Genomic DNA, 251,840 nt, shown 5'->3' with positions numbered 1-251,840 from the left:
CTAAGGACAACAGTATTCAAACCCAGACAATTCTTTCATGTCTGCAAGATATATTTTTACACAGTTCCTTTTTCTACAGGAGGGTCCCATGTCTCAATCTCTCTGTAAATGCCAGACCTTGATAAAGCACTCTTTTCCCATCTCACTGTATCATACTTCTTCCACCAATATAAGCTCCTATGTATGTTACAGATGGATCTATCCATCCCACATTTTGCATTGTATTTTTTTCTCTTGGAGCATACCAGATCCTACAAATGATTCTATGCTCGGTGTCCAGGGAACTTACTCTCAACAGTTGGCACCATCTGTATTCCTGAGGCTTTCTTCCTAGTCTTTGAATACATGCCCTGCTCTCCTGTCCTGAACTGTGAAACATGGTTAATGTTCCACGTGTTATTTTTTCATATGTACCTAACTATCTCCATTGAGTCAGAAAAAGTCCCGGGGTTGGGAATTGTAGTTAGTAATTCAGGATAAGAGATTTAAGAAGCATTAATCCCTGCTGATTCCTAGGGGAAAATATTTGAGAAGGAACAGAATTTCCAGAGAAAATTACAGCTGTTGCATGTGTGACTGACAAAGTATAATGAGAGAGAAAAGAACCTGTAAGCTGCACAAATTCTGAAAATTCCTTCACTGTCCCATGGACTATCGGCCCTTGCCAAGTGAGAGTCATTTCTGCAGGTGCCTGAGTAAACCCGTTGGACAGGTAGTCATATACTGATCTGAGACTAGGCTGTACAGCTGCTGACAGCCACTCTCCTGGTTTTCTCCCTCCCAATAAATCTCTTGTGTGAGGTTTGCTGTACAGTGTGACTTTGTGGTATTCCTTGGCTCCCAACTGCCAGGATACCTTTCCATCTGAGCTTACTTACACCTCCTATAATGCAAATGGCAAATGGGTTAAGAAAGAAATCAGGGAAACAACACCCTTCACAATAGCCATAAATAACATAAAATATCTTGGGGTGACTCTAACCAAACAAGTGAAAGACCTGTAAGATAAAAAATTATCTTCGAAAAAAGAAATCAGTGAAGATATCAGAAGGTGTATTGACCTCCTATGCTCGTCGACAGGTAGGATTGACATGTTAAAAATGGCCATCCTACCAAAGGGAATGTACAGAGTCAATGCAATCCCCATCAACATTCCAGCCCAATTCTTTACAGACTAAAGAGTAATACTCAACTTCATAGGGAAAAAAAAAACCCAGAATAGGTAAAACAATCCTACACAAGAAAAGAACTTTTGGGGGTATCACCATACCTGATTTTAAGATGGACTACAGAGGAATAATAATAAAAAGATGGATGATATTGGCATAAAAACAGACATATTGATCAATGTAACTGAATCGAAGACCTAGAGGTTAATCCACACACCTACGGACATCTAATTTTTTGATAAAGAAGTCAGAAATATACAATGTAAAAAAGCATCTTCAACAAATGGTGCTGGTCTAACCAGATGTCTGTATGTAGGAGAATGCAAATAGATCCATATCTATCACCATGCACAAAACTCAAGTCCAAGTGGATAAAAGACCTCAACATAAAACCAGATACACTAAACTTGATAGAAGAGAAAGTTGGGGATTAGCCTTGAATGCATTGGCACAGGAGACAACTTCCTGAACAGAACATCAATAGCACAGAGATCTCATGAAACTGAAAAACTTCTGTAAGGCAAAGGACACAGTCAATAAGACAAAAATGTCAGCTTACAGAATGGGAAAAGATTTTCACCAACTGCAAATCTGACAGAGGTCTAAAATCCAAAATATACAAAGAACTCAAGAAACTAGACACCAACAAACTAAATAATTAAAAATGGGTTACAAATCTGAACAGAGATTCTCAACAGAGGAAATCAATATGGCTGAGAAATACTTAAATGTTTAACATCCTTGGCCCATCGAGGAAATGCTAATCAAAATAATTTTGAGATTCCATCTTACATCTGTCAGAATGGTTAAGGTCAAAAACACAAGTGACAGTTCATGCAGGAGAGGATGTGGAGCAAGGGAAACACTCTTCCATTGCTGGTGGAATACAAACTTGTCCAGCCACTTTGGAAATCAACATGGGTTTTCTCAGAAAATTGGAAATCAATCTACCTCAAGACCCAGCTATACCACTCCAGGGCATATACCCAAAGGATGTTTTATTCTCTCAGAAGGACATTTGCTCAACTATGTTCATAGCAGCTTTATGCATAATAGCCAGAAACTAGAAACAACCTAGATGCCCCTCAACCAAAGAATAGATAAAGAAAATGTGGAACATTTAACAATGAAGTCTTATTCAGCTGTAAAAAAATGAAAAGAATGAGATCATGAAGTTTGCAGGCAAATGGATGGAACTTGAAAAACATCATCTTGACCTATAAAGACAAATATGATATGTACCCACTTATGAGTGTATATTAGCTGTAAAGTAAAAGATAATCATGCTGCAGTCCATAGACCCAGAGAGGCAAAGTAATAAGGAGAGATTAAGAGCAGATGCAAGGATCTCCCTGAGAAGTGAAATAGAATAGATTTTTGTGGGTGGACTCAAGGTGTGTATGAATGGGAAAAGAAGGGATCAAGTGGGCAGGGAGGAAGGGAGAAATGACTGGAATTGGGGCCATTTCAGGACTGAGGTGGAAACCTAGTACAATGGAATCTAAGAGAGTAACCCTAACACAGACTCCTAGTGGGGGACATGGAGACTGAACATCTTCTATGGCCAGGCAAGGCCCCAGGTGGGAGGATTGGGACACCAACCCAGGAACAAAACCTTTGACCTACAGTTTGTCCTGCCTGAAGAATGCTCTGGGACCAGAGCCTAGCAGAATCTTCATCAAAGAGACCAGAAAGACTTCATCCAGCAATTGATGGGAGCAGATGCAAGAGTCCCGCAGCCAAATATTAGGCAGACCTCGAGGAGTCCTGAGGAGGGGGTGGGGGAAGGATCTGAGGAGCCAGAGGCACTGTGGACACCATGAGAACATGGCCCACAGATTCAACTGATCTCATGGGGGTTCGCAGAGATCAGGGAGCCTATAGGGGTCTGATCTAGGTCCTCTGCATATGTGTTATGGCTGAGTAGCTTGGTGTTCATGTGGGTAACAGTGGGAGCAGGGACAGTCTCTGACTCTTTTACCTGCTTATGGGACCCTTTTCCTCCTACTGGGTTTCCTCGTGCAGCCTTGATATGATGGTCTTATTGTAGCATGCAATGCCATGTTTGATTGAAAAGAGGCCTGCTCTTTTCTAAGAGGAGATGGAGTGGGTATGAATATGGAGGAAAAAGGAGATGGGGTGGGGAGAGACTGGATGAGAAGAGGGATGGGGAATTGTGGTTGAGAATAATAAATAAGTAAACAAACAAATAAATAAAATATTTTATCGTATGTGGTGGGTCAAAACAAATCCTAGTATTTGGAAAGGGAAGTGAACAGGAAGTCCCATCCATTCCCAATGAGCTATTTGCAATTGATAGTTACTGGAAGGAGGTAAGTCAGTTTTCTTTAAGAATGTTGCCCACTAGTAGGTCAACCATACTCCAGTGAAAGGCCACACACCAAGAATATATGGAGAGGGAATCTGTTTTCTTTTTACTTTTGTTTTTAAGAAGACACAAAGTTGGGTAGGTAGGAAAGAGGGGTTGGATCTGGGAGAAGTTGGGTAAGGGTTGTTATGGTCAAAATTAATTGCACAAAAATTTCAAAGGTCTAATACAAGAAAAAAAAAGAATTTTCAGTCCACACCTGGGTGGTAGTGGTGAATCAAACAAAATTAAGGAGGTGAAAAACTTCTAGATTCAGTGGAACTGATGCACATCTGAACTTACAGGCTATGGCATGCATAAGACCTCCATAGGTTCAAGTCAGAGGGGTCCCCGCACTGAGAGGAGAAGGGAACATGGGGTCCCACCCATAAAGAGCATAATTTATACCCACTGGCAAAGGAAAATCAGCGTTCTCCACTGGAGTCTAACTGCTCATATCAAACACACACCAAGGAAGACCTCATGCCCATTAGTAGTTGGCCAACACAAAATGAACTAAGTGTGTGTGTGTTTCTATGGGTGAATATGTGTATGAGTGTGTATGTGTGTGTCTGTGTCTGTGTGTACGTGTGAGAGAGAGAAACAGAATTGTTTGGAAAGGAGACTTGAGTATATGGCCTTGAAACTGGACTTGAGTCTCAGGAGAAGTCAGGCCTCTCCCTTCTGATTTCAACTAATCTTCACCTTCTCACAGTCCTAAACACTGACTACCAGATTGAGATTTTTCCATTCCCTCTTGGATTCCTGGGAATCTGTATTCTATACCAGGGGGCCTTCTGTAACGCTGTATTCTAATGGCATCCTCAGTGAGGATAGGTGAACTGAGACACCCAGGACTCCTGATGTGCCCCATGCCTCCTGTACTTAAGAACAGTCAGCTCCTAGGGATAGGACTATGTAAATATTTTGCAGGATCTGTATAAATACAAAAGGAGCTGAGATCTGAGAGGGCTTAGGGTATAAACCACTTGCTGCACAATGTAGGTATCTGAGTTATGATCCCTAGCACTTACATAACATCTGGGCATAGAGGTGGATCTCTGTAACCTCAATGCTGAGAGGACAGTAGAGACAGGAGGGTCCCCAGATTTTCTGGCCTGCCAGTCACTGATGGATGAGCTCCAGGTTCAGTTAGAAATCCTGTTACCCCAAATATGGTGAAGAATAACAGAAAAAGGTATCCAGTGAGAACTTCTGGTCTCCATACACACCTGGCCACACACGTGTACAAGCACTACCATACATGAACATGTTCATACATAAACATGTACACACACACAAAATAAAAACAAAAGGAAGGAAAAAAAAAGAAAATACAAGGGCTCCTTGATATTGAGAATCTTAAGACAGGAACATCAAGACATTGAAACAAACATAGGGCCTTTCTAAGTCAAAATGGGTTGTGAGCCCATGAAGGCAGCCATATTTCACAATGTAGGGGATTTCTCTCTCCCTACTCCATGTTCTCTAACACCCTAACACTCTCCCTGGGTGGTGGTGCACGCCTTTAATCCCAGCACTCAGGAGGCAAGCCAGGCAGATCTCTGTGAGTTCTAGGCCAGCCTAATCTACAGAGCAAGATCCAGGACAGGCACCAAAACTACACAGAGAAACCCTGTCTTGAAAAACAAAACAAAACAAAACAACAATAACAACAAAAACTCACCCCAACACTCTCTCCCCAGTGGCATATTTTCAAATGGTTGCTTAAGAAAGGGAGAGTTACTGGCTGTTGTTTGAACACTATTATTATTATTGTTGTTGTTGTTGTTGTTGTGAAAGGAGTTTAGAAATCCAGTCTAATCATTTTAAAGATACCTGAAGTACATTCCAAAGAGATGAATTGGCTTTCTCAAGTTCGCACTAGTAAACCTAAGACTGGGCGGGAACTAAGAGATCTCATCAGCCAGAGCAAGGCTCACTCACTCACACACAGGCTCAAGGAGAGAGAACTGAAGAGATTTTCCATCCACTCAAAGGAAAGTTTCAATCTACATTTTGGTCCATTTTCTGTAGAAGAAAAGGACACACTAGTCTATTATATACATTTTTAAATTGTTTTATTTCTTTTACATACCAACCACAGTTTCCCCTCCCTCCTCTCCTCCTGTACTCTCCCCCCACCTCCTTCCTATCCCCTCTCCCCATCCACTCCTCAGAAAGGGTAAAGCCTCCCATGTGAGTCAACAAAGCATGGCATAGCAAGTTGAGGCAGGACCCAAGCTCCCCACAACCCATCAAGGCTGAGCAAGGCATCCCGCAATAGGGAATAGGTTCCAAAAAGCGAGCTCATGTGCCAGGGACAGATCTTGGTCCCACTTCTAGGGGCCCCACAACAGACCAAACTACACAACTGCTACCTACATGCTGAAGTACCTAGGTCTGTCCCATGCAGGCTTCCTAATCTAGAGTCTGAGCTCCCATGAGTTACGGTCAGCTGTCCCTGTGCGTTTCCCTTTGAGGACCAGCTATATAGAGGGACCACTCAAGATGTTTTATGTGTGATGCATCAATTCAAATATGTTCAGAAAAATCATAACTCAGCACACACACAAATATAATATTGAATAAACAGTCATCAATGCTATGCCGATAGCTTTTTTTTTTAAAGGAAACACTACTTACAAAGCAATGTGAGAATATTATTTATTTTCTTTTAAACTCCAGTTAATGTATATCTGAAGGAACATAAAACAAATGAAGTCCTAATTAGCTTCTCTGGCTTTGAGAAGACTGGAAATCTATCAATGCTCATGAAAGGATGACTCTTCCTGGCGTTGACATCATGGAGAGAGAAGTCTAACAAGAGTTTAGCTCTTCAGTGTTGCTCCAGCTCCAAGGAGCTTGCCTATTCCTTCTTAAAGATCCGCTTGGCTTCGACTCCTTCATATGTGTAGGTCTGAAAGATGTTTAAAAACATAAAAGAACGTGTCAATTAAGTTAATATCCCAAATTAAGAAAAATAATAACGTTAGAGCCTGTACTAGCGTTTTCTTGAATTTGATAGAAACATTTTAGGAAGATATAGAATAGAACCATTAAAATTACATTTTGGGTTGAGGCATTTGTTTTTCTGTTATTAAAATAAGAATTGATGTATATATATGCAAACTCTCCTCAATAAATAGATGTCTCATATATATATGTGTGTTGTATATATATATAAATAAATATTTATAAGAGAGAAGTTAACACTTTACTTATTAAAAGTGTAACTCAGAAGTGACAAAATTCTTGTTCATAATCATTTTTGTGTTTGACATGTAGTTATAAATCTTTCTTACAACTTACCTGGATGAGTTCACCACCAGAAATTTCTCGGACAGCAATCAGCTCCTTTCCATTGTCTACGCGTTTGAATTTTCCAATGAGTTTATTTCCCTCAAGGCTCCAGGTCCCCTGCATCACAATAACAAGGCAGCATTTTTATGGTCTTGCATGTCTCTAACACAATTTCCAGTTTTACAGACCCACATCTTCTTCACTCAGTGACCCTATGCACTCTATGAAGTAACAAATTTCCTCCATTTTACATCTACAGAGACTGTGAAATGACAGAGCGATTCCTCGAAAGTCAGAAAGAGATTGGACATGAGCTGTGGGAGTCCAGGCTGTACTGGGAACTACTAGGCACCACTCCACTGACAATTGCTATAGGCTGAATTCTACTGCAGAGGAGTAGTAATGACATTAGTGATAAAATACTCAGCAGTTAGACTGTCATGGCAGGGTGAGGAGGGAACTGACAACACAAGCCTGAGGACCTGAATTCAAGTCCCCAGAATCCATGTGAAAAGCCAGGTGTGCTCACAAATGCCCGTGACACTGATGCTGTAGAGACCGGAGGCTCATGGGGCTTTGTGACCGCCAGCCTCCCTCCAGGTTCAGTGAGATACCCTGTTTCCAGGGAGTAAGATGCGCAGCAGTGGAGTGGGGCACTTGATGTCCTCCTCTGGCCTCTCCATGTGCACTTGGGTGTGGGCACGGGCACACACACACACACACACACACACACACACACACACACGTCACTGCAAACATACTCTGAAGCTAAAAATACTTTTGAAAAATTAATTGGATAGAGTGAGTCCTTAAAAAAAATTTTTTTATCTTGTCCATTAAAAGGGACATTCTTAATTACCTATAATGCATTAAACTTTCACATTTGGCTATTCACCCATTCATTAACTTTTTAAATCAATGTTTATTTGAGATGAGATCTCATGTAGCCCACACCAGCCTCAAACTTACTCTGTGTGTGAGGAAAAGCTTGACTTTATGATCCTCCTGACTCCAGTTCCCAAGTCCTGAGATTACAGGAAGGTGTGACCATGTCCAGTTTTTATGCAGCATTGGAAACACAACCCAGGGTTTTATGCCTGCTACAGTCTCCTGACTCAACTACATTTCCGGCTTCTCAGTTTATTGTCCAAGTACATTTATAAACAGTTACTGTGTTTGAATATCTTAAACACTATAACTTGTGTTCTCCCAGCAGGAAGAGTTGAAAATGCAGAACTTTACATTTCCTCGTGTGGTGGTTTGAAAGAAAGTGGCCCCCATAGGGAATGGCACCATTAGGGGGTGTGACTTTGTTGTAGTAGGTGTGGCTTTGTTGGAGGAAGTGTGTCACTGTTGGGGTGGACTTAGGTCTCCTATGCTCAAGCTATGCCCAGTGACACAGTTCGTGTCCTGTTGCCTGTAGATCAAGATGCATTAACTCTCAGCTCCTTCTCCAGCACCACATTTGCCTGCATGCCACTATGTCTCACCACGAAGATAATGGACTAAATCTCTGAAACTGTAAGCCACCCAATTAAATATTTTACATTATAAAAATTGCTGTGGTCATGGTGTCTGTTCAGAGCAATTGAAACCCTAAGTAAGACATCTTGTGACTATCCCGATACTCAGTCCCTCTTAGAGGAGTATTCTAAACCTTATTGCTCAGTATAGCTTTTTTCACAGATGTGTATCACAATAAAATACTATATTTAAACATTTACCTATGTGTATGATTATAAAATATCAACAGACTTTGTTGCCGCTTCAATAAATGAATGAATTTGCATTAGCTGAACCATTCCATGAGATAAAGCACTTTATATTGGTAAAAAGAAAAAAAAAAATTTAAGAATGCGTTGTTTATAAAAATGTCTTACATTGAGTTCCGTTCCATCTGCTAGACTGTAGGTAAAGTTGACATCAAGTTCAAACACAATGTCAATGTTGCGAAAGGTGCTTGACTCTTTGACTGTGAATTTGTTTCCTTCTTGTGTGATGGTCAATTTCAAATTGTCATGAGCTGCAAGCTTCCTTTTCACCACATTCACGCCTGCAAGAGGAGAGATTGGGAGGAGCATGAAATGAAAATGCCACGGAAAGCGTTTCCCTTTCTTAGCTCTGCTTTGGTCTGCTCATCTTTATTTTGTGGGTGGAGAAGAAAGAGCAAATAGTGTTGTGTGTGCACAAGCACACTGAATTGCTTTTCGAGAAAGGGGAAGCTCTGGCAGATCCAGAGAAATGGTTCAAGCAGCTTTTCTACACTAAGAAAATGTAAATGAAGCAGCAAACTGTAGCACCTCAGCCCTGGGTCATTTTAACAAGCTTAACAAACGTTTGCTTCAGCGTTCAGTCAAATTGCAGCAATGTCTAATGAAGCATTAAGAGGTGTATTCATTTATTAAAGGAACACAAGTTCAGTTCGGGATATTTATTCATTTCCAACACTACTTTGCTTTCCGAGTGAATTTATTTATTTTGTTGTCATTTGAAACTGGTTCTTGGCATAAAACCCAGGCAGGCTCCAAACTTGCTGCCTAGCTCAGGCTAGCCATTTCCCTCTCAAAGTGTTAAGATCACAGGCATATAGCACCATGCTTTGCTTGCTTTATAGTTGCATTTATTTTTCTGGCATTTCTGATTGGTCCCAAGCCAGAAAAATTAGAGATTTCATGGTTAAGTTCATTATAGTATGAATGTACAAATTTCATAAACTTAAATTCACAATCCCTAAAGTATAAGCTATAATTTATGCAGGTTTTGTTTTTCGGAAATAACACATAATTTTTGCCCAATTTTGTAGTGTAGGTTGCCAGAACATTAGTAGACATTTATAATATAGTCAAAGTACACCTCCACAAAGGAAACACGGCTTTCTGTAGCTGTTCCTGAAGTTAGGCAAGTCAGAGAAGAGAACTACATAGAATTTATTCAAGCTGAGGTTTGATAAAATTATTTTCTTATGTTACTAAAAGTTCCCTGTTCTTTTACCCCCTATAGTCCAGCATTATTTTAAACCCTGGAAATTATCATAACTCACTACAAATGTCTTTCTTCTAATGAACACAAACATGTCAGTTTTCATTTACATAGGTGTAATTAGCAAGAAAGGGTAGAAAACCCAGGGGCTCTAACACTTGCCCTAGGGGACAAGATGTCTTCCTAAAGCAGGAAGTGTGGACATGGATTTCCAGACTCTGTACAATCACACCTGGAGCCTTACACATCACCAGTCATTCCCTAACACACACAGAGAGGAAAGCAAACATGAACTGCCCAGGTAGAAACCAGTCCTTACCCATTTTCTCCATGAACTTATCATAGTTCTCACTCCGGTCTACTTTCCAACTGCCGTCAAATGCCATGATCTCAGCTGTGTGTGCCTCTGGAAAAGCAGAGATTCAGCCCTGTCCACAAGAGAGAATTTATTCTACTTCTTATCTTCGAACCAATTCATACTGTGATGTGGAAGTTTAAAGTTCAAGAGATTGCCTGACTACTTAACATGCCATGCCCCTTTTAACTTCTCTTTATGTGCTTTCTTTGAATCTACTTCTGTGATTCTTTTTGAAAAGTTGATTGTCCAGTTCTCCTTCATAAACTTTACAAATGACATCATGTAGTTTTGTTGCAATGTCAAATTATTGACCTAGGTGCTAAAGCCTACACATCAGCATCTCAGGCAATATACTTACAGAGATCCAGGAATTTAGAAGCCTCTGGATGGTGGTGGCTGTTGAGGGAGGGAGAGTCATTGTCCTTTGGGGACTTGATAGTAGGTTCCCCATGCTCCAATAGGTGGACAACATTCATGGGGACATGGGCAACAGTTACTATAACAACAACCAAGGAGGACATGAAGTTGGGAGGGTGATGGGATAGGGGCCATTAAGGGAGTTGGAAGGAGACAATGGTGGAATGTTACGATCAAATTGTATAAAAGTATGAAATTTTCAAAGGACAAATTAAAATGTTTTTAAGAAGCCACAGGTTGGAGACTGCTCAGTGGTTAGAAGCACATGCTGTAAGTGGGTGTGGTGGCACCCCTGTAATCTCAACACTCGGGAGGCAGAGACAGATCGATCTCTGAAGTTTGAGGGCAGCCTGATCTACAATGAATTCCTGCCCTGCTGGGACTTTTTAAATGAGACTATGCCCCAAACAAACAAAGAAACAATCAACAGCAACAAACAAACAAGTAAAAAAAAAAAAAAAAAAAAAAAAAAAAAAAACAAAAAAAAACCCACATACCGCTCTTACAGAGGATTCAGTTCGATTCCTTGCACCCATGTAGGTTGACACTCAATTGCCTGTAACACCAGTTCTGGGGCATCTGATCCCCTCCTCTGTATTCTGTGAGCACCTTACTCATGTCTTCTACAGCTCTCTATAAGGGTTTTTGTTTGTTTGTTTTTGTTTTTTGTCTTGTTATTTGATAGGTCTTTCACTGAACCTGAAGACTATTGATTAGCTATACTGCACAGCCAGCAAGTCCCAAGGATTCTCCTGAACCCCTCTTCCTGGTACTGAGGTTACAGGTGCCTGCTGCAGGTCCAGCTCTTTGAGTGCATGCTCAGTGATCAGTGAACTATGGTTCATTGACATTTTACCAGTCGAGTTTTTAGTCTTAGTTTTCCTTTTTCTCCTGCTCTACTGAGGACTAACTAAGGACCACTATGTGCTAGACAAGCATTCTATTCCTCAGCAAACGTTCCTCGCCCTCCAACTGACTTCTTTATTACTTAAAATTTTCACACAGTGTATTTTGATGATAGTCCTTTCCATCACAAACCTTCACACAGACACATATATGCACACAATTTAAAAATATAATAAATCTTTTTTCTAAAGCTTACAGGTAATAGATCCAATATTTATTACAAAAATAAGGCCAGTCTCTGGCCAAGGGAATAGAAATATGGTGTATTTAAAAAGAAACACGTGTTTTCGAAATGAACCAACAAGTTTAGTATTTCATAACACCCACTACCATGCATGATCTCAGATTGTTCAACCTACCTGAGCCTCAGTTCTCTCACATATAAAGAAAGACAGCAGTGTCTTATAAGTAGGGCATTTTTTAAAGCATGTGTAAAAGCACCAACCTGAACAACCGGCAGACATCAGGTACTTAAACCTTAGTTTCTGTCCTAATTGTCTGAGAAGGGAAGTTTCACACCAACACCATTACAGCAGGAGCACCCCAGGCCTTGATCCACTTTACTATTTTGTGAAGAAAATTCATATTTTTGGTGTTTATTAGAAAGTGATTTTTGGCATTTAGTGTCCGGTACAGGTCACTCACTCTTTGAGCCTGGTGTGCCTTGCATTTGCCAGGTAAGGACAATGTATGGTCTGGCCATGTATGTTTCCACTCTGATCTCAAGGCCATTGAAATAGCACATAGCTCAAGGAAGAGGTCTGGAAGGAAGACACTAGAGTGGTTTCTAGCCATTGGTCACCTAATAGTGTTTCCACACTAGGACTCCCTGCTCTGTCTGGGGCCACTTTCAACTGCTAAGAAGGAGTAAATGGCTTGGTTGTAAGAGAATCCTATTTGCATTCACACACGCTGCTAACAGATGGGCATTTGAAACTTAATCTTCCATTTATCTGCTTGGAAAACACATTTTCTCTGGACTGTAGCATCACTAAATGTTTAATGCCCACTCAATTTCACAACATTATAGATCTTTTCTAGTTTTCTCCCATACAGTTGCTCAGCTCTTACCACTTACTAGATTCAATCTAGAAGATGAAAATTGTGCAAGACCTGTGGGAGGTCTTGGCTTTGGCTTACAGACTTTTCCTCTTGGTAATACTGAGTCGACTAACTTAGCATGGACCTAGCCCATTCACTTCCTGTTCTTATGGAACCCTAAGACTTAGCCTCTCAGGGTTTGGGGAAGTATGGGAATGTGGATGCTGATGCTGTGGATACTATGGAATTCAGCCTCCCTCCCTTGGCTCTGCAGTCCTCATCCCCCTGAGTGAGTGGTCTGGAAGAAGTGGCAACTAGCAAAAGCTCCTGCTGATTCGCACCATGTCTCCAGAGGAAAGCAGAAAGCACATTCTTTAGCACAGTTTTCATCAGCTGCTTGTACAGTCATTCTCCATTCCTCAGCGTGCAATGCAAGGTGTTTCAAAGTGTACTGTGTACTCCAAGTTCTGACTGCTCTACCGAGCCTGCTCTGAACTGCCAAGGGTGAGTCTGATATCCCTCCTTCATCTGGGAATAAAGGTCACAGTATAGTCCAAAAGACAAACAGTAGATGCATGATAAGGAGTGAATATTATTATCATGATATTCAGAGATGTCAGCAACAAGGGGAAGAGGATGTCAGAGGATCGACCTTTAGAAGCTCACAGAAATCCCCTTTTCCCCATCAAATGATGGGAAAGAACATTTCTAGGTTATTTTGTGTATATCATAAAAAGAAAAAGAGCATTGTAAAGCATGGTATTTGACTTCCGAATTTATGGATTCTGCTTTTTATCCCAAGTTGTTCAGCTTTTACATATCAAAGACCAACAAATATGTTGAAAAGGATTGGATTGACAGAAAAGTTTTAAGATTACTGTGCGTCCCTGGCACAAAATGAAGAAGAATGGGGAGTTTTCTAAAGTTTGCCAACAAGCTTTACCAAACTGTGTTCATGAACTATTAAGGCTTGCTTGAATATGCTTCAGAGTTTGAAATGATCGGTTGGCTTTCTTTCAAAAGCTATAGGTTTGACAGCATGCAGAGGATGTCTAAATATAATGGAAAGTATGCTTTCCTGATTTTCAATAACTAAAGAGTGATTTTGAAGGATTCGTCATACTTGTCATTCAAAAATTATCAACCTTTTTTTTTCTTTTTTCCTCTTTTGTTTTTCTAAAACAGGGCTTTGCTTTGTAGAGCAAATAGGCCTTGGACTTGAATCCTTTTGCCTCCCTCTGCCAAGGCATAGAATTCCAGGTATGTCCACCAAGTTGAATGACTATAGCTGAGGAAGTGTGACTCCTCCATGATGCGAGTCTACACACACACACACACACACACACACACACATACACACACACACACACACCTCTTCCTTTGTGTCCACTTCAATTTGGCTCTATGTCTTCCAGCCTACCTCAGCATTGCTATCTACCGTCTTGTCTCGTTTATCTTGGATATATATCTACCATACAGCAGTACCCAGAGTTATCAGCGATCCACTCCTATCTACTTTTATCTGCCTCCTATTACTAAAAAACCTGGTGTGCCACCATCTCGAGTGACCTCAAGTCCATATGGATAAGCCACAGCTCTCTGGCCTTATACTTCCTTAACTCCTTGGAATCACAATCCATCTTTACTTCATTGCTTTACCTACTTAAACCAATGTTATGTTCTATGATGTGCCATCATTCTGGCATACCTTCCAGAGCACAACACTACAGTCACGGCATTTATTCTCAGTTCCTTTGTTTTTCCCACAGAATTAAGCTCTTGGTCTTTCAAGAGAAATTTTGTTTTGTTTTCTATTAAAGGTGTTTCCATTTTCTCTATCAAAGGTAATTATATATATTTTGTCTATCAACTGTAATCAGTACAGCCCGACTCATATTTCCTGAGCCTTCCTCTTTGTTTTAAATGCAGAACTTTTACTCTGTGAGGAAAGGTCACGAGGCACTACAAAACTTAGTATCAGAGCTTTATTAGGAGGGGTGGGGGGTGGCATAAGAGAGTGACCAGGCCCATGAGAGACACACAGAGGGAGCGAGCAAGTAGGGGAGGGGGAGAGAGCAGAAGAAAAGGGAGGAGTCGTGACCGGATTTTTAAGGATTTCCCTGTGCATGCGCATGTGGGCTTGCTTACAGAGCTACGACACACATGTGCAGATGGCGTGACCACACTGCACACGGATGACGTAAGAAAGACATAAGGCCCCTTACTTGGCTACTGAACTGCGCATGTGCAGTAATGCAGCAGGAGGAGTGGCAGAATCCTAACACCCCTCCCCTCCAACTGAGACAGATTGTAAAGTCAAGCTCTCACTAATGGGATGATGGAGTCACCCCCTAGATTAGGGATAAAAGATGGCAGTCATCTGGGCCCCGTGTGCTTACTAGCCAGGTTTGGGCTCTGGCACACCCTTTTTACAAATAGAACTGCCCTGAGAGTCACTTTCACATTGTTTAATTTGTTCGTGTGTTCCTTCCCATGACTCAAGATTATTCGTTGTTTTTTAACAGTCTGAAGAGAAAGTCGGTCAGCTGTTGTCCCTCAAGCTGAAGCCTCTGCTTGGTTTAGCTGCATTCTCTATCCTAATCAGTATCCTCTTGCCAATAAAAACAAAACAGAACCAAAACTCCCCCATGCATTTTTCTGATGATGGGGTGCTATTACACATTCATATTTCCTAGTCCCACCCTCATCACCAGTCTGCTTCACAAGACTTCTGTGTGGTTTCCTGCGTTTGTAACAAGGTTTGCACCTTTAGTCATTTTATACACTTTTACCCTTGTCCTCAGCAGATGGCTGGCAGGAAGAATCAACCGTCTTGCAGTTCTCCCCTAGCTTGATGCCTTTTCCCTTTTAAAACTACTTGTTATTTCTTTTGTAATTCTTTCACCCATTTATGTGTTCAAAACTGTATCCATTTCCATTCAGAGGAGAGATTGCCAGTGTCTGATCATCCAATGTGTGTGTCATCATGAACTATGTACTGCTATCTTCTATATGACAAGGTTCTGTTTCCCCAACACAATATTCTGACTCCTTACCTGCTTTGCAGCTTAATTGCAGAGTTCCTATCTGCAGGATCACCCAAAGAAATTTAGTTGATGATAGATGGCTCAGAAAGTATCTAGATGACAAGACACTACAAGGGACTTTGGCTCCTTATGAAGTGAGTCAGGGCCACATACTGAGTTCCAGGCCAACAAGGACATAGTGAGACCTTATCTAAAAACCAAATAGAACAAGCAAAAATCACTATATCAACATCTTCTTATCTTTAGAAAGTTCTTTATTTTTTTGTGTGTGTGTATGTATGTGTGTGTGTGTGTGTGTGTGTGTGTGTGAGAGAGAGAGAGAGAGAGAGAGAGAGAGAGAGAGAGAGAGATTTGCTGTATATAAGTAATATGTGTAAATGTTAGTGCTTATGTGTTTACAGATGTTGATGATGAATGACTTTGGTCAATCATTTTTTTCACTTTTTAATTTTTGTGACAGTGACTCTCCTTGAACTTGAAGCTCACTGATTTGGCTGGATTGGCTGGCCAATGATCTTTAGCAGTTGTAGGCATGCATGCTCATACTTGGTTTTTTATATATGGTCTGGTGATCTGAACTAGGTTCCCATACCTGTATAGCTAACAATTTACAGACTGGGCATCTCATGAACCCCCACTTTCTTTATATGTTTAAGTAATTAAAGTACAGGCTAATGAGCAACCAATTCAGGTAATTTAGAAAATTAAAATATTTGAGGAGCTCTCTGGGGTGTAATCTAGTCGAACATTATTATAAATTTACTGGGAAATAAGGAGTAAACTTTGATGATGGCAATGAGCCTGGATAAAGGTAAGCACTGGGGGCAGGGCCCTAGACTGCTGTCCTGGGTCACAGTGGGTGCTTCTTATGTCTGCAAACTATGCATCTGCTCCCACATCTGAACACAGTATACCCTTTGGTTTACCTCATCTACCTCAGGGATCAACCTTTCAAACAGCAGGTCAATCAGAGCTTGAAATTTGCTCCCACTGTCTCTGCCCTTTCAGTCAGAATTTGCCTCTTAAGTCATTTTTCTGCTAAGGGAACATTTCAGAAATTATTGAGGTCCAGCCTCTTTAATCTCCCTCCCAGGGGTCCAGAAGAGACACTACTAACGGCGGGGGTAATCTGCGGGGCAATAATCTAATTTCACTGGTTCTGTCGTCTGTTTGCTTTATTCCTCTGAGATTAAATTCTATCGACACAGCTTCAATTCTATTCTCATACTTAGCTCCTCTCGGTCCCTTCTCCTCCTGTCCTCTCCTAGTTCCAGCTAAGCTCTTTTTGCCTCGTCCTCATCTTCATCTTCATTTCTCTCCATCTTGGTCCTTCCCGTTCCTCTCCTGGGACCAGTCTCTATCCTCCCAGCAGCCTGACTCCTACAACACCAAACAAAAGCTTCCAAGCTCCCTACCAGAGCCACCAGAGCCAGCTTCATTTGCAACCCAAAAGGGGAGTGAATAGAGGAGGTGGGGTCAGATGAGGCCTGGAATAAGTCAGAAAGGGAATTTATGTGCTCAAAGTATATTCTAATAAGTGGTTAGGTGAAACGTTACAAGTTTATCATAAATGTGTTCAAACTACAATCTTACAGATGGTTAGATAAAGGAGTCTGTAAGTCACTAAAACAAAACTGCCTCTGTTTTCCTATGCCACCATAAACTGGCAGGGTGGGGTAACTCTGTCCGGAGCTGGGAAGTCTGCCTCACAGCTAGGTTGCATCTGGTATGCAAAAAGCCGTTTTGTTCTGAGTCAATAACTCTGGAATGCCACTAGGGCTGTGAGAGAAAGGAGGGTCTGAGCTTTATTTGAACAAGAAACAAAGCTATGCCTAGGATGCTAGAGACATTTCAGGTAAATGTGCTGTTAGAAGTTCTTGGAAGTACACATAGCACACAAGAAAATTATTGCAGGAACCTGCTAATACATATACAAAAGCTAAAATATCACCAAGACTTCTTAAGACATGGATTGACCTTCGGAAAAGTCCTTGACCTTTTCAAGTAGTAGCTTTTTTCATAGTAGCTGAATTCCATTACATTTTCCTGAAGCTTGCAGCAAGAACAAATTTAAATGAATAATCTAAATGGAAAACCATTCCTTATTAATTTAAACTATCCTTTCACTATTTATTCATCTGTCAATTAACTAATCCATTCCCTAATTATAAGTCAAAAAACATAATTTATGAAGTTTAATTGAAATGCAAATCAATATTTTCTTTACTCTTTCTTGTATTGTGTGTATACATGTGTGTATTTCACATGTACACAGGTTTGTGTAGAATTGTGTGTGTGTGAATGGTTGCACAAGTGTGCCATGACACCTGTTTTGAAGTCAAAGGACAACCTTGAGTGATGATCCTCATCTTTCACTGTGAAGGCCTAGCCATGACTTTTCAGGCTCTACCTTAGGGAAAGGGCCCCCATCTCAGACCACCTGCTATACTCAGTTCCGGGAAGGACCTCAGGAATGTGCCATGACAACTTGAACCGATCCAGAGCAGTATCCTCCTGCAGACATCCTGTCTATGGTTTATGGCCCTTGAAGATATCTAGATAATTGTGCTGAGCAGTCCAGATAATCCTGTTCAGCAGGTTGTGGTTCTCTGCCAAAAGTCTAACCCAATGTTTTCAAATGTGGTTTCACACCCGAAGTTTAGACCAATAGTTTCAAAAAAATCACCTTGCGTCATATCCCTTCTACCCAATCCCAAGTTGCCAATTCCTGGCTTGTGGTTTTTCCCTATAAAAACTCTCTACACCTGGGCTCATGGTCGTCTCCACATTTCCTTCTATCTGCCCTGCGGTGGCCCAGGTTGAATCTGAATAAAAGGGCCCTTATGTGCTTGCCTCTCCTTGGTGGTCTCTGGGGGTTTTGCGAAAGGGGTACAACACCACCTTGTTTAAGAGAGTCTCTTGTTCTGCAGCTGTGTAAGTCAGGCTAGGTGACCCATGAGTGTCCCCACGTCCGCCTGTTACCACCTTCCATTTTACTATAGGAGTGAAGGGATTACACGTACCTGCTGCTGTGCTTGACTCTGTGTGGGTTCTGGGGACTTGAACTCAGTTTCTCACATTTGCATGGCAAGCACTTTACACCCTGAGCTATCTCCCCAGTCTCTAATTTTCTTCTTCATCTCATTAAGAGGTTGTTGTTTTCAGTAAAAATGTTCAATCTAAATCAAGCTTTGTCCATCCATCTTGTGTATAAAGGAGAATAAAGACAGTCAATCTTTAAATCCTAGTGGTTGATCTATTTTAATGGTTAAACTAAGGTCTGTTTACTAGAACTGAAACAAGCAAGTCCTGAACACAAACTGGAATGTAAAACTAAGTGATGGGTTGTCAGAACATGGACCAAGAATGGAGCTATGTGAGGAGAATTGTGAGAGCTTGAGAGAAAACTCCAAGTAAACAAGACAAAAGTCTTGTGACCTCTGTTTCTCCATAACATGGGTTGTTCTTGAAATGTGCTCCATGCCCCTCCCAGGTGTAGTAAACAGGAATGGGTTATTACTCAGATGATGTTTCCAAGCATGAGATGTCCTCATGACTGTATACAGCCTAAACTCATGTGGCCTTGGCTCATTTGACCTTGCTTAGCCCTCAGAATACCCTCAGAATATAAATTATCTGATGTTCTGATAAAGTTGACTATTGCATGAGACTTTATTTGGCCTCATTTTTAGGTCCCACTCTCTCAGATTCACACTGCCAACTAGAGCAGTAACAATGGGTTATTTTATTCATTGTCACCAATACCTCTGCCCTAATATCTCTGCTAACCTTTGAGAATTGTTCTGAGTCAGTTTATCCTACAGATTCCAGGGAAGTGGTTGTCAATGTAAGTCAATATCCACCTTTGGATGCAGACTGATGGCCCTGGCTTTGTTTAGGGAAAAGTAAGGACCTCAGAGCAATGAACTCTCAGTTTTCTTTGTTAATAGTGGTTCTACTACTCTTCAGCTATTTGGAGGTGAAGTTGTTAATAGAGGATTAAGTTAAATATTGTATCAAATAGTGTGTGTGTGTGTGTGTGTGTGTGTGTGTGTGTGTGTGTGTGTATGTGTATGTGCGAGCAAGGCTTGATGGACTTCGAGCTTTTTTTTTTTTATTAATTTAGAAATAGTTTGAAAGTAAACTTTTTCTAGTGCTAAGGATTAAACTTAGACTTTTGCCTTGCTGTTGAACTAGTCTTGAAAAGTGTTATGGATGCATTTTAAAAGATGAAAAAGTTAAGATATAGGTTCCACTGATTTTTGAATGATCAAGAATAATTCTGTAAAAAACATTTAAGGCACTTCTGGCCTATGTGTCAAATCAGGTACAAACTGGAGAATTTATTTTATTAAATCTAGCTGTGCTATATTGTTCTGTAGGTATGGTCTGCAATTGGTAAGTTGAATGACCCTGCTCTGTCAATGTAGTCAATGGCTTAGTTTAGGGTCTATAAACTGTAACATGCCATCTGTTAGGTCTCAAAGAAACCTAGGTCAAATGGCAAAGGTGCCTATTAATATAGCAAAGTCTCACTACAGCATCACTTGGTGGCTCCTCCCAGCACTTCTCATCCTGCTCCCCACCCTAAAACTCTCCCTCCCTAGAGCTGGGCTTCCACTTCCCTTGCCCCAGCTTCTCTTCCCTATATAACTCAGCCATTTCGGTCTTGCAGTCTCTTGGTAGTCTTGGCCTCTTGGTTCATGGATCTTCTCCCCTCTTCCTCTTTCTTATCCTCTCCTCCTCCCTCCCGCTATGGCCTGATTCAGTCTAGAAGCTTCCAGATGCCTCTGGCTTTTCTCTCCCACACATCTACACTAGATTTCTTCTCCTCAACCATACCTTGGAGTGGTTGTGTCCTCATTTTTTATTCAGCGTCTACAGAAAGGGGAATTTTATAGAGCTGTTTCTGCTAGGATATCATCACCATGGTACATTGCACAATGGAATATTATTCCACTGTTAAGAAAGATGAAATTACAAATTTTTCAGGCAAATGGATGGAGTTGGAAACAATCTTCCTAAATGAGGCAACCCAGACCCCAAGAGACGAATATTACATGTTTTCTCTTGTATGTTGATGTTAGCCTTTAAGCTTTAGATATGTGTGTTTCAATCTGAATAACCACAGGGGTGAGGCAGCTAGTAAGGGTTCATGGCATAAGGGTCTTCCATGGCAGGGGAAATAGGGTAGAGTGTCACGAAGGGATAAAGGAGAAACTAGAATAGGAGGATTAAGTGGGGAGAAGGTGAAAGGTAAACAGCGCTGGTGGTGGCGCTGGTTACCACATGGAAAGGTCACGGTCACAACAGAACCCAGTGGTACATTTAGAGCTTTATTAGGGAGGAAAGGCGGGGGGGGGGGGGGCGCAGAAAGAGGGGAAAGCCAGGCCTGGTGGGGAAGGGAATGGGGAGAGGAGCAGGGGTCCGCTTCCAGCTTTTTAAGGTGGGTACATAGTCGCCCATGCCTGTTGATGATGTAAGATGCAAGAACCCTTGCTGAGCATGTGCCGGAGTGAGGGAAGGATTCTAACAGAAGGAAGAGAGGACAGGGTAAAGGAGGGAATATGGGTAGGGAAAATGCCACACTACAGGCCTTTTGAAAAGCCAGATAGAAACCTACTATTGTAAAAGCTTCCTAAAATAGATGCATAGATAAAAGAAATTTAAATGGAATCACCATGTAGTGTGGAAGACAATACCTCAAATAGATATTTTATGCCACCAAATAAAACCTCTAGTGCCACAAATGAGTTAAATCTTGTTGAATCTTTAGTCAAAGAGGTCCCTCACATGTCCCCCCAAAACATCACAGACCATTGCCAGGGCTAGAGATTACTCTACATAGCCTATGGTAAGTTTACTAATTATAGTCTAGAAAGTTGTCTTAACCTCTGGCATAGAAACTCTGGAGCCCCAATTACCAAAATCTTACTATGTAAACATGACTCATACACTGTAAAAAGAGACACACAAACAGCATAGAATTAAATTTCATAACATGCTGTTTTCTTAAGTATCCTGTTTAAAGAGTGTTTCTTTTTTTCAGATAATTCCCTGCTGTTTTGTAAAAGACCAGATTTGTTCAAAATTTGTTCAGAAGGCCAACCTGTTCAAAGAATAGCACTGATTCCAAAAAGACCATGGCCCTATTGCTGCCAGTGAGTAGAACAGGGAGAATGAACTCATTCTAGGATCAATTTCCAACAAATGTATTGTAAAGAAGGAAACTGGTAATTCAAAGAACATTTGTATATTTACTGAATAAATTTTAACATTATATAAAAAATTACATATAATAGTATTGAGAATACAGCAAGCATTATATATATGTGTGTATATATGTTTTATATTATATATGTATTTTCATATTATATATATACATGTACATACCTACATACACACACACACACACACACACACACACACACACACACACACACACATATATATAATTTTTGAGACAGGATCTCTTTATGTAACCCTGGCTGTCCTGGAACTAACTGTGTAGACCAGCCCTCAAACTCACAGAGATCCACCTGCCTCTGCCTCCCAAGTGCTAAGATTAAAGTCATGTATCATGATGCCCAGCTTAACATTGTATAATTTTTAACTACCTTCAATTTAGAAAGAATAGCACACATATCCCCTCCCCTCAGCTTTCACTGTGTTCAAAGGCTCTAATATGAGTCTATACTCAGGGCCTGCCATGTTTGACTTATGAGCAATGCTTTGGCCTTAAAACATTGTTCAGCCCCTGGGGACGGGGCATGTTGGAAATGCTAGGGAATCCAGGCCACCAGGAGGGCCCCTCAATAAGTAATGGGCATGAGCTGGTCAATGTAAATCCAAGCTTCTCTACCTTTAGGTAAGATGATTTTGAGGTGTATTTTATATAGCCTTCAAGAGGTCCACAGTGAATTCTAGCGCAGTTATAACTTGAATAGTAACTCTGCCAGTATAGACTTGTTTCCTTCCCTTCTGAACTCTCTCCTCCTCCTCCTCCTCCTCCTCCTCCTCCTCCTCCTCCTCATCCTCCTCCACATATACCCCAAAATAGGCTGTCATGAAGAACTTAACAGTGAGTGCTATGGTTTGGGCCCCTTCCAAAATTCCCATTGAATCTCAATCACCAGTATTATAATACTAAGAAGTATAGCTTTGTGGGGGTGATTAAATTATGTGGGCTGCCTCTGCTCACAGAAATAAAATTGACATCATTTTTAAAGACATGGATTTGTTTGGAGTGACCTCTTTCCCCTCATGTGAGTAATCAACACTTTAGCAGCATCCCTGACCTCTATACACTAGATGATAAGTACATTCCTTCTTACTTGTGACAACTCAAACTGTTCCAGACATTACCAAACATTCCTAGTGGGAGTGTAGAGTAGGGACTGCCCTTGGTTCAAAGCCACTAGCTTAATAGAGCACAGCTCATGATGAGTGGCTTTGGGTGGCCTCATGATCCCTTCGTGTTCTATGGTCAGGACATCTATCTTTGCCAGCCCCCGAAACATGTCAGGAGCTGTGTTTTTTTTTTAAATGGGTTATTAAATATAGACCCACTGTAAATGTTGTGGCTTCATTTTAGAAATGTAAATATCTACATCATGATCCCTACATTGGAGCATTTCTTTTAATTTTATAGTTCTAAGACCAGAGTAATGAGTTTACCTTAACTGTTCTAGTATTAATAAAAACTCAAGAGTCAGAAATTGAGATAAAAACCTGATAAACCCAAGGAACAGTAGAGGGGGAGTTGACTGAACCTATTCTCCACATTTTCCAGATCTAAAAGCCCTGAAAAATCTCCCCAAGCCACTCATGATTGTTTGAAAATGGAAAACTTAAATGAAGTGATAATAAACTTAGCTGGGACTGACATAATATCAGTTATAATTATTATTAGTTTGGCAATTCATGTTTATCCTTTAAAAAGTGGTTTGATATTGGTGACAAATATGAAAAATTGGTGGATAAGATAAAATCTTTAGAAAGACCTACTAAAAAAACTAAGAAAAATATTCACACACAGAGGAATTTAGAGCAGAACCTACCTCACCATTGCATTATGAAACTACAGAGGAGCAGCCCAAGGTTATTAGAAAAACAACCTTAATTTATTCAGTTACCATAAAAGAAAGACCACCAGATGATAGATACCCCCAAGGCTATGCAGCAGATAACTGGGATCCTGTAGAAGTTTTAGATTTGAAGAGATTTAAGGAAGCAATTGTTTCATATGGCATGCATTCACCCTTTGTGAAGCAGATGTTAAATTCATGGGCAACAAAATTATTCCACAAGACTGAAAAGATTAACTACAGCAATATTGGAAGCTGGTCCTCAGTTACAATGGAAAACATGGTGGGGAGAGGAAGCTAGGGTCATAGAACAATGAAATAGGGCTAAAGGTATGGAAATTTCCCAAGATCAGCTACTTAGTGAAGGTCAGGATAGAGAAAAATTTGCCTTCACAATGCCTACTTATAATAATTCCCAGACTGTTAAATGGTATCAGTGGAAAATTCTTCCATAAGGGATGTTAAACAGCCACACTTTGTGTCAATATTTTGTACAACAGCCACTGGAAAAAATTCATGAACAGTTACCTCAATCTATAATTTACTATTATATGGATGATATCTTACTAGCTGATTCAGACTTAGATACCTTAGGAAAAAAATGTTTAAAGAGATAAAGAAAAATTTGCCTTGTTGGGGATTATAAATTGCTCCTAAAAAAAAGAGAAATTATCTTAATTACCTGGGATGTAAGATAGGTCTACAAAATATACAACCACAGAAAGTACAAATAAGGAGAGATCAACTATAACTTTTAATGATTTTCAAAAATTGCTGGAAGAGACTAACTGGCTATGACCCACAATTGGACTGACAACTCAAGAACTAAGTAATTTATTTCAAACCTTACAAGGTGATAAGGACTTAAATAATCAAAGAAAGTTATCAGCTGAGGCTGATAGAAAATTGGTTTTAGTAGGAAAGAAATTACAGAATACACATATGGATCCAGAGCTTGATTGTATTCTACTTATTATAGAAGGTAACTTCTATACAGTTTCCCACAGAAATATTTATGCCGAAAGAAGATAATATTTTAGAATTGATATTTTTCCCACACAGAGTAAAAAATTAAAAATCTATCTAGAAAAGGTTTCTAAATTGATTCTGAAAGGAAAATTAAGACTTTGTCAATTAGAAGGAATAAACCCAGCAGAAATTGTGGTACTCTTTACTACTGCTGAAATTGACTCATTATGGATAGAAAATGAACACTGACAAAGAGCTTGCAGTAATTTTTTGGGAATTATTAGCAATAAATATCCCCCAAACAAGAGACTTTAGTTTATAAAAATAACTAATTTGACTTTTCCTCACATTGTACAGGGACTACCAATTTCTGGAGGCCCTACATTCTATACTAATGCAAATAAATCAGGAAAGGCAGGTTATAAGTTAAAAATTTTAAGTAAAGTGGCTCAAAGCCACTAATCTCATAATCCTTTGGTTTTATTTTGACTCTTTAAAACTGTCTTAAGATATAGATAGATAGTATCTCAAAATTTATAAGATTATTATATATACTTAAACTTTCAGTTGTAATATTAATGGTCATACAGACTACTAACTAATTCTAGAGTAGGCTTCATCTAGCTTCCTGTTTGTGATTTCAGGCTTGAGTCTGAAGCAGGTAACTAGGAATTAAGTTTGTGCCCCTGATGTATTTAATAGATGGTGGTCCTTTAAGTTCTCTAAGATCTGCTGTATATGATATTTAAAATGTTTAAGTTTTCTGAAGTAAATGGTGACCCTTCCTAATAATGACCTTTGAAGTCACTGACACTAAGCTGACAAACACCACCCAAAGATCAGCTTTGGAGTACAAACTGCTTAGGACAATTTCACAGGTGAAGCCTCATACTATATATATATATATCCCCTTTACAGATTCTCAGGTGTCTTATCAGATCACAGTGATGCCAGCAAAGAGGAAGCTGTGGGAGAATAACCAGCAGTTGTGGTAGCAGTTGACTGTGGGGGTGGCCAGGCAGCTGGACTAGCTCCAATCCACCTGGTGCTTGTGGTACACTACATGGGACCAGCCTCAGAGGAGAGTGGTGGGTGTTCCAGGAAGCCAGGCCAGGCGCCTGTGCTGGGCTGTGCAGGATGTGGGGAGGGAGAGGCCTGAGAAGCAGATGCAAAAGAGAAACATGGTGTCTGATGGAAGCAACTACTTAGCTGAGGTCCCCTTAATATCCCAGATAACTTTTTGTCAAGTTGACAAAAAACTAGCCACCACATAACCTAAAGTACTCTTAAAGGCCACACCCTCCAACACAATACTGCTCATTAGATTTTAACAGAAGTTTGGAAGAAAAATATTCAAGCCACAATGACTCCCTGGTAAACACTGTCACACAGTTCTGAGTCACAGAGAATCCAATTGCATATAATTTGAGAAGCAGTCTAAGAACACAGACTAGCTTGTCTGCATGTCTCTAGGGCAGAAGTTCTAAACCTATGGGTCATGACTCCTTTTGGAGTCACACACCAGGTATTTACCTTACAATTCATAACAGTAGCAAAACTATAGTTATGAAGTAGCAACGAAATAACTTTATGGTTGGGAGTCACCACAACATGAGGAACTGTATTAAAGGTCACAGCACTAGGAAGGGTGAAAGTTGAAAACTGCTGTAGAGATAATCAACCTTCAGGAGACCATGGACAAGCGAATCAGCAGCATCAGTGACCAAAGTGTACAAGGAGAAAGGGCATCGTGTGCTGGAATCAAGGGCTCATTCACAGCCTCTCTTTGGAGCTCACAGAGGACAGCCGCCATGAAGACAGGCAGACACACGGACGGGTGCAATGCAGAGGGATTACCATGGCGGTTTACAAGCATGCTACTCCCTGCCTCTCAGCCAGATGGACTGTGTGGATGTGGACCTCCCCCTGCAAATGTCTCATGGAATCATTTCCAGAATACTCTTGTGTTTTTCACCTCTCTTGATCACAAAACCAATACAGGCCTTCCTCAGAAAAGCCAGACCATACAGAAAAGCAAAAGCAGCTAACTCATTAAGAACTGTTTTCTCTAGTCTAAGAGCCATGTTAGCAGCAGCATGTAATTCAATCTCATCCTTTCTAAAAAGAAGAAGGCTTTAAAATCTGCATTACTGCGCTGCAATCTATTTTTCCATTTATCAGTACAATGACTTGGGGCCAGGTGGGGAGCTCTGTGGGTAAAAGTACTTGCAGGACTACGTGATCACGTGAGCTCAGCTCCCAAAGAGTCATATAGACTGGGCACAGTTTGTCCTCTGACTTCTACACATGTGCCACAGTACACTCACACACTCACACACAAATATGTATATACACATAGACACAAAATAAATAATCTCTAAAATATGTTACTTCTGTGGAACAGTCTGTAAATAACTTTAATGTCTGTATGGTATTGTTTTATAGAAATATCTCATAATGTACTTAGTTCAGGGGTATATATTTGTACTGTTTGAAACTTCCCTTCTTATAATGTATGTCTTTGGCTTTGTGAACTCCTGAAGCAGACTTGGTGGAGAGGCAGTCCAGTCAAGCCAGCTGTCATACAGATGCATGAGTTCCTATTGCGGGATCGGGTCAGAGCATGTCCGGTGGCCTGAAAGTCCTTCCTCCCTGTTCCACTTGTTAACTCTGCCTTGGAAAGCCGTGCACCGGGGAACTCTGCTGTGTAAGGCTGGATTCTATCATGGAATTGCCCTAAAAAGCAGCTCTTCAAAACAAAAGTGCAATCATAACTGGCAAGCACCAAGTGAGACAGTCTTTGATAGTTGAGGGTATTGCTAGTGAGAAATGATATACATATATTATCTGTGTATATGTCTAGACATGTGGATCTATTTTGTAAATGTGTTTGCTTTCTACAAAGGGTTAGCTTGGCCACTCGAGAATAACAAAAACCAACTCCAAAGAAACCTTTTGACAAATGAATGATTAACTGGCTCAAATATGATTGATGATTATGAGCAGACTATATCTCAAGCTTGCTCAGGGAAGTTAAGAACACAGAGGCTTATGCTGAGACGAGCAGACTCCAGCAAGCACCTGATTATCTGAACAATAAAATGCTCACCTTAGCCCTTTCCCTTCATGTAAGCGATAACAGAACTCCTAATGGTGGATTTCTGTTTAGCTGGGATGTGTGAGAACAACTTGGAAGAAGGAGGTAAGGATGCAGAAAGAGGAATGGATGCATAAATAAAGATCACCCATGAGAAAAACTTCCAATTGGATGTCTGTGATCTCCAACTGTTTTTAAAATTTATTTTATTTATTATTACATTGTGTGTATGTGTGCGTGTGCATGCGTACGTGCGTGCGTGTGTGTGTGTGTGTGTGTGTGTGTGTGTGTGTGTGTGTGTGTGTGTGCGTGTAGAGGTCAGAGGACAACTTTTGGGAGTTGGCTCTCTCCTTCCACCACTGGAACTACAGATTGAACTCGGGTTGTCAGGCCTGGGTGGCAGGCAAACTCTTTTACCCACTGAGCCGTGGCACTGGCCCTCCAAGTCTTTTCGTAGGTGCCAGGAGATACATAACAATTCTCTTAAATCCATAAAATTAAGGCATTCGTCTAAAGTCAAGAAAGGTGGCATGGGCGTCGTCTGTACTGAACTTGCTATTTGCGGCTGACAGTTCACAGAGGACTGCTGGATGTGCTCTTCGTCCCAGAGGCAGGTGGTCAGCCCGTTCTGCAGTGCTACTACAGTGATGAGGAGAGCGTGGACTTTGGAGCCCATTGACTTCCTCCTTCCGCCTCTTTGAAGCCATGTTGCTTGCAATTGGTCACATGGTCTTGTCTACATTGCTTCTCCATCTAAGAATGGGATTTAAAAAAATCTACCTAATGCGATGGTAGGGGACAGAAGGGTGGCACACAGTTATTTGCTCACTAATGTCTTCATCCTCTTTCACTCTGTTCTGGTAGGACCATGGGAAAGCCCTCTTGAGGCATGATGTTGGCTGATGGTTGTTTTGAGTGCCTGGGCTGAACGCAGCTCTTGGTGGAGGTTCAGGGACAAAAGATACTTAGGTGCAGGGCTGACGGCATTGGTCGCCAGGACTCTTGCCTGTCTGGGAGCAGCGTTGTCTCCCTCAGACACCTGACAGCCTCGTTTTCATCTGGATTGGCCACAGATTTTTGAAGAGTCTGTAAACCAAGGCAGCAAGGAAGACCTAGGGCTAAGTCAGGCACCAGCCCTGCCTTGCATTTTTGCTTCTAATGAAAGCACCATTGACTTTTCCTTCCCTTTTAGACCCTTTGGAAATCACTACTCTCTGGCAAGATGCTGACTGCTTCCCCATGGGACGTTCTCTGTCCCCACCCCTCATCTTCCTTGGGGCTTTTTTCCAACAACTATTCCTTTAAGTCTGACAATAAACATTGAGCTTTAGACCCGCCAGAGTGGTGGCTGCTGAACATCCCAGGCCACCCTAATTGCTGTTATATATGAATCCAGTGTATTTGTACAATCAAAGTTTTAGGGGGAAATGCCCTGGTTCCAGGAACCACAGCAGGCTGTGTTCAGCCATTCATCTCAGGACACGGACTAACAGGGCAAGGAGTGATGAAAAGCAGAGAGGTGATTTCATGAACACACATCAGGAAAGAACAACTTCATCTACAAGGTACTGAGAGGAGCTAGCTTTAGGTTTAAATTGAGGAAGAATTGGGGCAAGAAGTAAGAATCCTGCATAAGGCATCAGATCTGGTCTCAACTCCGACTCTGCAGGGGGGTCCTCTGTCAGCTTCAGGGGAAGGATCTGATTTGTGTAAGATGGTGACTTCTGTTCCAGAGTAGCCTCTCCCTCATAGAGTGCTTCCCTCATGTTGGCTGTGATCTACCTTGCCTACAAGCTATTGGTACTCCTGGCAGCTTTAGCAGGATGACTCTTTGTGCCTTCAGCCTAAGGGCTCAGTTAGGTGTCGCTGGGTTTTAGACAGATTATCAAGGTTCTGGTGATTATCACACCTAATACAGAGCCAAGGACGAGAGTGACCCAAAGTAAAGGAGGCAAGCAGAGAGGTTAGGTTTTCACATGATTGACGTTAGCTGTGCAGGCTCAAATGATTTTAGCAAAGCAGCGTCCGTGTGCCTGTTACATCAGGATGCATTTAGACGATAAGTCAGAAAGAGCACTTTGCCCTCTACTCTCCGACACTAGGAACAGTTGACCGGATCACTAGTAAGCAATCTCACATCAGATAACATGCCAGCTTTACCCTTTGCCCTTCTTGGTCCATGACTCGCCACTTGCAGTTTGTCCTTCTTCTTCCTCCGTGAGAGGCTTACTCTCATCCTTCTGGTCTTTACAGTTAAGTGTTCTCCAAGGACTCGAGGCAGGAGGAAGAGAACTGATAGCAGAGCTAATCTCTCAAGGTCCCCCTGAAGCAATCGCAGATAATGCGGGAGGAGAACCTCCGGCAGCAACGGTTCTAATGCAATCTCTTCCCCGTGTAAGTGGACCACCCGGACTGAGAACAAAAATCCAGACAGAGACCGAACAAAGTTCTCAATGAGCTTCCTATTTCGATTTCTAGAAGCCTCTTTAATAAAAGAAACTTTAAATCATTGGATCATATACAACTACTGAATCACTCTGTTTCTCTCTCTCTCTCTCTCTCTCTCTCTCTCTCTCTCTCTCTCTCTCTCTCTCTCTCTCTCTCTCTCTCTCTCTCTCTCCTCTCTCCTCTCTCTCCCCTACTCTCACTCTTATCTGGGGATCATAACTAATTAGATAAAAAGGTCATATCTTAGATCAGTGATTTTAACTGATCTAAGATATTAAGGTTTAACATTTAACTGATTTAACGTTGCCTCAGAATAACCTGAGGGCTTGCTGGTGCGGACTGGTCAGTCTCCTCCTTGGCAGATGGTCACAAAAAGCCAAGAATTTTCCACTGATGGGACTGGAGAGAAGGCTCGGTGTTTAAGAGCACTGGATTCCGAGACCCACCCACATGGCAGCTCACCATCATCTGTAACTCCTGGTCCAGGGGATCTGACAACCTTCTTCTGCAGGCACTGCACACATCTGGTGCCCAGACATGCATGCAGGCAAAACATCCATGCACCCTGGCAGAAGTGAATGCAATCCTTTCATGCAGAATTACTATGAAGATCCAACAGACTCCCTGAAGTAGAAGGCAGAGTACAGACTTAGCTTAACTTACTATGCCTTCAGCCTCCAAATTTTATCTACTTAAGTCTAAAAGGATGATGAAGATGACGATAATGATGATGACAATAATCTACTTAGTCATCATTAATTATATTTCCTATTTTAAATGTATAATGCATTGTGTTTCTATCCTTCAAATGCCTTGGAGTGGTTAGATATCTCAGTGAGCGAAGCACTTCCGGCCAAGCCTGTTGATTTCAAGGATCTACGTGGGAGAAGGAGCTAGCTGACTCCCACAGGTTGTCTTCTGACCTCATGATGACCCAGCAAGGTCATCTGTGATCTTTCCTGTTTTATATGTGAGGCACCCTATCCCATTCCCCTTCACATTGGGGTTTAGGCTGTGATACCCGTGGCAGTCAGTCTTCTTGGATTCACATCCACACAATAAATAAATGTAATAAAAACAACAACAACAAAGCATTCATAAAGTCTGCTTATGAGGACTGAACAGTATTGAAATTTTTCTCGAGGTCTTAGGCTAGCAGAGCCACAGGGCATGAAAGGATTTTGCTTATTCACATGCCAGCTGTAATAATGGGGATGGGAAAATAATTTAGTGATAGAATATTTTCCCAGCCTGCATGACACTCTAAATTCAGTATTGAAAAAAAGTTATTATATTAAATATCCTATTGATGAAAACCACAGAACTTTCCTCTCAAAAGGAATAAGAGATAATTTATTCTGGAGCCAAATTTGAGTGGCCATGGCCCAGGAAACCCCATGTTACCCTGTGTTCCGGTATGGAAACAGTTTCATGGAGCTTTCCTAGTAACAGAACAAAGAAGGCTATAAATCAAGGCATTTAAGAAATGTTCTCGTCCCTTCACTGCTGCAGCTCCACCTGGGAATACACTCAGGCTTCAAAAGAGGCTTCGACCCTTGTGTCCAGGCAAAACGACAGCCTGGTTGTGGTTGCATACCAGTGTGAGCAAAGAACTCGCCAACACCAACTCCTGTCACCAGATCTGGAAGCTGATCAAAGATGGGCTGGTCATCTGGAAGCCTGTGACCATTCTTGGGCTAGATGCTGGAAAAACGCCTTGGCTCGGCAGAAGGGCAAGCATATAGGTATATGGAAGCAGAAGGGTACTGTCAGGGTTCAAATGCCCGAGAAGGTGACTTAGTCGAGAAGGGTGCACGAGAAGGGTGCACAGTCGGAGCTGGCTTCTCTCTAAGGAGTCTAACTGCCATGTGTATCACAGCCCGAACCTGAAGGTGAAGGGGAACGTGATAGAGTTCCTCACCTGTGAAACAGGGTTCCTCAAGATCACAGATGACCCTGCTGGGTCATCATAGAAAGGAATGTCTGTTGGGACAGCCTATCTCACCTTGGGCAAACAACTTCAGAGAGAAGAGACTCCAGAAAAGAAACATGGGCTATGTGCTGCAACAATTTCCTCATTCCTCATCCCACCTCTAAAGGGTCATAGCCATCTTCTTCCCTGGTAGACCCCTCAATGTCCTGCAGGAGAAAGACTGCCCTTTACTGCGTACACTCATAAACACAGTCCCATCTATTCAAAGTCAGACTCCTGTCTCTTTCTGCTGCCTTAGAAATCTAACAGAATGTGTTTAAAAAAAAAAAAAAAAAAAGCTGATTCTCAAGGAACACAGGTTGAGATCCAAGGAAGCATGCAAGCTCTGTGAGGAGTACCTTCCATCCAAGAAGGAGGAGGTCATCAAGACTGTGTCCAAGGAGGAAGAGACAAAGAAATAAAGTCATCCTCATGTCTGTACATAGTGGCCTTATTGTTACATCAGTCATTAAAATAACAATCCTTAAAAATGAATAAAGTAAAAAATACAGTGGTGGAAACATTAAGTGGGCATCTATAACAGGCAGAGGAACCTCAACTATAGGTCTCATAGGTTATGTGATAGCATTCTTTGCCCTTCCATTGGTGGAGAATGGAGTTGTGTAAAGTTAATATATTCCAAAGGCTTTTATCTGTTTAATCAGGACATTAGGTCTGATACAGAGGTGGGCAAGGGATGGATCTTTAGGGGGATAAAAACAGCCCAGAAAAGGCCAAGTGGGGGTGGCATACACCTTTAATCCCAGCACTCAGGAGGCAAAGGCAGGTGGATCTCTGAGTTTGAGAGCAGCCTGGACTATAGAGCGAGTCCAGGACAGCCAGTCACAGCTACACAGAGAAACCTTGTCTCCAAAAACCAAAACCAAAATCAAAAACAAAAACAAAAAAGCCCCAAAGAAATTAGGCTAGGATCAGCTTTCCAAATTCTCCTTAGTCATTTAGGTTTCCATTAGTCCATCAGCCTATGCAGGGCGCTTCTTTCCAGGAATTCTCATTTATCAAAATAAATTCTTATTTATTCTTATTCCTTACTAAGGAATATTATTCAAAACTCAAAAAGAAACAAGTTACTAAACCACAAAAAGACATGAAGGAAATTTGAATGTAAATTCCTGACAAGAATGAGGCTATTGTAAAGAGACCCTTGTGTGCCTCCCTTTGCCTGTGAGGCTCTTGAAACAATGAAATCTCCCCATGAATCTGGGAGGAGGAAAGATGATGGTCCTCGAGACAGCCAGAGGAGGAGCTTGTCCTGGAAAATAAGATTCACAGCCTCTCAGAATACCTTGCAAGAGAGCCTGGCTGTGCAGCAGAGACCTAACCTAAGCCAACAGTCATGGGTGGGAAACCACATTATGGGAGCACACTCAGTTCTCTGTACCTTTTGCCTTCTATTTAAGCTTCATTTAAAGTTCCTGGACAGTTACACCCACAAAAGCTGACTGAATGATTAGAACATCAGTGAGTATAGAGCTGGAAACGTTGCAAAGACAAACGTCCTGGGCTATCTTGGCCCATGGAATGGCATCCCCCCCTCCCACCATTGTGTGTAATTTAACAGCTTTCTGGATTGTACAAGCAGACCCCCTGGCTTCTACCAACCAAAAAGCTGAGAATTCCACTAGATAACACATGCCAAGAACAGAGGTCTCCCACTTTGTTGTAACCTGCCTACCCAATTTACTTGTGAGAAATATTTTTTTCTTATCAAAGGTAGGTTGTCAGCAAAGAGCCAATATTCCATAAATCTCCCCCATGGTGTAAAACTTGTACCTTAATCTTTTCATCTTCCCCACCTTATATAATTTTCATGCAAAATTTAAATCTCACCTATCTGGTGAAATTTTTGTTTAAGCAAAGCCTCCCTCTTATTCCTTCATCCATGGTGACATGGAAGGGTTAACTACCTTCTTCCCTTCATTTCTTTTGCACAGATTCTTTTAAAACTAGCCAGTCATGAGAGACTGTAAGGTTGGACCTCACACAATGGAGAAAAGACATAGTCACCACCTGCCTTAGAATGAAAACTCGGTGAACTGAATTCATGCTTCCGGGTGCTTCTTGGCCTGGCCTGGGTTGACATCCTTTTTGTAAAAAATAAATTTCCTTGCTGGGTGACAATTTGCCCTCTTCCTTTGTTTGGCACTGGTAATATCTGTTCCCAACATACCCACCAATGCATCTGAAAAGTGCACTGATTTATAAGCTTCTTGTTCTATTTTGGTAAAAACTTCCTAAGACAGGACCATTTTGGAGCATGATATTTGGAGTCTGTGGATCATGGTCACCCATATTTGACTCCAGAACAAACATCTGTTACCCCTTGGAGGTGAAAGCTGTGATTTTTCCATTGTCAGTTATGGTGTCTGACATGCCCCCTACCCCAGGACAATCTACTTTTCACCAGAAGAGGCACCCAGATTGGATCTGGTAACAACATGGACCCCTTGTACCCAACCATCTGGCATCACCTGCTTAGGTGGATGTTGATGATTTTGTTCTGGGGCTCAGACCTCTTTTGACTTGGCTGATGTCCTGTTAATTTATTCTGATCTGGTTGTTTAAGATTGCTATTGGAGTTACGAAGAGTCAGAGCCTGGGCCATGACATTCCAAAGTGATCCAGTTTGGCCCCCAGCCTTCCTAAGCCAATGAAACAAATAAGTGATAATACTAAAAAACAAAACAAAACAACAACAAAAACAAAAACAATTGAGAGGTTTATTCAACGTGACCACATTTGAAAGAGGTACAATGTAACTTAGCAACACTTTACTAAACCCCCAGTCCATCTTGGGGGGTCCCAACACAAGTAAGGATTAAATAGAAGGTGAGAGACACACATAATTAAGATGTCCTGGCCATGGTGTGGTCCTACCCATTATCAACCATTACTGTTCAAGCTTCATTCTCTTCACGTGATATGATCTGACAAGCTGTCAGAAGTGTGTGAAATCTCTTTCTAGGAGAACAGTTTAGCCTTTGGCTAGCACCAGGCTTCCAGTGTTCTCCTTCTCCCACCATGATATTGCTGGGGAAATTCTGATTCTTGTGTTCCATTGTTTCAACAGTCTAAGAATTATATGGAAGGATCCCAAAGGCCTCTTTAGAATACTCTCCTTCCTGCCAGGCCAGTTATACTTCCCCACTCTTCGCTGAAACATCTCAATGTTGAACTGGAATGTGCCTGCCTTAGTTAGTTTTTTACTGCCATGGTAAGACACCATGACCAATGCAACTTACGGCAGAAAGAGTTCATGGAGGGAGGGTGCTACAGTTTCAGAGGGTGAGTCCATGACCATCCTGGTGGGGAGCATGGCAGCAGGCATGGTGCTGGAGCAGTAACGGAAGCTTATTTCTTGATTCACAAGCATGATGCAGAGAGAGAGTTAACTGGAAATGGCCTGGGTTTTTGAATCTCAAATCCTGGCCCCATACCTCCTCCAAGAAGGCCACACCTTCTAATCCTTCCTAAACAATTCCACAACTGGAGACCAAGAATTCAAATACAAGTCTACAGGGGCCATTATCGCTCAAACCACCCACAACGACTGTGTCTGAAGCAAATATTATAAACTGAATACAAGTGTGAATCAAAGTTAGACGATATTTGGCTGCTACTGTCAGGGAACCTTGCAATAAGAACCATTTCTGCATAATTACTTGGTTTTCAGTTACTCTTGCTGATTTGAGACAAGGTCCTAACATAAAGCCCACGTTAGACTCTAACTTACAGTTCTCCTGTTTCAGCTTCCCAAGTGCTGGGGTTACAAGCAAGTGCTACCATGCCCAGGGTGACTTCACTTCAAATAACACTTCTCCTTTGTTTCTGAACAATGTTCCCTAAAGACATTGGTCATTAACCATTTGGCAGTCTGTTATCTATTGTCCCTTGTCCCCAGGATAAGATTTGTCTATGGTATTATTTGATCTCACATGGCCGTGTGTGTGTGTGTGTGGGGGGGGTGTCATTGGCAGGTATTATGAAGCTAATGCTAATAAAGTCTTTATGGCCAGTTTAATGCAACTAAGATATAGAAGGAGTGGCGTGTATGCTGTGAAATGTTAGTGCCGATTAATTATAAGGCTTCATAAAAACACAACTATGAAAAGCAAATACTTTTGCAGAATGTTAACTGACCATAGTTACAAAGTTTTGTAAAATAAATCACCAAGACTGAAACTAATTTGAAAATGAAATATTTCTTTATAGGCTTATCAATCTAAAACTACTTACTTATTATTAGGAGGTACTGATTTGGGCATACAGTTTTAGAGCCTGTATAATTATTTTTGCTAAAGAGAAGAATCATAGTACAATTTGGAATACACAAACTTAAAACTTGGAGAATGTTAGCATCATCATCAACTCTATTTTAGAGGACAATGTCTTGGTAAAGTGTTTTCCTAAGGTTTGCATCTTAAAGGCTTAAACGTCGAAAAGAACTAGCAATAGTTAGCACTAGTACATAGAAAAACTATACGGAAGTCTTACAAAAGTTTTCAAAATCAGGTAATTAATTGCCTTGTAGCTTCAATTGTTGTTGCCTTGTAATTTCTCTAATTTCAAAATTATACTCACATTGAGATGAGCACTCAAGAGACATAAGCACAACACTTTTAAACAACTCAGCAGGTCAACATGGTCAAAACGCTATGCCAAAAGTTGATAGCACAAAGTTGGTTTTCACAAGAAAACTTTTGTTTTTCTTTTAGCAAGATGTCTCATACATGCATAAACCATCATTTCTAGTTACCAGAAGATATTTCTTCACAAGAGACTGGGACAAATAGGGAAGAAGGGTGCACTGTGCCCTTTTCAAAGGACGACTGATAGACTTAAAATAAACTTCAGATTCTTTCAATCAAAATAAAAAGTGGGGATAGTGGAGATAAAACTTATTTTTGATAACGTTTTGTTCTTTAAAGTCTTGGCGTGTTGTTGTTGCTGTTGGCTGGCCCCCAGAGGCTGAAGGTACATCACTCCTGCTGAAGATACTGTGCCCTTTGGACACAGATATGGAGTACCTAAGCTGGATCTGACTAGAAATCTTCCTGCCTGAGGGCTAGCTTTCACGGTACCTGAAGTTTCTACTCATGTATCCAAGGGAGGGAAACGACTAAGTCTCACTTAGCTATAACACCTGTGAACCACGTGGCAACCCATACAGCACAACCACCCTAAGGGGGCAAGAGCATCACTCCTGAGTTAGCAGTAACCACCAGCTGTCTAATTAAACTGAAGGCCTACCCAACGGAAGCGAAATCCTGCTTGATACTGGAAGCCTAGCCAACTAGCTAGAGTTAGCAGCAGGTCGTGGATCTTAGAGGAGAACCTATCACTGTCACTTTACTAAACCAACATAACTTCCAACTGCATTCTAAGTACTCATCCTTATAGCAACAGGTAAGTATAACTCTCTCCCTTCATCAAAGAAAGTCCTCTTTGCAACAGCTGGAGATCGTTACAGAAAACTGCACCTGGGAATAAGTCATCAATGGGTTCCCAGCTGATACAACTGCAATACAACTCTCCTGCCCCTAAAGCTCAGGGAACACCATGGCAGAGGTGACAGGAAAATTGTAGGAGAATCAGGAAATACGCTGTGAGATTGTGTCTCCTGGAAATGACAGGGATGTTTTACCCATGATATCTCAACAACATGGCTGCCTAAATAAGATCCAAAGAGCAACATCAGTCATACACTACCAGGGAAGGGGGAAATCTCATGGGGTCTCACCCACAGACAAAGAACCACAGGTAACCAAGGACTGCTGGATGGGAGAGTCTTCCCCAGCGATGAGCCCCCAATTGCTTCTCTAATACCAAGCTGTCACCCCTGAAAACATACACACATAAGTAATACTAACAGACTGAGCAGTGTGTGTGTGTGTGTGTGTGCGCGCATACACATATAATTGGCAAATATGCATATCTGTCAATGAAATAAGAAGAGCAAAGATTTTGAGAGGAAACAAAGAGAAATAGTCCATGGGAGAGATTGGAGGGAGGAAAGGGAACGGGGAAGTGACCTAATTATATTTCAGTTAAAATAAAAATATTATAGCTTATCCTAGTTCATTTTCCTGTTACTTTGATTCCACACCCCAAGAGAAACAACTTAAATAATGAGTTTATCTTGGCTCATAGGTCAAAGCTGTAGTCTATCATGATGGGGAAATCAAAGAGCTTGAGGCAGCTGTCTACACTGTTATCAGTCAGAAAGTCAGAAAGAAAAGAGAAACAAATGCTAGTGTTACTTAGATTTTGCCTTTGTTTAAAGTAAGTTAACCACATCAAGCTTCTTCTTCTTCTTCTTCTTCTTCTTCTTCTTCTTCTTCTTCTTCTTCTTCTTCTTCTTCTTCTTCTTTTTTCTTCTTCTTCCTCCTCCTCCTCCTCTTCCTCCTCCTCCTCCTCCTCCTCCTCCTCCATCATCTGTCCCCCTACCCCCAATCAAGGTTAATTTGTGCTGTCCACATATTCTTGGATATGTGGCCTTCTACCAGAGGAGGGTATTCAACTTGACAAGGGCTACATCCTTAATAAATTGTTCTGATTTCTTTTCCTGGCACGAACTGTTCCTAGTAACAAACTCCTTGACTAGGGAGTGGAACTTCGTTCCCAACTCCCCTGTTCAGGTGGGAGTTGGTCTGCCGTGGGCCCACACAGGTCTCGTGCACGCTGTCACAACTGCTGTGAGTTCTTATGTGCACCTGCCCTGCTGTGTCCAGAACAGAGTTTCCTTGTTGTCATCCACCACCTTTGCCTCTCACATTCTTTCACCCTCTCTTCCACAATGATCCCTAAACCTTTGGAGGACGGACTTCAGTATACACGTTCCCCTCAGGGCGGAACATTCTTCTGTCCCTTGTTCTCTGCACTATGGCCAGTTGTGGGTCTCTTTGTTGCTCATTATCCACTGCGAGCAGAAGCTTCTCTGCTGAGGGTTGAGAGGTGCTTTAATCTATGGGTATGATGATAAGCCATTAGGAGTTGATTTACTACTATATCAACTTAGCAAAATAATAGAATGTATTTCCTTCCAGAGCCTATGACCTGTCTGGTCATAGGTTCTTGGTCCAATAAAGGTGCCAGGTATGCATTTCTTCTTGTGGAGTGGGCCTTAAATTTAATAAAAATTTGGTTGGCTGTTTTGTTTCTTTTTTCTATATTTGGGGAACTATTGAACTATTGCACCAGTAGGTACGTCTTGCCAAGGCAGTCATTATTGTAGCTTAGAGGGTTCACAGCTGGGTATAATTAATACTTCTTTTTCTCTTTTTGTTGTATGCTTAGAATTTTCTAGCACTGTGCAATCTAGCTAGTAGGGATAAAACTTCCAGTTGAGTACCATGGTCTAGGACTCAAGTATGTGTGTCTTCAGCAATACTTAGGGGGTCTTCTTGTCAAGTTCTGGAGTGTTGGCAATAGCTTGTAATGTTTTGAAGTCTTTGAGACCTCACTGGCCAACAACTCCAAAATAAGTAATCCAGTCCTGGAAGGATGCATTTTATTTGTTAGTGTGTGTTGTCTAGGAGGGGCATTGTTACTCCATTATAGGATAACTACATTTTAACCCCCTTTTAAACAATTTTTATTTATTCTTCTCTCATACAAACCATCCTGACCACAGCTTCTCCTCCCTCCACTTATCCCAGTTCCTCCCCCTACCAGCTCCTCTCTCCCCGACTTCCCTACTCCCTCTCTGTTGGTTGTGGAGGTGCATGCTGGTAGAAGTGGGACTTGCTGAAGGAGGTGGAGGCAGGAGGATCACCAGTTCAAGGCCAGTCTGGACTATACATTTTATGTATGTATTTTTGGAAGGCTCCTCAGTAGTAGGTTCCCATGAGACTTTTTTTAAAAAAAAATTCTTGAGTAATTATAGGCCAAATATATTTGATTCTCAATAAAATGCTTGCAAAACAACTTTAAGAACACAAAAAATATCCATCATTATCAAGCCAGCTTCATGCTAGGACAAAGGGATGATGGTTCAACCTCCATAAACAAACATTTGTTATTCTGCGAATAGTGAACTTTCTCAAGGTTGATTTCACCCCTGTCTCCTGTACATGGCTACCAGGTAGGAAGAGAGATAAGTAAAATATTCTCATTGACCCCAATGGCATCTTTGTATACCTTGAAAGGTATGGCTTTCTATAATCAAGAAGGCACTTACTGGAAAGTCCTGTTGGTATGTTGAGAAAGCCTTAGTTAGAGCAATGGTTCTCTACCTGTGGGTCGCGACCCCTTTGGCCTTTCATAGGAGTCGTGTATCACATAGTTACATTATAATTTATAACAATAGCAAAATTATAGTTATGAAGTAGCAACAAAGATAATTTAATGGCTAGAGGTCACCACAACATAAGTATGAGAAATGTATTAAAGGGTCACAGCATTAGGAAGGTTGAGAACCACTGCCTTAGAGGATAGGTACAGCCTCACACAGAGAACTTGGTCAGTGTGATGGCTGGGTGAGGGGCTGGGGAAACACGGGCTTTGTAAAAACATGTTCGACAGTCAAATATGCATGAACTCACTCCCTGCTTCACTTCAGATCTCCAGACTGCTCACTTGGCTAGACACATGTAAGATTTCCAACTTGCACTGAATTAGATATGGCAAAGCAAAAAATGCATAGTGTTTGTTATTTTGTTATTTAAATTGGAGAGCTATGTCTTCAAGGGACGTAGACAAAAGGCCGTGACTCTTCCAACAGGTGTCTAAATGGGTTGCATCACAGGTGAACAGGAGGCCCAGAGTGTCCCTTTAGGGCTGGAGAACCCATGATCCTCCAACATCTGAGTCAAAGGGTTCCATTTGTGGCTTTCCTGAGACTCTCTTTGGTCTTTGTCTTATGACTTCTGGCATCATGTTCTGGGAACTATTTTTTCATGTTTACAGTCATGAATGATGAACTTGTCTCTGAGTGGTGTGATTTCTGTGGAAACTGGAAGGACCTGCTAGGAAAGCGGGAGCAGAGAGAGACCTTAAGAAAATGCTGAAGGAAGTCATACAATTTCTCCAAGCTACTCACAAAAGACAAACATTGACATGAAGAGAAAATGTGATCTGTGGCTCAGGCTAATAATTCAGGACACAGTAAGGTTGAAAACTATCATGATTATTCATGTATACCACTTAATTAGATTTTTTTGTTCCAAATAATTATATTTTGAATCCCTGCATATTTCCTGAGATTTTTATTTAAACAAAATGGCTTGCTAGTTCTTCTCCTAACTCCCCAGCCCTTAGCTGAACATAGCTTAGAACCGGAGAATAGTCGGCAAGTTTGGTGCTTCTGGTGCCTTAATGCTATGTTACTTGAAAACAGAAAATCATAGGGTGACATTTCTATGTGTTAACTATAGGAACTGTAGGAACTAGAATCTTTCTTTGCTGGGAGACAAACGGCTATCACAGGACTGTGTGTTAAGGATGTTTTTAATGCTTCTTATTTGTACAGAAAGGGTTGATGTCCCAGGACTGGAACAGAGTAAAAATGAACTCAAAAGATCTTACTATTTACTAGGAGGAAATCTTGACAGCATGATCACTGGATTAAGGTCAACAAACAGTTTTAAATTTTCATAAAAATTAATAGGAAAATGAATTTTTCATTACTTTCAGAAATTTTCTTTTGGATTTTTTTTCATATTTAGTCACCAAAAATATTTGAAGAAGCAGTTTTTAATTCTCTTTTATGGCCAATTGTTACTTCTTTAAGTACAAGTGAAGTTCTGGCGCCCTCTCATGGTCAGAAATTTTAAGCGGTCTTTTATGTGTACTGGCAATATACTGAAGGGCACTTGCCCAGAGGCACCAAACAAAGTGTCTATATCAGTCTTTTATTCCAGACACATCAGTAGGGGTCAGAAGTCCCCTGAGGCACCACATTAACCTTTATCACAAGAACCAAATTAAAGAACGATATCCATAAAATTAAAACGAAGCAAAACCTGCTGAGAGACATGTTGTTTATAGTGCTTCTAGATACTACATTTGGTCCAGTAAGCCCAGATGTGGGACTTTGGAAAAAGAGTAGGATGCAGTATTAGCAGTGGCTGTGAAGCTACAGATCTGGGCCTGACTCAAGCCTTTTGCCAAGAAGGAAACATCTACGTTTTACCTCCCTGAGTACACCAGGGAGTTGGTAAGGATGTCACCACCTTCCACAGTTATGGTGGGAAACGTTGCCCTCGAATTGGTAGGACAGGACATTACCAATAAAATTACTATTATTGAAGAGTCTATTTAAGGACTAAATATTTATCAAACTTCAGTGTAAAATTCAAAGTAATTGGACCCGCTTTCCAAGGGTGAAACCCCATTTCCCTACTCTTAAAACTCAAAGTCCTGGGGGGTGGGAGAGTGGGGGGAAGGTGGGGGAAGTGGGAGGGGGGGAACAGGGGTTAGTATGTAAAATGAAAAACAACAACAACACATCCTCAACGCCCCCTAATGATCACACCACATCCAGTCCTTGTTCGTTCATTTTATTGTTACAGCACTGCAAAACGAGAAAACCCCAGACATGTGGTGACTTTTCACAACGGCAGACCACCATGGCCATGTCTGACTTCACAGGACCCGGGGTGGGCGGGCAAGTGCTTCTGTGGAGTGACCCACCCTCCCACAAAAGGATCGTTGGAAATGGTTTTCGGTGTGGTGAGAGGAAAGAAAAGAAACCAACATTTCGATCATTTTAAAGGACTTCGCAACAAAACGTAATTTACATAGTAACTCTTTTATGCTAGTATAAAAATAGTGCCAGAAACTATATATTTGTTCAGATATAGTGAAAAGGCATAAGAAATAGATATCAACAGTGGCGAGTGATGGTTCGTTGGAGTTCTTAAAATGTTATAGAAATTTCTATTTTCAGCTATGTACATCACTTTCAACAACATTCAAGACATGTCTACACAGGCTTTTGATAAGAATGAGGAGCCGTGAGGTAAGCTTTAGTACTTCCCTCTTGGCTCTCTGGAAGAGGGCGGAAGGGGTTCGAATCTGCAGTTGAATAGTCCACACGAACTCTGACCCCTCTCTCCCTGGCTGGAATATGGAAACATCATCTGCGTCACAGAAGATGGGACTCCTTACCTAAGGTGTTCGTCAAGCTATCAGCAAGGTAAAAGATCCATGCTGATAGCAAGACAGGCCGTTCACTAACATATTTAGAAATTTTGGATAAAAGTGCATAGTATGTATCTTACAGATGAACAGGAAAGTGATGGTTGCCCTCAATGTTTGCATGTCAAGTTGGGAGAAAGAGAAACGATGCTCTTAGTTATTTCCTGCCCAGCCGTGAGCTCTGTGGAGTTACTGCCCTGTCTCAGCCGCTGAACACTGTACCCAACACACAGAGAGGACTTAATGAAAGATGGGCGGACGCATGGTTGACACCGAGGAACTAAGTCCTACCACCTTATTTGACACAGCTGTTTACCGGAGAGCAGGGGAACATTTTGTCTTGCAGGGGAACATTTTGTCTTTCCATCTTAAATCAGGTTTAAAAAAAAAAAAAAAAAAAGGCTTCGCTGTTTACCTGCTACAGTTTAGGAGTGTAATCTAGTGAAAACCACAGAACAATTGGAAATGTAGTAGGTGCCAAGCCTCACATTTCTGCAACATTCTGAGAGTAAAGGCACTTCACTGGTAGGCAAAATTGCCTGGGATTCAAGTTCCTCGTTCCTCCAAGAAACCAATATTTCCTGTACATTTCCATATACATCCGTTTCTCCGTGCTGCTACTAACAGAAACTCTTCTTCATAACTAACCAGTGACAAAGCAGCATCGGGTTTACGCTCCGAGCCAGGTCTGTGTGGAGTGGGTCAAATGCTCCCGTCTAAGGAACTCAACATCAGAAATAACCTGTGGGATTAGGTCACTTCTTTACCTCAATACCCTGTTTCCAGCAGTGGTCTCAAAGGCCCATAAGGAAGGCTTAGGGGCTAACTAGCTGCCTCCTGTGACGTTCCCCTCAAACGTGGGCTTTGTCCAAATCTAACTACATTAGGAACACAGCTTCCTTAGAGGCAGAGGTTAACTGACTTATACACATTCACATAGTATCATGACCAGCAAAGGCGAATCCTCTGAACATATAAGATCAGAAAACTTTATAGACAAGTTAACAAAACACAGGGATTTTTCTGGCTAAAAATTAAAATGAAATGTTATCATATTATTTTACTACAGCCAGCCAAGCAATTAACCAAACAAACAGGCTAGGACAAGAACAATGTCTTGTTCATTACAGGCAATATCAACACACGGTAGCATAAGGGAGAGATTATAACAATATAATATAATAAATATATTCCAACTTGAGAGGATACCTGAAAGGAAATATTCACATTCAGAACAGAAACTATGATGTGTGTTCTTGTACCACAGACAGAAATCCATGTATGGAATGGTTTTCCTATAAAATAAAAATTATTTGAATAAAATAGAACTCTCTTCTGTATGCACTAAAGTATCCAGCAATCACATGACACGGGCATGGCGCCACTTCCTATTTTAATGTCTATACTAGCAGGTAAGATAAACCATTACCTAAAGCAAACCAAATCATTTCCAACCTGACTTCTTGCTTGTTCACACGACAGACAAATCCTCCACACACAATGTCATCTTTAAAAATATTCTCAGTGACGTAAGCTACAAACGTATATGACTGTATTTCAGTGTGCCTGCTCAGTCACAATGCTGGGCTAGGAGAATGTTCTCTAAGCACGTGTCTACACTCAGGAATTATGATATGTGCATTGGTAGATCTGGTATGCTGATATGACTATTATTAGTGACAGTCTGTGTAATTTACACACCAGTGCATTAGAGGCAATCTTACAGATTGCATCTATATGACATGAGAAACACATAAAAGAATATTCTGAAAATACCAGTATTACAACAATAATACAATTAGCATCGGATGGCAGCTCCCTGGATTAGCTTTCATCAGTACAAGGCAATGCTAATCTAACTTGCTTTGCCTTTTTGTAGCTGAGTAAGAACAAAGCCACAATAAAATAGTCATACACAGGATCAAAAGTGAACATGTTGAATTGTAAGCAAAGAGGAAAAGTAAAAGAAACCATTTCAATCCAAATTAATGTTTTAAACCCAGATCAAATACATCACCCACCTTGGGAGAAGTGGGAAAAGGGTGGAAATTAATAAATCAGATCCCTCTAATTCTCCCCAAAGCCAAACAGTTCTGTACACTCGGAGCTAATCCAGCTGCTCGACTGGATTCACTATCTGCCTCCAATACTGAAGGTCGTTTTTATTCGGACAGGAGAATTTCACACACTGTTCCTTTGAATTCACTGTCTGAGCTCCCTTTTAGAGACAAACCTCTGCTGTTCATGGAATTATTTTCTCCTCCTGCAAACCTGGCAGAGGAGTAAAGGCTAACTCTGCTCCTCCACATGTTTAGTCCCGTCTGACTTCAGGCCGTGCTCCTGCGACCTCTCCTCTGCTGAAACTGAAATTGTTGGATTGAGGCGACGAAAAGCTTTAAAAAATCGTTTTTCAAGTTTTCAGTATTTAAAATGCAGATTGTCAGGAAGATCTTCTAGGGAAGTATTTCTCTTGGCTGAGGGCTCTTCCGGGCCCTCCTACATCTGGCGCACACTCTCTCTTGGGAAGGCCGGTGGGGGAATCGTCTGGCCCTGGGCTTTAGGTGGGGTTCTGAGACCGTGTGCTGAGGGGCTGCTACGTGGACTGGCTGTAGCGTTGTTGGCTCTGCCACACGGGTGGGATGTCCTGCAAGTTGTCCCCATCACAGGAAGAACAGAGCAATTAGGTACCACATTTTCCTGCTTCTCCACATCTTACTTCGTTAAGACACTTTATATTCATCTCTCCCTACAAGCCACTCAGTCAACGTTCACCTCGTGACGGCTTTAAATGCCCCAGAACATATTCAATTGGCCTCTAACCTACTTTTGAGAAAGATTCCTAACATGTTTGAAAGACTGGTGACTCAGAAACACAAAGGCGGTTATTTATAATCCCCAAGCGAAACCGAGCTGACTGTAGGGACGCCATTTACACCAGTCTTATCAATGTGTTAAAAGTGAATATGACTAATCATTTCACTTCAGTGGCAAAAGAACCAATTACAGACAGTAGGCAGCAATCTCTAAAACACTTCATGCTATGCTCTCAAAAGTTGTGCAAAAACAAAACACAGCAATGGCAAAGTGCACACAAATATGCGTAGTGTGCGGAGAAGCCAGGCCTGGGCCCGTCCGCTCACAGGGGACGCTGTCAGTCTCGCTTGGCCTGGCTGCTCTCTCCGTTAATGAGCGTCTTCTCCTGCTGCTCTGCCAGGGCCTGCCATTTCTGTCTGTTCTTCCTGCAGCCATCCAGCAAGGGCAAACAGTCCTCCGAAACGTGCGTCAGGGCCTAGAGAAAGAAAGGAAACGACTAGAAGGAAGCCTCCACCAGGGGCCACATTTGTCGCAGGAGCAGCCCCGCGGTGGCGTTCTCCTAAGTCCTAGGTACACACGCGCACAGTATTTGCCAAGGAGTCCCCTTAAGCTCTACATCTAAGGACCACAGCCGGGGACAAAGAGAGCACAAGCATGTCAAAGTAACAACTGAGCGGGGTTGGCGGAGGGGTTGAGGGGAGGGGTGGGGTAGCATGGATTGCTCTCGTACAGGACCTGAGTTTGGTTCCCAGCCCTCACGTCGGGTGGCTCACAACTGCCTAGCGCTCCAGAGGGATCCATTGCCTCTGGCCTCTAGGAATACCTGTATTCGTGTGAGCATACCCACACAAATATACACATACACACATCATTAAAAATAAAGAAATGAATCTTAAAAAATGTAAGTGCTGAGCTGTGGGGGCTCATTTGTGCGCATGCGCTCTGTCTGTCTGAAAGCTGGCTCTCTCTCTGAGGGGGCTGCGGGGAGCTATGCCTGTGCTTTCTCACGGAATGGTTTTATGCAATGTACTTTTTCAATGCAAGAGTCTCCTAAGGTTATTATTATTACCAAGTGTCGTGCCATTTAGCTACAAGCACATTTGCCGTAGCTTTCTTTGTAATAGGGAAATGACAAATAGCCAACAAGGCTTAGTAATATTTTTTAAGTATTTTATGGTCATTACAAATGTTTTGAGCACACATCTAACATGGAACTATATATGCTATATCATGGATTTCAGAAATCAACTTTTATTAAAGGACATGAACATCTTACATCATACACACTGACCTCCGTAGTTGCCTCTAAATAGTCAGACTAAGAGAAATTTTATCTTCCTGTTTGCTTCTCAGGACTTTCTGTTTGCTCTGCGCTGAGGACACGCTACTTCCATGATAAAAGCAAGAGGACCTTTTAAGACCGTGTAGAATTCCCAACAGCACACAAGTGTTTACAGAGACTGTCAACAAAGGGAAATCCAGAAGGGCTCTTCTGGTTACACTGTTCTTCCTGATTACAGGGATGGGAAAAATCAAGAGCCATGGGGTATCCTCAACTGAGAAGCTCTCTGTTCAACCCACAGGGAAAGTGTCTGTCCTACAAAGGAGGTCTGAGGCACTGGAACACTGCCCTCAGCAGCTTCTGGAGAAGAACTTCTTCACAAAGGAGAACTAGCCAAATGGACCCTGTGGATTGGGGAGGCAGTGCTGCAGAGGTGGACATGGCTGGCCTTCTAAACCTCTGTCTCCTTTGGAGTCTGCTGTCCCTACTTCCCTTCCTCCCCATTAGCAGGATTGTTTACTAAACCTTCTGATGCTTGTGGTGGTTTGAATAAGAATTGTCCCCATGGGCTCATAAATTTGAATGTGTAGTCACCAGGGCTGACTAGGGGTGACACTATTTGAGAAGGATTAGGAGGTGTGGTCTTGCTGGAGGAGGTGTGTCACTGGGGGTGGGCTTTGAGGTTTCAAAAGTGCCAGGACACACACCCACACACACACCTCTCAGTCCCTGTGCATGTGGATCAGAATGTAGCTCTCAACTACTTCTCTAGTTCCAAGCTTGTCTGCATCTGGCCATGATGATAAGGAACTAAACCCCTGAAACTGTAAGCAAGCCTCCAGTTAAAGGCGTTCCTTAATAAGAACTGCCTTGGTCATGGTGTCCCCTCACAGTAAGGGAACTAAGATGCTGCTAGAACCCTGGATGAAGAACGAGAACTGGAGGCCTGATGTGGTGGTGCACGCATTCAATTCCAGAACTCAGAGGCAGGTGGATCTCTGTGAGTTCAAAGCCAGCCTGGTCTACAAAGCGAGTTCCAGGACAGCCAGGGATATACAAAGAAACCCAGTCTGGAAAAACCAGAAAAAAAAAAAGCTAAGGCTATGGCTTGGTGGTATAATGCTTGCCTAGCATACCTAGAACCTGAGCTTGAGCCCCAGCCCTGAAAAAAAGAAATAAACATAAAATGAGAACTGGATTCTCAATTGTGCTTTCCACCAACTACATATTTGGGGCAAATATTTTTTTTTTTTTCTGTGGAAGATGAATGCCATGTCTGGATTGGAAATTTCGTAGTTCTTGTCCATTCTTAACCTTTTATGACTACTCCAGGGGGAATTTGCCAAATAAATAAGACTTACATCCATTGGAACCTATAGAAACAAAGACAGCATCTCTTTTCTTTACTGGGGCAGTAAATATCTAAACCAGTCCACCGAATATTAGATACATCTTTTTACCAGAACAACAAAAGCTACAAAAAGCCAAGAAGTGAGACAAGCAGAAGGGAAATTGGAGCCCATGTTCCTGCAACCTCCTCCTTTTAGCATTAAGAAAAATTTTCTTAACAATGTCTAAGCCACAGCATGACAGTGAAAAAAAGTTGGATGACTATTTTTTGTACTTAGGCTAAAATTAAACTTTAAAAAGATAATGCTAACACACAGAGTATGCAGGAAATATCTCGAGGGCAGCACCAGCACATGCCTCTTAGTGTCCCCTAAATTAATGTGTTGGTGTCCAGCACACCCTAGGCACTCAGTAGATATTTATACACTGAGTGAGTCAATGCCTTTGTGAAATGGGAAATGTATCACTTGTTCTGTACAGACATCACATTCATCAGCAGAAAGAAACAATACCAACGATAATTATGTTTTTTGACTTTAGAAGCAAAAATATGTGTCTAGTGTTAATCTCTCCAATGTACTTCATATTTAATTCATAATACAATCTAAGTTTAGCAATCTAGTATTTTCCCTGTAAATACCTCATACAGCTGCAAGCAGATGGCATCTATGAACCCAACTTGCATACTTGGGATTTTATTTTTCTTCTCCCTGTTCATTAGATCCTGAAAATACACACAGAGAGATCTACATTTATTCAAAGCACACAGGAGAGGTTGGCTGTAAAAAGATGAATGGGTGGTCATCTTAAGGAGGTAAGATAGCAACTACATATACATATATATTCCTAGCCCTACAAAGAAAAGGCAGAAACTAAAACGAACAGATCTCACATTCGAGATCTATACCTTTATATTAAAAGGCTACATCAAACACTTTTAAAGTCACTGTTCCTTTTTGGGAATTTACCCTGGCAAAATAATCAAGAGGAACAGGCAGCAACATCGCTGTTCGTCACTGTGCTGTTTGGAACCACGAACCTGGCAAATATTAGCAGCCAAGGGAGTGAATGAAGCTGTGGCTGCAGTCATTTCCTGTATAATTACGATCCACACATACCAAAGACTGTAATAGAATAAAAGCGGCTTATCACATGGCAGTGGAGAAAAGAAAGGACAAGACACTTGGGGGCATGACTTGGAAGCCATCTTTGTCTCCCTAGATTGCTTTTGCTCTTGTAATCAGCATGCATAATTCTTCTAAAAAGAAAGACAGTGTTAAAAAGTAAAATGAGCAACCACATCCCCAGGAGAGGTGTCACGGAAGTATACAGAAGCAGTATATACTTTAGCCAAGTGTGGTCGCATGCTTTAACTCCAGCACCAAGAGGCCGAGGCAAAAGGACTGTATGATTGAGACTAGGCTGATGTACACAGTACGAACCTATCTCTACAAGTATATAATTTAAAAGTGGGTTGAATGGTTCCTACCAACAAAGCCTCGTACTTACAGCAGGCTCGATGTTGAGTTCTTTTCTCTCTCTGTCCCCTTGATCGAAGAACTCAGCTGCCACAAGTTCTGCTATCTGAAACAGACAGCAGACTGAGTGTCCGGGGTGGGAAAAGCATGTCACTCTTCAAAACAGAGACTTTGAATGAAGATAACGAAATCTAGCAAATCGCTTGTTTCCACCATCAGAACCATCAGGATAAAGCAGTAGCAAGAAATAGAAATAAGGCTGCGTTTGCTTTAACCATATAACCACAATCACGTGATCCTCTGTGACTAAGCAGGAAGTGACATGTTTCAGTTTTGCCAATCAATACCAAGACTGTGCCCATCTGTCTGAATAACCAGCAAGCTATTTATTAAGCACCGGTTGCTTTAATTTTTTTAAAAAAGCGCTAATTCCTTGAGAATTTCATACAATGTATTTTGATCAAATTGACCCTCCACTCTCCCCCCAACTCCTCCCTTCCTTGCTTGTTTTCAAATTCATGGCCTCTTTTTTCATTAATTGTTGTAGTGTGTGTGTGTGTGTGTGTGCAGATATATATTACTAAACACATAACTACAGCCTGTTCGGTCAGTATAATGTCACTTGTGTGTCTATCTCCAGGGCTGACCATTTGGTAGTGGATGTGCTCTCCCTGGCTGAGGAAAATGGTGTCTCCCCCACCATTCTTTAGTTTCCCAACCATGTTATCATGTCTATTGGCATCATCCTTGTTCAGCTCATGTTTGGTCATCATGTTGATGAGCCTTTACGGATGTAGCTTCTGACATCCTTAGGAGTCACAATGTCACAGCAAACTCTGTTTATAAAAACACCTGTTTATAAAAGGTGGGTTAAAAAAAAAATTTAAAAAAAAAAAAAAAAACAGTACCAATGCTGTATTGCAACTGGTTGACAGGATTTTATGTTTCTTGTAATCTCTCTCTTAATCTTTTTTTTTTTTGTTTGTTTGTTTTTTTTTTTTTGTTTATCTTATAGTTTCCCAGAGTCTGGATTCTGTAGCCCACATTCTCATAATGTCTCTTACTGGTTTCTTGCAGCTCAGCTAGACTGACATCTCATTTTCTCGTCAGTCGGCCCCTTAGGCATGATGCTGTATACTTCCAGGAGTGGCTAATTATGTGGAGTCTGCCCTTCTTTTTGTGATACTGACAATAATTACTGATGTTTGCTGGAGTCCATTTATTTAGGGGTTTTTACAAGGGTGAGAGTTAAAGCCAACACTTCTTAGGTTTGTTTTATTAGTTTTAAGTACCAAGAAAGTTTCCTACATCAATTATTTGGTTATGCTTCAGTGTAATTAATATTTAAGCAAACAGGCTTCTTCCCAGTGTCCCCATTATAAACCCACTAGCCTTTCAAGTATCTACCAAAGGTGACACTAGAAGGTTTCATTTTTACTAATACTTTTATTAATTGAATTCTTGGGTTTAAACATATTCATGTATTTCAGTCCTTCTGGGTGCTCAACGTCTTCCATTTTGGCCCCTGCAAGCTTCTTGGTCTGGGTGCCTGTTCTCTGCACACACTCTTGCTTTCTGGTAACTTCTTGCTTTTAGTGTAACAGGGCTGTCTATGCTCCTGTTCTTGCTCTGCAGTTCAACTGGTCATGTCTTGATGGAGTCATGGATGCTCCAAACTGAGTCAATTAGAGACCTTAGTTGAGCAGAAACTCAATACCAGTGGCTGGTCATTATGCATCAACTCTTTCAGGGGAATGGAACTAAAACATAGCATAACTTAAAAGAGTATTTCCAATTCAAATTCAGGACAATAGGATTTCTATAGAATGCTCCCTATCTTAGATCTTCACCTTTCCATTCACACCGAAAATCCTCATTGTTAACACTGACAAAGCTTCTTGTTGGCTTTTACCCCACATTGCCTACAATACTAATTAAATATCAATATAAAATTATCAGTAATAATGATTATTTCTAAAGTTTTTAGATTTATTATTTTACGTGTATGAGTATTTTTCTTGCATGTATAACTGTGCACCATGTCCATGTCTGGTATCTGCAGAAGTCAAAAGGGGGCATCAGAGTCAGATGCCCTGGGACTGGAGTGACAGACAATTGGGAGCCACTATGTGGGTGCTGGAATCGAACCCAGGTCCTCTGTAAGAGCAACAAGGGCTCTTTTTTGTGTGTGTTTGTTTGTTTTTGTTGTTTTTTTTTTTCAAGACAGGGTTTCTCTGTGTAGCCTTGGCTGTCCTGGAACTCGCTCTGTAGAACAGACCTGCCTCTCCCTTGCGAGTGCTAGAATTAAAGGTCTGTGTCACCACTGCCTGGCTGCAACAAGTGCTCTTAACCACTGAGCCAACTCTCCAGTTAAATAATAATGGTTATTAACAGTTATTTCAGCTTTATAACCTTTCATGATTCATATGATCATTATCTAAATTTCCTCATCACCTAGTGTTTACTCTTTATCATTCTCCTTTCTATAGTATATTGTATCTACCTTTCCACTTTTTTACATCTATCCATATCTATCCGTATCTGTGTCTATATATTATAGGCTAGGATCCACATATGTTCGAGAACATACAGTTTTAGTTTTCTTCTGAGACTGTGTGACCTTGTTTAACATTATACATTCTAAGTCCACCTATTTTCATGAAAATTTTGTGATTTCATTTTTCTTTAGAGCTGATAGTATTATAGTTTATATTTGTATCATATTTCCACTATCTGTTCATCTTTTGATAGACTAGATTGATTCCAATCCTTTGCTATATCGAATAAGGCAGCAATAAACATGAGTATACAAATATCTCTGTGATAAAGTATGGATTTATATGAATATATGCCCAGGAGGCAGATGGGTCATATGAGAGCTCTATTTTTAAGTTTTGGAGGAACCTCCAGTCCAACTTCCACATGGTTGTATTAACTCGCACCCCCGCCAGTGATGAACAATGGTTCCCTGTTCTCCATATTGTCTCCAACATTTTGTTGTCAAATTTGTTGATGAGAGTCATTCTGACTGGGGCAATATGGTGTCTCAAAATAGTTTTAATTTGCATCTCCCCGATGGCTAGGGATATTGAACACATTTTATAATAGTCATTGGCCATCTGTGTTTCTTTTCTTGAGAGCTATCTACACCTTCATTAGACCATTTGTTGAGTGGCAGTTTTACCCCCCTGGCAAATTAATTTCTTAAAGGCTAGCTGGTGCAGATTTTTTTTCTCACTCTGTGGGTTGTCTGTCTGCTCTCCTGATAGTTCTCCTTCATTCTGCAGAGAAAGTTCATTTCACATAGGCCCAGGTAGTTGGTGCTGATGCTGAGGGCCAATCTCCATCCTACAGAAGTTCTTTTCAGAAGTTCTGTCAACCACTGTCTTGAAGAGTATTCCCTGTTTTCATGGAGTGGTCTCAGCATTCCAGGTTTTCAGTTGAAGTCTTTGATCTATTTTGAGTTGACTTTTGACAAGTGTTGAAGGCTAGGAATCTTAGTCCCTTCTCTTGAAGGTAGACAGTGAGTTTTGTCAACACCGTCTGTTGAGTAGACTATCCTCCCCCCCCCCAAATATATGTTTCTTACGCCTTTATAAAAATCAAGTGGGCACAGCTTTGCTGTTTTATTTCTGGATTCCTTCATCTATGCCATTGGAATACCTGTCTACTTAAATCTTGAAAACGTATTTTATGTGTTTGGGTGCTGTGCTGCATGTATGTCTGTGCGGCACATGCAGAGCTGGCGCCTGCAGAGGGGAGAAGAGGGCGTCAGATCCCTCGGGATTGGAGTTGGACGGTTGACAGCTGCCATGCGGGTGCTGGGAACTGAACCTGGGTCCTCCGAAAGAGCGCCAAGTGCTAACTGTCTCTCCAGTCCTGTCATTTTATCACTATAGCTCTGTAGTATAATTTGAGGTTAGGTATTGTGATACTTCTGGAAATATTCTTACTCCTTAGAATTGTTTTGGCTATTACTTTTTTAGTTTTATCAAATCTGTCATTGATTTTTCTTTTTAGTTTTTTTTTTTTTAGTTTTTTTTTTGGTGGTGGTGGTAGATAAATGCATAAATATAATTGATAGTGAAAGTATAAAATCTAATGTGAAGCTCCACATTTTCAGAATGGCTATTCTAACTGTATAGAGTTCACTGAGATGTACAGTGTGTTAGTCACGCTGTTCTAGGGAAACTCTGCTCTGTGATTCACCTATTCACCTGCCAAGGCTCCCAACAGCCTCCCTGTCTGCCACTGACACCCCGAGTACCACTGGGTCTGCTGGATCCTGTGGTCCATGCGGTAGAGCAGCCCGCACAGCAGCCTGGACCTGGTGCAGAGCCTCCTCCCTTCCCGGGCCCCTCACAAAGCCAGCAGCTTTCCTTGTCACTCAGTATGTGGGCCGAAGCCACACACCCAAGTGAGGGACCTGCTGTCCCCACAATCCCAGAGGCCCACTGACTGCTGTGTTTCTTTCTTGGGGTGAGAAGGGCCCGGGGCAGTAGCTTGTCCTTCACCACTGTCCTCAGAAGGAGTGTCTGCGTGGTCCACACCACTGGACTCCTAAACATCTCACTGAGGTAGAAGGCCCTTGGATTTTGGTTGGATTTATTTCCCGTCCTCCGATGTACATATGGGCTACCAACAAGTCCAGAGTGGTTGCTGCCTCCCGCTCACTTGGTACAATCAGTACAATGTCATCAGTATTGTGGACCAGTGTGATATTTGCTGGAACAGACAGATGATCAAGGTCTTTAAACAAACAAACAACTGTGTGAGCTTCCATATGAAACCCAGAATCTCCACTCAGTGGACCCTTATCAATAAACTCAACCCAATTTAGTTTGTCTCTTCTATCATTATCCCACACCCTTAAAATCCATTCCCACACATATTCCCCAGACTTCTGCTTGAATGAATTAGCAAAGTCATTAAGCTCTTCTGTGGTATAGTGTACCTCCTCATGGACTAGCTTTTCCCTTCATGCTAAGAGCCCGTTTAGCCTCAGGTCTGGTCATAGGTCTAGAAGAAACTATTGGTGGGCCCTGAGGGACATCAGAATTGTCTTGCCTGGCATCACCTTCAAGGAAGTCACTGTTGGTTCAGTAGACAAAGAAGGACTAATTCCCTCAGGTGAAGTAAGGAAGGGAGGTATTGTATAGCAGGAGGTCAGATAGGAATGCATCCTCTTCCAGGGTGGAGAGACTACTTCCTCTGCTGAAATGAAGCCTTTAGAATCTGAGAGTTCAAGTCCTCAGCCTTCGTAGGCTCCTCCTACACATCTCCACCCCAAGTCACAGGATCCAGTTCCTTGCCAATCAGTGTCCTTCCTTTAACCAATGACACCTTCTGAGGCTGAGACTTGAATTTTCACTGTAATTCAGCCAATCTTATAATGAGGGTTCAGTTTGACTTTGCACAACTTGAGCTCTGTGGCTGCTGGAAAGAAGACTCTCTTTTAGGGCACACTTAGAAACCTTTAGTGCCTCCGGAGCATTGTATCACAGAGTTCACTGTTTTCCTTTGTCACTGTGTACTGAGATGCTAGGCATCGGTTAATTTTATCAGGCAGCTCATTTTTCCTTCTGTTAATATATTCAGAGGTGCTAGAAGCAACCAGCCAACACTGTTACTTTCCCATAACTGTCAAAAGTTTTATGCATAGAGTCACTAAATTCCTTGTCCTTCCCAATAGGTCAATAGGGAAAGGAAATGTACTTATCTCAATGCATTCCTCAAATACTTCACACCATGGGTTTTTAATGCTCTCCATGATTCTAGGAGGCCCTAGTAACAAGTTGGAAAGCCTGTTCCAGATACTTAAAAATTCATCCTTATAATTCTTTTTCTGTAGAAACACTCCTGGTGCCACAATATGCATTAGGCAGGTTTCCTTGGCGGAACAGAACCAATGGGATGAATATACAGAAGAGGGGCTTACAGGTCACGGTACAAGCAGCCTAGCAACGGCTGTCTCCCAAGAATCCCGGAGGTGTTCAGTCCACAAGGCTGGGTGCCTCAGCTGATCTTTGGTCAGGGTTGGAATCCCAAAGAAGTAGGTTCTAATGGCAGTGAAGGATGCCTCAGCAGCAGGAAAGATGAACTTGCCAGGCAAAAGGCAAAAGCTTCCTTCTTCTCTGTCCTTTCAGCTGGTCTGCCACCAGAGGATGTGGCCCAGATTGAGGGTGTGCCTTCTGATATCAAATGATTCGGATTGAGGGTGTGTCTTCCAACTTCAGGTCAAGAAAAGCCTTTAAAGGCATGCCTAGCTGCTTAGGTTTTAGTCGACTACATATGCAGTTAAGTTGACATCCAAGATTAGCCATCGCATATAGATTTTTGGGTCTGGCTAGTCTCACTGTGTCATGTTTTTATTTGAAAATCCTTTACAATAAAGTTTTAATTATAAGAAGTCTTTTTTTTTTCATGATTTTGTTTTTAAAGTAGATCCCTCTATAGACATAGGGTCAATTATTGTTTCAAGGACTTGGGGGAAGAGTGCTTGCCTAACATATGCATGGCCCTGGTTTTCATTCCCACACCACACCAAAAATTAACTAAATTCATTAAGTTACTTCTTTTATTTTTTATTTTAAAGATTTGAAAAAAAATTTATTTACGTATGTCTTTCTCTCTCTCTCCCTCTATCTCTCTCTCCCTCTATCTCTCTCTCCCTCTCTCTCTCCCTCTCTCTCTCTCTCTCTCTCTCTCTCTCTCTCTCTCTCTGTCTGTCTGCTGTGGAATAATCTTTTTGTACACTGTGAAGATGTGTCTCTGGCTAAGGTGCCTTCTGATTGGTTTAATGAAGAGTTGAATGGCCAATTACTAGACAGGAGAGGATAGATGGGACTTCCAGGGAGAAAGAGGATCTCAGGAAGAATCTGAGGCACTCAGATTTAGCCAGTGAGACTCAGAGGGAGTCAGGCATACAGTATGGAGGAGAGATAAGAAGCCACATGATAGAACATAGATTAATATAAATGGGTTAATTTAAGTTATAAGTGCTACAAGCCTAAGCTAAGGCCAAGCTTTCATAGTAATAATAAGTCTCTGTGTCATTATTTGGGGGTTGGCAGTCCAAAGAAAGTCTGACAAGAAAGACCTGTTACATATGGGTGCCCACGGAGGTCACAATAGGGTGTTGGAGTCTCTGGAACTGGAGTTATAAACAGTTATGAGCTGACTGATGTAGGTGCTGGGAAGTGAAACCCAGCCTCTGAAAGAACAAGTGCTCTTAACTGGCAAGCTCTCTCTCCAGTCTAGAAATTATAGTTTTTAAGTTACCCAGAATGAATTAGTCTGTCTCAGAGTATTCATTTTTGTTTCTGTTTCTAATCTAAATCAAGTTAACTATTTTTACTTCCATAGTCAATTTATTTTAAGATTTCCTTTTTACATTTATTTATATATTTGTGTGTGTAATATGCACATGTGTGTGACAAGATGTGTGTCTAGAGGTCAGAATATAACATCACAGATAAACCTCATCACAGTGACAGTAGGTGATTTTAATACTCTCACCAATAGGTAAGTCATCCAGACAGAAACTAAATAGAGAAACTTTTGAGCTAAATGACATCATAAATCAAACTTGACATTTACAGAACGTTAGTTCCAAACACCAAAGTCTACACTTCCTTCACAGCAGCCCACGGAACTTCCTCCAAAACTGACCACATATTAGGACACTAAGCAAGTCTCAACAAATATAGGAAAAGTTAAATAGCAACCTTATCCTGTCTGATCACATGATAATAAAGCTAGATATTAATAACAGAAATGGCAAAAAGTACCCAAACTCATGGAAACTAAGAAACACTGCTGAATGACAATTGAGTCATGGAGAAGTCAAAGGAAATTGAAAACTTCCTATGTAAGAATGAAAATGAAAACACAACATACTGGAATCTATAGGAAACCATGAATACAGAACCAAGTAAAATTTACAGCACTAAGTGCCTACATAAAAAGAACTGGAGAAATTTCATACTAACAACTTAATTATACTCCTCAAAGCATCAGAAGAAAAAAAAAACAACACCCAAAAAGAGTAGATGGGAAGAAATAATCAAATCCAGAGGTGAAATGAATGAAATAAAAATTAAAAATAGAATATAAAGAATAAACTAAATGAAGAGTTGGTTCTTTGGAGAAAACAAATAACATTTTAAAAGTGGATAAACCTTTAGCCAAATTAACCCAAAGATAGAGAGGATTGATGAAATTAAAGAATAAGGGGTGGAAGAGATGGATGACCAGAGTTGGGTTCCCAGTGCCAGCACGATGGCTCATAACCATCTGTAACACCAGTACCAAGAGATCTGACACCCTCTTCTGACTTCATGGCACAAGGCAAGCACGTGGTGCATGCATACAGACAAAACACTCATACATATAAAATAAATCTAATTTTAAAATAGAAAAAAAATAAAGAAGAGGGAGGCATTGTAACAGATACTGAGGAAATCCAGAGAATAAGCCCAGAACTTAAAAATCTGTATTCTAACTGAAAAACCTAAAAGAAATGGATGAATCTCTAGACATATATGACCTAACAATGTTAAATTGAAATGAAGTAAATAATTTAAGTAGGTTCATAATATCCAATGAGATAGAAACAGTATTGAAAAAAAAATTCCCAACTAAAAGGAATTACAGAGCCATATGGACTCAGAAAAGAATTCTACCATATTTTCAAAGAAGAGCTAAAAGCAATAGCCCTCAAATTGTTCTATAAGATAGAAATGGAAGGGTTGCTTCCAATTGTTTTTTAATAAAGGCAGTATTACCTTGATACCAATACTAGACAAAGGCTCACCCACAGCAACAGATTATAAGCAAATATATATGATGAACATAGATGTAAATATTCTCAATAAAATACTTGCAAACTCAATTCAAAAACTCATCACAAAGATTATCCACCATGATCAAGCTAGCTTCATCCAAATGATGCAGAGATGGTTCAGTGTACATAAGTTAATAAATGTAATCCACATGTAAGTAGACTCAAGGACAGAAATCACATGAACATCTTAGACGCGGAAAAGGCCCTCAACAAAGTATAACATCCCTTCATAATAAATGTCCCGGGGAGACTAGGAATACGGGGGACATATAACAGCACAATAAAGCAAATTTACAACAAGCCCATGGCAAACATCAACCTAAATGGAGAGAAACTCAAAGCATTTCCACTAAAATTAGGAATAAGACAAGGATGTCCACTCTCTCCATTCCTATTAAATATAATGCTTGAGGTCTTAATTAGAGCAATAAGACAGAAGAAGGAGGGAAAGGGAATACAGATAGGAGGAAGAAGTTAAAGCATCCTTATTTGCAGATGATGTGGTTCCACACATAGAAGACCCTAAAGACTCCACGAGACACCTCCTACAGCTGATGAATACATTCAGCAAAACAGCAGGATACAAAACAACACACAAAATCCAACAGTGAACATACTGAGACAGGAGGAAAACAATCCCATTCTCAAACACTTAAAAAATGTTTTAGTAAATATAAGGAAGTGAAATCATTATATAGTAACTTAAGACACTGAAGAAAGGAAGGGAAGAAGGTACCAGGAGATAGCAACATCTCCCGTGCTCATGGACCGGCAAGATTAACATTGGGAAAACAGCCATCCTACCTAAAGGAGTCAACAGAGTCAGCCCAATCCCCATCAAAATTCCAACACAGTCCCTCACAGAAATTGTAAAAATAATCTTAAACTTACACGGAAACACACACACACACAAAAAAAACCCAGCGTAGTTAGAACAATCCTAAACAATACAAGAACTGCCAGAGACAGCTCAATTGCTGATTTTAAGTTAAACTGATTGGATGGGGGTGGAGGTCAGGGTCCATCCCAAGCTGGCGGCTGAACCGGAAGTGTCTTCTACTGCTGTCTTTCGAGGCAAGCAAGAATGAGATGTGCAAAGGGTAAATGCTGCTGCTTGTTATGAAAAACACCAGTGCCCTAGGATGCCATCATCTTCACCATAGCTGAAATGGCAGAAGTAGCAGCAATGTGCACTTATGAACTTTGGACATATGACTTTGAACATCTACGTATTGTGTATGAAGCATTGCTATTTAATCATTAAAACAGTGTTAGGAAGTATGTGCCACCAGCATCTTATACAAAAATAAATTCAGGTCTACAGCTGAAGTAACATGTATGGGCTAATGAAAGTAGCAATGTGGTCCTTGAACACCATGTTCTGTGTCTAGCACAGGCTCTCCAATTACTACACTATACACGTCTGTGAACACCATGGTCCATGTCCAGCACAGGCTCTTCAATGATTATATTAACCCTTCCCTAAATTTATCAGTCACCTCGAGGCCTTTTCTTTTAAATTTTATTGTTTTAAATATCTCAAAGGGTTTAATTCAGAAGAAAGTAGCAAGGCAACCTCCCTTTTAATCTTCCCCCTTTACTCAGAAATGGGCACACGATCATATTTAATATAGCGCAGGAAGCTGTAAAGGTCACCTGTCCAGACAGTGCTGTGGCTAGAACCCTGCATCTTGCACATGGTAGGCAGGGGCTCTACACCGACCCGTACCTTCAGTGCACGTGTGAGTTTGTTTCCTCCATATCTGTGTTTCACAAGAAAAGACACATTTTCTGGATCCGTGTTTAAAAACAGGTCAACAATCTTTGCTTGTGTACTAAGATTCTGAATGCAACCCCCACCCAAACAAAAATAGAGTATACATAACAATACATACCAAATCATTTTCGGTACCTTCACTCTACTCCCTCTGGAAAATGGTTGTGGCAGTTACTTCTCATTTAGAGAGAAGGATCTGTTTCTGGCCTCTTGATCAGATCCTTGCCAACAGCTATTAACAATCCCTACATCTAGTTGTTAATGTCTCCTCAGAACAGAGGGATAGCCTAACAGGCTAAATCACAAGAGAGTCTTGCTTCTTCCAATTTTCAAGACTACAAAAGGGAGATGCTTCAAAAATATTCCAGAGTGAGCAAGGAGTAATTAGTACTGGAATTAAACCAGCAGCTAGTTTTAAATTATCTTTTTCAATGTATCATACAAATATTAAACATAAGTGAATAAAAAAGAGAGAAACATTTTCATGTTCAATTATCCACTTTTAATACTACTTAAAATTAGGGGGAATTTCTGTAACTATTTACTTCCAAAGCTAGCTTAAAGGAAGAGACTTTTCTTATCTTGACATTTTAGTATTGCTTTGATCACCATTGAGCAACATACCCGTTGTTGAATAGGCCAGGGCTTCGTAATCGCAGAAAGATCACAGGCAGTCATCAGCATTGCTCTATTAAAGGAAAGAGAAACCCCCAAATCTTGTGAGTATTCATCCTCAATTGTTGTTACTAATAAAAATGTTGAATTAAAATGTACTTAACAACAGAAGACCGACATTTTGAACAAACAGAATATACTCATTTAGGAACCTGTCACTATTTGGTGATCCTGTGAGTTACTGGGGTTTGTCCTTCAGGTAACAGCTTGCCTGATCACTGGTTTGTCCACATTGATAACAAAATGGAATCATACCATTTAATCACAAGGATAACATAACACATCCTAATGAGGACACTCCTGGTTTAGTGGGCTGCCTTAATTCATTCACCACCTGCAGGGCTTTCTATGTAAGAACTGTTGTATGACTGACTGGTACATGCTGGAGAGTCTTTTCCTCCAGCAGAGGGATGGAAGAAGGAGATTATGCTGCTAGCCCTTCTCTGGTTAGAGTAGTGGAAAGCACCCAGTCCCCAGGCTATAACAATGTAGAACAACATGCCTTGGAATAGAAAAACACAGCTGTGAAAATTACCTTTTGGGGAACAGGGAGGATCTCATGTATTCTAATATACCTGAAATTTTCTATGTAGCCAAGAATGACCTCCAATTTCTGATCCAGCACCAAAGTTCTGGGATCACGGGCATGGGCTGTGACACCTGTTTTATGCACTGCTAGGGCTCAACCCCAGGCTTTGTGAACATTATAAAAGCATTCTACCACATAAGCTACATCCTAAACCCAATGTCTGACTTCAGCATTGTCTTTCCCTGAGTCATATTTCCCTAAGTCCGTCTAAGAGTCCTTTTGGTTTGAAGAAATAGGCAAAAGGACTATCCCTGCATGCTGTGGGACGGTCTGTATGCCAAATGTGTTGCTTTGATTGGTCAATAAATAAAACACTGATTGGCCAGTAGCCAGGCAGGAAGTATAGGCAGGACTAACAGACAGGAGAACTGGGAGAACAGGAAGGCAGAGGGAGACACTGCCAGCCGCTGCCATGACAAGATGCATGTGAAGATGCCAGTAAGCCACAAGCCACGTGGCAAGGTATAGATTTATAGAAATGGATTAATTTAAGATATAAGAACAGTTAACAAGAATCCTGAGCCATTAAACCAAACAGTTTAAATAATATAAGCGTCTGAGTGTTTATTTTATAAGTGGGCTGTCGGACTGCAGGGGCTTGGTGGGGCCTGGAGAGAAAACTCTCCAGCTACACCTGCAAAACAAACAAGCAAAGTGTTATTTGTCCCTCTGGAGATTCTCAACCCAACGCACAGGCTCCCTAACCACATGATGCCAATTTGCCGTATTCTCTGCTCTACTAACTCTCCCACAGGAATGAGTGCATTGGAGGTGCTTTTAATCACAGTTGGAACTCACTGTCACAAAGGAGTTCCACCACGCTTGCCAGCATAACTGTGCCTGCCAAAGGTGACTAACCATAAATGCTTGATTACAAACTTCTCTGTGAGAGGGAAAACTGGTTGAAACTTAGAACTTCAATGTAATCTCTCTTTTTTATTATAGAGTGCACAATAGTCACAAGAGAGGGCCTGCACATTTCCAAGGCACTACTCTGATAGATAAAAGGATATTAAGCATGACTATACAGAACAGTCAGCTAGGCGTCTGTATATCGTTTCCTTTTATTTTGTGTTTTTGTTTTCCAGGCTAAGCAATCCCAATCTATTTAAAGAAATGTTGACTTGCATCAACACTATCTGTAATTCTGCAGTACCTTGAGTTATTATTGGATTTTGGTCCGTTTGTTTTGTTTTATTGTTTGAGACAGAGCCTCAACGTTTATAACCCTGGGTGGCCTTGAACTTGTGATAACTATTTTCCTTCATTCTCCCAAGTGCAGGTGGCATCCTGGTTCTGTTTTACTGATACAAGTTATTGCCACAGCAAAGACAGTGGCAAGTCACAGCAGAGACATTATCTATGGCTAGAAGAAGGGAGGGATTAATGTACCAAAGATGAAAAGCACTCATCTTCAAGTGTCCCCTGGACACTGCTATGCTGTGACCCAAGAACAGTGGGCACTTCGCAGTCACCATTCTGTTCTCATAATCTAAAGGATGTCAAATCTAAAGGGTGTTTGGCTTTCCATTCCAAAGGATGAGAGAAATGAAACAAAACAGCAATCTTTGGGCCATGAGTGCTTTGACTCTCTACCATACCCATCACTCATCTACAACAAAGCAACAATCTATTGACTTCAACTTGCCAAGGACCACATTTGGTCTGCTGTACTACACTCGAGAGCAGTGGACAAGCTCAGAGGTCATTATGCATGACAGAAAATCCCAGTTAACAACTGCTCTGGGGATATTAATTGGGTAGCAAGGCTTGTACGGACAGTAAGGCCAACTTACAGAAATAACTCCTTTTGAAGAGGATCTTCAAAGCTGAATTGATTTTTTCTTATAAGTTCAAAAAATTCTCCTCGTCTCCTTGAAAAATAAGAAAAACATGGTGTTTATTGTGAGTCCTCAGGCTCTTCTCCCTTGGTCTAAAGACTCGTGGAATATGTACTTAAGAAAGATCTCTATTTTCCCCATCCCACAACCAACGACAAAGCTTCATCAGCATCAGTACCCTCCCTTTACTTTCCTGGTCTACTTTCAGTGGAAATTATTTAAAGGCACATTGCTGTTAACTCTAGATTACAAATAATGGCAATTTCAACTCAGGAATATTTTTTTTATTAAAGGATAGAATAGTGTGAATTAAAATGTGATGATGAGTGATTTAAATCTTCTAAATGCACAGGGGTAAAAGGGTCTAAGGTCTCTAACTCAGCCACATCTTGTTTCAGAATTTTGAAAAACGGCAATGAAGATGTTAAATGCTTTAGAAGCAAAGAGCAAGTTTTAGATAATATTTCTTGTCATTCATGGACATAAGAGTTACCTGTGTCTAGCAAATACCTCCTATGTGTCCAACGTTAGTAAGTACCTTGAGAAATGAGACCAAACAAAAGATAAACTTACATGATACAAATGGACTATTTATGATTAACTATTAAAAATGGAAATTCCAATATAAAGAAGAAACCCACATGGCATAAAATGTTGGAAACTTATGCAGACCAAGATATTTTTCTTTGTGATTTGATGATCAGTATTCGGAAATTACTTTTGAAGGAGTTTGCTGCATTTTCTACTGTTCTGGTTAACCTTAAACTGACCCAAACTTCAGTGAAGCAGACACACTCATATTTGCAGACACTGAGCAGTTGATATTCAGTGTAACTTGTGTGTGTTGGTTATAATTGTTTAACTCCTCATGGGAAAGACTAATACCATGGCTATGGATTTTTGTGTTAAGGGAGAAAGGCCCACATTGAGAGGAAGCCTGGGGCAGGTGATCCTACATTAGAGGTCTCTTTCAATCTATAGGCTGGAAGCTATGACTGTCCAAATGCCAACAAGCATTTTCTAGCTTTTTGAGAAGCATAGAAATCATGCCAAGTGCAATCGGAAACAGCACTACAACAGCACTGTCTTGTGCTAGAACAGCTTCACAGTTCTATATTAACACTCCTGCCAAAGGCAAAGGAAAAGAAGAAAGGATTATTTTCAGTGTTCTTCGCCTGCCTACCTAGGCTTGGGTGGCAATATAAAGGAATCATGAGTGGGCAGAGATTGGCGAGTGAGGGAAGGAGGAAGACAACTAGCCTTTGGAATGGTCTCACTGGATCCGTCATGGCGCCCCTAGGCAATTTCAGAGACACAGCAGTAGAAGGGCATCATGAATAGCCCTGTGCTACCGTCTGGAGCAGAGAGTGCACAACGCAGTGGCCTTCTTTGACTTTAAAAGTTACCAGCAGTCTTGGTAACTGTGTCTGGATGCTTGTTTTGAAAGGGATTTCCCAGTGTGGATATGAAAACGTTTTCAAGACCTGTTTTGGAGGGCATCTCTTCTTGAAACTTACTTAATGTACAGTGCTAGGTCTGTAGCTAAAATGGCTTGCTTGATTATTTTCAGGGTGGTCTTATATTCTTCAATGGAGAGGCCACTGAGAATCTGGTTGCCCTTTATGTAAAAAGAAAAACATGGTTAGTATTCTACCCACAGGGGCCTCTCTCGAGAACAAACTCTGAAGATATAGTCACATGGCTTAAACACGTGCCTAGTATTCTGAGCCTGCTTTTTAAAAGGTATATTCTATGAAGTAGTATTTTTCCTATTCATTCTCACCATGTACCAGTCTGTCACGTAAGATAAGAACAGCCACATGACATTATCCCTGCCTCTGTACATGTGGATTTCCAACTTATAACCTCCTTGAGACTGAGTTGAAATCTAAAAACTAAAGAAGTATGTCCTTTTCCTTTGGGCAGATCAATTACTATAACAGAAAAAAAGTGAAGATGAAAACTCAAAATCATATCAATAAATATGAACAGAGTTGTGAAATTTCTAGATAACTCATTATTAAAGAGACACTCCTCTAGGCTTCTGTAACAACCTTGCTAGCATTTCTGGTTCACGTTTATAGAGCGTAACCAATACTGAGAACTGTATGTGTCCCTTAAGAACTTGACACTACAGATGGTTAGCAGGTCAGAGCCAAAGGTGCTTACTACTTGGTGACCTAAGAAAGCATAAGCTCAAAGATCTGTAAAGGATGCTGGGAAGAGAGTGATCCATGTGCTGAGAGCAGCAAAACACTTTCCCAGGGAAGAACACACAACACGTTATTCAATACCAAATGATCAGCCCTGAAAACTTACATACAAGTAACATTATACAGACTAAACAGATTATGTTTACATATCTAGTAATACACACACACACACACACACACACACACACACAAAAAAAAAAAAATTAATTTAAAAAGTGGCCATGATTTTGAAAGAGAGCCAGAAGGGATAGATGGGAAGGATGGAAAGAAGGAAAAGAAAGAGGATATGATGTAATTATATTACACCCTCAAAAAAGAATAATAAAAAAAAACATTCTAATTTTTTCCATGAACTATTTATGCAGGAATTTTTGTAGGTCATATTTCCCATATTAGTAAAATATTTTTCTGAAAAAGCATGGGGGGCAAAGGGGCAATCCATGTATACATCACTGAAAGATTTTGTTATATAACATCTTATAATTTTTGTCTGTAATTTAAAGCAGAGGGGCTCTTTGATCTCGAACTAAACAAAGCACAGAGCTCAGTCACACTCAAAACGTGTGTGAAGCGAATCACATGGCTTTCTAAGTGTCAGAGCCAAGAAAGTACCCAGAGCTTTAGAAATGAGATCTGGAGGCGAAGAACGAAGTAAGGGAATTGCTGTTTGCTTGGCTGGGGGAGGAGACAGCGATTAGGGAGTAACGAGATTCATGAATTAAATTAACGGCGAAATCTGTGATTACAACCACAATTATTATTTTAAAATATTTCATCATTTTAGATTTGGGCCAAATGAAACTATTCAGAAAACATTTGATGCTTTTATTTATTTTTAAGATAAAACAATTGCCAGGAGAAACTGAAATATCTTTTGATACTGCAGTCTCAGTTTTTCTCCAAACAATACAATCTGTATTTTTATTTAATTGTGCTTACAAAGCTAAACTATATAGACAGCTCTTATAACTTAAGCCAGCTAAATGAACAGCCAGATTTTTGTACGCTATGCTAAGTAAGAACATACTATATAATAATTTACATATCTAACAAAAGAAGTATGATGGGAAATATTTAATACACTTTTTAAAAGGTTAGTAATTGCTTTGGGACTGAACTTGAAATAAGACACCAACAGGACGTTTTTTGGGTAGGGTGTGGTAGCACAGTCCTGCAATCCCTGCACTTGGGAGGTAGAGGCAGGAGGATTAGGGCCTTGAGGTTAACTTTCAGCTATTCAGTGAAAGAGAGGCCAGGTTGGGCTATAGCAACCCATGTGAAAAAAAAAATCAACTTGCTCTTCTACCCAAAAATAAATAAAAAGCTTTAGCTACGGAGCATTTTCCCAAGGAAAGTACAGATGTTTCTACTCTAACATACATATGTTTCTTCAGCTTCAATTTTGGAAAATTATACACTAAAAATAACATAATTTATGGGAAAAGTAGTGTTGGGGCAGATCACTCAAAACCTATACCACTCTGAAACCAGAGCGCAAAGCAAAGCAGAGAGGTTCTCTCTGGAGGTGAGTGGGCCCGGCAGGCCTGGAGGTCCCCTCCGAATGCACTAAAAGCACAGAGGAGCAGGAGAAGGAAATGCTGGGCTGTGGGACATGAGGCAGTGTTCATGGGATTTGAGAGGGAAGGCAGAGCCGTGCCAAAAGCCTCACACAGTCTGGAGTGGGGGGCACAAGGGCCTGCTTCTCACTCTTCAAATACTTTCTTACTAAATCCGGAACCTAACAGCTCCCATGATGCTTGCACTGCTCAGCCTAGACAACACACTAAAGTGATACCAATCACATATCAACTAATTCACGATACATGTTACAGCAAACATTCTATTAAGCCTCATAAAAACTTTCTGAAGAAGGAGCCAAAAAAGTTTGCATAACTTTTTTTTGGTCAATGTTGGGGAGGTCCAACACAGTGCCTTTCATGTGCAAAACACTCTACCTCTGAGCTGCAACCCAAGTTGCACACTCTCTAACTTTTTTTTTTTTTTTTTTTTTTTTTTTTAATTTTTCGAGACAGGGTTTCTCTGTATAGCTTTGCGCCTTTCCTGGAACTCACTTGGTAGCCCAGGCTGGCCTCGAACTCACAGAGATCCGCCTGCCTCTGCCTCCCGAGTGCTGGGATTAAAGGCGTGCGCCACCACCGCCCGGCCCAACTCTCTAACTTTTTATTTACAATACGGTATTATGGAAGAGGTGAGAATTCCCTTTGCCTCAAGCAGGAGAGAGACCCTGTGTATGTCTCCTGTGTTCAGTGGGGGAGGTGGGACTAGAATGGACTTGTGATGCAGTCTGCCCTAGAAATCTAAAGGCAGGACAAGATTGTGTGATGGTATTGTGTTCTCCAAAATATTGTGCACCCTAATAAACTTACCTGGGGTTAGAGACAGAACAGCCACAATATTAAACATAGAGGATAGGCAGTGGTAGCACATGCCTTTAATCCTAGCATTCCAGAGGCATAAATCCAGGTGTTCAAGGATACAGCCAAGCATGGTGACCCATGCCTTTAATCCCAGAAAATGAGCCTTTAATCCCAGGGAGTGGTGGTAGAAGGCAGAAAGGTATATAAGGAGTGAAGACCAGGTACTAGAAGCATTTGGCTGGTTAAGCATTTCGCTGGTTAAGCTTTCAGGCTTTTGAGCAGCAGTTCAGCTGAGAGTCAATAGGATGAGGACACAGAAGCTTCCAGTCTGAGGAAACAAGACCAGCTGAGAAGTTGGCTAGGTGAAATTAGCTGTGGCTTGTTCTGCTTCTCTGACGTTCCAGCATTCACCCCAATAACTGGCCACAGGTTTGATTTTATTAATAAGACTCTTTAAGATTCCTACTACAAGATTGGCTGGCCATTCTGTAGCTGATGTGGAGCATCCTCACAAGGGTGCTCTGCAGGGATGATAAAATTACAAATGCCTACCAGGTACAAAGAGTGGTACAATGTCAGGTGGTAAGAAAGGCCAGACCTCTTTTCTTGCCCATTCCGCTTTCCTGTTCTCCGGTTGAAGAGGTCGGAAACAGCACAGAGGCTTGTGAGTAAGGAAGGAGTTAGAAGAAATGCATAGCAATGAACAAGAGATGCTTGTGGGGGCAGGAGCAGAAGGAATTGGCCTCACAGTGTGAACTATGATCCTGGAGCGGCCATTTTGGTTTGTAGCATGAGAACAGTATATTCTATGGTTGGACGTAATAACAGTGACCAGAATGTGACCCCCTAGCATTCAGGGAAATACTAGACCCAACCCTAGGAAACATGAAAACATTGTGATAAAATTGCCTGAGATTATGAATCATGTATTGTGACTATTTAATGTAATAGCAAAAACATTTTTTTCTTACAAAGTTAACACCGACAGACAACAAATAATGTGAATAATTAATAATCCAATAAGAAAAATAAAAACTACCACCAGTTTCATTAGACAAACTCAAGCCAGTTAATGTTCTGATACACATTCTGTTAATGGTGTGTTCCTTAACATGGTGTTTACTTAGCAAACTGTATCACCAGTTTTCTTCCACTTACTAATATTCACTTATCCAAGTTGTCAAATGGCTTTCTCATTCCTGGAGAAAACAGTTTGTGAGCAGCTAGGAGCTCCAACCACACAGAGGCTGGGATACAGATGAGGCGAAAAGCTCCTGTTTAGCAGCTACAAGGTCCTAGGCTTGATCCCAGCACAGTTCAAAGGAAGGAAGGAGAAGAAACAGATACTGATCTCTATGTACCACTTCATTTCTTCAAAAAGTTGAGCAGGAGCCATAAAGCACCAGTTTTGTTTCTAGTTTGGAGTAACCAAAGATCAGTAATCAAATTCCCTTCACGGGCAACATGAGATAGTTCTTACTGTCCAGAAGTGAGGCTGTAAGAGATGTCAAATGTTTTGGCTATTCCTTCCTTACCCAAAAAGGAATAGAGAATGTCCAAGAATTTATGATGCTGGGAAGACGTCCAAAACCTAAAAATAAGACCGCATTTATACAGCTCTCTTTTAAGACTCACAACAATAAACGATGTACTTACTGGGCTATTTAGAATCATCAAACACTGATCGAAATGATGGTGTTCCATGATGGAGTGGCAATACAGCTGGGCCAGCGGATGTTCACTCCTGAGTGATTACGACGAAGAGAGAGAGAAACAAAAAGTCCCCAAACATGTCACTTCACCAGTTCATTACCGTCATTAACCGGAATTATCTCAACACTAACCACACTAATCATTTTCTCCCCTGCTGAGGAGAGAGTGTGTGTGTGTGGGGTGGGTAATCGCTCAGAAATAAATACTGACGCAAACTGTTCTCAAATAAGGATGCTTCTGGTTCAAAGATCAGTGTCACTGGTTTGAATATTGAAAACAAGAGATGTGAGGAATAAGGGCAGAAGACGGCTAGCCCTCGGCACAGCCACGCACCACTCCACAATATCTAAGTGTTACTGTGTTGGTTTTCATTTTCAACACGGCAATTGACATAAAAATCTGGAACGAATCCGTGTTGCTGTTTCCTCTGAACCCATGCTCAGGCTGAAGGTTAGTTTATCCGTGTGCGCCTACATATAAGGAAAGAAGCCACCGAGATGGGATTAGCCGGTGTGAGTGATGGACAGCAAGACAAAGGGGGACAGTGAGCACACAGCCTTGGGAAGGGGGGAGAGGGAGGGAGGGGGGAGAGCAGGAAGGAGGATGCTGAGTCACAGGGTTGTTAGAGTGCAGGGCAGCCAGCAAGCTTTCTCAGCGGAACTCGGGAGAAGCAGCGAAGACTTCCTGCGGGGTACATTGAGGGGGGAGGGTACTGTTTACTGTATGTGTGGGACAGTAGTCACAGAACAACTTCTAAAGCATGACAGGAAGAGTCCTCCACTTCGTTTCTCACGACCCTTCACCTGTGAAAAACCACACTCTTCCCGATTCCTCCTCAAAGCGACAAAAGCACCCTGTAACGCGTTGCTCTTAAAATGTACAGGGATGGGGTTTATGGACGGCAAAGCCCCCACAAGAGTGCTAGAAAATACGAACGTGCAACCTCGCCTGCTCCTGTTGTTTAAACTGTGGCCTATCTTGCCGACTTAATGCCGCTCTGGACATGGCCTTTCCCAACCCTTGGCTACTTTTCTTCTTCACTACACCTGTTCGATGACCTGTACTACGGACCTGGAGCCGAGCTCAGTGTAAGAAAATGAACAGACAATGAACCGAGTTGCCTGGAAGGACTTGTTGAAAAAGGTGGCCTACCCGGGGTCAGGCAGGGCACTCTGGGACACTTGGAGTGGCTGAAGCAGGAGTGCCTCAGTGAAAGCAGCGGCAGCCAGAAGGAGGTGGAGGAGAGTTATCTGAGAGCTGCTGTGGAGGTGGATCACATGGGAGCTGGCAAGGACTTGGCCTGTGATGAGAACAGGCTATGATAAGGAGCGTCTGCGACCTCTCCTCTGAATCTTTCCATGGACTCCTGCTCTTCTCTGTTCTTTCATATTAAAGTCAACTTCGTGGGCATAACAATCATGTCCCTCATTCGCTCCAGGAATACGGAAAGAAAAAGCTTTCAGGTGTCATTATTCTCAGTTACAAAAGAATTAAGGAGCACGCTGGCAATGGAAGCAGGGTGGTACGTTAGGGAAACTGAGGCTAGAGGAGCTTTAGTCAGAGGCCAGCCTAGGATACAAGATGGGAACATGTCCTGGAACCTATCCGCCAGCCAACCAACCAACCAACCAACTCACATAAATGAAAAGCCCCAAACTTAGAAGTTAGCGGACACATTGCTGGCATCTGATGGGATCTATCTAGCAGGTGTTAGCTACCATTAAATCTTTCACCTCATCAGACTATAAACCTCTGGACTGTGCTGACCTTTGTTCTCCCTGGTGTAAGAGTTTCCATTCATCAAGAGCCTGTGTAGCATGGCAGGCACTGTGCCATGTGGTTTATTATTGCTGGATTTCACTGTGTAAGTACTGTATCAGAATCCTCCCACCCACCTCTTACTTTAGCCAGGGATAGAGCGTTTCGTTCATACTTTAACAGACTCCACATGGGTGTCAATCAGAAAGCCCTCTGCTTTGTCTTGGTCTACCCTAGGTACCTCTCATCTGACCCTAGAGCTGGTGCCCGCGGCAGTGAGCTGGGGAGCTGCACGCTCACTGACCAGTAGATGAGTTAAGACCCGGGGACCACTGTTGACTCATTAGTGAGGGGACTTACAGGTAACTGCCTTCTGCCTAAAAGCTGAGTGGCTCGGGGTCTCCTTCTGTAAGCTTCCTCCAAATCTCCTCTGGCAGGATTGAGTACCAGTTGCTCATACATAGGAGTATATATCTGGATAATAGCCCTCCTTCCCTGGTCCGTTCCAGGCCTTTCTTTGTGTTCCTTGAGGCCACATTCACCAGTAAGCTATGCACACACCAACTTTTATCTCCGACCAGGGCTTCAGCAGAACCTAGGCAGAGTGCTGTAAAATGGGCATTTCTGCATTTGCTTTATAGATGACCAAATGTTCAGATAGGTATTGTCACTTGCCCAAGGATGACATAAATGACAGACCCGGCAGGTCAAGCGTTTCCCCTCACTGCCTCTCACTGTCATGGGCTGCAGGGCTCTATGCAATGTCTGTCCACTGACCCAGTTGGGAGCTGGTGTAAGAAATGCAATTACATGGATATAATACAAACCAAACGCACTTCACATTTTTAGGAGAAGCAGAAAGAACTGCTTCAGATTAGAGAGGATTTGGGGCTTGTGAGGCAGACAAATGCCAAAATGTGTTTGTCTTTACTTACATTCTAAAAATACAAATTCATGAATCAAGCAATGGGTGAAAAAAACGCCTCAGATTTCCTGTTTACAAAAAAAAAAAAAAAAAAAAAAAAGCATGGAAACCAATGTATTCATGTTGCCTCTATTTGAGGCACATCAGAAGGACCTATTTAAACCACTACCGCTGTGGAATTTTATTCCCACGCTGATGTCAGTTAATGGACTGGCATACTCTCTCTGCGTTTTCCTGTCTTGCACAGTTATTGGTCTGTCTTGGATAGTGGTATTAGGAAACATACTAGAAACAGACAGCCTTCAAAACTGATTCAAAATAAACGTCCTGTGAGAAAAGCAGTGCTGTCTCCCGGGCTTCTTTTTCACCTCCACAAACAGCATTCTCGATTCCGTCTGTCAGCCATAAGGACCCTGGGTTGGAATCTCCACTGCTTTGTGGCCCGTATCCCCACTTCTTCCCGCTCATTACAGCACGGTGGTTGTTCCAGTTTTTTAGACTAGAAGTCATGCTTTTTTTCCTTTCCTCATGCATACATATCTAGCTTCCCTACATCAAATTACCATCCTTCCTCCGGCCTCTTCCCCTCCATCCACTCAGTGTGATTGCTAGTTTACACCTGGCTTGTGGTGGCAGTTTTCCAATTGAGCTCTGTGGTTCTAATTTCAGTCTGTTTACCATGTGGTTCATGCTGTGACTTTCTGCCTAAATAATGTTTTTATTGCCTGTGGCAACAATTCCTTTTACCAATTCTATCAATCTTAGTATATACCACTGAGTGCTCCATCCCTCCCTTGAGGGGGTCTTGTGGCTCCTGCTAGTCTGTTTTCTTGCTGGTCTACTACTGCTGTGCCATGAAGTGCCCACTTCACAGCATCCTGGAATGTCTTTGTCCTTCATCTGACAGTCCACCCACTTTTCAGCATCCAGCGTAAGTCTCATTTTCTCTATGAACAGTGAATATGGACCACACTATGCTTGGCCAAACTCCTTCTCTGATGGACCCTTGAAGTCCACTTGATTAGATGACTCGGGACTCACTGATTTCCTTCACTGCCATTTCAAGGGTCGGGAACTGCAGGCCAGGACCACATTGCTTTCTTTCTGCCTAGCAAAGAACAAAAACTCTAGCAATTGCTCATTATGCATAAGCCTAACATACTAGCATACTTTTGCTGAATCATTCTATAATCATTGGACTTGAAACTAAGCAAATAAACACACATGTAAGTCCTATGATATTGACTACAGGCCTGACACAGAAACTTTCTCTATAATGCAAGTTTTATGACTAATTTTAAATGAATGTTTGTTCTTCAGCTACTGTGTTCTAAACACCACTCATTTTGTTTTATTGTTTTGAGGTAGAGACTTGTGTAGCTCAGGCTAACCTCACACTTGCTCTGTAGCTGAAGTTAATCTTGGGTTTCTGATCCTCCTGCCTCTGCTGCCTGAGTCTGGTTAACATGGTGCTGAGGGTCAAACCCAGGGCTTCATGAATACTTAGGCAAGCACTCGACCAACTGAACTACAGCCACAGTCTATACCAGCGCTTGCGTTGGCACTTCACCTGAGAGCATTCTTCCTTCCCTCCTATATGAGGAGAGAAGTGGAAGCAGTGTCCTTGAAAATATCACAGGATACCAGCAGGACTCCCTGGTGATGGCAGTCTTCTGAAGGGAGGGAGGGAGGAGGGAGGAAGGGCCAACAGTGGGCCAAGGGAGAGCCTCCTACTCAAGGAAAACCTTACATCAAAGTAGTTTTCTCAAATCACTTAAGAGAAAGGAGGAGGATTTCAGTTTCTGACTCCATAACCCATGGACACCTCCTTCCATTACTCATGGACACCTCCTTCCATTACCCATGGACACCTCCTTCCATTACTCACGGACACCTCCTTCCATTACCCATGGACACCTCCTTCCATTACCCATGGACACCTCCTTCCATTACCCATGGACACCTCCTTCCATAACCCATGGACACCTCCTTCCATTACCCATGGACACCTCCTTCCATTACTCATGGACACCTCCTTCCATTACTCATGGACACCTCCTTCCATTACTCATGGACACCTCCTTCCATTACCCATGGACACCTCCTTCCATAACCCATGGACACCTCCTTCCATTACCCATGGACACCTCCTTCCATTACCCATGGACACCTCCTTCCACAACCCGTGGACACCTCCTTCCATTACTCACGGACACCTCCTTCCATAACCCATGGACACCTCCTTCCATTACCCATGGACATCTCCTTCCATTACCCATGGACACCTCCTTCCATTACTCACGGACACCTCCTTCCATTACCCATGGACACCTCCTTCCATTACCCATGGACACCTCCTTCCATAACCCATGGACACCTCCTTCCATTACCCATGGACATCTCCTTCCATTACCCATGGACACCTGCTTCCATTACCCATGGACATCTCCTTCCATTACCCATGGACATCTCCTTCCATTACCCATGGACACGTCCTTCCATTACTCGTGAACATTTCCTTCTTGGTGACTAACTGCTCTTATTTCTCTACCTTCTTTATATTTATTTTTCTATTTTTTTCTATGTGTCAGTCTGGACACTTCATGGGTTCTGGGTACTGTATGCCTCTCTAGAAGTCAGAACTTTATATAGGGTTGATTACAGTACTTTACTACCTCAAGTGCCCACTTGTGAAGCAAATCCTACTTTAAATACCAGTTTTTACCAGCAAGGAACAAAAAAGACCTGTTTTCCTTTACTCAAAGCACAGGGATGAAGAAGAAATAACAGTCTCTGAACTGTTTTAGCTTTTTCTAGAGTTATTGCTTGGTTACGGTCTACTTTGTGTGTGAGAAAGTGAGCTTCTACAATCTATGTGTTGTGTAGTGTTGCCCCCTGTAGCTGGCTTTTTTACTCTTAGCTCTTTGGGGGCCTGCCACCCAGCTCCCAGATAAATACACGGAACCTTATTCTTACTTATGAATGCCCAACCTTAGCTTGGCTTATTTCTAACCAGTTTTTTTTTACTTAAACTATTCATCTATCTTTTGTGTCTGGGCTTTTTTCTTTCTCTGTTATATATGCCTTTCTTTATTTCTTACTCCATGGCTTGCTGGGTAGCTGGGTGGCTGGTCCCTGATGTCCTCCTCTCCTTCTCCTTTTTTTGCTCCTCAATCTCTCTTCCCAGATTTCTCCTATTTATTCTCTCTGCCTGCCAGCCCTGACTATCCTTTCTCCTGCCTAGCTATTGACCATTCCGTTCTTTATTAGACCAACCGGGTGTTTTAAACAGGCAAAGTAACACAGCTTCGCAGAGTTAAACAAATGCAACATAAAAGAATGCAACACATCTTTGCATCATTAAACAAACATTCTACAGCATAAATGAATGTAACACATCTTCAACTAATATTCTACAACAGACTCCCTGTCCCTCCAGGATTTTTCTTACCTAAAGAGAAGATGCCATCTCTCCAGAAGCTCTTCTGGATAATAATGGTTGGTGTTTTTTTAATAGTTTAACAGTAGTTATTTTTAAATAAAAGATAAAAGTTGCAATTTTTTCTTCACTTATATAGAGGAACATGAGAGCAATTTCTACAATAATTAACCGTATATATACTAATAATACAGTGTTCCTTTCTGAACTAGGCAGGGAGTATAGCCATGCTATACAGACTGACACACTGTGGAGCCTTTCCTGTTGCTCTCCTTTGTCAATAATGTTTATGTGACACTTGGGATCACAAATAAGGCACAGGGACAAAGGACATGTCACCAAGTTTCTTCTCCAAATCTTTAGGTTTTCAGGTGTGACAGGGCAAGGATGTTCTCTCTTACTTCATGAAGGGCAGCACAGGACATGGTTGTATGCTTACTAGAATTCTTACATGACATCTTCTGTTTGTCACATAAAGGGACCGCCACTAATGAGCTTTCTCACACACCCTGGAGATACCTGGAACTCCCTCATGAGACTGGCTCACTTACAAAAGCACTCAGTAGTAAGAGATCCTGTCATTAAAACAGACTTTTCAACTATCAGTTTTATCAGCTCAGCTGCCATCACAAAATGCCACCTAAGTGTTGGACCTTGCAGGTAGCTGAAAGTTCTTGTCCCAGTGGTTAGAATCGCACTGGTAAAGTCAGTCTGTGAGAGTATCACACTTGATACAACTCTAGTAACTGTGGCTAGGATTTAACACAATATACATCAAACCTTTTACTTGATGGTGATGTGTGTGGGCTCTGGAAACATACACCAACCTCGTGATATGAGGATGGCATTATCTCCATTTTAAAGGAAATTAAGGCCTAGAGAAATCAGCTTCCTTGTCCAAGGCTACACAGGAACTCAGGCAGAGCCACAGCCTGACCACAGAGCTCAAGTTCTCTAATACTGTGATAGAACATCCACTAAAACTAAAATGTCTGTTGAGCATCATAATTAAGCAGGGCCACACTAAGCATTTCTTCAAATAATGTCTTTCTACTCCAGGGTAAAAAAAAAAAACACTTCTGGACTCTTCTTCATGGCTTGTTGTTGTTGTTGTTGGTGGTGGTGGTGGTGGTGTGGTGGTTTTTAAGATTTATTTATTTATTATGTATACAGTGTTCTTCCTGCAAGTGTCCCTGCATGTCAGAAGAGGGCACCAGATCTCATTACAGATGGTTGTGAGCTACCATGTGGTTGCTGGGAATTGAACTCAGGACCTCTGGAAGAGCAGCCAGTGCTCTTAACCACTGAGTTAATTCTCCAGCCCCCACAGTTTTCTAAAGAAGCCCTTAAGTTGAGTGTACAAAAATTAAAGCAAAACTCACAGTAATTATGTAATAAGATTTTAAACATATACACTGTTTGATCTTCAGGCCTGAAATGTGATCAATATAGTATTATTACACTTGCATTCGCCTCCTATTTTCCTTAAACATAGCCAGACTATGTAATAAAACTTGACCAACTAATAATTTGTAGCATTTTTTTTTTGTAGCTCTAACTTAAAACACAGTCCAGCAATTTAGCAGAAACATACTGTTTTCTTGGAGAAACCATCTTACCGCTGTATGTATGAGTTGTTCACACCGCGATGATCCAAATCATGACTTAAAGCAGCAATCAGCAACGCAAGTGTCTCTAGATCCGTCAACTTGTTCTGTGTGCAAAGGCATTGAAGTCAAGAAAAAGGAAGACAAAACACGGGGCAGGGTGTTCTCCCGTGACTTTTCAGTATTTACTCCTGCACTCCTGTGCCGGCGGTCACAGAGACTCTAGAAACTCTGCTCTGGGGCTCATCATCTGCACTGTCATTCACCAAGAGCTATTACAAATGTCACTGGATAACAGAAAAGGTTGAAATGCTTCAAAAATGAATACTCCAGGACCAGTCAGCGGGCTCAGCGGGTAACAGGGCTTGCTCTGCAAGCCCGACAGCCTGAGATCAGTTTTGGTAACAGACAGTGCAGAAGAGAACCGACTCCCAAAAAGTGGCCTCTGACCTCCGGACATGTATCATGACCTATGTGCACACAAATACACACATACGCTACATAACTTTTTCAAGTGAAAAAAAGAACAATCTGCCCACCCACAGTTAATGTCATGAATCTTACTTTCATGCATGTGGAATAATTGTAACAAACTTTAATTATCTTTTTCTCTTGTTTTTTGTAACCATTGCTTTACTCTCTGTGATCAGCTGTTATATCCTTAAGGAACCTAGACAACGTGACAAATAAAGGGATTACTGGGGGAAAAATTGTTTTCAAAAGTTGTGTAATATATGCCCAAGCTACATATTGGTTATTTTTGAGTACTTGCCATTTATGTTATTTACAGTGCTATTCTCATCGTTAGTAAGGAAATGCAAGTTAAAATGCCATGCTACTCTATCCTGGAACTCCCAATACTACAAGCTTTGAAGCATGTGTAAAAAGCATCATCTCATTCTTCATCATGAAAGCCAGAGGTAGCTTTCGGTAGTGAGAATCTTAGGACTCTTGCACGACCCAAAGTAAGTTTATTATGGTCTTAGAAATGCTTCTATGGGAGTGGAGTAGCACTATGTTATTTTGTATGGCTTCTTGGACAACGGCTCTTCTTTTATTTATTTTCTATATGCAGTGATCAAATTCAGGGATTTACACAGGCTATTCCAGTTCAGTCACTAAGCTAAACCCAAGTCCACTCATTTCATTTAAAATTGGCCATTTAAAATGTGCAACCCCTGGAAGTAGGATATTTGACAGAGAATAATATTTTTTTATTTACTTTTTAAAACTGGGAAGTTCTGAATTTAAATTATGTAACAGATACCTAGAATCACTTACTCAGAATAACTAGTCAATTCCCTCTGAAGATAAAATCTAAAGACAGAGATATAATAGAATTTGGCTGGAATTGAATGCTTTACAGGAATGTTTTCTACATTGGTCTTCCTCTTCAACAGCCTGCGATCAAGGCACATGAAACCAAAACCTGTCTGAAACAGCACTTATAGAAGTGACCGCCTTCCACACAGAGTAGGACAGACAACGATCTATGACAGAACTTGGTGAATTTTGAGAAATTCTGCTATGGAGCAGTTGACTGTGAATCTGATAAATGTACTATTTTTCTCTCAATGTCTTCCTCTGACAGAAATATTCATTTGTCCAAAGACTGCTAAAATGTAACATGAAGGTGGGAGGTTTGACTACATCGTATTTACTACAAATGAAAGAAAGTTAACAGCCAACTGTTCTGTGGTACTTATCTTCAACCAACCATGAGTCACTATGTGGTAAATTATTCAATGACCATAGCTGCACATTAAAAATACTTTGAAAAGATATGCTGTAATCTCTACTAAGCAGGGCTCTGAATGGCTCTGTAGTACCTGAATCTTGCCTGATTTCAGGGCAGCAAACATGCACTGTGCCGTGTTAAAAGCATGCCTCCAATTGTGATAGGCAACGTTCTTCCGATAATTCTTCTTGACACTTAAAATCCATCTGCAAAGAACCTTTAGGAAATGAAGGATGAAGAGTGACAATAATTGCCAAGTTAGTCATCATTGTCTAAGTTCCAGTCACCTTGCAGCAATCACATTCAATCCTTACAACCTCAGGGCGTGCAGGGAGCATGACTATTCTGATCCTTTCACAAAGGAAGAAACCAACACTCTTCACATGGCTTCACATGGCTCTTCTTGTGGCTTCTGGTGGGGGGTGGGGGTGGGGGAGGATTCAGTTTTCTTTAAGGGTCCGGCCACTGGAAGTTTCACCAGGCTCCAGTGAGTATATGGGCAATATGAATTGGACTGGTTTTTTTTTTTTTTTTTTTTTTTTTTTTTGTGTGTGTGTGTGTGTGTGTTTCCTTTTTCTTTTCTTCTTTTCTTTGGAGAAGGTCATAAGGGAGAGGGAGGCAGACCTGGGAAGTCAGGCAAGTGAATGTGATCAGGGGCATTATGTGAAACTCTCAAATAATCGATAAAAATATATGTTAGGAAAAAAACGAATAGTTATTTCAGGGAGAGAGAGAGAGAGAGAGAGAGAGAGAGAGAGAGAGAGAGAGAGAGAGAGAGAGAGAGAGAAGGAAGAACCCTACACTCAAATAGGCAACCTGTCAGTGATGGTTGTTTATAAGGAGCAGGGCCAGAATTCAAATACAGCCGGCTCAATCCAGAACCTACCAAGTTAACCTAGTTAGATGAGATGAAAAATGGATAATATTTCAAAGAAAGGTATTTTGTCAAGGGTAGGGCACTAACTACCTTTATAAAAAATATTCCCCCGCGTCCTCCTTAGAATCCAGAGCCCTACGTGCAAGAGTGTTGGGGAATGAGCTCTCTCCATGCTCTCAGGTTGCACACTGGTGTGCAAGGATCTAAGGTGGCCTGGGGTCGAGGTGTCAGGCTCAGGTCTCAGGACAAACTAGAATCACAGGTCTTAATCCCTCTTCATCAGATCTTTACACTTTCCGTTCGGCCTAAGTGTTAGGCACCGTTAATGTCTGGCCACCAAGATACCAACATCTGGAGATAATGTATACAAAGGAAAGCTCCTGGGACCCATATGGAAAAAAAATTATTTTAAAAGATGGGAAGGGGAGGGGAAAGGCAAAATTGTTCAAGGAAGTCTCCCAAGTTGGGATTTATTTAACTTCTAAGTGGAGTATTAAATGAAAGCCTCAGGGACCCATGATCTAAGCATGGTGATTCTGTTTGTGTTACTAGTCTGCCTCTCTTAAAATCTGAATGATTTACTCTATTTTTATAAAAACAAGTATGTGCTTTCCCCAAGTGTGTCACTGGGGATACTGCGAACACAAAGAGCATTGCCTGAGGACTGGAAAAAGGATAAGGGGAAAGAATGCAGCGTTCAAAGTCTTCAGCTTTGTGATTGGCTTTGGGGGCTGAGCCCGAGTCTCTTGGCTGTTGGTGGAAACGGCTCCATCACAGAGGACTTGGCATAATCACTTTTCTTTTTACAACTTTTTCTTCTAGGTCTGTGGCTCGGTTCACCGGGAATTCCCCAACCAAGAACCTTGGGATCTCTGAGCATTGGGCCCTGTGAGTTACCCTTGTGTAAGCAGGTTTGTGTGCCCAAGGTGGATGTGCGCTCACTGAGCACTGAAATCTCAGATTTCCCTACTCTGGCCCCTTCTGAACACTCTGGTGGAAACATGGCAGACCAGCTACAGCAGGAGGATTTGAAACGAAAGCCACAAGTTTTACTTTGATATGTTTTGAGAGTACACACTAGCACTGTGTAGAAAATCTCTTGTGATTAATTAAAGCAGGGAGGAAAATAATGAAAATAACTGGAAAATTTGGTGTCTGAATATATCCTTCACTAGTTCAAAACCTAAAGTTATTATTAAACATGTATACATACCCTGCAATTGAACCGTGGCTAAAATAACTCCTGTTAGGAATCTGGTAAAAACCTATCAGCTTGGGGCTCTTTGAGGATGGACCCCTCCATCACAACATACAATGAACTCTATCTCCTGAGTCTCAGAGGGAGGGGGAAATATTAGAATTTGAAACAGGGTTCAAGTTAATTATCAGTAAAGAGGCTTGGTCAGTGGTTGATAACACCTTTGAGGAAGGCCAAAGACTGTCTGCGATTAAAAAAAAAAAAAAAAAAAAAAAAAGGATAGTCTTAGGACCTCGAGGGGACAGCCTACAGCCAGAAGGTGAAGAGAAGGAGGAAGTACCTAAGGATGTCATAACAAGAGAGATGTGCACTCCCAGCCCCCAGAAGCCATTGCTGCTGATGCAGGGATCATACACTCACTGCTAAGCCTGCCCACGTTCTGAGTTCCAACTCAGAAAATAACATTTTCTTTCCCTTCTTCCTATCTCCTTTTTCCAAACCAAACTGACCCAAACCCTAAACCTGCTTGCGCTGACACTCTGGGCATTTTTTTTCTCTGAAGACCTTCCATTCGCGAGCGGCTGCTCACAGACTTCCATGCTGAGCCTGTGTGGCTTAACCTACTCACAAAAGTCCCGCCTTCCCCCTTCCTCTGCTCCTGGCAGCTGCTGAGATCCGCATCTTACCTTTCCTGCTATTTCTCTTAACCTCTGATAAAAATGATCCTGAGATTCTGAGCTCGTTTGAAAAATCTTTTCCTACATGACTAAGAAGCTGCTAAAAGGACCTGTGTTTCCCAGGGACCGTGGCAAGAAGCACAGCATATACAGTTCGTGGGGTACAGACAGAAAGAACAGACGTGGAAACACAATCAGCACGTGTTGTCCTAATAAAGTGGACTCTGAGAGACCGGTAACAGGCAACGGCATAAATTAATGCTGAAGGTTTGTGGTTCAGTGTGAAATGTCACTTGATAGGGGCAACCTCTCCACCTAAAATTCTACTGACAAGAATACCTGAAATAAAAGAGAAGACTAGCTACTTAGGCAGAAAATTCAACCAGAATAATCCTAACGGCTAGGTTAATGCTGCCCAGAATAAATGTAAAAAAAAGTTTTGTTTTTTTTAAATCAAAGTTAGTTAACCCACAAAGTACCAATATTCCATAAATTTCCTCCACCTTGTAAAAGTTTTATGTAAAGGAATTAAAATCTTTTAATCACCCCACCGTGTACAGCTTTTATGCAAATCTTTTTTTTTTTTCTTCAAATCTTTTAATCTCCTCCACCCCGCAAAGCTTTCCTTTATGCAGAGGGCTCCCTCCGCTCCTGAAAGTCGGCGGTCGGTCGCAGCAGCACATCACTGTCCTCCACGGCCTTTGCACTGAGCCCTTTAAAACTAGCCAATCTCAAGGACTGGGAGGCCAGAGCCCGGGGAAAACACACAGTCACCATCTGCATTAGAATAAAAAGGAAGTGGACTTCCTGCCCCGGTGTGCTTGCTAGTCCAGTCTGGGTCACCATGTTCTTTTTGTTTGTTTGTTTGTTTCCAAAAGAAATTGCCTTGAGGAACTACTTCTACCTTGTTCATGTGTTTCTTTGTATGGCACTGAAGGGATCTATTGTTTTTGTTTTTAACATTAAGATAGGGGTAAGAATCAGAAGGAAGGATTGCCAGAAAAAATGAGGATCTATCTATCTGTATTAGCCAATCCTCAAATACTACCTATAAACCAAACAAAAAGTAAATCAACAAGAGGAGTTTTGGGAGAGCATCTCACTCCTGTGTTCTAGCCAAGCCCTTGGAAGAGGGTCATTGTTAATTACAGCTGTGAACGCTCCAGGAACACATGGATCTGGTCAAGTTGGGAAAGTAAAACGGTGATCCATATTTAGGACTTCTAACTCTAGATGTGAACTTACCACATCTACAGAGCAGACTTTTGAAGTGAGCCCTATCTCGTACAGTGTAAGCGAATTTGGCCTGAAGGGGGAATAATTGACATGCTCGCTGTATCTGTGGATTATGTATGATATTACAAGCACGTACATATACAGGCATGTAATATACAGATGAATATGTAGTTCATGCAGACTCCCACGGAGCAGTAACATCATTTACTCTAGCTGGTGAGGAAACTGAAAATGAGGGAGATGAATGTCCGAGTGAATGTGGACTGATCACTAAGGGATCTATGATTGAAGCCCATGACATTTCTGCTCCGTGATGGCTTCGTTTCTTCATCCATGAATGAAATCCATTCATAAGAACTTGTTGGGATAATCAAACAACACAGCCTCCCTTAACTACCACTCAGACAAGAGAGACCCATTATTAACCTATTTGTACTGTTTGGTTTTCATTGAAGAAAAAGTAGTATGAACTTTGGTTAAATTTAAGAAAGAATCAGATTAGGGTCTCCAGGAACATAAATGACACTCTATCAACCTTAGTTACATCCACCCTCAGTTTTCTTTCAGTACTGTGAGGCCTTGGAGAGCAGGGTCAACTCAGCATTGGAATCACAGAGAACATGTGAGCAACTTTTCATTGTGTGAATCAATGGAGGGCTAATAGAACTACAAAAGCCTTGAAGACAGAAAGTTTACATAGGAAATCTGTATTTGGAGACTGGGACTCCAAGGGCCTCGCTTCTGCTCTGCGGAAATGACCTCGTTTGAGTAGTCTGGCCTCATTAGGACCTACGGCCCTAGTGCAGGTCCAATCTACATTGTTATCTTGGTGATGACGTCAAGATAGTTTCAGGCTTTGAACTCCTCAGTGAGTCGCCATTGTTGTCAGGAGGAGGGGAGTTAGTTCCCTTTGCCAGCTTACCAGGCTCTGGTTCTGCTGCTCACCCTTCCAGCTGCTTCTCTGGCCACCTTCCCCGCCCCCGCGTCCCACCCAGCGTCTCCTGCCACCTGCTTTGGCACTTCTATTAATGTAAGTAAAATTCTCCTGTCTCCTTCAACCTGGAGCTTGGCACTTGGTGGGAATCCAATAAACGCATCCTTTGTTTTTTGATTTTTTGAGACAGGGTTTTTCTATGTAGCCATGGCTGTCCTGGAACTCACTCTGTACACCAGGCTGGCCTTAGACTCACAGAGATCCACCTGCCTCTGCCTCCCAAGTGCTGGGATTAAAGGTGTGTGCCGCCACCGCCCAGCTTAATGAATGTGCTTTGTTGTTGTTGTTGTTGTTGTTTTCGAGACAGGGTTTCTCTGTGTAGCTTTGCGCCTTTTCTGCAACTAGCTTGGTAGACCAGGCTGGCCTTGAACTCACAGAGATCCGCCTGCCTCTGCCTCCCAAGTGCTGGGATTAAAGGCGTGCACCACTTCCTGGCATGAATGCATTTTTAATGATTTTTTGATGATTTTTCTTAGGAAAGGGTATGTTAATCATTAAAACGGAAAACCCCTATTACATGCTATTAGTCAGGTCCAGTTTTCTGTCTCACACACAAACATACTCACACAGACACACACACACCCATTTTTACCAAAGGCCATCACTGCCTTCCTACCTCATGTTTCATCTGGAAGTTCTGCACAAGGTTGAGGTCGGTGAACATCCGAATGGTACACAGTGCTGTTTCCAGGTCAGATAGCTCAAAGTCACTGAAGCTGAAGTCCGTAATTCTAAGGGTTTGGGCAGATGGTACCACAGCAGCCTTGATGAAGAGAAGACAATGAAATAAAGCTGTGAACTAAGAGAGCAGTTAGTCACGACGTTTTCTTCCTTCTCTGTGGGAAAACAAAATATGTTGTTTATTTTATCTTTCCTTTCAGCATTGCCGTGGTTGGGGTCTGGAAAGTTCCCGAAAATGGTCTTATGTTAAAGGTTTGTTCTCCAGCCTAGTACTATTGGGATGTCTTAGTTTGGGTTTCTATTGCTGTGGAAAACAACATGACCAAAAGCAACTTGTGGTGGAAGAGATTTCGTCATCTTACAAAGTGTAGTCCGTCATCCAAGGAAGTCAGGGAAGGAACTCAAAGTAGGAACCTGGTGGCGAGGACGGGTACAGAGGCCATGGAGGGGTGCTGCTTACTGGTTGGATCCTTATGGCTTGATTAGCTACTTTCTTACAGCACCCAGCACCACCAGCCCAGGGGTGGCACTGCCCACAGCCAGCTGTGCCTAGCCACGTCAATCATCAATCAAGAAAATGCACAATGGCTTGCCCACATGCCAATCTGGTTGGGGCATTTCCTCTATCTAGGTTCCCTCTTCCAAAATGGCTTGCGTCAAGCTTATATAAAACTAGCCAGCACACGGGAGGTAGTAGAATACTCCAGAGGCGGAACTCGGGGTGAAAATTAGATTACTGGAAGTATGCCCTAGAATGGGAGACTCTGGAGCCTTCTTTTCCTCTTACTGAAAGCACTACTGGATGCCATGGGACGAACAGCTTGCTCGACCAGGCTTCTCCCATAATGCACTGTGTCAACCCCAGACCCCAAAGCAGTTGACGTGACTTGATGACGTACTACAAACTCTGAAACCATAAGCTCACATAAACGTCCCCTTTTTCAGTTGGTTCTCTCAGGTATGTTGTCAAGCGATAGCAAACTGCAATAGACTAGACCTCTTTTATCACAAGATCCCCCTACGCCTTTTAAACCGACTCATAAGGGCTTAACTAATAGGATTCCAGATAGGTGAAAGAGAGAGGCTTGCCGCCATGAGACTGCACTTCAAATGGAAAGCAGCCCAGAGGACACCGATAATCTGGCCCTTTTATACCTCTGATTCATTTGACAGATGCAACTATCTGGAACTATTCCATTCCTGGAAGTCAAGCAGGAAGCAAGGTAAAAATAATGGTCCAAGCAATTTATATTTCATTCATACAAAAACCTTACGGATATGCACCCATTTCTTTAGCTACACTAACTTAGGCACAAAGAGGGCAGGTAAGGAAAGGAGCCGGGATTCCAAGACAGCACACTGCCGAGCTCAGATCTGACCTCACTGCTACTCTGTAGAGTCTACAGCGTAGACTAATGTGGATTCTCACCCAGCTTGAGCATGTCAATCACCTACAGGGTTAATAAAAGCACTTGTGTGGGAATTTCCACTTAGTCCGCTGCAGGTGGCCGTGGGAAGCTGATTTTGTTTGTATTTTGGAAGGGGTGGCTCTGATTTTTTAACTGAAACCCTTGGCTTTGACTTGATAGACATTTAATTGTAGCAAGCCCCCGGAGCATCTTCAAAGACCTTGTTCTCTTCATCGGTCTCTCCTCCTTTGCACCATCGGCTTCAGCGAGCCTCTGCTCGTTGCTAAATTCCCCTAGGGCAGACGTACAGTAGGACTTACCACCTACAGTAGGACTAAGTGCCCCATGGTGCTAGCCCCTCTCTGGGAACACTTGCTAAGGGACATCAATGACTGTAACTCACTTTCATGGTTCCTATGCTTTTCTATAAATTAGCATAAATACTTAAGAGTAACTGAGAAGGGGGGAATTGAATCTTATTCTCTTTGCTTAACGCGACACAACAATTCTCATTTTATTTAAAGATGGGCCTCCTACAAAGCTCAGGCTAACGTGGAACCTGTGATCTTCCTCCCTTAGCTTTGCCACTATTGGCATGATAGGCATGCACCAAGGTTCTTAAAGTTCCAAAGCTTCCGTGGAGGATGAGGCCCATGGGACCTGCCTGCCCGTGTTGGGGCAGTCCTGCAAGTTCATCCAAACTCGCTGTCAAAACCACCTGACTTGTTATGCTGTCTATGTGTTAGGAAAATTAAGCAGGAACATGATCTTTCTAAAGCATCAATGAAAGAGTAACTGGCCAAGGCCAAGGCCAAGGAGCCCCGGCAGCCTCACTGCTCTCCTGTCTTCTTGCTGGAGCCAATGGCTACTTGAACTTGTAGGGCCTGCTGCTCCCCCAACCCATGGGCCATTTGCTCTAGGGGAATGCAACTGAGTATGACTATTTGTGTGAGCCTTACCAGGCTGAGAGTGGCCTGATGAAAAGAGCCTTTTGTTTACTGAGAAAAGTAATATCAAGGGTGGAAAGAGTTGCCAAAGCCTTTAAGTTTCCTAACATTCAGACGGCACTCTCCCGTCTTCCCTTCAACTTTCCTGAACGAAAGCCATCATAATACTAAAATCTCCCAGAGGAACTGAGAGCTGTATAACCCCCCTACCTTCAAAGCTATTCCACCTGCTCATGGTGGCTGTCATGTTTCTCCTCACATACACCAGACTGTTCCATTCTGGAAGACTCTTCCCCTAAGACAAAAATTCACAAGAAAATATGTACTCTATAAAGCCAGTCCCATGGACTTTACTGTGGGCTGGAACGGGGAAGACAACTGAAAATGTTTAGAAAAAGGTCTCACTGTTTACAGTGGCTTCCAGCATCAGAGATGGAGCAACTCCAGCTGAGGAGGAGGAGGAAACAGAGAGCAGCTGCTTTCTTTAAGCGACTCCACTAGACAAGAACAGATGTTTTATTCTTAAGCATTATTTTTCTTATAGCAGGACACTCTCTTCCTTTTCTTCCACGAGGCATATTCTACAGCTGCAGGGGAGGCGGCCCACACAGCCCAGGCCTCTCCCTTGTGCATGGATTCTCCGGCTCTCAGACTGACAGGAAAGCAGCTTCCTTTCTGCCTTCACTCGCTACCACACCACAGCACAAACAGACTCCATGAACTGACCCGGCAGAGACACGCACACATTTTCCATGAGAGCCTTGTAGTCAGATACGGGGTTCAGAACGTGGATTGGCCACTAACAAGGCTTGAGAAAGTCAGAGATCCCTTAAAGCCCTTCTTCTTCCATCATATAAGATGTCAACTTTCTCTTTGTTTTTCTCACTGTTTCAGAAGATGAAATATTGTACATTTTCCATTTAATAGCAGAGGCCGAAGTGTGTCGTATTTGGGGGTAGAGCAGTCTGGTACAATTCTCAGAGCTTCTTTTAGTACAGTTTTACGTACTAGAATTTAGAAAGTGAGACGCCAGACAGGGACACAGGTAGGCTAACTGCAGATCTTCACTTCCCTTTTCCGGTGAATGTGGCACCCCAGTCACATCCCAAGCTCCGTAGCAGACCACTTGCTACAGCCTCCCCTCCCTGCCTGCCCCCCATCTCCAGGTGATCATACAGACCTTCCCCTTCAGCTCTTCTTCCCTCCCCTCATCTTGTCATCCCAGCCCCCAACTCCAGCAGGACTTCCCTGGGAACCCACCAGCCAGCCCTGCCAGAGAAGCAAGTAGGCCAGCAAAGCAGGGAAGCAAGCTTTCATATTGTCTTACTCCCTCATCTTCTCTAAGTCCAGCTACCCAGTCTCATCCCCAGCTATGGGGCAGACTACCTGATGTGGCCTCTCCTCGTTCTCTCTGTCCATTCCCAGGGGGTGAAGGAGATCCTGGTGGGACATCCTGCTTTCCTCCCTCTGGTGGACCCCCTCAGCCTCCCCTTCTTAGTCCAGCCCCACTCCGGAGTGTCCGGTCCCAATACAGAGAAACATACTTTCCCCTGAAGCTCCAGTGGCCACACCTATCAAGATCCCAGAAGAACGTCTTTCAAGGCAACACACAGCCATCACAACCTCCTAAGAACCAGAGAGGACAACAGAAGTCAAGGAACAAAACGCTCACCCAACAAAGACAAGACCAGACATCAGCACCCAGAATTACAGTCATCCCAAACCCAGATGCTCAGACAACAGGGTAAAAACACAGTCAGTACCAGCCAGGACAAAGTCTCCAGTAGAGTCCAGCTATCCTACCACAGCAGGCCCCGAGAACCGCAACAGTGCTAAGCACAAGACAAAGACCTTAAAATAACGTTTATGAATATGATGGAGGTCCCTAAAGAGGAAATGAATAAATCCCTTAAAACACAAAGAAAAACTGGAATGAAATAAATAAAACAGTTCAAGACCCGAAAGGAGAAACAGAATCAATAAAGAAAACCCAAACTGAGGAAAATCTGGAAATGAAAAAGTAAGGAATTCAAACAGGAATTTCATAGGCAAGACTCACCAACTTGCAAACACACACACACACACACACACACACACACACACACACACACATCTAAAAGAACATCCATTATGATCAAGTAGGCTTTATGCCAGAAATGCAGGGATGGTTAAACATACATAAGTTGACAAATGTAATTCACTATATAAAGAAAGGGAAAGACAAAAACCACATGATCATCTTACAAGATACAGAAAAGGCCTTTGACAAAGTCTAACACCCTTTCATGATAACAGTCTTGGAAAGCTTAGAGATATAAGGGACATACATCAATAAAATAAAAGTAGTTAACAGAGATCCCATGGCCAACTTTAATGGAGAGAAATTCAAAGCAACTCTACTAAAATCAGGAACAAGACAAGGCTGTCCACTCTCTCCATATCTATTCAGTGTAGTATTTGGAGTCTTAATTAGAACAATAAAATGCCTGAAGGAGATCAAGGCATACAAATTACAAAGGATAAAGTCAAAGTTTCTATATTTGCAGATGATATGATATCATACATAAGTGACCTAAAAATTCCCCTGGGAAACTCCTACAGCTGATAAATACTTTCAGCAAAGTAGTTGGATACAAAATTAACTAACGAAAACCAGCAGCCTTCCTACATACAAATGACAAATGGACTGAAAAAGAAACCATGGAAACAACACCTTCCACAATAGCCTCAATTAATATAAAACATCTTGGGGTAACTCTAACCAAGCAAGTGAAAGACTTGTATGAAAAAACATTAATCATATTTAAGAGAGAATGTGAAGAAGATATCAGAAGATGGAAAGATCTCTCATGCTCATGGATCAGTAGCATTAACATAGTAAAAATGGCCATCTTATTAAAACCTATATACAGATTCACTGTAATTCCCATTAAAATTCCAACATAATTCTTCACAGAAGTTGAAAGGACAATTTTCAGCTTCATACGGAAAATTTAAAAAAAAAAAACAACCCAGGATAGCTAATACAGTCCTGGGTAATAAAAGAACAATGGGAGATATCATTACCTCCTATTTCAAGCTATACAACAGAGCTATAGTAATAAAAACTGCATGGTATCAGCACAAAAACAGACACATTGATCAATGGAATCAAATTGAAGCCCCAAAAATAATTCCACAAACATGGACACCTGATTTTATAAAGAAGTCAGAAATACACACTTGAAAGTATCTGCAACAAATGGTGCTGGTCAAACTGTAGATGCATGTAGATGAAGCCAAACAGATCCACACTTACCACACTGTAAAATGCACCTCCACAAGGACTAAAGACATCAACAAAAACTAGATAAACTGAATCTGACAGAAAAGAGTGTAGGAATAGCCTTGAACTCATTGGCACAGGAAAAGACTTTTAGAACAAAACTCCACTAGCTCAAGCACAAAGATCAACAATTATTAAATGGGAACTCATGAAACTGAAAAGCTTCTGCATGGCAAAGGACATTGTCATTCAGACAGAGGCAGCCTACAAAACTGGAAAAGATTTTTAGCAATTCCATACCCAACAGAGGGCTAATATCCAAAATATGTAAAGAACTCAAGAAACTAGATATCAAGAACACAAAACAAGTAAACACAGGGGTACAACTCTAACCAGCACATTCTCAAATTGGAATCTCAAATGGCTGAGAAACACTTAAAGAAATGTTCATTGTCCTTAGTCGTCAGGGAAATGCAAATCAAAACTACTTTGAGATTTTATGTTATACCCAGAGTGGCTAAGAACAATAAAACAAATGACAGTTCATGTTGATGAGGATGTGGAGTAAGGGGAACACTCCTCCATTGCTGGTGGGTGTGCAAACTTGTATAGCCACTATGGAAAATCAGTGTGGTGGTTCCTCAGGAAGATCATCATCGATCTACCTCAAGACCTAGCTATACCATTCTTGGGTATATACCTGAAGGATACTTCATCCTACCAGAGACACATATGCTCAACTATGTTCACTGCTGCAATATTCATAATAGCCAGAAATTGGAAATAACCTAGATGTTTCTCAACAGATAACTGGATAAAAAAAAAAATGTGGTACATGGTTAGACAATGGAATATTACTCAGCCATTAAAAAATGAAATCATGAAATTCACAGGTAAATGGATGAAACTAGAAAAAAAAATCATCCTGAGTGAGGTATCCCAGACCAAGAAAGACAAAAATTGTATGTATTTGCATATGTGTGGATATTAGCTGTAAGTCAACGATAACCAAGCTACAATACATAGAACTGCAGAGGACCAGAAAAAACTTCAGCTACATAGAAGCCTGTTTGTTTTCTAATGAGAGACAGAAAGGGAGTGGATCCAGATGGGCAGGAACATGGGGAAGAACTTCAAGGAGTAGAGGGAGGAGAACCCTGATGAGAATGTATTATCTGAAGAAAAAAAATGTATTTTCAAAACAAGGGGGAAAAAGAACATAGAAAGTGAGATTTCTATATGAATTTCATGGAACAATACAATTTATTGCACTATAGTTTTGAAGCCAAAGATAACACACAACACATTTTAAAGAACTGTTTAACAATAAGGTATCACACATATGAATTTGCATATAGACTTGGTTGAAAGGTTCATTTGAAGATTAGGGCAATAGTTCAATCAATGCAGCTCTTGTGGGGCAAACCAGAGAACCTGAGTTAGATTTCCATCCATGAATAGCCAGGTTCAATGGTGTGCACCTATAACCCCAGTGTTCTGGACAAGAGGCTCCCTGAACTTTCTGGCCAGCTAGCCCAGCAGCAGCTTCAGTCAGAGACCCTGTCCCCAAATATAAGGTGGCATGTGAATGGGGAAGATACCTGACCTGGAACTCTAGTGTCCACATGCAGTGCACATACATGTGTCCCTATACATATGCATGCACTTATATGTACACACCACACCTCACATGCACACACAAAATACAACATAGGACAGATTTGAATGTCAAACTAAAGTGGTGCCACATGAGAAAATATTGAGGGAAACTATGGAGGGAAGTGTAACTCTACAGAACATAGGGTTCCTTATCTACTACTCAAATATCTAGTATGGGTGATGTAGGTGGTAGCCAATAGGCCAATGGCTTTCTGACTCTAGTCTATGTGGCTGATGATATGTCTAGATATGATGCAATAGTGCAGATATGTTTCGTTCCACGAACTCATTCCTGGGGTCATTCAGTGATGTCTTCAAATGATTTGAAAGAAAACATTTGTCTTTCTGTCTAAAATAATCAAGGAAGTCTGCATTTTCTCAGTTGAACCCTGACAATGGTCTATTTGGTAACAAAAGTAATTGTAGACAACAGACTCTCAAGGCTCAGAATCTGAGACTGGATAATTGATACAGATGAGTCAAGAAGCAGAAGGAACCATGATTCCATTAGAGTAGCATATACAAATCATTAAAAATACAACTTCCTGAGTCCAATGCTGAGCTACTGAAGTAGAAAAGCCAGGAGCACGCCCTCCCTTCCCATCTGTGTGTTGCAATGAGCCTTCCAAGTAATTCTGATGGATGCAAAAATGTGAGAACCACTGCATTAGGAGAGGTCATCCACATCAATGACACAGCCGTTTACATGGTCACTGTGGCCGTCTTCACTGAAATGCCTTTTTGTGGGTCCAGTGGTAACTGCCATGCCACAGTCTAATGGGCAGAAACCACAGGTGAGCCGGCTGCTACTCACTACTACTTCAGAAGAATGAAATACAGACGATGCTCTAGACTTCAATTTTTTGGTTCAAACTGTGGTTAGAAAACAAGAGCATTTGCGGATTTCCTGAAAGAATCTTCTAGAAACAAAAATCCAGATGCTGAATTACAATCCATGTTGAAATCAGACATGCCACAGACATGTTGAAATCTCCCATGTCCAAGTTAGAGCACTGATTAAGACAGAGTGGGACACCAAGAAATGGAATTGAGACACTTGGGTACAGCTGCACAGGTACAACTCTCTCAGACAAGAGTACCTTTATAATTTCACAGTGCCTGATACCTCTCAGTCACAGTTATTATATTTTGTGATTTATGTATACAATACACACACAGTATATTTGAAAAAACTAGTCCCTGTATAGATTAAAAGGTAAATATTCAATGAACGACTAGGTTTCTAAACTCATCAACCACATCAACAGTTTTCCATAACATGTAGATGTGTTTCCTATGAGTTTCACTTACAAACCACTATAATACAAATGTCAGTATTGCCAATGAATCCCACCACATCAGGAACAGCAACCCATGTGGTAGTTGTCTTATTCCCTTACAGCTCTACTACTCATTTCTTTTGAAAAAATTAAAATTACAGCCAGATTTCGGTTTCTTTCATTTGCATTATGTATACCTGATAACTTAAACATCAGTTTCACCTCTCAGTGCATTGGCAAGTTTGACGCTTCTGTGCTCAAAGACACTAGGAATCCAGGAAGAGAAAGCACTAGCCTACATATTTCTCACTTTGTGAGCAATCACAGTGGGAAGTCACTTAGACCATTTTAGATTATATTCAACAAGTAGGGAACTCGCTACAGATTATAAACAAATGGTTTTACATTTAATCTTGAAACATGGGGTCCATTTTCCCTCTGGAAGTCTCCTCCCTACCTGTGCATATAATTTCTAGAGGGCTTATTATACCTTTAGGACTTGTGAAACAAAGTTTGCCACATGACAGAGCCCTAAAGACCTCAACACTGCTACTACTTACAATAACTAAAACTCAGTGGAGGTACGTGCACCAGGGAGCTCGTCACCATGGCTCTGGAGGGTAACCTCTTTTATTATGTTCTTTTATAGATGAAGAAAGGGAGGCATAGAGAAGTCACATCTGCTTGAGACCATAATAACCCTTAAGAAGTCTGGATCTATCAACAGTTAAAAAACTGCTTTATATATTTTTAAAATAATATTATGTTACTATAGTTCTTAATGTATGATTTCCGTGAATACCATTAAGAATGTGAGCATGGAAAATAGCACACTTGGGTAAAATAAATGTAATAATCATCTAAAAGTTATTGAATTTCTTGTTTTGGGTGAAGGCCTCATTAAAAGGGCTTCTATTTTGCCTGTGGGAATGTCTCTGGTCACCTCAGCAGAAACTAAAGATGTGGGCACAGAGTTACACAATCTGTTTGATTGTGTATTCTTTATACACACACACACACACACACACACACACACACACACACACACACACACATATATATATAAAAGTCACATTGATATCAGGGCATTCGGTCTGCCTTAGGTCTTAAGTGTCAGCTCTCATGCCCAAAATAAAAATCATGGCAACTTCATAAAAGGCTCCTTTTGCACAAGGAATATTTATTAAAATAAGTCTGAAAAGAAGGGCAGCTATTGAACTTGATCCTCCACAAAATGTCAGATTCTTCCAATTAGTGTCAATGTTTTATAAAGTCATTTTTGTTTCACTTCTCTTTGATATTTGGTCAAGAAAAATGAGGGATTTCCATCAGTTCTCATTTTAAGGGAAAATGTTTTCAGGGATCAAATGAGTGTATTTGAGAGGCAGTAGCAGTGGTTCAAAGAAAGGTCTCCTGCCTAGTGTGGGCATTGTCCTGCGGGCCCTGACCAGTACACTCATCTCAAGGATACCACACAAAGGATGACAACGCCATTTCAGCCCTTGAAGAAGGCCATTGTCACAGCCACTACCTTACACCCTGCTGAAGGCTGCTGCCTCTCCGCCCCACTTCCAAACTCTCATAAAACGTATCTTAAAAAATGGGCATATACCCAAGGAATGCTCAATCATATCACTAAGATACATGCTCAACTATGTTCACAGCAGCCAGAACCTGGAAACAACCTAGATGCCCATCAACTGAAGAATGATTAAGAAAATGTGGTATATATACACAATGGAGTATTACTCAGCAGAGAAAAACAATGGCAGCATGAAATTTGCAGGCAAATGGATGGACTAGAAAATATCATCCTGAGTGAGGTAACCCAAACCCAGAAGGACGAACATGGTATGTACTCACTCATAAGTGGATTCTAGATGTAAAGCAAACAATCAGACTGCAACCCACAGAACCAGGGAGGCTCCATAGCAGGGGGGACCCTAGGATGACTGTGGCTTGTAATAAGTTTTGGTTTCACTTCATTACTGGGCAAGCCTCAATGAAACATTTCACTATTAGGATAAGAATTTGTACTATATCAAGCTGATAATTTAAATAAATAAATAAATAAATAAATAAATAAATAAATAAATAAATGAAAAAAAATGAAGCTCACACAGCTTTTTGTGCTGTTAGAGTACATCTTTTCCCCAGACAGAGGTACATTCAACTACAGATGAGAAGAACTCTGAAGACAGTTAGGTGCATGAGGCACAGTTTGGAGCCCAGTCTTCCAGAGGGATGTGTGTAAGGCACAGAGGCGGCAGACTTGAATTTCATTTTCCTTAATTACTTTATCAATATAATGTTTCCTCCTTTCTTACATTAAATAAGTAGTTCCTTTAAACTTTAGTAGGGAAGATGAGTATTAAAAACTTGGATAATGAGCTTAACAGTTTTTAAAAATCATACAACAAAGGCATAATGATAAGATTCTGATAAGATATAAATACTTAAAAGTATAAACTTAGTGGAACTTATGAGTACACTTTAATATACACAGATCTGCTTTATGTTGCTTACCTGCTCCCCCATACAAAACTTATTTTAAAAACTGTGGTGTTTCCAAACTACACATAGCCATTGTGTACGAGAAGTTCAATAACAGAGTCTCCATATTTGGAAATAAGATTATGGCTGGAAACTGTCCACTTGTGAAAATCAAAGTGAGATAGGAAGAATCAAATAGATAACCTACCGAAGTCTTGCCCATGTGAAAAAGATGTAACTGTTTTAATGTTTTAGACTTCTCTAAAAGAGGATGCCTCCATTGACAGGCCAGAGGTTGCTTTAGACTCTAACCCAATTTAAGGGAGCCAATCCCTCATGGAGGCCACAGGCCACTGCAGTTCAGTAGCCCTGGGTATCATCTAGACCACAGGACCAACTCTTGGTTAAACCATCTGACCAAAAGTTTCAAGTTCTAATTTGTCAGTCTTGAAAGAATTTCCCCAAAGCAAAGGGGCAATGAGAATCTATACACTGGCATTGGCATGATTTGGGTCAGGTCCTGCCTCTCTCCTTCACCATGGCCACCCACAACAGGCCAAGATGCCTGACTGAGGCTGGACTCACATGGCATTTCTTTCTTCGAGAGGTGAATTCTGTCCTAGGAAATCCTACCTCAGTGGCTACCACAGCCCATCCTTTCTAATTTGGTTCTCAAATAAGGAGTCCCAGAGCCTTTTTAAGATGCCAAAAAATCAGTTAGCTTCTAGATACAACGTCCACGATTCTATAAAATGCTGCAAAGCTGTGACTAAATGCACCAGAACTAAGTCAGTGTAAACCAAGTAGTTTATTTATTTTAATATGTATCTATCTATTGCTTTTCTTATAGGACCAGAACACAGAAAAAGTAATCAGTCACCCAGTCAATCAAGCACACATTCATTTTCCAATTGTTTGTCTAATTGAACTTATATCCTGTATCTTTCTTTAAGAGGTTTATTAATTTTTATTTCATGTGCATAACTGTTTGCCCGTACATATAAATGGGTATCATCTGTGTATTTGGCACCTGAAGAGGCCAGACAAGGGCATTGGATCCCAGATGCCTAGAACAGAAATTACAGATGGTTGAAAGCTACAGACAGCGTGGATGCCGGGAACCAAACCCAGGTCCTTTGCAAGAGTAGTTAATGTTCTCAACTGCCAAATCATCTCCCAGCTCTATATTCCTGTATCTTAATTAACTTCTTAGAGCCATGATAAGTGACAAGGGCTCTTTTATTGCTTTCCCAGTAACTGTGACTAAGGATCATCAAAAAGATACATACAGGGCAACATGCTCAGTTGAAAGGCTCTATTTCTGTTGTGCTCAATGTTAATCCAAGAGAAGGGCAGACTAAAAATGTGATAAAAAAAAAAAAAAAAAAAAAAAAAAACATCAAGTTAAGCTGGGTGGGGGACGGAGGCAAAGGGGGATGAGGTTTTGGATTTCCTATCAATGCTTTTGTTATGACTAGAGAATTTTATTCCGGATATAGGCATACACATTTGGTACATAGGTTGCTTAGTCTCTTAAGAGTAAAATTTCAAAATAAAAGTTAAAACATTTGACAGCTTCAGAATTTATTTTACAGTTGGAATTGATATAAACAAGCAAACACATGGCAAAGACAGTGATGTGGGGAACTGCTCGGTTATGCAGACACCTGGGTAGTTGGAGCTGAAGAAGAATTTTTATTTAGTTGACATAAAACTAGAATTGAAAGCCGTTGCTGAATTTCAACCAATTTAAATAAATTACTTGACCCACAAAAGATGTAACCCTACATTTCTCAATGCAGCTGCCAGACATCTATTTTCCAAATGGAACAACAGATGGTTCCGAACAATGCGGCTGTGCAGAAATTTCAGCCAGAGTGTTTTTCTCTTGCTAAAATTATAGGCATAATTGAGAAAGCCAAGTTCAGACTTTTGTGAAAGACTCCACTATTTCTGAAGTGTAAAACAGTTTCACACCCCAGTGCCGTTCTTAGTGTTGTCTTTAGAAGGTGCTGCGTTTGCTCTTTGGATTCCCATCTGACACCCGACAAGGTGTAACTTTTCCTTTACTTTGACACTCACTAATGATTTGCCGGGCTTGAGAACACAAAACCATTTCCCACTCACGGTGTACATTTATTTGAAAACCAGATCGTGTTGATGGAGTAGGCAAATGTGCCCATTAACTTGGGTGAGGCGGCTCACACCTATACTTCTAGGACATGGGAGCCTAAGGCAAGAGGAAGATCAGGTGTTCAAGTGAGTTCCAGGCCAGGCCCGGCTACTGTGTAAGAGCCTGTCTCCTGTCTCAAAAAAAAAGTGTCAATTAAGCCCAAGGCAAATGATACTTTTAAACCCAATACCTCTGTAAACTCTGTGTGACCTTTCCGATAAAATTACCTAGTGATTCCTTTGCTGTCCTTGCTAGATGACTCATGTTCTTACAATTTAACTTCGAAGGTCTTCAAGGCCTCTTTCTACTGGCCTTTTAACTCATCGGTTCAGGGGCTCTGCAACAAAGTATGAACTTATATCTCACTCCCTCTCCTGCGTGGCTGGCCGTGTGAACTTGAAGTTCTTTGGCTTTTCTAGGCACCAGTATGGTCTTCACAAGACAGCTGTAGTTTCCATGAGAACACGTTGATAAAGCATGAAAAAGCTATCTTCTGGCAAGCTAGGGTGTCGATAACAATGAGAGGGAATTTCTAGAATCTGTTCAAACTTTCCATTCCTTACATGTACAATTCTTTTTCTCAGACAGACCTCGCTGTGCCTCAGCCACCGATTTAAAATGCAAGCATTGTAAGTGTATTAAGTGTACTGTGGAGTGTTAAGTCTAAATGCCTCAGATTTACATGGGCCGCTACCAAAACATTCCCAACCAAGATCCAGAGCATCTGGCATGTGTACTCACATGTTCCCCAGCCTTCATCTCACTGTATACTGAATAATGACCATGACTCCAGGAACTAACCTTATCTGATCCTGATTTCAAACACCCTGCCACAAACCATATGGTCAGAAATCAGATCGCTCTCAGTTCTCAACAGTGCGGATCTGGCGAGTGGTGACAACCAATCATCTGTCGTCATCTATTTCAGTCTCCCCAGTAAATGAAAATTAAGTTTATTTTTGTGAAAGAAAGAGGTAAACTTTGTAACAAGTACTGGAAAAAAATCAGGATAATAGACTAGCATTCCAAAGCCAACACTGGTGTTTTGCATTATCGGTAATTTTGTACCCTAGCAAGAAAGTACAGTTAATCAACATAAATAATTTCTGTGTCCATCTAAATATTTTCCACTAGGAAAAGCACTTGTATATTAATTAGATGGCTGTAGTCAGTGAGTTTTCAAAAGGAAGGATTACCGCTAAAGCCTGGAGCTCTCTCGTTTCTTCCTCGGCTGCTGAGGCGTGATAGGACAGGACCTGTGGGTAAAGACAGGAGTTCAGGTTACCCAGGCAGGACGACTGATGCACACAGAACAGCAGCTTGGAATGCTGCCCCCAACTTCCTCGGAATGCCGACTGCTGCTTGTGGTTTTCATCAACACGGTGAAACCTCCACTGAGGGTCGTGTGTGTGTGTGTGTGTGTGTGTGTGTGTGTGTGTGTGTGTGTGTGTGTGTGTGTGCCTGCCTGAAGTTACACTCCTTCATTTTAAAGAAAATCCTGACACTTTCACTCTGAGGCTGTTGCTATAACACAGGCATTATCTATAAGCCACTCTAGAAATGATTACTGGCTCACCCATGGCAGCAAGTGTTTATTCTGAACTGTTTTTCAGAAATCTACCTGTGTACAGAATAAGGGAATAAAACCATTGCATGAATAGATGTATTTAAATTGCTATTTGGAAGAAGAAGAAGAAGAAGAAGAAGAAGAAGAAGAAGAAGAAGAAGAAGAAGAAGAAGAAGAAGAAGAAGAAGAAGAGAAAGAGAGAGAGAAAGGAAGGAAAGAAAGAAAGAAAAAAGAAAGAGAGAGAGAGAAAGAAAGAGAGAGAGAGAGAGAGAGAGAGAAAGAAAGAAAGAAAGAAAGAAAGAAAGAAAGAAAGAAAGAAAGAAAGAAAGAAAGAAAAAAAGAAAGAAAGAAAGAAAAGAAAAGAAAACTGAAAACTGCGTGCTGGAATGCATGGTCATTGGTGTGTAAGATTTAAAGATCCTCGTAGAGTCTACACATCAAGGGCAGGGTAGAGAAAGGTGTCCACAGCAGCTAAGGAGGCCGGGGCTCTTTAGCTCACAATGGAACCAGGACGCAGTACTAGCCTAAGGTCGGGCTTACTTTAAATCTACTTGAGATAAGACTCATAATTGTCATTTTCAAAAATCATAACTTCCAAGTAACGAGGGACTATTTTAGATATTCCTTTTGAACAAAAACTGTGGCTGTACGGAATAGTTTATTTTATACTTTAAAGTTTTTATTTTAAAGTCCTATTTGACAGAGGCAACAATATTTACAGCCTCCCCAGGAAACCATCTGGATCAGAAGCTGCAGGATCAAAGTTCATGGACCGTTGTTTGAAAGAGACACAATTTTTGCCTTTTCCTGATTTCCTGTATTTATTTTTCCATTTCCTTACTTTCAATTCTCTAAGACTGATAGGAGATTTCTTTTTTTAAAGCGTTCTTTAAAGGTATCCTCATGGAGAGACCGGGGGAGATGAACAGGGAAGGGACAGACTTGGAGATGGTAGGCATCTGTGTGAATGAAGTACAGAAGGCCAACACTGCTTTATGCAGAAAAAGCAGGGGATGGGTCAGAGTCTTGGTTTGATCATCTGAGCCTTGGCAAGAGTCAAATACTTGGAATCTACTTTCTTTCGCTTTTAAATAAGTGCACTGATATCACTGTGAGAACCCAGTGTTTTCTGTGGGGATGCAAAGCCAGAGCACACATACACACTGCGCAAGTTGGGAGGGAAAGGAAAAGCCAAGCGTGTGACTAAGCAGACCAAATCCCTTCTGCCAGCTTCTTCCCACCTCCAATGTCACCATTTGCTTGGCCATGGCTCTCTCCACCGCTTCATACATCTGGGTGTTCTGGATCCCCAAGCCACAGAAGATAACAAAAGCTTCCAGAAACTGTTCATCGTTTTGGTTGAAAGGTTTAATCTTGCCGGTATTCTCCTCCATCTTATTGACAAGTTGGCAAACCCCTGTAACAATCCGAGAAATTGAGCAGAAATGACCGTTAGTCACCATAGCCCCAAGCAACCTTAATATTCACACCCAAAGATGTGAATGCCTGGCGTGTCCAAGTAAGAACGTGGGCTTCTAGAAACAAATGTAGGGAAGTAAGCCTGATTAATTTACATGAGCATTGGTTTCACACAGCCCTAGATGTATATCATCTATGATTCAAAAAAAAAAAAAAAAAATCCTAGAGAATTATTTTCCTCCAGATTGGTCATGAATTTTAGATCAGTTGAGTCCCCAAAGACAATTTGTCCTTTGGAAACTAACCGGATTTTTGTCCCTGTGCCAAGAGAACGGTTTTGCTGCAGATCTGAGTTTGGGGTCACATGGCCTGCCTGCCTTTACTGAGAAGTCAGAGTTTAAAAATACAGTTACATACAGCATAGAATACAGAAAACAGGCAAGTCCCACAGGCAGCTTCAAATACACACACCCAGGTATCCAAGGTGATCACGTGTGAGGAAGAAACACACAGGTACAATGACTACTTTAGAGATAAAAGCAGATTTAGTCCCTAAAGATTAGCATGACCTTCTAAGTCCTGCCCTCGCTGCTAGCTTCTAGGTCAGCCATGCAGTTAGGCAAGAACGGAGGATTACCGTAATGTTGTGATAAATCTTTACTCAGCGGGTGTTGCTATGGGAGTCTGTGTCTACAGAATGAGGCGGCTGCGCAGGAAGTTGGCATACACAGCCCACCATGGAGTAAAATGTGTTGTTAACGTTTTTTATCGCTTTGTCTTTAACTACAAGACTTCCTGTACACGCATGTCCACTGTGGGCTAGGCACTCGATTAGACACAAAACCTCCGGACCTCATGATTTTCCCTGGGAAGGAACACTAGAGGAACGAGGAAAGGGTGGTCGCGTTTACCCATAGCCACACAGCACACACGAGTCTAAAATCCACCTCTGTCTTGGCCTACTCCTAACTTCGTTCACAGCAACACTCAGACTGTACCGTGAGGGCCCACACCTTTGCCTTGGCCTTTGCATCACCGCCCAGCACGCTCCTGCCTATGTCCCAGGTGACGCCTGTATGTCCTTCACAACGAGGTCCTCAGCTTCCCACCTCACACACAGGCAGGCGCTTCTCTTCGCTAAGTTAACAGCAACACTTGGTGAATAATGTCAGATTTCAACTGTTTCTTTCTCAGCTCTAAGTAGGTTGGGCTTTGCAACCCCCTCCCTCTCCCCTCAATTCCACTTTCTCAGCTAACAAAATCCCTGGCAGACAGTAGAAACTTAGGAAAACCAAATGTTGAGTTAATGAAAAGATGCAGTACCCCGGTTCTGACCCGAGGTACTTTCCCATGAGATTATATCAACTATTAGCCCTTATTTTTCCTGGAGCACAAAAGATTTTCATGGTCTGTGATGACATCTGATTACATATTAATTCCCTCTGTCACCATGGCTGCACACTCTCTCCGTTTTAACACTGCAAGCGAGCTGGACTCTGCTTTTCACTTCTGTTTGCCTGTGTATATCGTGTGGGCTTTGTATCTGCATCAGTGCAGGGAGCCACCTTCCCAACACTATTCTATCATGAAGACACAGGAATGTGGAGACTGCAAGCAAAAAGACATGCATGAGATAGCAGTCGCCATCCATTATCTTAACAACACACACCCCGTATTTGGTAAAAACACAAGGGTTATGTCCTCTCATCTTTGCGGCTCCTCACGTTATAACTCTGGGATTGTTTATGTGGGCTCTGGCTGTCTCCCAGTTGGCATTTTCCCGGGAGTCATATGTTTCATGCTCTTACGCTCAGATCAGAGTGGAAGAGCCTTTCAGTTTTTACAGAAGTCATCTTCTATGTGGCAGTCGTTGCTCAGAAATAGGACTCGAGGATTGCTTCCTAACAGTCCCTGAAGGCTTACGGAGGAAAGTGACCGAGGACCTAGGATGTGCACATCAGGCAGTTTGCTGAGCTGTGCCCTAATTAAGTCTTTTACATAGTAACTCAAATTTCTCCTAGCTAAAAATCGCTGAACTCGTATGTTAAGAAGTAGTAATGGATCTGGAGAAGTAGTTCAGTGGTAGACTGCTGGCCTAATGTATGCAGAGCTCCGGGCAAAAAGAAAAAAGGGGAGGGGGGTAATTAAATTCTACCTCTGGAGTTGCTCAACAATTATTTAAGTGGAATGTCAAGTGACTATGAAGTCCACTGGAACAACCACAACCCAATGCAGAACAGATAACATGTCTGTGTTACAAACCACCACTACAGGTACAGAAATAGAGACGTAAGCTCCAGGGCAAGAAAGGGATACTGAAGACAAACAGCCTTTTAAGCACATAATTAAATTCTCTCTTGAAAATGGGCTGGGCAGCATTCATGCTTATCCCACTGATCTCATTAAATCCCTCAGAAAATTTAATTATAGCAAGCAAAAAAAAAAAAATACATGGGAAGGTTTATAAGAAACAAATGGGGTTCCTCTTAGAGAAAAATTTAAAGCTTGGGCACATTCATAGATTAAGTGTTCACCATTTCTTCACTAATGATCTGTGAGAAAATGGTTACATGCAATGGGGAAATATGAGTTGTTTATGTTTTTAACAACTATATAGAACCAAAGATAGAAGAAAATTATTTCGTGAATACCAACTAGTAAATATAATCATAAAGTCAAATAATACCCAAAGCCATATTAGGAGGGAAATGAAGCACTAACAAAACCAAACAGTAAATTATCAGTGTTCCCTAACATTACTAAGGGGCAGGGGTGGATCAATTATTCAGACATCACCTCCTGGGGCCACGGCAACGCTGAGTGCTGGCTGCACCAAGGAAACCACAAGGAGGGTGGCTCTGAAATCCGGCCGCTGCTTCCTTTTCAATAGTAATTCTGGGACTCAGAGTCCGCATCCAACCCCCTAGCATTTGGCAAAACAGGGTGAAGGCATACATTTTTCCAGAGCCACAGGTTCTCTCGACCACAAATGTGACCATCGATATTAGCATCTAGCCCTACAATAAGTAAAACCTACTTTAACACTGATCTTACAAAGTTTTTTTTATTTAGTTTGTCAAGACAGGGTTCTGTGCAGTTACACACTAACTGCCCTGGACCTCACTCTATGGAGCAGGCTGGTCTCGAACTCAGAGATCTACCTGCCTCTGTTTCCCGAGTGCTGGTATTAAAGGCATGTGCCACAATGCCTGGCTCCCACGCCCCTCCCCTGCCCCCAGTCAGAAAGTTCAAAATATATTAAGATTTAATCCTGTTTAAAAAAAAAACAAAACTTTTGTGCTTATTTTTGTCAATAGTCTTAATTCAGGAACATTTTTTTCTAAACAAGATATTTAATTTTTCAAGTATTAAAAGAATGATCTTCAAAAGTAACCGATTCCCGGCACTGAGGTTTTTATTTGCAAGCCTCCAGTGTCTGGCAAGCACCGTCTCCAATGAGCGGGTCATGCCATTTAAGCTGTGTGTATGCTAGCTTCTACAGTAAGATCAGTACTAGTTAACCCTCTCCGAACTCTCTCCACTACCCTGCCCTCAATCCTGCCCCTCATTTCACTCTTCCTGCTCATTAGTCCCTCTTCCCCCTTTATGACATCACACTTCCTTCAGAGCCAGGTTGTTTTAAGGGTGTGGCCCTTTATAGGTTGATCATATTCCAGAGAATGGCCCCACGCTCACTGGTATTGGGGCAGCATAAATTGGACTGCACGGGTTTAAAAAGAGGGAAAGAGAAGACATGGAGTTGGGTGGGCAGGGAGGCAAGAGTGGATCTGGGATAAGCTGGGAGTGGATATGACCAAAACACATTGTATGAAGTTCTCAAAATTAATAAAACTATTTTCAAAGAGTCATCTTTCAGGGGTTGGTGGAGCAAGCTTTTAATCCCAGTGTTTGGAAGGCGGATCTCAGTGAATTCTAATGTATCACATTCCTGGCCAGCCAGGGCTACAAAGTAAAAACATGTCTCAAAAAACAATCAACCTCTTCCTTCAACGGCCCCCACCACCAAGCTAATATCCACAAATAAGAGAAAACATGCTAATTTGTCTCTCTGGGCCTGGATTGTTTCACTCAGAATCAGTGCCACGAACGAGTTACCTCTTCTGGAGTTCTAGGCCAGTGAGGGCCCATCGACCACCAAACATGAAAGACTATTGTGAACACTCTTCATCACCCTTCAGTTAAGACCCTTTTGCTGAAGACGCCACATACTTGAGTCACAGACCTGAAGAAATCAAGCTGGCACTGACCTGGAAGCTTCGTCCCTATTGGTTCGCTTTTAAGGCACTGGAAGGCACTATGCACAGTCCCAGAGGAGAAAACTAATCATCAGTATTACTCAGTTGTGAATCCTGTGAGTGGCAATAACAGTTGGCCTGACAAAATATATTCACCAGGACAACAGAGAAACCAATGTCCTGGGAGTAACCGACCGTCTTCTGATTGGCTTTAAATAACCCTGCTACACAAGTTGAAAACTATACTTAGCACCATTATTGAGACCAGAAATCATAGCTAGAAAGGTCAAGGCCCTAAAGCAGAAACGACTACTTATACTCAGTTGAGTGGGTAGAATATTAAACTGACTCCTAACAACTTATCCTTATACTCATAGAGCGGTGGATCTCTCAATTCCCATCAGAGAAGGTTCTTTTTGAAGTAGGTGGCGGTTAACACATCTATTCAAAATGCAGAATGTAAGAGTCCTGAATGGGACGTCTATATCATACACCCACTCCCAAGGTTCAACGATCGCTGTGAAAGAGGGAGAAGACTGTAAGGAGCCAGAGGCGAGGCTGGAGAGATGGCTCAGCGGTTAAGAGCACTGGCTGCTCTTCCAGAAGAGCTGGGTTCAATTCCCAGCACTCACACGACAGCTCACAGCCGTCTGCAACTCCAGTTCCAGGGGACCCGACACCCCAACACAGACATGCCGGGCGGTGGTGGCACACGCCTTTAATCCCAGCACTCGGGAGGCAGAGGCAGGCAGATCTCTGTGAGTTTGAGGCCATCCTGGTCTACAGAGCAAGTTCCAGGACAGGCTCCAAAGCTACACAGAGAAACTCTGTCTTGAAAAACAAACAAAACAACAACAACAACAAAGAGCCAGAGGCAGTGGGTGACTCTAAGGAAACAGTGTCTTCTGGACGCAGCGGGGCAGGTGGACAGATGAACTCGCAGAGGTGGTGACAGCATGCAGGAGACCAGCACAAACTCAAGCCAGACGAGACCTCAACATAGAGGAGGGGGAAGATACGAAGTCCCAATCCTAGACAGAGACTTATTGGTAATTGATAGCTCGAAGGAGAGGGAAAGAGAGTCGTAAGGGTGTGGCCCCTTTAGGTGGACCATGCTCCAATGGAAGGGCACGCGCGCACACACACATGTACACACACGTACACATACGCACATCATGCTCATGCTCCTGAGCACAACATTAAAAAGTTACAACATTAGGTGAGTAGGGAAGAGGGAGTAGTACTTGTAAAAATTCTTCTTCTTTTTAATCATGTATTTACAAGATCTTAACTTTCTCCCTAAATTGCTAGTGCATCTTACAACACCTAACATCCTAAACACCATTAACCTAATGCTTGAATTGTTAGCTTATCACATACTAAATTCGTATTTCAAACAATGTATGTATTTTTCATTTTAATAGATCTGAAAACCTCTTCAAACTGACAAGTCTTGTATATGCTATGCAGGCACTTTTATCACCAAACTACATCCCTGGCCCCATTAATATATTAATATTGCTTAGTATATTTGTTAAATGAATTTTGGCTGAGGCAGATTTGAACTATTTACTATACAGGGCACTTACTTAGGCAATATCCCAGAAAACTGCCTTAAATAAATCCACATCCCTATCTATCTTTGTCAATCACAGTTAACTGAAATGATTTTTTTCCTTGTTGCACTATCTAGACTATTTCTTTCAGCCAATGCTGGCCTTGAACTGAAAGCAATTCTCCTGCCTCAGCTTAACATTTACTTGGGTTAGAGGTGTGTGGTGGTGTGAATAAAAATGGCCCCCATAGGCCCACAGAGAGTGGCACTATTAGGAGGTGTGGCCTTGTTGGAGGAAGTGTGTAATGGGGGGAAGGTGAGGGGTGGTGGGGGAGGGGAGAGGGGAGCGGGCTTTGAGGTTTCAGAAACTCAAGCCAGGCCTGGAGGCTCACTGTCTCTTCCTCCTGCCTATGAATCCAAATGGAGAACTCCCAGCTCCTTCTCCAGCACCATGTCTGCCTGTGTACCACCAGGCTTCCTACCATGACCATAATGTACTAAACCTCTGAACTATAGGCCAGCCCCAATGAAATGTTTCCTTTGTAAGAGTTGCCATGGTCATGGTGTCTCTTCACAGCAATAGAAACCCTAAGACAGGGCGTATGCCATTCAACCAGGCTGCTCTGTTTAATAACGTCTGGCGGACTCTCACAGGATTCCCATGTAACCGACATCTCACTTGATTGGTTGCCCTTCTTCCTTTTCCTGCCTTGTTTTATTTCATCTCCTCTTTTCTAATTATTTGGTAAGAGGTTCCTTTGGGCAATATGGATGCATTTAAAAAAATTCAAATACAACTTTATGAATTAGTTGTGGGAATTTGTTCCGCCAATGGCTTTGGAGGTACAAACCCTAGGGTGTGGCTTTTTTTTTAATGCAGGTATGCGACCCCTTAAGAGTGGAGGGAGTCAGGTCCTGTGCTTTCTCAGGTGGTGGTCCTATTCACCTCCAGGCAGAATGGAGGACCACGGCAGCTGTTTTACTTTGTTATGTATCCGTGAGTGTATTTTCTCCCCATTTTATATCTTAATAAATCCTTGATACTCTTTTAACAGACTCCCATGGCTTCGCTTACAATTAGTTCTATGAGAAGTTTTTTAAATCTCTCAAGAAGTATCGATAATCACCAAGCACGTCCCCAACCCCACATGCCACCACCACACCCTTTATTTAGTCCTGGGGATTGGGCCAGAATCACACACAGGCTGGCTGGGCAGGAGCTCTACCTTTAAGCTAAGCCAGGTTGTTCTCACTACCAGCTTTTAAAACTATGAGGTGGGATCTCACTGAGTTGCTCAGACTGGGCCTTGGACAAGCGGCCCTTCTCCCCTAGCACCCCGGAGACCCAGTGGTACAGTGTGCGCCACCATGCCTGGCCATTGCCACATCACACTGTCAAAAACAGTTTGTTCTCTGTCTAGTTACATTTCCGCTCTTCTTGTTCGCTGCTCCTTCTTATCCCTGTCTTATACGTCAGTCTCATTATTCTCCCCACTTCCATCTCTTGTCTAACTATTGTTTCCAACTTCACTCTCCTGCTTTCTTCCTTCCTGCTGATTTTGGAGAGGCAGCATGAAGAGAAGGAGAGAAATGGGCGTTTCTTTGGGATCTCTGCAGTTGAATGCCAGGGTACAATAATGTCATTATTTCTTGGTTAATAATAAACCATTACATTTTGCAGAAATTCTTTAATATTTCCTGCCAAATATAGGTATGTTTCTTTCTTTTTCAGTTCTCCTTATTCTTCAGTCAAACCTCAAAGCAGATCTTCACCCTTATAATGTTAAACTATAAGTTCTTAGTTTTAATTATTTTTTAGAGCTAGTATGTACACCAGGTTTTATTACGACTTTTTTCTATCATTGTATTTTGACCACCCCACCCTCCCCATTTCCCTTTGTTCTGGTTTCCCCAATAATCCCACTTATCATTTTCATACACACATTTGTGTGTGCAGTTAAATCTAGATTCTGCCTAGGAACCAGGATTACTGTGCCTTACTTTCCCAATTATGCTCTCTGCATCTTCTTCCCCCTTTGGTTTAGATCTCTATCTTCCTCATTTTCATTCTTGTGCTCATATATACACATATATATGAGTACAAATATATAGACACATGAGTACAAGGATGATAATGAACATACATACATTATATATACATTATATTAATTGTAATATATATATATTATATTATATATAGTATATGAGATAAAACATGGCATGTCTTTTTGTGCTTGGCTTATTTCACTTAATGTAATTATCTCCAGTTTCATCCTTTTTGCCTGCAAATGGCACAATTACAGTCTTCTTAACCATTAAATAAAACTCCACTTCTGTATATAGACCGCGTTTTCTTTATTCATTATCTCTGTTGATAGATATTTAGAATGGTTCCACATCTTTGTTATTGGCATGCTTAGTTCCATTAACTGAAACAGGTGATCATATGAGAGCTCTACTTTTTCATTTGCTTGAGACAGGGACTACAGTGTAGTTCATGCTGACCTTGAATTTCCAGTGTACCCCAGGATGGCCTTGAACTTGTAGTGATCCCCCTGCAGTAGCTTTCCAACTGCTGAGAGCTATGATTTCTTAATTTTGTCTTTCAATTATTACTGCTCCACTACTGTTTTATTTCCTGGTGCATATTATAACCAAACATAATTTGTAATTCTCTATCTGAGAGCAGGACAGGGATCAGTAGTTTTAAGTGATATTTGACAATGTGTACTATGAAGAGCAATGAAGGATTTAATTTGACTTGCACTATGAGAATCTTAGCAAATGTTTGAAAAACAAGAAAAAAGTTATGGTGCCAGTGATAAAACTTTATACAAAAAAAAAAAAGGAAGAAGGAAGGAAGGAAGGATGGAAGGAAGGAAGGAAGGAAGGAAGGAAGGAGAAAAGAGAAGAAAAAGGGAACAGAAGTCAATTTTAAAATTTTAGCCTTGGAGTACTTATTTATTAGTTGAAATTAGGTCACAGCACAGGAGGGTAGGTCACCTCTCCAAATATTCACCCTTTAAATGTCCACATGTACGTAATTTATTAAATGAAGCCCAAACAATTAACAGAAGAAAATAAGATGGCAAAGAATGCCAAGCAAATAATTGATGATCCAAAGGTTTCTCTGTGTTGCCCTTACTGTCCTGGAACCCACTCTGTAGACCAGGCTGGTCTCAAACTCAGAGATCCCCTGGCTCTGCCTCCCAAGTGCTGGGATTAAAGGTGTGCACCAACACCGCCCGGCTTGATCCAAATTTTAACGGAGGGTACTCAGAAATGTCTGTAGAAGCAGAGGTTGTACATTCTACTGATACAAAAGAACTGCACACAAGCTGGGCTGTTTTTGAGCATGGCAGTGATGGAGGTGCTTGGGGAGTTCAAATGAACTAAGAATAAGAATGAACAGCTATGTATGTCACTCAAGGGCAGGAATTCACCCCGAGAGGTGCAGCACAGGTGTTCTGACAAGTGTGAACGTCACAGAGAAATGGAAACCATCTGAGATGGGGATGATGCTACCGCCTGACACCATGTGCTGTCCAGTGTGGACTGACGCACTGCTAGGCAGGATATGGCTGTAACCTGACTTGAAAATCCACTGCAGAAAGAGAAACCAGGAAGTCAGGTGAGCACCCAGCTCACAGCGTACACAGCAATGGACGTATTTCCTCTACTGCTTCTTAAACGATGTGCTGTATGATACAGTGATTTCTATTTTTATTATGTTTCCTTACTAATAACATGGTGACATGATCCATCTAAAGTAGGGCCTTTGAAGGGTTTCTGTGTTTCCTTTGAATGCTGATTTCTTCAGAGTGCTGTAAACAAAGGAGAGGCTCATGGGAGAAACTGGAGGGAGGACCGAGAAGCAGTAAATGATGCAACTACATTATAATCTCAAATATATATATTAAAACAGAAACAAAACAAAATATGCTCTGAAATTGCTGTGTAGAATAGAGTTCAAAATTTCTGGAAATACTATACGGAGAAAAGGGCACATTTAGCTTTCTTTATCTACGGGGCGAACAGCTGGCTAAAATGAGTGAATGCTGAATGAGACACATTTTTTTTCCTGGACAGTGGTGGAAACATTCTGTATCAGGCAGAGCCTACAAAAACATTTGTTGATAGAAAATAATACTTCGGGGAATAAAGCTGACGATGCAGCAGGCTCTGAACTGGTCTAATGTTTATAATTTCATCGGAACGTCAGTAATGAAGATAAATGAAGAGGAAGAAGGAAGACTGCAGAAGAACACGTGGGGTGGCCTGGTTTTCTGCATGTGGAGCTCTGTGGGGACTCCCTATTGGAATTTCATACTGGGATCTGGTCTGTGACATGCAAGGCGAGGAATGCACAGCCATGATCTTTTCCACACGGAACCTGTGGATATCTAAGTATGTGCAGAATTCTCCCAGCTCTGTCACACTTATAAAACAACGGGGTACACTGGGAAATGTCCATCTCACACTTACAATTAACTCCAGCACCTTACTTTGTTCCACAAACTCACACAGAAACCATTTTAAACAGAATTTTCTCTTTTCAAAGACATTTACTGGCTTTTGGTTCAGCTACTCAGTAGGAAAAAGCATTTGTCCTAACAAGCCCGATTATTCCTATTCTCTTCTTGTTTGATTTGATTTTTATTTTTTGAGACCGAGTCTCTATCAGGCAGCCCCAGCTGTCCTGGCACTCACTATATTGGCCTCACACTCACAGAGATCCACATGTCGTATGCCACCACGCTCAACTTGATTCTTCCCATTCTTAGTTTACATTTTTTTTCTCACTTTTCTGAAACACGGACAAGATCAAAAAGTGGGTTCTGACAGATCTACAACGTTATCGAGTACTCCAAATCATTTACGTGAGAGTGAAGCACAGGGTTTATGAATCCCTTTCCCAGGCCTGTGCTCCCTAACGAGCTTTGCTTAGAGTGCAGGAAGGGCCAGACCCCTCCCACCCTCAGCCAGCCCCCCTCTCCCCCCCCATTCCCACCGATTATTTCAAAGAGGCATTGTTAAGATAAAGCTATGCTGTGACTCTGGAACCATCTGCAGGTCTTCCTTCCTTCTTATGACAACTGACTAGTAAATGATATATTGAGGGGACTCAATTTCACCTTCTCAGAGGCAGCTTCTCACAGTTACTTACACTTACATGAAAAGTGTTTTGTTATTTTTTTTTAAGTAAAACATAATGTAAATTCCTCTCCTAGGAAGTAAAATTTTATAACGTAACATTTTTTGCTTATCTGAGAGATCAGTTGGTGATAATGTTTACAGATGTGTTTACATGTTCACTGGCCTCTGATCTTTTGGTCTGAGCCCAGAGGGGTACTGCTGAAGCCGCAGCACAGCGAGGGGTGGCCTACAAGTTTCTAGAGTGTTATTATAGGGTCTGAGGTGAGCCGTGTAGGTGCAGGACCCACAGCGGTGTGCTGGTGACAGGCGAAGACAAGCCTGGTGAATAAGACCAAATGGACAAGAAACAGATGTGTCTTCAGAACATGAACATGTGAACCTGCAGAGCAACTCTGATAGAAAGAAAATCAAATAACAGAAATCACATTAGTGGGCTTGGGATCAGAACAAAAGAAGGCAGCTCACAGAAAGTTCAATGGCCTCCTAGTAGAGGAATCGGAGTTGTACCCAGTTTGGATACGCACTTTCAACATTTGTAACACACACACACACACACACACACACACACACACACACACACCTACTGCCATATTAAATTATAATACTTCTTTTTCTTGCAACCTGAAAGCTGTTCGGGTTTTTAAAGGTAAATTTATACATAAGTATTGTTCCATTAAGTTTTAGTTCTAAATTTTAATCTTTAGAAGTCAGTCATATTTCCTTTATTTCCACTATCTTGGAAGCATGCTATTAGTTCAGGCTGCTTTCTCTGTGTTAACCACAGATAACTAGAATACAAAATAACACACTTTTTGTCTGCCTCTTTCTTTCTAAAGACAGAGTTTCACTATGTAGCTCTGGCTGGCCTCAGATTCAGAAATTTACCTGCCTCTGCCTCCTGAGTGCTAGGACTACAGTGATATGCCATCGATGCCCGGCAGTGTTTGCCCTGCTCTTAATGAAGCCTGTGACACCAAGAAGTAAACACACCAGTAACAAGGAACACGTTCCCTTGTCTGGGGAAAGAATTTTTGGACCATTCTATAGTAGAGGTGGTCATTTAATCTTTAGCCTTTGTATACAAATGTAAGACCCTAGGGCAAGGATTTCTGCTTTGCTCACAGATTTATGCCAAGGACTACATGAGTGCTCAATAAACACTGATTGAATAAATAAACAAGTTAATACAACCTATAATTTCAACTACATATTTGAGAAGTCACAAATTAGGAAATAAGACTAAACACACATTGCCAGTGGATGCCTCTCAGTGTACAAACTTTTAACATTTTTTCATTTGTATGTGTATGTGAGTGTGTACACCCCTGTGTGGGTGTGCAAGTGTGTCACATTGGGGATGTGGAGGTTGGAAAAAAATGTTCCGGAGTCGGTTTTCTCCTTCTACCGTGTGGGTCCTGGGAAAAGAAGTCAGGCCCGATGGCAGGCACCTTTCCCACGGAGCTGTTCTGCCAGTCTGCTCTACTGGCTTCAGCCCCCCTTCTTAAACAGAAACCTCAGAGAAAACTGGATTCTGAGCAAGGCGGTGGTGGCGCATGCCTTTAGTCCAAACACTAGGTTGGCAGAGGCAGGTGGATCTCTGTGAGTTCGAGGCCAGCCTGGTCTACAGAGTGAGTTCCAGGAGAACACAGCTGCACAGAGAAACACTGTTTCAAAAAACAAAATAAACAAACAAACAAACAAAAAACCCCAAAACTGGATTTCAATGACTGAAAAAAATACTGTATCACTAATAAAATGTTTGACACATGTAGTGGAATTTATCATCATAAATTTTAACTTATACTTCTGTATTCTCTCTTTTCTCAGACATTTTATTCTTTAATGCACAATTCACACTTGAAAGTAGCAGGGAATACTTTTTCCATAAACACATGCAGGGTGTTAAGCCAATGGGCAGATCTTACCTATGACTTTGTTCTTCTTCCCATTTTTTATAGGTGTGCAAAGCAAACTTCCAGTGTGCTGCGTGTTTACACTGCCCGTGTTTTCATTCTAAAGAAAAACAAAAGCAAGAACTGCTAGAACAACAGAAATGATCCGCCCCACAAACATCACATTAACTGCACGGCACCTGTGAAATAATTCACACACTCATCTTGTATTAGCTACAGGAAACAAATTATGAGGTTTGCATAATAAGGGCGATATAGTCAGTCTTTATTAGAATAATACACCAAATCTCCATTATCCCATTTAAGCTTTCCAAGGAGTTTATAGAAATAGTAAGTCAAATATTTATTCAGTGCCCGCTATCCTGGTGAGGTAGAGGTCTCAGTTTAACAAGGAAGCAGAATCCAAAAGCCTGGCAACAACACACTACAATACTGGCCTGCTTAATAATGCCACCGTCCCTGAAGCCTCCACTTCTAAGATTTGAAAAAGCTGTCCTACGTGTGCAGGCAAGCGAACCAAGGCAGCTGTGTCCCAGGCTAGTGTGTTTGAGAGACTGAAGAAAACACTGGAATCCAAAGTGTTGACGGTCTGAAGAACACGTCTTTGTAACTCCGCTGTTGAGGCAAATGGAGAGCCAAGGAGCAGCTCACTAGGGAGACGGCCACTCAGGTTCCTCCAAACCATGGGGATCCTAATGTTCACAGATGAAGTCAGAAAACCCATCTGAGGAAAGCCACCGATGCCACGGTGTTAAATCACCTCAACTTGTAGGTGCTGATTTGTTACTACACAAAGAGCAGAGAAAAAGCACACAGCCCAGCTTCCCCAGCGAGTTCAGAGCTCCTTCTCCATCCCTCCCTCGAGCAGGAAAAACAGAGATCATCCTTAAACAGTCAGTTTCCAGCCCAGTCCTTCAGACACGGAGCAGCTGTAGGTGTGGGTCTGAAGGGAAAACAGCCTGTGTGCATCAGGTCTAAAATTAGGTTACTTACTGTCCAGGGAAATCTTTTGTCCTTAGCGACATCAGGGATATTAAGTGGCTCCATCGTGTTTTTGACATACTGAGCATACATGTAATTGATTTTGTTTGCATCATGCTCCCTGCAGAAATAACAGATGTGAGTTCCTTCTATGCAGTGGGAAAACATGCACACACAGGACTAAACAAATGGGGAGGGGAGGAACCAGAGGCTGGGACAGGGGGAAATCCACCTCTTAATCTGAAAGTGTGTTAGATGATTAGAGCTCAGTCATTTCCCCAATCTAAACAGTCTGCTACAACAAACACCCACACAGTGTGGACTGTCTAGAAGAGCAGTTCTCAACCTGTGGATAGTGACCCCTCCAGGGGTGACATATCAGATATCCTGCATATCATATATCTCCATTACAATTCATAACAGTAGCAAATTTACAGCTATGAAATAGCAACGAAATAATTTTATGGTTGGGGGTCACCACAACATGTAAAACTGCATTAAAGGGTCGCAGCATTGGGAAGGTTGAGAACCACTAGTCTAGAACAAGATCTAAGAATGTCTCTCGTCATCCAATCACAAATCAAACATCTGGAACTTAAAAACGTTCAGTACAACCATCTGAAAAGCTCTCAAATCCAAAATGTTGTTAACACTGATAGGAGACCACTGGCATAGAATTCCATACCTGACACCATGTGACTACTTGAAGTTGATAGGTAGGCACATTGAAAATAGTGTATAAATTACCTCCAGGCTATGTGCATGGAACAAGTGGACTTCCTGTTTAGACTTACATGCCAAGCTGTCTCATTATGTATACACAAATATTCCAGTATCTAAAAAAATTTCAAATCAGAAAGATGCCTGGCCCAAGCATTTCAGATAAGTGATTCTCATCATGCAACAATGTAAATGATCATGTTTATTTTTTGTATCATTTACTGTAAAATTTCTATTGATTCTCTCACTCCATGTTTTATTTTATCTGATCACAGAATGTCTAAGGTGTAGTACTTGTACTTCCTTGATCATTATTTTGTGAACACCTATCTCAATAAGACAATCTTTTATAAAAATTAAAATGAAAGGAAATATCAAGAAGCCCTAAAAGAATTTTAGTGGGTCTCTCTAGTTGTATCTTCCTCGTATCTTCTGTCCTGCAGTCATTCTCAAATAATCATTCTGAGGCTTAATATTAATTACAAATGCTTGGCCAGTACTTCAGACTTGTTACTAACTAGCTCTTACATTTTAAGTTAAACCACATTTCTTATTTACGCTCTGTCATGCCTTTATTAGCATGGCATGTTCATTCCTTGCTCCTTCTGGTCTGGCTGGCAACTCCAGACTCCACCCTTCTTCCTTCCAGCATCCTCCTAGTCTAGCTGTCCTGCCTAACTTTATTCTGTTCAGCTATTGGCCAGTCAGTTTGTTTATTAAACAAATCACAGCAACATATATTCACACAGTGTACAGATGGATTATTCCAAAGCATTTCCCCCTTTTGGTCTAATTAAAAAGGAAGGTTTTAACTTTATGCTGTGGAATAATCCTTCTGTACACTGTGAATATATATTACTCTCATTGGTTAATAAAGAACTGACCGGCCGGTAGCCAGGCAGAAAGTATAGACAGGACAACCAAACTGAGAATGCTGGGAGAAGAAGGGTAAAGTCAAGGGAGATGCTAGCCAGCCACTGAGGAAGCAGGACATGTAGAAAACAAGCCATGAGCCACATGGCAAAGCATAGATAATAAATATGTGTTAATTTAAATGTAAGAGTTAGGTAGTAACAAGCATGAGCTATCTGCTGAGCATTTATAATTTATATTAAGTCTCCAAGTCAGTTATTTGGGAAGTGGCTACCAGTTATTTGAGAACAGGTAGTTGGGATAGGAAAACTCCACCTATACTTCCTCTTGTTGTATGTGTGTGTGTTTTTCTATCTAATATGCCTATTTTAATTATAGTATTACTAACTGAAGAAATGGAAAAGTAGTAGGTGATATTTAAAAATGAATATATGCCTTAGGCATGACATATCTCCCTAAGTTATTTATTAACAAAAGTCCCCTCCCTGAGAAGTAGATTTCATGGTTCCGGAAGGTACCATGCAAGATTCCAAAGGAGGGAAGCAACCAGCAATCCTACTCAGCTATGACGCCTATGAACCACAACAATGAGCAGCATGGCAGGATAATCCTAAGGGTATAGTAGCAGAATGAAGACCTCAATGGTACTCAACAGCTCTCCAATTGGATTTAAGACCCACTCAACAAGAGGGAACTCAGGCCTGGTACTGGAAACCAAGCCAACAGCACAGGGCTAGTGACACCATGGATCTTGGAGGAGAATCTACAGCCACTGCTGTACGAAATCAGCATAATTGCTAACTACATCCTAAACATTTGTCCTTGTACCCATAGATAAATGTTGTTCTAACCCCTCATGAAACTTTCTGCAACAGATGGAGACCATTCCAGAAAACCACAATCAATCAAATTGCAGAGTTGTGGAGCCGGGTTTCAACTGATCCATCTATAACACAACTTCTGCACCTAAGGCCTGGGGATCCCTGTGGGAGAGGGGTGTAAAGATTCTAAGAGCCTGTGGATCAGGGAATTGGCTGGAGATTGTGTCTCCTAGGAATTTCAGAAGCTGCACCCATAAAGTCTCACCGACATAACTGCCTAAACATGAGCTGAACAAGGCTGACGCCAACAGACATGTTAATGTGGATGGGGGAAAGCTCACAATGCCTCAGTCCTACACAAAAAAAATCTATAGGCAACTATGGAATGGTGAGAGGGGAAGAATAGTCTTCCCCAGGGAAGAGCACAATTGGACAAATCAGTTATCCAATACCAAACAAATAGTGAGCCTTGAAAACAGTTATATACAAGCAGCATTATACAGACTACAAAGCAGATTGTATTTCTGTGTTTAGTAACACACACACACACACACACACACATACGCACATACACTATGCTCACACATGCGCACAACAGCAGAAATAGAGGCCGTGAATTTAAAAGAGATGGGGGAAGTGATATGAGAAGGTTTGGAGTGAGGGAAGTGAAGGGGAACATGACATAATTATATTAAAATCTCAAAAAAATAAAAGAAATTATAAAAAATTAAAATTAAAAAAAGAATCTTAAAAAAAAAAAAAAGAAAGAAAAGAGTTATTGGCCAGGGAGTCCCCAGAGGTCTCCAAAACAAGCCATCATAACTGCATAGTAAAACCGTACTGCTGAAGACGCCATATACTTTGGCTGCAGGACACAGAGGAATCAATCTGTGGCCGAGAAGGCCTCTTCATCCCAGCTGGGTAGCTTTCACAGTGTCAGAAGGTGCTGTGCAGGCTGCTGGGGGAGAGAAGACTCTGCTTCTACCCAGAGCTGGACGCTGCATGCTGCAACTCTGACCTTCAGGAAAGATATGCCCACTGCTGCTACAGACCCAGGGTTATTATGGGGGTAACGACCTGATTTCTGGTGGCATCTGAGGCCTGCTCCACGGGAGGGGTTTTCATGCCTAGTACTGTAATCCTGGTCAAAAGCCCACAGTGAGGAAGGCTATGGGCCTGAGGGAAGAAACTGCTACTGTTGTTCTCTTGTTTTTTTTTTAATTTATTTTTATTTTTTGCTCATTGGTGTTTTGCCTGCATATATGTCTGTGTGAGGGCATCAGATCCCGTGGAAATGCAGTTACAGATGGTTGTGAGCTGCCATGTGGGTGCTGGGAATTGAACCCGTGTCCTTAGGAGGAAGAGCAGTCAGTGCTCTTAGCCTCTGAGCCATCTCTCTGGGTCCCTGCTGCTGTTTTCTCCAATGATCAAGTTGTCCAATTGCCCCCTGAATATTTATGTTCCTGCCCGTAGACCTAGGCTGCTCTGTGTCTTCATCGGAGGTCTTTTTATGCAGTGAGCAGCTGTGGTGTTTTGAATGAAAATGGCCCAAATAGGCTCACCTGTTGAATACTTGGTCAGTTGGTTGAACTGTTTGGGAAGGATTAGGACAGTGGTTCTCAACCTGTGAGTTGTGACCCCTTTGGGGGTCGAATGACCCTTTCACAGGAGTCACATATAAGATATTTACACTGGCATTTATAACTGTAGCAAAATTACAATTATGAAATAGTATTCATAAGGATACTGAGGGACTGTATTAAAGGGTCACCTCATTAGGAAGATTGAGAACCACTGGATTAGGAGGTGTGGCATTGTTGGAACAGATGTGTCACTGGGGGGGGGGGCTTTGAAGTTCCAAAAGACTTGTGCTTTTCTACTTCTTCTGGTGAGCTCTCACAGCAATAGAAACCCTAATGATGACAGCAGCAATCAATGTATAATTAGTCCAAGTGCTAAGAGGAGGAGGCTGAGTGCTCAGCCCCTGTGAGACATCTTTGTCACTCACCCCTCCCCACCAAGGCTCAGGCAAAGTCCTGGAAGAGGATATGGAAAGAAAGTAAGCTCTGGAAGGTGGGGAAGACTTCAGGGAAACGCTGGCTGGATGTCACATAGCTATTATAATCACTGTCTCAGAGCAGCTGTGGTTACCTGCTCTAGAACCGCACAAACCCAGCCAGCCAAGATTCAGACATAGGAGGAGATGCTCTCGAGACTCCACTCCTTACTGAGAGCTTTGGCCGTTGACAGTGGTTGGGAGAGGGAACCACTCTTCTCGGGTGGTGCTCCCCCTGAAGCTTTCCCATGAGCCAGTGAACGGCCTTACACCCACGCACATATGGGTAACACAAACTGGACTTAGTGAGTTATTGAAAACAGCATGAAATTGGGAGGAGGACATTTTTGGGGATTATGGAAGAACTGGAGGACGGAAATGGGGGGTGGGATCATACTTAATTGTATATATGTATGAAATTCTGAAGAATAAAGAACAATTATAATTAGCAGTAAAGAAATATATGCATTAGGGAAGGAACTTTTCTGGTTCTAAGTTTTCAAAGTTCCAATACGATGCCTGGCCTGTGTACTGTGTAGGAGCCCACAGAGACTCCATAATGTGGTCTTATTCCATCTTGACTCAAGGTCGGAGAGCCTGAGCTTATTTTGGCTACATAGTAGGATGTTTTGGCCACAGGTGTGGTTGCCAGGTGTCTTATACTTGAAGGCCTAATTACAGGTTGTTTTGCCGAAGGCATGACTACTAGATGTTTTGAGAATTAAGGAAGTGTTCACACTTGTCTGTACTTTTGTACCTTGAACCTTTGTGTCCTTGAGAGGGGTTGGTCTTTTGCCTCTCCCCTTGCTGGTGTATAAAAAGCCCATGAGAAATAAACTCGGGGTGACTATGGTATTGACTCAGAGCCTTCCTGGTGCTATTCTGTGTCTCTGTCTTTTTCTTTGTCTACATCTCTATTTTTCATATCAATTATTTCTCAATCCACACTCCCCTATACCAAGGACAGTCCGAGGGTCAGTCTGGACTCGGCACTAGTGTCCTTTATAGCCAAGCTATATCTTGGGACAGTGATGTCATATGGCAATCCACAATGACTCAGTATTCTCTTTCTGTCTTATGTATTCTAACTTAATTGTAATAAGGTCAATTAGAGCTCTATGCACTCAAAAGTATTATGTATAAATGAAAAAGAATGAAAAGGAAATTACAAACGTAGCAAAGGAAAAGGCAAACGAGATGAACTTTCAGCTTGACCTTGAAGGCATGCAGATTGCCTTGCATAACAGACCTCCTGGGTCTGACTTCATGCGTTATCTGTATGACATTCAAGGACAGGTTGTAAGTGTAGGTTTGAGGCTAATAAAACAATACTTAAAACTACAAGTATTTGTTACAAACAATAGCCTAGAGAAACAAAAACAAGAAGAAGCCATAATAAAGACAGGAAAAATAAAGAGGTTGCTATCAGAAGGAGGAGGACCACTGGAGAGGATGCCTTCGTATGAGACTCCGTGGACTAATAATAAAAACAGCAATGACTATAGTATTCTCACCATTATCATCGTCATTCGGTTGACAACAGGACTCAGAGGCAACCCAAAATGCCCAAGAAACTTGCCAGCGCTGTAACTCAAGAATAGGAGCTGATGCAGAAGCATGAGTTCTCCTGAAGTCACATAACACCATAATCATTTCCTACTTCATAAAGAGGCTGATAAATTGCTTCCTCCGCTCAATGAATAGAGCTTGAACACCTGTTCCCCGAAAGGCAGTCTAAATACTATGTGGAAGACAAACAAACTTACACAGGTCAGTCACTGTAGTGAGGAACTTAGAATCCGGCAGGGAGTTCTAATAGAGCGATAGAGTTTTAGATGCATATCCTGTTGGGGCAGCGTCCAATATAGATAGTGCCAGCTGCCCCCAAATTAACTCCTCTTTGCATGGACACAGAGCTACCCAGAATAAAGGCTTCATTACTCCACCACCTCGAGAGTCAGTGTTACCATAGGAATAACACCCAGTAAATAGCACGGCAGATGCTTATGTGGAACAACTTCTAGAACACTGATGAATGTGTTTTGCCCTTTTGGTCTCCTATTTAAGACATGGGCGTGACGGGTAGGGTGCCATCTTTGCTGCCAAATGGACAGAATACTCTCAAGGGCTGTGAGGTAGAAGGCCTCTGAGATCTTTCTGCCCCAAGTACAATGTCAGCTTTGACCTGCCTACCTCTGAGCATACCCAGGAGAGAGTAATAAGATTACACTCTTTTTAAATTTTTTGAGAATTTCCTACATAGGTACTGTATCACATCATTTCTAGCCCCTCCCTTCCTGTCTAACTTCTCCTGTGCCCCCCTCCCCGACACACACACACCTACTCTCAAATCCATGACTTCGTCTTTAATATTTGTTGCTACATATACACATATATGTATATAAATACAACCTGCTGAGTTCGCTTAGCATTGCTCCTATGTGTATGTGTTTAGGACTCACCACTTGGGATTGGATAACCTATCAGGGGGCTGATCCCTGGAGAAGAGTGATTCTCCCTTTCTGAGCAGCCATTAATTGCCTGTCACCTAGGTCACCTAGGGGTGGGACTTTCGGAGATTCTCCCCACCCGTGCTGGCCTGTCAGCTGGTGTTATTATTATGCAGGTCTTATTTAGGTGACCATGCTGTCGTGATCAAGGGTACAGCTTCCCTGTCATATACAGAGAACACCATTTTGCATTCTTGTTTAAGTTTTTTTTTTCATTTGGTATGTTCATGATTCACAACAAACCCTCCTAAATACTACCAGTGACGGTGCAAACACCACATGTGGAGAAGATGGACAGATAGTCCCCAAATGGGTCAGCTTAGGAAAGAAATGGCATTACAGAAACACTTACAAAGCTAGTCAAGCCTTAAGGAGGGAAAAAGAAATAAAGAAAGAAAGGTAGGGTAGGAAAATAGGCAAAAAAAGAAAAGGACAACATGATAAAACACACTGATGAAATGAGTAAGTTCTACATACATTTGAGAAACACTAAACAGCTGCAGATTATCAAGCATAAAGTGGGCGGCTGAGCTCGTGTGCGGAGACAGGCGGTGTTAGCGGCAGCTACAACAAAGTGTTTGGCACACATCTTACGCCGTTTTGCTGGTACAGCCTACCAAGAGGCCAGAAGGAGGATTTACACTGACTATGAGTCTGTGTGTGAATGAGTGCGTGGAAGGTCTTTGTAAAATGTATGAAGAACATCTGAAGAGAATGAATTCCACCAGTCCCTCCATCACATATGATATTGGTCAGCTGCTTAATTTTATCGACAATCTGGGAGATCTCAGCTGTCCTGTTCGGCCCCTTTGCTCCTCTTCTTTCTTTTTACCTACACGTTTTTATGATGATTCAGACAGGAAGTGTTCTTTGACAATTAAGGTTGATTTCTGTCCTTGAAACTGTTTGGATCTGCTTTAGAGCAGTGACTATGCTAACCTTTCGTGGGGGACAGGGGTGGTGACACGGTTCATTATGTCCTCTGGGAAAGTCTTAGTGAAAAGTAAATGTTCTGGAAAAAAAATAATAATAAAGTGGGTGGTTCTGGCCAAAAATGCTTGGCTAGATAGAATAGATAGCAAAGGCTTTCAAAGTGTAATACAACGAGCGTGGACGTCATTCTTTATATAACAGCAATATCGTGGTGGCCTTGAAAAATGCCTTAGAGATTAAGCTGTAGGAAGTGCATGTGGCTGATGTCTCAGTTGCTGATCTCTAGAGCCCACTTTTGAGGCCATGCCTCCCAGGGCTGTTCCCAGACTGATCCCACCAGGGCACTAAATCAAGACTGTTCTTCTGAGACCCATGATTCTACAGCCAAGAAACTTCAGCCAGAAGGGTCCCCAACAGCCTCGCTCGGCTTTCCTTAGGCTTCGCAGCTAAGACATGAGCACACAACTTTCCTTCATTCTTTCCCCACACCACAGACCACAGACTGGAACAGACAATCGTGCTGGCCTGGTGACTCTGCATTAGCCTCCCCGACATCATTCTCCCTTATATTTTTCCAGAGTGTGCTCCCTAGTAAGCGCCACACATTTAAACAGGTCTTGGCATCTCCTTTTGTTAAACAAGTCTTAGTATCTCCTTTTGGAAGAGCTGGGCTGAGTCCTACATTTAAACATTTGAGTAGTAGATGAGCTACATGAGAGAACATTCCTGAGAAAGCAGCGGCTGAGGACTCGGGCAAGACAAGCCTTTCTGAATTTCAGAAGTCCACAGAAATTACTGCAGGCTGGTGTAAACCAAAACCACACCCACCCGAGACAGCAGTTACAGAGGACACTCAGAAGGTTTTTGAGGAAATTTTATATGCATGAGGCTCTTTTAAGCCTTACTACAATTCTGTCGTTACAGAGGAAGACACGGAGTCTTCAGGGGTTAAGTAAGTTGCACAATAGTTAGTTCGTAGCAAAACCTAAAATTAAATACAGCCTACATTCTACACTACATTCTACATTCCTCCACTAGATGCCCAGTTATCCTGACATTAGAGTTTTTCTTCAGTTGAACTATATTTGTATTTCCAAATTTAATAATCAATAACAAGTACTAGCTAATATATACATATATATATATATATATATATGAGAATTCAAGATGAATACAAAGGAATGATTCAATGAGTTTCTCATTTCATAATTAAAAGGCACATTTGTTTAAAAAAATATAAATGCCTCAGATGGAATGATAGGACTAAAATGTCTACTTCAAATAAGGAATTAACACAAACTCCAGCCCGAGCTCTGTATCACAACACAGAAAGAAAACTGCCCACCATTTGGAAATGACACTACTTCTGGAATCTGCAGTGATAAACCAGTTCCCCAAAACTAACTTCATCCTATTAATGTGACAATTCTAATGAAGATATACAGGATTCACCAGGATACTTGTTTATATTTTGATATCTAATATTTCAAAACTTTGTTCAATACAGTACTTAAACATATAAAATAAAAGTCATGAATTTTCATCTTTTATTTTTTTAGACAGGGTCTCTAGTCCATGTTGGCTTTGAACATTCTATGGAGCTAAGGATGGCTGTATGATCCTACCACCTTACCACCTCCATTTCTGGAATGCTAGGACTACATGTGTGTACAACCATACTGGGCTTACGCAGTATTATTGATCAAACCCACGGTTTTGTGCATGCTTGGCAAATACTTTATCAACTGGGTTGCATCCCTAGCCTCAAGACCCATAATTCTGAATCAATAGATAAGAGCTTATAAATGATTTATTTAACTGTTAATATAAATTGTATGGCACTTCATCCCGTGGATGAACTCTGAACTACTGAAATGTTTAATACTGAGGAATAGAGAGTACCAAATCACTATATCATCAGTAATCAATTCTAGAAGTATAATAATTGGCTAGTAAACAGTAAGTATCAGTATCAACTCAAAACTTTCTCAAAATGTTAAAGTTGCTAAACATCTTACATAGTCAGTTTTCATAAAGTTAAGGCAGGTATCTTATAATAATTAAAAATCACTTTACACAATTTTATCCAGTGAATAAATGGTCTTTCCCGGCGTCATCAGAATAAAGGCTAACTTTGAAAGGATAGGCTGATGGAAGTCAGTGAGAGGAAATGGTTCCCATTACCATAATATGAGTTCAAAAATCAGTTAGGATTTGTCTCTTTTCAAACAATCACACTAGCATAGTTATCCCTTACAAAATGTTTTATTAATGACTTAGAATTGGTACATAATTACAAATGGTAAAAGGCCTTCCATTCAGCCTCCAGAGAGAACTTATCAAACAGAAATCAAACCTGTCTTTGCTTTTGCTGTTTGAAAAATGTGCATTTACCAGCAGAGGTCACTATTACATAAGTCACTAGGTTTATCCAGCTATCTCTAGATAGTAGAAGATACTGGTTGAATCTATAATAAAAATTAAAATGTCAACATAGACATTTAATTATACAGATACATGCTGCGGCATAAGCACTAAAAGGTAAGTTTAGATAACTTGTTATATGTTTTTACAAGCATCAGATGATTCATTTTGTCCTATGGAGATAAAGGCAATTATACATAATAATGAATGCATACTTACTCATATTTATATATAGTGATAAAAGCAACAAAGTTGTTAACAGCATCACAAAATCAAATTATATGTATAGCTTTTAAGAAATGAAAAGTATGCTAAATGCCTAAGAAATCCTGTTACCTAATCTTAGTGAATTGCTATTCTTTAGAATATCCTATCACTTAAGAGAACAATATAGTTTTTTTTGTATGAGTGAAAAAAATATGAGTAAGAACATTTAGTAGTTTGCCCTAAATCCACTTCAAAATCTTCCAGAAAGCGCTTGCCAGATTGGGATAACCACACCTGTATCCTCCATCGTACAAATACAGCACGTGCTTTTCACAGTAATAGCAATGAAAAGAAAAATGAGCAAGCATTCAGAAACTATGGGAAAGAACTGAATGGATAGATTTTGTTTGATCTAGCCAGAGCGGGGACAGAGATTTTTAAGATGAGGATTACCGCATCGGCATCCTTCTGTTACTCAGTATATTCTCGTGGCTGATTCCAACTCAGAACAGATTTACAGAAACGCGTTGCCAGGGAATCTAAGGTATTTCCATATATGCAAACAGGAAAATATAACTGAAGAACAGTACTTGTGGGTCTTAACTGAATGAGTTCATAATAACAACAGAATAAGGCCTGTACTAATTAAAGCACTATTTGCTGTAAGAAGTAATTCTCAGGTCAATGCAGTGGAAAACTCTGGCACAGTGACATAAAAAAAATATTCTGAGAAACAAAATTATCTTTGTGGGGAAAACAGCCTGTCACTTACACACCTTAAATCAACTTAGTAACAAGGCAATTATTTAGCAGTACGTTATAGTGTGATAAAGACAGATGAGGAAGTTATTTTACCTTGTTAAAGTGTCAGCTGATTTTCCTAGTTCCTCACACTCCATGTGGAACACACTAGAGAAGGAATCCTGAAAACAGAATGGCAAGTGTTGGGACATTGGACAAGGCAGTGAAAAGCACGCGACACACATGCACACGCTGTGCGACACTGACGACGCCAACATTTGAATACATCCTTCAAATTCTTGACCAAATGGATCCAAACACAAAATTCACAGCATCCTCAAAGACACTTCCTATTATTAAAGGCTCACACAATGTCTTATTTTACTTTAGAGAGCATTGTGAGCACACACTTCTGCTGCTAGTAAATCCCAGGCCTTCTCTTTGTGGATATGTTCGTGTGTGTTCGTGTGTGTGTGTGTGTGTGTGTGTGTGTTCATGTGCATGTATGTTCATGAGTGTGTATGTGCAAGTGTGTGCATTGATGTGCTTGTATGTTCATGAGTGTGTGTGTATGTGTGCATGTGTGTTTGAGTGTGTGAGTTTGCAAGTGTGTGTGATCACGAGTGTGTCTGTGTGCATTCATGTGCATGTGTGTTCATGAGTGTATATATACACGCCAGTTTGTGTGTTCATGTGTGCATATGTTCATATGCATGTGAACTTGTGTGTGTGTGTGTGTGTAGGAGAGAGAGAGACAGACAGACAGACAGACAGACAGACACAGAGAGAGACAGAGAGAGAGAGAGAGAATGTGTGTAGGCCAGAAGACATCTTCTGGTGTCCTCCTCAGGAATGTTGGAATGTTGTCAATCTCCTTTAACCTGGCGCTCACTGGCTGGACTGACTGGCTCGCTGGCTGGACTGACTGACTCACTGAGTGACTCTAAGGATCCCCCTGTCTCTGCCTCCCAAGGACTGGATTACAAGCTTGCATCAGCGTGTTGGCAGAGCTTTGTGGCTTCTGATATCACACTCAGGTCGCTACGCTTTCAAGGTAAGAGCTTTGCTGGCTCAGCTATTTCCCCAGCCCAAAGAATTCTTTCCAAAAGAGCTATACCATTCCGAAATATTTTACAAGAGCAATAAGATGATTGTGGAGACTTCGTGATATCAGGAAATAGTTCTATATTACATCACAAAACAAAATTCATATTGCTCCATGATGCTCTTACAACTGAATGAAGAGAATTTGGAAGGAAACACAAACACAAGGCAGTAAAAGCATAATCTGGGAGTGGAAGGGCCGAGTACATATTGAAGGGCTTACATTTTTAATTTCACTCATGTTGAAGGAGTTTTAACCACAAATAACTGTAATATCATCTCAACTAACTTCTTGCCTAAGCTTAGCAATATATGTTTTCCAAAGAGAGCAGAGTATATTCTTAGCCATATGTAACCCGTCTGTTACCTCAATAGATATTAACTGTTAAAAATTCCATTGAGTATTAATAAAGCGAGATTTAGTTTTTTTTTTTTAAAAGAAATGCTTCTGTACTTCAACGCTAAAGAGAAGGCCACCGAAGGAGAATGATAAGTTGACATACTGAATTAATGAATTCTGACCTGAACTTTAAAAAGCTAGCAACTATTTTGTAATCATTTTATGTTGAACTATAACAATACAAATATGAAATAGTAGCTCTCCGTGAAAATGCTGATTATTATTTTGGTACAGTGAATTTTTATTTGATAAACTAACTACTAATAAGAATTTTATACTAATCAATGCACCCATTCTAACACACACAATAAATCAAAGGATAATGAATTGTCTTAATATCTAAGCAATTAAAATTTTTAATAGCTGAATGTCTTTTATTATTCTACTTCTTCCAGAAATGAATGAATTATAACTGACCTAGCCAAGTGACAGTACTATTCCTTTTTCCTAATAACCTTAGACTATAGGAAAAAACAGCCACCACCATAAGGAATATTCCACTGGGTCCTACAGTGGGGAGGGATAAAATCTGCACAAAGAAAACTGGCAGACCAGTGCTCTGACTGACTCTCAGGCAAACACAAGGCAGAAACGCCACATAGCATTCAAGTATAAGTAACCAGCCCTATGAGTGCTCCAGCTCTCTCGCCAGAAAAAGCTTCCTAACGCTATACATCAATGGACTGAAACCTGTGAATTAAACCAGTGAGTCATTTCCTACTGTTGGTAAATGATGTAGGACCTATGAGACCTTTAGTTCCACTCACCACCCACCTAGACCTTCTGGTTTCTAAATAATTTCTAGTAAGAAAGAAAACTTTGTACTCAACCCATTCAGAATGGAAGTCTATCTGTTTTGGTACCGGGGTACCACAGTTCTTAAGGGTTTAGCCAGCACACTGCTGACTAAATAACAAGGTGTCTCCCCATGAAGAGAGAGCAGCCACCAGCAGGGGCAGCACACAGACTCCATGGTCAGCGAAGGGCATTGAAGGCTATTGACACCCTCACCTCCACTCCTCTTCAAAACACTTCACCATTGTATGGGGTTTGCATAAAGATTCATATACAGTTGGAGTTGTGGTTCTACGGCAAAATAAAGCAGAAAGTGTTTTCAAGAAAATATTTCCATCTTGCAAAAAGCAGTGACACGCTGTACTCACAGAGCAGTCCTCATCCACGATGAATATGGTGCACTTCTGCACCTGCATGAAGGAGATAATGGTGGCAGCTATTTTCTGCAGAATTACTTCCAATGACTGCTGCTCTTCGAAAATTAAGCTAGCAAGGTCGAGCAACACCTAGACGAGAAAAGGTGACAGCTTACAATGTAGTTGTGTGTAAAATAAAGTTACAACAGGTTAAAGGTTGTTTATGAGCAAGGTCCCACTGCAGCATTAAATCCGTGGGTGCGGAGCTAATACAATTCTGCACAGATCATTAGCATAGTCAGTATAGTAGAAAAATTATAGGTACTTAGGCTAATGTAATCAGTTCCTAATTCTTCAGGATGTTAAACAAAAACCTCAGAGGTAAGACTCACCAACAGATTAAAAGACATGGAAGACAGAATAACAGGTCTTGTAGACAAGGTAGAAAAAAATGAATAGCTCAGAGAAAGAAAATATTAAGTCCAAAACAAACAAACAAAAAACAAGCACAAAACATCCATGAATCATGAATTCTAGGACACTATGAAAAGAACAAGTCTACAAATAATAGGTATAGAGGGAAGAGAAGAAACATAAGTCAAAGGCACAGTAAATATTTTTAACAAAAATCCAAAGTCCCTAAATTTTAAGAAAGAGATGCCTATCAAGGCAAAAGAAACATATAGAACACCAATTATACAGAACCAAAAAAACAAAAACAAAAAAACAAAAAACTCCCTATGACACACAATTATGGTGATATTTTAATTGTACTGAAATGTGATTTTATTTGTATGTTAATAAATAAAGTTGCCTAGGGGTCAGAGCTAATAGCAAGCCATAGCAGAAACTGGGCAGTGGTGGTACATGCCTTTAATCCCAGCTCTTGGGAGGCAGAGCTAGGCGGATCTCTGTGTGTTCAAGGATACAGCCAGCATGGAGACACACGCCTTTAATCTCAATACCAACCATAGAAGACCTAGAGGTCTGTACAGACAGGCAGTGACTAGGAGGTCATGTGGTTGGGTTTACAACCAATGAGAAGGCAGAATAGAAAGTATAAAAAAGACAAACAGACAGGAAGTAGGTCTCTTGCTGAAGAGGACAGCAGCAGTGAAGGGTAAGGTTTTTAGCTCTGACCTCTTGGGTTTTCATCTCTGCATTGGCTCTGTGTTTCTTATTTAACAAGACCATTCATCTACACACAATAATCAAAATACTAAACATACAGAACAAAGAAAAGATACTCAAACCTGAAGGAAAAAGACCAAGTCACCTATAAAGTCAGGCCCATTAGAATAACACCTGACCTCTTACTGGAGACTCTGAGAGGCAGCATGCCTTGACAGAAGTATACCCCAAAAGACCACACACGCCAGCCACACTACTAAACCCAGCAAAACTATCAATCACAATTAACGAAGAAAGAAAAACATTTCATGATTAAAAGCAATTTCTGTCCACCAACCCAGCTCTACAGAAGATACTGAAAGGAAAATTTCATTCTGAAGAGGGGGTTAACTGTACCGAAGAAGACACGTGCAACAACAAAACAATAGGAATTAATAGCTTTACATTAATAACTCTTAATGTCAAAGGTCTTAATTTTCCAATAAAAAATACAGATTAACAGACTGGATTAGAAAACAAAATTCATCTTTCTATTGCATCCAAAAACCACAACTCACCAACAAGGTCAGATATCACCTCAGGGTAAAAAGATAGAAAAAGGTTTTCCAAGCAAACAGAACTATGAAGCAAACAAGTGTAGACATTTTACTATCTGAGAAAATAGACTTCAAACCAATACTAATCAGAAGAGATAAGGGAGGACATTAAAAACTTATTAAAGAAAAAATACACAAAAAAGAAATTGTATTTCTCTTTTTTCATTTTCTTTGTTGTTGTTTGTTGTTTGTTTGTTTTTTTTAAAGATTTATTTATTAATTATGTATAACAGTGTTCTGTTTGTATGTATCCCTGCAGGCCAGAAGAGGGAGCCAGATCTCATTACAGATGGTTTTCAGCCACCATGTGGGTGCTGGGAATTGAACTCAGGACCTCTAGAAGAACAGCCAGTGTTCTTAACCTCTGAGCCATCTCTCCAGCCCCTGTTGTTTGTTTTTTGAGGTAGAGTTTCTCTGTGTAGTTCTGGTGCCTGTCCTGGATCTTGCTCTGTAGACCAGGCTGGCCTCAACTCACAGAGATCCACCTGGCTCTGCCTCCCAAGTGCTAGGATTAAAGGCATGTGCCACCCACTGCCCGGCACAGAAATTGTATTTCTAAACTTTATGTACCAAACACAAGGGTATCCAAGTTCATAAAAGAAACATAACTACAACCAAAAATCATATATTGACTTTAACAAATGATAGTTGGTGACTTCAGTACCCCATTTGCACCAATAAACAGGTCACTGAGACACAAACGAAACAGAAAAACTCTGGATTTAAATAGCATCATAGATCAAATATACCTAACACATCTATAGAACATTCCAACCAAACGATTAAAAATAGACTTTCTTCTCATTTGCCAACAGAACTTTCTTCAAAATTGGTAACACATTAAAACAAACTAAGTCTCAACAGATACAAACAAACTGAAATAACACTGTGTTGGATTGAATGAGAATGGCCCCCATGGGCTCATATATTTGGATGTCTAGTCCCTAGTCGGTCAACTTTTTAGGGAAAGATTAGAAGGTGTGGCCCTATTGAGGAAGGGTGGCCTTGTCTGAAGAGGTGTGTCACTGGGAGTGGGCTTTGATGTTTCAAAAGCCCATGCCAGGCCCAGTCTCTTTCTCCCCTGCCTTCTTCCTCCCTCCCTCCCTCGCTGCCTGCTGCCTGCTGCCTCAGACAGGACAGGGTGTCCTGTTCTATTCTCAGCTACTTTCCTGGAGCATGCCTGTCTGTCTTCCACCATGCTCCCTGCCATAATTATAACAGACTAACCCTCTGAAACTGTAAGCGAGCCCCTAATTAAATGTTTCCTTTTGTAAGAGTTTTATAAGGTCATGGTGTCTCTTCACAGCTGTAGAACAGTAACTAAGACAAATGACCTGCATCTTCTCTGACCCATGGATTAAATCTGGGTATCGACAACAGGAGAAATGGCAGAAAGTCTACAAACTCGTGGAAGCTGAACAACTCACTACAGAATGAAAATTGGATCAAGGCAGAAATCAAAAAGGAAATTTAAAACTTTTTTAGAATTGAAATGAAAATGAAATAGAATTGAAAATGAAAACACAACATACCTAAATCTATGGGACACAAAGAAGGTAGTTCTGAGGGGCAAGTTCACAGCACTAACTGCCTATATTTTTTAAGAGAGAAATCTCACATTAAGCATACTTGAAAACTCTAGAAAAAAAACTAGAAAAAATAATCGGTTTCCAAAGAGAAACCGATTCATGACAAAAACCAATGAAGTAGAATCCAGAACTCTACAAAGATCTATGAAACAGAGTTGATTCTTTGAGAAAATTTACAAGATTCACAATCATTAGCCAAATACCAAAGGACAGAGATATACCCAAATAATAAAATTAGAGATGACAAAGGATATTACAACTAACACTGAGGAAAAACAGAGAATCACAGGACTATAAAAACTATATACACTATAGAAATCTGTATTCCAAACTGAAAAAAACTAAGAGAAATGGATGGATTCCTTGATATATATGTCCTACCAAAGTTAAATCAAGATGAAATAAATAATTTAAAGAGACCCATAATCCCAAGTGAAATAGAAACAGTAATTTAAAATCTCCTGACTGAAAAGCCCAGGGCCAGATGAGTTCAGAGCAGAATTCTACCAAACCATCAAAGAAGAACTAACACCAACATTCCTCAAATTATTCTGAAAAATGCAAACTGCAGGAACATTACCTAACTCTTCTTACAAAGCCACTATTTCCATGATACCAAAACCATGTAAGACCCAAGGAAAGAAAGAAAGGAAGGAAGGAAGGAAGGAAGGAAGGAAGGGAGGGAGGGAGGGAGGGAGGAGGGAGGGAGGGACGGAGGGAGGGAGGGAGGGAGAGAGGGAGGGAGGGAGGGAGGGAGAGAAAGAGAGAGAAAGAGAGAAAGAGAGAAAGAAAGAAAGAAAGGAAGGAAGGAAGGAAGGAAGGAAGGAAGGAAGGAAGGAAGGAAGGAAGGAAGAAAGAAAGAAAGAAAGAAAGAAAGAAAGAAAGAAAGAAAGAAAGAAAGAAAGAAAGAGGAGAAAGGAAATTATAGGTCAATATCCCTTATGAACATACATGCAAAAATTCTCATTAAAATACTTGCAAATTGAATTCAAGAGTACATCAAAAGATTATCCATCATGATAAAGTTGTCTTTATTTCAGGGATACAGGACTGTTTCAGCATTTGTGAGTCAAGAAAGTCATCCACAACACAAATGGACTCAAGGACAGATACCACATGATCATTTCAATTGATGCAGAAAAGGCCTTTTACACAATACAACATCCCTTCATAATAAAAATATCAATGAGACTAGGGATACAAGGGACATAACATAATAAAAAAAATTTAGAGCAAACCCACAGCCAAATTATCATGAACAGACAAAACTCAAAGCATTTCCATTAAAATCAGGAACAACTCGAAGTCCACCTTCTCCATTCCTATTCAATATGGTACTCAAAGTCTTAGCAAAAAGAAAACTGGAGGAGATCAAGAGGATGCAAGTAGAAAAGGAAGAAGTCAAAGTATTCTTATCTCCAGATGGTATGATTTTATGCATAAAAGACCCCCAAAGACTCCACCAGGAGACTTCTACAGCTGATAAACACCTTCAGCAAAGTAGCAGGACACAAAACTAGCACACAAAAATCAGAAGCCTTCCTATAAACAAATAGCAAACATATTCATAAAGTAATCAATAAAACAATACCTTCCACAATAGCTTCAAAAAACAAATGCCTTGGAATAACTCCAAACAAGGAAAAAACTTTAAGACACTGAAGAAAGAACTTAAAGAAAACATAAGGGAATGGAAATATCTCATAGGTTTATGGATTGGTAGGATTAATATTATGAAAACGTCCATCTTACCAAAAGCAATCTACAGATCCAATGCAATTCCCATCAAAATTCCAACACAATTCTTCACAGAAATTGGAGGAAAAAATCTTCAACTTCATGAAGAAACACGCACAGAGAGAAAAACAAAACAAAGCAGGATAGCTAAAACATTCCTGAATAATAAAAGTGTCACCATTCCAGATTTCTAGGTGTACTACAGAGTGATAATAATGAAAACAGCATTGTATTGGCATAAAAACAGACTCATTGATTAATGGAATAAAAATTGAAGGCCCAGACATAATTCCACACACCAGTGTCACCTGATGTCTTACAAAGAACCTAAAATTACACAATGGAGAAAGAGCACAATGTTCAACAAATGGTGCTCGTCAACCTGGGTAGCTACACGTAGGAAAATTAAAATAGATCCATACTTAAAAAAAATCACACTGTACAAAACTCAACGTCAAATGGATCATGGGCCTTAACATAAGACCAGGTACCCTGAATCTGATGGAAGAAGACATGGGGAATAAGCTTAAACTCCCTGGCACAAGAAAGAACTTGCTGACCAGCACACAGCTAGCCAAGGTACTAAGACCAACAACAATAAATGGGACTTCATGAAACTGAAAAGCTTCCCCACAGCAAAAGACAGCACCATTCAAACAAAGTGGCAGCCTACAGAATGAGAAAATCTTTACTAAATAGATCTGGCAGAGGGTTAGTCTCTAGAAAATATATAGAACTAAAAAAATTGAACATTATGAAAACAAACAACCCAATTTAAAAAATGGGCTAGAGACTATACAGAGACAGATGAGAGCACAGGATGTGGGGCAAGGGAAACACTTATTCACTGCTGCTTGAACTAAAACTGAGACCACCGCTGTGGAAATCAGTGTGTCAATTGTGTCAAAGCTCAAATTCCATCCACCACAAGACCCAGCTCTACTGCTTTTGAGTATATACCCAAAGGACTCTAAATCTTACTACAGGGACACTTGCTCTTCCATGGTCATGGGTATTCTATTTGTTATAGACAGAAATTGGAAAGAGCCTTGATTCCATCAACTATGAATAGATGATAAAAATGCTGTACATTTATTTACACAGTGGAATGTTATTCAGCGGTTAAGGAAATGCAGTCATGAAATTTGCAGATAAATGGATAGAGCTAGAAACAGCCATCCTGGGGAAGGTAACCCAGACTCCCCCCCCAAAAAAAAAAATATTACATGGTTTCTCTTATATATGAATGGTAGCTTTTAAGCTTTATATATGTATATTTCTATCCAAATAACCGGAGGGTAGGGATCTTCCAATGAAGGGGAAATAGAATTTAGTGTTATAAAGAGATAAAGAGGAAACCAGACTAGGAGGATTAAATGGTGAAGGGGAATGGGAGGGCAAGATAAAGGAGGGAATTGTGGTGGTATTTGTTCCCCAAAATATTGTGTACTCTAATAAATTTATCTGGGGTCAGAGAACAGACAGCCACTAGATACAAAGGCTAGAAAATGGTGGCACTCACACCTTTAATCCTAGCATTCCAGAGATAGAAATCCCTCTGGATCTTTGTGAGTTCAAGGCCACATTGGAAATAGCCAAGCATGGTGACACACGCCTTTAATCCCAGAAAGCCAGCCTTTAATCCCAGGGAGTGGTGGTAGAAAGCAGAAAGATATATAAGGCGTGAGAACCAGAAACTAGAAGCATTTGGCTGGTTAGGCATTTGGCTGGTTAAGATTTTGGCTGGTTAAGCATTCAGGCTTTTGAGCAGTAATTCAGCTGAGACCCATTCCGGATGAGGACTCAGAGGCCTCCAGTCTGAGGAGACAAAACCAGCTGAGGATCCGGCGAGGTGAGATAGCTGTGGCTTGCTCTGTCTCTCTGATCTACCAGCATGGACCCCAATAACTCGCCTCAGGTTTGACTTTATTAATAAGAACTTTTAAGATTCATGCTACAGGGAATATGGCGAATGAAGGATAACTAACATTAATAGCCTTCTGAACTACCATATGAAACGTACTTCCATAGAAGTTTCCTAAAGTAAAAATATATGAACGGAAACTAAATGGATTCACTGTATTATGGGGAGAGAATGCCCCAACTAGACATCTTATGCCACCAAATAAAACCTCCAATGTTAGAAATGGGTTGCATCCTGTTGAGTCATTACAGAAAGGGCCCCATTAAACCCCCCTGTGAATTAAAGACTATTTCCAAGGCTATTGGTTATGTTAGTGAGGTCCTATTGCTGATGATACAACTTACATTATAGAACATGGAAATTGAAATTGAGCTGGTGCCCAAATAAAATCTTCACTCCGACTGACTAGCATTCATGGTTCTGAAGGGTACTTTGTATGCTAACAGAGAAGGAAAGTAAGCATCAATATAACCCAACTACAAACTTTGAGACCTACAACAGTGACCTGCCTGTAAGATATAGTGTAATAGTGGCACAAATGTTATGGGAGTAACCAATCACTTTTTTTTTTAAGTGTAAGGCTCACTTTATAAGTTGGAACTTATTCTGACACTGCTAAAGTGGCCAAGAATATGAGGCTAAATAGACCACAGGCCCTAGAGGGAACCTACTACTATTATTTTACTAAATGAAGATAGCAATAAAGTGATTCTTAGTGATATATTCCTATACCCATACATCACTGAACCCTTATCAAATAAGCTTCTTCTTGCAGTAAGTAGTAATTAACACAGAGACCCACAAGTGGACAATGAGCCGAGAATGAGACTTGGGAGCACTCAGCTGTAAATGAGATGTCTTTTTAAAAGCCCTCCCTTTAAGGCCCAGGAATCTATTCAGAAGAGGAGGCAAAAAGATGGCAAGACCCAAGGTGTTGGACAACTCCACGAAGACACAGCCTTCCAGACACAACAGGATTGAAACTCACAGACTGTGACAGCGCACACAAGACCATCAGTAGTTCAAATCAGACAAAATCCAAGCACAGAGAAGGGGAAGTAGCCCCAGAGTTCTAACCAAGAAGTTATTTGATACCTGCTGAGGAGGGGAAAAATCCATTTTCTCTAATGGGGTGTCCCTGGGTATATAAACCACACTTCAAGGCAGGCCCAATGCCCAGAAAGACCTGGCCAACACAAAATAAAGTTCTTGGGGGGGGGGTGCTTTTCATTTTTGTTTTTAAAAGTGAAGAGGGAGGGAAAGGGGAAGACAGGGAGGAAGAGAGAGAGAGGAAGAGAGAGAGAGAGAGAGAGGAAGAGAGAGGAAGAGAGAGAGAGAGAGGACATGAAATTGAGTAGTTAGAAAGATGAGAAAGGTCTGGGAGGAGTAGAGGAGGGGAAAAATATGATCCAAATATATTTTGTGGGAAAAAATTTAAGTTCCCTTTGAGTCTTTCTAGGTATTATCCTTTGCTTCTGGATGGCACGGGAATCTTTCCAGAATCTCACAGAGAATTTCTATGATGAAGGACAGTTGGAATTTTTCTCCAGAAGGTTTACTGCATGAGGCACCATTCCAACTGAGGTTGGGAAGAATGGGATTCAGTGGGGTAGATGGGGGAGGGAAATACCAGAGAAGAAGTAAAGTGAATTATGGGAGCATCCAGCATGAAAAGACCAACAGGGAGACAAGAGTACTTCATGAGCAGAGGCAAGCCCACAAAGCTTCGTGCCTCTAGACAGCGTGGACGGAGATACAGTACATGGGGGACATGGTGTTACTTCAGCTGCATTTATAAGATTAAAGACTGAATTGAAATGTGGCGAGATAAGAGGAGGAAATGCGGAGAATTCCACACTTTAAGACAGCTGCATAATTAATATTTTATCAGCATTGGGCTTTTCTTTCTTTCTTTCTTCCTTTTGGTGCTAGGGATTGAACTTAGGGCTTCACCCATGGTAGTCAAGTGGCCCGCCATTGAGATATAGTCCCAGACATAGCACTAATTCTGAAAAAAGAAAGAGTATGGAGAAGGTTGTGATTTAAAAAGTTATAAAAATGATTACACAGAACCAAAGGTTTGCTTAAGTCTCCAGTCTTAACCAGACAACCTGACATACAGACGTGGTAAGAAAAAGAGACCTTGTGAAACTAGCTTACGAAAACAATGACAAACATTACAAAATAATACTTCAACAGAATATAAAACATGGCCCATGAAACACAAATAACATGTAAAATACATTATAGGTTGTATGTTTACATATAATAGACAATGCACACAAAACATTCGTGAAGAGCCAAGCAGCAGAACATGAATGCTAGTCACAAGACAACGCACAACCCTTTAGATCAGAGAAACTCAGCTTTCCAGGTCACAGGTTCATACCAACCAGAGTGGTGGAGCAGGAAAATGGGTATTTTATACGTGCAAGGAGTCACAAGGCTTACCTCATCAATACTGTTCCTTAAACATTCAGCTGATAACATGCTGGAACAAAACAAGGTTTAAGGGAACAAGAGGCTGAGAGATCCAGGAAAGAGAATGTCTCTAAGAGGAGCCTGAAGGAAAGCCCGACACTGCTGTATGTACAGGCACAGAGCAGGTAGTTTAGGGTGACAGGAAACAGGGAAGTCCTGAATTGGGACATCTTAGGAAAAGAAGAACCCTAGAAAGTGTGTGAGAGTTATGAGCAGGGGTGAGGGGCGGAAACACGAGACTACATTAGAGCAAACAGTCTACGAAACAAAAGGAGGAATTAAGAAATGTGGGTGGAAACTCAAAGTTATACCACAAAAGCAATACAGGTATGTATAAGAGTAATTAAACATTAGAATTAACAGAAACATCATGGCTATAGAACAATATGTATATTAGCAACTTCAGCAATAAGTAAGAAAAAAAAAATCCAGATAGCAGGTCTAAGAAGACTGGGGAAGATGCAAGGGAGACCAAAGATGCTAAGATGGTCCTTGGTGAGCGATGGGATGGAGTGACGGCCACAGCTGGACAGCAGCAACTCGGAGCTTTATTTAATGATACAGCATCTCTCAAAGACCACTTTCTAACAGGGATGGAGCTTTCGAACACGGAAAATGGAAAAAGAAACAACTCGGAGAGAAACAGTTAATACAGTTACAAAACCAAGTTGTATGAACTGAATTTCAACTGTGCTCATTGACGATTCGGGGGAAAAACTTAACTATCTTTAAGAAACGAGCTTCGTGCTCTCTTTAGAAATCACACGTACCTGATTTCTTTTGTTCTCCAGCAGTGACGTTTCATAGAGCTGAGCGTTGTGAAGGACAATACCACAAAATGCCAAATAGGCAGCAAAGTCCTAGAACAGAGACGACAGCAGCCAGGTTGGAACTGCATGTAAAACTGTTTAGAAACAGTGCCTGAAGCCTAAAAGCACTTGCAGTTGAAATAAACATTAGATACCAAAATGTAGGTGCCTGTTATGCATAAAATTAGGAATTCACTGCAAACCGATCGTTAGCTAAATGGCACAACTAGCCCGTGACTGGGTGTTCAGTCTTCTTTATGTTATATGAAGAGGAGGAAAGAAATTGAGATGGGGACATTGCATAAAATTGCATTTTTTCTCTGTACAAGATTTGGTGTAGACTGTACATGACACTGAGACTCAAGCCTATGAGGAACCAAATACATAGGTTATAACTTATTATTGAAGCAAATGAAAACTCACATATTTAAGAGAATATTGTCCGTAACAAGTTAAGTGTTATGTAAGGTTGCAGATACTAGTTTAAACACATTTTTTTTAAGATTTATTTATTTTATGTATATGAGTGCTCTATCTGCACGCATGACTTTATGCCAGCAGAGGGCATTAGATTCCACTATAGATGGTTGTGAGCCACCATGTGGGTCCTGGGAATTGAACTCGGGACCTCTGGAAGAGCAGCCAGTGCTCTTAACTTCTGAGTCATCTCTCCAGCCCCCCAAATACATTCTTTTTAATATGAATCTAGAATCCTTATAATGCTGCAATAGGGTGATGTGCTCACAGTTAATGATTAAAGCAGTCATTAGATGGCATGATTTATTCATACCTATGGATAGATTTTTGTCAAGATGTGATACAGTCTAAATATGTATTAAGGGCAGTTTTATTTTAGCGGACTACAAATAGTGGACATAAAGTTTATCTAATAATCATATTTTTGTATCAGGTATCCAGATGTAATTAATAGCACAGAGGTATACTACTCTGACTTTGAAAGTTACCTCTTATCAATTAAAGTTACCTCTAGATCAATTAAAACACGGGAGCTAACACACGTCAACACTGCTACGTCACAGGAACAAAACTAACTGTCTTGTTTGAATGTCTTCCAAGCTCAAAAGCACCTGGTAGCAAAATGGCTTAGAGGGGTGGAGAGGCAGTGGGCTCTGACAAATGTACAATGCATGTTCAGTAGGAGAAATCACAAGGCGCTGGGGAACGAAGGTGTAAGCAGGGAGAGCTGGAAAGGAATCTTGTCGATGTGTGTGGAATGTATTCTGTAACAGTCGGATGGGAATGGTAAGGTAGCACCAATTGCCGTTCTCCTGGAAGCCAAATTCATATAACCCTTCCTGAACTTACACATTGGCTGCCCATGCAAAGCTTATAAAACTAGGAAATTTGCTTTACCAGGAGGAAAATGTCAGTGCTCAGCCAGTACAGGGTGCAGGGCTTAGAGCAAGCCGGGTTTGTTTTCTCCTCGAGGATGACCTTTTGTACAGCACTGATAGAAAGCACAAGGAGATCACTAAAGTACAGAGGGACCCTTTGTGTGCACCCAGCTCGGGGCAGGGCTTGCTGGTACCTCAGCGAGGAGAGAACTTGGGGTTCCTGCGACACTCAAGCACCCTCAAGTCAAATCAGTGATGTCATTAGCTGAAGAACTTCTTCTAAAATTCACATTTTTTCTCTTTTACTCTTAAAAAACGTGTTGTTGAGAATTTCAGAGATGAGTGCTCTATTTGCATCCTCCCCATCCCACCCTCTCATCTCCCCAGCTTCTCCCAGGCCCCTGTCTTAAATTCACAACCCTTCTTCCTTAATTATTACTGGTGCACACACCTGCACACCCAACCCCCCTACACACACAAATTCACATCATCTTTAAGCATAACTTTTTTTTTTAAGCAACCATGTCAGCAACGCCTAACCCCAGAGGTCATGTGCTATAAAGAGAACGTGTCTTTCTAAGCCGGCATCATGCCAAACTCAGGTACCTTTTCATCTTTTTCGGTGAACGTCCCACCATTTCCTGACTTCTTGTTGATGGCCTGGGCCACACCAACAACCTAGGATAAGAAGATAAAAGCGCACATGTTTTTCTGTTAGCTTCAATTGTTCAGAGTGAATGTGTTTACAGGGGATACCAGCTGTTCAAAAGCACAAAGCTGAAATGCTAAAACAAAACCCAAGTCCAGTCTTTTATTCTTAATAAGGGTAGTAATATTCCTAACTTCCTGGAGCCCAAACAGCCTGGGATTCTGGGACTTTACCTTGCATCCAGATTAAACTAGCTGGTAATTATGTTTTAAGTAAATATTTTGCATAGTTTTCAAGTTCAAAAAATTAGGAAAAAAATCCTTTATATTTCCAATAAAATATATAGTTCAACAAACATTTTACATTGATTTTGAATATTTCTAAAAGGCTAGGTGCTCACTTACTAAACACTTACTAAAAATGAAGCCGGGCCCAGCAGCCAGTTACAGAGGAATTCAGAAGAATCATTAGTGCACAAGAATTTCTCATGCAGGAATGTAACTCAGCTTCTTTTGAAACTTCTGGCCTTGAAAATTATTTGACCTTCAACAGAATTATTTTTGGGAAAAGAAGTTATTAAAAAACCAAAACAGGAATTAACAGGCGAAGCCTACTTTCACATAGGTCAGAAGGAATTTGAAAGATAAACTGTACTTAAGTTGGCCAAGCTAAACTTGGCCCGTATGCCTTGAGTTCCACAAAAGGTTAAGAAAGACTTGAAGAAACCTCTCATCCGTCAGCTCGGAGGGCCAATAGTCCTGTTCAGTTCTAGCTTCAGGTTGAGAAATTACTTCGCATTTATAACAACTTACAACTTACTTCAGCTTCCTCTTAATATGAATTCTATCGTTTCCTTCTTTTCCCAATTTAGTACCGTCAAAATAAACTATTTCTCCCTAAGTGCTCACACTTTAGGAAACGTAGCCTTAATTCTGTGTGGCAGGTTCATCTTTCTTTGTCCAGCTCACTCTAAGTTCCCTACCTACAAGAAATGATAGAAAACTCTCCTTAGGAGAACAGAGTAGAAAAGGGAAATCCATTCTCAGGGGATGCAGTTCTCTGATACTCCCAACACTCTTTTTCCTCCCCTTCTTTATTATATCATAAAAGGATAATATGCTTTTTTAAAAAGACAATTATTCATTTATCCTAACTGCCTTTGTTGCCCTGGGTTCGACTCACCCTGGCTTTCACGGGCTCCTTGTATGCTCTTAATGTTTCTAGATGCTCTAGTCTTAAGAGCAAAGGCCTGGGAAAGTTTTGTCCAGGTCAAGCACATCTGGTTTGTAGCTAGGCATTTTCACTCGAAACAGAAACGATGAGAACATCCTGAGGGTCGTGGAGCCTGAATATAGCAGTAGAAATCTAACCCAACTTTAAGTACTCACTCATTCACTTGTTCCAAAAGTGCTAAACAGCCTACTAAAAATCAAATAACAAAGACAGAAGAAAAGGTTACCAGGAAGAAGTTAAGAATTCGGTGGGCAAAGGATGATCCACGCAGAGCCAGTAGGCTGTGTGATGAGTTCTATGGTGCAGTTGCCCCATATTGAGGGCACAGTGGAGGGCACCTCTCAGAAAGGACAGTATGTTCACTCAAAAAACACACAGCTATTTAAAAACTGACCCCAAGTCAAATTATAGTAACCTTTTAGACCATCAGAATATTACCACAGATTGATAGTGAGATAAGTCAACATTGAAGTCTTAAATAAAACCAGCTGTACAACTCTGAAGTTAAGAGTTACCAAAACCATATTGTGATTTGATTAGGCTGTTGGAGTTCCCTGAAAATGAAGGCAAAGTCAGGCTAGGCCATTTGGTTCTCTGAGTTCCCAGGCTATCAACTATAGGAACTTTAAGCTGGTCAGCGGGCTACACAGTGGGTGCCTGTCAATGACTAGGACAACCAGGTAGATCTACAAGAGAAGATGGGTGGGTCAGGGAACATCAATTCCCAGTAGAATTGCAGACTCAGAATACTGCTGGATCCCCAGGGTTCCCGGTGGCTTCCATTTTAGTATCAGAGCACTTGGAACACGGCTTCTTCAGACACAGAATGGTCCCTGGGGCTCTCTCTTTATTAAAACCTGTGTCCCAATTTTTCTCTCCTTCCCCCTCCTCTTTCCTTATTCTCTCTCTCTCTCTCTCTCTCTCTCTCTCTCTCTCTCTCTCTCTCTCTCTCTCTCTCTCTTTCTCTCTGTTTTCTTGATTGAGATAGGGTCTCTCTCAGTCTGTAACCTAGGACACCTTTGACCATGGAGCAATCCTCCTGCCTCTACCTCTCATATGCCGAGCTTGCTGGCATGAGTCTCTACACCTTCCCTTTCAAATTAAGTTTTAATTTATGGTTTTACACTAGGGGTATTTATTTATAAATAAGCATTATTTATAACTGTGAGATTAAAAGTTTTCTTTCTGGTTAAACTATCGTTGAAGCTATTCTATATATATGAAACCCCTTTATTCGTTTTTCCCTTTTTCTTTCTTTAGAAACCAGTGTCTGCTGCTCATCCCTGAAGCTCCTAATTTGGACTGTAAGTTCACCCTCGGCCTCTTGTTCGTTCGTTGAGTTGCATGGTGTTGGGGTGAGAATCTGAACGTGCTGCCTGTGTGTGGTACAGGCTCCTGGCTCCTGGCTCACAGCTTAAGCAGAGGACAAGTTCCACCACTGCTTGTCTCGACTGCTGATGGAAATGAGCTCAGCTTATAGGTAGAATTTCACGGACAAGCCTTCTCACGGGGTTCACGTTAGACCCACTCGCCTCCGGTCCACAGATCCCGTTCTCACACGCTCCACATGGAATCTCAGACACTGTCGGCCCATTTGGCTTTTGGAAGCTTGCTTTCCTTACCTTGGGTTCCTCACTTGGCGTCAGGTATCTGTTGGTTTCCCTTCTCATTAAATTCACTTGTATAGTTTAAACCTTGCTTTTAGTAGCCTTTGCCCTTGGACCAGTTTGCAGAATGTTAGGATTTTTACATCAATTTTGTCTTCGGAAGTCAACCTGATGAGCTTCAAAACCTACTTTGTGTCCCCTAATTCCAAATATTTGCTATGCAGTTGTGCCCCAGAAGGAATCAATTCCAGGTCTCTTGCTGTTCAGATGCCAAAATCAAAGAATGCTAAGCTGCCTCATATAAAATGACACAGAGTTTGCATAAACATACACATATCCCCCACCTCCTTGAAATCACTCCTAGAGTACTTATAATGCATGATATATATGTGTGCTATTTTAGTAGTTGCTATATTGCACTATTTAGGGAAAAACAAAGAAAAGGATTGCATATATTCCAAACAAACCAATTTTTCTCAAATATTTTTATCTGAAGTTGGATAAATCCATGGAAGCAGAACGCACAGTTATAGAAGGTTGACTATATTTAATTTCTTCTAATAGTAAAGAAAGATATGTACTAAGACAATTTCATACAATGAGGTATTCCAACAAGAAATTACTCATCCGTTCTACTAACAAATGATTTTTCCACTACTCATCCTATGGACTTAGATGAGAAGCTGATTTGTTGGTTTTGTTTCAGTTAGGATGACTGTCTGAGTATAATATTTACATTAAAAATCAGGCAAGTGAGAGCTGGACAGACTGCTCAGCAGCTAACAGCATGGGCTGTCCTTTCAGAGGACACAATTTTCCCAGCTCCCACATGGCAGCTCACAACTCCAGTCTCAGGAGATTCAACACCCACTTTTGAACTCTGCAGGCATCAGCTGGTACACAGGCATATATGCAGGCAAAACACCCATACACATAAAATCAGTTTTTTAAATAAGCAAGCAGCTACATGCAGTAGCACATGTCAGTACCCCCAAGACTAGGAAGCCTAAGACAGGGGATCTGCTAAGATTTCAAGGCCAACCTGTGTTACATAGTGAGTTCCAGGTCTGGCAGGTATATGCAAGACCATATCTCATAAACAAACAAATAAATAAATAAATAAGTAGAATCCCCACCAAAACCAAACCAACCAACCAAACACCAGGTATTTCTCTCATGAGACTACTAGACCAGGAAAAAGAAAAACAGTGTGTATATGTATTTCTTCCTCCTTCCTCGGATGGATGACTATCTAAAAACAACATGGAATAAAACTACAGGTTACAAATAGAGAGTTGGGACTATAGCTCAGTGATAGATGGTCTGTCTGCCATGAACAAGGCACTTGGTTCAGCTCTCGGTGTTGCAGGGACAAAAGAGAGAAGAGGTACAGTGTTTATCTATAGTCACAGAGCTAATCAAGGACAAAAAGACGTCAGCAGCCGGAATTTCAAGTCCAGAGCAAAACCAGCGGCATCCCTCTCCCTTCTTGGGTGGCCATCCAGGTGTTCCCTCCCGTCTGCTACCGACAGCCCTGAGGACCAATGAGTCCGTTTTCTTTAGATGAAATAGTTACTTTGTAGGGCTTACTTTGTTGTCGTTTGGTTTTTGAGACAAAGTCTCTCGGTATGTTTTATAGCTTAGGCTGGCCTGGAACTTACTATGTAGCCAAGGCTGGCCTGGAAATGTTGATCCTCTAGCCGCCTCGCCTAGAGTACTGAGATTACAAGCATGAACTAGATCCAACTTTTATATTTTTGGTTGTGAGCCTAGCCTTTAACGGCTGAGCTATCCCCCCAGCCCTAGATCCACCTTTTATTGCAAATATATGTTCAGACTTCCCATCCGAGAGTCAAGGCCCTGCAGATGGCAGGTTCATTACTGGGAAGCCACTTGCTTGCTGCCTAGCTGGGGCCCTGCGCTATGTTTTCAAGCAGAAAGGAGCCTCTAGTGTGCCGCACTCCCACAGCACGGACAGATATCATGTCCCTACAGGGTAGATTCTCCTTTAGAAATGCCTTGAGTCTCTCTGGGTGAGCAATGGGAAATGTGACAGCTGGCTGTTCCGGAGACGACCCATCACTGTCACAGACAGCAACCTCTTATTCAGTAAGTGGCTACTCCCAGACATTTACTAAGGTCACATATCAATCTCAATACATCACTCTGTTTCAGTTTCCAGCGGATGCTCCACATGGAATCAAAACACAAAGGAGGAAGGGAAGCCACTGCAAATCCTGACATTCCTCCCTCCTGGCCATATAAGGCCTCATGTAAGATAGTCTAACCTGAGCCAAAAGCCACATCACCCCCAAGAAACTAGAACACAGAAACATAATGTAAATACAACAACAATAATATCCAGTAACACATAAACTCGTGGAGAGTTCACCCCAGTGTTCTTTTCAAAATTTCATTTACTCTCTAAATTAATGGGTTTCTTTGGAGCTGGGACATTTATTCCCGGCCCAAAGGGAGAAATAAGCATATGATAAAGTTTTCCCATTAATAAAAGAACAGTGAGGGCATTGGTTAGTTTTCTTGTAAATACCCGACAAGAAGTAGCACAAGGGGCCAGAGGTAACTGATGAACTGTGATGTGGAAATGTAGGCAAACACAAACCCTTTCCTCCCCAACTTGCTTTTGGTAATGCTGTTTCATCACAGCACTAGAAAATCTAACTAAGACACATCTCTTTCTCTCGAAATTCAGCCTCTGAGGCTAATTTTCTCTTTACGGTAGAGAAGAAAGTAGATTATTAGATATTAAAATGTAGTTGGATTTTAAAAAGGAACATGGGTCGTGAAAAAGAAAGTAGATTATTAGATATTAAAATGTAGTTGGACTTTAAAAAGGAACATGGGTCGTGAAAGTTGACAAAGCACTTTCCCTATGTAACTTTAGTTCTTAGATGAATATAGAGGTTGGCACACATATCTGTTGAGAGTTGTAATTTCATTGACAATAACTTAAAGAATTTATGGAAAACATCAAAATATATCAAGGGGTCTAATTATACAGTGTTGGGCCAAATGTTGCACAAAGAAATTGTTTATTCATATCTGCAATTGGTTCCAGATCCTTAACACCCACCACTAAGGGCTACACAAAACTCATCACAATTCAATTTATAAATGATCTGTAAAATTAAAAATGCAATACTCTCCAACAAGCATTTGCGCGGTTACAGAAGGCACCAAGGAAGTTAAATCTTCTGTTGAATGGAGGACAGCATGAAGCAAATTTTCTTTTTTTTTTTGGTTTTTCGAGACAGGGTTTCTCTGTGTAGCTTTGCGCCTTTCCTGGAGCTCACTTGGTAGCCCAGGCTGGCCTCGAACTCACAGAGATCCGCCTGGCTCTGCCTCCCGAGTGCTGGGATTAAAGGCGTGCGCCACCAACGCCCAGCATGAAGCAAATTTTCTAAGCATTACAAATGAGGACAAATCATTTGGGTCACAGAAGGCAATGTTAAATGAATCCTCAAGTCTGCCTTGTTTCTACACTTCCTCTTCACTCTGGATCCATGGTGTAGATGCAAACAGTTCACCTATTAGACTGTTTTTCATCTGCTATTCTTAGGAAATGTCCCTAGCCTCCTTGGGAAAGTGGTTAACGTCCTTTGTAAAAGAGCACTTGTTTATTATTTAAGTGCTAATGTGGAAAAGCGAAGGATCTTCACCAGCACAGAGTCCAGTCCAGAACAAATAGAAACTGCTCCGAGCACTTCTATTTTGTTTCTAAAACAAACCTACAAGAAAGAGCACTGTGGGGGAATCAGCTCAGGGGACAATCTAAAAGGTTTTCAAAGCTAGCCAGCTCTTTAAGACTAAAATAGACTTAGACCAACCGACAGTCCACTAATAAACTTTGCTGGTTCTTGTAATTATACTTTCCTAAGAATTGAAGAGTTATAGGTATACCACTGTAACATTTTATTTGAACCAAATTTCTTGGTCAAATTGGAGAAAGTCTGCCGTGTTAAGACAGGCATAGACCACAGGATGGATCTTCTGTCTGTGCCTTCGGGATGGAACAGGCACCCATGTGCAGATCATGGGAGCAGGTGTTTCTTGCTGTCCTAAGGCTGTGGGCAAAGACACAGATGAACACAGCAGCAGCCTCTCAGCCTTGCTCTGCCAGCTCTCAGAGGCTCGGCCCAGACTGTCATGTGAGTGCTGGACCCATGTAACATCCACCTCGTACAGATATTCTGCTTCTGGTGCACAAGCCCTCACAACCCAAAAGGAAAAACTAAAAAGCAAGTATTTTGCTTGCTTCTTTAAAATTTATTATTATTGTTGTTGTTTTTGAGATAAGATCTCTCTAGGTAACCCAGGCTAGTCTTGAACTGATAATCCTCCTGTCTCCACTCCAGACTGCTGGACTTAGAGATGTGCACCACCACAGTTCAGTTTCCCATTTACTTTTCATGTCTCTGCTCCTTAGGCCAGGATCTGCATATTTCAATGACTCAACCACTGAATGGGGAAAAAAAGAAGAAATAAAAAGGAAAGGAAAGGGCATGACTGCTCCTAGGTATGGTGGAGGAGAAGGCTTATTGTAGATAAAAGGGAGAGCATAGCCAGAGGCAGAGACATCTGGGAGAGTCCAGAGTAGACAAGACCCTGAGCCGTGTGAGGAGAGGGGGAGGGGAGACCAGGTGCAGCAGCCAGGAGGCCCAAAAGAGCTGAAAAAGATCAGATAACCAAAATGGTTGATTATATAGGAAGGACAGCTGGGGTGAAGACAGCCCAGCCCTGGGGCTGGAGAAATTTAGTGTAGGAGGAGGGGCATGCCAGCCAGGAGGGCCCTGTGACAGGTAGGGTCTGAACAACCAGAGAGAACTTGGTGGCCGGTGTCTGCCGTGATATGTTAAAAGGCACCTCAGCCATTTGCCCCACTTTGAAACCAAACAACCATGGCCTATCCAACAAAGACTGGGCGTTAGAGAAAATCATGAGAATATATATATATATATATATATATATATATATATATATATATATATAGTTTTGTTTTTCGAGACAGGGTTTCTCTGTGTAGCTTTGCGCCTTTCCTGGAACTCACTTGGTAGCCCAGGCTGGCCTCGAACTCACAGAGATCCACCTGGCTCTGCCTCCCGAGTGCTGGGATTAAAGGCGTGCGCCACCAACGCCCGGCATATGAGAATATTTTTAAATAATCCCGCATAGGTCAAAAAGTTTAAATTCTACAAAGCACTTACTTTTGCATATTGTGGTTTGAATTACATGTCTTCATGCCTTATTTTGTGACTCAGGCATGCATTAAGTGGCTTTAATTCATCTAAGTATTTATCTCACGGAAACTGGCGGGTGCTTTTTTTCAGCATTTGCCCGATTTGATAATGTCCTGCCTGCTGTCCCCTACTCACCCCTCCCCACAGGAATGACAGACAAAACAGCAGTAAGCTCCAAGTGATGAGTCTCTCAGTAAGAGTTGGTATCTAGGTTCGGTCCCTGTAAATACGTTTCAAGCATGTTACAAGAAACAGTATTCCAGGGAAGGGCACTGTTTCAGAAATAGGCCATCTGGTCCAGTGGCAGCTAAATTCTCTGTACTTCTTTACTAAACATAAGAGAATTCTGTCTGCTTACATAAATAACTAACGCAAGTGACTAAAATAAAACCGTCTCAAGTGCCTTTGCCCGAAAAAATCCAGAATGAAGTCTGAATGAAATTTAATAGCAGGCCTGAAAAGCAGACTTGCATTTCTATCTTCAGTTTGCTTTGTTGGCATATCTTGGTTGCTCTCGGGGGCACATTGGCCCAGCTCAGGGCAAAACCTTCCCGTGACTCTTAGTTGGTTCCTCTTTTGACATCTGAGAATGCGTCTCTCTGCCCCTTCCTTCCTTCCTTCTCTCATCTTTTGAGAGGAGTCTTTGCATTAAGTGACGTCACGCTGAGGAGCCTCCGGAAGACAAGCAGGTCTTCTGGCTATGCCCACATTCCCATCCTGTGCCTTCCCAGGCAAAGTAATTTCAGTGGAGAAAGAGTCCAGCTGTCATCAACAGCAGAATTCCAAGTAGTCTCTTTTCCGCACCGTGACTGCACAGTCCAAGTGCGTGCTTGTGGATGTTGGTTTGCAAGTTTCTAGTTATGGGACTTTGACCAAGACCCCGAAATGGTCCAGTCTTCGTGTCCTCGTCGTTTAAGAGGGAATAAGGTGACTGCTTCCAGGGGTGTTAAGGAAATGGCAGGCTTCTAGAACCATCCCCACAGTAGTTACTCCAGAAACACCACTCGTGGCAACTGTTTTCTACACCTAAGACAATTCCTCCCCGAGTCCCGTTCCACGCCGCTTGTCCACTCTCATCCACAACCTGGACAGCTCTTTTGATTGGTTTTTGTTTCTGGCCATTCATTTGCCTCTGGCCAAGAGCTCTTCGACCCTTCTGAAATAGAATATTTTAGCTTCCTCAAGCTTCACTAGTTTCGTTTTGTTTTTGTAACCCATTAACCCCTATCTTAAGAGGAAATGAGGAGAAGAGGGAGGAATACAAAAACTTATTCTCTACGCTGTGCAAGGAGCTATGATCCCGGCTTCTGAAATGATGTTGCTATATCCATTACATCAATGGATTATAACGTAATATACTATTATACTAGATAATATTACAACATTATTGAAAAGGACTACTGAAAATTTCAATTTGCCGAAATATCTCACAAGAAAAGAGCCTGGGGCTGGCCAGATAGCTCAGCAAGTAAAGGTGCTTGCCGCTAACCCTAAAGACATGGGTTCAATTCCTGGGACCCACACAGTGAAAGGAGAGAACCAAGTCCTAAAAGCTACCTTCTATCTCCATGTGTATATTTGTACACTCACATGCATGCATGTACACACACACAGACAGACAGACAGACAGACGAACGGATGGACGAACGAATGGATGGATATAAATAAATGAATGAATGAATAAATAAATAAATAAATAAATGGATGGATGGATGGATGGATGGATGGATGGATGGATGGGAAAGAGGCAATTTTCAGGATTTTAATGACTCCTAAAAGTCTTCCAGAATGTCCAGGCCTATGTCAGAGCACAGACTTCAGTATATAATACACAACTGCTCCATTCATGCAGCTGCCAGAACTAGTTCCCTTGAAAAACTGCTGTCACTGAAAAGTATACAATATTTTATAAACAAGAGATAAACAGTAATTCAATGACCATGGCTCTTTTCTGGTAAATAACTAGAATGGGTGATAGCGTAACCCGAACAACTTAAACAAAAACAAGGCAAATCCATTCTGCCTCAATTACAGGACAAAAGAACAGAAAGCCATTTTTCTTTTAAAGTTCACAGTTAGAGGCTAGCAAACAGACTGACAGAGTCCAGGGCTATCCCACTGTCATCCGGGCCCACCTGATTCCAGGTGGTTAGTGACAGCCTCTGGCTTCTCTCTCATTCCTTCTCCTACAGGTTCCATTACTGTTACTTAGCCGTGTTCCTTCAAAAAGCACTGGCTGGTGTCTCCTGACGTTTCCACAGTGTCAAAAAGCATGCCTGGCCCTCTGCCTGGAGGGCGCAGCTCTGGAGGTGGGTCTTTATTACCCCACTCTGCAGAGAAGGGAACTGAAGGTAAAGGGATTAACCCGGATTAGTCATTCAGGAAGCAATAAGACGGGCTTCAAGCTCAGAGCAAACAAGCTTTACAATTATCCCTGAAAGCCTCACTGGGCCTGTAAATTTTCGTGTAAAGGTTTTTTGAGAGACTTCTGGTATGTTAGTAGTCGCAAGGCTGCCTCTCCCTGATGTGATAAAGGAGAAAAGAAATATCTAAAAAAACAAAACAAAACAAAACATTTCTTTCACACTGTTCAAGGAAGGAGAAGAAGGGCTTTGGGACTCCACAAAGGCGAAGATAGAAACACGTGGAGGAAAAGATTAGAACCGCACCGAAAAGCAAACCACGTCAGGCAGCTCCAGCCAGGCTCCCTGGTAGGAGGCAGCCGACGCCTCATCCCAAAGGTGAATAGAGACAGGCAGTCCTGGCCTCGGGACAAGCCACAGCCTCGCAAACCCCAAAAGCAGTTGTGGGTTTTGGTCCAACAGCGATTCCTCCTCATGCAGAAGGGTCAGTAGTGGAGTGTAGCAGAGAAGGCCACTGCATGTGACTCAGAGGGCCGTGGCCAGGCACACCCTAACAGAGAACCTGTCATTTAAAACTTAGCCACCTTAAGGGCCTGACAAGGAATCCCCACAAGTCCGAGAGCTTCAGTGTAACCGGCAATCGTCCAAAATGAGAAACCCTCGAGGAATCAATAATGGAGGGGGAGAGGGGGAGACCAGAGGAAAGGGTGCAGTTCGCAGGGGACTTGCCTCAGGCAGCCAAGTGCTGGGCATCTGTAGTCCCGACAGCTTTGGGGAGAGGCGGGGTCATTAACTGAGGCCAGCTGGTCATTCTACCTGCATCCACCTAGCTCCCTTCGATGCTGTGGAGTCTGAGAAGTCCAAAACCCCAGGCGTCTTCTTGACGTTCATTTACATTCCTCCAGTAGAACGACAAGTAACAAGCACACACCTCAGTACTACGGCTGCTTCTCACATTCATTCTGGAGACACACCCTAACCAGGGTGTGCGTGATGTGAGAAGTCTTAGGAAGCTAGGAGCACTGGCCCAGCCCGCATATTGAAAAGCTAAGTATGCCTGTAAGAGGAAATGAAGGGACGTTCTTAAAAGGAAGACAGGTCTGGTTGACATCAGACCCTTGTTGGATACAAATCCAATGCTAGGATAAACCCTAAGAAAGGCACGAGTTTTTATTCGGCTGTCCCACTGCCCATGCAGACAATTCTGTGCTATGCATTTGTAGTTAAGACTGATGAAGACAAGCACAAGGTTTATGGGAGCACACAGTGGGCTTGGAAAACACATCGGCACCCAGAATCTCTATGGACCTTGTGGTGGTTTGGATCAGACATGTCTCCCATAGGCTCGGTCCCCAGTTGGTAGTGCTATTATTATTTGTGGAGGCTCTGGGGAGGTCAAGCATGTCGGTGGAGGCAGCCTTGCCCTGCTTTCTGGGTCACTTTCTCTGCTTTGTGCTTGAGTTTGAGGATGTGATCTCTCAGCTTCCCACTCTGGCTGCCATGCCCCACCCACCATTGTAGACTCTCCCTCTGTTAACACAAACCAAAATAAAACTTCTTCCTCACATTATCCTTGGTCAAGATGTTTTACCATAGCATCAGAAAACAGGTAATACAGATGTTATGGTTTACCTGGTGTTAAAGGTTAATTTTATATATCAACCTCTTTTAGTGAGCCTGGACAGCAGGTACAACCATTTCTGGGTGTGTCTGTCAGAGTGTCTCAGGAAGGAATAGCACCTGAATCAACCGATCCATGAAGAACATTCCTCACCTGCCATGCATGTGGGCACTACCAATGCATGTGGGCACTGACCAGTCCACTCAGGGTCTGGGTAGACCAGACAGGCAGAGGCCGAGGCAAATTGCCCTCACTCCTCAAGCTGAGCTGACCACCTCCCAACTCCATGCATCAGAACTCTGGGCCCTAAGACCTTTGGATTTGATCCTACATAGAAGCCCCCAAGGTTTTAGGCCTTAGGTCTCACAGTGATTTACACCACCCCCTGTAATAATTCTCTGGGTTAATGAAGGAAGATGATTGGTTTCTTGGCCTCCAATTCCCATAATAAATCTCAGCTCTATCCATAAGCATCCTATCGACTCTCTTTAAAACCATGATTCATTCAACTGTCAATCTTTCAAAATCCCCAAGTTGATTGTAATGTGACTTCAGATTTGAGAATGTACAATTGGAACATTCAGTTTAATTGACAATCTACTATTTTTTTCATAGACATGTAAAATGAAGAGGGAACAGAGAGCTAACAGAATCCAAATCTTCTAGCTAGGTGAAATACACAATATTTTCACACACCTGTTATAATTTCACATCTAAATATATGTCATTGAAATTAGCTATGATCTCTAGGCATTCAAAATTATAATGTAGACCCGAAGAAATCAACTGATAACCGTAGCAACTGGATGATTATTTGTGAAATAAGCATTATTTAGACAATAACATACAATGTGAAATAAATCCATTAGCATTCCTATCCATTAGATAAGAAGTGAAATGTATACAATTTGTTTCCCAATTAATGGTCATGGGCAAGTTTCTAATCAGTATTCAACCCTGTAACTATAGTTAAAAAAAACTCAAGCAGAACATTTAAGTGTTTATATATTAACTTAAATGATAATTGTCACTATAGTGTTCAGAAATGTGCAGAGTAAAAAATAGTTTCAAAACAAAAAAATATTTAGAAGTGACCTTTTATAGGAAATGCAAAATTGGCTTACCTCTTCTCTGTGGTTCTTAATTGGCATACAAAGAATACTTTGTGTCCTGTACCCTGTAATTTGGTCAACTTCTGCATTGAACCGAGGATCCTGGGAAGGAAAGAGAAATCCAATTTATTGGCCTACCTGTACAAAGATTGATTTGATTTTTCTCATACATTAGATTAGAGAAATCTAACCTTTGACTTTCCTTGTTACTATTGAGTAATGATTTTGTCATTATGAAGGGCATCAAATCAGGTAAGCCCCTAACATTTGACAAAGATAAATATAAGGGCTGTTCTGGGGTTCCAGTGTTTATGAAAACTAAGTGCCCCATCCCAAACCAAGATTTTATCAACTGTTCCAAACTAAATGGCAGACAAATATTTAGAGAGTTTTATGGTTGAAGAAAAAGCAGCATCTTTGACCTCTGACGAAAATTGTCTGACTCCATCTGTCTACTGTCCGCTGTTAACTGTGTCACTCACAGAAAAGCAGCTCTGTCCTAAAACCTTTCCAACAAATGACGTAATTTCCAGTGTAAGGGTTGTTCTACACATTCACAGTACCCTGTCAGGATAACAAAACAAAGAAAATTATGGGGAAGTGGAAAAGAAAAGGAGCCCCTCATCCTGGAGTCTGGCTAAAGCCTCTGGCCAGCTGGATGGAAACCTCCAATTCTAGAACAAATAACACTTTCCATAAAAACTATTGGCATAAAATTAATATTAACTTCATAAACAGCTATCTTTTGTTAAAGTAGCAATGACCTAGGCCTGAATGTATTTGATTTTTTAGTCCAGAAATCTGTTAATTTTGCTTACCCTAAAGATACCTTCCTGCATTCCTGTAGATAAGACCCTAACCTTATCAGCTGTCATCCTGTAGGTGCCCAGGAAGAGCCACTCAGGGGCCTCCTAGAGGTTTCTTAACAACTCTTTGAAGACAGTAACCTCAAGCCCCCCCCCATCCTGTATGTGACTGTCTAACACACAGTGAGCCCTCCTCCTCCGTGGGTGCCCCGTGCCCACACTCCTGGGCACATCTCACTTTCTTCTGAGTGCCTCTCTTTCTCTTCACCCTTATGCTTAAGCTCATGCACAAAGAGTTTTCTTAAACCTCCACTCCGCATCATAAACTGGCTGGTCCTAAAATTCTTGTCTGCATCAAAGCCACAGATCCTTGCTTGGTTTTAAAGTGTAGGGAAAGTCTTCTGGCTGCCGAAGGCGTCAGCGGGCGAAGGCGTCAGCGGGGGAAGGGGGTGGGGGGTGTTGGCTCTGCCCTCCAACGTGCTGCTGCTTCTACAGGGGTGTTCGTAAGGATTCTGTTAGCACTTGAATCTCTTGGCTTTTAAAAAAACTTTAATTGTATGGGTAAGCGTGTGCGCCTATAAAAGCCAGTGCCCAAGAAGGCCAGAAGGCACCAGATGCCCCGAAGCTGGAGTTAGAGCAGTTGTGAACTCTCTGATGTGGGTGTCAGGAGCTGAACAAACTCCAGTCCTCTGCATGGGCAGCAGCTGCCGAGCCCCATCTTTACTTTTGTTGTTGTTGTTTTATAATTGTATGGTTGGAGTCACCACAACACGAAGAACTGTATTAAAGGGTCACCGCATTAGCAAGGTAGAGAGCGTAGGTCCTAGGAGGGTTTTTTTTTTTAATATTTATTTATTTTATGTATATGAGTGGCCTGTCTTCATGCACACCAGAAGAGGGAATCAGATCTCATTACAGATGGTTGCAATGGGAGCCACCATGTGGTTGCTGGGACTTGAACTCAGGACCTCTGGAAGAGCAGCCAGTGCTCTTAAGCACTGAGCCTTCTCTCCAGCCGCACCCCCTCCCCTTTTTTAAAGCATGGGGATACATACCTAAGAATTACAAAGGATAAATAAAAGTGTAAAAGTTCTAAATGTGGGTTAAATAAAGTTAAAAGGCAGTTTTCCATTATTATTTAGATTAGAAAGATCTAAATTGGGCTATATTCTCTAATTCTGTGAGAGTTCTATTTTAAAAATTGCTCTCTTTTTTTATCCATTACTATATCCTTAGTACTTGGTAGTTATTAATAATTGGGAGAATTATCATAAATGATACTACCATTATCAGATGTGGTCATTTTTACCTTTATAATCCTCAAAGCAAAGCTTGTCCATTAGGACTGAAACTGTAGAAAAGAAAATCGGATATAAACACAGACTGTAAGGTGAGCATGGAAGCCAGCATTCAGAGCATACAGACCCCACAAGTTCTGGGCTCCACCTAAAAACAGTATCCTTGCTCCAAAAGCTGCATTGGGAATTCCCCTCAGGAATATGGAATATGCACTCAGGAAAGCCCTCCTCTTTTGAAGGTCATTTCTATTTTTTTCTTTAAATTGGTCTGAAGTCGTCCAAAGACGAAGCCGTGAATGAAGTAGGTGATTACACCAGATTCCATCAAATGGGGTCAGAAATGAGGCCAGTTTTCTCAGGAGGGTAGAACTGAAGTCGGCTTTAAAGATAGCTTCAAAGGAAAAGATAAATCAGTGTAAATACTTTACATTATGAGCATCATGCATTCTTGGGTTTTTGTTCCAGAAAATATGCACAAGGTTTGACTCGGACATGCAGGTGGTGTTAGCTAAATGTTTCTAGTAAAATAATTCTTATTTTATCTTTGCATATCTAGACATTTTTATCTTTAGACTTCATTGTATCTAAGGAAAGCAGAAAGAATACTGATAGTGATGGGCTGAAGAAGTAAAAATTAATCATTAGTGAATTGTTGTACATGATACTAAATCAAGGGTTAAGAATAAAAATGTATCTTTTGTGATAATTTTGTTAATGAATCTTGTAATTACAAATTCAACTTATAAAGAAGAGGATTTAACTCAACTATTTAATCAAAGCAATAGAATTTGTATCTGCACACAAATATAGGAGGTAAGGTCAGTGGAACTTCTAGAATGACCTCATATCCGCGTGCTGAGGTAGCCAAGAACCAGAGAGGGTCCAGACCTTTCTCCCTCCCCCCTTCCCATCCTGTGTTCCCTTCAGTTTAACTGTTTCAGAGTTTTAACGAAAGGTCTAACATTGTGCTGACTTCTGCGGATCATCTGATCAAATGACTGAACCTGACAAAGTCACAGGGACTCTTACTGCAGACAATATGGAGGAAGTGTGGGTTCCCAGGGTCCCATTTGAGGTTGGGGCTACAGTCTTAACATACAGGGCTTGTGCCTCCAGGGTAGTATTAGAATTAAACAGGATTGTAAACACCCACATCACACAGGAAAATGGAGAATTGGCTGTTGTTTGGAAGACCAAGGAAGGTCTCAAAATTAGACATCTGTGGATGTTCTTGCAAAAAGAGCCTAGCTTCAGTCGACCCATGAAAGACAATCTAAAAAATAGCTGTCCTGTACCCTTCAACTAGATCTAAATCAAGAAAGACAAACACCGTGATAAACTATATTAACTTGGAGGGAAACATGACAGCTCTGTGCAAAATGTGATCCTGAATTACATCCTGGTGGGAAAGAAAAATAACTGTACCAGGGTTATTTAACAGGATAACTGAAAAATGTTAATAAGAACTATAAGATGTTTAGTATACATTAGATAATAGCATTGTACCGCTGTCCACTTTTCTAAATTTGATCATTTTGTTGTAGGAAGAAGAATGTTCTTATTAAAAAGCACACAATGAAGGGCCAGTGAGATGACTGGGTGGGTAAACAGTCTTGCCACTAAGCCTGGAAACCTGAGTTCAAGCCATGGGCATCTCATGGTGGAAGGAGAGAACCAACCCAAAGCTGTAAGTTGTTCTCTGACTTCTACACATGTGGTATCACACACACACACACACACACACACACACATACACACATACACACACACATGGGCATACACACACCAATATAAAAATTAAAACCAGGATAAAATATTTAGTAAAAGTATGTCTTCCACTTATCTAATTATAAAGAAATACTAAGCATGTGTGACTTACATGAGAGAGAGAGAGAGAGAGAGAGAGAGAGAGAGAGAGGAAGGAAGGAAGGAAGGAAAGAGGGACATGACGAAGCAAAGGAGGAAAGGCCAGTAGAGAACCGAGGAGTGTGTGCAAGTTTCTTACACTGATCTATGAATTCAAAATGAAAATAACAGAAAACAAAAACACAAAAGAATCGCCAAGTAAGGCTCATTTTCTCCAAGAATGGCATTTTAAAGATAAAATTGGAGCATGAACATGAGCAAGTACAGACACAGCAGTTCCCAGACTGTGTTCCCTGGGGGCACAAGAGCACCGCAAAGAGATCATCATTTATCTAAATTGATGCATCTACTGGTGCTCTTTCCTGTTCTAATATTTACTTTGGAAATAACTGTACTCATTAGGAATTCACCAGAGAGATGTCATACTCCTTTAAGAAGGGGTCTGTGTGAATCCTTCAGTAGAAAGACAGGAGCGCAGAGTGACATAAGTCGATTTGGTCCTCTGGAAAAAAATGAAAGGGAAGGGTACGGTAAGGGAGGAGGGCTGGAGGAACAGCAGTTACATGACGACAGCTGTGTCAGTGGTGATGTGGATCCTCATTAATGTCATCCGTGCTCTCCAGAAATCAAGGTCCACATGGAGTGGCCACGCGGAAGGAAGCAGAACCTGAAGTTCGCATTTGAGTCAATTCAGGAGAGAGGCGGGAGTTTTAATATAAATATAAAGCCTCACAACATAAAAACAACCACAGGGGAGGGCTACAAAACTTTCTTTAGAAAGTGGACCAGGTTCAGGTGGTCTTGTGTAGGTACTGGATATTTTGTTATTATGATAACATGTCTTATTAAGTCAGTATCTTACACATACTAACATTTCCTTACCTTCTCATTGATAAATATTTTGATTTTGTCTTACTAGTAGTAAATTCAATGCCACATTGAGGAAGTTTCCCCAACTAGGAAGTCATAAGACTCAACATCAGTCAGTGTTTAAACGGCTCCTGCCAGCTAATCCTCTCCTTGGTATTCGTGGTCTAACAGAATCATTCACTGGACTAAGCTGAGGACATTGACTTATACTTGAAATATGACAATGTGTTAGTTTATCAATTTTAACTGTATTTTCAAATTTGTGTTATTTTATATAATTTTCTGTGATGAATTTTTAAATAGTGACTCAAATGTTGATAATTTCTCACAACTAAAGTATCCATGAAGATTTAAAAATTGTTCTCAGCTTCCATATAAACACTATTACATTTCATGTCTCCCTCTTAGATTTCTGGTGCATTATAACCTTGAAAGTGTTCTGTAAACACATGAGCTTAAGGAACAAACAACGACAGTGTCATTTTTACTGGTTCTTGGTTAAAGAAGCCAGACTCAGGCAGCATCCGAACATGTGTTCGTATTCTGACTACTTTCACAAAAGGCTCTGAGACAGTGTTTTTATGACTCAAATTATGCTTGAAGCTGAGAGATGAATTTTCCATTACATAAATGACTTCCAGTGCTAATACCAATGTAAATTAGAACATGGATGAACTCCACACTCATGATGGAATTAATGGCCATGAAAGTCTGTAAGGCCACCATAAACCCTGTTGTAGGGTACCATGGGTGAAGAGAAGGAAAAATCCAAGGCTGACAGGCTACGCCCTTAAGATTGGTGTCAATGAGAAGAGCTGGTTATCCTAGACCACAGCCCAAGAATTCAACCACTATTAACTACAAAGCAAGAACACATTGTCAAACTTTAACATGGTAAGTAGATTAGATAAAATGCAGGTGAGTGAAGAATTGACATGCAGGAAACACCCAGCACCACGGGACAAATGACAGCTTTCTCAGCAAAGCTACAGAGTAAGTATGATCCTAGCATTCTTGGGACTCTAAAACAGAAATCCTGCTGTCACCTACAGCAGGATGAGAAAGGACATGAAAAATTGGCAGGAATAGAAGGATATGGTTCTTCCAAAGGTTGAGGGGCCCCCAACTGGATCAGGCCCTCTGAATAGGTGAGACAGTTGATTGGCTTGATCTGTTTGGGAGGCATCCAGGCAGTGGGACCAAGTCCTGTGCTCATTGCATGAGTTAGCTGTTTGAAACCTGGGGCTTATGCAGGGTCACTTGTCTCGGTCTGGGAGGAGGGGACCGGACCTGCCTGGACTGAGTCTACCAGGTTGATCTCAGTCCTCGGGAGAGGTGGGAATGAGGGGTACACTGGGGGGAAAGGGAGTGGGGCAGGAGCAGGGAGAACAAGGGAATCGTGGCTGATATGTAGAACTGAATACTATTGTAAAATAAAATAAAGGAAAAAAAAAAAAGAAGGATATGGTTCTTGGTTCTTGGAGTCAGCTACAGTGTGGTGGTATGGAGCACCCAGAGGACCACTAAATTTTTCAAACAGCATCAAAACTGAAAAGAATGTATACACAACGGGTTCTGGGGAAAAAAACATGTTAGGAGTTAAACTGCCTGAACTATCGTGTCACATCCCTGCCCTGATAGCCCTGAGTCATGATTCATCTACTGTTCCTAAAACTCCAGCCATGTCTGATTCCTTTCGTCTGTCCCTGCCGTCTCCCACCAGCTGCCGAGCTCGGCAGCTTCTCATGCTGGAACTCCACTCCTCTCTTCCCATCTTCCCATCTTCCCATCTTTCAGTTTGGAGTGGAGCTCAGGGACCCACTTCCTCACACACAGATTGTTAAAATAATCTATCCTCGCAGCTTCTCGGTTTTCTTTCTTTCGATTTTTTTATGACTGGGGAAGATAAAATTTTATCCTCCCAAAACACAGTTTAAGACATATTCTGCTATGGATATCATTCTGTATAAATAAAACACTGATTGGCCAGTGGCCAGGCAGGAAGTATAGGTAAGACAAGGAGAGAGGAGAATTCTGGGAAGTGGAAGGCTGAGTCAGGGAGACATTGTCAGTCGCCGCCATGACAAGCAGCATGTGAAGATGCCGGTAAGCCATGAGCCACGTGACAAGGTATAGATTTATAGAAATAGGTTAATTTAAGATATAAGAACAGTTAGCAAGAAGCCTGTCACGGCCATACAGTTTGTAAATACTATAAGCGTCTGTGTTTATTTTATAAGTGGGCTGTTGGGCTGCCAGGGCTTGGCAGGACCCAGAGAGAAAACTCCAGCTACAATACTTGTCACCCTCCAAAGCTTCTTCAATTCCTCCTTTCAGTTCTGACTCAATACTATCTCCCTCATAGAGAGTTGGACCAGGAGTGCACCCCACAGCTCCCTAATGTCTACTCACACTCAGACACTTACAGTCCACAGTCCAATTTCCCTGACTCTCCCTCACAATTCTCTCTATTGGTGGATCTCATCAGGCCCACATCCAAGTTATTTGAATCCTCCATATTTTCCAGGGCTCACCAAGACTTTCCTTCTCAAAGAAGTCTTTCTCCACCTTCCTCACTTATGTCAAACCTGACCCTGAGGACACTTGCCTTGACAGATATGACCAGCCTGAAATCTGATACTTATGCTAGAAATTCTAGTTAGCCATTGTATCTAGTATAATCTTAATCCAGCAAATATTATCAAGTCCTATCCACCAGGCGCTAAAACAGGCACTGGGAACGTAGTGAGCTGGGCCACACCAACCCTGAGCCTTCGTAGTGTAGCATGTAGTACATAGCTAGAACAATTCTTAGGTACTATACTACACAGAACAGAGAAACCCTGTCTCGAAAAACAAAAAAAAAAAAAAAAAAAAAAAAAAAAGAATTATAATTCGCCAGGCAGTGGTACACACCTTGAATCCCAGCACTCGGAAGGCAGGGTCAGGCAGATCTCTGTGAGTTTGAGGCTAGCCTGGTCTACAGAGCAAGATCCAGGACAGGCACCAAAACTACACAGAGAAACCCTATCTCAAAAAAACAAAAAAAGAGAAAAGAATTCTAATTCATCTTAAGGGGATGGAGAGATGGCTCATCAGTTAAAAACACTGGCTGCTTGTCTAGAGGGTCCAGGTTAGATGCCCAGAACCCATATGGAAGCTAACAACTGCCTATAATTCCTCTTCCAGGGGATCCAATGGCCTCCAATGGCCCCTGCATGCACTATATACACATGGTGCATAGATATATATGCAGGCAAACACCCAAACATCTAAAATAAATAATAAATACATCTTTAATAAATATAATGCATTTTAAATGGGAAATATGAAAACAAAGGCCTGTACATAGCTGTAATAAACATAGAACTTTCAAAACTTTTCATTAAAATATGCCCAAATTTCCACTTAAAAAGAACATATGCATAATTTTATTTGATTAAAAAGACAAGACAGGCCAGGCGGTGGTGGTGCACGCCTTTAATCCCAGCACTCGGGAGGCAGAGGCAGGCAAATCTTTGTAAGTTCAAGGCCATTCTGGGCTACAGAGTGAGTTCCAGGACAGGTGCAAAGCTACAGAGAGAAACCCTGTCTTGAAAACCCAAAAAAAAAAAAAAAAAAAAAAAAAAAAAGGACAAGAAAAAGTCCTCTGACTCCAGTGGGACTGACAGCAGCAGGTGACCAAACGTCTAGCTCCAGTGGCCTCCAGGGCCAATGCAAGGCCAAAGCTTTGGCTTCAGTATGCTCAGGGTCCCCAGAGGGACAGAGGCTTCACTCCAGTGGTATCGAAGGTCATTGTGGGTGTGAGACTTTGACACTAGGGTTCCAATGGTCCCTTAAGGTCCAGGAGACTATACTGCTGTGGTCCATCTGACGCCATCTGACAATCATCACCAAGTTTCACCAATCTCCACAGCTGTACTTGATGCAAATACTCCTCATAGAACAAAATATTCACATATACTCTTAACAAACAGAAGTAAAAACTGAAAGACAAATTCACTCTAACAGATGAGCAAACCGCAGCAAAGCAAACGATACAGCTACCACCATGACGCATCTCAACTGACCAGTTCCCCTTCTAGAGATCCAAAACCACAGAGACGGCTGAATGACTGGGAAAGAATTCTGAGCCTTACTCCAAAATAGAATATTAATCATTTGCAAACAAAAGGATGAATGAATTAACAAAATATATCTAAGACTTCAACAAGACAATCTCCAAAGTCAGTAAAACAGTAAACTGAAGGGGAAAATCCAAAATATGGGAGAAAAAATAAGAAAGGAGATTGAAACACTGAAAAAGAACCAAATAGAAATACTTGAAATGAAGGATAAGATCAATAAACACACACACACACACACACACACACACACACACACACACACACACACACACCAAGCACCATCATTAACATGAAGACCATGAAGAAAAATGAATTTCAAGAATGGAGGACAGAGTCAAGACAAATACAAATAGACATATATAATGAAAAAAAAATATTAAGAACCAGGAATGATGTTTCCAAGAATTCTGGGATACATTCAGAAGTCCAAACTTGAATATTCATAGTGCAGAAGGAGCAGAGCTAAAATTAAATGAAATAGACAAACTATGTCATGAAATGATAACAGCAAACTTAGAGGAAGAAATAGACACCTAAACAGAAGAGGTATATAACACTCCAAACAGAATCAATAAAGGAGAGACTGTCTGGGAAGCAACATCAAAAATAAAAAGTGAAGAAATACCCTGAAAAACAGCATGAGAAAACTATCAGAATTACCCTCAGAATTTTCAGAAATCATAAAAGTTAGAATAGCCTGGAATTAAATATTTCAAGCTCTGGAAATAAATAGCTGTGAATCAAGAATGAGAGACCCAGCAAAGTTATCTTTCAAAATTGATGGATAAGTAAGGGTATTTCAATACAGACATAAGTTAAGGCAATACATGACAACCTAGCCAGCACTGAAGGAAATTCTTCATGGGATACTTGACAGGGAGGAAGAAGAAAGACAGCTCCTTTGGAAGAATGCATGAAAGTGTACACTCCATAAAAGAAACAGAAAGACGAAATAAACTCTCCAGTGAAACAACCACATCTAACACAGCAAACCAACAAACCCTTGGAACCAAAAGACAAGGAAAAGAATGCCAACAGCCCAGCAAAACAACAACAAAAATCCCAACAAGTTTATAGAAAATAGAAAACCCTTTTCTATAATAACTTTAAATATGAATGGCTTCAACTTACAATTAAAAGATGTAGACTAATAAAGTGGATCTTAAAAACAAGAACCAACTACATATTGTCTCCAAGAAACACAATTAGCCACCAAAGATATCCAAAAACTCATATCAAAATATGGAAAACAAGGACTTCCCTTCTGGTCCAGAGGTGAGTACCCGGGTCCAACCCGGACCCAATCCCTGGGTACCAGCCACTCCGGGAAGACCTGCCCAACTTGGCACCAGGTTCTGGCTACCGGGCAGCTCCCCTTCTAGCCCCACCGGGAGGGATCCCCTTTTCCAAGCCCCCCGGCAGCCCCTGCAATCTCCGCGCCCTGCCCCCACGCCCATCTGCCCGCGACTCCAGCCACTTCCTGAGACTTAGAGACCGGCCCCCAGCTCCCAGCCTGCCCCCGACTTCCCTTCTGGTCCAGAGGTGAGTACCCGGGTCCAACCCGGACCCAATCCCTGGGCACCAGCCACTCCGGGAAGACCTGCCCAACTTGGCACCAGGTTCTGGCTACCGGGCAGCTCCCCTTCTAGCCCCACCGGGAGGGATCCCCTTTTCCAAGCCCCCCGGCAGCCCCTGCAATCTCCGCGCCCTGCCCCCACGCCCATCTGCCCGCGACTCCAGCCACTTCCTGAGACTTAGAGACCGGCCCCCAGCTCCCAGCCTGCTCCCATTGCCACTCTGGACCAGAGCCCGCCCCGGACTTCCCTTCTGGACCAGAGAGTAGGACAAGAGAACTCCCTTTTGGACAAAAGAGAGAGTCTTCCTGAATCTGTCAGCTCTTTCTGAAACAAGTACACTGATAAGACGAAGAAAGAACCACAAGGAGATGGGCAGACGTCAAGGCAGAAGTACATACAGCAAAATGAAGAGCAATACAGCATCACCAGAACCTAGCCCGCCTCCAACATCTAGACCTGAACACCAAAAATTGGAAGAAGCAGAAGAAAGTAGCCTTATGAGTAACTTCATGAAGAAGGTAGAGGCTTGTGTAGAGGAAAAGACAAGGAAATTGGAAGAACGCTATAAACAACTAGAGGAAAGAGCAAACAAATTAGAAGAAAACAATAAAGCCCTCCAAGAAAAAAATAAATTCCTGGAAGAAAACATTAAAGTCCTGGAAGAAAACATTAAAGTCCTGGAAGAAAACAATAAAACACTGAAAGAAAATCATGAAAAAGCAATGAAACAAACAAAGGAAACAGGCCAAGAACTGAAAAAGGAAATTGAAAAAATAAAGAAGACACAAACAGAGGGAATGCTGGAAATAGAAACCCTGAGTAAAAGATCAGGAACTTCGGATGCAAGTATAACCAACAGAATGCAAGAGGTGGAAGAGAGGATTTCTGGCATTGAAGATACAGTAGAAGAAATAGTTTCATCAGTCGAAGGAAACACTAAAGCCAACAAAGTCATGAACCAAAATGTCCAAGAAATCTGGGACACCATGAAAAGACCAAACCTACGAATTATAGGGATAGAAGAAGGTGAAGAATACCAACTCAAAGGCACAGAAAATATATTCAACAAAATTATAGAAGAAAACTTTCCCAACTTAAAGAAGGAAATGCCTATGAAGATACAAGAAGCCTATAGAACACCAAACAGACTAGACCCCCAAAAAAAGTCCCCTCGACACATAATAATTAAACAACTAAATGTACAGAATAAAGAAAGAATATTAAGAGCAGCAAAGGAAAAAGGCCAAGTGACCTATAAAGGTAAACCCATCAGAATAACACCCGATTTCTCAATGGAGACTTTGAAAGCCAGAAGGACCTGGACAGATGTAATGCAGACACTAAGAAACCATGGATGTCAGCCCAGACTAATATACCCAGCAAAACTTTCAATCATCATAGACGGAAGGAACAAGACATTCGAAGACAAAGCCAGATTTAAACAATACCTATCCACAAACCCAGCCCTACAGAAAGCACTAGAAGGAAAATTCCAACCTAAGGAAGTCAGATACACACTCGAAAACACAGGCAATAGATAAAGCCACAACAGTAAACCCCAAAGAAGGGAAGTACACACACACTACCACCAAAAATGACAGGGATGAACAATCACTGGTCGTTAATATCCCTTAATATCAACGGACTTAATTCACCTATAAAAAGACATAGACTTACAGAATGGATACGAAAGCAGAACCCAACTTTCTGCTGCATACAAGAAACACATCTCAAATTCAAAGACAGACACTACCTAAGAATAAAAGGCTGGGAAAAGACTTTCCAATCAAATGGTCTTAAGAAACAAGCAGGGGTAGCCATACTGATATCCAACAAAATAGACTTCAAACTAAAATCAATCAAAAGAGATAAAGAAGGACATTACATATTCATCACAGGAAAGATCCACCAAGATGAAGTTTCAATTCTGAACATTTATGCCCCAAACACAAGGGCACCCACATATGTAAAAGAAACATTACTAAAACTTAAACCACATATAAAACCCCACACATTAATAGTGGGAGATCTCAACACCCCACTTTCACCACTGGACAGATCTCCCAAATCGAAACTTAACAGAGAAATAAAGGACTTAACTGATATCATGACCCAATTGGATCTAATATATATCTACAGAACATTCCATCCTAACAAGAAAGAATATACATTCTTCTCAGCACCCCATGGAACTTTCTCTAAAATTGACCACATACTTGGCCACAAAGCATATCTCAACAGATACAAAACAATTAGAATAACCTCCTGTGTTCTATCAGACCACCATGGGTTAAAGTTAGATCTCAACAACAACAAAAACTACAGAAAACCTACTTTCTCATGGAAACTGAATAATGCTCAACTAAATCACCAATGGGTTAAGGAAGAAATAAAGAAAGAAATTAAAGACTTCCTAGAGATCAATGAAAATGAAGACACCACATACCCAAACTTATGGGACACAATGAAAGCAGTGCTAAGAGGGAAATTCATAGCACTAAATGCACACATAAAGAAGTTGGAGAAATCTCACACTAGTGACTTAACAGCACACCTGAAAGCTCTAGAACAAGAAGAAGCAAAGTCTCCCAGGAAGAATAGACGCCAGGAAATTATCAAAGTGAGAGGGGAAATTAATAAATTAGAAACTAAGAGAATAATACAAAAAATTAATGAAACAAAGAGTTGGTTCTTTGAGAAAATCAACAAGATAGACAAGCCCTTATCCAAACTAACCAAAAGACAGAGAGAGAGAATCCAAATCAACAAAATCAGAAATGAAAAGGGGGACATAACAACAGACATTGAGGAAATCCAGAGAATTATAAGGTCATATTTCAAAAACCTCTACTCCACAAAACTGGAAAACCTAAAAGAAATGGACATTTTTCTGGATAAGTACCACATACCTAAGTTAAATCAAGACCAGATAAACTATTTAAATAGCCCAATAACCCCTAAGGAAATAGAAACAGTCATTAAAAGTCTCCCAACCAAAAAAAGCCCAGGACCAGATGGTTTCAGCGCAGAATTCTACCAGATCTTCAAAGAAGAGTTAATACCAATACTCTCTAAATTGTTCCACATAATAGAAACAGAAGGAACATTACCAAACTCCTTTTATGAGGCTACAATTACCCTGATTCCTAAACCAAACAAGGATACAACAAAGAAAGAGAACTACAGACCGATCTCCCTCATGAACATTGATGCAAAAATACTCAATAAAATATTGGCAAACAGACTCCAAGAACACATCAGAACAATTATCCACCATGATCAAGTAGGCTTCATCCCAGGGATGCAAGGGTGGTTCAACATACGAAAGTCCATCAATGTAATACACCATATAAACAAACTCAAAGAAAAAAACCACATGATCATCTCACTAGATGCAGAAAAGGCATTTGACAAAATCCAGCACCCCTTCATGATAAAAGTCTTGGAGCGATCAGGAATACGGGGAACATACCTAAACATAATAAAGGCAATATATAGCAAACCAACAGCCAACATCAAATTAAATGGAGAGAAACTCAAAGCAATTCCACTAAAATCAGGAACGAGGCAAGGCTGTCCACTCTCCCCATACTTATTCAATATAGTACTTGAAGTTCTAGCCAGAGCAATAAGACAACATAAGGAGATTAAGGGGATACAAATTGGAAAGGAAGAAGTCAAGCTTTCCCTATTTGCAGATGACATGATAGTATACTTGAGTGACCCCAAAGATTCCACCCAGGAATTGGTAAAGCTTATAAACACCTTCAGCAACATAGCAGGATACAAGATCAACTCAAAAAAATCAGTAGCCTTCCTATATACAATGGACAAAGAAGATGAGAAGGCAATTAGAGATACATCACCCTTTACAATAGCCAAAAATGACATACAATACCTTGGGGTAACACTAACCAAGCAAGTGAAGGACCTATATGACAAGAACTTTAAGTCCCTGAAAAAAGAAATTGAAGAAGATGTCAGAAAATGGAAAGATCTCCCATGCTCATGGATAGGCAGGGTTAACATAGTAAAAATGGCAATCTTACCAAAAGCAATATACAGATTCAATGCAATCCCCATCAAAATACCAACACAATTCTTCACAGACCTGGAAAGAATAATACTCAACTTCATATGGAAAAACAAAAAACCCAGAATAGCTAAAAGAAACCTGTACAATAAAACAACTTCTGGAGGCATCACAATCCCTAACTTCAAGCTCTACTATAGAGCTACAGTAATAAAAACAGCTTGGTATTGGCATAAAAACCGACATGTGGACCAATGGAATCGAATTGAAGACCCTGACATTAACCCACACACCTATGGACATATAATTTTTGACAAAGAAGCCAAAAGTGTACAATGGAAAAAAGAAAGCATCTTCAACAAATGGTGCTGGCATAACTGGATATCAACGTGTAGAAGGCTGCAAATAGATCCATATCTGTCACCGTGCACAAAACTTAAGTCCAAGTGGATCAAAGACCTCAACATAAATCCAGCTACTCTAAACCTGCTAGAAGAGAAAGTAGGAAGTAATCTTGAACGCATTGGCATAGGAGATCACTTCCTAAATATAACACCAGTAGCGCAGACACTGAGACAAACAATCAATCAATGGGACCTCCTGAAACTGAGAAGCTTTTGTAGAGCAAAGGATACGGTCAACAAGGCAAAGCGACAGCCTACTGAATGGGAAAAGATCTTCACCAACCCCACAGGTGACAGAGGACTGATATCCAGAATATATAAGGAACTCAAGAAATTAGACATCAAAACGACCAACAGTCCAATTGAGAAATGGGCTTTAGAATTAAACAGAGAATTCTCAACAGAGGAAACCCAAATGGCTGAAAGACATTTAAGGAACTGCTCAACATCCCTAATCATCAGGGAAATGCAACTCAAAACAACTCTGAGATACCACCTTACGCCTGTCAGAATGGCTAAGATCAAAAACACTGAAGACACTTTATGCTGGAGAGGTTGTGGAGCTAGAGGAACTCTCCTCCACTGCTGGTGGGAATGCAAGCTTGTACAACCACTTTGGAAATCAATATGGCGCTTTCTTAGAAAATTGGGAATCAATCTCCCCCAAGATCCAGCTATACCACTTTTGGGCATATACCCAAGAAATGCTCAATCATACCACAAGAGCACTTGCTCAGCTATGTTCATATCAGCATTGTTTGTAATAGCCAAAACCTGGAAACAACCTAGATGCCCTTCAACTGAAGAATGGATAAAGAAATTGTGGCACATATACACAATGGAATACTACTCAGCAGAGAAAAACAATGACATCATACGGTTTGCAGACAAATGGATGGATCTAGAAAAAATCATCCTGAGTGAGGTGACCCAGACTCAGAAAGACAAATATGGTATGTACCCACTCATAGGAAGATACTAGATGTGGAACAAGGATGACTGAACTGCTACTCACATCACCAGTGAGGCTACCTGGAAAACGGGACCCCAAAAAAGACATGGAGAAATGGATGAGATCTACATGAACAGCCTGGTCATGAGTGGGAACAATGAAGAGCGACGGTCGAGGGAAAGAGAGTGGGAGATCCTAGCTGGATCAAGAAAAGAGAGGGAGAACAACGAATAGGAGACCATGGTAAATGAAGACCACATGAGAAGGGGAGGAAGCAGAGAGCTAGGGAGGCCCATGGAGATCCACAAAGATACTGCCAGAAAAGACTGCTGGCAATGGACGAGAGACGGCAGGAACTGACCTACTCCGGTGATGGGATGGCCAGACACCCTGTTAGTTGTGCCATAAACCCCATCCAAGGAAGGTCTGAGGAATCTGGATGCAGACATCCATGGCTGGGCCCCTGGTGGAGCACTGGGAGTCTAATTAGTGAGAAAGAAGAGGGTTTATATGAGCGAGAATTGTTGAAGCCAGGGTTGGATAAAGCACAGGGACAAATAGCCAAACGAATGGAAGCACAGGATCTATGAACCAAAGGCTGAGGGGCCCCCAACTGCATCAGGCCCCCTGAACGGGTGAGACAGTCATTTGGCTTGATCTGTTTGGGAGGCAGCCGTGTGTTAGTGCCGGGTCCTGGGCTTGTTGCATGAGTTGACTGTTTGAATCGTGGGACATATGCAGGGACACTTGGCTCGGTCTGGGAGGGGGGGACTGGTCCTGGCTGGACTGAGTCTACTAGGTCGATCCCGGTCCTCGGGGGAGACCTTGATCTGGAGGAGGTGGGAATGGGGGGTGGGATGGGGGAAGGGGGAAGGGGGGCGAGAGTGGGAGAACAGGGGAATCTGTGGCTATTATGTTGAAATAAATGATGTTGTAAAATTAAAAAAAAAAAAAATATGGAAAACAAACTGCCAAGCAAGTGGAAACCATAAACAAGCAGGCCTAGCTATCCTTATGTTAGATAAAGTAAACTTCAAACCAAAACCAATTAGAAGAGTTAAAAGGGACACTAGATATTAATAAAGGAAACAATTCATCAAGAAGAGACAACAATTCTAGACACGCATGCATCAAATACTGGGGGCTCTAATTTCATAAAACAAACACTATATAGGATAAAAGGACATGTAGGTCTTGGCATAATAACAGTGGGGAGCTTTGGTACTCTACTCCCATATTTAGAGAAGTCTTCCATATTAGAGCAGACAAAGAACTTCACAGCTAAAACACACTACCAATCAACTAGACTTAACATATGTGTGTGTACATGTATACACATACAATATTCTATCCAACAATGAAAGCAAAACTAGATATCCATCCACCTGTAAAAGAATAAAATTAGATTCATATCTTTCACCTTGTACAAAAATCAACTGAAATGGATCAAAGACATTAATTTGAAAACTAAAATGCTAAAACCGGGGCTGGAGAGATGGCTCAGAGGTTAAGAGCACTGGCTGCTCTTCCAGAGGTCCTGAGTTCAATTCCCAGCAACCACATGGTGGCTCACTACCATCTGTAATGAGATCTGGCACCCTCCTCTGTATACATAGTAAATAAATAAATCTTTTTTAAAAATGCTAAAACCGTGAGACAAAAACCCAGGGAATGCTCTTCAAGATATTGGGATAGAGAAGAGCTTTCTGAACTGACTGCACAAGAACCAGCCTCACAAGAGCCCATCAACAGATGGGACTTCGTGAAATTCAAGTTTCCGCATAAGTAAGGAAATTACCAGCAGAGCACATTGACAGCCAGAGAATGGGAGAAAATCTTTTCCATTTCCGGACAAGAGGCTAATAACCAGAATGTATGCAGAACTGCAGAAATTTGGTATCAAAGAAATAGAACGGCCAATTAAGAATTGGGCTAATGAGCAGAATAGACCATTTCCAAAAAAAAGGAAACAAATGGACAACTATTTTAAAGTGTTCAGCATCCCTAGTCATTAGATAAATGCAAATTTAAAATACTTTGAGATACCACCTCACTCTTTCAGAGTGGCTATTATTAAGAAATCTGATGACAGGTACTGGAGCGATGGCCTCAGAAGTAAAGAGCACTTCCTGCTCTTTCCCAGGAACCAGGTTTGGTTCCCAGCATCCACATGGTCAGTACCTTGAATTCCAGGGAATCCAGCACCCTTTTTTTGGCCTCCACAGGCACCAGGAATGCTCACAGTGTACATACTTTCATGCCGATAAAACACTCATCCACATAAAATAAACGTTTTATAAATCTTAAAAATGGAGAAAAGAAATCTGACAAATGTTGGAGGAGTTGGAGAAGAGAAACCTTACTCACTGTTGGTGGGGTACACATTATTATAGTCGTTATGAAAATAAACTGTAGGTTCCCCAAAAAATTTTAAAAAGAAATAGAAATACCATATGACTCAGCTATCTCACTCCTGGGCACTGGCCTAGAGCACTCCATACCCTATCATAGAAATATTTGCACATGTTTATTGTTGCTCGATTACTATAGCAAGAAAATAGAACCAGCCGAGATGCCCATCACCAGATAGACAATGAAAATCTAGTAACTATATAAAATACTATCTAGTTCTACTAAACTGTGAAATAAAAAAAATTATAGGAAAATGGACATAGAATGCATAATATTTACAAAGTCATCCAAGCTCAGAAAAAACAAAACAAAACATGTTCTCCTTCATACGTGGATCCTAGCCTACAATGTATACATTATGTATGTAAACAAATATACGTGTGGGAACATTTAGAGGAAAGAAGAAAATAGTAATATTAATGATGAAGGACAGGACTGAGGTAAAGGATGTAAAGCAAATTTGTTGTGGATAAAAATAATGGATAGTGAAAATAAAAAACCTAAGCTCCACGGTTTCAGAACGGTTATTCTAATTGAATAGTATTTATTCATTAGATATATAAAGTTTTGGACTTGCCAAGTGTTAGTTTGAGTGACTATGTTCATCTAGCTGCATGATATTTTTATTTGTAAGTTCACTGTAATAAAGTTTTATAAATTTAAAGAAAATAGGAAAATGAGACTAGGTATTGACAATACTTCCAAAGTCAGTGATGTGCAAATATAAAGTTCCCTAGTATCTTTGCAAACAAAGCCTTACCACTAAAAGCTGAGCGATACCCAGCTCTCCCGTGCTCATCACCTAACTGCAGCTGAGTGCAAGCCCCAAGGGCACCCAAGAAAGAGCGAAAAAAGACAAGCAAGGACGGAAACAAAGAAAACCACGCGCCGGTGTCACCGGGGCTCTCAGAAGATGGGAGTGACTTCTCCACTGCTTCCTGAGTGAAAGAAGAAGGTGACATTTATTTTGACAGGTTTTGGACCTGTCATTTTAGAATCCCAGTTCAAAATCACGAAGTTCATATAGAAATAGCTAGAATCATCAGAATGCACTATGACATGGATCTGCTTACATTATAGTAAATGGAAAAAGAAAACACTTCCCTTGGGCCCTGACTAGTACTGAAGTACTAGGGAAGAAAAACTGGCATCGATAAGCTGGCAGCTTATAAGACCCTTAGTTTTGTTTTTGTTTTTAATCTCTCCAATCCCCTGAGGCTGGAGATTCAGTCCAACACTCTGCACAACAAGCATGCCACCCCTGAGCTGCAGCCCTGGCAACATTCCAGTTTTAAATAACTATGCAAATTATTACACCTCCATTTCCCATGTTCCCGCCATTCACTCACAATCATTGATGTTCTATGGACCTCTATTTACCTCATAGGCATCTTTGATATTCAAGGGCTCGCCAAAAGCTGCCACATGTCCCACAATGCCTTTGTTCCACTCCAGGCGGATACAGTTATTGGAAGCTTCCTCCAGGGTCGAACCTTCAGCGACATCAAAGAGGCGGCTGACCAGAAATTTGTCTTTGGAGCTGTCCTCACAGACAAGGAATAGGGAATAGCGGTCGGCGGAGATGAGTCCATGGATATGCAAGAAAATTTTGTGACATAAGGCTGTGACATCCAAGTGACTGGAAATATCTTTTACTAATTCCAAGAGTCTGGAGCACTGGTCCCCTTCATCACTATCAAATCTTGGGGGGGTTAGTGGCATCTGTTCCTTTGTTCCTGAGTCGGAGAGAAAGCTGACAGTTCCCTCGGAATCCTTGACAACAATGGGTCTAAGAGGCCTGTCAAATTCTGAGGCAGAGATTTTCCTGGCTGGGGCTGCAGGGGTGGTGGTCTCTGCATGAGGACTTGGCTGCGAAGGGCAGGAGCAAGACTCGCTGTGGGCTCGGATGCCTTCCTTGCATACTGGGATGGTGTGAACTCTCTCTGAAAACCATGCGTTGACCATTTCTCTGCAGAATGAAACGTGTAGACGGGTTAGATATTTGAGGAAAAATAGTACTACCTCCTAAAGCTTCCAAAAATCCTGTCAATGCACAGTGGAGTCACTCTCCAATCTTTCCAGACTGTTCTTATACATATAAGAACATCTAGCCGGGCAGTGGTGGCGCACGCCTTTAATCCCAGCACTCGGGAGGCAGAGCCAGGTGGATCTCTGTGAGTTCGAGGCCAGCCTGGACTACCAAGTGAGTCCCAGGAAAAGCGCAAAGCTACACAGAGAAACCCTGTCTCGAAAAACCAAAAAAAAAAAGAAAGAAAGAAAGAAAGAACATCTCTGTGGATGGCAATTTCTCTCTGTAAGAAACAAAGTTCCTTTACCATGTGCCAAAGGAAATACAAGGGTATTTGACTGCAATTCTATCTGCTGTAACAAAGACAAGCAGCATTCTAATTCCAGCAGATGACTGGCTATACACAGCATAGCAACCAAGGGACACTAGACTGACATTAACAGTAGTTTGCGCACTAATATAAATAATCTTCACCTGGGACTGGGGCTCAGTGCTAGAGTGTGTCATTAGTGTGTATCAGACCTTGGGCTCTTCGCAGCTTTATTTTTGTGTCCTTTTAGAAATAGAAAATTCCTTGGAAGCTTAGCTAATGGGGTCTTGCCCTCAGGGCCCTCCTCCCTTTATTCCACTTTGAATCCGGTCTTTCTTTAATTTTCTCATCTCTTTCAGTACAAGCCTTGACTCCAACATTAAATTTTCTGGTGTTACGCTTCTCTTCAAACTGCATATTTTGCATTTTTTCCTGCTTGTTCTTTTTCACTGCAGACCTGCATAACAGTGATTACTAATAACCATGCAACAGAGTCAATATTAAGCTGTCAGGCAGATTTGTAGGACACAGTTAGGACGTAGCCACATTCCCTGCCAAAATGTCACAAGAATGCTTTCAGGTCCAGTTGCTAATATTGTCCCCCTCTGAAACCTCTTGAGCTGGACCTACACAATCCACATTGCTCAGTACTACTGTCTTCCAAATCCTAAGATAGCCCATTCAGCCTTGCTTACAGCAACCAAATGCTTTCCTAGTCCAAAGTCCCAAAGTCTTCCACATTCCTCCAAAAACACACTGTAGTCAGGCCTGTCGAGGCAATAGTCCACACCCTGGTATCAACTATTCTCTTCGTTACTTTTCTATTGCTGTGGTAAAAGACCATGACCAAGCCAACTTATAAAAGAAGGCGTTTAATGTGCAGCTTATGGTTTCAGAGGGTTAGCAGCCATGATGGTCGAGCAATAGAAACACCTGAGAGCTCACATCCTGATCTGCAAGTTGGAGGCAGAAAGGCACACTGGGAATGATGCCTGATCTTCTGAAACCTCAAAGCCTGACCTCATTAATGACACACCTCTTTCAACAATCCTCCTAATCCTTTCCCAACAGGTCCACCAACTGGGACCAGATATTCAAATGTACAACCCCACGGGGTCAATCTCTTTCAAACCACCATGGGGCCATTAATGACATTTTATTTTTCACAACCCTTTATTTGGATCTGTCTAAAGTACTGCAATGAAAACTTAAAGTTAAATACATATATTTAACTTTATATATATATGTATATATATATGTATGTATATATATATAATGTAGGATTCAAGAAAACTGGATAGAAGATCAACTATTTTGATTTTTCAAACAGCCATCTCACTCTGTACACACACTGGCCTTGAACTCTTGGTTCTCTTGCCTCAGCTTCACAGTGCTGAGGTAATAGGTTGTGGGTCACTGAAGCCAGACCTGGAAGGTAGTGACAGCAAGGTAAGTCTCTTCTACAGCCGAGGATTGTGTATCTCCTTTCCTATCTCTTCCTTGATGCTAGGGGATTTTGAGAAATAGTCAATTACTTTTATTTTAAAAAGTATCAGCCAGGCATGATAGTGCATGCCTTTAGTCCCAGCACTCAGGAGGCAGAGGTGAATCTCTGTGAGTCAGAGGCCAGCCTGGTCTACAAGTTTCAAGACAGCTAGGATTTCACAGAGAAACCCTGTCTCAAACAACAAAGTATCATTTTCTTTAAACCTTGTGAGGAAGACATTAACAATCTTACTTTCTAAACTATGAAAGTAATATAAGTGTCTGAACCAAATCTATTTTGTGATCTGGTGGTACATCCAGGTCTCCTATTCTTGGCGCTGTAATATAGGAGAACATAGACTTCTCTGGTGTATCCATCACTGCCTGTCATGAAGAAGGCATCTTGTTAATTTGAGCAGATTTGAAAGTCAAAACCAAATTTAAACAGCGAAGGCACAGAAAGAATATGATCACTCATGATAACACATTCTCTAATCCTCTACATTGTATCATAACTGATGCCACACTATAAATATATTAAAAAATATGAACTCAGAGAACCCAAAGAAAAAGGGTCCTTAAAAAAAATCTAATGAAATCCCATCATGTCTATATTTCTCTGGAAACAGGCCATATTTTATAAATCAAAAGCATTGAACTGAAAAGAATGTATAATGAGTATACTTGAAAGAATAGTCATTATCAGGGTTTAGACTGTAACAGAAAAACAATGCAGGGCACTCAGGAAATATTGGGTTTGTGGAAAATAAAAAATAAAAATAAATAATAAATTTATTGTAAGTGGTATTTTAAATTTAAATTTAACTGGTGCCCTGTATTTCATCTGGCCACTCCAGTCATTATTTTTTTTTTCCTGAAATTGGTGATGAACAGATAAAGTAAATTTTATGTAGCATACCATTGAGTTGTCAGGCTGCCAGGTTACTAATTTTATCACTTAAAGGCACACAAAAGGCAACCACACTGATTCTATTTCTGATAACTGGACCTTTTCAAAGTCCTTAGACTAGTCATGGCAAAACCAGAGCATAACATTCCTCTTTTAACCAAGCTTTCTTGTTTTCTTTCAAAATACATTTATTATGTATTCCACAGGGGGGTACCAACCCCCAAACTGAAACATTCTTCTAAGAGGGGAAATGTTAATTGCTAAAAATTTGGGGGATTATAAGTTTTCAGCTTCCAATTCTGAGATCTAATCTTAGCATTTGTTACTAACAGGATGTGCGCAATGATAAGTAATTTTCTTCTTTTGAGTTTCAATTGCATCATCCATAAAACACAAACAAACTATTCCAATCTCTGTTTTCACTTTATTTTATTTGTATGGGTGTTCTGTCTGCATGTACGTCTGTGCACCTGTGGAAGCCAGAAGAAGATGGCGGGTCCTCAGGAACTGGAGTTACAGACCGTTGTGAGCCGCAATATGGGCACTGGGAATCGAACCTGGATCCTCTGAAAGCGCAGCCAGTGCTCTTAACTTCTGAACCGTCTCCCCAGCCCAGCCCACCCTCATCCTCTTTGCACAGAGTAGAAGACGCATGACTATCTTCAATGGAGTAAAAGGTCAAAAGTACAGAAGGAGCATGAAGGGGATGACTCCAGCTCCAACCTCAGCACCACAGAGGTCAGACACAGGGCTGACATGGGAGATAAAGCTGAAACACTACAGTTTCTCTAGTGGTCAGCTTAGTGCTTTGTAAATGGTTTTTATCAGCGCATATTAATTATATACAACGAGGGGTTTCATTATGACACATTCATAAATCTTATGATGTATTTTGATATTTACCCCCTGCCTAACCCTTCCTGGTCTTCTTCTCACTCTTGCTAATCCCTTTCTCTTCCTAGGCCGTCAGTCCCTCTTCCCTTGACAGGTATAGACCCCCTCGCCCCCCACCCTTCTCTGTGGCCCACTGAGTTGAATTAGCATTGCTTAGAGAAGCTTGAGTGAGGAGTTGTTTATGGGAGCATGGGCACCTCACCAGTGGTTATACCACTGAGGAAAACATCTCTTCCCTCTTCAGATAAGCATCAACTACATCGGCAGCCTCAGGGAAGGATGGGGCTTCATGAATCCTCCCCTCTTCCCTAACAGTCCTGTGAAGTTCGGAGCTTGGGTGTAAGAGGCATGCCACATCCACCTCTCCCCTCCTCCACCCCTTACATTCTTCTGCTCCCTGAGCCTCGGAGGGGATGATCCAGACATCGCATTAGGGCTCAGCTTTCAACAGTCAGTGCTCCCAGGACTCTGGAGGTCGGGTTGTGTAGTGGTAACAACCGCTGCTGTGTTGACAAGGTAAGACCCCACGATAGTCTGTGTTATCCTCTGGCCAGGAGATGATGGTCTTGGGTCTCACAATCGAACCTCTTGGTGCTCCTCAACTTCTTCGCTTTTAAACAGGAGGAGATTCTCCTGAGTCCTTCACCGTTGACACAGGCTTGATGAGCAAATGAGATTACAGCATGTATGTGCAAGCAGTCCATAACCTCTTCTCTTAAAGTTAAAATTAAATGTAAGCAGAGGAAGTACAGGGGATGTAAGATCACCGAATCTAAGATTTTATATCTCCTGGGTCCCTAGTGCCATGCTAATGGAGATGAAGAAATCAGGAAAAGAGTTTCATAAAGCCCAGCCAATTACAAAAGGACAGAATAGGTGGAGGGACAGGTATGTTTTGGTATCTGCCTGCTACATCCATCATGGACACTCGGGGCCATGGCCAAAACGGGCACTTCAAGTGCTGTCCTTTGCAGAGCGTTTCTATTTGAATTTTTTGTTTTTGTTTTTGTTTTCTTTTTGAAGTAGGGTTTAAATTACATAATAAACATCTGGGGCAAAGGGGACAAAAAAAATCCCCCCTTTTTTAACTCTTTGTTTTTACTATTTGCTATAAGCACTAATAATTAATAATACACAAGCCTGTCTTTACAAACTGCCCTTTGAACCTGAGAGCAGTCAGCAAGCACAAGGCTTGAAGTCTTTTAGTTGATTTTAACTTTGACGAGGCTGTTAATAAAAAGACAAATACCTAAAAGAAAGCTAGCCAAGAAAAATGCAATGAAAATTGATGTCCAAGATCCTCATGTGAACATCCCATCCACATCGCTCCCTCTCTTCACTAAATTATTGTCCAGTCACTCACTTATTTTATTACACAAAGAAATTCTTACCACATAAGTGAGCTGCATTGTATATCCATTTCAAGTGGGAGAATTTAGTTTTGTTTTCCAGCTTTTACAGTATGTCTTAAAATAACTGAAGAAAACCTGGAAGGACTCAAAATCATTGCTGGCAGCGACTACTCTCGGGTAACATGAATGGTAAATACTGCTTGTGTCTTCAAACTTGTCTACAGTGTTTGGGCTCAGGAGGCACATACCAAGTACAGGAAACACCAGAAGATCCATACTAGTTAGGTGAGGAGAAATGGAATCAAACGGAAGTTATTACCAGCAAGCCGTGAGTTCCTGTGTTAACTTGACTTAAGTCTTAAATCTCAACTATTTTCAGACCACACGTCTAATTGGAAGTATATTATCTAGGGAACATGCTTGGCACCTCTAAATGTTCGTGCAGTGATTTAACATGACAGTCAGTGCCTTTGAGACATTTTGATTCATGAGACTTCACTGTGCTACATTTCATGAGGTTGTTGCTGTGTGGACGGAGAGCTGAGGGGCACGTCCCCAAGTTCACAGCTAACCAAGCTCTGGCAGGTGCAGTGCTCTCCAGTATCTGAGGCTTGGGTCTTAGAATACACAGAAGGATGGATCAACTGACTGGTGGTTACAGAAGGTTCAAAGGCATACAGGGAGATGACTAGGAGGTGGGTGTCATGAGTTTTTACAGTAACTTTAATGGCTAAAATTACACACAAGCAGAAATAAAAAGCCATACATTCCATTTTACACATCCCGTATGCTTCCATTTGAAACCATGGATGACAGATTCAATTAACAATTGAACAAATGGGGCCAAACCAGTAATACTTTCTAAAGAATATTTAAATAAAATTAAGTTTGGGGCTAGAAATGTGACTCAGTTGGTAGAGTGCTTGCCTCCGTCTTAGTCAGGGTTACTACTGCTGTGAAAAAACACCATGACCAAAAGTAACTTGAGGAGGGAAGGGTTATTTTCACTTACACCTCCAGGTTAAGAGTCTATCACTGAGGGAAGTCAGGATAGGAACCCGGAAGCAGGAACCCGGAGGTAGAAGCAGTGAAGGGGTGCGGCTTACAGGCTTGCTCTCCATCATTTGCTCAGCCTGCTTTCTTAGAGCACCCAGGACCACCTGCCCAGGGATGGCCCCGCCCACACTGAGCTGACCCCTCCCACATCAATCACCAATCAAGTAATCCACAGGCTTGCTCACGGGCCAATCAGATGGGGAATTTTTTTCTAAAATTTCTAAAATAATTCTAGCTTGTGTCAAATTACCATAAAACCAACCAGCACGCCTGACATTCATGAATCCCCAGCAACTGCGTAAAACCAAGTTCTAGGGCCCATGTCTGTCATCCCAACTCCCTAGGGGGAGAGGCAGAAGGATCAGAAGTTCAAGGACATCTTTGGTGACACCATGAGGTCAAGGCCACTGTGAGAATAATGAGACCCTGGCTCAAATGAATAAAAGTTTTTAATTTTACATGTTGAGTATGCCTTGACTCATACCCTCTTAAGTTTTTACAGATTAGTAACACTTTTTAAAATGAAAAATTATATAGCACACATTGTGTTAAGACTAAAACTTCTCATTTTCATTACAGATTATTTTAAACTTAGAATTTGTAGTTTGGGTTTTTCATTTAACTAGACAGATTATAGCTCCTACTAGTCACAGGTATTTTTTCATGTTTTATTAAAGATAGATATTTCTTCACACAATATATTCTGGTCACAGTTTCCCCTCCCCCTGATCTTCCCCACTCCCCATCCATCCAAATCCACACCTTTCCTTTCTCTCTCTCATTAGAATACAAACAGGCACCAATATTAACAACAACAGCAATAATAATAATATATGAAAACAAACAAATCAGAATAAGACAAAAAAAGCACAAGAAATATATACAGGTGCTGAGATCCCAATAAAAACAAAACTAGAAACCATAATATATAAGAAAAAGATATGAAAGATTAAAAAAAAAAAAAGCTAGGACTGTGAGACAAAAATACCACTGAGTTCACTTTGTGTTGGCCATCTACCACTGAGCACTGGGCCTAATTTATTGATAGGACACAGGGAAGCAAAATCTCACGCATTTTAAATGTGATTGCTACCAAGGAGAATACACCACACACACACATACACACACACACACACACACACAGAGAGAGAGAGAGAGAGAGAGAGAGAGAGAGAGAGAGAGAGAGAGAGAGCTGTGTCTGTAAGTTGCTCTATGTAGCAGTAATATCACTTTCTATCAAAGTCAAACTGCTTAAACGGCTTCCAATGCCTACTAAGTAATCTAGATAACGGGGATAAACGAAATATTTTGTCTACATTTTATAGAATATTTCTTGAAAGCTAGAAATATAAGGAAACAGAAAACTTTACAAGGCAAAGCAAAATTGTGATATAAACCTAATGACTCTCTTAAGTTAAAAATATAGATAAAATCTGCTTGCAAAGCATCTAATTCAATGTATCTTACCCTTTTTTCCAAATAATTGTTATTTCTTTAAAGATTTGATTATGTATGTATATGAGTGCTGTGTCTGCATGTACTCACTCCTGCAAGCCAGAAGAGAGAATCAGATCTCATTACAGATGGTTGTGAGCCACCATGTGCTGGGAATTGAACTCAGGACCTCTGGAAGAGCACCCAGTGCTCTTAACTGCTGCACCATCTCTCCAATCTCCAAAACAAATATTCTTAAAGAATTTTTTAATTGAAAATATACTGCACTTTGGGTACTTTTAAAAGATTTAATTTTTTATTTTATAGGCATGCGTGCCTGAGTATATGCATGCACCACACGCATTCAGGTACACATGGAGGCCAGAAGAGTGCATTGGATCCTTTGGAACTGATGTTACCAATAGTTGTGAGCCACCTCATGTGGATGTTGGGAACTGAACCCCAGCCCTCTGTAAGAACATCAAATGCTGTCACTGCTCCAGCCTCATTCTTAGGGTAATTTTGTCCTAGAATTGAGATCCTAATAACTAAATTTTCAGCCACTTGAAAAAAAAAAGCATTAGAGGCTTTTTACATTAAAATTATATATGAAAACTAAATTCACATTAGCAAAGACACCCCATTATTTAATGTGCTTGTACACTAAGAGAGGGTAAGATAAACACCTCTTCTTGAGTTAGATTCCCCATGACATTAAATCTGTAAGCTTTGGTTTTTCTTCCATGAAGACTAAAAATGAACTTCAATGAACATGGTATTTAGGGGGCTCTGGTCACATAGACTCAGGACTCAAACCCACACCAGCTCTGTCAAAGAACTGACATTAGGTACATTATTTGCTCTCACTGTACAGTAACATATTATTTACCTCACACAGTCCAGAAAACTAAATAATTCAATGTGCATACACTGTGACTTAATTAGTTGAACACTAAATGTAGTATTCATTTTTTATCAACTGATTTTTTTTTAAAATAAAGAGAATTTATTCAATTTACTTAAACAGAATAATGACTATTGTTTCTTCCTTTGTTCTGTTTTATTTTAGAAGTCATCAAGGCTAGACTTGAACTTAAGAACTTCTTAGTCTTAGCTTCCCATAGGATTGCAGGTATGTGCCATCATGTCCAGCCCTTCATTACTTCCTATTAGGCACTTACTTTCAAAACTCCATTTGGGGCAGGCAAATGGCTCATCAGGTAAAGGGATCTGCCTCCCAGAATGAGCACCTAACTTTGATCCCTGGAACACATATGATGGAAAGAAACAACTCCCACAATTTGACCTCTGACCTCCAAAACTTATTGTGGTACACTTGTATACACACACACACACACACACACACACACACACTAAAATATGTAAAAGCTCCATTTTTACAACTCTTAATATGAAGAAAAAGAAAACTGTTTCAACATATTTTTCAAATTAAAATTTAAAAAATAGATTCTCCACATCAATAATGACACCCATATATGACTTAATTTTCTGAACCATACATAAAGATTATGAACTAAATATTTAATTGTGGAAAACAATTACAAAAAATGAACTTATTTTTCTATTACTACTAAAGGGATAAAATTATTTAGCCATATATATTAGAAAATATACAATAATTAAACCATAGCAATCAATATTCTATAATGTGGTAATTCTATACCTGAACGTATTTTTAAAACTTGATAAAAATGTTACAGGCCATTTGGATATAAAAGTTGGCCATTTTACTTCTTTTTTTTTTCTTTTTTGTTTTTCCTTTCATTTTACTTCTTACCCAACTGAAGGGAAATACTAAAAGTAGGTTGTTACCACCCCTGGACCTCAAGGATACCCATGGAACAGTCCCTTGAGTAATAACTTTTGAAAGAGCTTTTCCAGGGTACCTCAAGCAAAACAAAGGAAAAATTTGCAGGTGTGACTAATCCACAGCACTCAAGTACATGTTCATGTTTATAATTATACTATTAAAATGTCATATTTTTGTTCTTTTTAATGTTTTTATCCACCAGTTGTGTCAATTAATCATAAGTACCTGAATTAGAAAGAGCCTACTAAATCCTCTGACTGGAAAGAATGATTGTATAAAAGTCTCCTAAAATTATGTGTAGGAAAAAAACACAAAAATAACTCCCATAAAAATAATGTTGGCTATTTTTCCTGCTCTTAGATCCTTATTTTATACAGTTTTAGTTACAGTGTTTGCATAATTTGACCTGGATCCACTACTCAAGTTTGGAAAAATGCAAGAATGAAATTGTTTAACTTGAGAAGCTGATGCTGTGTTCTCCTGAGAAGCAAGAACTCTTAGAGCTGGAGGAGCCTGTTGAAGCTCACCTGTGACCCGGGGCCTGGCCCTGGCCCTCACAGCTCTCGTCTTCATCAACAGCAAAGTTGGGAGCAAAACCTGAGGGCCTAACTCCTACTCCAGTTACCACCTTGCCAGAGCCTTACACAATCCCAACTAAAGCTCCTTCAAACCATTAATAAAAAGCCATCTAAAAATGAAGGACACTTGAGGCTTTTTAAAATTGCTATTGTGTTGTTCGGATTCCTATTTGTCAGGAAAAAAAGGGAATGACTATTGATGTTTATGATCAAGTTTTAGTGTTATTTATTCTCAACATGAAAATTATAAACTAGGAAAACAAAGCAAAACACTACTAAGAAAAACCACAGGGAACACACATGCTCTCCTTTAACTGTCTTGAGAACTCTCTAAGTCCATCAAGTCCGTAAACAACATACCTAGAGTATGTTCTCTCAGAAAGATGGATTAGGAATTGACACCTAAACTTGTCACACGTAAGGCTCCCAATTCCCACAAACAGAAACGCATTTCAAAGGATTTAAAACAGTGGCTCCAAACTGAGTAGTGGTGCCAGTCCTCGGGGAAAATCTGGAAATGTGTGGGAACAGATTTGATTTCACAATCTTGGGGGTATTCTTGGCATTAGAAAGACTTCTGGCATCAAATGCCTGGGGCCTGAGGATGTAATTCATCCTGCAATTTGACAGATAGTGTCTCAGAGCAAAACACATCCCAGTCAAATCCCAGCCTATACTTTTGGAAACACTTTAAGTGAATCAAAGATTAGCTGGCTCTAAGGACGGTAAAGGACACAGGAGATTGGAGGCCCAGCACACCCTCCATAACCTCTACCCTGACAACCCATGCTTCGCTTGGGTTTGACATGTCAACGAAACAAGCATGCTCCCTAAAGTTCTTTGGTTCCCAAGTGTTCTCCTCGGGGAGAAACTTACCGAGACCAGATGCAGATAGAATGCAGAAACACTTCCTGCAGTCTGACGCTCAGGACTTCCAGGTTGGGAGGGTCACTCTGGTTTGTATTTTTCCTGGCATTCCTATTTGCATGTAGGAATGATATCACTTAAATGAAAACCTAAAATCTGAAAGAAAGCTTGGGAACTGAAACCTACCCGCTAAATAAGTATAATGATTGGTTTGCAGTTTCAAAAGAGGAGAAACTCCGCTAAGTGGACATTTATCAACCCCAAGTCTTAAGAGCTCAATGCAGGTATATTTTGAAGAACTGTGAATTTATATAAAAGTTCTTTAGTTTGGTATTTTCAAAGAACCATAATTAAAACATAAAAATGTGAAAGAAGTATGTCATAAATGATTGGAATCACCAACTTATTTACCAAGAATTGCCCTTCAGTTTTAATGGGAAAGTAAATTTAATATGCAATCAGACTTTCGTCCCACATGAAAACTGAAATCCAAAAGTGAGTGTGTGTGCTATAGGACTAAAAGGTGCATGAATGTTCCAAGCGCCAGTGGAAGGAGTGAGCTGTGGTGAGGCCACATGGAAAAGGCCTGATGGCCGTGTTGTGCTGCTCACCGACAGTTGGGGCCGGAATGACTCTGCAAGGCGCATTGAATAAGTGCTGCCCATTTGCATTTGATTGCAGTTTTATCATTCTGTCCATAATGAACTTAAAATTACAATATACAAAATGCAATACAAATACAATTTAGGATTGCAGTTGCATAAACGTTGTAACTACAATTAAATTATATCTATTTATATTGAGTTTGTTTTACTTTTAAGAGTTCCATATTCAGCTACATATTGAAATGAAAAGAACTCAACCATGGATGTGGTGGTGACCCAGACCTATGATCCCAGTGCTCAGAAGGCTGAAACAGGAAGGTTATGAGGAATCGGAAGCTACGGAGAGAGTTCTAGAACAAACCGCAGCACGGGGTGAGGCTCTGTCTAAAAGAAAAAGGCGCGGGGGAGTCAACGCCAGATACGGCACCTGGCGTACTGGGTCTGTCCACATTGCTCTGACAATCCCCTTACCTCTGTCCTCCCCTCCCCCCAACCCTGTCCATAAAGGAACATGCAGACCGTGCGGCTCCCTGCCCTACTAAAGTAGTCAGACTTCTCTGCTCCCTTGGATTAGTCCAGAGACAGCAAATGATCCCAGTAAGGGGGAACGAAGTAGTGTGGGGAGCACAGGCAAGACCAAGAAGGTACCCCTTTCACAGCAGACGTTTAAGACTCATCAGAGAAGAATTTTGCCAGCACATGAAGGAAGCATGCAGGAAAATAAAGCTGAAGTTCAAGGCCAAAAGACAGATAAGTGGGCGAGGAAAGATAGACAGGCACATGAACAGAGAGAATCTTAACAAGATTGTCTGATCAGGTAAACTCACCACTGATCCCATCCCTGGGCATTCCAATTGACAGTCATTTTTATATGGGGTCAGGGAGGGTTTGGTCATTTGTGAACAAAAGCTCCCTAACTGTTTTACCGGACGTCAGAAAGCAAGCCTTTATTTAACAGGGGTGGGGGTTTGTTTTATCTTTTGTTTGATTTATGCTGGGGGTTGAACCCAAGGGTATATTGCTTAAATTTAAGACATTGAATTACATAACTATAAAGTTCATTATCCGTCCCCCCCCCCAATCTCTCTGTGTGTGTATCTGAGGGTTTAATTATTTTATTAGTTCAAAGGATTAGGATATTTTCTTACATAGGAATTCAACAGAGAATATAGATGGTGACTATATATATATATATATATATATATATATACACACATATATATATGTATGTATATATATATAAAGTTATTATTAAAATAGCAAATGACAGTCATTTTCCTCCAAAGCTTAAGCACACCCCACACACACCCCCCAAAAAACACATACACTTCTCTATTCAGAGAAGTCATTTTATAAAAAACGACAATCCTTCCTTCTCCCAAATAAAGAAGATAATAAGAATGGCACATAATAATTCCAAGGGGAAAAAAGAAAAAGAAGGAGAAGGAGAAGGGGGAACAGAAAGAAAAAAAACTGAGCAATGGTGGTGCACACCTTTAGTTCCAGCAGGGAAACAGAGGCAAGCAGATCTCTGAGCTCTGAGTTCTAAGCCAGCTTGGTCTACAGAGTGAGTTCCAGGACAGCCAGGGCTCTACAGAGAAACCCTGTCTCAGAAAAAGAAAAAGAAAAAAAAAAAAAAGAATTCAAACAGTATGTTCATTACAAACTCAAACCCAGAGAAACGAACATATTTTTTTAAAAAGATTTTCAAACATTTTCTAGGATATTTGTCTATTTGTCAACATGATTCTTAGAAACTTAACACTCAATTTGTTTTGCCTACCTTAAATATGTGATTGGAAATAATTGCAAGTTCTACCATTCACTGAAAATGAATAAAGTCCTTACATTGTAAAATTAAAGCAGTAAATAAATAAATAATGATACAATTTAAAGCAAAATGAGAATGAAAAGCCAGCAAATAAGATTATAGAGCTAAATATCAAATGAAGGAGTCACGCACGTGGAGAGACGCTCTGGTTTTAATCCTACGTATGCTGCTCACAGGCATTTACTCCTGAGTACCTGACATCAAAGTTGCTCCCCAGTCACACTGATGTCTGAAGCACCAGTCGGCCTGGACCCACATCTGTGCCTCCAAACTAACGTTACAGGAAGTCTTGTCAAGTCCACAGCTCCTCTGCACACTAACTTCAGCAATTAAGCATTTTCAACTCTGAATGACCAATCAACTCACTGATTTATTTAATTGTCCCACGGCTTACTAAGGAATTTTTCATCCTAGGAAGAGGCTTTTTTCCTACATTCAGCTCGGAAAACAACAACAAAAACAAATGTAACTCAAAAACCACAATTGAAAGTTTAATAAATTATGCTTGGGCTAGAAGCAAATAAATACTACCCCGTTCTGTTTAGTCCTTTCCATTACAAAGGAAATCATTCTGGAGCATTATTAAAACATCCAAGGCAGTGTGAGCAAAGCTGTAATCTGTGCTTACAATTACAATGGAAAGAGTGCATCTTAGTAAAACACATTGTTTGCCACTGGGAAGGGGTGAGTGAGCAACTTTATACAGTTTTTTAAAGCTTATCTGAAAAAGACATGATGTAAGAGAACAGAGATCACCTGTGTAGGTGGAACTATTTAAAAGGCAACTTGGGGCTGACTGTATACATAGCTCACAGTCAGGACACTAGCTTGTCTATGGAACTGAGTTTACAGATACAACCCCTAACACCATGAAAGAAGAAATCTTGTTGCCTAGAACATGGGAAACACCAATGTTTCCTAATCTTGAAATACTGTGGACATGATGTCATGAAAATATTGACAGTTCCTGTAGATTTTTCAGATCACAAACTGGAAAAAAAAAAACTATAAATTTTACAAGCTTATTTAAGTTTACACTGTAACATGGAAATTATTTTATTTCAAGATAGCCATCTATGACTAATAGTGCATAAGACATACACAATTTTGCAAGTCTTGATCATGTAGTGTAGGCTCTAAGAAGGATATAGAACTCTGAAATGAAAACATTACAGAGAAGAGGGTAGTGGGAAATAGCTGTTGTCTCAGGGGCTTCTAGGGATTCTTCCAGGCAGGAAGAATTGAAGCCTATCAGAATGTATCCAGGAGGCTAGACCGCAACACGGACATATAGAACACAAGACAACACAGGAAAATTGGCCGTTACTTAATGAGAATTACTGCTATAAACAGATAAACACACACACAATCACACTCAGACTGGGCAAAAGCTCTGAAGAATTTATTATTTTCAATACCATTGCCTTAAAAATATGCTTAGTCAATATTTGTTTGAACCCCGGGAAACAGTTTCTATTCCTATGTAATTACAGAAACAGTAAGTTTTAAGAAAGGATAGCAATATTTATTTTATATCCTCCATCTAAGGTTAATGAATGTACCTTACAAGTAAAAATGTTACATCTTTTAGAAATGAAATGAGAGCCAGGCATCATGCATGGTCCATGCCCATAACACCAGCTATTTAAGTATTTGGAAAGCTGAGGTAGATTCAGCCTGGGCTACATAGTGAGTTCAAAACCACAGGACAGCTTAATGAGCCCTTATCTCAGAGTAACCATTTTGAGTGCTGGGTATCGTGTAGCTCAGTTGGCAGAGCACTTGCCTTGCAGACGGAAGGCCATAATTAATCCCCACCACTGCACCAGAAAGAACAGACACAGAAAGTCAAGGAGAGGACCCAAAGAATCCCAAATGCAGGACCTAGACACACGACTAAGCCAGCACAGCTCTGTGGTGTCAAGTCTGTCACGGGAGGCGACAAGAACTGGTAAAACTTCTGTTTCTGGACTTTGATCCGACCTGCCATAAAACTTGTCCTCACTTAAATCTCCCGTTTCCACTGTATGCCAAATATTCTCAGGCTTTTGCCTGGCAAACAAGGCAATAAATTTCAACCATCTCACCCCTTCAATACTAAAGGACTTAAAGCATCACCCACAATCATAGACCTGATTAGCAACTAATGAAAGGTAACACTACTGAAATCTGCTGTCAGGAATAGCAACTGCTGCCGAGTGGCTTTAGCACCCAGAAGGCTTTCTCTGTAAATGTCTGCACATTAAAGCCTCAGTCCTGCCTGGAGGGATCCCAATTGTTTAGGTAGTGAGGGTGGGAGGCACCCATTAGCAGTTTACTAGAAAAACATAGTGAATTTTCATGCCAATAGACTATGTTACAACTTGTTCAACTTTCACACTCAAATTCATATAAATGGTTTGTGACCAAAAGGCACCCCTCCATTCTTTTGCTGGGGAATATAGGCATGCATACAGCATGTAGCTATGTATTTGAAGATAACTTTAAGGAAAAACAAAACAAAACAAAAACCTTTACAGCATAACTGCTATCAAGGTCAAGCAAGATTAACAGGTGTCTGAAAAGTCAGGCATGCTAGAATTTTCATTATGTTCCAGGACCATGCTTAGATGCAGACAATCAGGTCTAGGGATAGGAGTGTATATTATACATTTGTGTCAAGTGACCACAGTTAATAAATGCAGAAACATTTCTATCAGTAAGCCTGATTTCTGCCGCAGATAGGCATTCTAAATGAATCTAAATTGATTTTAAACATTTCAGTGTTCCACATGCCTCTCTGTTAGAACTATTGTTTCATGGATTACCTGAATCACACACACTGTTTACATATACACATATATTTTATAATTACAAAGCACAACAAAATGATATCGTCTTCTAGTTTAAAAGGAACTGTGGTGTGAAGTTACAATGTATACAATAAATTTTTATCTCGACACTGTGAACCACATTAACCCTAGTAGTCTGGCTTTTTAAAAAAATAATAACAATAAAGAATAACCAACTGGTGTCGAACTGCCTATTCGTATATTAAAAAAGCCTTCAGCTAATATCACCAGCAAAGAGTCAAACTTCAATTCCACGAAGAATGCCCACAGGCTACACAAAAATTCCTAGAGTATTATTCTTCACGTCAATAACCTTCTGAACGACTAAAACTGAAGGCCTAAGCAACTTTAAAATATTTTACACTTTCATTTTTCAAGTTTTACTCTTAAGAACACACAGTACAGAGAGAGAGAGAGAGAGAGAGAGAGAGAGAGAGAGAGAGAGAGAGAGAGAGAGAACACGCACCAAATGCCCTAACTAGAAAAAAATCTTGTGGAGTCTGAGACTATCTAAATTTTACAGTTAGCATTGTTAATTAGATTGTAATGGTATTCTACTTGAGAGAAAAAAAGTAATAGTAAATGTATCGAATGACTATCCATACTTTTAAAAACAATGTTGCTACACTTCCAAGGTTTTGGGAACGTTTTGTTTTGATAGTCTTCTCGCCTAGGACTAGTCAAAAACCTGCAGTAAGCCGTCCAAAGTTTGTCTTCCAAGTGGTGAGGGGAAACAAAGAATGGGACGTTTTTGTTGTATTTTTAGACAAGCTGCTTTATTCTTCCAGCTACTAACAACCTATCTAGAGGACACCTCCAAAGCCTTCTTTAAAACTCAGCCCTGCTCTCTAGCCCCTCCCCATTTCCTGTGCTCTAATTCAAAGGGAGCAGAGGGTGAGAATGTGAAGAGAAAGGACACCGGGGACAGATGGTCTCAGAGTAGCTAGTGACCCTTGGAAACGGTTGGTTCACAGCAATCGATAATTCTAGCTCGAGATGGTCTGCCTCGGTGCCTCTGCTCAAACACCCAAGTAACGTTTTAAAAAGAAACCGCTCTCCCTTCAGAGGTATCATCTGACCTCTCTAAGCTCAGAGTTTGAAGGGAAAAGGCACAAAAAAACCGCGGGGGAAATGAGAGGAGGGCTGGGTACTCAGAGCCTGTCTGGGCTCACCGGGAGAGATGGCTCAGCCATTAAAGGATAGACTCACGAGCAAAACGCCCAAACTCTCCAGAAGTGACTCGGTGGGAAAAGAGAAAACTGACCCCCAAACAGTACCTCGGAAAGAAAGCAAGGAGAGACACAAAATCACACCGCCCATCTACCAAGCGGCTTAATCCCCCGGGGCAGGTGTGCTGGGTGCCACCGCCAGCCCTGGCGACTCCGCACCCCTCCCCAGGCAAAGTGGCCAGCGGGATGTTGAAGGAAGTACCTCGTTTTGTCTCCAAAGGGCAACATAGCAAACGTGGGACGCTCGTCTCCCAACTCGTCGGAAGGTGGACTCGGGAGCCTCTGGGGGCCGGAGGAGCTCCCTGGGGGCCCGGCTGGCTCCCCTAAGGCCCCCGCCGCCTCTTCGCTGCGGGTCGCCGGCTGCGGACCCCGCGTGGCGTCGCCCCCTGGCGGGCAGCGCCCGGCCGAGTGGCGGCGGCGGCGCACAGGCGAGTCCCCGCCGGCTCGTCCACCATCCCCGCCCGGCGAGAGTCGCCCTCCCGGCTCGGGCGGCCAGCACCAGCTGCTCGACGGCCGTTGCCCCAAGGCGCCGGTGGCGGGGCTCCAGCCCCCTTCTCCAAAGCAGAGCTGGTTAGTTCAGCCCGGGTCGGCGCGCGGGAGGCAAGCGCGCGCGCGCGGGCTTCGAGGCGACTCCTCGAGCTTTGGGGGACCCGCCCGCCACGCACTCCGCTCCACCCTCTCGTCCCTCAGTTCCACTCTCCAGCCTGCGCGCGCCCCGACTGTCCCTGCTTGCAATCGGCTCCCGGGAGGACGGGCTCCCTCCTCCCCGCCCTCCGCGGCGGCCTCCCGGCGCTTGGCTCGCGACCAGGAAGAGCTGGCCTCTGGGGTGCCCGGGGCCCCCGGAGCCCCGAGTCCGCCCCAGCCGCCTCCCTCCCCACACCCCCCGCCCTTTGTGTGCGCGCAGCAAAGCTCTTCGAAGAACCTCCTTGCGGCGCTGCAGCCTGCGGCGGGATGATCAGGGGACTATCGGGAGCCAAAGGCGATAGCCCTCCCTGGGGCGACCCCAGGGACGCTGTGGCTCCGCTTCCCGGTGGCCCGGTCCAGACCCCCGGCTTCCCCGCCCCGCCAGGGTCAGAGCTGGAGGGGCAGGGGAGGAGCGCGGCCACAGGGACGCGCCCGCAGCGGTGCTTCCGGAGCCGCTGGGAAGGGGGCTCTGGCTTGTTTTGGTTTTGCTAAACCGGTTTAGGGGGAAACCGCGAGGGTAGAGGGGCCTGGAGGAAGGCCCGTGAGCGTGCGTGAAAGTAATCTTGCTCCCCGGCCGGGTATACATCTTTGTTTTTAACTTCGTGGGCAAGTCGTATCTAAACCGACGCCTCAGTTTTCAACGGTGCCCGCTCTAAGTCGAGGGCTCCAGTTCGCACTGGGACCGAGAAGCTACTTCGGAAGCAAAGGACCTGGGTACCGGGATTGTTTAATGTTGAACCAAGGGGAAAATTCAATGGAGAAGAAAGATCAGCCCTAGGTCACGCTCCATGTCCCTGGCCGTGTCCTTTGTGGCTCCTCTTCTTACCTGGTGGCTTTCCTAACAAAGTAAGAGAAGGTAAAGTCCCGGTGATCATCCAGCCACGCTTCCACCCAGTCCTGGTCCCGCTGCTGCTTCGGCCGCGCGGAGCTGGGGCCGGCTCGTTCCATGTTGTGTGCCGGGCGTCTCGGTGGCTCCCGGGTGCAGGATTTCCACCCGGCCGGGTCCCTCTCTCGGAGGAGCGGGACTGTGCTCGAGACCCTCCCCTTTTGCCTTGCTTCAGGCCGGCAGTCCTCCTGCAAAGCCGCAGAGACGCAGAGACGCGGGCCAGCCTCCCAGCCCGCCCTGCCCCGCCCCTCCAGGTCCCCGAGGTTCCCAGGTGGCGAGTGCCCTCCTTGGGGTCCCTCGGAGACCGGCTTTCTGCATCTGCCGCGGGACTGACTGGCGAGCTCTCCGGAAGCCAAGTGGCCCGGACTAGGAGGAATCCAGACGGCCCGCTGGGGTGCGCTGTGGGCCGAGACAGCGTCCCTATGATTGCAAAGGTGACAGTGGATGGGTTTGCCTTGCCCAACTCTGGGAAAGGAAAGATCACATTGAGGACCCATCCCGAGTCCAGAAGGAAGGAGGCAGGGATGAGTCACTAGACAATGTTAAACTGGGCGTTTTTCCTCTTTCTTAGTAGTGCAGTGACAGTCTCACCTTACTTTCCTTCATGAAGCAGCTCCTGGTGGAGAGAGGACCCAGAACCCATCTCCCTCACAGGGGCCCTCCCAATGATTCCCAGCACTCCTCCCACGGACCCCAGAGGCTAGGGAGAGAACTGAGGCATAAAAGATTAGGAGAAACCTGCAGCTGTAGGATGCTGTAACTTCCAACAAAACCACACCCGTCCTTAATGCTAGTAGTATCAGTCGTGACTATATATAATGTACATATATAATGAGTCATTGACTCATTATACCAAAGACTCTCCTTTTTTTTTAAGGGCAAGATTGGGGATGGGCACAGGACATAAAAATTATAACCACCTGTCCTTGCCTGTGAGTTCTGAAAATAAGAATACCTCTGCACGATTATGCTGACTACAGAATACTAACACTAGTTACCCATGTTACAACCGAGGACGCCCAATTAGCCTAATTTAAAATGTATTCATTTATATTTAACTGGCATCAATACCTCAAAAATAGTGTTGTCTTAGGTTTCTATGGCTGTGACAAAACACCGTGATCAAAGCACTATGTGATAAGTTATATTAGATTTTAAAATGACAGTTCCTTCCTGATATGTTACTGTAATACTCATTACGCTCGGAGAGTAGGGACTTCCCCCTCATTGTGAGTGTTCTTTGTACACCACCCCCCTCCTATCTACACATTCCTCTCATCAGGAAGTCACTTAATTTAAAATAAACCCTTGGGATAAGAGCTAGAAATTGGGCGTCGACTGTTTGTGTCCCCTTCCACAGCTCATACTGAACTTAACTCTGGGGCTGGAGAGCCGGCCCAGTGGTTCGGAGTCCGTCCTTCTCTTCCGCAGGTGGAGGTTCGGTTCCCAGGCTTCCTTTGCAGGTTAAGCCACTCCTTCCCTCTCCCACTCTTCTCGCTGTCCTCTGCCATCTCCACACCTCCAGGCCTACCTCCAGACCTACGGTTGACAGCCATCTTCGCCTAATAAATTGCTCCTCCATATCTACACCCACAGGACTAGCAGCAGAACAAGGTTCTAATACCAGCTTTACCTTGCCCAGCTGCCGTCAGTCAGCTCCTGCACAGCCCAGTCTAAGTCAGGACAAACTCTCACATCAAACATACAGCCAAAGAAAGAAGTTCACACTCACAAGGCACATTGCAAACACAATAGGAATGGCCAAGTCAATATGTGTCCAAACAAAACCACTAGTCCCGTAGAAATGTTTTTTTAGTGAGAATGACCACGATGAACCTCAGAACACAACATTTAAAAAGATAACCCTAAACTTTATCAAAGAATCCAAGAAAGTTAAAGACACACTTCATGTCTGAGTTGCATACAAGAAAATACAAATACATGCCTGAAGGAAATTGCAAAGACAATTCAGGACTTGAAATCAGAATTAAATAAGGAGACTGCAATATTGAAGAGAGCTCAAGGTAAACTGAAAATAGAACAGAAAAATTCAATAACCCAACCAAAGAGATCAAGAGACAGCCTTACAAGCAGAATGGATCAAAGAGAAGATGGAATGTCAGGACTTGAAGATAAAAATATAGAAAATAGACCAGAAAAAGCAAAGAATATGGAAATAGAACTTTAAAGCACAGAAAAGGAATATACAGAAACTGTGTAACACTATAGAAAGACCAAATCCTTGAATTTTTAGGCAGAGATTAAGAAGAAAAACCCCAGAGCAGTAGCAGAGAGAAGGTATTTGACAAGATCATAGAAGAAAACTTGCCCATACAGAAAGAAACATACACATACAAGAAGTATACATAACATTAAATGGACAAGGCTACAAAAGAAACTCCCCACATCACATCATAATTAAAATACTAAATATTCAAAACAAAGATTATTGAAACTACAAGAGAGGAAAGAAAAACCACAAGTCACATGTAAAGAGAAACCTATCAGAAAAATAGCTTATTTCTCAATGCAAACTTTGAAATCCAAAAGGTCCTGGATCAATGCACTCCAAATTCTAAAAGACCTTGATTGCCAACATAAACTACTATACCCAGCAAAATTATCTGCTATAGTAAAGGGCTTAAAAAAAATTCATGTCCACCAGAACAGCCCTACAGAGAACACTAGAAGCAATCCTTCAGACTAAAGAAAGGAATTAGTATAGCCAAGATACTCTACAAAGAGAGCAATTAAAACACAAAGCAGGACTAAAAATACAAACACACACACACACAACAACAACAACAACAACAATAAAATCACTACAATCTACACATGATTTTCCTGGGTTTTTTTTTTTGTTTTGTTTTTGTTGGGGGTGGTTATTTTGTTTTGTTTTGTGTTTTGTTTTGTATTGTTTTGTTTTGTTTTGAAACAGGGTCTCACTATATAACCTTGGCTGACTTGAACTGACTATGTAGACCCACATGGCCTCTAACTCAGAGATAACTTGCCTCTGCCTCCAGAGTGCTGGGATTAAAGGCATGTGCCTCCACATCCTGCCACATGTTTTTCAGCTACCCACTACAAATAAGTATCATTAATGGCCTCAATTCTTCAATCAAAAGACACAGGTAGCTAAATGGACTAAGAAACAAAGTCCACCCTTCTGTTATTTACAAGAAACTCAGCTTTAAAGATAGACATCACCTTAAAGAGAAAAATAGAAAAAAAGTATTTCAAGCAAATGGAAGCAGGAAGTAAGCATATGTTGCCATCCTGAAACCTCAAAAAATAAAATTTCAAACTAAAACTATTCTGATAAATAAGGGTACTTTATTCCAATCAAGGGAATAATTAATAGAGAAACATTATAATACTAAAAACAAACACACCAAATTATGGTGCACCCAGTTTCATAAAATGTCCACTCCTGGAACTAAAGACGCAGATTAACACCAACATGATACCCCACCTTCTCCAATAGAGAAATCATTAGATAAAAACTCAGCAGAAAAACTTTAGAAACTTAATAATTAAATGGCATCTTACATCAAATGAATTTAACTCACCAAAAAAAAAAATACACATTTTACTCAGTAGCCCATAAAAGAGTCTCAAAAAAAAAAAAAAAAAAAACCACATCCTGGGAGACAAAATAAACCTCAGGAAATTCAGAAAAAGTGAAGTAATTCCATGGATCCTGTACAAACATCATGTAATAAAACTAAATCAACAGCAAACAATCTGGTAAGTGCAAAAACACATGATGTTTAAATAACTCATTACTGAATGATGAATGGGTCAAAAAAAAATAAGAAAAAATATAAAGAGATATCTGGAACTAAATTAAAATAGAACAAAACCACAACAAAAACTTATGGGACACATTTAAAGTGATTCTAAAGTAGAAATGTCTAGTTCTAAGTGCCTGTGTTAAAAAAGAATCAGAAAGAGCATAAATAAATGACTTAATGATGAAATTCAAAAATTTGGGGAAAAAAATGAGAACAAACTAAACCTAAATTTAGTAGATGGCAAGAAATAATAAAAATTAAAGCAGAAATCAATGAAATAGAAACAAACAGTCCACAGAAACAATGACTCTAAGAGCTGGTTCATTGGAACAATGAACAAAATCAACAGATCCTTAGCCAACTATCCAAAGAAAGAATGGCATGTGTGGTGATATTTTATTTGTGCACCCTCATAAACTTATCTGGGGGTCAAAGAACAGAACAGCCACCAGGTTAGACATAGAGGCCAGACAGTGGTGGCACACACGCCTTTAATCCTATCACTCAGGAGGCAGAGATCCATCTGGATCTCTGTGAGTTCAAGGCCACACTGGGAACAGAGTCAGGCATGGTGGTACACACCTTTAATCCCAGCACTTGAGATCTCATGTCTTTGCTTGGGAAGGACACAAGCCTTGAATCCCAGGAAGTAATATGGCAGGACACAGAAAGGTATATAAAGCATGAGGAAACAGGAACTCACGCTCTTCAGGCATGAAGACCAGGAACTAGAGGTTTTTGAGCAGTTCAACTGAGATCCATTTGAGTGAGGACTCAGAGGGTTTCAGTTTGAGGATTCATGGAAACAGGATCGGCTGAGAGTTGTCAAGGTGAGGTTGGCTGTGGCTTGTTCTGTTTCTCTGATCTCTCAGCATTCACCCCAATATCTGGCTCCTGGAATTTTTTTTTATTAATAAGACCATTTAGCAATTTGTCTTACAGACATGACCCAAATTAACAAAATCAGGAATGAACAAGAAAACATTATAGCAGATACAAAAACAATCAGAATACTCTAAGGGAATAATTTAAAAACCTGTACTCTATTAAATTGAAAGATCTAAATGAAAAGCATAGATTTATTGATTCATCCATGCTATCAAAGTTAAGCCAAGAAAAGAAAAAAACCTAAACAGATCATAACAAATGAAGAGTTTGAAACAGTAATAGAGCTTTGATCAAAAATAATCCCAGGCCCAAATGAATTCACAGCAGAATTCTACCCAACTCTCACAGAAGATCTAAAACTAATACTTCATTAATTATTCAAAAGGAAAGACAGACAAAAAGAAAGAACCAGAAGAAACATTCCACAACTTTTTCAACAAGAGAATATTTCTCTAATACCAAAACCACGTAAAGACACAATTGTAACAGCAAAATCCTACAGGGCCAATATTCCTGATGCATATAGATGTAAAACTCCTCAATAAATATTAGCAAACAGAATACAGATGCCTATCAAGATCATTCACCACTGTGAAGTTGGCCCTATCCCAGAAGAGATGCAAGGATGGTTCAACATACACAGACTCAAAGACAAAAATCACATGATCTTCACAAAAGATGCAGAAAAGGCCTTTGTCAAAATCCAATGTTTTCATCATAAAATTAATAGAGAAAGTAGGACTGAAGGGAGCCCATCTCAACATTAAAAAAAAAAAAGCTATATGACAAATCCACAGTCAACATTGTTAATATTCTGATCCCACCTGTAGCTGGAGGGCTTCTCTCCAGGTTCCATCAAGCCCCGCAGTCCCACAATCCATGTATAAAATAATCACTCAGATGCTTATATCACTTATAAACTGTATGGCCGTGGCAGGCTTCTTGCTAACTGTTCTTATATCTTAAATTAACCCATTTCTATAAATCTATACCTTGCCACGTGGCTGGTGGCTTACCGGCATCTTTACATGCTGCTTGTCCTGGCGGTGGCTGCAGTGTCTCCCCTCCTTCTTCCTGTTCCCCCAATTCTCCTCTCTCTTTGTCCTGCCTATACTTCCTGCCTGGTCACTGGCCATCAGTGTTTTATTTATATAGAGTGATATCCACAGTACTTCCCCTTTTCTTTTTTTTTTTTTTTTTTTTTTTTTTTTTTTGTTTTTTCGAGACAGGGTTTCTCTGTGTAGCTTTGCGCCTTTCCTGGAACTCACTTGGTAGTCCAGGCTGGCCTTGAACTCACAGTGATCCACCTGGCTCTCCCTCCCGAGTGCTGGGATTAAAGGCGTGCGCCACCACCGCCCGGCTCCCCCTTTTCTTTTTTTAAAAAGGAAGGTTTTAATTTTAACATAGTAAAATTACATATAACAAAACAATTATCGAGCAAGAATTACAGTTACAATATTAAAGAAGATGTCCTATCTATCTTATATTTGTGAGTTTAAGGTTTTATATCTAACTTATCTTTTATCATAACTGAGGAAATTACAACTATCTAGTTTTCAACCACATCAAAGACCTGAGAAGGAACATAATGGTACCTGAGAAATGGTAGATGGATGCAAGCAACTTTCGGGAATCTTGCAAGAGTAGACCAAGACAGCTGGCAGTCTGGACAGTCACCTAATGTTTCTCAGCATTATTGGTGCATTCAAATTGGTTACAGGCCTAAAGTATCTGACAGACCATTTTTAGAAGCAGGAATTCTGAGAGACCTTCTTACCCTGTCTTGGCAGAGTACAGTAGTCGCTTTCCTTGTGTCCCGCTTGTCCAGAAAGGACAGCATTGCATTTGTACTGTCAGCCATCAAGGCAAGGGCAGTTCTTTACCCAGTAGGCCATTTTGTGCCAAAAAGACAAACTTCCAAATGGAAATGTCTTAGAAGCCCAACATTCTCTCGGGATCAATTGGTGCAGCCAGGAGCAATTGTGTCTCACGTCAACAGAATTCTAAGTTATTTAAATGCCATATTCTCTAGGTCTATGAAGTGTTTGAAGATTACCTATCTATCTGAAATATATCTATGTATACCTAGAAGACTTAACTAACATGGCTACAAATATGATTATCATAGATGACTAATTATTAATCTATTTTTAATTATCCATTACAATTTTAAATGAGTTAAACATAATACCTCAAACAAGAATAGAAATATATATATATATATATATATATATATATATATATATATATACAGTATAACAAAATGAACTTCAAGTTTGTATCAATAAACTGAAATTTATACCAATGTAAAACATTTTAAACATAAACTAAAATCTATACCAATGTAAAACATTTTAAACAAGTTTTAAAAGTAGGTTCATTAATCTACCCTTTTATCTTATCATCTCTATATCCTATATATCTATATCATATCCCCTTTTCTTTTTTAGAAAGAGATCATATTTATAATCAACCTGTTTTAAATAAAAATATTGTTTTTTGTCTGTCCCACACCAGAGGGCTCTTCTGATTTGGCACACAAGAATCTCTTAACCATTTTTTTTTTTAAGCAATATGTCTGGGTTTAGAGGGGGAGTGAGCCAATTCCACCTCTAAAGCCAGCTTGGTATATTTGGGAATTTGGGCGTAGCATCTCTTACTACTTCCTGCTGGAGGGGGGCGCTGTATCTTATGGGGACGCAAAGAAAATTTTAGGCCTATGGGGTAGTCCGTGAGGCTGTATTGTGTGAACCAGTTGCCTTGAAACTGCTCTGGATGTTGGATCATCTGGGTCATGGTGTCATCGGAGACCTTTCAGGGGGTCTTGGCTGGTGAAACCTGATGTATCTTAATCTGGAACAAATCCACAGCCTCTGGCTTTCTGTGGAAACAAAAGCAGAACCTCTTTTCCAAAGTAACATATCTTTAAATCCAAATTTTGAAGTCAAGGTACCTTTAAAATATACATTTTGGCATAACTCAACAGCTTTTGCAATCAAATTTTTTTCTTCAGTTACGAATATCAAAGAGAACAAAACCCAGATTCTCTGTGTGGTAGCCATCTTTACGTGGCTTATTTTTTATATTACCTTGAGCCTATTGCTTTAAACTGCATCATTCTAAGACTGAAACGGCGGTGTGACTGCTGGCTCCGCCCATTTCAGCTTCCCAACATGGCGTTTTCCACCAGTTCTGTGAGTGATCAAGTCTCAGAAATAGTGGGTCTAAGCTTTTATCAAAGTAGCGTGTAGCCCAGAAACCTTTTTTTTTTTTTTTTTTTTTTTTTTTAATACTAGTGAAGACTAAATCTACCACACAGCGTAATGTGCCGCTGGCGGACACCTCATTACCAGCATACTGCCGGTCAAACGCACACGCCAGGAACCCGCCAGTAGTTCAAACCCGAGTTTTTTGGTGTCTAGCTGCCCTTATGAGACGTGAAGCAGGAACCTGGTTTTGGCTCTGTTTAGAATTGGTTATTAAATACTCTCAGGTTTAAGGTGGAAACTCGAGCTGTTGGGCGCCATTTGTTGCTGGAGGGCTTCTCTCCAGGTTCCATCAAGCCCCACAGTCCCACAATCCACGTATAAAATAATCACTCAGACACTTAGATTACTTATAAACTGTATGGCCATGGCAGGCTTCTTGCTAACTGTTCTTATATCTTAAATTAACCCATTTCTATAAATCTATACCTTGCCACGTGACTGGTAGCTTACCGGTGTCTTTACATGCTGCTTGTCCTGGCGGTGGCTGCAGTGTCTCCCCTCCTTCTTCCTGTTTTCCCAATTCTCCTCTCTCCTTGTCCCGCCTATACTTCCTGCCTGGTCACTGGCCATCAGTGTTTTATTTATATAGAGTGATATCCACAGCACCACCCTTTGGTGCCACCCTCTGCCCTGACTTAGAAACCTATTCTTAAGGGAAAATTCTGCCTCTTCCTCTCTCCTCTCTCTTCTGCTTTCCTCTCACAAGGTGCATACCTCTCGAATCCCTCACCCCCCATCCCTCTTTCTTTCCCTCTCCCCCTCTGTCTCCCTCTTTCTGCCTTTCTCTCTTTTCATCTCTCTATTATAATAAACCATTTCCACAGGGATACAGCCTCTGGGTTGTGTATCTCTACCTGCTGACCTGCTACCATGCCCACATGGACTGGGCTGCCTGCCAGCCCGCTGCTGCATCTGGGGGTCCCGCCAAATACAATTCCTAACATTGGTGCCCATCATGGGGCTCGAACCCATGACCCTGGGATTAAGAGTCCCATGCTCTACCAACTGAGCTAGCCCGGGGACATCAAAGGAAGATAACCCTCCAGCTGATCTCCTAGGCTCTTTCCTGGCACCCTGTGCCCAGAATCCTGGAGCCAAAGTTTGCTCTACCTACAACTGCCCACTTTTCCCTTTGCCTGGCCGCTGGACTGCTTCACACAATACCAGCTGCTTCGATTGGTGAGTTTTTCCCTTTACCAGCCAGCATAAACAGTTCCCTGGACCTGTGGGAACAACCATCGATTCTCCAGTATCCCTCTGGTGTCTTCAGTGTTATTTATTTAGTGGCACGGTTTACCATGCAAGAGAAGCCACCGAGGCACAATGAAACCCACTGTAAGAGTTTATTAAGGGAAAGGAATAGAAAGGATGTGCATAGGCCTATGGAATGACCGTGCAGGAAGAGAGAGAAGGAGTAAGTGGAACCCGCTTTTATAGTTCCCTCCCATCCTACCCCTCACCCCACCCCCCACACGTGGGCATATGGGCTTATATAGGTATGCCATGCATGCGCATAGATTACATGACCATGCTACAAGCAGATTACGTGATCACACAGTGCATGAATTACGTAAGACATAAGGCCCTAGGATGACTATGCATCTTGCCTGGCTACTGGACAGACCGTGTGTGGTCATGTAGCTGGGAGAGCAGCTAGGGATTCTAACAAACATTACACTGAATGGAGAAAAATTCAAAGAAATCCCATTACAATCAGGAACCAGATAAGGCTATCAACTATCCCACTCCTTTTCACTATATCACTCAAAACACAAACTGGAGCAATAAGGCAAGAGACAGAAATTAAAGAGACACAAACAGCAAAAGGAGAACTTACGTTATCTTTATTTACATAAAAAATTCCACCACAAAATTTCTGGAAATAATCTACATTTTCAGCAAAGTGGCAGGGTATAAAAATCTACTTACAGAAATCAGTAGCCTTTCTACATACTGTTAAACCCCAAAGTTTAGGGTCTGGAGGGGGCGCCCCAAGAACCCAGACTCCGATCCAGTTGATGCAACAGCAAGAGGTGTTTATGTTGCGGCTGTACAGTCCGGCAAACTCAGCTCCAAAGAGCAAGAGTCGCATCGTACTGTAGTCACATGGGTACTTTTAAAGGAAAAACCCACAAAAGCCGTAAGATTACAATTCCCATACAATTTTGTTTCACAAGATCATGGTCTGATCACAGAGTGGGTACAGTCACGTCCACATGTACATTCTTCCCAAAACCTCAAAGGCGGGTATCAGGGCGGGAGTGGAGTTTACACAAAGGTCACAGTGGTCCTTCCTAGAACACTTGCAACTATCCCAGTCACAGTTGAACACATCTCTTAACAGAAATCTTTTTACATTGTTACATTGTTGCAGGGGTGGTTGAATAATGATTGAGTCAGGTTGCCCTTGGAACTAGTTTTCTTTTTAGTTCCTTATTCTCCTGGGGGGGTATAAGCCTGAAGGGTTAGGGTCTTCACATACCAAAAACAGACATGCTGAGAAAGAGATCATGGACATATCCCATTTACAATAGCATCAAAGACAATAATATATCTTGGAAAAAACCTAACCAATGAAATGAAAGACCTCTACAACAAAAACTTAAATATCTTAAGAAAGAGATTGAGGAAAGCATTAGAAAATGGAAAGATCTCCCATGTTCATGGATTGGTAGAACTAATATTGTGAAAATGACCATCTTGCCAAAAGCCACGTACAGACACAATGCAATCTCAATCAAAACACTAACCACATATACCTCACAGAAATAGAAAAACCATCCTAGAATTCACATCGAACCAGAAAAGATCCAGATAGCCAAAGCAATCCTGAGCAAAAAAGAACAAAACTAGAGAGATCGCCATTGCAGATTTCAAGATATATTATAGAGCTGTAGTAACAAAAACAGTATGATAATAGCTCCAAAACAGACATGTGGACAAATGGAACAAAAAGAAGACCCAAACATGAGTTCATGGAACCACAGCCATCTGATACTTGACAAAGATGTCAAAAACAAACACTGGGGAAAGACAGAGTATTCAACAAATGTGCTAGGAAAAACCGATTTCCACACACAGAAAAATGAAATCAGCCTCATATCTATCACTCTCATGAAGATTAACTCCAATTGATCACAAACCTCAATTTGAAAACCTGAGATGCTAAAACTGCTGGAAGAAAACATGGACAGAACACTACAAGATACAGGTGTGGGAAAGGACTTTCTGAATATAAGGACTGATTGGTCCAGGATTTATGGTCAACAATCGATAGGCAAGAGCATATAAAACTAACACTCACCGAATTACTACACTATGATCCAATATTACTATTATTAAGTCCAGTTTTTTTTTTTAATTTAGACTGAGAATCAGGATCTGACCTAAATTCACACATTTAACAAATGAAGTTGTATTTAAATTTTAGGTTTATATTAGGTCGCCTATGTAATGAGTTAAAAGGCGTGTTCCAGCACTATCAACAGAAAATTTCATGGTAAGACATGGAAACCCACACAAAGTATTTGCTGGAGAAATATTTGCTTATCAATTTAAAATGAAATATGGAACATTATTTAGGTTTCCATGACCATTCTTCAGTGTGTTGAATGTTAAAATGTCAGTCATTCAACTTATAACTAAGTTTAATTAATTAAACATTTAAGCTTTTTTTGGTTGTCTATTTTTATGGTCTTTGGGATTTTTTTTTTTTTTTGAGACAGGGTTTCTCTGTGTAGCTTTGCGCCTTTCCTGGAGCTCACTTGGTAGCCCAGGCTGGCCTCGAACTCACAGAGATCCGCCTGGCTCTGCCTCCCGAGTGCTGGGATTAAAGGCGTGCTCCACCAACGCCCGGCCGATCTTTGGGATTTTTACCATACTTACTAAGACAGACTTTCCATGTAGCCGCACTGAGTGCCAACCAAAGTGCATTTTTTTTGTTGACCATTCTGGAGTACATATTTCAAGTTGTTAAACAAATATCCTAATATCAGCCAAAATTTTAAGTACAACCTCACATTGTAAATGTGTGACTTTAGGGCAGATCCTGATTCTCAGTTTAAAGGACAAAAGCAACTTAACTATACTAACACTGGGTGGTAGTGATCCAGTGAGAGACAAAATACTTCTTTCCACAGCAAATATGGAATTTTTCTACAAAAATCTCTTGTTGCAGTTAGGAACTTAACTTCATGAGCAAAGCAGATCCATGTGAAAGACCTTACACAGACAACGGTGAGCAGCTGTTCTTTGTATCAACAACAGTCATATGTAGAGGAAATAAAATTACATTAATGCAGGGTGATTTAGGACAGATATTAGACACATTTCCCTGACAAACAGATGCAGCACGGATGGGTTTATGATGAAAAACAACTGTGGAATTTTTCCCTAGGGATCTAAATGGACAGTGTAGGCAAACGTCTGTTGATAATGTCTGAAGTCTTGTCTAAGACACAGATCAACCTAAGGAACTGAGGAAGGGATCAGCTTCCCTTTCACCTGTACATACAGATTAGGTTAAACAGAGGAATTATGTTTTTATTAATAAATAATGTCAACTATTCAAAAAATTAATTAACATGAAGCATTCATAGCCAAAAAAGCCAATTCCTCCTAGCCATTTTTTTATTAAAGAGATTCTAATCACTAAAGAAAATGTCCCTCACTAACCAGAATAGTTAAACATAAAATGATTAATTTAGAATGAGATAGTAAAGAATGAATCAATTCTATGTCAACTCTACCAAGGTGTGACACATTTGACTAAAAACCAGTTTAAAAGCAGATCATTTAATAGACTCTAAGCCTGGTGGTGATGGCGCACGCCTTTCATCCCAGTGCTCAGGAGGCAGAGACAGGCAGATCTCCGTGAGTTCAAGGCCCGCCTGGTATACAGAGTGAGTTCCAGGACAGCCATGGCTACACAGAGAAACCCTGCCTCAAGAAAGAAAAAAAAGAAAGCCACCAAACAAACAAGAAACTACAGTCATAAAGTCTAAACAACATGACTGCCCAAATATGAGCTGAACAAGGTTGACACCAACGAACATGCCAAACAAACCGAGAAAAGACCTCGAGGCTTCAGCCCTGCACAGAGAACTCCAGGCAACTGAGGAAAGCTGGGAGTGGGGGGGGGGGGAACAGCAGAGCGCACCAACTGACTGTCCAGTGCCAAATGGTCAGCCCTGAAACGACACACACGGGTAGTAGTATATGGACTGAACAGCTTATATTTAGGAATAGAGATGCAATTAAGTTTTTAATGAGGCTGTGGATATGGGAGGGTTTAGAGGGAGGAAGGGGGAGGAATTAATATTGTAATTAGATTATAATCTCAAAAATAAAAAGAACAAAAATAATGACTTTAATGATACAACTCAAAAAATTAGAAAAACCAGAACAAACCAAAACCACACCCAGCTGACAGCCGGAAAACTTAAAAAACCAGAGCAAAAATTAATGAAATATGAACAAAGAAAAGAATAAAAAGAATCGGGAATCTAAGAACTGATTCTTTGGGAAGATAAACAAGATTGATAGACCACTGGCCCAACTAGCCAAAAGGAAGAGAGAAAGGACCCAAATGAACAGAATCAGGACTGAAAAGGGAAGCAGGGTAACTGGATGCCCACGTGTGGAGGAAAAACTGACTTTGCACAAAAACTGACTGGAATTGACCAAAGACCTAAATGTGAAGCCCAAAACACTGAAACTGCTCAAAGAAAAGACAGGCGGCCCCCACAAAGTCAGAGAAAGGCTTCCTGAGTTGGACTACATTTGCCTAAGAACTAAGGCCAACAATTGAAGAGCAGAACCTCAGTAGACTGAAAAACACAATGAAAGAAATAACCAATCAAGTGAAGAGGAAGCCCACAGAATGGGGGAAATCTTTGCCAGCTACACATTTAACAGAGGATTAATATCCAGAACATATAAACAACAAAAAGAAAAAGGGAAAAAAGGAAAGAAAAAAAGGATCCATTTTTTAACAAAAAAATCTGAGCCTGAGGCCTGAACAGGGTTCTCAAAAATATATATATATGTGTGTATGTATGTATATATAGTGAAGAAATACCTCAAAATGTTTATCATTCCTCTCAGTTAGGAAAATGCAAATCCAAATAACTCTGGCCGGGCGGTGGTGGCGCACGCCTTTAATCCCAGCACTCGGGAGACAGAGCCAGGCGGATCTCTGTGAGTTCGAGGCCAGCCTGGGCTACCAAGTGAGTTCCAGGAAAGGTGCAAAACTACACAGAAAAACCCTGTCTTGGAAAACCAAAAAAAACAAAAACAAAAACAAAAACAAAAACAAAAAAACAAAAACAAAAAAAAACTCTGAATTTGAAATTTCATCTCACCCCTGTCAGAATGGCAAAGATCACCAAAACAACCAACAAATGCTGGAGGGGTGTTCGGAGAGTCGGGTACCTTCATTCACTGTTGGTAGGACTGCAAACTGGTCCAGCCACTCTCGAAATCAGAGTAGAGTCTTCTCAAAAAGCCAAAACTAAATCTAACAACATGATCCAGCTGTGCCACTTCCGTGACATGTGCTCAGAGCTGTCTACATCCTGCCCCACAGACACTTGCTCAGCCTAGTTCATTGGTGCTCTATTCACAACAGTGAGAAATGGGTACAACCTAGATGTCCTCAACTGACAAACGAATAACGAAAATGTGGTCCACAAACACCATGGAATACCATTCAACTGTAAAGAAAGATAACATCATGAACTCTGTTGGTAAATGTATGTTACTAAAAAAGATCATATTGAGTGGGGTAAGGCAGACCCAGAAAGACAAACACTGATTACTCTTGGAGGTAACTAACAACTCTCTAATTAAACTAAAAACCTATTCAACAAGAGGGAGAAGATCATGCTTTGTATCAGAAACCTAGCAAACTCCCTAGGACTAGTGAAGTCATGGCTCTTGGAGGAGAACCTGTAGCCACCACTTTCCTAAAACAGCATAATCCTTGACCACATTCTAAATAATTATCCTTGTACCCACACATAAGTATGGCCTCCACCCTTTATCCAGGAACATTTTCTTTCCACCCACAGATGGATTCCATTACAGAAAACAACAGCCAATCAAAATGCAGAGTTGTGGAGCTCCATACTAAATGACAGAGCTACAACACAGCTCCTGTGCCTAAGGCTCAGAGATCACTGTGGGAGAGGGGGTAGGAAGATTTTAAGAAGTGGATGATCAGGACGTTCGCTATGCGATTATACCTCCTTGAAATGTCAGAAGCCACACCCATAAAATATCACTGCCTAAATGTGACCTGAACAGTAAAACGAAAGTAGACATGCTAAGGTGGATAGAGGCAGCCAAGAGGCCCCAAGCCTACAGAAAGAGCTACAGGCAGAAATAGTCTTCATTCTGTGGAAAACCATACCAACTCATTCTCCAATACCAAATAGGCAGTGCTGAAAACATACATGTAGCATTGTACAGACTGAGAAAGTTGTATTTATGTATTTAGGAATATGTATATATATATGTGTGTGTGTGTGTGTGTGTGTGTGTGTGTGTGTGTGTATCCATATACATACCTATATGCGTGTATGTAACAACAATTAATAAAAAAAGAGGCCATGAATTTTAAATAGAGGACAGAGTGCTATTTGGGAAGGTTTGGAGGGAGGAAAAAAAGGGAGAAATCATGAAATTATAATATAATCTCCAAAATAAAGGAAATAATTTGAAAACTATTTTAGCCAACATCTTTATTATTATTATTATTAAATTTTTAAAATTTATTTTACATACAAACCACAGTTTCCCCTCTCTCCTCTCCTTCCTCTCCACCTCCTTTCTACCCCTAGTCCACTCTTCAGAAAGGGTCAGGCCTCCCATGGGAGTCAACACAACATGGCATATCAAGTTGAGGCAGGACCAAGCTCCTCCCCGCTGCACTAATGCATTCAGAATCTGCATGCATCTTGTATCTCCTCAGCAGTGACACAAATTTGGTTTGTTCATTTTACCATAAAAATATTTGTTGTTTTCTATATTTTAAATACTAAGAGTCATCTCACCTATGACTTTATGGGAAGTGCAGGGGGTTTTGTGCTTATAAAATTACTGGACTTGTTCTTTAAATTGAAAATTGGCCTCTGGATATGGAAGATGGTTGTTTGGCTCAAACTGTTTTGGGGGGCACCCAAGGCAGGGGGATTGGGATCATGGTGCATGGGCAGGCTTCTGGGAATCCGGTGCCTGTGGTGACACCTTGAGCAGGCTTGGTGCAGTGGGAAGGGGCTTGGACCTGCCTAGGCTCAGTGTGCTGGGCTCTGCTGACTCCCCATGGGAGACCTTGGTTTGGGGGATGTGGGGATGTGGGGTGGCTTGGGAGGGAGGGCTGGGTGGCGGAAGGAGGGAGGAGGTGGGATCTGTGGGTGGTATATAAAGTGAGTAGAAAATTTCTTAATAAAGAAAAATGGAAAAAAAAATAAAGTTCTTAAACCTTCTGAGGTATATATTCCCTCCCCCCAAAAAAAGAAAATTGGTAGTTTCCTCCCATTTCCCAGCTGTGTCACTATAGGCAATTTACTCGCTGCTCAGTGATTCATCTGCCATAGAAATGATAAAGCCCACATGAGCAGTCTGTGACCCATTGTCAGGGTTACTATTGCTGCGATGAAACACCATGATCAAAGCAGCTTGGAGAGGAAAGGGTCTATTTGGTTTCTCTCTTCCACATCACAATCCATCACCAAAGGAACTCCAAAAGGATCTCAAAGAAGACAAGAGGCCATGAAAGAGTGCTGCTTACTGGCTTGCTCATCATGGCTTAATCAAGCAGCTTTCTCAGAGAACCGAGGACTACTAGCCCAGGGATAGGACCACCCACAATGGGCTGGGCCTTCCCCCATCAATCACTAATTTAAAACATCTTCTACAGTCAGATCTTATGGAGGCATCTTCTCAATTGAGGTTTCCTCTTTTGAGGTAACCGTAGCTTGTGTCAAGTTGACATGAAACTAGCCATCACAACCACTGAGTGATATAATAATGTGCAGTAGTAATTCATCCTACAAAACTTTTCTATATCTATTCAAATATACTACATCATTAACAGATCTCTCAAAATCCATGGCTTATAGTAAGTTCTCTTTGGTCTGACTAACTTTCATTTGGTATTCTGTCTCTCGCCAATCATTCGTGGAGTACTGAACATTGATCTTACATCATGACTTCAAAATTCATCCGTTTCTCTTCCCTCTGCTACTTGTCTTCAGTCTAGGAAGCAGCACATTCTTTGCACTACAATAGTGAACTGCTGGACTGCAAGTCTGATGAAGTCACTTTCCTCCAAAAATATTCTAGTGGACTCCTTTCCTATCCCCTGAACATAGAACCTGCTCCTCAGTAGAACCCACCTGGCCATGGTCAATCAGATCCTGACTGTTTCCTATAGACAGACCCGTGTCAGTGTTTTTGAAGTATAGTATGCTATCCTTTTTACAGGATTTGTGCATGTCTGGTTTGTCCACACCCTGGCTCTGAGCTGCCATCTAAGAAGCCCCCCTATCCTGATACTGTCCTGCTGCAGGGAACTGTAAGAAGTAGCAGGAGACAGGCTGCGTGGAAAGACAGTGGTGTTAGCCATCCTGCCCATCTCCAGGCTGTTCCATAATTACCTGGTAGATACGTGAATGAAGATAACTACTTGCATGGCATTCCAACCCCAGATGAGAAAGAACAGAAGTAAGCCTCAAGATGCATGACCCCATCAAGCTACCCTTCTGTCGGGTTGTTCAAGCCAACTCAATGTGGGTTACCTGAATTGTAAAACACACCATCCATTCCTACTGTGCCCTGCTAGAATTTCTGACCCACAGAATCATGAATGTAGGACATAACCATCATTTTACATTATTAAGTTGGGAGTTAGTTTTTATACACCAACAATTAGTTAAATACCTGCCACGTTCTAGTCAAGGTCATCTTTGGTTGGTTGTGTACCTCTGCCAAAGTTTCTCTAAGACATCCCTCTCCAAAAAACAACTCTTGTTTTCTAGACTGAGGAAGGGAACGGCTTCTTGTTATCAGTAGCTCTGTTACCATTTCTTAATGGCTTTTCATCTTGTCTAGCCTTATAAAATAGTCTCTGTTATGGCTTGGATATGGTTTGTCTCTCAACAGTTCATGTGATAAAAGCTTGGTCATTAGTATGGTAGTGTTGAGAGAGTGGAACTTTCCTGAACTACTCATATTGAATGTAGGCTACTACAGGAGGTCTAATATTCAATTCTCAAGACGTAGTGGGAAGTGAGGGAAAGCTACATTCTGGGGAAGCATTTCAAAATTACATTTTAGAAAGCCACAGGAAAAATTACCCTAGGAAAACAGTATGTTGTATGTATAATAAGTAATTATATCTAGCAAAAATATGTAATTCTGAATACAAGCCTAGTAAAATGGTTTTAAGGCTATTCATAATGCTTTTCAGATTTGGTGAATCTAGTCAGTTTTTTTACCCTGCTTGTGAGAAGAATGTTTACTTCCTGGTACATTGCACATGTCCTACATTATTTTATTTGATGGTAAGTTTCTTTGCCCCCTAAATTTCAGGCACACTTCTAAATCATTTACAAATAACAACCCATTTAATCTTTCTAAGAACCCTGTTTGACTTGAATTATTGCCTATTTTACAGACAAGCAAAGGGGCACATAGAGGTCACATAATAAACCCAGGCCTCAGCTGGTGTCAGAGATTGTATACAAAAGCTTAAGCTGCAGTGTCTGGGGTTTCCACCACCTTTTATGCCACGAAGTCACCAGGAGCGCTTTGAGAGCAGAAGTATTGAACCACTGTGGTCTGTGTGAGATTAGGTTTCAGTCAGTGCTGGTACAGATATTGCTAGAACAAATCTTGCTGCAATGGCTTCCTGTTGAACACCAGGCAGTCTACTACAGTGGATGTCTTCCGCTGTGTTAAACGTTCCCTCGCGTGGATTCCAATATGAATGACTTCATATCACTTCCTGTATCCAGATCTTTCTAACACTTTGTCCTCTCACTTACTGAGAGACTGAAACTACTTTACAAAAATAGCAGTTTTGTTTTAAGGAATGATACTACATCTCATTTAAGCCAGCATTTGATATACATCGTATTAAGTTTTAGGTAGAAATTAAATGAGCTATTTTTGTTCCATGGCTGTTGGGAAAGCACTTCTTATCCTTTTTTTATTTCTTACCTGCGAAGTTAAGTTCCACTGAATCTATGACCCTATAACTGGACCCACATACTTTAGTTCTGTGAGGTAAGTTGATGGCTTTTCTCCTCTGTATACAGTCTAAGCTGCTGTGAGGTTTTAATGATTACATCTTTCCTGAATCTTCATTCTGCTTGTGTATTAAATTTATTCAAAACATTAAGGCACCCTGTGGTGGTGTGAATGAGATTGGCCCCAATAGACTCATATATTTGAATGCTTAGTTACCGAGAAGTGGAACTGTTGGAGAAGGATTAGAAGGTGTGACCTTTTCGGAGCAGGTGTGACTTTGTTGGAGCTGTGTCACTGAGGGTGGTCTCTGAGGTTTTAAAAGCCCATACCAGGCCCACCAAATCTCTGTCTCTGTCTCTCTGTCTCGATCATTTCTTCCTGCTGCCTGCAGATCAGCAGATAGCTCTCAACCACGTCCGCTAGCACCATGCCTGCCTGTCTGCTACCACAATCTCTACCATAATGATTTAGTGGACTAATCCTCTGAAGCTGTAAGCAAGCCGCCAGTTAAATCAAATGTTTTCTTTTATAAGAGTTGCCTTAGTCATGGTGTCTCTTCACAGCAGTAGAACAGTAACTAAGACGCAATCCTCTCTTATTCATGAAGCAAACAAACAAAACAGGAGAAGGGCCCTATCTTCTATACTCAGCTCTACCTGCTTACCTCCTCGGCAAAGCCCCATGCCTGTTTCGCATTCTTCACCTTCTCTTTCTGGTCTTCCTCCTGTCCCTCCTGTGCCCGCTCAGATGCCCTGGCTATTTTTCACTTCTCCACAGAACTCGCTTCTGAACTCACTGCTGCTGGGCTTTCTTCTCTCCCCACTCCACAGAGAAGCATCCCGCAAGCCCACAAACGGCCTCTGTACTGCAAGTCCAGCAGGACAGTCTCAGTCCTCACCTAACTCTGTGCAGCAGCTGCCTTCACACAGCCCGCCGCCTACTTCTCTTTTCTTCCAGGTGCTTTTCAAGAGACCACACGGATACACTTGTAGCCCTGCGTCAGGGGCGGCCCGTTTCTATTGCCTTCTTGTTGGATCTGTCTTCTGTCTCCTCTTCCTGGCCAGGTTTTAATCTTCACCTCCCTTTTTTCTCACTCATCTGTTTTGCAATCTTGTCTCTGAGCAGAAAAATGCTCCAAATTGTATGTCTAGATTATGTTGACCAAGACTAAACTGAGGTTGTTGCCGTGATACAAAACCATTAGAAAAGTCTGTTCTCTCTCTCTCTCTCTCTCTCTCTCTCTCTCTCTCTCTCTCTCTCTCTCTCTCTCTCTCTCTCACCCCCTGATGGCTTTCACCCTTTGACTTTTTGTTAGGCAAACGTATTCATTCCCAGTACTTCAGACATGTTCTAATGACCTCTCAAGTTCTTCACCATGCTGTAGAATGACAGAATCCACCTTACAGATTTCTATATGGAACAGGTATTTCAAAACAGCATTGCACTTTAAATAAGATTTAGTTAGAAATGCTAAAGATACAAACAGACCTTGATACTAGTCTGACCTAATTAGAGATGAATCATTCTTAGTTCATCCTTCAGCTCATAATTTCTTTCTAACAACCCTGTAAATGGTTGTTTTAAGATATACAGATGTATGCTTTATATGATATTATATACAAAAGTATATTTCAAAGTATATAGTTCAGCAGTTTTCAATAGAGAAGTTGAGGAATTAACATCAATAATTCTAGAACATTTCCATGGTCCTTAAAATAAACACTGACTCCATTAGTAAACACTGTCGCTCCCTTTTTTCAGGCCAATGAAGCTAATTTCTGTCTTTATAAGTTTGCCTACTTATAAATATTTAGTGAAAATGGAATTATACAATATGTAGCCTTTGTGCCTGCTTTCTTTTTAACGATGTGTCTGTCTATGTGTGTACATACACATGTATGTGCATGCCATGTGAAGGCCTGAGGACAGCCGTGGGGGTCATCTTCAGGAACACTGACTACCTCTTTTGAAACAGGGTCTTTCACTGAACCTGGAATTTGTTGATTAAGCTAGCTGACTAGTCAGAGATCCCCAGGAACTCCCCTGTCTTTGCCTCCCAAGTACTATGAGTACAAGCACATAACACGATACCTGAGACTTTCATATGTATGACGGAAGTTGAACTCGGGTCTTTATGCTTGTGAAGCAGGTGCCCTGTGTCTGTTTTCTTTTACATAATATAAACTTTCAAGTTTCAACCATTTAGTAGTATGTATAATTTCTTTTTATGGCTAAATAGTACTCAGTCATAAAGACATATTGTGTTCTGTTTACCCACTCTTCAGCTGAGGTGCATAGATGAGGGTTTTCCCACTTTTTAGCCCTATGAACATGTACAAACTTTGTTAGGACATATGTCTTCAATTTTCTTAGATAAATAGTTAAGTGGAACTACTAGATTATATGATAACTGTTTGTTTAACTTTTGAAGAACTGCCAAATTATTCTCCATAACAGTCACATAGTGTCACATTCCCTTGAATGATGTGTGAGGATTCCAATTTCTTGACATTCCTTCAGAACTTACTGAGGTCCATCTTTTTATTGCCATCTAAGTGAGCCTGAAGTGTTTATGAAATGTTTATGACAGGTTTGCTATCACGCACCCATAAAAATGTTCCACGCAAGAAGTTTTATTTTACCTAAAATCAGTAAACAAATTTATCAACTTGTATTGAGTAGAAATAAAAGGAAGTTATGCATTTCAGAAGAAACAACTTTCTTTTTCTCCTATATTTCAACTGCTTTTGAAACATAAGATTCCGAATGCAAACTTGTTAGGGAAAAAATACTTTCTAGCTCTTATGTCCCTATCTGTTCTTTTTGTGAGAGCTACGTGGTGTTGTGGAGCTACGAATGGGGATGACACATTTAATCTGTGGTCCTTAATGACCCTGTAGTGTGCTCATTTCTTAGATTTTCATTAACTTTCCTGGTAACTTGCTCTTACTTTGTCTATCCTTAGCTCCTCGGACAGCAATGTTTGAAAACATCATATACAGATGCAAAGGCCTTTCTCCTGCCCAACTTGATATTGAGTATTTGCAGTAAGTTTTGAAAATTGCATAAATTTTTCTAAATACCTAGCTAGAGTGACATTTGTTGTAGCAGCTTTTTGTACCCTTGCATGCACATTCCACTGATTTTAATCTTACAAATTAGTTGGGTGTGATTATAACAATCCAGTCTCTAGATGAGGAGAGTATTTTTCCAGTTTCTATTTTAAAAATTATATGATTTGCCCATATGCATTCCCAAGGTAATAAGGTATGGCCAGATAATACAGGCCATTGTTTCCCTATAGTGTTAGGACACATGAGGTACTTCTGTTGACCTCTCTACGTATATTCTGGTAAAGCAGTTTTCCCTGTACTTTTGTGAATTTGGTAAACATTATTAAATGTAATTTCTCTTTTCTTGGTGTGCAAATGTATTGAGCTTAAGCTGTGTAACTTACTCTCATATATATGCAAAACTGAACAGCAACTACTCTATTATTAATTTTCACAGTTGTACATGCTATTTGTGCTGTATAATTAAAGGAATAAAAAGCATTTATATTTCTTTTTTAATATGCAGTAATTAAGAACTGAGTAAAACTACATATGTGGAAGAGAAATTCATAAAACACGGCAAATTCTGGGGAGCTATTTATTTAAACATGTCTGATCTGTGATGGGTTGCCAGATTTCATTCTTACCTGATGACCTTTATGAATTCATTTTGATTGTCAAACACTTCATTTGGTGTTTTTCAATCTCCTTTGTACATAGACTTATCCAAAGAGCAAGAATGGCATTCTTAGCTGCTCTATGGACTGATAGCAACAAGCAACTGACTTCCCTAGTTTAAATTTCTTTTGTTTGTCTGTGACACTTCTTGTTTTGGCATTTGCTTTTCTTACAGAATTACAGTTATTTTGCCTAGCAGGATCCCTGATAGTGGATCATATATAATAGACTTTCCATCTACTCCCTTGTCCCTCAAGAATGTTATGCCAATCCAGTTAGTAACACCAAGAAGATTAACTCATCTTAAATATGTGGAGAGGAGGAATGAACAAAACTACATTTGAGAGACCAGAATTCAAAGAAGTAAATGCCTGCAAATATGTCCCGCAGCTTCTTTCACGAAGGAGTTTGTCTTAATTAGCATGTACAGCTATAAAGTATAGGACTCGTGGGTATGTCTATGAGTGGAAAGTGGTCCCCAGAGTTCCTTTGGGGATGCATCATTTGTTTCAATTTGCATGTGTAATCAATCACACACTCATGGTCCAGAAACTTGAATAGTATAGCACTGAGCTTAGATAGAATGGGTTTACGATTCCAGGGGCTCTCTAATCTTACCAAGTTGCTTTATGCTAAATGATCTATTGAGCATCCTATTTTTAGGAATCTTTTTCTTCTAGTGCAGTTGAGTTTAATTTTTCTGCTGAGGAAAATGTATTCTGGCCCTAAATTGAAAAGTCCATTGAGTTTCCCTGTCCTTTAAATTCCATATACCACCATATGACTGTTAACCACTTTAAAAATAAAGGATTTAAAACAACATTTCCCCTATTCTTGTTGACTTCAGTGCCCTTAGGTTGACTTTCTGTCTTTTTGATATTATAACAATAATTCTTATTATTCAAATGGAAGCAGTACTTTCTAGGATCTCTCAGACTGTGCCTAGCTGTGATCTGGTGAACTGTGAAATCCTGCATAGCCTGCTTTCTCATGTATAAAATGAATAATAATGAAACAGAAAAGGCTTTTTACCTGAGCAAGTTTAAGATCAGAAGAAAAATCATCTTAGAATAAATACATTGTAAAATATCATAAATTTTTCATAGCATGTTATAAGAAATTTGAAAATTCATTCTCAAATATTCAAGCTCAGCTCTGTGAAAATGAGTTCATCCTAAGGCATGGTTGTGTTATCTCTAAAAGTTACTTATTTCTTATCATAAATAATGAATCTGGTATTAAGTTGGCATAATTTTCTTGAACCAGATGATGGAGTAGAATGACAACTTTCTCTTGAGCCTTTGTTTTAAAAGCAGGATTATAATCCTTTGATATTTAAGCCAGTCTTTTTGAATAACCTATCTTGCCAATAGTTTCCCAATTTTCCTTTCTTAAGTTATTAACTAGTATTATCTCTGTCGGGTCTTAGGCATTGCCTTTGCCTGTGATCTCAACAGTGTTCCATTCTATTTCCCTAATCAACTTCAGGAAACCTGCATCTTCACCCAGTTCTACAGTTGTGCTATACTCTAGGATGCTGAGGCAGAAAGACCACAAGTTCAAGGCTAGCCTGGGATATATAGTGAGTTCCTGATCATTTGGAGCTACCTAGGGAGGCCTTATCTCAAAATAAGCAAGGTAGTAATAACAAAGTAAGTCAATAAATCACTACTTTCCCCTCCTTTGGTCCTTGCACTGGGATGAAGCCAAACTAGTATCATGTGAGATTGGTGTTTGTTTGAGTAGGAATCCACATTATAATTGATTAAGTTATTAGTGATGATCTCATGTTATAGTGGCCTTCACATTCAGCTTAACCTCTGAAGTACAATAAATGACAACTGATAAACAGCCTCCTAATTTGTAGAATGATATTATTAACAAAATTATATATAAAACCATATTTCTCTGACATTTAACAAAGCTCTTGACATATACTTTGGAATAGACATGCTAATGATAGTTCCTATGATGATTTGAATGAGAATGTCCCCCATAGGCTCATATGATTGAATGCTTGGTGGATCCCAGTTGGTGGAACTGTTTGGGAAGAGTCACTGGGGGCTCCTGCCCATCTCAGTGTGCTCTCTGCTTCCTGCTTACAGATCAGCATGCGGTTCTCACTTGTTCCTGCCAATGTCTCTGTACCACCATCATGGATGCTAAACTCTGAATCTATAAACTCAATTAAACACTTTAAAAATATTTCTTTTATATTTTGAGATTATAGTATATTTACATCATTTCTCCCTCCCCTTTTCTCCCTCCAAATCCTCCCATATATCCTCCCTTGTTCTCTTTCATATTCATGGCCTGTTTTTTTTCATTAATTGTTGTTATACACATATATGTAACAACAAATACACGCACACACACATATATATTCTAAATTCATAAATACAACATGTTCAGTCTGTATAATGTTACTTATTACTTGTATGTATGTTTTCAGGGCTGTTATTTGGTAATTGATAACTAATTGGTTATCAATGGGAAAGACTATTTCCTGCTGTCAGTATGCCTTAGTTGCCTGTAGATCTCTGTGTAGGACTGAGGCCTTGTAGACTTTCCTGTCTGTGTTAACGTATCTATTGGTGTTGTCTTGTTCAGCTCATGCTTAGGCTTTCTTTTATAAGCTGCTTTGATCATGGTGTTTTGTCACAGCAATAGAACAGAAACTAATAATGCAAGTTATTACCATTGCTCTTGGTGATCCCCCAGAACTTGGTGGTAAGATCCTCAACTGTCTTACCCCACTGTGAACCCTCCCAACTATAATAATGGCCAGAAACAACCTAAAGCCTTTTAAAAACCTTTGAAAATGATGGAGTTTCTCGAGTATTACCACTAGGCTACCGCCTTTAGCGTTGCTTTGACAAAGTTACAAAGGCAGCCAGTCTTTGATTTTCTTGTTTTCCAAGTGACCTCATTACTGTTTGCTTTCTCTTCACCAAAGCCTCTAAACATGTCTAGCTGGGGAGTAACAAATGTGAGGCCCAGGCCATTCGGCGTTACACTCCTGTGACGTGTCATATGGTATTGAAACTGTTGGGGCTACAAGAAGAAGTGGAACTGGTGGTTTCCTCCCTTCGAACCAGTAGATGTGTGTTACTTTCCACAGTGAGATAAATAGCTGCATTGGCACCAGTTGGCCAAGGACAGACTGAGATATGAACCATTTTGTTGTTGTCGTCGTCGTTGTTGTTACTAAAGTCCTTGTTGAGGCTTCTGAACTTTTTCCAAGTATGAAGTTCCTTTACCTCCTGCCACGGTGAGAAACTAGAGGTTCTGTGGTCCCTATTGTTCAAGTGTCACGTTACTTATGTCCTTCCTATTCCTTCAGAACAAAGCTACTGCTAACAGTGACATCATCCAATGTATCTTTTGAAGGTTCTACCTTCAAGCTCCACCTGGTCTTGAACTCACTTTGAGCTGAGGCTGCCTTTTGACTGTTGATCCTCTTGACTCCTCATCCTGAGTGCTGGGATTACAGATGCGGATCACTGTGCCCAGGCATATCTTATCATTCTCTAGGGGAGTACAAATTGAAACCACAATAAGGTACCACAATAGACTCTCATGAATAGCTAGAGTTAAACAGACTGACAATCCCCAGCCAGAGAAAGGTGTGGAGCACCTGGAACGTGGGTCTAGTGCAAGTGTAAATGATTAAAGCCATTTTGGAAAATATTTCCAAAATAAATATTAAAGCTGTATGAATGTACAGCCAGTTCCTCAGCAGTTCCATTCCTAGGTATGCCTGATGGATATATAGGAACAGCAAAAGTCATGTACATAAATACGTATCACTCTTAAACCTTAATAAAAGTCCAAACTGACAATAGTCTAAATGTCCACGAACACAGGAAGAATGAATTAGCTATATTTTACTCAAACAGAGACATATTGTTCAGTGAACACAACTTCTACATGTAACAGCATGGATGAATCTTAAACAGTTATGTATAAGCAGAAGTCACACACCAAGAGCATATACTGCATGATTCTGCTTTGCACCAAGGTCCAAAGCAGGCAAAGCTGGTTGAGTATTTAGAAGTCGGAGAGCAGTGGCCGGCAACAGGAGGGAGACTGTGGCCGTCACAAATTGCTAGTTCTTGAATTGGATAGTGGTTACCTATGTGTGTTCGCTTGAGAAAAGTCATGGGAGAGTGGTGTGTGTGTGTGTGTGTGTGTGGTGTGGTGTGTGTGTGTGTGTGTGTGTGTGTTATGTTATACATGTGATGTGGTGTGTGTATGTACATGTGTGTGTGTTAGGCATGTCTATGGTGTGTGTGTATACTAATTTTCAAAAAAATCAAACACATACAGAATTTAAATTACATAAACATTATTTTCAATGTCACTTTACTGGGTTTCCCTCCTTTTATAGCAAAGAAGTAAGGCTTTCTTGGTCTCCTTTTGTTTTGTTTTGAAGAACTGAGATGTATTTTGAAACACATTTCTACAGCACTCATAAAGTGCTGTTGCGCATGTCTATTGTTATCTTCTTGTCCCCAGGCCGTGCCCCTTCTGTATTCCTTTTAGAGTTATGACCCGATACTGCTGTCACTTTTCCATTTAACCTTAGGACAAATGCATTATCGTCATTAAACAAAGATCAGTCCCCCTGGTGCTGAAGTAAGACTTCAGTCCATTCAATAACTGAGGAAACAGGGTTAAGATCATTGATAATATATATCATATAGATATAGATGTGCTATTTTTAAAGGCCTCTTAAGATGAGAACATAAAAGCTTACTGTGTCAGAAGTCAAAACCATCCTGTTTCTTCTGTGTGCGGTAACTATTCTCCACATCAAACATAACCCATGACGATGTGGAGGCAAAAACCCAGAAAGACTTAGCTGGGTTTTAGGGTCTTCGGATAGTCAAACTCTAACTTACTAACAGTGTATTCTTGACAAGGGATTGACTCTCTTTGAACTTCAAGTGACTCTCTTATAAAAATAGCTATGTCACAAAACCATTATCGGGATTTCAATGATATACTATGTAAACATCCCTACCATAATATTTAACACATCTGAATGTTCAAAACGTGAACTCTCTTCTCTTTTCATTCTTTTCCTTTTTAGGCAAAAGCTATGTTATAGTGGCAGTTTGCAATCCTGACATGTGCCTTAACACTCTGGCTTTGGAGACAGTAGGCCATGGGATATTGATTTGGGAGTACATGTCAGAGCCAAGTAACTTTTCATGACTTTTCCATCTTCATTTTCCTTATGAATCTTGCATTTCAGGTGGGACAAAAACATGAAAGTATTTGTAAACTTCCTTGGTGGGAAAGAAAATACAGTATTTATTAACCCAGATTAGTAGTGTGTGTGTGTGTGTGTGTGTGTGTGTGTGTGTGTGTGTGTGCGTGTGTTTCCTGCATGTATGTCTGAGTCAGATAGATCCCTTGGGACTGGAATTACAGATGGTTGTGAGCAGGAATGTGGGCTCTGGGAATCTAACCCAGGTCCTCTGGAATAGCAGTCAAGGTTCTCAGCTGCTGAGCCACCTCTCCAATCTCTTGCATCTATTGTCGTGTGTGGAGTAGTATACCTTTGGACAAACTTCTGTTGATGACATTATGACATAACGACTGTTGTTTTTTTTTTTTTAATTAACATTCGGCTACTTTTCATGGATCTGTGGTTAAAAACACGGGCTATTCTTCCAGAGGTCCCAGGTTCAATTCCCAGTACCCACATGGCAGCTCACAGTCTGTAACTCCACTTCTGGGGCATCTGACAGCCTTACACAGACACACATGCTGATGAGACACCAATGCACATAAAATAAAAATAAAAATAAATACATTTTAAAGTTAAAATTAATATTTGGCTACTTTTCATTGTAATCTGCAGAAGCTAGCTTTAAACAAATGCATTACCTTGAAACTGAAGCAAAGCTTTAGATCAGCATCCTCTTCTTATAAGAAAAACAATTAAAGAAACAGAGTAACTGCCTAAGGTAACCTCTGAAAGTGAAGAATCAATGAGTCATTTTTTTTTCTGAAAGGAGACACAAATGCAAAAACAAAACAAAAGAACAAAGTAAACAGCACGTCAGCTGACCGAATCTCGAAGCCAGGCCAGGGAGGCTTCTGCAGGGAGCAGGGCTCTGCAAGCTGCCGCCATGTCCATCTGCCCTGCTAGCCCCCCAGAACAGATCAGGCCTGCCTGGCAAGCTAAGGCCTGCAAGAGTGCAGCCTATAAAGATGTGGACGCCTTTCTGATTGGCAGATGCTTTAAAAACCTTGAAAAAGTTCAGTTAAAATACTAGTTACTCAATACTATTGTTCAGTAATCTCACTAGAGCATTCCTTTAGCCTGTTTTTATTTGTTTCCTATCAGGGACAATGTTAACTTAGTCTCTACCTGTCTTAGTTACTCTTCTATTGCTCTGAATAGATACCATGACCAATGCAACCTGTATTGGGAGGCATTTAATTGGGCACTTGCTTACAGCTTCTGAGAGTTAGTCCACAAACATCATGGCGGGGGGCACAGCAGCAGGCCAGTGGAGCACTAGCTGGGAGCTCACATCTGATCTATAAGGGGCAGCGAGAGAAAGAGAATGGGCCTGGTGTGGGCTTTTGAAACCTCAAAGCCCAACCCCAGTGACACAACTCCTCCAATAAAGGGCACATCTACTTCAGCAAGGCCACACCTCCTAATCGTTCCCAAATAGTTCTAGGAACTGGGGACTGAGCATTCAAACATATGAGCCTATGGGGACTGTTCTCATTCAAACCACTACACTGCCTAAGTTCTGTTCTCATTCAAACCACTACACTGCCTAAGTTATCATTATTCATGATTTTTTGGTACTATTTTCTTACTGTTTGGTAGATTCCAAATGATTCTGTGCAATACTTCACGAATGAAAGTCCGTGGAAGATTCCTCAGAATGTTGTCACTCTTACTGAATTTATATGGCCCCTAAAATAAGGGTCAGTCCCTACTGCTGCAATTGTATCTCATTTATTAGTAGGAAATGGTAGTGAGGGACCTATAAATGGTTAGGTTTCTTTGGATCATGGTTTATTTTGTCACCATGATACTGACTTCATTTTAGTAATTTTTATATCCCAAAGACTGAAAAGCATGTAATCCTTGAAGTATACTATAGCTTGTGAGTGAAAATCAAAAACTCATCTATTTCAGTGGGTCTTTGTGGTGATATTTTATTTGTGCTCTAATAAATAAAGCTTGCATGGAGATCAGAGAGAAAAGCCAGCTACCATATTAAACATAGAGGTTAGGCAGTGGTAGCACACGCCTTTAATCCCAGCATTTGGGAGGCAGAGATCCATCCAGATCTCTGTGAGTTCAAGGCCTCACTGGGAGCAGAGCCAGGTGTGGTGGCACATGCCTTTAATTTCAGCACTAGTTAACCATAGAGGTCTGGAGGTCTGTACAGACAGACAGGAAGTGATAGAGCTGGGCGGAGAGAGGAAGTAAAAAGGCAGGGACGGAAAGGCATATAAGCGTAGGTATACAGGAAGTAGGTCTCTCTGGAGGCTGGAGGAGTTTGTGAGGTGAGGTTGGCTGATCTGCAGTGTTCACCTCAATATCTGGCTCCAGGTTTTTTTTTATTAATAAGACTGTTTAGCAATTCATCTTACAGTTCTTGCCCAGAGTACAAGAAAAAAAATCATATATGGGCCTTTTAGAAAATCTAGTTCATGATTCTGAATGCAGTTCCAAAGGATACTTTTAACCTCCCCTTCCTAGACAATGCTACTGAGTCATCAGGGTTGGAACTCAGAGAGCTAGGTGTACAGCTGTCTTGTTCAAGCTGATGTTGCATAGTGATATAAGATGCTCATCACCAGCCAGGTGGCTTTGAATCCTGGCTGCTACTTCCCAGCAGTGTGAGTCTGGGCAAGATACCACTTCCTCATGGGTTTTCTCTCTTGTAAATCGGGCATGGTGATAGTGATGGATCACAAGTTAGAAGACCGCTGATAGGAAGACCCAGGTAGATGTAGCTGAAACACTAACTCACACACAGTTGTCATATACAAAGACACTAACAAACACCCACTCGCCACTTCCCCCATACACTAAAGTGAAAAATCCTCCCTGAAGTTAAGGAGAACCTCCTTTTTGTAATTTATGTATCCAAAACTGGTAAGTATATTGGTGCTCCTAAACAATGGACTAAGATTGTCTCCTGTTTCCTGTGCTTCATTCCCACAGTCACATACTACATAATCCAGAACAACCAACAACTAATTATACTACTCCATGAAAGTATGATTATTTATAGTTTCATTTTATTACAAAAGGATTAGGGGCAGATAGCTTATAAAATATATGATGCAAAAAGTTAAAAGCTAATAAAATCATATTAAAATAGAAACAGGGGTAAGAAGACAGATTAGTCTTCCACATTTGGCTCCCAAACTACCCAGTAGGCATTGGAATCTTGGCCCAGCAAAACATCATTTAGTCCTAAACACATACACAGTGTGTGCAATAATAGTCTTATCAATACAAGAGAAAGAAGGGTGAATTTTAGCATTGCTGTTTTGTAAACAGAGCAATTTAAGTTTTAGAAACCTAAGCACATCTCTGCAATTCATGTAATAGGCTATTTACCTATGAAATACCAGTTTTCAGATGTTATGTGTTTTACCTGATATAATTTATGTCAAACCATTGGATAAAATATAAATTCTTTACAAATATTTGCTAGTCATTGCTACTCCCACAGAAGGCAACTGTGTGGAGTCAGTGTCTGAAGAAATGAGGCTAAACTGTGTGCCAGATAGCGTGCTTATTTCCATCCTATGATTCACTTTTATCAAAGCTGGAACCCGCGTGTGGTTAGCCCTACAGGCTTTAAAAGGAGACAGCTAGGAACTTGAGAAGCTTGGCCCAGGATGACCCCACAATCTTCCCTGGACATCCTTCCCCTGTCTTGTCAAACAACTGCCATCGGTATAATCCTACAGCTGGATATACAAGGTTCCCACCCCGGCCAGCTTCCTGGCAGGCAAATAGCATGACTTTGTGTTCTCTGAGCAGCCAGAGACTGCGCAGTTTTCTTGTAGATGAAACCACTGTCTAAGACAAGAGCAAGACAGAAGAGCCATGAAGTAATGAGTTTTTTTAGAAAGCCATTTTGTGCTCTAACCCTGTTAGCTTCAGGCTTGACTGTAGACACATTTTACTCTCTGCTTCAAATGAGACAAGTTTGTAATGTTGCATATAAGTGATGAATGGAACTAGCTCTTTCGGATTGTCTTTTTAGTAAAGTTATTCTGAGGCTAAAAGTTTCCAAGGACCTTTAAAATTTTGATGCCCTTCAAAGCATTCTGAGTAAATTTCTATGCATAAGTATGTATGTATGTAAAATTCTCCTTCCCACATAGGCAACTGTAGCTTGAGTTTTCCTGCCTTGCCCACAGTCAGGACAAATCTCTGTCACCCGCCAGTCCCACAGCCGCTCAGACCCAACCAAGTAAACACAGAGACTTATATAGCTTACAAACTGTATGGCCGTGGCAGGCTTCTTGCTAACTGTGCTTATAGCTTAAATTAATCCATTTCCATAAATCTATACCTTGCCACGTGGCTGGTGGCATACTGGCATCTTCACATGCTGCTGGTCATGGCGGCGGCTGCAGTGTCTCTGGTCATGGCGGCGGCTGCAGCGTCTCCTTCTGCCTTTCTGTCCTTTTATTTCTCCTCTCTGTTAGTCCCACCTATCTTTCCTGCCTAGCCACGGCCGATCAGGTTTTATTTATTTATCAATCAGAACAACTTGACATACAGACCATCCCCCAGCACAGCCAAGTGCAGACCATCTCAAACACCTGCACTCAGGCCCATGGTCCTAATCATCCTCTATACGGACCTGCTGGGTAACGCCACAAAGAACCCAAGAAGGGCTCCCACAGGACATACAAATCATCCCACAGCAGGCAACACTTCTTTTGATCTTGTGGAAAGTGATATGCTGGCAAGAAAAGTGAGACTGTAAGATAGTGTAACCGATTTTCTCCTGATGCAGCAGAATGCCACAGATTGGGTAATTTACAAAGATAGAAACTAATGGCTTCATGATCCTGGCAGCTGGGAAGGTTGACAGCATGGCACCATCATCTCATGAGGTCTTTGTTCTGTGACACAGCGTGATGAACAGGTAAGTGAGCATGTGCAAGATACAGAGACCTCGAAGAAGGCTAGAGAGGCTCCTGGGCTCAGAGTGTTCACTGTACATTTGCAAAGCCCAGAGTCTGGATCCCAGTTCCCATGTACCAAGTTGGGCATCCCATGAATGCCTGCAACTCCAGCCTTGGGGGATACAATGCTCTCTTCTGGCCTCCATGCACACAGAAGCACATGCATCTGCACATGTACATATACACACATGAATACAGAGAGAGGGGGGAGAGAGAGAGAATAAAGAAAGGCCAAACTCATTGTTTATATCTTTAACCCAATCCTGGGATAACAGCATTAATTAATTCACGAGACTAGAGCCATAAAAATGCAAAGCAATAATTTAAGGTCTTAGTCCTTAACAGAAGTGCAATGGTGATTAAATTTCAGTATATATTCTGGAGGAAATATTCAATCTCCTAGCAGGTGTAATTTTCATGAGTCTTAGGTCTAAGAGAGTCTATATTTCCATCTAATGTACTTTCAGTCCCCACACCCTTACTAATTCCCTCACACTCTGGAAACAGCCTCTTACTTCCTCAGGACCTTCAGTAAACCATTGTTCTTTTGAAAAACTCCCACAGGCCTCTGGGGCAAAGGACCTGACTTGTTACTAACAGACATTTCTGTTGAAAGGCCCTCCTCCGCTAAAAACAGAGGATTTCTGGCAAAGCAACTCTTGGGAGGAGTCTGGACACCCAGGGCTGACCTCTCTTTCTTCTCTGCCTCCATTGGATACCAAGCAACAGTGTGGATCTGTTCCACAGCTGGGTGGATTTGCTCGTTTACAGCAGACACTGCTATTTTTCCTTCCCTCCTCTTTCAGCTGTGCCTTCTGGGGCCTAACTACATTCTTCCCGCTCATCTGAAGAATTCTCTATGATACCACATTAGTGGATCCTCCTCTGTCTGAAATTGTTCCAGCGTCCTCACTCTAGCTGTTGGCCCCAACACCAGACAGTTCTTACGGTAGGAGGGGTGCCATCGGAAATTTCTTTCAGAAAACAGTACAGGCTTTTGCGAGTTGCTTCTTGAGTCCCTTAGGAACATCATGGGTGCCTTTACCCTGGAGTAATGCTCTTTTAGGAACTGGAGTCACTGATCCCCTGTCCCAACATGGGACAAGCTCCTTCTGGCTGTTTAGACTCACCACTGGGCTGTAGTCTAAGAAACTGAAGCAAATTTTATTCTTAGACCTGAGAAGAAAATATTTTATGTTCATTAAAGTGTTATCAAATCTCTCCCCACAAATTAAATGGGCCATAATTCCAGTTTCTGTCTCATCGTTTTCTTCCTAACACTAGTTACCTTACTTCTTTAACAGAAGTCTACGAAACAAACTTAACCTTGGCGTTTTTTGCCTCCACTGCCCCTCTCAATATTTAGGCTAAGCTCTATGTCTGCGGAGTTCTCTGTATTGTTTTTACTAATGGTATACTCTGATTAAATAGAGTTGTGTTAATGTCCTTTGAACTTCTTTGTTAGAGTACTCATAATTATCAGTTTTATATAATTGTTTACATAGTGTCCTGTCTGCTCATCTACTGGTAGCCTGTGTCTATAATTTGATGTTTTTTCTGCATACCACTTTTAGCTATATGTTAAGGATAAAATCCACCCTAAGAAGGTTTGACTCAAACTGACTTATAAGTAAGTGTTATGCACTTATATACACTTAGTCCAAATTCATTTAAATGCACACAAATAAAGATATATATCAAATTAGTTTCTTTATGTTTGTTGATACAATAATGATAAAAATGCCTACAGACCTGTTAATAAATTTTGTTGTTATTATTTAATATTGTCTGTGTTTCAAATACAACTTCCTGGATACTTTGGTAACATTTATAGAAACTGGCAAAAATTTAAGATTGTAGTTACTCATGAGCCAGCAAGATGGATCATTTGCAAAGTCCTTGCTGTACAAATCTGGTAATCAAGGAAGAAGACTGTCTCTACAAAAATGTCCTCCAACCTGCATGTGTACATTACACACACACACACACACACACACACACACACACACACACACATCACATCACATCACATCACATCACATCACATGCACGGCAATAATAAAAAAGTTTAAAAAAATAATTACTTAAGCTTTCTGCCAAGTAGTATGTCAGGGTTTCAACTATGTAGTATAACCAAGTCAAACTTGGTCTAAAATCTGATTTTTTTTTAAGTTATGTTCTATCTAAACCTTAAACAGCTAAATTTTAAACTACTATTTCTCCTTCAAGACTGGTACAATTGACCTTATAGATATCTAACAGTCATACTTGGAGGCTAAACTCAGTAAGGACAAAGGGCCTATGAGAACAGGTAATATTGATCTCTTGATCAAAGAGGTCATTGAGATCCCAGAGGATGGACTCTAACTAGTGTACACTCTGCAAAGAGAAAAGCCATTACAGAGGGTAATGTCCACTGGGCTTCCAAGTATAGCTACATGGTCAGTGTGATGACTAGTTTTATTGCAACTTGACACAATCCAGAGTCATTTTGGAAGAGAGAACCTCAAATGAGAAAATTACTCTACCAGACTGGCCCATGGGCATGACTGTGGAGCATTTTCTTGATTAATGATTGATGTGGAAGAGCCCCGCCCACTGTAGACAGTGCCATCCCTGGGCTGAGAGTCCAGGATGGAATAAGAGAGCAGACTGAGCATGCTATGAGGAGCAAGCCAGTAAGCAGTCTTCACGGCCTCTTCAGTTCCTGCCCCAGGTTCCTGCTTGGTTTCCTGCCCTGAATTCCCTCAGTGGTGGATTTTTTTTTTTTAATCTAATAACTATAAGCTGAAACAAACTCTTTCCTTCTCATGCTGCTTTTGGTCATGGTGTTTAGAACAGCAATAGACATCCCTAAGACAGTCAGTGAGAACCTGATCTATCCCAACAGGAGGCACAACTGGTAAAGAAAAACCACAGAACACACAGAGCTCTTCCTAAAACCCCCAAAGTAACCTTTGGGGAGCATGGAAGAAAAGGAAGATTTGACTGGTGGGATTTTGAACCAAACATCTGGTCATAGTTGTCCTGGTTGCTTCCCTTGCTGGGACCATAGTCATCTTCCTCATAATCATCATCTTCCTCATAGTCATCTTCCTCATAGTCATCTTCTTCCACATAGTCATCTTCCTCATAGTCATCTTCTTCCTCATAGTCATCTTCCTCAGTCATCATCTTCCTCATAGTCATCTTCCTCAGTCATCATCTTCCTCATAGTCATCTTCTTCCTCATAGTCATCTTCCTCATAATCATCTTCCTCATAGTCATCTTCCTCATAGTCATCTTCTTCCTCAGTCATCATCTTCCTCAGTCATCATCTTCCTCATAGTCATCTTCCTCAGTCATCATCTTCCTCATAGTCATCTTTCTCATAGTCATCTTTCCATTTCTTGTACTTGATCCCTTCATTTTAAACCTTTGAGCCAGGTTTGATTCTTCTAAGGTTCATCAGTTCTATCTTGGGATGATGTTTCAGCCAGGCTTTAGACCCTTGCTGTAAGATGCACTACTTAAACCCCCTGTTCCACACAACCTAGACCTTTGAGCAAAACTGCCCTTGAATATGGTTCACTTTTTTGGTACCCCTAGAAGATAAATGATAGGTAAAGCCAACATGTGGGACTTGCTCAGTTGAAAGAAGCTACTGGAGATCTCCAATATCACAAGTTTGGGGTTATTGCTCCATCAGAGTAGAATGTGGTGGAAAGGCTGTGATGGAAAGACAAGAAAGAAGAATAAACCCCCAGTGTGAGCCACGTTCAGATTGGATTCCCCAAAAGAAAGCCAGCGACCTCATCATCTCAAACAGTGAAACTGATATAGCAGAATGATGCATCCCAACAGAATTAGCCACAAACCTGTACCACAGGCCACTGTCATTGGCATTTCAATCATTATACGCCTGGACTACATACAAATATGACTCACCCGGACAGCATGAGTGCCCCTCCATAATGGAGACCTCTACAACCCATTGCTCTACACAAGAACAGGCTCCTCTGTTACTACCACATCCGGACCTCTTTGCAGTATGCTAAATAAAAACCCTTCTACTTTGGTTTACAGGGTGAATTCTTTCATCAACCTACCCCAAATCCTCCACCATAATGTTATATATTATCCATGTCTATATCTACATATACCTTAATCTGTATCTGTCTGTCTAGAGTGGTGGCTCTCAACCTGTGGGTCATGACCTCTTTGGCAAACCTCTGTCTCCAAAAACATTTACATTACGATTCATAACAGTAGCAAAATCACAGTTATGAAGTAGCAATAAAAATAATTTTATGGTTGAGAGTCACCACGACATGAGGAACTGTATTAAAGGGTTGTAGCATTAGGAAGGGTGAGAACCTCTGGTCTAGAGATTTAGATGTGGCTAGTTCTCTATTGCCTTCATTGTTGTAGTGTTGTAACAAGTTTTGAAATCATTGCATTATGTCTTTGTTTTCTTTTAAGAGTGTCTGCTATTTTATAACTCTTGAATATCCATACAAATCTTAAGACAAGCTCATCAATTTCTATGAAAGGATAAATCAGTGTGTGTTTTGATAGTCATTGTATTGAGTCTGTAGAACTCTTTAGGAGAAGAACTGTCATCTTTGTAACTTCAAGTCTTTCAAAGTGTGGACAAAGGCTGCCTTTCCATTTCTTGGACATTTACCTGGTGATTGTACATGTTTTCAATGTACTCCAGTTTGTTATACCTCTTTTGCTACATTAAATCCAAATACTTTATTCCTTTTGATACTGTTAACAATTATGCTATTTTCTCAAGTTTGTTTCTCTTTTAGTCAGTGCTGATGGATAGTAATATAACTGATTTTTGTATATGAGTCTTGAATTCTGTGATCATTATGTAACGTTATGGTTATTTCCTCCAGGCATAATATGACCATTGCCATCATGAGGCAGCGCTGCAGCCATGGCAACAAAATAAATAAAACAATACAGTTGTTTTGTTTAGCTCCAAAGTAAGGGCCATGGAGCTGTGGACATTCCATAGTTGAAGGAGACAGAGAGGGTCACCAGCCCCTCACCAGAAGTCCCAGCCACCACTCCTTGACAGACACCCTCCCTCCCAGTTACATATTTTCTTGGGAGGTAGTCAAAGAAAAACTAGGAGACATGAAGTTGACTGAGGGTGAGACCCTCAGTTTTGGGTCACTTGTGTTGTGATGGGACTTTTCGGGGATGCTGTCGCTTCTGAGTCACTTCACACTCTTGTGACTAAACCCTCACCACACAGGACTTGGATGGGATAATCTCTTCAGGCTGTCATGTCCTATCTGGGGTGAATAGCTATGTGTTTGCTGTTCCCTAGGTGTCTTACTCACTGTTCTATTTCTGGGAAGAAACATCGTGACCAAGGCAAGTCTTATGAAAGAAAGCATTTGATGAGGGGCTTGCTTACAGTTTCAGAGGGTCTGTCCATGATCATCATGCCCAGGAGCATGGCAGCACACATGATGCTGGAGCAGTAGCCATACCCTGTAGTGGGCAGCTGTTCCAGCTTTGACCTGGAAATACTACCCCCAGTGAGGCTTCTGGTAAGTGTCACACCTACCTATGACCTGCCCCTGAGGCAGGGCTGAGATGGGAGCCCTTAAGACCCAAGATCCAGATGTGCTGGCTCTCTTGGTTCCTGGTGATGCTGGATGCTGAATATAGACCGAGCAGAGTTCTCCACAGAACAGCACTGGACTGCACTTCACCTCTCCCGGATCCTATAACCTATCCCTTTATTTGTTGTAAGTGACCCCAAAATAAACCTCCCTTTTAACTATGTCGAGTTGCCTTTATAAATCCCCCATTAATACCCTGATACACAGGCCGAGTGAGAGTGTGTGAGAAGAGAGAGGGAGAGGAAGACAGAGAGAAACTTGGTTAGCATAAGCTTTTGATTTTTTTGTTTTGCTTTTGTTTTTTGTTGTTTGTTTGTTTTTGGTTTTTTTCATGACAGGGTTTTTCTGTGTAACTTTGGAGTCTGTTGTCCTGGAACTCATTCTGTAGACCAGGCTGGCCTTGAACTCACAGAGAACCTCTGCCTCCTGAGTGCTGGGATTAAAGGCCTGCACCACCACCGCCTAGTCCAGCATGAGCTTTTGAAACCTCAAATCCCACTTCTAGTGACATACTTTCTCCAGCAAGGCCACACCTCCTAATCCCTGTAATTCTTTTAGATAGTACCACTCCCTGGTGATTAAGCATTAAAAAGTTGTTTTCTTTAGCTCTAAAGTAAAGGGCCATGGAGCTGTGGACATTCCACAGTAGAAGGAGACCGGGGGACGGGACGGGGGGGGGGGGTCACCAGCCTCTCACCAGAAGTCCCAGTTTTGGGGTCACTTTTGTTGTGATGGGACTTTTCAGGGATACTGTTACATCTGAGTCACTTCACACTCTTGTGAATAAGCCCTCGCCCATGTTCCTGCAAATAACAGGGCCATAGTTATTCAAACCCCTACACCAGGAAAAGACATAAAACACAGGCTAAACTCACATATTATTTGTAATGGATAAAGATGTATGTGTGCATGCATGTGTATGTATGAGTGTCCTAGTGTTTCCTAAGGTTTTCCTTGTTTTACAAAAACAATAAACACTGCAAAAAGACAGTTTTACTTTTCCATTCAACACTTCTTTTCTCCTCTAATCACCTGACTAGGACCTCTTCTCTACTGTTGCATAAAAGAGAGTGGATATTCTTTTTTATTACTGAGCATAGAAAAAAGTCATTCAGACTCTCACTGCCAAATATATATCATATATAATACAATTATATATCTAATTAATGTATATATATATTCATTTGTTCAGTGCTTTTATAACACAAGGCTTCTTGCTTTGTCAGCATTTGTTGAGGTGATCTTGTGGTTCTCAATCTTTGCTCAATGAACATGGCTCATTACAATTATTGCTTTCACACTTGAACCAACTATGCATTCCAAGGCTAAACCCAATTTAGTGTAAAATTATTTTCACTGGCCTAGAGCAGCAATTGCCAAGTGTAAAGTGTAAAGATGTTCAGAACAAGAATTCCATAGGACACTAGTGGTTTGTGGTGGCAACTTTCATGTCAACTTGATAAAAACCAGAGTGATTTGAAAGAGGGAACCTCAACTGAGAAAATACACACACACACACACACACACACACACACACACACACACACACACCCCATTGGCCTGTGGGCAAGCTTGTGGTGCATTTTCTTGACTGATAATTGATGTGGGGGAGCCCAGCTCACTGTGGGTGGTGCTATCCCTGGACTGGTGGATCTGAGCGATATAAGAATACAGGCTGAATGAGCTACGGGAAAGCAAGCCAGTAAACAGCACTCCTCCAAGGCATCTGCATCAGCTCCTGTCTCTAGGTTCCTGCCCTGACTTCCTTCAGTGATAGACTATGATGTGGAAGTGTAAGCTGAAATAATCCTTTCCTCCCCAAGTTGCTTCTGGTTATAGTATTTGATCACAGCAATAGAAACCCTAACTAAGACATAGTTGCTCTGTGAAAAAGAAAAAATACTAAGTCTGGGATTGCTGGCTTACAGTTAGGCAGGTTTCTCTACAGCAGAATATATGAGAAGATAATATGAATTATGATTTTCTAAGGGTGAGGTATTGTACTTATATATCAAGGACATCTTGTAATACTGATTTCCTACCACACTTTGTTCCCAAGGATTTTAATGAAATTTCCCTACCAGGTAATAGTGATTTAGAATAGGCTAGAACTGGAGGGATTATCAATATTCAAATTATTTATTGCTATCTAAAAAGTTGATATATATTTATCATATTATTTACATTTAATAAATGTTTGTAGAGTAATCTTTTATGTATCAGCTACACTTCTAGGTATTGGAGAAACAGCAGTGAAAAGAAAATAACAAAATAAGAAATCTGCTCTTGTGGAACTTATTTTGTAGAAGAGAATCAAGCAATAAGCATAAGGGTACGCAAATTATAAAGTAGATTTGAAAACATTATAAATTATATAAAAGGAAAATAAGTCAAAGAGATTTTTTAGACATTATAGGTAGATGGATGGGTAGTTCTATGAATATTTAATAGGACACTGTATTAGTCAGAGTTATCTAGAGGAACAGTATTGATAGAATATAGAAATATTGATAGAATATAGAAAGGGGATTCAATAGACTGGCTTACAGGCTGTGGTCCGGCTAATCCAACAATGTCTCCTGACGGAAAGGCCAGAATCCAGTAGTTGTTCACTCCACAAAGCTAGATGACGCAGCTCGTCTTCAGTTTACATTGGAATCCCAAAGCAGTAGGTTCTGACACCAGGAAAGAAACGCTTCAGCAGCAACACAGATGAGTTTGCCAGTGAGAGTGAGGACAAGCAGGCAAAAAGCAAAAGCTTCCTTCTTCCGTGTCCTTTTAGGTAGGCTGCCACAGAGGGTGTGACCCAGACTTAAGGCAGGTCTTTCCAACTCAAATGCTGCAATCCAGAGAACCCTTCACAGGTGTGCCCAGTTGCCTGGGTTTTACCTGATTCCAGATATACTCAAGTTGACAACCGAGATTAGCCATCACAGACACTCGGAATAAACCTTGTCAAGAAAATGCCAGGAAAAGAAACATTAGGAAAATACCTAGTTTATTTAAAACCAGTAAAGAAGTCAATGTGGACATATGATTAAGCATAAGGAGTACTAATTATCTCTCATCTTGGTTAACACAGTAGTTTCCTAAATAGTTTCACTTCTAATTTTGCCTCTGTATTAAGTAGCCATCTCTCTCTCTCTCTCTCTCTCTCTCTCTCTCTCTCTCTCTCTCTCTCTCTCTCTCTCTCTCTGACTATGACATTTTAGTGATATCTTTCAGGAAAAAAGGAAAAGGATGTGGTCAGACTGTGGAGGGGAAGTGAGACTTCAGTTTAGGAGCATGTTATGACTTCACTTACTAGATGTTTTACCACTCAATTCAGGGACTGAATCTGTTATTGGCTTTATAAAGTAGAACATTCAACAATATCATGTACAAGCTTACAAATACACTCCTCTGTGAATATTTGAAAAGAGAAAAAAACAGAATTAATACATGCTATTTATATTATCTAGGTTTTTTTTTTGTTTTTTGTTTTTTGTTTTTTTAGTTTTTTTGGTTTAAAAAAAAAAAAGCAAGATTTCACCATGTAACCCTGGCGGTCCTGGTACTCAGAGAGATCCGCCTGCCTCTGCCTTCCAAGTGCTGGGATTAGGAGTGTACCACCAGACTTCACGGTATCTATTCTTCAATTGGTACTCCATCCATTTTTATTAAAGAGTGAAATTTATTTATTTATTGTTTCTTGAAACAAGGTGGCCTTCAACCTGTGATCCTCCTCCACAGTCTCTCAAGTTCTGGGATTACAGGTCTGTGCCACCACACCTGGCCTGGCAGCTTTTTAGAACTTTTTTTTTTAATGCATTAAAGTTTTTTTTTTTTTTTTGATCCTGTCCTACAGAAAATAATGACAACAATAACAAAACAAAAGCTCTATCTGTCTTCTGAAGAAAGGAATCATACTTCAGGCCTTGGCATTTAAAGTGTGTACTCAAAAATAAAAAAAATAAATAAAGTGTGTACTCAAGGCTGACATGTAACAGTGACTCAGTAGGGAAGACCAGCTTTCTGCCAGCACAGGAGGTGAGAGGGGAATCTGGGTGATCACTCAGTCACCGAGAAGAGAGAAGGTCACATCCATCTGTAGAACATCAGGGAGGATGTGGCCCTTTGTTTTCGTTGCTAGTCTGATTTCAGGCTTCCCTTGTGGAGAGGTGTGACTTTATGACTGACATTCTGCCAGAGGAATGCAAATGGAGGTGACATGTCCAGGTCTGGTTAATGACCCCTCCACTCCAAGTCTCTCCTTTAAAGTGACACAAGGTCTCAGTGTGTTTACTTTACCTTACACTATATGCAATAATAATAGTAACAATCATATATAATAATAAATTTTTCATAGAGTACTAAACACATGTCAAGGACTATGTAAAGCACTTTGATAAATACTTAAATTTATTTCTCATAATAACCCTATAAGGAAATAGCCATTTTCTACTTCCTTAATGAAGAAATTGAAACACAGATAAATTGAATGACCCATTCAAGGCTATGTCTAGTATGTGGGAGAGCTAGGAATGGACATCCTAACAGTTTGGCTCTATAGCTTATTCTCTATATTACTGAAAACATGAAGCCACTCCCATTAAATGTAAACCTATTCATCATTTTAACAATGATAATACAAATTGGTATGTATCATGAAAATAATGCTAATTCATAAAAATCACAGGAAGAAGCTATTAGTACTTATTCTTATGTGTATATACATAGCACATCTATTCTTACAGATTTTTGCGTCTGTGACACTTATAACTAGGTTTGTGTACTTGCATTAGAACATTAGTGCTGTATACTATATACAGGGCTAAATCACCATTCAAATACTAGAAAATTTTAAAACCGACTAGAGAAAAAACTATTTAGCAAATACTGTGAGTATGCATATAGACAATTGTGTGCAAATGCATTAGACTAAAAGCAGTCACACTAATAGTAATTAGTATAAAATACACAAATAAAATAGCAAAGCCTTGGCCGGACAGTGGTGGTGCACACCTATAATCCCAGCACTCAGGAGGCAGAGGCAGGCGGATCTCTATGAGTTTGAGGCCAGCCTGGTCTACAGAGTGAGTTCCAGGATAGGCTCCAAAAAAAACTACACGGAGAAACCCTGTCTTAAAAAACCAAAACAAACAAACAAATAAATAAATAAAGTAAAACTTTAATTGGCTCACATTAATTTGGGAAAAGTTCAATATTATGTATGTTAAAAGTACAAAGTATAAACTATATCAAGTAACTATGATACCTTTAAAAATGAAAAAAAAAGGGTCTGGAGGACAAGATTTTTAAATATCTTAAGGATCACAGCAGTGTATGGCACACAGTTTGAACAAACAAAAAAGAAATACAGTTCCTCTGTGTATGCTTCACGTTAATAAGCAGTGCAAACTGCTTCACTGTATAATAAACTTATTATTAATCATCTATATTAATATATAGATAACTGTAATAATTCTAGCTAATGACTATACCTGGTTCATGCCATTATGAGGGTTGAACTTTTGACTTATAAATGTTCTACATTATTAATGTCATTGTCAGATATTTTCTTCATAGTACAAGAATCAATAGTCCGATCTATGCCAGATGATCATATTTCTAAATAAGTTGACTTTCTGCTAATAACATTACATTGTACAAACATGACAACAAGAAAGAGAAAGAGATTTCTTTTTTGACAAGAGGACAGGGTCTCACATAGCCCAGACTGGCCTCAAACTCTCGGGCAACAGAGACTGACCTTGAACTTCTGATCCTTCTGCCTCTACTTTCCCAGTAGTGGGATGACAGGTGTGGGTCTCCATGCTGTGCTGTCTACTAGCTACAGGGAGCCACTGGAATTGAAACTGGAACTGATCACAATGAAATAGCGTTGAACACTGAGTAGGCTGCATGACGGTCACCACGCTGAGTAGCCCTGATGCAGACTGTTCTGCCATCATAGAGCACGTCACAGAAAGCTGAGACACATGGTCACCCGGTGAGAGCTGTTCAAAAGTGGAGGGTTGATGATCAGAATCAATTATGTTTTTAAAATCCACAGGCCTCTTTCACCTGTGAATTTTTCCTATCTGCATACTTTTTAAAGGCCTCCATTAATAGGCAACATGACCACTGAGCAGTAAGTCATGTTGTTCTTTGGCCTTCCTCTGGAGAAGACAGTAGTAACCGTGGCTCAGGCAATCTGGAAACCTAAAAGGGGGAAGCAGAAATGATGCTCAGATCATGCCTCCAGCTTGTGGGCCATTAAGGGACCTGCTATCCATTGCACATGAGGAATTGAATCTTTACAGCTTCCTTAAGTGAGGAATGAAGGTAGTTTGTGTAATGCCTGCGTCGTGAGCCCCCCTGAGATCACCAGGGTCCACGTTTGTATGCAAAAGCAAAGAGCCTTTATTGCAAGCTTAAGCTTGGCTTCCTGTCTATTCAGACACAGCAGTTGGATCAGGGAGAGCATTTAGTACTTGTTTGTCTCAATTCTGATTGGTTCCCCACAGGGTACAGTTTGTGGCTTTTCCTGGTTATTGTAATGGTGAGACTTAGTTGGAACTAAGTATTGCTAGTCTGCAGCCTGTCATGGCTGTACTAATGTTAAGTTAGAGGCCTCTTCAGTTTGGAGTACTATGTGACTTGGTTGGGCCATTAGCCCAAGACCAAAACCTACACATTAGAAAGCTAGTTAAAAACATATATAAATGAACAAGGGCAACTTCCATACCATTAAATAACAGTGCCATTTATTTGCTCCAAAGGATTGATTTTTCTTTTCCCATGATGCTTCATGAACAAGACTGAGATTTCTAGTGCTTTCTTCCATTTTTCTCTAGCTGTCTTAAGTTTCCAAAAACAATCACTAACTCTTCCCTGGGTATTGACTACCTACCTATGAGCTTCTCCAACTGGGATTTTTTTCCCCTCAAACTTAATATAAAAAGAAACTGATTAAATGATAATTGAATGATATCAGCTATGTATTCCCCATTTCCCATTATGAATGTATTCATTTGTGCCTTCTAGCTGATCCATTTCTAGCTGATCTCTCAGTAACCACCATGTCTTTCTTACGCTACATTCTCTTTTTCAAAGACAATGTAATAAATAGTAGTTTCAAAAATTGACAAGGGCAGGGGCTGGAGAGATAGCTCAGCGGTTAAGAGCACTGGCTGCTCTTCCAGAGGTCCTGAGTTCAATTCCCAGCAACCACATGGTGGCTCACAACCATCTGTAATGAGATCTGGTGCTCTCTTCTGGCCTGCAGACAGAACACTGTAGGCATAATAAATAAATAAATCTTTTAAAAAAAATTGACAAGGGCAAACGAAAGAAATAGACACCAATGCAGAAAGAATTCTCTGCTGTGTTCAAGTTTTGTCATTTCAGGCTTGATGATGAGGGTTTTTTTGTTTTGGTTTGGTTTTTGGTTTTTGGTTTTTGTTGTTGTTTTTGTCTTTTTTCATTGTTTTGTTTTGTTTTGTTTTGTTTTGTTTTGTTTTGTTTTGTTTTGTTTTGAGACAGAGTTTCTCTGTGTAATAGCCCTGACTGTCCTGGAACTCACTCTGTAGACCAGGTTAGCCTCCAACTCACAGAGATCCACCTTCCTCTGCCTCTTGAGTGCTGGGATTAAAGTCATGCGGCACCACACGTGGCTTGATGCTGGGGTCTTTAATGCATTTGGAGTTGATTCTTGTACAGGGTGATGGATGGGCCTAATTTCATCATTCTGGATGTGTGCATCTGCTTGGAGGAGTACTCCAGGAAACTTTGTTTCATATATGTTTTTAGTGAAAAAGGATATATGGCCAAAAGTTTTACCTTTTCAGCACCAACAAACCCCGAGTTTTATCTATGTGTGTGCACCTCTGTGCGTGTGAGCACACATGTGTGCATGTGCATGCTATGGTACTCCTATGGAGGTCAGAGGACAATCTCAGATTACCATGCCTTCCTACCTACTGGTCATCGCTAGACATGAGACTTGTGCAAGCTACCAAGGCCAGACATACAACCTGGAAAACTTTGAGCTTTCCTAGAATTCCTTAATTTCATGGTAAAGAACAAAGGGGGGTACAAATATTTTAATATTATATAAAAATGGAGGAGATTGCAATGTTAAGCTTGGAGACATGATAACACTGTTTATAAAGTCAAGAAATGACTAACTTGATTCAAACATATTAGAAGAGCTCAGTATTTTCTGCTGGAGTAGAGAGATAGACAAGAAATAGCTGAAGAATAATGAATGTCTTATACTTAAGGCTACCCTAAGCTTACTTCTTTGAGTTCAGATATCAGCTGTATATGTCTACAGATTTTATGTAGAATATTTAAATGAAGAATTTAGGAAGCTCCTTGGAGACTTACTATCTTAGAATAAAGAAAGACTAATGTGCAACAAATTAACCCCTGAAAGAATATATTCATATTAGGGTGCACTTGCAAATTTGTTTACTGTGGGGATGAGAGGGATGTCCTGTGTTCAGTTTGCCGTTCTTTCTTCTTAATTATAATGTCTTTGGTAGGTAGTTTGGATCTAGAGTCAGGTACTTTCCTTTTCGATAAATTGAGGCCACAGGGTCAGTTTTGTGCACTCAAAGGAGCAGACAGGTTGATCCTTATAAACAAGCAATTTTCCAGTTCCTTCTTTTTTATTTTGGATGACAGCTTTCAATAAACTCAGAAAACATTAGAAGCTCTCAATCTGTGCCAAAGTTTAGGGATGTGATGAAGAGCAAGACTGGCCATCTCTTCTTTGATCAGTTTTGTGGGTAAGGCTAACTTCAAATATCTGTAGTACCACAGGAGTTATAAAATCCCAAGAGTGTTGGTGAGCTCATATAGCATGGAGGAATCTAACCTAATATTCAGGAATGTCTCTTAGAGTGAGATTTAAATTAATAGGTGAAAGATATGAAGTGAATCGGGTATGTGGCATATGGAGAAAGCATTACAGGAATAAAGGACATGTGTCAAGACCCTGGTATAATAATATACTTACTATGTTCTAAGAACAGGAAGGAGCCATTGCAAAAAGACCCAGGAAGAGAACGTGGGGAGGTGATTCTGCAGGAGTTAGCAGGGATTGGCTTAAGGATGGCTCTGTCAGCCCTTGCAAGTGTTTTAATTTTGTCCTAAGAGTAATGGGATTCATAAAAGTGTTTTGGATCAAAAGTAATAGGATTAAAATTGACTTTCCAAAAGTTCACTTGGGCTGTTCCTTGGCATATGGATTACAAGGGGGTCAAGAACGGATGTGGAAAAGCTATTACCAAGTCCAGACCAAGAGACGCTGTTGACTTCAGACAAGGGAGGAAGGGAGGGAAAAAAGGAGAGAGAGCCAGAGACAGAGAATGAATATTAATGCGAGAGAATATGAAAATTAATATTGATTAAGATGCTCTATATGCCAAAGACGAAAGAAGACTAAGGAAAGGGGGCAGGCACATCAGTGCATCTACAAAACACAAGGGAGCCAGTCTCCTGACCCACATAGTCTCCCAGTTTTCCTGGCTCTGTGGTTATAAGTGGGTCCCTAGGGTATCTGGGAAGCTGCTAGATGCTGGTCGCAGTCATTTGCTGACATGGCCTCATATGGCATCAGAACGTGCCACTTTCCAAATTCACAGTAGAAATGTCAAACTGATAAATTGAAATCTGACACACCAGGATAACTGGCCATTTAAATTTCTGTTAAAAAAATAATCACGGAGATCCAGTTGTTTAATATTTACCACCAGAACTCTGATCTTTGCTAAGTTTTTGGTTTTTTTAAACTTTCCTCCTCTCATATCCCCAAGGCAAATAATTGGCTCTCGCCAACAATCCTCATTTATCCAATAATATTTCTTTGGAAAGGGAATGTGAGATAATAGTTTCCATACTTAAAACACAAAATTCTGGCATAAATGTTGAATATCAATTAAATAAAATTTTGATCAAAGGAAGGCAAAGGCTATGTATTTTAATTCTCATTGAAATACTTTGTCTTTTAACATGTATTTTGACTTATAGTACATACATCATGTTTGAGTTTTTTATATTTAAATTCTAAAAACCAGCCATTGAGACAAATAATAAAATCTCTGAGTTTCTTTATTTCCTACCCTCATAAAAATGTATTTAGAGAAGAAACTGAAACTATGTTACTCTCTTCCCCTCCCCGACCAGTGCATTACTTTCAATAGTTCCATACAGTGTATGCACTTAGGGCAAGAGAAAATGATGAGCAGAGGTCATGGTTGAGTGAGCCTCCACTCAACTGCATCTTACAATACCTTTTGCTGCCTTTTAGCTAATAATTAGAATTGAGAAAATGCACCCACTAATGATGACTTTTCGGGCATCTGGGGACTAGCGGTAGAATCTGTGGATTGTCGTCACTCATCTTTGCTTTTGTTTGCTCTCATTCTGGCCTCTAGTCATGGAATCTGGTCATTAATTAGAGCCCATGCTGCGACATGACCAAGAAAACAAGCTTTTCTCTCCTATTGTTTAGCAGTTGTCCAAACACATGGTACTGTAGCAGGAGGTCAAAAGAATTTGTTAATATTTATAGGTTTCAATAATCCATTTACCATAAGGATAGATCTGCTAAACTTTATATATTACAGAGTGATTAGAAACACTACTTCAACCAAGATAAGTGTGTTTATAATCTCTAAGAATCTTATATTTTGTCCACCTCCGGGAAGGATTAAAACACTCTCAAAATTAGACCTAATCCCTCTTCTATCAAAAAGCCCTCACAATATTAAAGCATATTTCCATAGCAGGCACTTTGTCATGGTGAATGAATTTGAGTGTGTTCCTTGGAAGATAAACAATGGAAGATAAACAAAATGTTGGGCTTTAGTTTCAGCCAAGCCTTCCAAAAGAAATAAAGTGAGTCGTTAATCCTCATAGTACTGGAATCTGTTCCCTGTTAGCCAAAAGACTATTTAGGGGACTGCCTATGTGTCTATGCATGCCGGAACTCAAAATCTTGACTGTGCTGGGTAAAGAGCAAGACCAAATCGAGACCACTGGCCCGAGGCTAGAAGGTGCTAAGGATAGTGGAGACAATTTCCTCGTGTGTGTGTGTGTGTGTGTGTGTGTGTGTGTGTGTGTGTGCTGGAAGACAGGCATGATGCAAAGAGGCAGACTGTATCACTGTTACTGTCATTAGTCTCTTTGGCAATTAAAAAGAGGTGAGCAGAGTTCCTGAGAGACTAATCCTGACACGAGGTTTCCATGATGGAAACCTTTGAGTACCTCTGTCCTACATGAGTTTTAGGCAGTTTGAGACGTCAGCTAAACTTTACTCCAACTCAAATGGTCCTCGTGCCTTGTCCTTAGGTGTGAATGAGTACACGTGCACATATTTCCAGCAATTTCTTCAGAAACAAACAAACAAAAATGACCTTGCTGTGCATGCGCGAGCGCGCGTACACACACACACACACACACACACACACACACACACACACACACACACCATCTTCTTTCAACTCACTTCACAAAGCAGTGAGGGAAGTGCAGAAAATACTGGTTTGGGCACGGAAGTGAAATGTAGCTCCTCACATCCACTCTTGATTATCAGACATCAGCTGGAACGTCTCCACGTTTCCAGAGCAGCCATATTGCTGGGCCTCACTGAGATGAGGAGGATACCCTTCTCAGTTGACTGTCTGCTGTGCATAAGAGAAAATGAGAAAACAGGAGCTGAGTAAGGAACAAGGTATGAGCTGTAGCCATCGATGATCCCCAAAACTACTTCCCCCTCTAACTAGGTCAGTAATGGAGGGGATTTCATGCCCCATGTTCCCTGGAATTTCCATGAGCTCCCACCCCATCCACTTAGACTTGTTAATCTTTTGGATTTGCCTCTCACTGCAAGCTGCTTTTTCAGTCCAGTGGAGTCAAATCCTCTATTATTTCTTGTTCAATCCTTAACCTGGTTTTAATATTTCAAGCTCTCATTCTCAAGCTCTGTGAAAATTCCCTGGCTTACCCCATTCAGGCTATAATGCAATTATGTGTTTTGAAGGGTGAAATTGATTGAGAGGGATAATATTTATAGTATGTTAGTTTTCTTCTGAAATGAAAAACACTTTCCTTATATGAATATTTTAAAACCTGTATTTGTGTCTTCTGGCAAAATGTCCTATTTCTGGATCAGCAAACTGTCAACAAAAAAATGGTAAAGGAAGAAAGTGGGTTTCTTCCTACAATAGTTTAAACAACTCAATTAAATGAAGTTTATAACTTCATGCTTAAAATAATGTATATGACAGAATTTTAAATAGTATTGTTATCTTACATGTGTTTTGGTTACATAATTTTGCAGAAAAGCTGAGCAACCCATGATAAGCCTATATGTCTTAGTTTATCACTAAGCCAATAGCTATGATTTCTGAAGGAAGTAGTTTTTTCACTTCCTGAAATTTTATATACTAGTGTCTCAATTAGGAGATAATTTTATGAATTCACTACTAAAACACTGTCAAAACGAATCATATGAGTGGATGTTGCCTTCAAATATGCTTACTTTGTTTTTATGTTTTGCTAATGATCTGAAAATACCTGACAAAATATTGAAGACTGAGAGGGGAAATTTTAAACATTTGGGATTCTCTTTATGCTTTTTTTAAACCAGTTTTCTTTCAGCTAGTATTGTCTCTTAGTGAGGACACAGTTAGACAAATGTCGAAAAATTATCAAAGAGCAGTTATCTCAAAGAATCACATGGACTTTACATCATAGAGAGAGCTTCAGTTTCTACTGTGTGAAGATAGGCAAGCTGGGCCACGTGACCGTGTGAATTTGGGTGTGATTCATGTTAATCCACGGAATGAGCTTGAATATTCAAAACATTGACCTGTTGAGTTCATGTGAAGAACTCAGAAAATCACACAATTTTCTGAAATGACTAAGATGTAGGGATCATGTCTTCAAGATTTAATTTATAATCTGTGTAACAACATTCAATAAGTGGTTTTAATTTTCTTTTTTTTTTTTTGGTTTTTTTGTTTGAGTTTTGTTTGCTTCCTTCCTTCCTTCTTTCCTTTCTTTCTTTCTTTCTTTTTTCTTTCTTTTTTCCTTTGAGACAGGGTTCTCTGTATAGCCCTAGCTGTCCTGGAACTCACTCTATAGACCAGGCTGGCCTCAAACTCACAGAGATCCACCTGCCTCTGCCTCCCAAGTGCTGGGATTAAAGGTGTATTACCTCCTTACCCATCTGAAGTTTTTAATTTTTGATGATATACTTTTAAAATGAAAGAGTTGTCACTGGAAAACGTGATTCATAACTATGTATTTTTCTAAACACAAGTGGACAAACATGCTGAAATCAAGTCACATCAGAATAGCTGACCCAGAGCAACATGCTGGAGGGAGTTTATGTATACTCAGGACTTGAGGAACTCTGGCTCTGGCTGAAGGCTCTACAAATAAATCTTGTGCAGCATAGTGGGCTAGGATTAGAAACTATTTAGTATAAATAAGCAAAACAGGGCTTGTATTTGACATACTGCATCACTAAAGACTTTCCTCCAAGGTTTTCAAGAATTGGAATTCATAATAAAGCCAAATATATCCTTGAACATCTAATGGGTAGATAAACAATGATCACCAATTATATGACATTTTAAATAAGCATATTAGGACCTTGCATTGCTGTGTGAAACATCCTCATGATCCCTTTTCCTGGGGATATGCTTTCATTTTGATTTCCAAGTTTGTGATATTATTGAAGTTTGTTAAGGGAAAATGACAACTACTATGTGTCCAGCTCAGTGTAATGGTTGTAGTTTGTGGATTTCTGTTTGTTTGTTTTTAAATCACATCCAGTGAAGTTCAGCATTGTATCCTCAATTTACAGATAAAATCTTCGAGATTCAAACTGCAGGAGGTAACAATGTGGAGAATTCTCAAATATCACTGATTCTTTCATTTGTTTATCTTTAAAATACCAGTACATTTATGCTTCATTTATTGAAAGATGTTTATCTATTACAGGTCAAAGAGGAGGTGGTGCTGTTCCCATGTCTGTGGAAACTTGGGGGTAGATGTTGGGTGAGTTATTTCACCATTGGTTCCCTTTTAACGAGATGAGTCAGCAGTAATCGAGAGTTTAGAGAAAAGGAACTAGAAAAGACTAGAACACAGACATCTGTGTTCAGAAGAAGACACTGTTTATATACATGAGAATGTATGTGGCGATCTTCATTTAAAATTTTTCAGTTTCTGCCTATTATAAGTAGAGCAGCATTGAGCATGGATGAGCAAGTGTCTCTGCATTAAGATATAAAGTCCTTCGGGAATAAGTCCAGAAGTGGTATAGCTGGGTCTTGTAATAGGTCTATGTTCAGCTTTTTTAGGGGAAAAAAAAAAAAAAAAAACTATTCTGATTTCCACCGTGGTTGTATCAGTTTGCAGCCTCACCACCAATGAGGAAATGTTCTCCTTTCTGTGCTTCCTCTCCAATATCTGCTACCATTTGTTTTTATTAATCTTCGCCATTCCGAGTGCGGTAAGAGGAAATCTAGAAGTAGTTTTAATTAGCATTTCCTTAATGGCTAAAGAGGTTGGACTTAAAAAAAAAAAATGTTTTCAAGTCATTTAGTTATTTGCATATTATAGTTACTAACACTCTGTCAGATGTACAACTGGTAAGAATTCCCCCATCTGTAGGCTGCCTCTTCACTTGAAAGATGATGTCCTTTGCTATACTTTTTAGTTCCATGAGATCCCATTAAATAATTCATTATCTTAATGCCTGCGCTATTGAGTTTCTGTTCAGAAAGTCCTTTCCTGTGTCAATAAATTTAAGAATATTCTTCATTTTCTTTTCTATTAGATTTGGGGTATCAGGGTTTATGTTGAAGTCTTTGATCCAAATGTAATTAATTGACTTATGTGCAGAGTTACAGATATGAATCAATTATAATTCTTCTACATGAAGCTATCCAGTTTGACTTGCTTGAAGATCCTCTTTTTTTCTAGCGTGGTTTTTTTTTTTTTTTTTTTTTTTTTTTTTTTTTGGCTTCTCTGACAAAAATCAGGTGTCCACAATGTCAGACCTACACCTACTTCTTATTCCCTTGACAAGTTTGTCTGTTTATATGTCAACACCATGTTGGGGTTTGTTTTGTTTTGCTTTGCTTTAGCTCCATAGTGTGACATAAAATCAGGAATAGTGTTAGCTCCAGCAGTTATTTTATTGTTCAAGATTGTTTTTGCTATTATGGGTGCTTTGTGCTTCCATATCAAGTGTAACATTATTTTGGGAATTTCTGTGAAGAATTTTGTTGGAATTTTGATGAACATTGCCTTGGTCCTGTAAATCTCTTTTGGTAAGACTGTCCAGTCCATAAACAGGGGAGGTCTTTCTTCTGGTATTTTCTTCAATCTCTTTTTTTTTTTTAAGTCTTAAGTCTTAAAGGTTTCTGTTATACAAATTTTTCACTTTCTTAGAGTTATTCCAAGATTCCTCCCTCTCCGGCTATTGTGAAAGGTACTGTTTCCCTGATTTCTTTCTCAGTGTGCTTGCCATTTGTATGAAAAAAGGCTACTGATTTTTGTATATTAATTTTGTGTAGCTAGAGTTTTCCTGCCTGGCCCACAGTCAGAACAAATCTTTGTCACCCGCCAGTCCCACAGCTGCTCAGACCCAACCAAGTAAACACAAAGACTTATATTGCATACAAACTGTATGGCCGTGGCAGGCTTCTTGCTAACTGTTCTTATAGCTTAAATTAATCCATTTCCATAAATCTATACCTTGCCACGCAGCTCGTGGCTTACCAGTATCTTTTCATGTTGCCTGTCAGGGTGGTGGCTGGCAGTGATTCCTTCTGCCTTCCTGTTCTTTTATTTCTTTTCTCTGTTAGTCCCGCCTATACTTCCTGCCTAGCCACAGCCAATCAGGTTTTATTTATTGACCAATTACAGCAACACATTTGCCATACAGACCATCCCCCAGCACAGCCAAGTGCAGACCATCTCAGACACTTGCACTCAGGCTTGTGGTCCTAATCATCCTCTATGCGGACCTGCTGGATAAAGCCACGAGGAACCCGAGAACAGGCTCCCACAGGACATACAGAACATCCCACAGCATTTTGTGTCCTACTACTTTGATGAATGTATCTATCAGCTATAGGAGTTTATTGGTGGAGGCTTTAAGGACATGTATGCATATAATAAAATCATTTGCAAATAAGGTTACTGTTATTTCTTTCTGCCTATTTGTATTCCCTTGATCTCCTTTAGTTGTCTTATTGCTTTAGCTAAGATTTCAAGGACTACATTAAACAAATACGGAGAGAGTAAACATCCTTGTCTTGCTCCTGATTTTAGTGGGAGTGCTTTGAGTTTTTCTTCATTTAGAGCAGTGGTTCTTAACCTTTCTAATGCTGTGATCTTTTAACACAGTTCCTCATGTTGTCATGTTGTGGGGACCCCCAATCACAAAATTATTTTCATTGCTACTTCATAACTGTAATTTTGCTACTACTATGAATTGTAATATAAATATTTTTGAAGCTAGAGGTTTGTCAAAGGGGTCACAACCCACATGTTGAAAAACCACTGCCTTAGAATGATGTTGGATATGGGCTTCCTATAAATTGCCTTCATTATCCCTTGTATCCTTGGTCTCCCCAGTACTTTATTATGAAGGGATGTTGGATTAGTGTCAAAGGCCTTTTCTGCATTGAATGAGATGATCGTGCGGCTTCTGTCTTTTAGACTGTTTATGTGGTGGGTTGTCTTTATTGATTTTTTTTGTATTTTGAACCATCCCTGCATCTCTGAAGTGAAATGAACTTGGTCATGGTAGATAATCTTTTTGATGTGCTCTTGAATTCAATTTTTTAAGTATTTTACTGAGAATTTTTGTATATATGTTCATAAGGGATATTGGTCTACAATATTCTTTTTTTTTTCCTTGATGAGTCTTTGTATGTGATTTTGACATCAGGATAATAGTGGCTTCATAAAGAAGGATGGGAAATGTTCCTTCAATCTTTGTTTTACAGAATAATTTTAGAAGGATTGGATAAGCTCCTCTTTAAAAGTTTTGGTAGAATTCTGTACTGCATCCGTCAGACTGTGGGCTTTTTTCAGTTGGGAGATTTTAAATTAGTGCTTCTATTTCACTAAGGGTCAAGGGTTTGTTTAAATTATTTCATCTTGATTTAACTTTATTAAAGTGTTCATATCAAGAAATTCATCCATTTCTTTTAGATTTTCTAGTTTGGTGGGATAAGCTGTGTCTTTGTGATTTTCTAAATTTCCTCAGTGTCTATTGTGATCACTCCCTTTTCGTCTTCAATTTTGCTAATTTGAATCCTCTCTGTCTTTGTGTTGACTTAGCTAAAGGCTTGTCAATCTTGTTAATTTTTTTCAAAGAACTAACTTCATTTCATTGATTTTTTTCTGTTGTTTTTCTTTGTTGTTGTTTCTGTTTCATTAATTTCAGCTCTGCACTTGATTAACTTTTCTTATCGACTCTCTTTCAGGGTTGTTTCTCCAGACCTTTCAAGTGTATCATTAAGTTAATAATATGAGCACTCTCCAGGTTTTGTTTAGCTTTGTTTTTGTATAGGTACTTTGTGCTATGAACCCTAGAACCACCTTCATTGTGTCTTGGACATTTTGGTATGTTGTCTTTTCATTTCCATTCAATTTTTTTTAAGTTTTAAATTTCCTTCTTGACTTCTGCGTTGACCCTATTTTCACTTAGTAGTAAGTTGTCTAGCTTCCCTGGCTTTGTGTGCTCTCTGATATCTCTATTTCTGTTGATATCTTTTACAAGCACTTGTGGTGATAGATTGTATACCCTAATAAAATTTGACTGAAGATCAGAGAACAGAACAAGCCACTAGATTAAACACAGAGGCCAGGCAGTGATGGCACACACTTTTAATCTCAGTGCTTGGGAATCACACGCCTTTAATCCAAAGCACTTGAGATCTCATGCCCTTACTTGGGAAGCACACACGCCTTTAATCCCAGGAAGTGATGGCTGGGCAGAGAAGGGTATATAAGCCTTGAGGAGATAGGAACTAGAACCTTTTTCAGGCTGAGGAGTTGGTGAGGTAAGAGGTGGTAGCTATGACTTGTTCCTTTGTCTCTCTGATCTTTCAGCATCTACCCCAATATCTGGCTATGGATTTTTACTATAAGACCTTTAGAAATTCAAACAAGTACTCAGGGATTTGATTGAAACCTATTACTTGGTTTCTTCTCCTTCTTCTGTGGCTACTATTTATAGGTTTGGTCCTTCCATAGTGTCCCAGATTTCCTGGATGTTTTGTTCCTGGATATTTTTAGATTTAAGAGTTTCTTTGACTGATTGATCTATTTCTTCTACCTTGTCTTCAATACTTGACATTCTCTCTTCCATGTTTTTTGATCTGTTGGTGAGGCTTTTTGTCTGACTTCCCAAATTTTTCATTTTAGTTTTATTTGAGTTTGGCTGTTCTTTAGCAATTCTCTTTGTCAAGTTCTATTGTTATACCATGAATTGTTTTTATCAATTCATTCAACTGTTTGTGTTTTCACAATCTTCATTGAGGCATTTATTCATATTCTTTTTAAGGTCCTTGAATATATTCATAATTGCTATTTTTAAGTCTTTATCTTGTGCTTCAGCTAAATTGTTTTTTGTGGGAATTATTACAATAAGGGTGCTGGTTTCTTGAGGAGGCATACTGTTTTGGTTGCTGATGTTTGTGATTTGTGATGAGATCTAGTCATCTGAAGTTTAAATGTTTGAAATGCTTCTCAGTGTAGATACATATATAGTATTGCTTCTATTGGGTAGATATTTGAGCCTTTGTTTGGTATTACCCCAATTTGTCACGTTGTAGACTAGCCGAATGATGCTTGGTTTTCAGTTTGGGCACCACTCTGGGTTTCAGGATCCAGACTCAAACTAGCTAAAGATCAGTTCGAGAGCTAGAGTACCTAAAAGTATTGTTGGAGCTCTAAGTTCAGTCTCCAAGCAGTCTCAGATAGGTGCAGAGGAAGGGGTGG

At 41.0% G+C, this 251,840-nt stretch overlaps 2 protein-coding genes across 5 annotated transcripts; both read right to left on the bottom strand.

Annotated features, from left to right (window-relative positions):
* Positions 1 to 6,190: 6,190 nt before the first annotated feature.
* LOC114701375 (fatty acid-binding protein, intestinal) lies at positions 6,191 to 10,258 on the bottom strand. The gene is made up of 4 exons (XM_028881459.2): positions 10,139 to 10,258; positions 8,721 to 8,893; positions 6,850 to 6,957; positions 6,191 to 6,457 (listed from the first exon to the last, which is right to left on the bottom strand). The coding sequence occupies exons 1-4, from the start codon at positions 10,203 to 10,205 to the stop codon at positions 6,407 to 6,409; spliced, it is 399 nt and encodes a 132-aa protein (XP_028737292.1). The 5' UTR covers positions 10,206 to 10,258; the 3' UTR covers positions 6,191 to 6,406.
* A 32,407-nt stretch (positions 10,259 to 42,665) lies between these two features.
* Positions 42,666 to 235,565, bottom strand: Pde5a (phosphodiesterase 5A). 4 transcript variants are annotated; one of them, XM_037207047.1, is made up of 21 exons: positions 235,359 to 235,565; positions 174,611 to 175,199; positions 154,898 to 154,987; positions 141,649 to 141,720; positions 139,649 to 139,738; positions 129,433 to 129,570; positions 126,880 to 126,947; positions 115,493 to 115,601; positions 114,512 to 114,599; positions 101,441 to 101,616; positions 99,829 to 99,888; positions 85,342 to 85,488; positions 79,835 to 79,960; positions 78,018 to 78,112; positions 70,220 to 70,307; positions 65,490 to 65,590; positions 63,928 to 64,005; positions 61,492 to 61,555; positions 50,277 to 50,351; positions 49,408 to 49,491; positions 42,666 to 46,610 (listed from the first exon to the last, which is right to left on the bottom strand). In XM_037207047.1, the coding sequence occupies exons 2-21, from the start codon at positions 175,193 to 175,195 to the stop codon at positions 46,473 to 46,475; spliced, it is 2,472 nt and encodes an 823-aa protein (XP_037062942.1). In that variant the 5' UTR covers positions 175,196 to 175,199; positions 235,359 to 235,565; the 3' UTR covers positions 42,666 to 46,472. The 4 variants fall into 4 exon arrangements, with proteins under 4 accessions (XP_037062942.1, XP_028737287.1, XP_028737288.1 ...); XM_028881454.2 differs by lacking the exon at positions 235,359 to 235,565 and adding an exon at positions 193,983 to 194,395; XM_028881455.2 differs by lacking the exon at positions 235,359 to 235,565 and adding an exon at positions 192,675 to 193,319.
* Positions 235,566 to 251,840: the final 16,275 nt, after the last annotated feature.

The sequence above is a fragment of the Peromyscus leucopus genome, chromosome 6 (assembly GCF_004664715.2).
Source record: "Peromyscus leucopus breed LL Stock chromosome 6, UCI_PerLeu_2.1, whole genome shotgun sequence".
NCBI classification, from domain to species: domain Eukaryota; kingdom Metazoa; phylum Chordata; class Mammalia; order Rodentia; family Cricetidae; genus Peromyscus; species Peromyscus leucopus.
The sequence above is the reverse complement of the archived record's forward strand: the minus strand, read 5'-3'. Positions and strand labels throughout refer to the sequence as shown.

What these genes read in the sequence shown, in the direction of transcription:
- LOC114701375 (XM_028881459.2), bottom strand. Translation starts at nt 10,205, where the DNA reads ATGGCATTTGACGGCAGTTGGAAAGTAGACCGGAGTGAGAACTATGAT. An exon ending in TAAGTTCATGGAGAAAATGG is followed by an intron (nt 8,894 to 10,138) that starts GTAAGGACTGGT and finishes CTCCTCTTGCAG; the next exon opens with GCGTGAATGTGGTGAAAAGG. An exon ending in CAGATGGAACGGAACTCAAT is followed by an intron (nt 6,958 to 8,720) that starts GTAAGACATTTT and finishes ATTGTGATGCAG; the next exon opens with GGGACCTGGAGCCTTGAGGG.
- Pde5a (XM_028881454.2), bottom strand. Translation starts at nt 194,104, where the DNA reads ATGGAACGAGCCGGCCCCAGCTCCGCGCGGCCGAAGCAGCAGCGGGAC. An exon ending in TCACCGAAAAAGATGAAAAG is followed by an intron (nt 139,739 to 141,648) that starts GTACCTGAGTTT and finishes TCTCTGTTCTAG; the next exon opens with GACTTTGCTGCCTATTTGGC. An exon ending in TCGTGGATGAGGACTGCTCT is followed by an intron (nt 126,948 to 129,432) that starts GTGAGTACAGCG and finishes TTCTGTTTTCAG; the next exon opens with GATTCCTTCTCTAGTGTGTT.